The following is a 228,781-nucleotide window of genomic DNA, read 5'->3' on the forward strand; positions in this document are numbered from 1 at the left end:
CTGTTTGTATGGCATTTGATCTGAATAATAATTTCGAAAATTTCTGTGGACAATACTCTTGTGAAATACAAAAGTTATTCATACAAGAACTTGACCTTAATTGTTCAGCTTGTATAACAGCTAGACGGTATAGTGGTCCGATATCGGCAGTTCTGACAATTGAGCAGCTTCTTGGAAAGAAAAAAACATGTGCAATATTTCAGATCGATGTCTCAAACACTTAGGTACTAGTTCACCTATATAGAGATGGACAGACTGAAATGGCTAACTCGACTCAACCACGCTGTTCATTTATAAATATATATGTTTTATTGCATCTCCGCCATTTCTTTCTGTCATGTTCAGGGTATAAACAATTTTTTACCCTGCTCACATATATTTTTAAAGGGCATATTTTGGTATCAACTATTATTCTGTGTATGTTATCTTTGCTGTACGTTTCTGTAAATCGTTATTAGTTATTCGTGAAATCAGGCATACACCGAAACGTTTACCAAATTATCTTTAACAGTGAACAAACATTAACGTGCGAGTAGTGTGCACGTTAATGCGAGTGAGCAACAGAAACAAAACAGATAAAAATTAGAATAGCAGTTTTATGATACCGCGCTGCCCACACACACATCCATGCCATCGCAGCGCTATAAGCACCTGCTCACCTAATTACGCACATACTCGCATATTGCTTGTCCATTGCGGCGTAACTGCGCGATCACCTACATTATTAACTATTATTATTGCTTCAGTTCACCGGTGTTGCGGTTGGTGTGCGGTCGTACCATCTGCAATAGATTTCGTGGCGAAAGCGTGATCTCAGTGCTAACGCACATAAAGGAAAACTTTTAGACGAACGACCTTATCAAATTGAAGCAGAGTCTTCAAATTTTTCGTGAACGTCTATGATTTCGTGTTGGAAATTTATTTGAAATTAATAAAAATTTAGCAATTGCTGAATTTCAATTCGATTTGAAGATGAGTGAAGCTAAGAAATTTAATAATTGTGTTATTGTATTTGATCAAAATGATTTCGGCACTTATTTTACCGGTCAAATTGTTAGTGGTAAAGTGATTATAACGCTGGAGAAGGCAAAAAAGTTGAAAGGTAAAAAATTGGAAATTCAAATTTCTAAAATCTCACATCTATTGTAATATGTGAAAACATTAGAACCAGAAGTGAAGTGAAGCAAGAGTGTATATAGAGTTAACTTTGTATTATTACTTTAAATTTTAAAATAAATATTAATTTATTGCAACCAATTCAATACTGAAGTGCATATTTAATTCAACCGCTTTAGATAGAGGTTATATTGTTTTGACAATGGAATCTAGACAAATTAAATGAAATTGCATTTTAAGTTCAAAAAGTAAATTCAATGACAACAACCAACACCTGCTGACCAACTGGTTATTATAGATAAAACAATTATGTGTCTATTTCTCGTAAGGCTGAACTTATAAGTTTAAGTAATGCAGTAATGCGATCAAGATCGATATAATATTGTATATAAGATATATATATAATATAAGAAGATGCCTTGTAGTTTTTGAGCTTCGAAACATATCAGAAAACATTTATTACAATACTATATTTGGCTATAATTGAAATTACCAAATTCATTGAAAAAGTTGTCGAATACACAAAGTGTTGCGATGACCCTATTAATCATTGCCCTTTTTTCAATTTTATTACAATAAAAGACTGTAGCAGATTATACTATATTAAGAGAGAAAATATATGAATAAAATACGAATTCTGTTTTTGACCACCAAAGATACTTCGCATTGTAAACCTATGAGGACTTATGTCTCTATCGTAGAATACTATATACTTGTATATTCAGGATTTCCTAAACAATCCAACACGGAATGATATCCACTCTATACATTACTCTTTTATATAACAATGAAGATCAGTTACTTTTATAGCTCGCAGACAACTTCGTTTACATTATTTGATATTTAGTGTGTCTCTTGCTTTTATTGATTAACTATAAGCAAACTATATTGTAATTAAATCAATAAAATCAATAATCAGACCTGAGCCGAGTACAAATTAAAATTTTTCCCTCAACAAGACGTATGAGTTCAATAATAGCTATATGATACTTTAGTGTCTGCTGTAACAGCTTACTTTTAAATATATAATATATGTATATCGAATGGCGTACTTGAAGTTAAACAACCACCGATAGCAAACGAAGAGCTCGAGTTATCCCGAGTATCTTTAGTGATCCTTACGCAATTTCTTTCTGAATACTGTCGCCGATTAAACTACCGCTTACCCAGAATCGACCCCGGCTAACCAAATAGATATTCTGCGTGCAATAAGTTTGCACAGGACTTTAACCACCTCTTTAAAAGATAGTAATAGTTGTATGAACTTGGGCTCAGCTGCACACGGTCAAATTCCTGCAATCTCATTAGTGTTTTAAAACTATTTTATTTATTACTAACTGTTTTCTAACGGGTAGTTCAACCCTTTTCTGTTGGTATATTCTCATTTGTGGAATATAACCCATTCAGTATTTAGCTTAGATACTCTTTTCTATTAAAGTGGATTTGACACAAATAAGTATCTTAAGACCTTATAAATACGAGTCTTAAATATTTGAGTTTGTAAATATTTGTCTAAGTGGCCGATTTCGCCTACATGCTTAAAAAGCATATACATGCTTACAGACTTAAGACATTTTTCGATAAATATTAGTGGCCCACATTTCTACCATAGTACGTTCGTTTCTTAAAGTTCTTCAAATTTTAGGCTTTTATTCATTATACATGAAATTGTATATACCATATGTATTTGATTAGTATTTGGCTGCCTACACCCACATATCATATTTAATCGCTTTTTCCCATCTATGACTCAATAGGTTGAATATTGATAAACAAATTTCTTAAGAAATTCACGAGAATGTGGAATTGTAAATTAGAAATATGCTGGTTTTATATGGGGCGTAAGTTTATAATTATTTTCTTGATATGTATATAACCAACGCTGATTAAATATACTATATATGGTAAAATGTGTTGGTAATGCAATGATTAAATCTGACTTGCATATATGTATACCTTTTAACAGTGAAAACAGAGTTATATCTTGTTAAAATGTAATACATATGCACTATCTTATCTTTGCTGTTATGAGTTTTCGTTTGTTGATTTATCGTATCACCGTTTATAATTTACATTAAACTCTAAGGCTACATGGATTAATAGAAAAGGTTTGGTTTTCAACACTTTCATAATAAGTATAACACATTTATTTTAAACAATCTGAATTTCGAATAGACCATTGATTTATATATACCACTCGAGTACATGTCTGGGAAATTTGACGAAACACCTTATCTCGACTTACGAGATCAATACAACGAGTAGTTAGCTTCACCGCCCGATGGCGCCATTATTGCAACAGAAATTTATTATCATATAGTAAATTCTTATAGGCGATTACTGATAAACGATTCGATTCTTACATCTGAAAGGAAAATCGCACCTAAAAATGAAGATTAGTGACTGTAAAAAATTGGCTTAACAAAATTCAACAAAATACCACGGTCATTTTTATTAATCCACGCTCAGGTGCTACGAAAACGGCTATCACAGAGTATAAAGTTAAACATTTCACGATCCATTGGCAAACCAAATGATAGAAGCTAACACCGTAAACATCTAAAAATACGCGTCATTGATATCGTCCATAAAATATTGGACAAGAGAAAGCTTCACAGCAGTGGTTAACGCTGGTACACACCAGCAATCAACAAATGGCCAATGACACAATGAACTTCACACTGCGAAACTGCTGTGAGATAAGCAAGATTGTGCTATCGCTATGATAACTTTGTGTGAATCAATGGCCATCATTTTAACCCACTAAGCTGCAGATCAGTCTTTTCAGAAGAAAGGCGGTACGAAAAGCTAACACCGCCTGTCCTGTGCTTCTATTGAATATTGTTAAAAAACAGATTCGTTTCGAAACAATTGAGAGATACAATTCCCACATCAAACAACAGTAAACTTCATGAGTTTTCACAATTTAGAGTCTTGTTATAACAGTGATATGAAAGATGTATTAGCTCTTAGTATTTACCACCAATATACATATTATCTTTTCAAATTATTGATTTATTGGGCTGGCAACTAAGTAGTTGCGGATTTTTTTTTTAAATCAAAGACTATTTTTCCATGCAACTAAATAACTTTATTGTTGCGTTAAATGCGTTACTTTCAGTTCGTGAGTAACCCATGTATCGAGTTTTTAAACATAGCCAAGTTGTTTTAAATGATTTTCAATGCATGTATGTGATACCTGAAGCTGCTCTGCAATCTCACGTGTTGTACTGTGAAGATCCGAATCGATTATTGCTTTGATTAGGTCGTCATCAAATTCAACTGAACGACCGAAGCGTTTTTCATCTTTGATGTAAAAAATCACCAGAACGAAATTTGGCAAACCAATTTTGACACTGCCGTTCTTTTATGGCTTGATCGCCATAAACAGCACATAACTTTTTGTGGGCTTGCGATACGTTTTTCCCTTTGCGAAAATAAAAAGGCAAAATATGACGAAAATGTTCCTTTTGATCTTCCATTTTTTAACGAACGCCAAACGAAAACTACGCAACCGATCTAAATACTTTTTTTTACTGATTTACAGCTAAATTGCTAGCCATCAAATAACAAAATGTGTTTTACATTTGGACTACGCCAGCAAACCTAAATATGCAATTGAAATCCGCAATTACTTAGTTGGCAACCCAATATTATTATTATTATTTAACTTTGTTTCTATGCTCTTCCATTCTTTTAGCCATTAAATTACAAGTTTGTGGTTTCGCTGCTTGTCAGTGGCGTGAAAAGTATGGACAAAAGCTGGCTGTAGCAAAAATTAATCCAAGGGACAAGCATGTATACTTCGGTCGGGAAGATTATATAGCGTCTACGACATATTTGGTAGGCTCCGAGTTTGGCAATAATTTCGTTATGGATGAGGGCACTTACACCTATACATTCTCTTGCCCCATACCATCTAACTGCCCATCTTCCTTTGAAGGCGCTTACGGGCATATTCGTTACCTCATCAAAGTGACATTTATAAGAACTGGTGCTGCCGATCGTATACATAACGTCGGTTTCACAGTTCTCAAGCTTTTAGATCTGAATCAAGAAAGTAAACTGTTACAGGTGAGTGAAATAACATTGGCTCATCAATGGTGTAATATAAAGTATCTCTTTTGACAGAGTCCTGCCAGCAACGACGCCATGGAGAATATATGTTTATTTCTGTCTAAACCGGTACATATGAAAGTTGATCTCCAACAAACCGGTTATGTGCCCGGTCAGTTTGTCTTGATCAGCGCTGATGTGGACAATAAATCTGCAGCAGATTGCAAAAAACTAATAATAATGCTAAATTTACGCGCCACCTACAACTCAGAGACGCCTGCTTTGCATTCTGTATCCGAGAAAATCTGTCTCGTTAAGAAAGTGTGCGGTCCAGTGCCGCGTCAATCGCACAAATCCTTCGCTGAGACTATACGTATACCAGCAACTGCGCCAACTTGTGAACACATCAGCAAAATTGTACGAGTCTCTTATGAGTTGTGCGTTATGGCCGTAATGAGTACCATAATGCGAAATCCAAAGACTACAATACCGATAACTATAGGTAATGTGCCGTTAACAACGACCAATACGATAGAAGAGGACTGGTTGGAGGAGAGAGAAGTAGAGAGTATGCAGCCGACAACATCACGTGCTGTTTTAAGAGAAAACAGTTTAGAAAATGAAATAGAGACCTTTGGTGTGAGTGAGGATGATATCAGTGAAGAAGAGATGGAACTACGTAAGTTTAAACCCTTTACGAAATAGCATAGAGCCGATTACTTTGGAATATAATGTTCACACATTATATATATTTTTTTTTTAATATTTAAGAGGGAAGGGTAGGCATATTCAATAAGGAAAGCAATAAAGGAAGTCAAGAAGAAAGTTCATTACACATATTTATTACACTCTTAAGATTTTTAAAGAGTTTAGGAGGTTTGTTCCGTCATCAATATATAGCTAAACAAAATTACTTACAGAAAAAGAACGAGCAATTGAAAGAAAAGTCTGAAATGGTAAACACTGTTTAACTCTGACGGACATATTATTATCACTACTTACAATTAATATCCGATAATGTCTGTGTAAAATATTATCTAGGGTTTTCTCCAACATAACGAATAACCGTTTCGGAAACTGATTGTAACAGCGTTTGATACTACAAACAGATGTTTTGAAATAATCCGAAAACTTTACAAGAACTAATGCGCTCATTATTAACTTCAACATCCTCGTTATATTTTCAAAAACTATGCCTTTCCTAATAAATGTTTGATTAATTTTTGCTTCTCTCAATTATTTTTTAGCTCCGCCATCCTATGAACAAGCGGTGTTCATGAGCACAAATATCGCTGACAACGATGCCAATACGGTCAATGTGGATGCACCTTTCGCACCACGCTATCCGGTCTTCAATATTGATGAAAATTCTCTCGCCTTCAGCAGCAGGGGTTTGAGCCCACCCCCGAATTTGCCGCAAAAGCGACCACGTCGTAGAAGAAGACGCCGACCGGCAGAAAATACAGCAGGGTTCGTCAAAGAGCAACAGCCAACTGAATCGCCAATACAAATATGAAATAAAATTAAAAAATTCTCGAGGAAATAAAAAAACGAAAAGAAGGCCAAGAATATGAAGTGCAATATTTTAAACATTAATTTTTTTGTATGAATATAATTGTTAAAAAAAGAAAATTAATCTGTACACAAATGGGATAATGTAAACTAAATATGTTTTGTGAATGAATATGTTGAATTAATTTTTGAGATATACCTCCATAAGATAGTAGTATTATTCTGGCGAGTATCTACACAAAGTTTATTCAAGCGTCGCAAAGAAACTTTTGAAGATAATTGAGAATTCACAATATTAAGATATAATAAAAATTATTTATGAACCTTATGAGCACACAAACAATTACCAAAAACTGTTTATACAATGAGTATTACTATCAAAGGTATTGAATTCCGTACACTTAGAGAGATAGCTGAGCGTACAGATAGCTGTCAAACCAGCTGTCAAAACTTAATATATAATATAATTGAGAGAAGTTTTGTTAAGGTTGATGAGATCGTTTGCACAAGGCACCTTAACGCACGTCACCTTACTCACCGGCATACTGCGTTTTCAAAGTCTAACACATCTATGATAACTCAGTCTTTTACACTTATTTTAATATTAGACTCGATGCAATCGTTTGCTTTATCCACCAACATCACAAGATAAATTCATTCACGGCTCAATGTTTCAAGATTCCTGAAACATCAGCGATGAACCAATATATTTATTGTTTCTATCCTTTTAAGTTAAGAGTTTCTGGTAATTATATTTTTCACAGAAACTTAACTGATTGATTTAACATCGAAACACCTGGCCTCTTGGCCTGCCGACTAAAGAGTTGCTGAATTGGCAGCGTAAACTTATAAAGTCTTAAAACCAGTGGAGATTTCAGATTTTTAGCGGTATCTTTGGTTTAATTTACTTTAAATTTAAAGCAGCGTACATCTTCTGTCTTTAAATCTTCTATTCTTAGTCTCAGTCTACTTCGAGACTCACTATTAGATAGTTGTTTTATGTTTGGAACCGAACCTTTGGAACTTAGCGCTGATCTTTTAGAGATCTGGATCTCGTTGAAAAAAATATTTAAAACATATATTTACAAAAGTATTATTTTCACTATACTCGTGTATATAAACTTATGGCAACTCTGCCCAAAAACAGCTGCTAAACTGTGATATTTAACCGGCTCGCCTAATAAACAAACATGAAAATCATGTGAAAACAAAAAACGTGTTGATGACGTCATATCTAATGGCAAATTTCAGACGCTAAACATATATGTAAATATATGTACATATAGATATGCTCCAACAACGCTGAGATACTGAACAACTCACGCGCTCATTAGACAACGCTAGCGCTCTCCACTTGCATACGAGTATATGTGTGTATGTATGTACATACGATATCTGTTGATGTATAGGTACAAATGCTCCAAAGTACCAGTGGAGACAGTTTCATTTCGTTCATTCTTTCTAAACAAAGCAGAGCTAGAGAATTTGTTATATTACTTTGTTAGATAGTCAGTGAGACGGCAGTGCGCTGAATGCAGCGACAGCTTGGAGCCAAAATAGACTGTGAAACACCGCTGGTTTGGTCGTCTACACTATACGACATAATCACATACATATGTACATACGCGTATATATGAATACTTAGTTATAATGTACAATATATTGTGTATTTTCAAATTTTAATGTGTTCAGGAATAAAAGCGCTGATAAGAGTGTATTATGGGTTTAAGTAATTTTGTTTAAAAGATTTAGTGAAACATAAAAATACAATTGAAATACGTACAGCGTTGAATATTTTTGGTGCCGCGTTAGGTTTAATTGTTGCTTGTGACAGTTGTGTAGAACATGGTGTCTTCGCATAACTTATTAACACATATGAAAATAAATTTATAGTATTTAATTAAAGTCAATTTGTTTACGCGCTAAAAAATAACTAATAAATACAAAAACAATGCCATCAGAGTGTATTTTCGAATTCGATCGACCGCAACCGGTTTACTATAGCGGAGAAATAATTAATGGACGCATTAATTTGCACACAACCAGCGAGAAGACCGTTAGAGGTAAGCGGATTTTTAATATTAAATATACAATTTCAAAGAATAATTAAGAGAATTAAAGAAATTTGTGAAGTTAAGAGGGGTTCTACGTTGTTGGCCCAAAAATCTGCTGTGTTTTCTGAAATTTTTTGGATTGACGGTTTTTCCTTCTTTGTTACTAAATATTTTTTTTTTTAATGAACAATTTTCAATATTTTTAGCAAATTTTAGTAGCATTGAGACACAAACTTCTGATTGCTCATTTCTCTCAGCCTGTAGGACTTCCATTCCACCAACTCGAAAAATGTGGTTCTGAGAAAAAACGGGGAATGTGAGAGCGCGGCGGACCAGCGCGCTTGACACCGTTCTACCAAACGGACGATAACTTTCGTAATTATACAGATTCAAGCTCGAATTTTTGAAAGCATATTTTTGAAACATGTATCGATCAGAATACGCAAATAAATACAAAGCGATTATTTTGATTTCACAAGTTAGAAACCCCCCCATTAATAAAATATAAAATTTCAAAGCACTTAAATATATTTAACTTTTTCGAATTAATCAGCGTAATGTAAATTGTATTGTGTATATAGCTACTTATAATATTATATATGCAAATTAAATAGTAAGCAATTACTAACAAATGATTTTATTTATCTCCAAACAATGAATAGCAATTGATCTGCTGTTCCCTGGAAATTAGTAGTTTACACTATAATTGCAATTATTCACATTTAATCATATATATATACATACTTAAAAGCTGTTCGAATGATTCACATTTCATAATTATGAACTCTTTTTGATAGCATTTGCTTTAATGAAGCGTACCTCTGGCATGCAAAAGCTTCACAAAAAAATCATCAAGCTTTCGATGGCATTTTGTTACATTTTTAGTTTTGAGTGATTATTGGATATACTTATCTTCCTTACCGTATAAAATATTTGTTTGGGGCATTTCTGCTTCAGCTAAAAGTAAAACTTGAAAACATTAATGCAAATATTCAGAATGTTTAAAGGCAGAAATTAGCTGTTCATACGCTCAAAATCCTCTATAAGTATACAAAATGCCCCATATGATTATGCAAAATAAATATACATTTTCAAAATACGACCAGTGTTGCAAAAAATGCCTTAAAAAAGATTAAATTAACATTTGTAATAAGATTTTTTTTTTAATTTTTTAATCCTTTAATCTCGTGTTTGTAAATATAATCCCAAATACCGGATAAAAAAATATTATCAAAAATACGGAATAAAAAACTAAAAACTTTTTAATCTCTTGGGATTAAAAAAAAAAAACTTTAATCACAAAAATTGGATTTTTAATCCCAAATACCTAACTGAAAAATAAAAAAAATAAAAACCAAGAGCACTGGTCGACTAACTTCCACATTCAAGCCATTTATATTTTATCAAATTTTATTTTTGATTTAAATTAAAATTTTAATTTTTACTATTAAATTAATCCATATATCTTTAGTTAGACATAACGGTTAGACAAACAAAAAATAAAGTTCAATGAGATAGGCTTGAAGACGATCCACGCGAAGGATGACCAAAAACCGCAATCATACTTGAAATCATTGAGCAAGCTCATAATGTTGTTAGTGAAGATCGAACAGTGAAGTTTGACTAAGCGTGAAGTTGCTAATACCATAGGCATCTCAGGTGAACTAGTACTTCGTATTTAACGTGGAGAAATAAATATGAAAAAGCTGTTTGAAAAGTTAGTGCCGCACACGTTAACAATTCAACTAAAACTGGATCGAAAACAAATTTCTGAGCATAGCTTGGAGCGTTTTAAGCCGAATAAAACCGATTTCTTGCATCGTTTTATAACTATGGATGAGACTTGGATCTACCATCATGATCCTAAATTGAAATAAGAACGTCTATAATGGACGTACAGCTCCAACGAAAGTCACAACGATCAGAAGAAAAGCTTTTTGGGATGAAAAAGGAATTTTGGTGATTAATTATCTGCAAAAAGGTAAAACAATCAAATCTGAATATTATTGCAGACTTTTGAATCAGCTCGATGAAAAAATTTATGAAAAAAGACCTGGTTTGCAGCACAAAAAAAAATAAAATGCAGCTGGTCACAAAGGTGTTTTTACAATGGAAAAATTCAACGAATTAAAGTATGAACTGCTTGAGCACCCGCCGTATTCACCATATTTGGCTCGCAGGGACTACTAGCTATTACAGCCGTGGGGTATTTTGCAGAGCTTTCGGAAAGCGATTATAGGGATGGCATAAAATTTTTGTAGGATCCTTGGAATAAGTGTATTGAATAAAAATATATATTTTGTTACAAAAACAGTATTTTTTCATTTCGAGCGCAGAAACTTTTCAACCCACCTGTATGTTATATATAGTATATATATCTAAATATACTTTTTTTCATTCTTTTGCTACCAAAATCAGAGGTCTACATACTCTTTGTCGGCGAGGCAAAGGTGCGCTGGGAAGAGAGCCGTACACGCTCTAGGGATGGCAAAACTGAGCACTATAATGAATATTATCGCGCTAACGAAACCTATCTACACTCGAAAACATGCGTACATGGCGAGGGTACACTACAACCCGGCACATATACTTACACATTTTGCATACCATTACCGCTGGAGTGTCCAACATCGTGTGTGGAGAAATATGGAAAAATTGCATACGAACTCTCGCTAGTGGTGAATCGACCATATCGGTTCGATAATGTGTTCAAAAAACCGCTAACTGTTTTATATCAGGTGAATTTGAACATGCAACCGGAGTTATTGGTGGGTTTGAAATATATTTATTTTTTTCATATAAATATTTACACTAAATTCCATAATTTCAGATACCGATTAAAAGTGAGGATATCAAATACTTTTGCTGCTGGCCGTGCTCTTCCGGGCCAGTGATGTCAACGCTTACCATACCATTTGGCGGTTATGCGCCTGGTCAGAAAATTAAATATCAACTCGAAATAGACAATCAATCGACCGGCTATGATTTAGATGATGGTATTGAATTAAAACTCACACAGATTTACAGTTTTGAAGCACATACGCCGCATAGAAAGACGCGCTATCACAGCAATACATTGGCACGCACCGCTCAGGGTATGCAATGCTTGAGACTGTCTAAGCGCTTAATTGATGGTACACTCCTAATACCGCCTGTGCCACCTACTTCGAATAGAAATTATATAATTGGTGTACGTTATGAGATTAAAATGTCCATAAATACCGGCTGCTGTCACACAGACTCCGAAATAGTTATACCCATAACAATTGGGACAGTGCCTTTGGCGCAGAGTGCTACAAATCCACAGAATGCAATCGGTTTGTTGCCGACGGCGCCAGGAGTTCCCAATACACCGGACACACCGCCCGGCAGTGATACGCCACCGAATTATGAAAAATTCAGTAAGTGAATTCAGCTTAAGTATTAAACGAATTTTACAAAATTTCAACCTTCCACAGAGCCACCCTCCTTCGATGAGGCCACCACCATTGGTGGAAAGTTTATCGATCGCGATGTCAATGAGCGTAATCGCACCGATGAATTCATACCTAGATATCCAATGTACACGAATTTCGCCGTGCCCACAGCGCCGTCTGCCGTAGGAAGTGATGAGGTCGATGCACTATTGCTGACATCGCCTGCTACGGGTTCAACGAATACTGCACCACCACCTTATCAGCTAGGAGATCGGGAGTCCGCCCATTCAGCGACACGCGCCGCTACTGGCTATGGTTGGAATAGTTAGAAATGGCGAAGACGCTTTGCGATTTGTTAAAAAATTATTTATAAGCAAAAATCAGTGATTTGATTACCAATGAAAATTTTATTACAGTGAAGATCGCTTAATTGGTGCAGATTTCCTGTCACAAGCCATAAAAAACTTTTTGCGTGGTGACTACTTATAGTTTCCTTTTGATATTTATACCGCTTGCGCAAACTGTTCTGTAAATAAATTTGCTTTAGAAATTAATAAAATATGTTAGCTTCGATTAAATACAAGCAAATATACTTTTTTTCAATTTGAATTCTTATGTTGCTGTTGTAGTGCAAGCGACAGTCTCGTATTTTATACATTCATCTTTCAAATATATATTTTAAACTCGAAGCAACATGTTTTCAAAGTATTCGAGTTGTAAGCTTAGTATGTGGAACGTTCTCAAAATTTTGTAAACATTTGTTTTCTCGAAGGACATGTGATCGATGCTGGTGATATGTTAGGCATCTATGCGAGATGTAGAGGAAAAGAGACAGTGTTTATCTATAAGGCAGTCAAAAAAAAAATAAGGTGTATTAAGGAAACATCTTACACGTATAGGTAAGCCGTATTTTACTCGCTAGCATCATCAATCTTTAGTTTCAAATTAGTGAGATATCAAACATTTTCTCTCTTTTGTAAGGAGTATTAAGAGGAATATAAAATCTAAGGTATCTGATTCGAGTTAGAAATTGCGTTTGCAATTCAGAAATATCAGAGCACAGTTGAGGTGAAATTCGAGACAGCGAGAACTACTAGTGTTAACAGATTCATTGTTAGCATTCAAACTTCACTTAATACTCAAAATAAATACTAGAATATAATATGTAAATTTTTATATTCAAATATTTATACCCTGAACTGGTTATATAAAAATGTCGGAGACTCTATAAAATATGTATATATACAAGTAAATGATCACACACACGAGCTGAGTCGAATGGTTAAATCCGCTTGTTCGTCTGTGTGTATATAAGAGAGCTAGTTTCTCAGTTTTTGAGATAATAATCTGAAAATTTGCAAACGACCTTTTCTCTCTAATACGCTGCTCATTTGTCGCCAATATAAGACCAGTATAGCAAATACCTGCCATACAAACTAAACGATCGAAATCAAGTGCTTGTATGGAAATTTTTTTTATTTGAAAAGATATTCTCACCAAATTTGGTAAGGGTCATCGTCTAAAGCAGCGGTTTAATCTCCGAAGAAATTGTACAGATCGAGTCACTATAGTATATAGCTGCCATACAAACTGACCAATCAAAATCACGTTCTTTGTAGGGAATCTTTTGTCTTCGTAAAGCGTATTATAGCTTCGATGTAACCGAATTTAACGCTGTTTCTTATTTTTTTTCCCTTCCCACACTTTAAAAAAATTTGACAGCTTATCAAAATAATACTGAAAATCATTTGAAAAAAAAAATAATAAATAAAATTTACATGTATGTACATATATTCTCAGGAAACTCAACGTTGGATAATTACAATTTTAGCAATTGTCGTAATTTTCGTAATGCCCACCTGCGAGTTTAGTTTCGAGCGTGATACGTCGGTGTATGTGTGTGGTGAACAGCTAAGCGGCAATGTGGCAGTAACACTTGTAAAGGAGAGATTACTTGAAGGTATGTATTTTGGCACACATATTATTTATTAGTAATGTACTGTAATGTTTTATCGCAGATATACGCATAGACTTCTGTGGCAAAGCTACCGTTAATTGGGTTGACACAATGGCGCGCTTTCCAAAGCTCTATTCCGCTGAGGAGACATACATGGAGTTGGAAACAGTCGTTTTTCAAGGCGGTCTACTGAAGCCAAATACATATAATTACAGGTTTAATTACCATATACCAGATATATGTCCGACAACTTGTACAACGGATATTGGACGTATTTACTACGAATTATCTTTAATTCTGTCAATTCACGACAAAGCAGAGACACGTAAGTTTACCAGCGAAATAATGGTGTTGCAGTTGTTTAATATCGATAAAGTGCCCAATGCATTGGTGAGTTGAAAAGTGTAGTAAAATTTTCCAACATTTTAATTATATGCATTTTTTTTTTTAATTTCACTTAAAACTCAATGCAGCTGCCAGTCATTCGTAACGATGAGATCTACTTTTGCTGTTGGCCCTGCTCGGCCGGTCCGATCTCTATACACCTAAGGGCAGCATCGGGCGCCTACATACCTGGCAATAAAATAAAATTTTCCATTGAAGTGGCTAATATGTCGAAACGTTGCAAATTTCGCACACACATCACCACCTACTTTGTGCAAATCTACAAATTCACCACACAAGTACCGCGTCGTCGTACACGCTATATTTCGTATATTTTGAGTAGCGTGGAGAATCGCATAATTGTCAAAGCGGATGACATCGCTTCGCTGGACGAGGAATTCTTCGTGCCACCGCTGCCACCATCCACACAGGGTACACACATAATTTCTATTAAGTATGAGTTACGTCTACAAACGCGCATCCGCTATGTCACACAAACAATGTCGGACTTGACATTGCCCATACTGATAGGCACGTCGAGGGATATAACACCCGAGCATACGGTGAGCCTGTTATGCATATGTATATGTATTTATGTATTTATTATATCGCCTATTCCTAATTGATATCTCTCGTCTTTTTATGATCTAGAATGTGATGAGGAAAAGTAGACACTGGCAATGAAGTTTAATCTACAATTATCTGTATGCATATAACCCTGCGTTTATTTGACATATATAATAGTTATGTATAAAGCTATATTTAATACTTATATGTATATGTTTTTTTGTTACAATTTAAATGTTAGATAAGCTGTTATATAACAACAGATCCATCTACAACACTTTAACGCTGCATTTCTCTCTTTAACTGTTGCACAACTCCCGCGTAGGGATTATTTTCTGGATTTTGACCCTCGTTAGTTCTGTGTTGTGGCGCGTCTGTAGTATTTAGCACTGCTGTTGTAGTTGCTGTTGTAATTGTCGTATAAGCGGCAGCATTTTGCACACCTGGCATACTTTCTATGTCATAGTAGAGATATGTTGGTTGAAAAACGGTTTGTTCCTTATTGAATTTTGATTTTTTTGGCTCGGCGTCGAATTTAGTTTTCGGCAAATGTGTCGCTTCGCGGAATGACGAAGTGCCTGGAATGAATAATGAAGAAAAATATATAATATATATGTAACTGAACATTTTATACTCTTGCAACTGGCACGAATCAAAGCCGGCGAAATAACGAAAATCAATTATGTAGTAGTAGTATAACATATGGAAGTTTGGGTGATTATTGGCCAATTTCACATATTTACAGCTTTAAACTATTTTATCTTTAGCTAATTTTGCTACGATATCTTACTCGTGAATCAATATATACATATAAAGTTATGGGAAATAAGAATAGTATTGACCCGATTTTATCTAATCTCGGCATACTATATATTATTTAAAGAAACAAACGTTATCTGTGTATCATTAAGGTATCTTACATACCAGCACCAATGTACCATAAAAAGAGTAAAATCAACCGAATGTTTGAAAATCCTGATATTATTAGTAAAATACCATCTCTCATTTTCATTAAGATAACCCGTATATTAGCCGATATATGCGGTATAAAGTCATTCGCAAGTTCGGAAATCTTTATATTAAGCATGTTGTGCTATATGGAAAGTGGGCGTGGTTGTAGACCGATTTCGCCTATTTTGTCAGCATAACATGGGAATTTCAGGATAATTTTGCCTACCACATTGGTTGAAATTGGTCAAGTAGGTTGTGAGCTATGTGATTTCACCTAAATGTGGGCGATGCCACGCTAATTGTCTTATTTTAATACCGGCTGCTAAGCCTTCATGTACCATCCCGGACTCATCTTTTTATCCTGATCAATTTTATACATGTACCATATATATAACTATATAAACCTATTTCTATCTCGATTAGTTTTAAATGATACAAACAACCGTTTGGTTAACAAAACTATTATACTCTGTAGCGACATGTTGCAAGAGTATAACAATACTGCTCCCTAATTATAATTTTTTAGTTGGCCTTGTGAAGATGATATTACAAGGACAAGAGTTTACTTGAAGAACAGCCTTTATAAAACTTGTGAAGCTAAAAATTATAGGGAGCACTGGTGACGCCACCACTGTCCAAATCTTCATCCATATCCCTAAAATAGTAAACCCAGTAACCTAAGCTTTTATTTAAAAAAAATATTTTATATCTTCGGATAGTATGACCTATTTGATGCATCTTGGCTCTTTACGAAAAGATAAATTTAATAAGATCACGTTCGTACAACCTTATATCGCAGAAAGGTGGTACTTCCCTGTACACTTATTTCCCTGTACACTTATTTCCATTTAAAATTTCCAAAATCTCCTATACTTGTATTGGTTCCCTTTCTTCACCTTAGTAGCGTAATGGAAATACAATAAAAACTCTCAGCAAACAATGGATTATAATCGCTATAACTCACCTAAATTTAACTCACCCAAATTTGGTATGGAAGATTCGGAATCGGGTGCTGTAGCCACCGCAAAGCAATCTTCAGATTGCACTATTGGCGACACATCGCACTCCATAAGTTTCATTGGCAAATTCTCCATGCTACACATTGCAGATACTGCCGTTTGCTGTGTGTCAGAAAGTGTACGCACTTCATCTGGAGTGCGTAGGGCTATGGTACCCACAACTATGGGTATCTTTGCTTGTAGCGAACGTTTCGCATTATCCGTGGTCAGCCGTACACTTAACTCGTAACTTATTTGCAAGCATTGACAATCGTCTGGATCGGTACTCGGCACAGTTTGTGACAAGAAAAGCGTATGCAAATGTTGCACACATATTTCCCGTGGACCGCAGAATATATGCACATATTTAGCTAAAATTTCATGGAAGTATTTGGTTTTCGTTTTCTTATGACCATGCGCGGCGGTTATGCAACAAATTTGCTGTAGCTCGTAGGTCAGTTCGTGTAACTGCAACTTATCGGTATTCTGTATGGAGACGTGTATTGAAAGTTCTTCGCCAGGTATAAACCCAAACTGCTGTAAATTTGCACACATTTTTAAGGGATGTTTAAAGACATGCCAAGGCATACCCTCTTCGACGAGCACATCATGCGCTTTATCGGCTATTTGTGGGCAACGACGTAGATCGAGCGGCTTTAGCACTTGCAACTGTTGTGTATACCATACTTCACGTTTGTTCATATGATCAATGAATACTTCAAGCATATAGCGTATGTGACCGTTGGCACTTTCAAAAGTGGACGGACAGCTTTGCGGTAGTGCAACGGAGAATGGATAAGTGTAAGTGCCACGTTCAATGATTCTGCCTGTTGCTGTACGTGTAGTGTGTTCAGTGGAAGATATGGAAATATATTTATATGTATGTATATTTAGTAGTAAAAATATATAATTCTTTATATACATATGTATGTACCTTCCTCGGAACCGACAAAATAATTTACATTTGACAAAAAGTCTTCTCGATTGTTGTAAACTTCAATACGCTGCTCTACGGGTAGTTCGATATCTACAGGTTGCTCCGATTTATTTTTGTGCTTGATTTTCTTAGCTTTCTTCGGTGGCAGAAGCCTCTCCCATTTCACCTCAGCAAAACCGGAATATTTGATGGCAACCGCTATTGTTTTATTTTTATTTTTTTAATCGTTGTAATACAGTGTCGGGAATTCCAATTGTTATAATAATAAAATATTGAATATGCTTCGTAATTGCATATGACTCATAGCAACAAAAACCAAAATTGTAAATCACTTCATACCTTTGATAAGCAGACGTACCTCCATTGTTAGTAGCACATGGCCGGTGAGTCTGTCGCCGGGTTCATAAATACTTTTAGGGTTATCCAAGTGTACCTTACAATTAAGCACCATGGTGCTTTCTATATGTTTTATATATTGTAATTTTTAGACTCACAAATTTTTTTCAAACATTCCCATTCAGCATTCCGCTTCAACAGTCGCTGTTATACTATTTCGTACAAATAGCTAATATATTATTGAATCGATTTTGCTTCATTATTACTTTTCATTATCTTATCATAACCCTTTTGGCTTCAAATTAGTTATGCATGTACCCACATATTCATATTATTTATCTACTTGTACAAATGAACCATTTTAATCTATAATTCACCTGCGTTTACGTATTCTTATCAGAAAAGTTTAATATTACAACTGTTTGATTCTAATTGAAAATGATTTTAAATCAACAGATATGTCAATGTATACGTTTGTATGTATATATACATACATTTAAACCAAAGAATTTTAATTAACAAAGAATCGTGTAACATACCTTATACTCTTATTAACAGCGGACTGTTACAAACATTAAGCTTTAATATGCTAAAACAGAGAATGTTAATAATTTATAAATAATTTGTTAGCATTCACTGCTTCAATGCGCTTTTAAGTTCCAAAATTTTCCTTTAATTAATACTTAAGACATTGATACAATCTCCGAAAAAATTGTTCAGATCGGACTACTCTATAGCATATGGCTGCCATTCAAACTGACCACTCAAAATCACAATAAAGATTATTTTATACTCTTATATGTTATAAAAAATCCAACTGTGGGAGGTCTTATAGCCGAAGTTAACGTTATTTATTATTTTTTATAGTTATATAACTGAATTAGCAGCTCTGAACAAACTATCAGGCCAATATTAAGAGCTTCAAAAATTTAATCAAAAGAAATTCAAAGAATTAGATTTGGTGTACCGAAACGTGATCTCTTAGCATCAGTCGGCCTTTTAGGAGATAAGAGACATGTCTTATGCGCAGAAAGAAGCAAAAGAGGCAAACGTCCAGATAAGCCTTATACATACATCAGAGCTACTATTTCATATACAAGTATTCGACATATCCAACCCCATCAGTAAGGCAAGCAGCATATGATACTAAAATATTATATAATATAAGAGTAACTTTAAGTACTGATTTCAGCGTCTTCGAGTTTATTATGATATTGAGTAAGAGAATGAGCTGTCGGCAAACGAAACCCAGATAGTATATTTTCTTATGACAAACGGATTTATTTTAATTACTTCTAAATACATATAATTTGAGTTTCAACTTAATAAGAGTTTCAACGCGCATCTTCAAAACATGAAATAAAACTAAATTAAATTCCAGTCTTCTCCTTCGATTTGAATAAATATATATTGTCGAAAATAATTTCAAAGCTTCTACAATCGAAATATTAAATCGTATAACTTTTTTACACTAATACTAAGGCATCAAATATATATCTTTTATATTATAAGCATTTTAATCATTTACAAACTACAAAATGAGGTATCTGCATCATGGCGAGTGGCAAGTTGTGTTTTTATATTTTTGGCACTTTTTGTTTATTTCTTTGGCACTTAAATCGGTTTCAGTAAATTCTATAATTTCCTTTTTTTTGTTGTAAAAATTTGCACAGCATCTAAATGTATGTAGTCTGTGTAGACGATCGATCAAGCTATTTTAGAAAATGTCCTCATCATCGTCATCATCATCGCCTTCGTTGGCGTCGTGCACATGCTCATCGGTTTCACTGAGTACCCCACAACTCGAAGCAAAAGTGTCTAGACTACGTCCCGTGTGCCCAGTGTCAAGCGAGCCATAAGAATGATAGTAATTCAAACTCAAAGCCGAGTCTGTAGACATATTAATGGCCTGTGTGGAGGCAGCCACAATATCATACCCAGGAAATTTGGGCAACTTAATTGTACGCTGTTGTTTTCCTCGTGATTTCTGATCCGATAAGTGACCAACACTATCTAGGGTCTGCTGGCTACTGAGCGTGGCAAAGCTGAAGGATGGAGGCACTAAAATTAATGATAAGTGTACATGTTAGTTTAAAGAAGGAACGTTGTAATTGTACAATAATATGAAATAATAATAGAATAAATAAGAATAAAATCAACCCGCGTGTGTGTGCAATGTTAAAAAGGAAGCAACTTCCATAGTTTGTCCAGTAGTACAACAAACTTCGCGGCACCTATCCACGAGGTTAAATATAAACTTATACAAAAGTGAAATGAGCCTTCGTCATTATTCCATGTTTAAAAGGCATTTACCAGCAGTATTTAGTCATATGAAGTCGGGAAGATAACTTCGAATTTACTAATGTACTCTTAAAAACAAAAATAGACGATCTTCATTTAATAGAATATATGGTCATCATTGACTCTCTTTGTGCCATTAGCTCTATCAAATAACTTATTTTTTTTTCTAAGTCATAGCTTTCAACTTGTACAAGTATTCTTATAAACAACTTACAACAACTGTCATATGAAGGCGGCTCATCGTCGTCGTTGTTATTGGATATATCTTGGTCTCGTGTTCGTCGTGATGTCGTATGGCTACTGGCTATTGGTTGGATCACATCATCATCATCATCATCGTCATCATCATCCTCTTCAGTTTGATTAATTTCCGCCTGCACACTCCACTGTTCGCCGGCCACATCACCGTCTTCCTCCTCTAGCGTAGATATATCACGTGTGCTGATTCTACGTGGCTGCGTGGTCACTAGCTGGACACCGCGCTGTTGCAGCGGAATTGTGCCTATCACAACTGGTACCGAAAGATCTGTATCATAGTGAAAATAGCCGGTTTTTAACTTTACTTGCAGCGTGTAGTGTACAAAAACAATGTAATTGGGATTCAGAGTTGAACGCGGCGTGTCGGAGGGTACATATACGGTACCCTGATACATGCGTTTGGTCAAACGTAGCGTACGCTCCGTAATGATGCTTTTCGCCAGTGTTTTCGTATAGAAATTGCGTTTATATGGCTGTCGTGATAGAAAAATAAAATGCTGCTTGAGTGAAGCCTCAATGCTGCAAATGTCATAATGTGGCGACTGGTTGTCCACTTCCAGGAAGAACGTAATTTGCTGTCGTGCGACGAAACCATTGTAAGGCAGTAGTAATGTATACATAATGGGTCCAGAGGTGCATGGCCAATTGCAGAGATATTTCACGTTCTCATCGCGTATTGGCAGCTGCGCGAAAGCAGTAAAAAATAATTTTAAAAAAATTTAGTTTTGTTTTAAGCACTCACCCCATATTCCGGGTTATGATTTAGGTTTAGCGCTTGCACCACTGTTATGGGCTTGCGAAATACCTCGTCGAAAGTCCACGGCTTGGCGATGGTGAGTGAGATGTTATACGCTATGAAACCATAGGGGCCTTTGCATGAGGACGGACAACCGGACGGTATGCGCAAGCGCAACACGTAGACATGTGTGCCTGCACGAAATTCAGTACTATCGAAAACATTGGTACGCGTATATAAATATTGCTGATGACCACAGTAGTTGGCCGAGTCACTTTTGCCACTGAGAGACCATTGTACGCGAGCTTCGCCCTCCAGCGTTACATAGACAGCTGCAAAATGGAATAAATTAGTTTGTTTATAAAAAATGGGTCTCAAATAGAAACTCAAAACTGATAATTATTAACTAAAAGTCATTGCGGGAAATATTCACTTAAACAAAAAAAATTTAAAAAGAGTGAATTCAGCATTTTTTTACAGCTATTCTAGTGAAAAACACTTATTTTGACTATAAATACCACCCATTATGATAAGATTAGGTATGGTAGAATTCTTCAACGTTTTTCTCTTGAAAGATTTATTAGCGGCGCATATTACATAATTCTTATATTAAGACTGCATCTTAGCCTTAAATTGCCTCAACCTGAATTTTTTAAGACACAAGTGATTAAGGGGTGGTTCTTAGTTATGTTTAAGGTTATTATTTTAAGGTTTAACTAAGATGGCTCCCGTCAATTTTTTCAAGAAAATAAGGGATTTGTAATCGAAGTTTATTACTCGTACACATGCCATTTAATGTTTGTCTTTATTGAAATCGGTAAATTTATTTGAAACTTACGACAAAAATAGCTTTGTTTGTTTAAAATTGCCTTTTCATATACTCATATATAAACAACTGATGGTTTTTTTTTTTATCAAAAATATTATGAGCAATATTTGTCACAAAAATTGAAAAACATTTTTTTTTTTGCAACAACTTTTTGGTTAATTTTTTGATTTTCGCTTTCTTTGTTCGTTTCTAAAAACAAAAAACCTTATAAATTAAAACTGTAAAAATAATTGCGTAATTCCATTATTTACCATTCACACGCTTCATTTTTTCGGTTTTTAATACGATGCGTCCGTGAATGTATTCGCCACTATTGTAGACCGCATCCATGCGGTCCAATTGAAAAGAACACATTGTAGGCATTTTCGTTGCAAATATTTTTTTCGAAAGCCGTGCAGCGATCAAAAAGTACGTTTTTTGAAAATTAAATATAACTTTTCTTATATTTTTTCACTCGCATCAACCGTTAAAAGCGTTTTCGAAAATTTCCCGTAATAACTAAAAAAATTCCGAACCCTTTGCTGGCTTCTTTAGCGTTTTCAACAACGATGACAGCACAACATCCGCTTTATTATCCCTTTGGCCTACCAACATGTATGCTTAACCACGGCTATGCGACTAAAGTACTCTGCTATATTAAGGTCTGACTAACGAACAACTTTTGTGCACACACATAATTACATGGATGCTGTCCGTACAGCGTTTGCGGCACGCATTGTGTCTGGTTGTTTACGGTCTCCATTCTGGCCCGTAGCGAATCAATAAGTTGGCGCCAGAATGCCTTCGAATTTGACAGCCAAACGAAAACAACAACTAGAAGCACACAGCGTAACTAGAAGCACACACACGTAGCAATATGAGGATATGTAGACTATAACAACAATATGCAATAGTCCAGCAACAATGCGTGGCACAAAGAATTTGAAAAAAATGCGTACTCTCCGCACACCTAAGCGCCAAAACCACGAGACTGAGAACTGCTTTAGACGCATGTTTATGTGTGTATGCGAGGCGCTGTCAAGGTAACCGTGCTTTGTTTGATAACCCGCGTACTACTATACAGTGAAAATTAGTAAATATTCGTGTTAGTTAACGGCAATCGGCGACGGAGTTTTACAACTCAGACTCGTTTAGTCTGGCGATTTTTATGCGTTCAATGCCATTTCTACTGGCAGTCATTCATAATGGTTACATCAATTGCTGAATGATAGCGTGATGCTGTTGTTGATGTGCTCTAAGTTTTATTGTTTTAAAATCGTTTCAGCTGCACTATTTTTTGGTGAGTGAGAGTGAGTCTCTTGTAGTTGATAACATTCCATTGGTTTCACTCTGTTTTGCTAATTTATGCAATCTTTATAAAAAAATATTGTCTTTTAGGATAACAAGCTAGCTACGTACCGGTACTGGTAACATTTCAGATTTATTAATTATAGAATTCGAAGTAGTTAGCTGCAAAAATATAGCTATTACCTTACTATACATATATACATATATGATTCCTCCGCAAAAATCAGCTGCTCCTTAAATATCACTTAAGATTATACTAAATCTAAAATGGAGATCATGGGTCGAATTGTAGATCGATCTCTTGTGATATCAGATAACAGTTAAGGATTGATCATAATCTTCATATACTGCTCCAAGCGTATTACAAATTTACTGAGATGTATAATTAAGATTTTGTTTTCTAGAAATTACTATAATTGATTTGAAGTTTTAAGTATTAAAAATAGAAGAAAAATATAGAAGTTTGTATTTTTATTTGTCATTTGATTCTTTCAAATAGTAAAACTGATCTAAAATATGCAAAACGAAATTTGGTAACATTGAAGATAGCGGCTATACCACTTTAATGAGGTATCCCCATAATAGCTTATACAAATTCAACTCGTCAACTTTGTTGTTGCTTTTACATGTAAATTTTTCGACAAGACAGCAAAAGATAGCAAAGACATGACGAATCGAAGACAGCTTTAAACTTTATTTTTGCTGCACTAAGAAGATTCAACTTCAACTTTATCCATAGAGCTTCGCTAACTGATCCGTTAAACGGAAAAGTTCTTAGCCACGTCGAATGGATGCGCCATTACGAAAAATCCGTCGTTTGTGATTATATTCATAGGCTGGTTTCATCTCGGCACTTGCAAATGGATCTTGATATAATGTTTTATTTTATAAATGTCACAACTAATTTTAAAACAAAAACTAGCTCGAAAACTTCATAAAAATTGAGGTTCGGGCTTATAATCTGAATTTCGGGACGCTTCTGTCTTCATATAAAAGAAAAACCCAAAGCATATAAATATCATCTCCAAATTTTCATAAAAATCCCGTAGTACGGGATTTTCAAATTCAGTCCGATTTACGACTTGGTCTTCATATAAACACAACTACATTAGCATCTTTAAGTAACAATATGTGGTGGTGTAAAGTGTTTTATGTCAGCAATGGCCTACTTTTAGGCGCAAAATGATGTCACAGGCGTATCAGCAACGTTATTTGGTCGACGTTAAGTTCTTAATAAACACAAATGTATTATATTTGTGTGCGTACTGCGAATGGCTTCTTTTCTAATATTACTTTTGTAGAGATTTGTTAGAGATTTCAATTATTCTGTTTACTCAAACATCAATCGTGTTTTGTGAGTAGAAATGGGGCTGTATGTTAGGTATATTTAAAATAAAGTGTAGTGCATGAAGGTTGTATTGTTATGAGTACACAAGTTTTTTTTTTTATTTTGCATACTTTGCTAATTCGTTGTTATTTGACAAAATTTTAAATTGCATTTAATTTATTTAAACATTTATTACAATAATAATGCCTGTTAAACTAACAAAGTGTATATGGGTAAATAAAATGGCTCATTAGTTATAAAAACCCGTAAACGATTTTAAGTGCAGAAATTTTTATTTCTTTATTAAAGCAAATATTGACAACAATAGCTAGTTTTATTTCCATTATAACATCATTAAAATACAATTAATATAAATGATAAAAGGTGAACAAGAAAATATTTATATACATTTTTTGTTTATAAACTGTTTTTAATAGCTTATTATCTCATGCTGCACATTTATTATGCAATAATTGTTGTTGTAATTCTTTACAAATATCTGCAGTGCAAGAGTCTTGCTCGCAATTATGGTTTGCAACTTGTGTCTGCAACACGTTGGCTGATGTTGATAAGGTGTTTAAAAGCAACACTGAGGCATAATCGGGCAAGTAATAGAGCATATCGGTCTCCTTTACACAGTCTTCATTTGTTTTATCACAGATTAATGCATCAGCAGCTGAAAGTAGGGTAAAGAATATTGCATTAAAAATATTTTTTTTTTTTGTTACATAATAATAATTTCATTAAACATTAATTACATAAAATACTTTTCTTATAATATATATGTCAGTAAGATAATTAGCTAGATCACTGTATAAACTATCGATTCAAATTCAAAATTTTTGCAATTTTCTTCACTTAACAATGCTTAAATAAATTTTTTTCAATCTGAATTCAATTCTTTCTCACACTCACCAAAATTATCGTAGCAGTGATATTGTTTTAAATCCTCAACGTTATGCTGCATACTGTTGACCCGCACACTTTTCGGTGGCACTGTACCTAGTACAATCGGTATAATCAATTTCTGTAAAATGCGTTTTTTATTGACGAGCACTGCTTCAATATGATAACTTATTTGTATGAGATTTTTTGCATTGCCGTCCCAACAAATGTGTGCCGCTAATGGTATACACAATTGACCGGATACCATGACGTATGATGAACTTATTTTCTGTACATCAGTATTTAATACTTTGAGATATTCTTTGCATTTCGCTTGCGGTTTGAAAGCACGAAATGTGGCGTGCTGACATAGATTCACATGTAACTTGTTGCATGCGGCAAATTTATGCTGACCGCATAGTGTGTAGGCAATATTTTGGCCCGGCACATAGCCAGTGCCAGTGGATAGTGTAAAGCGTAATAGCGCGTGAGCGGCTGGCGTTGCTACGTTGGCGTTGGTCAGCGTATGGGGCTATTGGTTAAATAAAATATTTATGTAAATAATTGTATATAAAGTATAATTTTGTCTAAGTTTTGCGTTATTCCTTTTACCTACCTCACTCAACTCTAGCGCCGCGCTTAAGTCCACGCGGTTTTTCACTGTAATGCGCGCATTGTAAACTTTATCGGACACCGCTTTACATTGCAACGTTACACGTACGCAATAAAAACGCTGACCATACTGCATAATACAGCTAGCTGGCGCATCATAAGGCAAATCGAAGCTGAAATTTTGCACACAAACTTCCGCCGCTTGTAAGCTGGTGCGCTTCGTAAGTGTACAGGACTCATATAAGCGCTCCTGCTTGTCGCTGTAAAGCACTTTGTTGTCCTTCTCAGTGCTGTCATTGTGTACTAGTAATGCTTCTCTGCTCCTCTCCAGCCACTCCACTTGCTCAACGCCAACCAAAGCAATTTTTATGTCTGTCGAAATGAGTGAAAACAATAAAGCATTAAAATGTGCGTAGATAAAGCAACTTAACGTGTTATAACAAAATCAGTTGTGTTGATGTTTTAACACATTTTACTCATAAAATGCACATATGCTTATTTATATGAACTCAACTTGTTGCCGCTTATCACTTTGTATTTATTTTTATAATTTCTTATTTAGTTTACGATTTAACAATTTGCGAAATTTGCGCCAGTGGCCTTTGGGTAAAGCAAATTTTTCCAAAGTGCTAATTAATAGCAATTATTAAAGCAATTATCGTTTATCTAATCACACAGATAACAATACAGCTTTTAGTCTTCATATTTTATATTGTTGCGAAGGCCGTCGCCTGCAAATTTTGGTCTTAAATTTTGATCTTATACTACAGATGAAAGAACGCATAGCAAATAATACCTTCTAAGCTATTGAAAGACTGATGCACATTTTTTTTTCTTAGAAATGTTTCATGTGATATTAAAATTTGCCATTGCCTTTAAAAATTCTCCATTAGACCTACTTATATTGTGCGTTAAACGCACTCAAACATTACAAACGTTAACAGATACATAATGAGCTGCGTCTCACTAATTATATACAACCACTCGTCTCCAGCTACGCTAAGTATTGTTCATTTAATAACAATTTAATCAGCAATAAGTGCTTTCATTAATTATATTATAAGTTAATTACTATTCACTGTAAATGTCATAGAAATCATATAAAATAATCGCTATAGTTAATCCTCACTGTGCTGAAAGAATTGTGTTTAATTTTAATTAGACTGCATACATATTTCTATTTATAGTAAGTAGTGGCAAGTAAGCTTTCATTTTAAATACAAGCAGAATAGACGTCTTCGTTTAGCCACTTTTCTACTCGCAATATATTTGAGTTTTGCCATTTTCGTCCATAGCTTTGTATGTGAAATGCCTAATAAAGTTATGCAGCTAAATTAATACAGTAGTATAACTCTTTTATAATCTATAATTATTTCACTTAGTCTGTATATTTGATTTGAACCAGTTTTTAGTTCGATTCGCCACTTCGTTGTGCATGATCTTCAAAAATTCTGAGTGCGTAAGCAACCAAAAAAAACTAAGTAATCGGTTGACCTTAACGCAATATAGTAGCAGCTGACTTTTTATGTTATTAACCACCTTCTCTACTATAAGTATGCCCTTATGCCAGTTTAAATACTTTATACCAATTATTTGTTCTTTTGTGTCAATCTCTAAGGCTTGGCGTATTGTAGTCTATTGTTTGAGTCAGTTTTAAAGAAGTAAGTTAGAAAATAAGGACATTTTCTGAGGAGAAAACCACTGTTTTACTTGTACAGACTTATAAACTTACTCGGATCGAGTTAGCTCATGTTGAACTGGTTATTGAAAATAATAATCAAATTTATTCCATTGTGTAAGAGATTCCAAAAGGACTACGAGTATTTATTTGAAAATTTCAAATAATATTTTGAGTGAGTATTATAATTGAGTAAATCTAAAAGTTTGGAGAATATTTGGTAATTTGGCACAAATTATATTTTCTAAAGCATTCGATGATTAGTTCACTTGTTGTCAAGGAGTGTTAAAAAGACTTACTCAGTTAAGAAGTATGGGATTAAATGAGCTTTAAATGGTCTTCAAATTTTATACAGGGTATTATTTTAGATGAATAACATGTAAATTTTTTAATGAGTGCTGTCAAAGTGAATACACGTGTTGAATATTTTTGCTTATGATCAGCGCTACTGTCAATAATACTAACAAGATTTAGCAATATGCCATACACCAGAATCACTTTCATAAGCAAAAGAGAAATACTCACCTTCAATTGCCAGAAGTTTTGTGCTGCTCAATACAATGAGGCCACTTATTTGCTCACCACTGTAGTAAATCGGCGTTGTGCGCGAAAATTTAAATTGGCAAGTCGTTGGCATATTTGCGAGTAGAATGCTACTTTTTATTTTTTTTTTTTTGGTTAATTTCTTTCACTTGTTATATGAATGATTATTTAAATTTTAATTATCCAAACAAATGTTTACCATTATAATATGTTGTTGTTTTCTTCAAAAAAACTTTTATGACAATTATTTATTGTGTTGTATATTTTCTTTATTACCGTTTAGCTTGATTTGATTGTAAGTTTTGTTGTTGCTTTGATTTTTTATACACTTTCAATCACGTCAAAGCAATTTATATTAGCTACGTCGTTAATTCGAAGTGATGCGCCGCCGCCTACTCCATAGAATTCTACAAATCGTGCATTCATAAATATTATATTATTTACATATACATTATTTAAAAGGAATATGTTCACTTTTCATACAAAAAAAATATGGAACCAGTTATTACTCCGTTGTTGGATTATTCCAACAGGCACTACACGACACTTGGGCGCGACTGAGGCGTTGGTTGATTTTACACAGCGCTGATGGTGCCGGTTTGGCCCACAGCAGCGCCGCCGCTACGGCCGACCGGGTGTGCGGCACAGCTAATCAAAACTTGCACTCACAACTCAATATGCGCGAAATTATGTATGCTTGTATATACATACATATGTACATATGTATCTACACACATATTTGCACGCGAGTTTGATGCCGTTAACCGCTTCTACAATTTGCTCTACTGTTATCAAATCGCCGACTCTTTTGTGTGGAAATTTTGCGATTTTTGACGAATTTGATTTACCGCTTATCGCTGGTGTGGCGCGCTAGGAGCACTACTCTGGTTTTTGGTCAACGCTTTGCAGTTGTTGGTGGAACGTGCGGCGACCTGCAGCCCACAAACTGTTGCAGGAAATATTGAATTGAATCAACTGAAATACTTAGGAAGTAAAACAGCTGTGCAACTAATTATTTACTGTATATATAAATATATAGCTGAGCAGCTATTTACTTATGGCACTGTGTGCAAACAAATTTATTGCTTTCCATTTATTATGATATTATCTTTCGGAAGCAAAGAGCTTCGGTTTGAAGCAAGTTAATGTTATGTAAATAAACACTTATATGTATATACTTATGTATATGCATATGGTATGAATTGATTTACGTAGAAATTATTTTCTAACGTAATGTGAAGAATGCATGGCATATTCTAACCAAAATACATATTTGTACAACAACAAATATACTACAAATCTAGGTACATTATTAAAAGACAGCGGAAGAAGTGTTTGAATGTAAACAAATGTTAAATACTTATATATATAAAAATATGTATAACAAGTATATGTAAACAGCTAATTAGTATTTTGACATCTAGGAGGTGTGTTTTCAAAAAATAAGATATACCAGCGCTTTTTCCAATTGTCGAAACACTTCCCAAACTTTATTTTTGAAATAGCCTTCAGCCCTTTCAGCGATTTGCATCTATTTTGTAAGACTATGGCATTCCAAGGATTTCTATGTTTTTGAAAATATTAAAATATCCACAAAGCCTTGTCTGGCGCATATGGAGGCTAGGACATTATTACAATATTGTTTTTAGCCAATAATTCTGGAACAGGCAACGAAGTGTCAACTTTTAACAAACAAAAAACTCGACAATTGGACTAACCAATTTTAAAATTCAAATATTATCTGAACACACCTCGTACTTTAAGTTTTAGATATGAACTCCAACATCGCTGACATTTGTTGAGTGCACAAAAAAATATACACAACAAGACAATAGTCTTATCTTATGTCGCCTTCGAACATATACCTCAACCACTTTTTCGTATTAGAAAGCTATCATTGAGGTCACATTACCTTGTGATAGGCTCTATCTAATTTTACAGTAGCCTCAGACAACATTTGTATTCTCATCCCACTCTTGTATGACAAGAGGAATCGCACTCAGTAAGATAAGAGAAATAATCCAATAATTGTCATTTGCTCTAACACATATTCGTGAGTAAGAATATATTTTGAAAAAAATTCCCTCAGAGCACTTGACCTGCTCGCAAAAATAAATAAGTTCAATAGTAATTAGTAGCAAATAATCATTTTTTGGATATAATGAGAAGATCTAGATCTCTTCGGATATGAGAATTCCTTTAAGCGACTTGTAGGTTTAGAAATCCTTTGAGTAAAATGAAGAAATAGTGTGTTATAGGTTCCAAATTTTTTCCGTTGTCTATGCATATCACAATGGTTATAAATTTATAATAAAAATTATTTTATTATATACCAATATTGCAAAATTATAATATACTGTCACTGTCATATAGGGTGAATACTGATGACACTATCGAGAGAACTCTAGATTACATCTTTCTCCGTATTTATTCTAGCTCACGTCTAAAAACTGTCGAAATCGGATTTCAAGTCATCAGATACTGATTATGTGGCCCACAGTATAATAAGAGTGTGCTCTAGTACCTAAATTAGATAAAATCAGTTAAGAACTTCCCCTATCTCCCATATAAGAAAAATAAGGATTTTTACACATCCGGTTGGCTTTATGCTATATGTGTAATAGCCGCTATCTTCAATGCTACCAAGTTTTGTTTTGAATATTTTAGATCAGTTTTACTACTGTGAATGGCTTAAATGACAAATAAAAAGAAAATTTTTTTTATTTTTAAATTTTTAAAACTCAATTCTTAAAATAGTTTATAGAAAATAAGTTTTTACTAAAACAGTTTCTAACACAGAAAGAAGAATTTATCCATCAAAAACAGAATCGTAACACAATTACGCATGCGTCAGAGGCCATGCTAACATATGGTTGCACCGCAAGGGCTGGCAGTTTCTTTGAACAACCTGTATAGTTCTTCTCTCCAATGCTTGGCAGATCGAAGACATATAGACTATAACACAATGGCTTTCACTTAAACTAAAAGCGACTAGTAATTCAAATTTAAATAATTTTATTCTAGTAAAGAGTTCAATTTCAAATACTTGGAACAAAAGCAGAGAAGAAACGCTTAGTTTAATTTGGTCAATATATTTAAAAATTTATTTAAGGAAAAAAGTGTGGAAATGCACATTGAAAGGCTTAATAAACAACATATATGTAAATGAATAGGGAGATTTTCGGGAACGTGTTTATTTTATGCTCAAAATTTTATTTATATATAGGCATATATATCTGTTACTTAAGCAATAAATATTTATTAGTATTTAAATATATTTTTTTAGGAATTGCTTAGTTTTAAAAACTTATTCAATATAAGGATTTGTAAATTTAAAAATAATATTTAGCCTAAAAGTATATAAATATTGTTAAATATATGTTTTTAATTTTTTATATTTGATGTTGGATTGCTTTACAGAAAATTTAAGACGTTTGAAAAAAATTATGGCAGGCGCCATCTTTTACATTTGATGTATTTATAAAGTAATTTTTGAAAACTTTTTGGAATAAGAATACAGCTCGTTTACATAATTCACAATTCTTAAATAAATACTTAATAATAATTTATCATTATACTTATTTTCACAAAATTAAAGAGAAAACTTTACAATAGTATAAGTTTGTTAACTTTTTATATAAAGTATATTTTGGCTTATTATCAACCAATTACACTCCAGCGAGTTGATTTTAATCTGTTCAATGAGAAAGTGAGAAACATTTATATACCTACTGTTCTAAAAGAACAGCAGTGCTGTGTTGAGTTTATATAATATTACCATATTTAACTACTTATTCCCTACTTTATCTAAATCGCAATATATATGTATGTATGTATTTAAATATATGCTGGAATATAGAGGAATATGCAGGAACGTTAATAACAAAAATTTAATCATATTCACATCGAGTAATTATGGGCAACACAATGAAGATGCTTATGTGGTTTACATACATATATGGTTTACTGTGCGCTATTAGTTGTCGTGTTAATTAATTCAAATAACTGATTTATAGTTTCACGATTTTCATACAAAATTGCGTTTATTTTTTACACAATGTTTGATGAATTATTTATTTCGCGAATGCATATTTTCTACAACGACCACCGTGGTTGACTGTTAGGTCGTGGAATCGAGTTATATGCCCGTCGATCGAAATGAAAGGTTTTCTAAAAGAACTGGTGCTTCAGCTTGTCGTGTTTATTTCTAAGTAACCAGACATCTATCAAACTAAGTCCAACTATTTTTGTCATAAAAGGATAAAATTAATTTACAGCGAGTGGCCGTCTATTTATTTAATTATACCTATGTTTTCTACACACTGCTTTATGTGAATCGTAGAAAGTATTATGAATTTGGAAAACAGAGAAAAAGTTGCTACATCATTTAGAAGCAAGATCAGACTTCCGAAATATATTCGATATAAATATTTATCACTGTGTTATACAAGAAATTCGTTTCTAAAGACACAGTTGAACTGCAATTCAACTTTGGAACAATTAAACTCTTTGGCAACACAAATTACAACTGATTTTAGTTGAAGCTATATCATGAAAATGTACATTCATTTTATTTAGATAAAAAATTCTAACAGAATAAGAAATTAATCTTTGAATATGCTGTAAAGCTTTACTAAAAATTAATTCTTACTTGACATTCGTAAGTAGAAGAGCTTAAGTGCTTGTTATATTTATTTATGCTTTGCACAAAATTTAGAAACTCTTTTAAAATTTTTTCTGAAAGTTTTCTCTTTCTATTTTCTATTAATAATTATGCTACCGCAATAGCGTTAATAGTAAGAGTAAGTTGTTAAACAACTCAACTCAAAGCTTTTGAAAAAGTTGTGTCATTAATAGTGATAATACTGAATTCGTAATATTTCAACTGAAAAGTAGTGACAGTTGTATAAACCATCTTTATATTAATTTACGAAAAACAGTCATTTTTTTTTGTCTCGTACTATAATAAGTTGGCTCTATTATAAGATTTTGATTGTAGAATACTAGGCGAGCGAGCGAAGCGAGTGTCCCGGAGCGCAGCTAGCTCGCTCTTATGTTAGTTGACAGCAGCAGAAAACTTTTATATATAATAGAGAGATATAGTTATATGAACATATTCTTTTATAAAAGGCTAAAAGAACCGATTGCCAATCTGAGATAACTAATGTACTGGAAAAAGCGGACATCTACCATATCTATGTCAAAGGAAGCAGCACATGAATGAACCAAAATTGAATTAAAGAAAGGGTGCTGAGAAACTAATATGTAATAATTTATGAATAATTAGTCGCTTAAAATTGTTTACCTCTAACTTTGAAAAATAGATTTACAGTCCGTTTGTTTTGAACAGCGCTTCTCTGTGTTTATTTTTTTTCTTTTTAATTTGCACAGCTAAGTGAAGTGTTTCTTCAAAATTTCATTTTAGCTACTTTGTTACAAATAAGCGAAGCAAACTAAAACCAGTTCACATAAAGATAAATTCACGAATTCACAAAAAGATTAATTGTCTCTTCATAGATAGAGTCATATCTATCGCCAACGTTTTGAGTTAGCAGACGGCTTATAGTCAGCTACTTAAGGTGTAAAGTGTCCTCAAACTAGTAACGCTGCTTAGAAATTATTTTTATAATTGTTAATCTTTATTTGTTGCAATATTTTTAGTTATCTAAATAGCTAAATTAAGCTATTTTATGAGTACTAAAGCTTTTAAAGTGTGTGTTTTTCCGTGAATGTGCGTGCGTTATTACGATTACATGTTGTTGATGGCACAAAGTTTATTTAATATGTTAATTATTTAAGTGGGTGTTCATTACTGTTACATATATAATCATTATCATTTTTAACTTAAAATTAAAGATGCATTTTGACTTAAATTAGTTAGATTCCAATTTGCCATTTTTTATGACAAAACATGAATTCATATTCAAAACAAATAGCGATCATATTAAAATGTTGAGAATTTATGCACATATAGCATAATAAATTTGTCATTAAAAGGGGCATAAGAAAATATGATCGGTTTTCATACGTACAAATAGATACGAGTATTTGTATGATAAAAAATGTAAAATTCCTGCAGTGAAATATAATATCAAACTAGTTTAGCACTATAAACTCCTGTTTAAAACTGAGCAGCTCATAAAAATACTAGCTCATCGTGAGCTTCTAATCGAACTAGTCAGAAAACCACTAGATTTTAAAAGTAACCAGTAAGTAATAAAGTGTGTTGGAATACAATTAGTTAGAAAACATTCAAGTTTCCAACCAACAAGTCAGACAACAACAAAAGGCATTAAGATCGGCTGACTTACAGTTATAATACCTGTAATTTCTTATAGTAACAATTCGTATAATTGAAAATCTAAAAACGTAACCGCAAACGGTTTCTAGATATATGCTATAGTATTCCACAGAAAGGGACGTGTGCAAATTTTCAGACTGATAGCTCAAAACTGAGAGGCTAGTTCACATATATACAGACAGACGGACGGAGAGACAGACGAACACGGCTAAACCAACTCAGCTCGTCACGTTGATCATTTATGTGTACCTAGGTATTTTACAGGGTCGCCGAAGTTTCCTTCTAGTTGTTAAAAACTTCATTGCAAACTTAATGTACCCAGTTCAGGGTAGCAGAAAATCATAGTACTTTATCTCAAATTCAGCAGCATAAAAAATAATGTAAAAAAATACTTTTTGAGTTAAAAATTAACTACTTCAAAAATAGTACACAGCTATCCCAGTTTTAAAATGAACTTTCAGTGAGAACATTTTCAAATTGAAACGAGAGGTTACGTCCACAATTGAGATTTTTTTTTTCTTTTTGCAACTAGTATACCCATATCTGATCGAAACTGAAAATTAATGTAACGCAAGTAGTGTAAAAAATAATGTTAAAAAAAATTGGTCGACTGACTAAATCAGTCTCTGGCACATATTCTTTATAAAATAGTTTGAAACTATTAATTAATTTCACTGCAGGTATGTTACACAATTTTAACTGTACGATAGTTAGGCTTAAATAGTGTATTATAATTTATACGAGTATCTAATAAATATTTACATTATTTCTTTTCTTTACGAAAGACGTTGAAACTGGCGGCACTAAGCGGTTGATGTGATGAATCGGTCGAATCAGATGACTGTAACTCGATACGCAGTTGCGAGGGTGACTCAACGTAGAGTGTTTCTATTTGAAGCGTTATAGTAGTATAAGTAGAAGTTGTCATTCGTATATACAGTGGACGCATGAGGGACAAAGACAGTGGGAATGTTAGCGAGGATTTGTTTTGCAAGTTGGAAACACAATTGGAGTGTTGCGAATGGCAAGTTTGTTGATGAGCGATTAGTTACGTGTTTGATGAGTGATGCGGAGAAAGTAAAGGAAGACGAAAAACAGATTAGCATTTAATTACAATATTTATGAATTTTTAATTTTAAATATAAAACATAAAAATTACTTGTGCGAAGGTCAAAAAGAAAATACATGCCTGGTGGGTTTAACAGAATACTAAAAATATTTACATACAAATAGTTATACTTATGTCTCTCAAACTATTAATATTAATATTTATGTTAAATATTTTAAGTAATTTCAATATAAGTTGTTTGTTTTTGTAAAAAAAAAAACGCTTTTTATTTAATAATTAGCAATATCGCTGTGAGAAATAATGCAATTCTTTAGAAAATATTATTGGAATAGGTTGTTAACTATGTAAATAATTAATCAATCATATATGTTTTAATACGATTTTGGATTATTGTCAAATTAAACCTAATGGAAAGATGGAATTCTGCAAACTTAGCTTTTTTCCGTAATCTACTTATTTTTTTCTAAACATATACATATACACAACAACTATAACAAATTCATTATGCATGCAATTACATGCATATGAGTTGCCACGTTATAATATTTGCGCAATGATACCTATAAACTTTTTATGTGAATTTTTTATGCTTAAACTATTTTATTATCTAATTTTTGGCTATATAAAAAAATAAAAAAATTTTAAACGGTATATATGTATGTATATTTTCAAAGCTGTTTAACCCAAGTAAATATTCTTTCATATTTGTTTTCCGAATGCTTTTTTTTGGTTAACCTAGTTGCTGACCAAAAACTGTTATTTCTTTGTTAAGCTTCTTTCATTCCTTTAGCACTAAAATGCACCAGAACAGTGATCTGCATTAGAGGAACTGCGACTGTGTGGGTGAGCATAAAATTAACATAAAGACACCCAGTGAGAACTATGTAACCGTAAATTTCAGAATTTTGTGAAACAATCATTTTCGTACTTCTCTATTATTTTTATAGATTTTATTTCTTTAGATTCTGTAAATAACCAAAAATATGAAATGTAATATGTACATAACACTAAAGGGTATTGATAATAAGAAATAATTTCATGCAGTCAAAAATTAAAATACGCACGTTCTTATGGGCACAGTTATTTAGGCAGCAGCACGACTTCCCGCCAGCTGGCTTGCATTTGTCGCTGCCACTAAATTAAAACCAATTCTAATTTTGCCGATGCCAATATAAAAATAGCACTGATATATTATTTCTAATAACAATTGATAATTTAAAACAATGAATCGCTTTATTTACATTTTTTTTTGACACAAAATTTTACTGTGAATGTTTCTATAACATTTGATAGTGCTGCCACCATAGGAAGAAATTAGTTTTGAGATTTTTGTGGTAATTCTTGGGTATTTTTCTGTTTCCGTTCCCCAGAAAAGTATACCTAATTAAGATTAATTTTAGATGCCAGATATCCCTTATTAGCCCCTAACATACGTTTGTACATATATAATATATTTAAATCACAATGGATTTTCCCTACTAACTTTTAGACCTCAATATGACAAAATATTTTAATATTTCAAATCTCTTTTATGTTCTAAACAACATAAACATAAACCTTACTTTTCTTTCGTGGCTAATTATATATTTAATAAACAAATATTTTTTGGTAAAATATATGATAATGAAAGTTTAAATAAAACAATTGTATATACGTTGAGCGCTAAGCAAAATAATACTTTGCGATAAATACTTGCACTTTCGTAAAAAGAACCTATCGGAAGTCGCTTTAAATAAAGTTTAGAAGCATACGTAAAAATCACTAATAAATCTGATCTCACAAATAACGCATTATTTTTCTAATTTATTGCTGCGGGATTTGGAATTTCATTCTTTTGCTTGTCATCTATTCAGTAGCTTATGAACTTTCAGTGCTGTCATATTACACCACAGCTCTAAGTGTTTCGGATCTTATTATCCAGTTAGATGTAAACTAACACAACTGCACTATTAATTGCCGACCTCTGGTCAACAGACATATTTGGCATATTTCTTCGCAGATTATAAATATAAAGATTTCTTTCTAGATATGAATTAAGTAAGCAAAAATATCGAAAACGATTGATTATATAATGTATAAATATTTAGCAAATATTCTATACAAGTTACGATAGACAATTTGGCAGGATAAGAATTTTATTTTTTTAATTTTTAGCTGTGAAAATCATCACACAAACGCTAAAATAAAGGTATTGTTAAAAGTCACTGGAGTAGCAATAACTCTTTGCAGACAAACTAAATTTATGTTTGGTATATTAACATTTAAAAATTTCATTAGGCTTTAGTGCTCAAATATTTTTGGATACTTATTGTTATAGTTTTGTATGTATTTAATTAATTTATTTTTATTTTTCTACTTATATCAAAAATATTATGTTTTTATAAGTGCAGTTAACCTTTTAAAGTTGTACAAAAAGATACAATTTTTATTTTTTTTAAATTTGTTGAACTGTTGTCACTTAATATAATATCTTTCAGTTAGTTTTTTTTAATATTTTTAATTAACGCTGTAATTATATATTATTAATATATATAAATATGTTTCATAAGTCAGTGGGAGAAAGTTTTATTCCAATATATTTAGTAATTTAATAATTTAATGTAAAAATTAATTTAAATATCTTAGTTAATTATTGTGCATTTACATAAAGATCCACCAAGTAATATATTGAAAACATAATATTTCTATATGCTTGAGAGTATTATTATATTAATGATTGTGTCTATTTACGGTGTGATTGTTTGATTGCTATTTAATATTTTAAACTTTCGGCAGGCACACATTCAAGCAGGCAGGCTATATGTCAGAACCCTTTATTATTATTAAAAAAACAGTGCATTTTTAATAGTTTTGATGCTTAGTGATTATAAACACAACTTTAAAAGTGAAACTTGAAAAATCAGACAATAGTACAAATTTATTTATAGTTATATAATTAAAAATAAATTTTTTTTTTAACGTGCAACTATTTAATTTTCATAATTCGAAAATAATGCCTAGCTGCAATCTTTAAATTTATCAAAAAAAAAAGAAATTTAAATATTGATAAAAAAAATAAATAAAATTTAAATTTTGGCATTCCAACATTCGCAGTACTTAAATTCGAGCATTCGAGTCACTATATACAAAAAACATCAACAAATTAAATTCCAAGTAAATTTAATTATCAATTATAGCCTGAACTGAAAATTAGTTTTTTTGTTTGTACTCCAATCGTTCAATTCTAAATATCGGAGGTAGAATCATCACTACCGGGCGGTATGATTGGCGTCTCGTACTCATAGTAGACGGGATAGCGTGGCTTAAACGACTCGGCCGTTTCATTGGAAACAATACTACTTAAGCTGACATTTTGCAAATATTCGCTGTCATCACAGAATTTATCACTTAACGCCATGGCATCTTCATACGAAGGCGGCACTATAGAAAATAAATATATCACAATGTCACCCAATTAAATAGCTATGTGTCAGTAATACGCACTCATAAGTTTATAATCGGGCGGATTGTCACCATCGGTTATTAGCAGTGTTGGTATATCGTTTCGGGTACTCTCAATACTCTCTTGCGATGGCTCAAGAGCAGCTTCTACTCCACCCACAGCTGCTGACTGTTCCGCATTCTCGCTTGCACTTTGCCTCAACAGTCTACGCTCATTATAATAGCCACGTCTAACGGCATGCTGGTTTTCTAATAAGCTTGGCAAGCCAGCCGCTGCTGCCATACTATCTATAATTGGTATGCTACCAATGGTTAATGGTATTTTAAGTTTCATCTTCCAATGAAAATCCGTTGGCTTAATTATAATCTTTATTAGATAAGTGATATTAATGGGGCATATCATTTTCAACGATGACGGCGGTATGGAGGGCAAACTGAGATATCCACGATAAACTTTACGACTCCAACGCAAAACATTACCGAATTGTTTGCGTGCGATGAGATGTTTATCATAACGATATTCATGCTGTGGATCATGTGATTCGTAGCTCACTTCCTGCTTTAGCTTGACTTCACAGTCCGTGATATCAATGGACGATTCGTTGTTAATATAAAGGACGAAATGAATCTTTTGGCCGGGTGCGTAGCCGCAATAGGGTGTGGAGAATTTCACAGTTAATGGTCCTGTGGGACAGCAAAAGCTCCAGAAACGTTTGCGATCAAGAACTTCGAGGGGAACCTATGTCACAAATAAATGATTATTAGAACGATTAAATTTATCACGAGTGCTAATATTATCTATACTACTTTCATGAGCTCACTTACCCTGTAAATTGTGTCCAAATTCAAATCTAACGGTTGAATTACCGTAAATGGCAACTTGAAGACTTTAGGATATCGAGCTGGCCGATCGATTGTGGTGATAATCTCATAATGTATCTGCCCATATTTGCCGTCGAATGAAGTGGGCAGATTATCTGGCAGTATTACGTGAAACGTATACGAGTAATCGCCGGCCGACCAGTCCATACACGAACTGCTCGCACACGAACCGAGCACATACGAACGCGACGATAGATATGAGCGGTAGGCACGGCACATAGCACGTTCACTATCGCGCGGATAACCCTTTTTTATCCAGCGTATCTTCGCATAACCGCTAACTGTAATGTGTATTGCTGCAAGATATAAAAGTGTTTATAAAATGATGGCGGTAATAAAATATATGATATATATAGAAAGAATATTAATGATCAGTTACTTGACCTTTGTATGCGATTCGATTTGATTTTCGATAGACGACAGGAAAGAGTAAATAAAGAATATACTAATTATAAATAAAATGAATTCAATTCATATGTGCCAACATAACTCCTATTAGGTTAAACCTATTATTGCATACTGCCACTAAATATGTTTACAATATTTGTCAGAAAAAAAATTTATATTAATTAATTGAATTGAAGAGTAAACTCAGTTTTATCAGCTTTGTTGAAATTCATGGCAGAAAATATTGGTCACGTGCCAGCCTATTGAGGCAATTATTATGCGAACTGACTCTTGCCAACAAAACAATGGACCTGTTTAAAGAGCTAGATCTAGGAAATTCATTTGAAATCAAGGCTTAATATAAAACTGGGCATACTATTTCAACTACATAGCAGGTCATTTCAAAAATAGTTTACAAAATGAAATTATCATACACAGCAATTACATTAACGCTGCGCAGCAGTATGCTGATGATATGTATGTAGTATTTATATATAAGTTTTTTATTCTCTCTCTGCGTGTCTTATATAGGGTGCTCCAAGTATGACCAATAATTTTTCTTATGGAACAAGTCAAGTTTTTATCAACATATTGACGTTTTATGGACATTAATTAACTGATTATTTCAAAATAAATTTCGGATTTTATATAGATTATAACGTATCAGGGTTAAAGTGTCTAAAAGATCAGCTAATATATATATATATATATCGCTATTCTGGGCAATCGCTTTGTCAAGATTGACAATTTATCAAGATTCTCCTATTCTGTGTCGTAACTAAAAGGGTCTTTTCTTTATAAACTGTCAATATGTCAAATGTTTTGACAATGCTCTTTACAAATAAAACATCTGTTTACTTTTTGTGCATTATTGTGAAAATAAATTTGGTGAAATGTAAGATATTTTAACTGTTTTTGTTAGACTAAGAGAAAAATTACGAAAAAAAAGTCGCACATATTACTTAAGAAATTTAAGATATGTTAGTTATTAATTTTCGTGGAGTGATTATACTTTCACGCAAAATTTTCATTTGGGGCGATTTTCGGTGTCTTTTTGATGAACTTGCTCACATGATAACCAAAAAACCATGCTGCTTTTAGCTGTAAGAGTTCTGACAGCTTTAAACTTCATTGGGCACGGCTCATATCGAAAATGTGTAGGCAACAATAAACACGCAGAAATCATCTGTTTCTGTTTTACATATTGTAGTTTTGTTCACCACGCGCTGCGCTCTAAAGCTTCAAATTTTATCAGAATTTCAACAAAATAACAAAAAACTTTTTACTTGCTAAAAATCTTGATAAATTGTCAATATATTGTTAATTTGTCGAGTGCACAGAATAGCGTTGTATAAACATAAATTCGATCGAGTTTGTCTTTAAAAACGTTTTCTCAATTATTGCGTTGCTTTAAGCTGATAGCTTAATAAAGCCACATAGTTGACATATGTATGTCATGGCGGACACGAATAACTTTGAAAATTGACATACATCACGTACGTAACCTGAAATGCATAATAACAACCATTTCTTACGTCGTGTATACAGTGAACCTAAAAAAAATTTGTACAGGGAGATGACTTTAATTTGAAGTGACTTAACTCCTATACTACTATATTATATTCATAATGTAATTGAAATATATTTTTTAAGAATTAAACTTTTTCCAAAAATTAAAAAAACTTAAATTAGCTCAATTTTTTAAAGCCAAAAAAAAAACTTGTACAGTTTGCATAAATTGACATTTTAACACTCTTAAAGGAAAACTAATACTTTGTATGTGCATATATCCTTGCTCTCTATCATGGTTTGCAGTCTTGTATTTATAGAATGCACAAAAGTTTGTGTAAGTTCAACAGGTCCTTACGCCATACAGATCAACGACCGTCGCATCCAAATAAATTAAATTTTGACTCATCGGTTAAAATTACAGAATCGCAAAATTCGATATCACGTTGGATATACTCTTTGGAATATATGTAATAAACGTTTCACAATACTTCTCTTCTTTAAAGGCAATGCATCACCTTGTACCAGTTTTTTTGTTTTTTGGTTCACTGCATGTACATATATCAACATTCTTACATCTTCCTTAAATTTTGCCGTTTATAACGTGTAGCAAGATTAAAAAAAAAAGTTTCATACTTATCTAACATAACTCCTTTAGTGTCAGTACAATCTATTTTTATTATTGGGTGACACTCTTATCGAAAATATATCTGTGTATATTAACTTCCAAACTACCATCATTTGATACAAATGTTAAACATATTTTAATAATTTACTTCAAAGTAATTTTTTTTTTAATTATAAAATAATTTTGGATTTAAAACCGCTCTATTAACAATATTCAATTATTTTTTTAAAATTATATTTTAAATTAGTGGCAACTCTTCTAAGTTCTAAGTTTTTTAATTGACTTCATAAATTGCTATACTACTTTAGCACTTAAATTGGTATAATTCGTATATCTTAAAAATGTTATTATTTATAAAAAATTAAATTGATTTACGCAAACAGGTGGCAATGCTCAAAAAAATTTTTGTTTTTTTATTAATTATAAAAAATATAATTTTCTTAAATTTTTTAACAAAAACTTTAAATTTTGTCTACTTTTTAATTATCCATGTATTGTACTATACCGTACAATATGAAAGATAATTATTTCTATTGGTTCAGCCTTACCTTTGGTTAGAAAAGTATGGTAGCATTTTATTATAGCTAGTATACACCAAAAAAAAAATGTATCTTCAATAATACTAAAACTTCATTTCGTTGACATAATTCTTTTCTGAACCACCCTTTAAGCTCAAGGCTACATGTATTTGTGCGAGCATGTATATATGTATGTGTATTATAGCGAACTATTACCATGGAATGTACACATACTACACATTCGTAAAAAACGACAATTTCTGCAAACAAAAAAATTTTTAGCATATTAAAAGTACGAACAACTCGTTTGCTTTTATTAAGGTATATACAAACTAAATATGTATGCAGATGTAAAACTGTAAATGTCGCGACAATACTGTATCGTCACCCTCAAACACTAAGTCTAAAGATATACTATGTTGAGTATGTCTACTAATGCGCATGGTATTTGTAAATAAGGAAAAAATACGATTATTTATGGTAATATACCAAGCCCCTATTGTAGTTCTACTCACATCTTTCTTTTTTTGTTGGTAGAAATAATATATATCATAGACATGAAGAAAAACTTATTTATGAGTATTATATGTTTATAATCTTAAATTCACAGAATAAGTTTAAAATATCCATCGACCAAAGTTAAGTTTTTAGGAATATTAATTAATAATTAATTGTGATATTAAATTTTTTTTTCTTTTTGTTTGATTTTATACATTATAGAATATTTGTAAAAGACGACATAGTAATGAAATATGGCACAATTGGCAAACCAACCTTAATTAAATGTCATTTTTAATTTTTATTGAAACCATAAATTTAAATTTATTATATTATTCATTAAAAAAAAATATTAAGTTTATTAGCAATATGTACAAACAATTAAATTTTAGTGACGAGAGGAAGCTTCATATCTGTCAAAACTGTTAAAGCCACCGTAAATATTGGAGTAGCATATGCAACACCCACAGAAGAGCCGTAAATAGCAGCGAGTCACTGATAACTGAGCTGCGTTAGACTATATAAAAACGCTAAGAATATACTTTGTACATAAGTAGAAAACTGTTTGTGATAATTGACATATAGACCGAATAGCTTGAAGGGATGATCAAATATTACTCATAATAATATTGCGAATATAGATATGTGGGTTGAGCAAATAACTTGTTACTCTTATGTCACGAAAATATACTGAAATGTAATGACATTGCAGTTGGCCAAATTTGGACCATTTTCTTACAAAGCATACTACATCTATAATATTGGCTGAAAAATAATCAGTGACAATTTCATAAAGCTTATTTAGTTAGTTACTGATCTGTAATAAGCGACTACCTTCCTTTCTGTGATAATACTATGTCACTTATGTATATATCTCAGTTGCATATATTTCTAAAGCCTAAAAAGAAGGGCTGTACCGTTTCGTAAAACATTATTAGGTCTCCAAATACGAGTATAGTAGATGCCCCAAGTTCCAGTTGCGCTTACTACCAGAGTCTCAATTAATTGAGATATAATTAAATAGTGAAATTAATAATGTGATTAGTTTCAAATATTAGCGTTATTTCTCCATTTGATTTCAACCATAATTCGACAAGGGCATATTCACATGTGGATTTGTGCCCCACTACCACAACCGTACATACATACATACTTGTAAAAATGTAAATTAGGGCCAATGACCATTTACCAACAACTCCCACACATTCCATATAAAAACTAATGACGTAATTGCCTTGCGCTGTACCAGCAACAAAATGCAAATGCAAGCAACAAAGCGCATCTTCAGCTTGAGCTGGGTCAGGACATTTATGTAGCGCCAAGCCATATTAGCTGGCAGAAAGGCGACCAACGTAGGGCGACATAACACGAAAGGAAAGCCAGAAATGATGACATCGGTGACGGCGATAACATGCACACATCCTTATGTACATATGTATGTATACCCGTGTGCTACTTGGATGAATATGAAATAATAATTGTCCCTTGTGTGTCTCTAACTGAATTATAAAATATTTATAATAACAGCATTGACGTACATATGTATGCAGCGAGCGTAGCAATGCACATGTATGCAAGTGTGTGCAGCATTTTTATCTGCATCTTTAATCCAATTTGCCATATTAAAAACAGGAAAGAACGCTTTAAATGCACGGCGTGGGATTATATATAATATTTGCTATCTCATTCCTTGACATGCAACACTTATTTTTGCTTACCTTTAATGCGCTTTGTTGCGTCGACGCTGAGGTCAACAATGCCGGATAGCTCCTGCCCAGCATAGTAAACACCTTGAGGATTATTATCAAAGGATATAAGGCACTCAATGGGCATATAACTATGTTATTCACCAATTTATGCAATTTGAACTTTTCTCTGCAGTATATATTTACGTGTGTGTGTGTGTGTGTGTTTAATGTCAAAATGTATTGTAAGTGCGTGTGATTATTAGTTGAAATACTATATAATACTTATTTTGCTTTGTGTGTTGTTGTTAAGCTTGTGTGTGTGTAAGTTGTTGTAAAACGCAATTGCAATTTTCTTAATTGTTTCAATTTTCCACTGTTTCATTAAAATCTCACTTTTTGTCAATTTGTGATATTACTTCGTCGCGTGATTCAGTTGGGTTTTTAGGTTACTCATACGCCTAGCGTGTCTTATTATACTCGTACATGTACTATAAATGATACACTAATTTATGCATAGCGCACACAACAGTGGTACATACGCATAAATTATACTTAAATGTGAACTGCTTGCACTGTAATCAGTATATATATGTACGTTTTTAATTTTTTTTTTTTTTTAATTTTATATATTATATATCTAGCTAAATAACTTGGCTGAAGTGCGTTTATATAATTTGCTTTTTGCTTTTCCGTTAATTTACAGCACTTCAATGAAATTTGTTCTGAATTTTAGCATCATATTCATTTTATATGACTTGAATGATACATATTTTCACGGTATATTTTTGCTAATGCGCACACACATTGGTATTTCACTAATTTTGCTATTTTTTTGTTGCCTGCCACACCACCACTTTGCAAATGCTTTGCGTTAAAACAAGTTCCGTACGCTCGTATGTCCAACAGCCGTTTATGAGTAAATGCATATTTGGTTTGACAGCCTGGCACATCGTCATCATTATCCTTGTACCGCTTTTCGTTTTTTGCCTTTAATTTGCCTGCTCTCTTTACAACAGTTCTCTCGTGCACTCTTTTTTTCATTTCTTCTGTATACCGTTGTATTTTGTTTACATCCAATCTTGTTTATATCGCTTTCGGTCAGGGTTGGTGTGTTTAGGTACTATTTTCTCAAAAGTTGTACACCAAAAAGTGAAAAATAGGCAATAAATATGATTCAAGAATATGGGTAGAGCTACTTTGAATCAATAAAGCATTTTCTAACCATATATTTGAAGTTTTTACAAAGAGCTGCCATACAAACTGATCGATTAAATCTCAATCATTGTATGGAAAACTTGTATATATGCCAAGTTATCTTAACAAAATTTGAAAAAGATTATTATTCAACACATCTCTACAATCTTCGAAGAAATTGTTTAGATCGGATTACAATAGCATATATCTGCCATAGAAAACTGTTCGATCAAAATTCAATCCTGGTATGGAAAACTTTTTTATTTGATAAGATATCTACACGAAATTTGATACCAATTATTGTCTAGAATAATACTATAGTCACTAAATATACTGTTGGGATTGAAGCACTATAGCATATAGGTGCCATTTAAAATGACCGATGAAAATCCATTATTTGTTTGGAAAGCTTTTGTATTTGGCTAGATATGGATTATTATCCAAACCAACGGTACAAGCTTCGAAGAAATTGTACAGATCGGATCACTATAGCATATATATAGCTGCTTTTGTCTTTGTGAAGAGCATTATAGGTTAGTGCAACAGAAGTTAAGTTTTTTTTTTTTGAATAAAAACATTGTATAAGAAAAGCATTTAAAAACTTACATAGTTGAATAAAATAATAATTTTCTATAAAAAGAGGGCTAATTTTTAATAACAGGATCTGTCTAAAAACAATTTTTACATCGTATTTGACCGCATTTTTTATTAACTGCAAGCTCCATCTGCTTTTCAGCCTATACTTTGTAATCTAGAGATATGTTATTCCGTCTTTATACTCTAGCAGCCTGTTGCTACAGAGTACAATAGTTTTGTTCACCTACCGGTTGTTTGTATCACCTAAAACTAATCGCGTTAGATATAAGGTTATACATATATAAATGAAGAGGCTGAAGAGTCGAGTTGAAATCGGGGTGACTGTCTGTCCTTCCGTCCGTGCAAGCTGTAACTTGAGTAAAAATTGAGATATCTTTATGAAACTTGGTACACGGTTGGTATAGCAGATGGGCGTTTTCGCACCACTGCCACGCCCCCAAAACGCCATTAATCAAAAACAAATAAATTGACATAACTAAGCTCTACAATAAGATACAAGACTGTAATTTTGTATACAGGATCACATTAGGGAGGGGTATCTGCAGATTAAAATGTTTTTGGGCGTAGGCCCGCCCCCTAATAGGTTTAATGTGCATATCTCCTAAACCGCTAAAGCTATAACAACGAAATTCACTGGGAACAAATGCTTTTAGCACCTCTATCGACAGTGTGAAAATGGAATAAATACATATAATTTGTTGTGATAACTTGCTCGCCCTTTCTACCTACATCCATGTATCCTAGAGTTATTCGTCAAATCGACATTTTTGTAGAAATTTTACCCACCTTTCAACAGTTGATGGTTTTCAATGTGAAGAGTTTGAATGGTTTTTAAAAAGTTTTGCAGTTGTGCTCAAATTTGGTTCGTGCATTAATGTTCTGGAGTATTTATATATCTAAATATACTCACCACTTTAATCCACGCTCATCAAGCTTTCAACCAAAAAATGCATAATAACAACTACTGTATAAAAATATATTAATTATTTCAAAATCAACATTTTTTATATCAAAGAAGTCGACATTGTCATGTTGCTCAAAGCAAATGTTATTTAAAGAACATAACAGTGCATGTTTAGTTTCTTAACATCGACAGCAGTAAATAACATGTCTCTGTTAACAATTTGTTAATGTTACAAATATACTGTAAAGCAATTTAACGTGTATATTCGCACAGTGTATGCTACTGCACGACAAATAAAGTTTTCAAAAAAGCTTTCAGCAGAGAGCTTAAGCAGAGAACGTCAGCTGTGCAAGTCACATATGAAATGACAGCACAAATGGAACTGTCAAAAACAGCTGAAGCACAGAATAGAACTGATAAAAATTGACCTAGTAAACAATCAATTACACAGCAAACAACCGATGAACCAACAGTCGTATCAAATCAGAAAAATAAAATAAACAAAGTAAGTGTTACATGCCTGCCAAAACAGCTCAAAGCCGTAATAAATTGAAGCAACATTTAACCTTACAATCACCTTTTTCTGCGTTTTTAACGGAGCAGTGCGATTACTACAGTTACTGAGTGTGCGTAAGATGTCATCGTCCGTGAACTTATCAGGTATTCAGTATAATATTTTCTAATAATTGCATTTTCATTTAAAATAATTAAATACTTTACAGCGCTCCGTCTAAAATATCGTGAGAAGAAAGAAGTTTTCCTCGAAGAAAATATCAAAGTAAAGCAGCCCATAAAGTTATTTTGCGAATGGCTAGAGGAAGCGGTGAAAACGGAGGAGCTGCTTGAGCCAAATGCCGCCTGCCTAGCAACGGTGAATAGGTAATAAACTCTAAAATAATTAAAATTATATTAGTTGTAAACACTTATTGATTTATCTACAGAGATGGCAAGCCCTCCAATCGCTTTGTGCTACTTAAAGATGTCACCGATGACGGCTTTCGTTTCTTCACCAACTATGGTAGCCATAAAGCGCTAGATATTGCCAGCAATCCAAATGTAGCAATGACACTATATTGGCTGCCACTGCGACGTCAGATACGTATTGAGGGCGTGGCAGAGAAGATATCCAAAGACGATTCACTCGCGTATTTTCATCAACGTCCGCGTGCATCTCAAATCGGTGCCTTTGCTAGCGAACAGAGTTCACGTATAATGTCACGTCAGCATTTGGATGAAATTGAGCAGGAAATCAAAAACAAATTGGGACCAGATGGCGAAGTACCGCTGCCTAATTGGGGTGGTTATTTAATACGACCACATACTATTGAATTTTGGCAGGGACAAACCGATCGCCTACATGATCGCATACAATTCCGTCGTGGGCCAGAAATTGAGAAGGTAAGGTTTTGCATATTGCAAAGTCTACTCAGCTCTAATGTAGAATATTCTAGCTAGATGTAACGAAAAACAATTTTTATTGTCTGATTAGATAAAGCACAGATTTGCTGAGTATGCATTGTCAATTGATGAGTATACTACTTTTGTTAAGAGAGTTTGATAGGGCCTAGTCAATATCAGAATATTACTAGTAAATGAAGAAGAATTTTTTTTTTCATAGGACCTGTTTATTGCCATAAGATGAACGGTTCTTACTATAATTGTTTTTTGTTTTTGTTTTAACGTCCATGCGGAGTTAAAAAGCAAATATGTAAAGAATAAAAATCTAGAGGCCATTGTAATAGCAATTATAATTATACTTACGCCCATTACATAACAAATTTTAAGTCAAACCTGTTCTCTTTTTGAAAACGACTAAATATCTCCAAATACAAAGAACGATAATTTCACACCGGTTATATGTGATTTTGGCGTATATGATGGCCAAAACCGAAACGGCACTCAATTCATTTGGCTACGGTAAACACTGACGACATATTTTTTTCTCCTTCGCCACTGATTAAATCAATTTATCTTATTTGCAATGGCTATATCTTTATAATAAATATTCTAATTTAGATTATTTAAATAACCGTAATATTTACTTATAAATATAAGCAAGCATATCTGAATGGAAACTGTTTTCATTTCAGGAAGTCGACGGCAAGTTGATACATAAAGGTGAAGACGGTTGGGTCTATGAGCGATTGGCACCTTAGAATTGACACTAGATGTGGCATGGACCTTCTCTTATATAAGTTATTTGATGAACGCGTGGTGCTGTGAAGCTAGAGTAAGGCTTCATTTGATGTTGCAAGCTCGAAGCCCAGAAAACTAGAATTTTGCATTTTTACTAAAAATAATTTATGTGCATAAAATTAGAAAAATTAAATTATTGATTGGCTATAAATAAAATAGGGATGCTATTTGGCATAAATGAATTTAAAGAAGATTTTTTATTAAGAGCTTCTAAGCCACATATAATTTAGCAACATAACAAATCTGTACTTTAAACACCGGTAGTTCTGCCGCACACACCTTAACAGCGGCCTAGTGACTTTTGTATCAGACCTTAAGATTTTAAAATTCACTCAAAATTTTTCGATTTATTAAAATTTGTAAAGTTTCTGTTATGCTATCGCATTAATAACCAAAATATTCACTGTAAAATCAATCAAAAATTATTATTCAGATGCCTCGTATACTGAGGTGTTTATATGGTAAAAAGTCAACGGAAAGTTATTTAAAATACCCAAGGAGTAGCGCAAGGTGACCGTGTTTTTCGGTACCTCAAACCTGCAATACACATTACCTCAGAGTTTCATCAAGTCAGCAAAATTGTATTCAAGCTATCGCGTGGACGCGCTAACGAAGGGATGTATAAAAATTATTGCATTCTTATATCTATCTCGATTAGTTTTAAGTTCAACAAACAAGTGTTATGTGAACAAAACTTTAGTGTATATACTCTGTGCGCAATATTGCGATGCAATCAAAGTGTGAGAAAATCCATCATTTTATCTCTATATTTAACGATTGCCACGAAACTTCTACTAAACAAGTTCAACCTTGAAAGAAGATTCGCAAAAATGTCTAAGCTATGTGCGTAATATGTACACACATACATATAATTTTAGGAAAAGATCAAATGTCGTTGTTTTAAAATGTTAGCAAATAATTTTTAGACTGAAACTTCAGCTGAGCTGTAATTTGCCGACAATATTCAATTACATATGTATGTACTAGTAAAACAAAGTAAAAGCTTTGAAAATATTTCGTGCCAATATTAGAAAGACTACTTACGCCAAGAACAAAATATATACTTATATAAAAGTATTGTATAACGCACATGTATTGTTGTTTTTACGTTAATTAAAAGTTTGCCGTTCGAAACCACTTATAATCTCTGCTAAAAATATACATACAAATTGTGTTGTAAAAGAGGTAAAGGTGTCCTTAGCAGAACGGGAAAATAAGGGTATCCGAAAACTAATGCAAGATTGGAATTAAATAGTAAACACAGTTTTTAGTCTTTTGTTTGTAATTTTTTTATTGAATCATAAGATAATTATTATTATGGAATAACACATCGGCCAAATAGCCGCCACGGCTTTACATATATGTACATACGCATTCGTTTATCGAAAATTTCCATGACTATTCTGCATAAATATGGCTGTGTTTTGAATAACCACATAAAAATAAATGTAATGGTGTTAATTCGGTAAAAAGAACTGGGTTTTCAAGTCACGATATCGAGTGTCAGTAACAGTCACTGCTTGACCAGCCTAATTTTTAATAAAGTATGGTCCAATTATGCCTCCAGCCCAAAATCCACACCAGACAATGACACATTGTGAATGCATTTGTTTTTCGACAATTGCATGTGGGTTCTCAGAATACCAAAAGCCCATCAAGGCGAAAATGTGCTTCATCGCTTAGGATGAACTGTCATATGTACCGCTCCATGTTTTACTAAGCCTAAACTGTCAGCTGTGTTTTTTATTTTTTGTCAACAATAAATTACCACATAAATGGCGGTTTATTGAAAACTTGCGTTGATTTTAGTACACCCTTTATTTGTGGACAAAACATACAAAAATAGGTATTAATACAGAATAAAATACTCGAAAGTAATAAAAAGGTCGATAAAAACTAATTGCTGAAAATTTCTTTGAAAATATTATAATATTGCTTTGCCTTATTAGCGAGTAATCGAAAGTCAACTTAAATTAGACCCCATAGCAGCGTTACGCTTGGATCTCAATCCCCAATTGTGCTAAATTTGTGTACAGAAAGTTATTATTTTACAAAAGAATGTTTCATAAATCAACGCTACTGCGTACATTTAACAGCAAAGCTTACTTTTTGAATAGCTTAATTGACGAAGTAGTCCAGTCATTTAAGCTTAAATTAGGTAAGAATCTCGGAATTCAGATACCCAGCTGTAAGTCTGTAAATACTTGTATATTGACACCCTAAAAGTTGTCTCAAAACCTACATATGGTAGGGTGTACGCAACTATTAAATTTCAAGGTCAAAGGTCACAAAAATCGGGTTTTTACGCTTTTTTTGTAAATATCTCATTTCCTATGGGTTTTTTGCTATTGGTATTTATTATCAATATTGTAGAATACAAAATTCTCTACAAATTTTGTTTAAAAATTTTTTCAAACGGTGAACCGTTTTCGAGATAGAGGGCTTAAAGCGCGCGGTCACAGCATCACTTCAGGTCAACCGGTGCCTCCGATCAAAAACGCGCCATATATAGTTGATGAACTATCGATAAATCAATGATTATAAATATTTGTCAATTTTTATTAACTATTATATTATATTTTATCATTTTTTCCTAACCTATCCACTTTTTATTCAGTATTAATTTATTTAACAACACTTACCTGCCCATGAAATTGCAGAATTGTTAATGAAAATATAGGAATTATATTTTAATTTAAACTTTATTAATATTAATAACTTCTTACATGATAAAAAAAAAATATAAAAAATATATTAAAAAATATCATTCAATACATTTATTTTTATTAAAAGTAAAAAAATGGAATAAAGAGTACAAAAACTACAATTTATAATTTTAATCATCTTCTTCCTCTTCATCGTCGTCTTCCGGCTGCTGGTAAATTTCAAACTGGTCTTTATTATCGTCTTCAACGACATTTGTTTCAAGTTCTTCCATGATTTCGGGGTCAAAAGCTCCATCTTCGTTAATGTCGCTCTGATATGGTATGTCGCTCAGATATGGTAGAGCATTGAGACAAGCTTGTCCATTACATTGGCCACAAGCTAAAGAGCATTGCAAGTCCGCTTTCCTGCATCCGCATCGCGAACCACAACCACTCTTGCAGTTGCAGAAAATTGTATTTAGCAAATGTTCTGGAGCAGGTGGTAAAATTGTCATAATAGGCTCCAGAAAATCGTTTCGAATTGCCCAACCCCATACCTGGGGTTCCAAATCATGTCCTAACCAAGTTTGAACTTGATAATATACACGTTCGAAATGTTGATGAGCAGCTGCACTTGTTGGTGGAATATTTGAAAGCTGCACAGGTTTATTAAGTTTTGTAGACTTGACGTAATGCATATAACGAAGATGATCGAGACTTTTCCCAGATTTCGGAGCATTATAGACTGCCAATAAGGTTTGAGTTCCACTCTCTAATAATCTCTGGGCCGAACAATTTTCTTCCTCAAATGCTGCAGCTAGTTCATCCAAATTGGTCAGTTTCTCAAAAACTTTTAAAAATGTTTTTTTTCCCTTTTTAAAAATATTTTGTCCTATTATTTACAAATTTACAGATTTTAAAGAAGATGCACTTAATTATATTCTAATTAAAATGTCATTAGTGTTAATGGGAATATAATTATAGTAAGATTTAAGTTTTTCCCTTCATTATTTTTTAATTTTAGGAAACGGTGATCAGTATTATTGAATAGATAAAGATTTAAGGCATGAAGAAAATGATAAAATATAATATAATAGTTAATAAAAATTTACAAATATTTATAATCATTGATTTATCGATAGTTCATCAACTATATATGGCGCGTTTTTGATCGGAGGCACCGGTTGACCTGAAGTGATGCTGTGACCGCGCGCTCTAAGCGCTCTATCTCGAAAACGGTTCACCGTATCAAAAAAATTTTTAAACAAAATTTGTAGAGAATTTTGTATTCTACAATATTGATAATAAATACCAATAGCAAAAAACCCATAGGAAATGAGATATTTACAAAAAAAGCGTAAAAAACCGATTTTTGTGACCTTTGACCTTGAAATTTAATAGTTGCGTACAGCCTACCATATGTAGGTTTTGAGTCAACTTTTAGGGTGTCAATATACAAGTATTTACAGACTTACAGCTGGGTATCTGAATTCCGAGGTGAACTTACTATAATGACTGGAAAGGCCACATGGATGGCCAGGATATATTTATGGTAAATATTTTTTATTTTTTTGTTGTCACAGGTGACTGGAAAGGCCACATGGATGGCCAGGATATATTTATGGTAAATATTTTTTATTTTTTTGTTGTCACAGGTGGAATCTTCAAAAGATATCGTCATATTGCAATATCGTCATATTGCAGCAGCATGCACGATTTGTTCTACTTATATACACTAGAGGTGCATCTCGTTTGGAATTACGTGCACCAGTTTTCCCGTTTGCGGGACATGCGAAGTAGGACGTCTACGTATTAAACCCATAACTCCATCTCCTATAACTTCCTTGCATGACTGCCTAAAGGCATTTCTTCGCAAAGAAAAGTTTTAGCCGGTTGGCTCTATGTGTTATTAATTCCACTACTTCTGGCTCATCATCTGTCTCTCACTGCTTCAATGCGTCTCCTTCTTTCTAAGCTCAATTGCGGAAAGGGCAGGCAACCTGGTTCAGCAGTTTTGGTCATTATTCTTGTTAGAGCTGTCGTCACCCTCGCCGCTTTCTCATACTGACAAAGGACTTGAGTTGGTTTTCATAGCAATTTTTACACAAATTATCGCTTGCACGGAGAATAGATGTACGAATGCATAAACAGGCAGATTCCGGAATTATCCGTTCTGTTATACTTTCAAATTTATTATACTGTGTGCAATATATTGTGAAATGACTAAGTCCAATTGATCCACAACTAAACAAAATCGTTCTATGGTTTCATTGGGAAGATTGTCTTCTACGCGAGCGGTGTCAGATTGTTCGATAATTTGGAAATATTATTGTATTATTGTGTTAGTTTTCTGGTTATGCTTTTTTTGCAGCAGTTCCCGCCAGAAAAACAGAGACTCGCTTAGTACAAAAAAAAAACGACAATACTTCACTCTCTAATTAAAGCGACTGAAATATATGAGTCGCAGCTTTAAATAAATCTTTCTAGTTCATTTCTACTTCATCTATTTTTACTATCCAAATTTTGTAAGAAACTGTACAAATTTCTGTGTGGAAAATAACCACGATTTCTCCTTGTTTTTAACTGAATTTTTTCTAATGTCGAAATTTGTTTTATTGCCGCTTGCTATGTTCTAATCGCCTTTCTAATTTCTAATAGTTTCAGCTGCATACCACATATGTTCTGTTAAAATGGATGAAGTGATAGTATAGTAATCATTTATATCGGCGTCTCTTCCATCCCAATACCTGTGGAACCAAAAATTTAGGAACCATCAGTCTGTCATAAATGTTGCTTTTATTTTTTGCCTGATAAAAACCTGGATTAATACTACATTTCTATTACATTAACTTTAATCTTTATTGAATCTGTTTTTTCTTATTATGTTATGTTTTTTCTTCTTCTTTGTTGTTGATTGTGAAAGTTTTACAATTAGTATCTATGTCATCGATGGGATATTGCTAGATAATTAACTATCAACAGTGCTGGCGGTAAAGTTTTTACCATTTTCGACGATAATTTGTGTAAAAATTGCTACGAAACTTTTTACTGAAGTCCTTTGTCAACCTCTGGATGAAGGAGGAGCGATGGTATTAACAGCTGAGAACATTGACGTGCAAGCATTGATTCGCAATTGGTTTGACAAATGATCAAGTTTAGCCCCGATAAGATTTTTACTAGACCTATGCATTGATTATTAATAAGGGTTAAATATTTGAAGATGCATCTACTCTAGAATTAAGAACATTTCTTACTGTACGTCTTTCATATTCGCTGATAGCTGACAAAGGCTATTAGCATAAATCCACAGACAAACTGTCGGCTCGGCAGTCTCATTATCGAATTCTGCATATAAAGAACATATAATTTAACTAGTTATCTAATAGAACACTAACGGATTGTAACAATAGTTGCCCAATTACAATGGTATACAATACAATTACTATTACAAGCTTTATCAGTGTGTTATACTTTTCACTCACTAGCCAAACTGTCGCCTCAATAGCCTCGTTATCAAACAGTCGTTTTGCTTTCATGTGACACGTGACAACTAACACAATAAGTAGGGTGGCAGTTTCTTCCTTGGGTGGCTTTGAGTCACCATACTCTCAATAAATGTTTGGCTCTTCGCTCGGTATTGTAGTATCTTATACGCCGCTTTTGCCAACTTTTTGTTTTGCTCACAATTGACACAATATACTAAACATATGTATACATATGTCACTGCATTGGTGACGCCACGCTGGACATTTTTCAATATCCTTACAAAAGACAATCGCCGACAAGCTTTGATTTATCTATGTATGGTATATATGAAAATGTGTGTAAGTATCTTCGATAAGAGTCAAAGAGAAGTGTCTGTAATGAAATTGTGTTGAGGCAATAACGAATGTCTTTGCAAAGAGAGTCATTGGCACCTGTAACCGACGCGGCGGCTAAGAAACATACAGTAAATAATTGTGTGAAAAAGCAAAGAGCTAAAAGGAAATAGTGTTAAAAGAGCGCAGCAGCAACATGTTTGTTCATGCGCACATTGCCGCCTCATCCCACTTCTTCTTGCTTGTGTTGAGTGCATGAACCTTTGAGATTTTTTTTACTTTTTTTACCAACAGTAGTACGTTCTATAGACACACTCGTATACATATAGCACGTAGTGATATTTGTAAATTGTATTGGTGCTTCGCAGCAGCAAGCGGTATATAAGGTGTAACGTAAGGAAAAGTGACAAAGCGCGCAAAGAACAAAGTAAAAAGCCGACAAAGTTGCAAAAAATGACAAGGGTTGTATGGGTTTTTCCTAGTTATATCTTACAAGAATGCCATTTTGCAAAAATTTCTAAATAAATTGTATAAATTGATAGCATCAGGTGTTGATTGCGTTGCAGTAAGCAATTAAGCATTTAGTTCTGCTTGCCTATATTGCGTTACCTTCGTCTGGAGTAATTCAAGCTTGCCTAATTTAATTAATTATAAGAGAATATAACCACGTTTCATGAACCATTATAAAAATTTTTTCACAGTTCGTATAAGCTGTGTTTTCTGAGAGTCTAATATTCCGGTGTTGAACAATATCCTTTACTGTTTGCAATCGTTGCAAAATATATCTTCGAATAGGCGTCACTTCTTTTTTCATTGTAACAAAACTTTTAAGGCCAATAATGCTTGATGAGATGAGTGCTCTAAGCTATGGAAACAGGTTTGTCGTTTTTAGTGCGAACTCACCAAAGACAAAGTATTTTTCAGCTCTTTGTTAACAAAAAAAAAAAAAAAACCTAAAATATTTCAGAATAAGTGAGACAAAGTTCAGCTATATGCCTCAAAACCTTTAAATGTTATTCGATAGACGGAAAAACCCTGCCAGTAATATTTTTGTTGTCTATCTATGCACCGTAAAAACAATTTCACCACGTTCTTGTCTTTTCTATTATAATTTTCCTTTTTCTTGCATTTAAAGTGCACAAAAGCAACAATCACGCACCCCAACAGTCGGCAAACCCACCGACTCAGCATTATTCGCTAATATCCGGCTTCACAATGCAGACATGGATGGCACGTTTTTTCGACTCCTTTTTAACCATTATATTCGTAATTCTTCATATTATATTGAGTGCGAGCGATTGTCTATAGGCAAGCAAATGAGCAGGCATCCTGCCAGGTAAACCGGCCGATACGAATGAGAGGGTTGTATGTGTAGACGAAGCAGACGCAGAAGAGAGTAGATGAGTTGTGTACACTAGCAATAGCTAGCTTCTATATTAGCCGGAGTTCACCACACATACGCACGTGCACACGCTTACGTTTATGTGTACGAAGTATCACCAGCGCAAGCAAGGGAAGTAAAGCAATAGCAGTAAAAACGTTGAACTAGACAGTTGCCCAGTGGCTGTAAGGCAAAGTTGACTGCGATTTTTACGTTGCTTTAATGTCGCGGAGTTTTCATTTACCATACATAAATATACTTTTTATACACAAAAACTTTATGCACTAATTTAAAATAATTCTAAATTAGCTTAAGCATAACTCAAGTATGGTAAAAGAAAATAGATTATTGAAATATCATTACTAAGTGTATTTAGCGGTGGATTTGTTAACTTAAGCAGGAAGAGTTTTCCCAAGTTCAACGTATACCAAGTGGATACAAAAGTGTTACCAGTAATATAATAAATTTGAAAGCACAGCTAAGAATTAAGTGCTAGGAACGTGTATAAGCAACGCAAAGTTGTTGCAGTTTGTATATAAAAAGCTGCTAAAAGCCGCTGCTATAACTAAAACTTCTAAAACTAGGCTAATTTTATTGTTAGAACAGCGTACGTCATAAAGTAGGCTAAAAATTTGTGTTATATTGCATTATATTTGTAGTGGTATGCCTTAGCCATGTGCTGCGCTCAATTTATTATATTATTGTTATAATTTAATACGAAATATATAATTTTAAATATAATTAAAGATCGCAAAATTTACAACAAAAATTTAATTAATAAATTTAGCTCGAGTAGTGTATCTTGCACACGCCTTCCACAATACTAACTGCTAACATTTTACAAAATTAATAGAAACATATGAAAGTTATAGTTCAAAATTCAATTACAGAAACAAAATTCGCTCACTCACTGCCAGCGGAATATATCAATTAAAATAGGTAAATACAACAAAAATTGCTTAGCATACATACAGATGTATATATGTATGTGTAAAAAGGTCATTCCTAATAAGTGACCATAAATTGAAGTGAAAGAATTGGCCAGCAATGCAAAAAGGAAAATTTCAACACAGCTGAGCACGAGGTATGGCCACCTGCGGCTGCTTGTCATGCTCGTAAATATGTCAATCGGTATGTAGCGAAAAAGCACGAACAAAAACACACATAGAAAAAACGCATGCAGGCATACAAGCAGATAATACAAATTGCAGCACAAACAGAGGTGCATTCAAAGTTGAACAATGAAATGAAAAAGCTGCACTCAATGCCGCTATTATTTGCTATACAAAGCTAAGGGATCGAAAAAAGACACGCATACTTGCTTGATTGTGCGTAAAATGTGAAAAAAACACTATTTTCATAGAATAGTGTAGTGAGTTGTTTAATTAAAAATGGTATTTTTCAAAGAAAAAATTGTGCTTTTAAAGAACAAAGGTCGGTTAATTGTTTTTTTATAGTTTGCGAAGAATAAGTGTTCGACAAAAAATTTCTCACATTTCTGAAACTAATTATATGTAGCGAAAAAACATATGTATGACGTTAAGAATAAAAAATTTGATTTAAAAATAGAAAAAATTTTTTTTTTAGCATATTTTAAAGTGTTATTTTAAAAACAAGATTGTGAGTTTTTGATTCAAAAATCTAATTTTGAAATAAAATTTTCGTTTTCTAATTCGACGTTGGGCTTACAAATTAAAAATCTAATCAAATGGTTTGGCATTAAAAACTGAAAATTAAAGATTTTATTTTTTATATATAAAAAATTTTTATTTTTTAATTTAAGTGTGTATTTTTTGCTGAGCGTATTGATGATGATGGCTGTGTGCGATTTTAAAACAGTAGTACACAAAGTACACAAACATGAAACATTTTTAATTATAAAACAATATATTTTTTTTATAAATTCTTGATTATATGCTTTTAAGCTTTAAATTTTTCAATGCGAATTTGGAGTAAATTTTAAAAATTAAAATTAAAAAAAATTAAAAAAAAAACAAAAATTAATTCAGTTATTTTTTGTTGCAATATTTGCAATCATTATTAAGAATTAGTGCAAATTGCATTTAAAGTAATTACCGCGTACTTCGATTTCTTTTAAAGTTTTAAGTTTAAAGAAAAAAATTAAATGAGCGTAAACTTTTTATATAAAATCGTTTAAGCCATAAAAAAGTATACATGCATTTCTCGTGAGTGCTTTAATGTCAAAAAATAAAAACCCGTTAAAAGATTTTAAAATCATAAATTTTGTAATGTTATTAAATTTCTTTAATAATAAATTTTGCTCTTTATATTTGTTATAAAAAGTCTACAAGAAGTTGTGTTAAAAGTGTCTAAAAGTATAATTATGCATTAAACTGAAGAAAATTCTGTAAGAAAAAAAAATCCCCATAACAAATCCAATATTAATTTAGACTATTTATAGTGCCAAATTAGCATGAATAATAAGAGAAAGTTATTTAAATGCAAGAATTTTCTAAGTTTTTTTCTTGATAATTGTAAATATTTAAAACGCCACCATAATTAAGTCTAAGCCAATTTAATAATTTATTTATAAAATATAAATATAATGATTCTTCATTTGTAGTCAAGCTTTGACACTCTTGAATAATGTGCAAACAGTTTTTATATAATTTAATTGAAAATTTTAACAATTTTACTGTTTCAAAATCAAAAAAAAAATTTCAGAATTTAAATTCAAAACTCAATCACTCGCGTATAATTACTACATGTCAAGAACGCAGCCAAATATTGTGAACACAAAAACAAACGACATTTGCAAACAATTTGAAGCACGCCTAAAGGTATGCTGCATAACTGGCGCATTCATTTTCAGAGTCCACCAACAACTTTAACAACAATATGAAATCACTGAATACATTGCCTAAGTGTAGTTAGCTTACATACATGCATATGCAGAGTAAGCGCTATGCTCAAAGTAAACCTAAGTGTAGTTAAAACGAAAAAAAAATTAATGGAATAGATATTAGTAAAGCAATACATAATATAATATAATAACAATAATAGTATAAAATGCCAGCGCAGCCATAGCAACTCAAATACAAAAACGCTGTTACTACATGTAAGTCTTAGATGCATAGCGCTACTAAAACTTATAACAAATACATAGAAAAAGTATACAAACAAAATATAATTTTAAAAACTACATAAAAGTCCAACTGATTGAAAGGAAAAAACGTGCAGATATAGTATAACGATGCCCAACACAAAAGACACACTGCACGTTGGGTCTTACCTTCGCTATGGCGCACAAAGTGGTAGTCGCGGTTTAGCCGCTGCAGCTGCATCCGCATTTGGACGTGGCAGCGCTGCCAGTAGTGGGCGCAATAGCGCTTGCAGTTCGGGCAGCATTTCACCCATACCGAATATTGCGATCAGCACTGGCGATGAGTCGTCGGAGTCGGAAATCGAAACGGAGCCGGCGCGTATCTTCCATCGACGTCTTTCAACGAAAAGAAATATTAATGCGGCGGTAAGTATTTCATATTGTTTAGGGTGTCTTTGAATTGTTGTCGAATTTATTTAGTACAATTGGTAAATTGAGAAGTAAATACTTGTAAGATGGTTGGTTTTTCTATTTATGGTTTTACTTATGAGTTTTCTACAAAAAGTATTTATTTTTAATTATTAACTAAGAAAAGTTACTGTTTTGAATAATCATTACCTTATTACTGACAATAAGGGGATTCAGCCGGGATTATTCATCCATGAAAATCGAAATAATTGAAGAAAATTACCTTATAGGATAAGTCCATCTGGTTCAAGTTATGCTAAACAGCATTTATTTAAAATTTTTCTGATGTTATTTCTTGCACAGATCTCATTGCTTTGTAATTTTGCTAGTCGATATAATGATGTTTAGATTACCTAACCTGACTTACAATGCTTCATATTAATGCTCATATATCAAAAAATTTGTAAATAATAAGCAAGCGAAAAATTAAAGGTACGGGCCAAACACATTTTTTTAGAAAAAACAATTAATTTTTATTAATATATTTTAAAAATTCACAGTTTTTTATTCCATTCTGCAGCTGTATTCTTAAAAAATCATAAGTACATAACTTCTGAATTTATAGTAGCGCTGATTTACTCGTTTGATATTATTTAAAAAAGCTATTTTGTGAGCTGTTATTCCAGACTTATAAAAAGTTCTTCTCAACTAAAATTAATAAATAATGCTTTAAAGGCGCGGCACAATCACTTCTACTACTTTATTATTCTCTACAACTATAATATTATTTATCTTTTTCCTCGAGAGATCAGATACAACTTATAAGCTTTTTGATTATGGCATATATAATATAATTTTATTAATCATGCACTTAACTTAATTGAATGCAAAAATGCTGGCATCATTTTAAACTTGGCGTCAGTCAGGCAAAATTAAAGTTACTCATACGCCCTAGCACACTGCCATAACTTTCGCCTTTTGACTTTAAAGCAAATAGCATAATAGTTTAATAAACAAATTATTAAAAAAATTATATGCACACACACTAATTTTGCTTTTTATTACAATTACAGCGAAGTATACACATCAATGTAAAATAGGTTGCATGATAGCTAATATGATTATGAATAATATACAACCTGTGTAAAATGTTATTATTTCTTTAACATAATTGCTTTTGATGTGATTATAGCCAACTATGAAAAACATAGTAAATATATTTAATAAATTTAAAAGTTTTAAATACTACAATTTTCAATTCATTGTCATAGTAGCAGGGGAGCAAATACAAAAACAACAAGTAAAATAAAACCAATTTCGATTCTTCGAAATTTAAATACCGTTATAATCGTTGGCTAATATACTCGAAAATATAATCGAATTAAGTCAAAAATATTACGTTTTTCTTTAAACATATGTCAAAAGTTTCAGTCCGTCTAATAAATGTTGTATCGTGTTGCTCTAATTTTGTTGAGATAACTATATCAAAACTCATAAAAAACTAGTTGGTTATAGCACGATTTTGCATAATAACAACAACAAATTCTCTTTATAGTGGTCATGAGCTTTGCGAGATATTAATTTGCTGCTTAAAGTATAGAGATACATATTTTAAAGACCCGAATGCCCGACTTATGTATTATATTAGGTAAAGTAAAAAGTTCGTTCGGTTTTTTATTGATTTTTCAAAAGATGATAACTTTGTGTACATTTGTCCGATTTAAGTCAAATATGCGCCGTTTTGTTCGTAAACTTGTTGCCAACGAGATGCCAACTTCATTGTACCCTTCTCGTTGAAGACTGCATCCCTATTGCCAAAACTCGGAGAGTCAATTTTCACAGGCCTCTCTTGAGGCCAACTTCTAACTAATCACTTGTTGCCAGGTCCGGACTATAAGGTGGGTGCATTAGAACCTCCCATTCGAGCTCCACGAGCTTCTGGAGAGTCACCAAAGACGTGTGTGGCCTGGCGTTGTCCTGATGGAACACGATTCGGCCTCTGTTGATCAAAGATGGCCTCTTCTGGATGAGTGGTGCCTTCAAGCGGTCCAGTTGTTGGCAGTAGAGGGCCGAATTGAGCGTTTGGCCATAGGGAAGCAGCTCATAGTAAATGATTTCTTGCGAATCCCACCAAACACACAGCAAAACCTTCCTGGCCGTCAATCAGGTCTTGGCCACCATCTGAGCCGCTTCCCCAAGCTGTGACCACGACCGTTTGCGCTCGATCCATCATGTTTTTTGCGTTAGTTCGTGTGACACCCAAACATCGAGCTCATTTTTGAATCCAAGGTTATGCAAATGGTTCCAAACGGTTTTCTGGCTTATCTTTAGTTCCTCAGCAATTAAATAAGTGCTCACGTGACGGTCTGTTTCCACTATTTCCATGATTTTATCGCAATTTTCGACGACAGGCCTCCCGACGCGTGGTGCATCTTTGACATCGAAATTACCGGAACGGAACCTAGCAAATCACTTTTGTGCTACACGTTCGTTTACAGTATCGGCCCCATAAACTAAATACATGTTTTTAGCCGCGTTTGCTGCTTTTTCGCTTTGAGCGAAGAAAAATTGTAAAATATAGTGAAATTTCTCTTTGTTGGTGTCCATCTTTGACGAGCGCTCACAACGAACTGAGTAAATCAATCGAAAAACTGTCAAAGACAAACTTTTAGCGCGAATAAACACGTTTTCAGCGCCGTATAGTATGACATGATGCGACACGTAACACTAGTACTATGGACAATAACGCCATCTCTTAGATAAAAACCGAACGAACTTTTTACCTGACCTAATATAAAGCTTTTAAAGCTATCGATGATCTATTTATTTCGAGTGGTTCTAAGAAGCTTGCGAGTTTCTGTATATATTAGTAGCTTTGGCTTACTTTAGGGCTTGCATTGAAAATTATTATGTTAAAAATTAGTTTTGATAAGCTCTTTTAATTTTTGTCTAAATAAACTTAGCAAAGTTGAGGTTTTCCTGAAGCTCGACTGACCTCATTATAGCTAGACAATCTAAATTCCAAACTTTCTCCATGTAATTCTTACTTTCGTTTAAGCCACACTGAGAGCGCCTTATAACAAGAAATAAAAAGAAGAAAATGTTAGAAAGCTCTTCACAACAGAGCTTTTATCTAGATTTATCTTATCTTACACATTTGCTTCCTCTGCTTAAACATTTATCATCTTACCATATACCGTCGTATAATATACAGACTTATGCCGCTCGTCTGTTGGTTGTCCTTTGGCATTTTGTTTCAAGCTTTCTCTTTCGTAATTTACACGTGCACAACGCCTAAAAATGCGTTCTAGCAAAAAGGGAGAAATGTGTGTGTTTGTATGAGTGTTATGGTTAGGAAAATCTGTGGCGGTGAAGATGATGAATATGAAAAAGATGTAGAAAGTCAACAAACAGGTTTATATAGGTTTATATAGAAAATTGTGATGTGTATTTAAACGATATTTGATGAATGCAAGCACACTAAACTTTTGCAATTATGCTTGCTTTTTGAATTGTATATACTTGCATAGAAGTATTTAAAATGTATATAAAATTATAACATATTTCTATATACAAAGGATTTAATCTTGTTAAACTGAGTTTAGTAAATACAGGAATGTAGTCGAGAGTTATTTAGGGGGCAGAAATTAGTTAAGTCTATAACTATATTATTATAGTTTGCCAAGAGATGGCGCAACTTGATTTTTATTACATAACAACAATAATTTTCTATACCCTAAACAAGTTATATTAAGTTTGCCACGATGTTTGTAACACCCAAAAGGAGACAGCAGGGATAGTATAAAGTTGATATTTAAATGATTAGCGTGACGAGCTGAGTCGATTTAGCCATGCCTGTCTGTCCATCCGTCTGTATATATGCGAATTAGTTCCATAGTTTATAAGATATCTGCCTGGAATTTTTTAAATTGTCGTTTTCTCAACAAGAAGCTGCTCATTTGTCGTAACGGCCGACATCGGACCCTATAGCCTATAACTTGCATATAAACAGAACGATGGGAATAAAGTGCTTGTATGGAAAGCTTTATCATTTGAGGAGATAACTTCATGAAATTTAACTAGGGTTATTTTCCAAGGCAACGGTATTATCTCCGCAGAAGTTGTTCAGAACGAGTCTGCTATACAAACTGACCGATCAAGTCAGTCCTTCTTATAAGGAGACTTTTTATTTGTGAAAGGTATTATAGCTCTGGTACAATCGATGTTAATGCTTTTTTCTTGTTTGCACTTAAATATGTCGAACTTTGTATCACAAAATTTTGTTTTTGCGGGGAGTTCTTCTTCATTACTTTAACATGAAGAAAACCTCAGCCGAAAGTCCTCGTATTACTCTATAAAGATTGTTGCCGAATAGAAGAAGAGCTCGCAGAACCTTTAATAGGCACTCAAGCAGCCATTTCAAAATGTTTGAAACAGCCGGGTACATTTAAACGTAAGGTAATTGGGTGATATATGAATTGAAGCCAAGCGACTTTGAAACACGATTTTTCATGTCAGAAATGCTCCTTGAACGAATGGTGTCTGATGATGGAAAATGGATGCATGCATTATTAAAAAACTATTTGAAAAACAGCCAAATGTGCTTGATTCGTTCTTGGCCGCCAAGCTGCCGCAGTTCTTTTGGGAAGGAATCCTCAAATAGTTAGAAAGATGGGAAAATTTTAAAGCTTTAGATGGCCAATATTACCAACGGTACTATTTTACATGTCTTTTGTTTTTTAATTAAATACTCAAGTTTTGAACAAAAATAACCGTTTAAGTTATAGATTATAATTTTATAAAATCATTTCAAGTCGCAATATAGGAAGTCCATATATCATATAATTGTATTTAAGCTCTGCCCTTCTCATGAAAACAAAAATTACCACACTTCTTAATGTACAGCACGTAACTGCCACAGTAAACTGAAGTGAAGCCAAACTAATTAAATGACACACCATATTAGCACTTGTCATAAAAACATTGAAAATTATCAAAAGTTTGGCTCTTAACTACAATAACTAAGTCATAAAGCTATAAGGCAAAATAGTAGCATAGAAATACAAAACAGACTGAGCTAGATTTATAAATTCCACGTTAAAATCATCATAGAAACGTACATTGATGAAGGTTTTACTTCAAAATAAAGAGGCATGCCACAACGTTTCAATCAATTAAAAACATATTCGCAATTCGCTGGAAAAGGAGTAGACAATAACGACATTTGCACCCCTCGTTTTTGGCTTCAACTTCAACCAGTATCTATGAAAGCTTGTTCTCGGGCCAGCGACACTATGGTGCTGCTGCTGCTGCTCTCATTTCAACAAAACTATGCCCATGTCAGTGTCATAGTCAATTTTGACCTAGTTTGCAAATGAAATGTGTCGGTCAGTACTAAATGTAAATATAAGAAAATGTCACAGGCATTCAACTCTTCAAATGAATAAATGGCTAATGACATTAGTGCGTAGAATAGCCACAATCACCAACAAGTAGCAAATATATGTGTGCAGTAGGTTATATTGATCAAGTATAGGGTGCTAGCATTTTTTGCTGTTAAAGTAAGTTACATAATTATGTTTTAAGGATATTTTACTATACCAAGGCTTACCGGAAACTCGCATTAGCGAACAAGCTACTAATAGTGACAGTTTAGAAAATTGGAGGACAAGATACTTTAGCTTTTTTTGTTGTACTGTTGGAAGCCCTCTTAGCTTAGACACTTTGGTTTTAGCCTTTTATAATAAATTTATACCAATATATGCAAATATTTAAAGATGTTATTAATCTCTTTCATAAAGTGGATGGACACAGCTCCAATTGCTGCGCACAATGGCGCATATATTCATTTCGGTTTTCGTCGATACACTGCTCCACAGCAGTAATAGCGTTTTCATTGCGCACTGTACACATCGTAAAAAACACCCATTATATATGTATGGTAGTTAGTTGATTACATTAATCAAGAGTCTTTTTTTTATAGCTTATAACAGAAAATGACTTTTCGATATTCATATTTTTTGTCACAATATTAGACAACTAAAAAAATCCTAAATTTATGCCCTGTTCAGTAAGTATAAATAACTTGTTGATCTTAGTAATAACGATGTAAGTATTAAAGTTGGGGAGTTCTGGCATACATGTGCTGGTTTTAATTAAATTATAGTAAAATTTTTTTTTTTTAAATATAATAATATCTTTTGAAAAAAAAACAACTAACAATTTTAGTTTTACTTTTAAGAAGTACCCTACTATGTACTATATATGCATACATAAGCACAGCTGTATATATATATGTATGTATATACGGCATTACTTCGAAAAAATATTTTATCGTGACTTTGCTACATAAATATTAACTAAGCCTGTTAAACGCAAGAATACAACACAGCATATACAAGTAGTTCCATTAGTCCTTAATAACTAAATTATTTCGTCGAAAATTATATTATAAAGAAAGTTCCATAAAAGGTATTGATGTAGACATTTTGATATTAGTCCGAGGCAAATAACTGTCTGCTGAATTGTTTGACACACTTTTATTTAAACTTTTTGCGTGTTCACTTGAATATCGCAGTATGTTAACCTCCATTAGCTGCGAAATTTATATTAAATTTTTAAAGCCTCAATATTGAGAAACTTTTACTTACTAAATTGTTTTTAATATTTACTATAGTTTTTATTATGCACCCAATCAAATAAATTGCAGATTTTCCAGTACTGTATTATTTTGTTTTTTTTTTTCCACCTGCTCACATTTATATACAAGTGAGTATGAACATTCATTTACGAGTATTGAACATATTGAATGTTCTGCGAATAGCAAACAGTCAATCATCGTTGCGCTTTTCAATAAATACAATGGGATCGGGTTTAACGCTATTTATTCAGACCGATGATTTGACTGCGATGTTGTTTACCCAAATGGCCAAAGCGAATCGTATTGTTTACCGCTCCCACAGCAATTTGAGAGTAAATATGGTTTTAGCGGCCCAATAGGAAAATATTAATGTTGAATATCTTGTGAAGTAGTATAAAATAATTAAAATAACAAATGCTCACAAGAACTTTTTTGGTAGATGCGAAAAATTTCACAAATTTCAGTCAAGTTGGAGAAAAATTAAATATTCTGATATTTCCGCACTAGCGCCACCTATCGGGTCGAAGTGGTGTTTTCAAATATAAGTTATATGTTATATGAGTTTGAACTAAATAAAATTACAGAGTTTATGCTGGTAGGATATGTGAAAAATATCAACAAAGCAGTTTTTGCCTTATACAAAAATATTATTTTCACTTGTAGTCATAATAGTAATGTAGGTAATGCAAGTAATTCTCTCAAGCTATTAAGAAGAAATTATTTTCTCACAACTCTAACAACTCTTATCAATAACTGCGACTTCGATATGGTTTGTCGGTATATGAAAACAATTATTAAGTATATTGTTTCCATGTGTACATCGAAATGCTGCACGACCGCTTATATTCGTTCTCCTGCTACCTCATTTCTTTCCACTTTTTTTGCTTACGCGAAATGTTTACTCAAAGTTGTTTACCCATTTACTGACTTTCCTAGGCGCTCTTCTGTTTACTCTACATTCTTCTACCATATCTGCCCATATACTTATGTATATATATATAGGTATATATACGAGGTGTGTTCAAAGGAAAAGGTGAATTTTGAACTTTCCTTTCATTGGTTGCTTCAGTTTTGGGAATTCTTGTTGGAAAAGGTCGCATGAAGCCAAATCTGGTGATTACGGCGCATAGTGTATGATTACGGTTTTGTTTTTGGCCAACAATTGACGTGGGACCTGATGCACTATCGCAATTTCGGAACAAACCTCGCTGCCACACGTTTCATGCCCAAAACGTTCGAGAAAATTGAATGACATAAGCTAATTGATATGCCAACATCCATTCGGCGATATTCAACAACAAATTTTTTCACTGTTTCGATATTTTCCTCGCTTGTTGATGTGGTCACACCTCGAGGTTGCTCATCATCAGCAACATCTTCTCGGCCTTCTGTAAAACGCTTGTACTACTTATAAACACTTTTTTGAGAAACAGTGAACGCACCGAATGTCACAGTCTACATTTCAAGTCCCTTCGAACATTTTATTCCATTTTTAACGCACAATTTAATACAAATTCTTTGATCCATTTCATTCAAAAGTAAAAAAATCGAAGAGCACACAAAAACGTGACTAATATTTTCTGTTGTCAAAAACCAACTACTATTCGAAATTGACTCTTAATGCAAGAAGGTGATAAGCATATGTGTTTAATTATAACAAAAACAAAATATCGATAACCGAATGTACACAGCCCGAAAAGAAAAAAAAATCACCTTTTCCTTTGAACACACCTCGTATGTGTCTGTGTATATAGTACAACTGTTTTTAAACCATATTCACTTACAGCTCTCGACCCCTTTTGATTTGTGTCAACTTGTGCTTTTTTTTATAAAAGCAAAAACTTTTCTCAAACCCTTCGTTTATCCTGCTTTAGAAATGCTTTAATTGCAATGCAAACGCAAAAGGAAATTATTGACATTGGAAATATTAAATATTGTATGGCATTACTCTCATTGGCAATTAAAAGCTTTGTAATTTTCTGTGACTATTAAAGTTGCTGGCTCATTGGCTGGTATATGCGTGTACCCTGTAAGGAAGGCAAGCAAAGTTAAAAACTAGTCGCTCACTGTCCCATGCTAATGTAAGCAAGTAGTTTTTCTTAAATGTTGATGTCTTACGAGTTAACAATGGGCAGATTTCGATCTCTACTAATTCGAAACAGATGCAAAACTATTTGCTCCATTTTTAATATTAATTTGGATTTGGTAAAATATTTATTGCAAATATCTTCTTCAACGTGCTACTAATTCTGATCTTCTGCACATACTTTCTAATGAACTAGTATAACTCTAGTGATTTTCTGACTAGCATGATCCTATTTGTAAACTAGTATTTTTTTTCTGACTTTTTAATGTTGCTAAAGTGCGGTATATATCTTTCAATATATTAATCTTTCTCTATATATACTCTATATATACATATATTATATTTATCTGTTTTTTTGTTTGCTTATTTCCATTTAGGCCACAATCAAAGAGGGTTTCCTGTTAAAACAGATATGGTCATTTCAGCGTTGGCGTCGTCGCTATTTCCGCTTGAAACAAAATAAATTATATTATGCAAAGGATATTAAGGTACGTAAATTCACTACTTTTAAATTATTTTCTCATGCAAAAACATAAGTAATAAATTCCTGTATAATAATACTTTAATATAGAAGTAATTGAGTCAAGGTGGAACCGATGTTCTGTAACAATGCTTCAGAGCTAAATTAGCGTACACCTCAATATCTTCTATACCCTTTATCACCAATTGCTATCCTCATGAATATTTTCAGTGCTTGTGGTTTCGTAACCTTTTTAATGGTAATAATAATTATCTTGTATGTCGATTGCATATTGACATCGCCGATATAATATAAATATATATCTCTTAGTTAGTTAACTCATTGATTTAGAGAATAAATCAATATACCAAATTATTTATATTTAATTAGTACAAAGAATTCCGCATGGTCTTTAATGAAAATAAGTAACTACGCCTTCACTTGTATGATAGCTAATCGTTATTTAAGATCGAATTTCTTGGAAAAAATTGTACTAAGCTCAGCGTACTCGATAGCACAAAAAAGAAATTTTGTAAAACAAATACATATATGGTGCGAAGTAGTGCTAGAGTTTGATTTTCAATGAGGCAATACTTTTTTGAGAGTTGGTCTTTTTGATAACCGTCGCTTGACTTATACTCAGCCATTTTATGATGAACAGACTTACGCCAAAACAACGTTTGAAAATCGTGCAAACGTGACGGTTCAACGAACAGGATCAGTAATGCGAGCAACCGAGAATCGATATCGCACCGCTTTTACTCTAGTGGATAATGCGCATCTTCAGAGACGTCGCATATTGCGCATCGTAGACGCTATTGAGACATGATAAATGACAACAATTTTTTTTGTAACTGAATTGGTGGTGTTGATGTGGTCTACCTTTGGTTCCAATTAGACGGCGCTACATGCTGTACAATCAACGAAATAATAAATTTATTGAAAAAAATGTTTACTGAGCGCGTTATCTCGCGTCGTAGGCCGGTGGCGTGGCCTACAAGATTGTGTAGTTTAACACCGTTTTTGTGAGATTAAGTAACGTAGCTTATCTACGTAGATAAGCCCGAGACGATTGAGGCCTGGAATGTGAATATTCGGCACGTTATTGCTGCCATTACGTTCCAATTGCTGCAAAACGCCATCTGTGGCGCACCCTTGCCCGAAATTATTTTTAAAACATAATGAAAAATCTTTGTCTTTATAATAAGGCTAAATTCTGGGCAATAATATTGAGCTTTATGCATTTTATTACTTCTTGAAAAAAACATGTCTAAAAAAGACCCTCTGTATGATGCCAAGAACATCTGATAAGGGAACTGAAACCTAACGTATTGACAAAATGTTTGGCAGTGCCATCACAGAGCTATTTTTAATCAAATTTTTTCTAAGTAGAGTAATTTATATTTTCTTTTACTAAGTGCAAAAAAACAAAAAAAAAGGTGAATTTCCACTTTTTAATTAGTAGTAAATTTACAAAACAAAAATTGTTTGCCAATTATTCAACTTAGATTTTTATTTTAGCTAAATTTCGTCGGAAATTCGAGCCGAAGACCTAAAGCTGCTGACATTAGCCATTAATATAGGTTTCCCAATTAAATTATCTCTAGTTCTCTTTTATATTATTTTATTATCTTTACTTAGATTTTAATTTTAATTTTCTAAAACTGTTTACTTCCAGCTAAAACTAATATTTCTAGCTCAAATGTATTTGCTTGCATTTTAAACTACAATACTGTTACTAACATTAAGTTTTGGCTAATTAAATACATTTTTTAATTTTCTTAATATTCCGTAGTAATTAAAAGATATATACAAACATGAATTATTTATAAATATATTTGATATAAATATATACTTTTATTTATTTAAGTGCTTTTATTAGCTTTGGTTTTGCCTTTATTGGCTTTCATTTGTACGCCCATTGTGCTCGTCCTAATGAAGTAATTAGTATTGTGCAACTAAAGAGTAGAAATAAATCATTATAATAAACTAGTATAACGTAAAATAACAGCAAATGCTCCTACAAGCATACTATGATACATTACAACTCATCACAGTCACCACGCAACTTCCTGAAATTTTCAGTGGCAGTAGCTGCATATATATATATATATATATATATATATGAATAGAAACAAATTGGATTATCACGCACATTTTGCGAACTTCAAAGAGATGAAATTTCCTGCCTTCACGCCTATTCTACTAAGCAATTAAGGCTAAGCGGTTGCTACTACAGAGCAGACTTTACTTGTTGTTGCTATAATTTGGCAAGCAATAGGCGTATATTAAATTTAATAATAAAATACTTTAGTGATAATAGAATAAAAAAAAAATAATCTAAAAGCTAATGTAATTTCCAAAAAGGGTATGTAAAAGAAGAGGTCAATCCTCCTCGTGCACTAATAGCTATTTGAGAAATTCAAAGAGAACTCAAAATGGATTTATGCAGCAAATCAGCGTTAATTTGCAAGTTATCCCTCCAACACGTACTGTAATAGTAATTTGAATTTATAATAAGACGCAAATTTGTGCTGTAGTAGCCGTAAGGTAAATTTTCATTCTAAGCCTATGTATGGTATTGATTTTGGGAGCTGAGATTTTTCGCACGTGAATAAAATTAGATTAGGTTAAGTTCATATGTGTTACTATTGCTTATATGGGGTATATTTTGCTCCAACTCAGCGATTAATTAAATCTATATTGCCAAAATGTATATGGTCAAAAAGGAATAAAAATCGAATAATTTACTAAATTTTAGCGAAAATACAAAATGTTATGTACAACTTTAACTATTTAACATTAAACATCAAGATACCATATGACAACAATACAATATGAGCAGTAACTTTAATATCACAGATTCTCTGAATGTATGCGTTGGCAAGTAGATAGCAAAATAATTAATTTGCAATGCCTTAACAAAAGCTTTGCGATTAATTAAATACTTGTTATAATTGCATTGGAACTTTTGTTGTAGCAGGTGCTTATTTTCACACAATGTGTAGCCATTCGCTGAATTTAAAACAGAATAAGTACATATATGAAAAAAATTTCATTTGCGATTATTCGTGCAAACTGTTGATAACAGAAATTATAATTATTCAAGTCAATATAATTTTAATAGCTTTACCTGCTTTTTTGTTCTTCCTTACAAATAGCGAAATTAATGAAGTACAGTCGAATCTTGATAATTCAGTTATATGCGAATTGCACGGTATGGACTTATCGAATTTTCCATGTAAAGAAGTGCAAATGATATATTTCAGATGATGTTCAGATAATTAACTTTAAGTTTGAAATCAAGCAAATCAATATAAGTACACTTATTTATATGTCTTACATATTAGAATTACATATTTTAAAAGTTGGTTTTGACTTGCTTGGCGTTTCTTTCCCTTAATTTTATACCCTGAACAGGGTATAATAAGTTCGCAACAATGTTTTTAACACCCAGAAAGAAATAAAGGAGCCGTTATAAATTAGATTAGGATTATATACAGTATATAAAAGATAAGCGTGACGAGCTGAGTCGCTGTTGCCATATCCATCTGTCCGTCTGTCTGTATAAACGTGAACTAGCTCTTCAGTTTTTGAGATATCGAGCAGAAATTGTGCCCACATTCTTATCCCCTCAAAAAACAGCTCATTTATCGAAACCGCCGATATAAGACCACTATAGCATTTAGCTGCCATAAAAACTGGCCGACCAAAAATACATCCTTGTATGGAAAACTTTATTAATTCACGTGATATCTTCACTAAATTTAACTCGAATTACTTTTTGAGGCAAAGATACCATATCCGTAAACATTTTTTAGACTACCATAAACATTTTCAACAAAATACAGTGTGTTTGGGACATAAGTAGGTAAGTTTAAACCAAGTTTCATGAAGGAAAAAGTTTTTTCTACGAGATAAAAATAAAACACTCAAAAACTTTGTTATTTGAATTTTTCGTATAACTTTTGAGGTTATGTGAAAAGAGTCTCTATGCAAAAGTTATAAATATTTTTATTACTTACAACATTCTTTATTTATTATTTTTCTATAGTACTCCTAGTTTTACTGAAAATCGAGAAAAACCGTTTTTAACCCTTGAAATTTCAACCACGCCCCTCTTCTTCCTTTTCCTGATCTCCGATCGCCCCTAAATTGTTTTTCATTAAATGTTTGTTAATTTATGTTTCCTTTTCAATGGTTTTTAACCTACAATGAATTTCTTTGTGTTGTGTTGACATATTGCTACGCTTCCAATATATGCTATATATATATATAATATATATTTGTTGTTTACTTTACAAAATTAAAATGCAATTGTGAAAAATATCTATAAGCATCTTTGTAGTGGCTACGGTGCCAATACTTAAGAACCACAAACCTAAAATACAATTATTATATCAAAATATTGTGAATTTGAACACAAATATAATACTTGCATTCGAGAATATGAAGGGTAAACGGCGTTATCCAGCTAGATCTGTGTTTTTAAAGTTACTCATACGCACCAGCCAATATTCGTAAACACGTCTGTTTCTCACGAACAATTAATATTATATAGACTATGGCAAATAATTTAAAAGTAATGATACAATTTTAATAGGTAAAAAATTAGTAAAAAAAAGTATAGTTTTAGCAATAAAAAATTAGTTCAACAATTTTATTCAAGCACGAAAAAAAGTTAAACTTTTAATTACGAAATTTTCGCTTATTAAATTTTATAATTCTATTAAAAAAAATAATATATTTTATACACGTTAAACTGGGCGGCCTTTTAAACGACACGTATTAAATTACTTGTTCTTCATTGGAATTCATCAAGTGTGGGCAAATGCCATGGAATGCCACAAGGCAAGAACAAATGCGCAAAAAAAGTATTCAAATGCAGAAAAAACTTGCAAATGAAAAAAAAATTCAAATTAAAAGTGAAAGTTGAGGCATAAACAAAAAAACTTAAATAGTGATGTGATGATGATGACGGCAAGCAGCAAAAACGTATGCAAAAACTCAAGGTTGTATATGAATTAAGAAATGTTTTGCATTGTGTTTGTCTACCTTGCATTCTAGTCTGCATTGTTGTGTTGTGTCTGTTTGTTAGTAGGTATATAAATAAATGTAAATTATCGCCTGTGAAAGCATGTAAATATCACAAAAAATATTGTCGTTTATGGTAAGTATGAAGCATAATGCGTGTTTGGAAATAGTTTGAGCGTTTTATATACCGACCAGAGTTACATATTGTGTTATATGCTTTAATATTAAATTACACTACATTTGGAGCATGTGTAGATTTTTATGAGAAGACATAACAATAACATACCAATAACATAAACAACGCATTTATAAGCAGTCTCTACGCGGCGTATACGTAACTAAAATTATAATGAATTGTCCTCTAATACAAATGAATGCTAAAATAGTGTTTTAAATAAATTTTAATATTTTAGTATTTAGCGTTAATAATAAAACGTTACGAAACCCTTTAAAAATGTGTTTTAAAATAACTGTTAAATTTGTAAGACTGTTAAGTTATTTAACCAATATATAAACTTAGCAATTCGACACAACATTACAAAAACCTTAGATACCTGTGTCATATGTTTTACTTTACTTACAATGGTTTTGTGCCCTTTTGTTAATCGAAATGTGTAAGCAGGCCACTTGTCCGAGATATGTGAATTTAAATATATACCATACCTACACCAAAAAAAAGAATTCACAAAATATTTTTAAAGTTCATATTATTATGAGGTTGATATTATTGGATATTAAGGCTTTTGAGTCTTGTCTTTTGCATCTGTATTTCCCCGAATAGTACAGTTAAAGCCATACTAATGAAACAAGCCCACCAAATTTCACTGCAAGCACTTGTGGTGAAATATGGGAAATATCTTCAACAACAACGACTAGAAATGTCAATGGCAACACATGTGTTTATTATGATATTAATTTCTATATTTCCTAGATATTTTGTAAACAAACAGCTGTTTGATATCTTAAAACATATATGTGTGTAAGTATATTTTACTATAGGCAAGCAAGTTGTGGTATTCATGGACAATTGATGAGCGCTACGTGCCGCAATAAAAATTATGATATTTTATACGCACCCACCAATGTGTGCTGCATATAATGTTTCATTTCTTCTAGTAATAAAATGTAGATATATATTCTCGTATATATTATACAATATATGCACATCAAATTAAAACAAACAAACTCTTCGAACATAACCTTATTTGAATCAAGGTGAATTTACCGTTAATTATTAATAGAGCGACACATACAAATAAAATGTAATATCTGACACCTGTTTAATCCAGACAAAGTCCTAAATTACTATTATTGACTACGAATACGTAAAGTTGCCTCAGTTGACATGAATTGAACGATCACGGACATCAGTGCTTAAACTAAGCACTCAGCGACTGTAATTGTGATAATAAATGCGTGTTACCCTTTTACGATGCTCTCATGCGGCGCTTCATATTTTTAACAAATTTCGAAGATTGATGCGAGCGCATATGTATGTGGAGTGCGTACCATAATTTTTTGAATTCCTGCGAACTGACACGTAACCCAACAAATATTATATGACTGACATACGTCCATACACACCGACGACCGTTGACTATTTGGCACATGTGCAGCATTCAAATGTTTCTTAAGCCAATTCACACACATACATAGCTGCATGTTCATTGTGCTTTAATAGTCACCTCATTTTTCGTCCTTACTTCTTTTTTATACTGACAAGGAAAAAAGGCGGAAACGTGCATATTATATAGCTGGCAGCGTTTATTTTATACAAAATATGTCTAAACATTTATCTATGTATATGTTATATATATGTATATGGGAAATATATATGTGTGTGTATGTATGCAGATGAATGCCTTCAAAATGTTTATATCTCAGCCTTGTGTTTAAGTGTATTTATCAAAGTGTATGTGTACATTTCTGCATTGCCCACCAGCACAGACACCAGTACTATTGCACACATACACATTACGGCATCGCAAATCCTGTTGTAAGAAGCTATGGTTGGATATCCTAAACTTTAACTGCAATTCACTGTTTCTATGGGACCGTTGTTAAGCATTTCTTTACAGGATCCAGTTCAGGCAATATTAGCTTGGACTCATGTGCACAATATTTTCTAGTGTCACCCGTTTTTCTATAACAGTCTCTATCTCTGTTCTCTCTATTTCGAATTTCGAACAATTGATGAAAACATGCTGTGCGCTTTCGCTGGCGGTACTACAGAAAGAACAAATTGTGCCGTTATCGTGACCGTATTTAAAGAGATATTCCCTGAAGCATCGGGGTCCGGTGAACTTTCTCTACATCCAGGCTTGCACATTTCCGATTAACTTTTACGTCCATCTTCCTTTTTCTGCGTTGTCCGAGCACTTCTGCCACTCATACATAATTTTCTGACTTTCTTCGTTCCGCTCTTCTGTTGTTAGATGTCTTCCAATGCCTCCACAACAGTGGACCGAGCCCTACGGTACTCCACCCGTCTCCTCATACCCTTTTGATCCCTCGTCAGTTTCTTTTAGTTCGTACAGTATTTCACCTTTGACCGTCTTCCTAGTACGTGAACCGCTTTCTCCTAGTTTCTGCAGTTTTTCCTCTTTTCTAATTCTTATTGTATTGTATGTATCTGTAGGCAACTATAGCATCGAGACGTGCTGGTGGTTAACGTGCAGTTTACTTACTTTTTTTTTTTTTGGATTGCGCTTGACGCTTATTCAGCCTTCTTACTTTTCTACCTCTTCTCTGCATTGATCCGGTCTATTTACCTCTATCTTCTTACTCAGGTTGACTATTTAATTTCCAGGTGCCTCTTCATGTGCCGCTTTATTTATCTTCCACTACTTTGGCTTGGCGTGGTGACGACCTTGCGTGTACCGGTTTATTTAGGGTGAGCGTCTGGTTAGGCGACCGTGCTAGCCTTGATGCGCGCTTGAAAGCATCTATGTCCGCACTTGGAGTTTCCACAGCTAAGTCTATCTTTGCGGCAGCGTTTTCAGCGTGACTACTCATTATGTCTCCATAAGTGTTGCTTCTATTAAATGTGTTGTTTGTGTTGTTTCTCGACTTATTTTCGATGAACTTCTGGAGGTGGGGACTAAATAGACCGGAACAGGCATACCTTGTGGACCCTTACCCCAGTTCCTTGAGGCCAGAAAAACACGAACGGACCGACGCTCACCCGAGGCAACGTAGGCTACTACTGCTTTGTCCAATGCACACTTCCTGCCTAAGGAGCGAAGTGGCTGTTTACTGGTACTGATGGTTGGAGAGTAGTGACTTTCTGTACAATATAGCATATAGCTGCCATACAAACGGACTGAACAAAATCAAGTTTTTGTAAGGAAGCTTCTTTATTCGTGAAGAATGAAATTTTTTTTGTTTTTGGCTAGAAAACTACCGCTATTGTGCCTTCGTAACCAGCAGCAGTTTTACTCAGATAGTTGTAAATTTCCTATTAATTTCTCATTACATGATATATTCATTTGTAGTATATGTATATATATGTATATATGTACGATATATTCACCTACTTTTGTATGCCCGTGAATATAATATATACTAAATGTGTGTATATAAACGTATGCATATGCAAACAAATGACCACATTACACGCACACACATACACGTATAGTACACTAAATGTAAATCGGTACTTTGCCCTCGAAAAAAGCTCGATATGCCAGTGTGGTGGGGCAAAATTACAAAAAGGATTCGCCCAGTTGATGTTGTGATTTTTGTTATTATTTTTGTAAGCAGTACTTCACATCTTTCTCTTCTTCCTTTCACTATCACGCTGGTGTGCATACATATGTAGTAGTTGTTGTAATTTACGCACGCTTATATTGTAAATGTGTCGAATTCACCACACTACAAAAAATAAACATAAAGCAACGGAAATCGCAACGCTGTGGTAAGTGCATAACAGTTTTGACGTCATGCTTACGCTCGGAGAGCGATAAAAGTACAAAAGCTTTGCGAGCGAAATATGTGCTTCGGCTATTGTGTAGATGTTTGGGAATACTCGGAAGAAAAAGATAGTAACAGATATTAAACTGTAGTCGGAATAAACCTTTTTATAAATACTTATCAATATTTTCATGCTTCCAATTTAATTTAATACTGATTTTTTGGACGAATATTTTGATGACTCATATCCATCTCCAGAACTGGAAACATTATTTCAATATTTTCCAAATTTTTTAATACCACCTAAAACTAGCGGTCACACTTTTTTCCACAAATAAAGACAATCCTATTGTACTCTAACAGCTGTATAAAAAAAGCTTGAAATAGCTTTTGGGATAGCAGCTCTTGAAAGTATAAAATTATTTATAATTATTCATTAAAAAACTCTTGTTTTTTACGTTGCACCGAAGCTATAATACCGTTCAAAAATACGGAAGATTCCTTACAAGAATTCGATTCTGATTGTTCAGTTCGTATGACAGCTATATGCTATTGCTATAGATATTCCGATCGAAACACTTTCTACGGAGATTGCATTATTACCTTAAACAATAACTCCGAATGATCCAATCAGAACAATTTCGGCGGAGATTACATCACTGCCACTGGCAATAAGTGATGCCAAATTTCTTGAAGATATCTCTTTAAATCAAAAAACTTGTGCCAAAGGAGCCGATACCGGCGATTCCGACAAAGAGAGCAGCTTTTTGTAGAGAAAAGAATGTGTGCAAATTTTCATTTAAATCAAATCATTTAGATATATATTTTGTTATAAAGTGTTTAGGCTCAATTTAATAGAATTTATGTAATATCGTCCACCTTCCTATAAATAACTTTTATAAATAACACAAATTCAATAATGGCACTAAATTTTAAAGTATATAGAAATAAATTTTCATCACTTTACATTCTTGGTTTCATTTACTATAACTATAGCACCTTACTGTATATACTTGTATAATATTACGGCAGTGCGCTTCAAGAGAACCTTGCTCTCAGCATCTTTAAGCACATGCTTATATTATACGCTCTCATTAAATAAACATGTGCTCTGTACACGTCATTATATCCTGTTACACCTGGGCATAGCAGCGGATCGATGTAAACATAATTAGTGTAAAATACAAACGAACGGATAAGTGTAGCTGCTGTACACGTGCTCAAAGACGCTTGTGTGCCCGTACTTTTGCCGCCACTGCCAATCGGTCAGATGCAAGAGCTTTACACAACATAGAGAGTGTGGTGAATTTCATATACGCGCCTATAAATACGCGAACGCAGCATGGCAGGCGCTCAGTTCAAATTCACATCCTGTACCTATAACTTGACAAATAGAAGAAAATATACAAAACAAATGAAACAAATATAAAATGTTGTATCTTTTGAAATATATATGTGAAAATACAAATGTATTAATGTAATACAAGCAAATCTATATGCTTAATTTAAGACTTAAAACAAATCAACAAATCAAAAAGAAAGACGTTAATAAATTGTAAAAATTTATTTCAGTGTTAAACTAATAACTAATTGTGGCACTTTTTAAAATCTCTCTATGTATATATATATATAAATATATTGCTAATGTATATGTAATGTATGACTTGTGTGTTTCAGTAATGTATATCTTTAAATCATAAAAATTACCAAAAGCATTTTGACATACTACTCTTAGCATCGCTGAAAGTGTAGCCTACATATAGGCATTTAACCGTAAAGTGACTAAAAGTGCTGCTATAAATTTGATTAGAATTTTGTTAATTTGTGTTGGCGCGTTTATGTGTGCGTGTGCTTACGCGCGTATCCGTAACAGCAGTGTGCACTAATGGATCCAAGATAATGTGTACAGCGCGCCGCCTTGGGACATTTTAAGGTGAAACAAATAAGAGAAAACTTCAGTTTCGACGACATTTCAAACAGCATCTAAGTAAATGCAAATATACAAACATAAATAGAAAGTGAAAGTGTGGCAAAGCTGCAAACCGTGCTTAACATATACAAACAAATAAATAAAACAAACATACAAACATACTTCTTCTCATTAAGTGGAAACATAACAAATCCTGAGCGGAAAAAAAGTCAGCGCTACACACCTAATGGTAATCCAAATAAAGATATATTGTTGCGAGAAGAAAAATGTTAGTCAATTAAGCGGACTTTTAAGGTAAGCAGCAGATTTACGTTTTTTTCTCTCTTTGCGCTATCAAACACCTGTACTTGTATGTAATTGTACATATATTAAATATGGCTAGGAACGGCAAGGAAATTATGTAAATCTTCCATATATTATGTAAAATGGCGCACAGTGTACGCACACGTATAACTCTCTCAAAATTATAATTTAACATGGCCTAAAAATTTTGAAGTTTTTAAGTTTGTCAGTAAACTTTTAAATTGAATATTTTAACTTGCATTTGCTACCCTAATACTTAACTACTTATGTAGCTGCCAACTTAGATATCACTAAAGCTTTAATGAAAAGCAACATTTTATGTACTCAATTAGCACTGTTAATCATAAGCAGCTTCCGAAATAAAGTTATTCAGTGAACCGACTTCTTCTGTAAAATGAAATTTCGGATTAAACAAAATTTTAAACATGAAACAGGTTTTTATTTGACAAATTATCTTCACGAAATTTGGCATCGCTTATTAACCAAAGCATCGCTATAATCTCCGATATATTGTGCAGATTAGACTACTATAGCATATAGCTACCATACAACTGAAAGATCCAATTCAAGATAAACAATTTTTATACACTTTTATGCTATAAAAGATAGGGAATTACATGTAACGTTGGTGCAACGTCCGGCGTGTTTTACGTAAGTACCTGCCGTCGACGGCCTTACCTCACGGTGCTCCAAAGCACAACGTATCAAAACAATGCGTTGATAAGCGCCCCAAATAATACGAGCTATTTGCAAGTATTAATTTGGTTACCAGTAACCAATGTGTAGGGGCACACTGACCATCTTGGTAAGATTCGAGGCCGACCTAAAACCTCTTCCGTTTTCGGGTACGGAACCCAGTTGCTTGTGCAACTTCTTTTTCCAACTGAAATTCAGTTCTTCCAGCATTTAGGTTTAAACCACAGCCACCACGATACTCCCCAAAGGGCCGAACCCAATGAGCAGATTGAACCGAAGTCCAAGGGCTTTCTGCTCCCCGTGGTACCAGAGTTGAGTCTCCGGTCAGACTGTGTAGCCGAAACTACTGTCATTTGAGCTCCGCCCTACTCAATGGCTGGTGATATTTGTCGCTTGAACTTCAAATGTCTTTTTATTTTGAATCTCATTTAAAGTCTATAATATAATCTATAATTCTGACATCATTTGCTATGCTGATAATTCTGGGAAAAATAAATTAACAGTTATAGTGCATTTGGCTTTTAGTCGCCTTTTACGACAGGCATGCCTTACCGCGGGTAAATTCTTACCCCTATCCGCAGGGGGAATAACGTTGGTGCAGCCGAAATTAACGTTTTTTTCTTGTTTAGTATTTATTAAATTATTTCCATACACATAATCAAACGCTGAATAATTTTCATGATCAGCCGCTGTTAAGAACTACTTTGTAAGTCTCTTATCGAGTGTGTATAGCAAACATTTGATAAAAGACTTACGAAGTAATCATTTTGTCTATTTAAAGGATGTTTTAAGGCAAAGCAGAAAGCACACTTTGTTTAAAAGGATAATTCAACATTTTTTTTCGCATTTTCACTTGCTTAAATTGCAAGAAAAACTCGTAAGGTACAAATCGTGAAGTCAAGAAGCAAGCTGAGCATTATAAAACCCTACTAGTACTACTATTAAGTTTTTTTATGTGACTTGCGTTGCTGTCGCCAATTCATTGTTAATACTATTGTAATAAACCGATTAAAGTCTTTACTCACTTAATTTAACAGCGTTTATCATAGATTTCACATTTGGCAGCAACGTCATTTTATGGACAAAACAGTTGCGTGCTTTTAAATCTACTTGAAAATCAATTGAAAATTTCTGGCACGTAGGCACATTTAGAGACAAGTCCGACGGCAACTGGCAGATTATAATGACGTGAGAATAGGTATCTTAATGGGAAAACACATTAAGGAATGTATAGAACATTACATATTTATAGGAGTTACAGTTGTGCCTTAGGAATATCTCTATTAAAGAAGGTAATGAAATTTTTAGACTGTGATGGTATTACAACAATTTTTTTTTTTGGGAAATCCTGGTTAGGAATGAAATTCATATAATAAAGTAATATATATATAAAGCTATATGCTATATTAATCCAATCGGAACAATTTCTTCGGCGTTTGTAGCAATGCCTTGTACAATAATTTACGATAAATAGACGCCTAGTAAAAAAATGTTTTCCATACGAGGAATTGCTATAGGTATCCGGTATCGGAAATCAAATAAGAAGACTCCTGATGAGAAAACAACGCGAACAATATTTCAGTGCGATATCTCAAAAATCGAGGGACTAGTTTGCGTATATACAGACGGGCATTGCTAAATTCACTCAGTTCGTTATGCTGATCATTTAGTTATTAAGGTACTTTATAGGGTCTCCGACGTTCTTTTTGTAAAGAAGGTTTGCTGGGTGTTACAAATATCTTGGCAAACTTAATATACCTTGTTCAGGGCGCTTGACGGAGTTCTTCATTGCGAACGTTTGGCTTATCGTCAATCAAAGAATATGGGGGATTTTTTCAAAGGATATTTCGATACAGCTTAGATTTTTTAAAAAATAGCGTATATTTGAATTAATTTTTTCATTTTTGTGTGAAATTGTCGCTATGAATTGTTAGAAAATATGTTAATATTTTATAAAACTTATTCCTGCATTCAATACCTGAGGAATATATGCAAGAAGGTTGCGTAAAAATTTCAAATCGAACCATTTAGACATTTCTGGAAGTCATGCCGGACTTTTGAACCGTTTTGCGAAAAACGCGTCTCTTGTTTCAAGTTTGCTTTCTAACACTTTTATATGTATTTTCAAATTCAGTTTGCACTCGTATAATTTTATATTTACCTAATTTAAATTACCCTTCTTTTTACACATACATTCACCAATGTAATATTTATTTAGATTTCAATTTTGCTTACTTTCAAATAATTCAAATTACCTTACCCTTTAAACACCCACTTCAGCACCACCTTCAGCACGTCAAGGCCTAAAACTGACAACTAAAATTGTTACAAAGTCAGAAGCAACTATAGAAGTTAGTTGCCAGCGCAGGTACAACACACCACACATATATGCATACATCTGGCATTATGTGTGGCTCATAAGGCCCATGCCATGGGGATTAATAGTTATGTAAACATTTAACATTGTTGGCAAATTGCATATGCAATGTGAGTCATCCATATCCAATAGGATAAGTGACGTTAAAGCCTTTATAGTATAATATATGCGAGTTAATGTGAAAGGGATTCAATGCGGCTAAGTTTAGTTACGCAAACTGAAATCTTACTCATTTAACCTTTTGTGTGTAAATTTTAGAATATATGTAAGCGAATGTACAAGTATATATATATGTATATGTAAAACATCATGTCTTATTCAGACTTGATTTCATGGACAAGCGTAAGGCAAACAAGTTGCAAAGCTTTGCAATAAAAACGAAAAGCTTTAATAAGTGTTGTTTAAGTTTTTTATTGATGTTGTGCTGGTGTATGTATTTACTTAGGTTTAAACTACGTGACCGTGATAAACATTTCGCCAAGGTGAGTACGAATATTTTGTATAATACTTTTTGGTTTTGTATATATCTATATACGTTTTTGTAAAGAAGGCTCTTCGCTTTCAATGGAAAAATTATTTGATTTCATTTGTATCTCATACATGTTATATGTTTTTTTTTTTGCTTTATCTAATAAATTTCTTGAATGGTATCTATTCGTGTTAAGAATTTAAATTACTTGTTTCTGCTATATTAAAATTATGTTTTTTAAGACACAAATGACGTTGTTTCGAAATTTTGCTCATCAAGCATTGTCTCCTACTCCACATGATAGTTCCTTACCACGTTTGGCCGTCGTTCGGCAGAAAGATTGATTTGTCGACAATTTTAATTAGAGGTTTGTTTCAAAATATGTTTATAATATTTTCAACTGGTGAGTGAAAACCAGTAAAAGACATGTGTATATCTAAGAGAGAAACCATTTTATAAAGCATTTTGTATATGAATGTTGGTTTTTCTAAAATCGCTCAACTTTATCATATTGCACAATAGATACATATTTCAAATTTATTTATTTCTAATTTAAATATTTTATTTTTAATTTTTTTTTTCAAATATTTCTTATCGAAGAGAAAGCACCTACATATGTAGTCTATGAAATGTTGTTGATGTTGTGAAGAGATTTTGTCAAATAAAAAAGTTTGCATACAAAGATTTGATATTGAGCGGTCAGTTTGTATGGAAGTTATAGGCTATGATGGTCCGATATCGGCGTTTACGAACAATTTTCAGTTTCTAGCCGAGAAAATTACGTGTGGGCAATTTTAGATCGATATCTCAAGAACTGAGAGAATAATTCGCATACATACAGGCAGATGGACATGACTAAGTCGACTCAGCTCATAACGCTGAAATTTATATATACATAAACATACATATACTTGATAGATAGACAGATATATGACAAACTTCGTCGCAAACGGAATATATACTCTTCTGGGTGTAATTATAAACACAACCCAAATAAATGTGTATTCTCAATGCACTACTCTCACTTCTTTCTCGAATAACACCTATTCGCTTGATGCAAATAAGAATACAAGCTACTTTATTCATTTCTATGCGTTAGGGCTTTATATTAATATAAATATTACTATTGTCTTTTGTGGCTTTATTCTTATACAATATTTAAGCATATTAACAAAGTTCTAGCATCAATATATTGATCATATGTTCCATCAGTATGGCTTAATATGTACTCCAGCTGTCTCAAACGCCTTCTACCTGATATATTGTTATTGTATGGTATATATTTTTCGTGTGCGCTTATTAAAATATTCGTTGTATTGTTCTCAATTATTGTCGCACAGCATCATCAGCTCAATACTATTTCATATGGGTACAACAGCATTAAAACTAATTTACTCTTTGTAATCAGTCTTTAAACCGCATCCCATTAATTAAGCAGTAACTGTAGTTGTGGTGAACTTATACATATTTAGAGCCCAATCAAAATGGTTGCTGCAAGAAAACTTCCGGTGATTTGTATGATGAGAAAACGTTTTTTCGATGACCACCATCGAAAAGTTTATCGTTGCCCTTTAAATCCTGCATTGTTCTGTGCTATGCATCGAGAGATTGTTGAGTTTTGACTTTTTTCTAAGCATTTGGCTTTTAAAATAATATTTTTTTGTTTATGAATTCTTTTGACCTTTTAATATTGTAATTGAGTTATAAAGCATCTTATGTTTTAAGTAGGATTAAATTGAAATTTTGCAAACGTCTTTTTCTTCCAATGAAGCTGTCACTTGACGGAACCGTCGATATTGGACCACTATAGCATATAGCCATACAGCCATACAAACTGACCGATCAAAATAAAGTATTTGTAAGAAACTTGTATCTGTGATAGATTTTTTGGAAACATTTTTATATTCTTAATAGGGTATATTAAGTTTGCCATGAAGTTTGTAACAGCCAGAAGGAAACGTCGGAGACCCTATAAAATATACAAGCACTTTATTTCGAGCGTTTAGTTAATATGGCAGCTAAATGTTATAGTCATCCGATCATACAGGACTGAAATTTTGAAAATAAATTTACACGGCCTTTCAACTTTGTTTGCTATAAGCTCTGAACGTTGATTTTAAGAAAATATAGTGAACATAAATGTCAAGCACTTGTGCATACTTTGACAGCTGCTTTGACAGGTTTTAACTTTTTTACCATACTTACAATTGCTCTGCACGATTTTTATAAGTATACTGAATATAATTGTCAAGCAATTGTCATTTGGACAGGTATTCCTATATATATTTCATATATGATAAAATTTATTTAAAGCTTAAAGTTCAAACCTTTACATACAGTGTTAAATTTGAGACCCTTTATAGCGAATATAACTGTATTGTCGAATATGCTGACCTGACTCTGTATTGAGCATGTTCATTATATTTTGCAATCAACTTCAGTTAATAGTACTTTCAATACCCGCTATAAAGGCTATTGCGTCACTACACTACACTAATTAGACTTTGATGTCAGATTTGCTGGAAACACCCACAATAACCGTATTTGGTAGCATACAACACTCGTGAAATAGGAATGATATTAGCACTTGATAACAACCAGCTATCACTAATGGTTGTAGTCACAGGTTAGTTAGCGTGCTATTGCTGAAACAAAGCACATGCTATTGTAAAATATTGTGACTATACACACTTGCATGTTGCTTTACATTGCTCCTATGAAAGGCCGAATTTTCACAATGATTGCGCCAGAGTCCCAATTAGAAGCTAACATGGTTTTTGGTAGGTTTGTCGAATTTTAAACACTTCAGCCTCGAGAAATACACTACACGGCAGCCTTAACCACAAAATCGAAAGCATAATTGCAATATGCGCAATAATACAAACTTACATACTACAAGGTCATGCACATAGCACACGTTTTCGCAGACATGATTACTTCAAATACTCATGCTTATGATTAAAAACGCATTTCTAATGATTTGTGGGATTTTTGCTGTATTTTAGCAGCCAACGGTAAGAAATTTTTTCAACGGTTTATCTGGTGCAAGTATCTTAGTGCACGTAATAAAGTATAATAAACGAAATGTAAATGGCAAAACAATTGCAAGAGAATTTTATCTTACAAAGCATCCGCATGGCGGCCTTGTAATTTTATAGTTTGAGCGAGAGAGGCGGCGTACCGGTATTCTAGCTGGGCCAGTGGTATGCTTATTTTGCGGTTGTATGCTATGCGCGTCACTATTTCATACCTTTATGGTGTTGGGTGCTGTTTAAAAGAACGCGCAGTGGAAACAGTTAACCGGATGATGGCAATTACCGAGCAGCAGTTGCAAGGTTGGCAATATGTATAGCGCCGTACATACATATACATATATACACATACGTATTTACATTCAATTTACTTACAAAGCAAAGCAGCTGTTCCACATAGATATTTCACATATATTGAGGTCACTGTTATTTTAATGGATTCTTTAATGTTTAGTATACTACAATCCATTAAAACTGTAACTCAATACTCATGCGTTTATATGTATGTATGCGCATGTTTTTTATTCAAACTTATGTTAGGATTAAATTTACTCAACACATTTTGAATACAATGCCCAAGGTGAAATTTCAAATATTGACTGCCTAATGGATGTTGCGTAAGCGTTATAGGTATATCAATAACACGTTAAAGTTTATTGTATTATATCACAAAAGACAAAATAAATCAGAAAATCATTAACTTCGGCTACACCGAAGCTATAACACTATTCACGGGTGCGTATGGTGTAGCATAAAAGGTTCAAACAGATCTTTCTATTGATTTTGGTTGTTTAGTTTGTACGGCAGCTATATGCTATATTAATCCGAACAATTTGGTCCCATATTGTAGCCATTATTTTGATAAGAGTGAAGATAGGTTGGCAAACAAAAAAGTTTTCCATACAAAAACTTCAGTTTTCAGCTATATACTATAGTTGTCAATTCTGAACAATTTCTTCCGAGATTGTAGCGATGCTTTATAATATATTAATATATTATATAAAATATTTCGTGAAGATATCTCGTCAAAGTTCTTCGGACTTCATTTTGATCGTTTAATTTGTATGCTGTATGCTATAGTAGTCTGATATTTGCAATTCCGACAAATGAGCAGTTTCTTGCCGCGAAAATGACGTGTGCGAATTGAGGGACTAGTTCGCATATATACAGGCAGACAGACGTACATGGCTGAAATGACTAGCTCTTCACGCTAATCATTTCTATCATTGAAAAATCTTTTAATCAATTTCCACAACACTTAAATATGGTACGTGCTTTCTTCTTTCCTTAAAGCAAGTTGAAAATTAACAAAACTTAAAGTAACTTTGCATCGAGATAAATAGAATTTTAGATTACACTTACACTACTAATGTTATTTTTTAAATTCAGGTACGTAATTATAATTTTTTCTTTTTCTGCGCTCACCAAGCCATATGGCTGCAACTTAGTTTATACTGAAACTTAAAATCCTGATTTTCTTGCGAGTTTTAACAACCCATAATCTGCAAAGCAATAGTGAATATCATAAACAAAAAGCTTTGTACGAATTATATACCGCTGTCAATATAGTACGAGGGTTGCCTTTTATATTTCGGGATTAAAGAACAACTACAAATATTAATCACCGAAAATCGCTTTATGGTTTTTAAAAATATTCTTCGTTTTGCATGCGTTTGAACCAATTGTCCAAGCAATTCTGCTACTCTGATTGAGGTATCGCCAAAATATGTGCTGCCTTTTCAGGTGTCGAAAATATGGTTTATTTTTTACATACGGTAATAAAAAGAAGTCATTTGCTACCATGTCAACACTATACTGTGGATGACTCATAAGGTTTGATGCTCTTAATTTTATCAAAAATTAGCTTGACGTAAATGATTAATTTTTTACAACTTGTAACCTTTCTTTCGGCATTTAAACTTCACGTACAAGTTTGTTGGCCCTCAAGGCATAGTAAATTAAAAGCATTATTCGCTTTACGGCTAGCAATGAACTTTTTGAAATGCATAATGGAAGTCTTAAGGTAAGTTCATGTTACACAACGCAGAGGAAATTAAACTGTTGCAAATGTTTATATATATTCTACCTTATATGTTTGCATATATGTGCATGATTTAAGACTCAGCCAAATGCTTTTTTATTTCATTTTTATATCCCGAACAGGATATATTAAGTTTGCCACGAAATTGATAACACCCAAAAAGAAAACTCAGATGTGGTCATCTGCGTAACGAGCTTAGTTGATTTAGGCATGGCCGTCTAACTACACGAACCATTCTCTCAGATTTTAAGATATACTTCTGAAAACGTACACCCGTCCGTTGCTACCCAAGAAATATCGCACCACTATTGCACATAGTTGATATACAAACTGACCGATTAAAATCAAGTTGTTGTATGGAAAACTTTTTTTTATTTAGCAAGGTAATCTTCTGATATATTGTTTAGATCGTACCCTTATAGCATATAGCTGCCATGTAAACTCTTGCATCTTCAAAACAGAACTTTTTCCCTTTCAAGTAAACTTACTTCGACTTTACGGTTGTTTAAATCAAATGATGTGTCTACAAAGAACTTGCTACAACTTTTTCGTTGGCTGCAAATCGTATACGTATTTAGATTTAATTGTAGATATAGTTGCTGTAAGAAATGCAAGGGCCGGTACAGTCGAAAAAAGGTTTTTTGACTGTTTTTAATTTATACAGCTTAATTACAATTAATATAATATTAATGTTTTGTTGCAAAAAAAAGGCTATGTAATTACATTACAATGTGTATTGTTGACATTTTTCTCATAATAACATAATTACAATGTTGTGTGTTCATTTAACGACAATGTATGTGAAATTGGGCGGAATGCATTAAACCTTTATATTATATTAGTATACCTACATGCGCAGTTATTTATATGTGCATGAGCAATATTTATTAACAGATTATACGTGCTGTAACTTTCTGATGTGAGTGAAAAGAATAGAAAATCGCACGAAATATGCGTTATACATACTCGTATATTAAGTAAAAAATTGTACACAATTGTTTTTTTTTCTGCAAACGCCCTCTGACATTTTATTTCATTTCTTGCTTTAAATATTCGTCGTTAACAAACAATCACTTTTTCAAATCAAATGGTCTCTTAATCATTTTGCTTGGTTTTTGAAAATATTTTTTTCTGAACAAATAAACTTACAACTTCGAAAAGAGGATATTCTTATCCAAATTTTAACGTTCAATATAAGAGATCTTATTCGTTTTTTCCATAAAAAGATTCTGTCAAAAATTGTGCATGAAATGCACTGCATTCAAAGAAGTTAATTGTAAATTCTGTGTTGCTCATACGACATGGTGTACTACATGAATGCTCAGTACACTACCTATAACTTTTACAAAAGTGGTGTTATGAAAAATTTTTAGTAAAGGGCTAAATTTCATATTAGAGCCTCAATTTATCAAAGATGTTTAATGTAAAATGTTAAAAAAAAATGTTAAAAAAAACGCCACTTTAACTTCTATACGGTAGGTATCGGGATAACAATTTGCGTGAATAATGCGTTTAACCCAAAGCTGTCCAAATCGAACCAAAACTGTTCAAGCCCCTAGGTACCGAATATGTGATGCCCAGTACTTATAGTGACGGTTTACCGAAAATATCGGTGAATGTGTGAGATATATAATTGAAATTCAGAGAGTATCCTTTCTTGATAATAGTACAAGTATGTCTGTATGTCAAAAATGGATTAATTCGGGTCAATACTTCCCTTAGCCCCCATATATCTAACGAAAATATTTTCGAATTTCCGGTTGACTTTATACCGTATAAATCGGCTAATATGTGAGTTATTTTAATGAAATGGAGAGAGTTAATATCACATGCATATATCTCATCTGAAGGTGTTTTTAAAAAAATTTTAGCTGACGCGAACTAAAATATAGCAATAAAATTAAGTCTAAGTTAATGGTCTTCAATATATGGTAAGTCAAGAAGATACCAAATTTGATTTTAATTTTATTCCGATTTCTTCGAACAATGAATGCTTAATTCTTTCGCAATATTTATACTCTCGCAACCTGTTGCTACATAGTATAATAGTTTTGTTCACCTAACGGTTGTTTGTATCACCTAAAACTAATCGAGTTAGATATGGGGTTATGTATATATAAATGATCAGGATGAAGAGACGAGTTTCCGGGTGACTGTCTGTCCGTCCGCAATAAGATACAAGACTGTTATTTGATACACAGGATCACATTAAGGAATAATAACAAAATTCACTGAAAGCAAATGGTATTAGAACCTCTATTGACGGTGTGAAAATGGGTGAAATCGGTTAAATTTTATCTCTGGGATGGTATGAGATGACTTTATGGGAACCGCGTTCAAAATTAGTCAGTGGGCGTGGCACCGCCCACTTTTAGGTGAAAACCCATATCTTGGGATCTGCTCAACCGATTTCAACCAAATTCAGTGCATAACATTGTTTTCATATTTCTATATTATAGTGCGAAAATGGGCGAAATCAGACTACAACCACGCCTATTTCCCATATAACACCATTTTCAATTCCATCTCATTCTTTCACTTTCCACTATGCATATCAAGCAACAATGATTATATCGAGGTAAAACTTGGCGTGAATAATACGTTTAAAGTATGCCACCTTGTGACCAAAAATTGTCTAAATCGAACCAAAACTGTTCCAGCCCCTAAGCACTAAATATGTGGACCCCAGTGCCTATAGTTGACCTTCTACCGAAAATATCAGTCAATCCACAAAGAAATCTCAAACGAGTATACCATTTGACTTTGCGAGAGTACAAAATGTTCGGTTACATCCGAACTTAGCCCTTCCTTACTTGTTTTATTATAAAGTTTTACCAGCACCTGAAGGCATTTGATTTTTGCGAGTTGCAAACCAAACACTTTTGTATACATTTTATATATGTATATTTACAGAACCAATAATAAATGATAGATGATATTAAAAATCTCCATTTAACTCACTGTGCTAATTCTGCTACGTAAACGTCTACCAGCTGAGTTCCTTACCAGTAAACCTCTTAATGATTTTACAAAAGCTTATCTGCTCCATCAAAATGTCATGTCAGGCAGGCGACCAAAATCGCTACCAACGTGCCCATACTTGTGTATATGTTTATATGCCCGTGTGTAATTTTTTTGTCATGTGCGTGTACTTTTTAATAAAAGCTTCAGCATACTAATTAGTATATTCTTTCTACGCATCTAATTGCCATTCTGCTGTTGTCCATTAGAGCAGTAACTACCGTTACACGGAACCAATATTTCAACTCGTTATATCGCTGTTAATGAGAATTTAATTTTTTCATATATTTAATTTTCGGCCAAGAGTTTCAATATTGATGAGCTTTAGAAGCATGGAGAGTATTCATTAATCATTTCGTGAACGAATTCAAACTCAATGTCAACACGCGACAGTCTACCAAATTTATGCACGCAAGCGGCTTACAAAAAGTACAATGTAACAAGCATCATGAGAAATAACATAAATACGAGTATTTTATGATTACGCATACTCCTAGTAAATATTTATATTTATATATTATATATCATTCCCCCCTTTTATTTGGAAAGATATCTTCCAGAAATTAGGCATGGATTGTTGCCTAAGGCACAAATGCGATATCCGAAGAAATGGCGTAGATCGTATATCTCTAGCATATAGCTGACATACAAACTGAAGGATCGGAATAAGGTGCTTTTTTTTTAGTTGACTAGATATCTTGCTCAAATATTGCGTTAGTTATTGTCATAGGCAACGGTACAATCTCCGAAGAAATTGTTCAGATCGAGTCACTATAGCATATACATGTATAGCCATACAAACTGATCTATCAAAGTTTTTGTAAGGAATATTTTTCTAAATGAAATCTTACGATAAATTTTAAAATATCTAGTAATTTTCAATAAACGAATACAAACAGCCATAAAAACTCAATAATTTACTAAACGCGAAATTATTGTTAGCAAAGCGATTGACTCCGCCAACATCTAACCGTTATATGTGCAAATATATAAAATACGATATTTTCACATCACCTGCTGGATTATGCAGCTATAATTGCCACTCGATAACCACAGGCGTTTACATCGTTTTGGTAAAACTCGTTAACGAAGCAGCTTTCTCATACACACGCACGCGCTGAATTCTTAAAATTACTCAAATGAAAATATATCCATCTTTTAGTCATTTGATGCATGAAATTGTTTCACAGTCCGCTTATACTCACTATGTAGACAAATAAATTATTGCGCTGGTGCATGTATGCTGTCAATATATAGAGCTGAGTAAGTGCCGCACTAATGATTCGAGGGAGAATCGAATTTTCGCCAAGCACTTAACATTTCGCCTTTGACTCGCCTCCCCTCAGGCGTCTACAGTTTACACCCACATATACCTTTGTGTACACAATGCGCACAATACATAAGAGCATATACATATACATGCATAGGTGTGCATACATACTGGTGTGTGTTTGTGTGAAAAGGCATTTCACTTTAATTTTCATTCTCACTTAATAATAAATCGGAGCGAAATGTGTGTGTGTGTGTGTGTATACGTTGGTGCGCAAATGTGAATATTCATGCATATAAAATCAGTAAATCTGCGAAAATTGCGAACTTTTTTATGAAAATCTTTATATACATTATCTGTACATAGCATACATACACAAGTATGCATGTGCGTGCCTTTTAAGTAGCTGTGAATTGTGGCACTTTGGCACTTGATCGGCGTATATCGCATATAAGAGTTTATAAAAGGAAACGCCTGCCGCATTTTAATATTATTATTAATTTATGGAGTCAGCTGCAAATATGGCACAAATATGTGTGTGTGAGAAAAAGTTTTTGTGTAAGGTATTTTGAGAATATTATGGTGCTACAACGCTAAAGTTAATTTCTACTGAACTTATCAATCCAAATTTTTAACCTTCAAAAAATGCTTCCTAAATCGAAAAATTTTCTTCAAAGAACATGTTAAAGATAAAATCTATTTGCATAAAAATCATATTAACGAAGTTGATTAAGTATATATATATAACTTACATACACGATTTCTTCAAGAGTCTCTCGGTTAGCGTTTGACCAAAATGCACGATATTTTAAAGTTTAAATATTTTTTTTCTAAAAAAAAAATTATTGATTTAATTTCCCATCGAAGTGCTACTGGACATAACGGCTGCAATCACTTCAGGTACATGGTGTGTTCTAAAAATTACCGTACTTTATATTTAAGTTAGCGTTATCTATTGAAAATTAGGCAACATTATAATGTATCTCATCCTCTTTCAATAAGTTCGGTTGACAAATGTTAAAGTTACAGCCATTTCGAAAAACAGAAAACTGTGCAATTACTCCATTTTTAAAGAAAGCAAAGATAAAGTTTTGTGTTAAACTTGAAAATGAAAAGAATTCGCTAACATATACGAATTATTGATACAATTTCATGGTGTTGATCGTGTGAGTCGTACTCAAGTTTATACGTGGCTTATGAATGCCACACGCAAAGCAAAAGACGTTAAAAAAGCTTTTAAAGACAAGATTAAAAGTATTAAACTTCATTTTGGCATACAAATTATGGAAACATAAGTAGTTAGTATTAAATTCTGAAGCTACTCAGTTGAACCATGTCACAAATCAATAAATACGATGGAAAATTGCATTAATCGGGCTTCGAATTGCTTCTGCATCCCCAGTATTTTACGAAATCGCAGAGACTTCCAGCTGTTTTCGGACCTTAAAAGAATTACCGCTCGAGGGTAGTTTAGCACGAAAAAAGGGCGTGGAATACTTGTATATGTGATATCTTTTCTTTTCTCTAAAACCAAATTAATTTTAGTTAGTTAATTGGTCTTGCCTATCAGCAGAAAATTAAAGCTTTATTTATGTATTTTCACATTCGTGAATAAATATAGGATACTCACATGCTAACCATTCATATACAATATTTAATCGCTAATTTCATTATCGTATTCAATCAAATAACGTTTATTCACTGAACTGTAAAGTGAATGAAATTTTTATGGCAATTAGTAAACCTTAATTAGTTGATAATGGCGATTGATGTGTGAAAACACATGAAGTGTGCAAAGTGGTATTTGTTCATGACCACACATGGCCACAAGAAGCGGTTTTGGTTCAATACGGTTCGCTTGTTTGTAATTTTCTGATTAAATCGAAGCATACAAGTATATGTACCTATGTAAATTTGAGTGAGTTAAAAGCTAATTTATCGCACTACTGGCTTAAAGTGTACTTGCTTGTATACGCGAAAAACAAATTACTTATGAACCCTTTAGAATAAAAGCCGTTACATTGCGAATTCTTGTAGAGATTTATATTTTAAAGCTATGAAAAGTGAAAAAAGTTAAAGCTAAGAAAAACTACGAGAGCAAAGTTAAATAAAAAGAAATTAATTCGGGTGTTGCCGAACATTTTACTCTTGCAACTTGCAGGGATCGAAGCCGGGGAAATAACTTCAGGTGTTGGCAAAACTTTATATTAAGAAATGCAATAGGGAATGGATTACAATCATATTTAGGCCATATTAACTTATTTGAAGTTCAGAGACTCACTTAGTTTTATTATTATATTTTACTTCCCGTGCTTCTCTTGCAACATGCCACGCCATGGGTCACCGCCACGCCCATAAATACTTTAAATCTTTAAATTATAAAAATCTGTAAAAATGTATCTAAAACGCTTAATACACACTAACAAATTTGCTTTTGACTTTTGCAAGAGTGTAATCTTTTCGGTCACACCCGAACTTAGCCCTTCCTTGTTTGTACTTTATTAAAAGTGATAATTTTAAATTATATTTAAATTGCTTTTAGCTTTGAAAGTTTTAAAGCAGACGAGTTTTCGATTTCCAATTTCCACTGAAGTAGATTTTTTAGTAAATTTTATGCTCTACAAGAATCCGCAGTGTAAAAAATGAAAAAGTTATTTTTAAGAAACAGATACTTATACGTATCGAAATTTTTGAATGCTAACCGAATCAAGATAAAACTAAAAATATTTCCTTCTAAGTTTATTTTTTGCTCAGTATATATACATATATATTCTGTGTTTTATATATGATATAGTATTATTCGGAAAGTGGAGGAATATAGTTAGCCAAAGTTACTTTCAGTTACTGTTCAAAAATGTTAGTATATTCCGAATTTACAATGCTTTTTCCGTTTATTTTTTAAAACCGATAAAATTACTGAAAATCAATTTTCATATGAAAATGCTCGCTACAGTCAATAATTATGTCATCATGATTAGTAAATAATAAACCTTGTAGATTTTCATAGAAACAGCGTGAACTGAAACTCAAACTGAAACTTTATTCTGAAACTGTAAGTACATTGTATATATAGCTTAAAAAAATTATCTGAAAGTTTCGTCGAATTTAAAATCACTGAAAAAAAAAATTCTTAAAATTAATTTCTTTCAGCGATTTAACTTAATAACTAAAAGCTCCCTTATTTCGGCCAAAAATATTTTGAGCATACAATATATTTCACATTAAAAATTATCGTCTGACGTTTCTAGTTTTATTTTATACTGAAGATAATAAACAGTTGCATTTCTAATATACATTTTTAGCGTAATTTTTTCCGCTTGCAATAAATTATGAAGTTCAAACTTTGCATTTACCGTTTTCCTGTGTAAGAGAAAGCAAACCAAGTTGAATTTAACGAGTGACAGGAAGTAGTGCAATACTCTGACACTGACAAATAGGATGAAATTAAAAGTGACTAATAAAATTACTGATTGGAAAGTCAATGGTGTATACATAAGAGCGCTGTACATAGCAAAGTATAGTTTATTGTATGCACATATGTACATATATAATTGTTTTTAGGCTATGTCTCAGAATTCACTAAGAAATTGATTACAAAATTTGTGACAAAAATAATTTGTTTGATATTAGCTTGAGGAAAACTTGTTTCGGAGATTCAATTTGATTTTGAACTGACTCTTATTTCGCTTCCTTATATATTTGCCATCATTTGTTTCGCTTTGCTCTTGAGACTGCATCAATTATATCTATATAGTATATGCATAAGTTAACACATAATAAATTATCACAGTTAGAATAATTAAAGCTTAATAAGATTCTGGGAATCAGCATGGTAAGCTAAACCTTTAATATTTCGCACGTACAAAACAGCCATACGTGTATCCGCTATTTGCACCAAAGTGATGACCTTGCGTTTTAAGGTTTGAATAAATGTTTAGACCAATTTCATTAATATTGCCAGAAAATTTTTAAGAAAACTTGTTTATTTAATTTCATTAAAGTATCACACATTTTGTCAGATGTAAAGTCGGAAATTATTATACAGGCTACATTGGGGACAGAGAACGAGATGGGCTAATATTTTGCTAAGATATCGTATATATTGACTGATATATATGGTATAAGGCCAACCGGAAGTTAGAAAATTTTATGTTAGGTATATGAGAGATATAGGTAGTATTGACACGGTTTTATCTATTTTTGACAACACAACATACTATTAACAGAATAAAATGCTCACTGAGTTTCATTAGGGTACCTCACATACCGTCGCCAACATACAAGTATATGGAGTAAAATCAACCGGAGGTTTGAAAATTCTGTAATTAGTTGTAATGTATGTCAAGTTTTCAACCGATTGTAGGCACATTTTTATTGAACTAACTCACATATTGGCTCATATATGCGGTGGAAAGTCACCCGGCAGTTCGAAAATCTTTATATTAGGTATATGGGGGCTAAGGTAAATATTGACCTGATTGAACACATTTTTGACATTCAGACATACTATAATCCGGGAAGCATTGTCTCCGAACATCAATTATATACCTCACAAATGGACTGATATTTTCGGTAAGAAGTCCACTATAGGCACTGGGTCCTACGGGCCTGAACAGTTTTGGTTCGATTTGAAGAATTTTTGGTCATAAGGTGCACTTTAGAGGGATTATTCGTGCAACGTTTTTATATCGATATATTAATTGGTGTTTTATTTGTATACAGGAATGTGAAAGGATCAGATGTGATGGTTGTATTACGATTTTCTCTATTTCTGGAATATGAAAATATTGCAAGAATGTCATTTGGCCAATTTGAATGAAATCGGTCGAGCAGGTACCGAGATATGTGATTTTACTTAAAAGACTATGGTGTCGTGCCCATCGTCCAATTTCCAACAATTTTACTCTTTAGCAACATTTTGCAAGAGTATAAAACTTAGAGAACAAAGTAAATTTGAATTTCATATAAAGCTAAAATAAATGGAGCAAACGCTTGGTATTTGAGTTGACTAAATTAAGCTGCTCGATTGCCTTCCCAATATGAACAAACACATATTGATTACAAATTCGAAGTCAGCAATTAATTTTGTCGAGAAATCAATTGTGTTTATATGGTCTCAGTGAAGCATTACTAATATTTTATGCAAATATATGCAGGTCTTATGTTTGTTATTCATGGTTACAATTATTTGTATATATATATTTTTGTAAACACCCAAAAATCGTTCTTCAAGAAAAAACATGCAACTTTCTATTCCGTTATAGGCAGAAAGCTCTTGAACATTAATCAGAAAATGTGAGTAGTCTGACGCAACGCACATGCCAACTGTTCATTCTAATTCTTAAATCAATAAGTAAATGTCAAGATTTGCACTCAAAAACATTAAAATATGATAAATTATTACCAGAAATTCACGCTTTCACTTTCAGTTACAGCTCAAGAGTGCAAATATATATTGTTTTAAGAAGCTGCTTTGTCCTGCGTCACTCGAGGATTACAGCAAGTACACAACCGCTAAAAATCAGTTTTTACAAAAACACTTTGACTACAGTAGAAAACGAGTGTAGTGATAAGCCTTGTATACTTAGCATCATTACGGACACGCTTTCACACAGGATTTTTTAATGCTATTCAGTTTAATTTATTAATATTACCGTTAAAAAGAGACTTTTGAGAACATTAGACGATAACAACTCATTCTCTACTCCCAGCAAACAAAAACAAAGCAAACAAACGAAGCAATCATTGTTTATAACAACGCGGCAGTGTGCAAACTCACTAATGCATTAAAATACGAAGCAGACATCGAAACAAAATTTTTCCTAACTACCCCTCTATATATGTTATGTAGAAGTTAAGCTTAAACTCAAAACCTGCAAACTAATCTTTTGGACGTAAGTATGTTAGTATGACCTTTCGTGTGAACTTGAAGTACGGAAGATCAAAAAGAGGTAGTCAATAGTAAAGGAATTCAGATTTATAGCAGGATTCCCTACCGGTTTTAACCCTTAAGCTTCAGATCAACAAACTTGACGAAGCCCAATTTAGGGCGTACACCAGAAGTGCTCACTGGAAATACTGCCGTTCAATCATCCAACTAAGCTAGAAATATACACAAGGAATTTTAGAATTGTCGGCGTTACTTCCCCATAAACACTATACGAAGCATTTACAGTTAAGCAAGGCGACTAGCTAGTTATCACATGATTTTTTTAATCGCCTTAAAAAGTCACTTGTCATATGAAAAATGTATATTCAACAAATGCGTGGAAATTGTATTGCGTCTTATCTCAAAAAGCATAGAAATTGATCAGGCAACCATCGTAAATTATTATGTGAAAATAAAAGTAGTTAAAAATTAAAGGACGGGGTTATTTCCCAAGTTATTAAACGTTTATATAGCTATCGTAGATAGCGTATCCTGTATTAATAATTTTATACAATATATCTAATCAATTTCATTTAAATTCTAAAACAATTGTTGTACAAGTGTAATGAGTAATAAAGTTTTTCTCTGTGCAAAAAATTTTAAATTTCTCGAACGTACGAAGATCAGTGGGGGCAGCAACATTTGATTGCTTTTCGAAACTTTTAATGATAACATTGCACTTTTGCAACTTGCTGAATAGTTACAGTTATATACAATTCAATATTGTGGAATGAAAATGAAAACGTCAGCCAAAAATTAACAATTAATTTACAAAGGCTTCAAACATTTCATTGCAGTTAGAATAGTTTATTCAGTTTTCTTCCTACAGTCTTTTCTGAATATGTGTTTATGTATAGGTATATTATATTCAAACTTATGTACAATATATATAGATATACATAAATGTTCACCAAACTCGTGGTCGGCATTCGTAAAGCTCCTTTTATTCGAAAATAATCATACGAAGTCACTTAACCGCAAAAGGTCAGTTAGTTGAATGAAAGGAAATTGTAGACAAACCGAGTTTGCCAACTTCCACCAGGCTTAGCCACAACAGATTTAGCATGCCAAGGCTACTCATAATATTTACATATTGAAAACAAAAAGCAATCAATAAAAATAAAAGTGCTTTTAAAGTATTATTTGGAATATACTTGTATGCATGATATATTTATATATTTGTGTGTATACTAAAATATAATTTTATAGAAAATAATGTGAAATTGTTATTGTTAGAAAATATACGCGAAATAAAGCATTAAGATGTTCTCTTACAAGGGCTTTGATTTAAATTATTTTAATACCTTCATATTATCGGAGGTTAATTGGCATATACCCACTAAAACGACATATCCAAGACCACGCTTTCGACAGAGCTTGTAAGCTATATTTTTAGTTATTTGCTAGATATTCATGTTTTCCCATGGGACTGATTCAATTCAAGGACAACTTGCCGAACATATTATTTGATAGCGGAATTTGAACTTATTATATATTGACATTATGAACAAGGTATATTATGATGTTTGTAACACCCAAAAGGAAGCGTCAGAGACCTTGTAAAGTTCATATATTTATATAAATCATCAGCGTAACGAGCTGAGTTGATTTGACCATGTTCGTCTGTCTGTTTTTGATATATTAATCTGGAATTTTAAACCCTTTTTTTTCTCACTAAGAAACTGCTCATTTGTCGGAACGGCCGATATCGGACTACTATAGCATTTAGCTGTCATACAAAATGAACAATCGGAATCATGTGCGTGTATGGAAAGCATTTTCATTTGACTAGATCTTCAAAAAATGTGGCATAGATTATTGTCTAAGACAATGGTGTAGTCTTCGAAGAAATAGTTCAGATCAGATTGCGAAAGTATTTTTTTACGAATTTTTGCATGGTGTATTGCTCAAAACAACAGTACAGTATCCAAAGAAATTATTTAAATCGAGTCACTATAGCATATAGTTGCCATACGCTGATGAAAATAATTTTTTGTATTTGTGAAGGGTACGGGGTACAATCGTAGTTGATGTGTTTGTTTGTTTTTTCCTTACTTTCACCACTCATACCTTTTTTTTATATACTTACAAAGTACTTGAGTATGCACACATTAACGCATGTATCTATCAATATATACAGAGTAAGTTATCAAATCATTTACATTCTTCCTTTCGTGCCAATGCCGCTTTATGTACGAAGCACACATATTTTCTGCATACCACTTATATAGAAATATATACATACACTAGGTAGAAAAAGTCTGCGTAAATCGTTGGAAATTGTAAATTTATGTACTATTTATAACAACCAATTTATTTGATATTCATTAAAGGGCGTTAAATATGTAGCTTTATGAAAATAAAATGGATTAAATATGCAACAATAACATATAAACAAAGCAAAACACCGCGTCGAATAAAAAATCCATTAGAAAAAGTATGCGGTACATAAGTCGAGCAAAGATATTCTTCCACCGAATGCTTCTTAATATTTAATAAAAAGTCGGACATGAAATAGACAAGCTCAGAGGTTTCTCTCGAAGGGATGTGAGCCCATTCCCATTCCTCGTTCAGCACATCCTTGAGCATATCCTTAAAGGTAATTGTGCGTTGGCTTGTTTAAGCGCTCTTTCGTGAGAGCATTATGCACTTGTCTATTGACTGACGACATGAATGACTTCCTGTGTGCGACTAAAAAATAAACCCTGATTTTTTTCTAATTTTGCCAATCGTGTAAGTGCTGAGGGATTTTTTAAAGTTTTTTCCAAATTTTGAGCGATTTTGGTGGCAGTTAGTCGGTGGTTTTGCTTCACATTTTCTATCACATGGTTACGTGTTTGACGCTATGCTAGTATTTTTGGCCGCCCTGCACTGGTCGAGATTGTGTTCTTCCAATATTTCGACCGATTTCAAAATCGTTTGAAATTGCTACTTTTACGAAAACAGATAACACTTTAACTTTCCGACACTTTTACTCTTGATTTTTACGCGAAGAATTCCCATTTTAGTACTTGTATTTAAATTCTATGGAATTTTGCAAAATACTAGTAATCAAGCACTTAATATGATTATGCACTAAAATTTAGTATATAAAAGCTTTTTTTTTAACAAAAGAAAATAAGATATTAGCGTGTACGCAGACTTTTTCTGCCGAGTGTATATAGTGTGTGCAGCACTTGTCTAACATAATATTTAAGAGCATATATAAACATTCACTTCAATGACATTTGTGCGAATAAGGAATTCAAAACATTTCTATTCAAGCAATAGAAGAATGCGACAATAACGAGTAGAAGTATGAGAATAAGAATTGAAAAAAATTTGCTGAATGGAATTGGAAGTGAGGGATCAGTATGCTAAAATCATAATATTGATATGAAAAGATGCTGATAAGCTGGAATTCACTTTTCGTAGAAATGTAAGTGCGCTTTGCAAATAATGCAGTATGTCCCTAAGTAATCAAATACGAACGGTAGCAACTAGTAATAAGTAAAGATTCTATCCACTCATTTACTAATAATTGCATGAATTATTAATCATTTTCATACATACATACATCTTCATAATCTACAAACGATAATACACATCGGGTTATACATATACAATAATGTGTCCATTATTTCTCAAGTTAAGTTTTTTGTTTTTTTTGCCAGCGTCACTGAAGTTTCAGTTTTTGCACTAAGAGAAGAATGAAGTTAAGCAAAGCTCTTTATTTTCATTTTAACCAGTGCCTAAATCATATATTTTTTTTCATTTTTTACATTAAACAAGAAAATTATTAACTTAAAAAATATGATATTCAGAAATATGAAACAGATTGTAACTAATAATTTTTTGTCATAAAATTCTTTTAAAGGTATATAAAGTTCAAATGACGTGAGCTTTCATACAAGTGATTTAAAAAAATTGCTACTGAAAAAAGCTACTGAACAAATACGGTACATTTGATGCATAACTTTAACTGCGTATAACTTTTAAAGGAATATTTTAATGAAAAAATGTACTAGCAAAATTTTTGAGTAGAGCGGGAAGTTTTGTATTAGAAGATTTTCTTTTCGAAAACGTAGGTTAATTTGCATTGAATACCAATAATTTCATGCAAAAGATACCAAAATCTCATGTAAAATATATAAGAAAAGTAAAATGTTTTGGATACGATTTAAATTCAAAATCCTGTTTTTAAAGGAAAATCTAAAACTTCAGGAGATGAAGTTGGTAAATATCGGACTCCTAATATACACGTACAAATATACATTAATATTACAGTACATACACCGTTATTGGGCTTTAGAGGTGCGTAAATGATGAATGTTTTATGACATACTAATTTTGAATGGGAAAGAAAAAAAAAGTATTCAAAGTATTGACCATAGTTTTTTACATATTTTGACTACCTATCTGGCAATTTTTGGATACCATGCCAATAGAAATGTTCGTCTTTTGAAGCAAACCAATCAGACACATAATTTTCGATTTCTTCGCGGGAATCGAAGTGCTGCTCAGCCAATGCGTGCTCCATAGACGAAAACAAATGGCAATCGGAGGTGCCAAATCTGGAGAATACGGCGGGTGTGGGAGCAGCTGCCAGCCAAGTACTTTGATTGTATTCTGTACCGATTTTGCTTTGTGTGCAAGTAAATTGTCGTGTCATAAACTTACTTTGCCTTGTCTTCTGGCCTATTCTGGTCGTTTTTCGTTCAATGCATGATTCAAAACGATTATTTTTTATCTGTAGTGATTAGTCTTAACAGTTTCACCAGGTTTTAGAAGCTCATGCTATACCACACCCTTCTTATCTCAACAAACACAGAGCATTGTCTTCTTACCAAATCGATCTGTTTTTGCAGTCGATTTTGATTGTTTCATCAACAGTGATAATTCGATGCAAAATTGATTTTATTTCGTGTCTTTGAAGCAAATTCATAAGTGCTTTTGCTTTTTGGTTTTTCATTTGTCCTTTATTCAATTCATGTGGCACCTAGTTTCCACACTTTTGGATCTTAATCATTGCTTTCAAAAAACGGTCTGCAATTGTTTTTTGTGCAACATTTAACATGGCTGCCATTTTCTTTTGATTCAAACTATCATCTTTATCCAATATTGCTAAAATTTTTTTGGTGGTTGTCCACGTTCTTCAATTTTCACATAAAAATCATTATGTCTCAACATTCGATGTGACTCTGCAGAACTTTTCAAATTTTTCATCAAAGAAAATAATCAGCTTCTGCTCACTTCATACCAGTACACCTGGTAGATTGTTCAATTACCAGTTCCGCCCACTGCATTGAAGTAAATTCTCTCATTGTATGTATGATTAATTACAATTACACGTGAATGGTTATAATAATTTGCACGCAAGTATGGCATTCGTCGGATGTGAAAGCAACAGAAGCATGTTCGCATATACGTGTTCAGACCACATGACTATAAGAAATTTGTGTAATTGTGTAAAGCAACATTTAATCGATTGTATGTAAAGCAATGCTGCGCACTTCTTAGGTTAGGTTAAGTTAGGTGGTTGGGTTGATGCCAAATTGATGAATCTCACTTGGACAGATATTCGTCCTTTGTGTTATCCATAAACTCCTAAAGGTCGTTCAACAGATCCTCGTAGATTGATGAAGCACTTTGGGCTTTCCACAAATATTGTATATTACGGCAGTTAATATCAATCCTAGCAACTTCGTTAGGTTCTCCAAAATTGTGTCTACCGAGACATTTCAATATGATTCCATCTCGCCTTCCTTCTTTCAGCTTTTTCAAAGAGTGTACGACTGAATATTTAGCCGCAACGAGTGTGAACCTATTAAAACAGTGTTCAGTCAGAGCAGCTATAATTATGGCGAGACTTACTTTGCTCTTAGCCAGTAGTTCGGAGGACCTCTTACAGTTTACTTTGGGCCAGAAGTATCTCGTAGTTATTTTGTTGACCAGCGCCTACTGAGTTCACTGGAGGTCCAAATTTTCAACACCAGAACGAAAGAAGACATCGTACAACCGATTCGCTTCCAATCGGAAGAAATGAGGAAAAGGTGGGTCATATACATAAGTCTAATATGGAATAAGCTTGAAGCTATTGCAAATGTGGTCATGCACTTTTTCATTAGTTTTGAGGAGGGTTAGTTAGAGGATTTAAGGATAATAGAGGTTTTTGCATACTTGAAATTCGATAGGTTTGCACTAAATAGTGGACGAGATACTTTTGATTCCAAAGTAAAATTAAATAAGCGCCAACTTAAAGCAATCAATACAAGAGTAAAAACATTTCGCTACCAAAAAATATTAAAAAATACAAATTTTTCCGCTGGCGCTAAAATTTAGTAACATTTTATCGAGTACAGCCATTAGCAATAGCAAGCCACTTGTGGTTTCCAACTGTTCAATTTAAGTCGGTCTATCAATAATTTGATTGCATTTAGTACCTAGATGTTAATGTTGGCAACGCTACTATTTTATTCACCATTTGGTAGAAAAATAATGGATCAATAACTCCCTTACAATTCAAACCTCTCCCTACAGTAACTTTTTCCAAATAAACAAATTTTGCTGCTTAGTCGGTCTATTTGTCTGTATATATTAAAGCATAAAGCTGCCATACAAGCTAAGCAATCACAAGTAAGGGCTTGTATGGAAAACTATTTTATTTGACAAGTTATGGTGACGAAATTTGATAGATTTCTAACTCAGGCATCGCTATAATCTTCGAATAAATTATTCTAAAATCAGACCCATATAGTATAACGCGGCCATTTAAACTGACTGATTAAAATCATGAAAACACATATTATTGTAAACTTTTATGCTATGAAAAAGGCACCTGTCAAGGGTATTGAAGGGTAGCCTCGGTGCATCCCAAGTAAACTTTTTTTTATTTTGTTATATACAAAAAATATTATACCAAAATCTATTGAACATAAATGTCAAAAATGTGATATGTGTCTACTTTAACATCTTTCCCTATAGGGATTTTCATATACTCTTACAGTATTCACATGTCACAATAATTCAACCATACTGGCTAATTAGAGAATATTAATTATGCCAATTGTCACTATCGCATTTCGAATGTCACAGCACGTCACTAGCAGAGTTTGACAATCGCAAAGTATTACCAGCGCATATGAGGTCCTTAGAATTTCTTAATGCTACCTACGAGAGGCTTACACATTATATGTAATAATCAAACAATATAATTTTACGCTAAAACGTGTGAGTTAAATTTTGTGAATTATTAATGTAGCAAAAAATTCTATATACACGCTGTTGTTTTACCCTAACGTATCCACATGAGTTCAATCAATTGCTTGGAAAAGTGTTAAGCTTGCAACATAAATACGCGCAACGGGCTTCATCACAATAAAACTTACTGATATTGTGCTACAAGTTTATTACTTGAAAACTTTTCCGTTACGCTCAAATAGCGCAGCATAATACTTACAAGCAGCAAACTAGTAAGGGAAAGAAATTAGTAAAACTTTTATATGTTTGCCTTAAGCGTGTCAAATATCGCGCGGTGTACGTGAAAAAAAAAAATCAACGTTACGGATAATATGTAATTACAGATTTTTGTGTGCTTCCAAGCACTATATGTGTTTGTTATTTTAAATAATTGAGCTTAAACTCATCACCTTGCCACCTGTGCTAACAATGTCACATAAGCGTATGTATATATAACAATTCTTAATGTGCTACGTGAGAAAATGAAGGAAAATGGAGTAAATGTTAAGCTTAAATTTAAATTCGCGTAGTTATTCTGGTAGAAAATAGTGAAATATTGCATATTTGATTATCCGAAGAAAATTTAATCATTTTGATGGAACGGCACACACAACATTTCTAGCAAAGAAATCTAACCCGATGCTTCAAAAAATTCGAATTTATTTTTATTTCATAAGTTGTTAGTGAAACTATTGAATCATATGTAGGTTCACAGTTCTTAAACTAAAAATTTCAACTCGTTGTATTGTTATAAGCCATCAAAACGAGTAGCTCTAGTTCCGGTCCCAGGCATGGCATTTTTGCAAACGCTTTATTCTCAAAGCGAGTATTTTGTACTTGGGTAGAGACTAGTATTAAAAGTTGTCCACCAAACGTTTTAAAATTTTGCAATTACATTTTTATAATATTATTATTAAAATAAATTATTACCAAAAGTTTGCAAACCAAGAAAAGACATTAATTTCAGGTGCACCGAAACTATTATACCCTTTGCAAATAATAAAGCTCACATACAAGAATTTAATTTTTTTTTTTATCGTTTAGCTTGTAAGAATCTTCGAAGATTGTATATCGTCAAATAAAAAAGGTTTTCCATACAAGCCCTTAATTGTGATCGCTCAGTTTGTATGACAGCTATATGCTTTAGTAGTTCGATTTGAAGAATTTCTTCGGGCATTGTGCCGTTGCTTTGTATAATCATCCATGGCGAATTTCGATAAGATATCGCATCAAAAACAAATATTAGCCATACAAGAACTTGAGTTGAACACGCTTCTGGACACCCATAGTCTCTAAAGAGTAGGTGGTACAGCGCTATTGCACAAAATATGCTACTAAAATGTATTACCGGTGTATCGGTAGCGCTTGATTCCGACATCTTCTTGTGTAGTTTTAGTTTAAACACTGATGGCCATCAGCTATGTTGGCGCTGTTGTTTTGTTTATTTGCTTTCTGTTTTCATATGCCATTAACAGTGCTTTTGAAATATTCTAAATGAAAAATAGTATTTTTTGCTGATTTTTACATCAGAAAACAACGTAATAGCGGAAAAGTACATAAGATGGAATTTTTTATGCAAGCAATTAAGGCATGCACTTTGGCCTCATTATAGTGCAGCAAAAATTATCCGCAACTTGCAAAGACCGTAATTTTTATGCGGTTCGAACTCTGTATATTATTAATAATAAACGAAATATAAAGATTATCAGCTACTTAGTACCGTTATCAGAAATGTAATTTATTTATATAATTATGTATATTAAGTTTATAATTTAAATATACACTAGTTAGAAAAAAATCAGTAAAAAGTAACACCGGTTTACATACAACTTATGCTTTGAGACTTTCGCTCTGACATTTAACTTCAATATATGTATGGTATGTAAGCTTTTGTTTGAGTACGTTTACATAAAAGGTTTTTAAGCAAAGCAAAGGAAGCCAAATGTCTTCAACTCTGACTCTCAAGGCGATTGCTTTCGACTTTGTTCAATCAGTCTTTTTAATTATGGTAAATGAAGTGCTTTTGTGGGCAAACTTTAACTGACTGGCTTAACTTGCCAAGGTTCAGCTTAGAATAACTGCATATGCCAAAATTTGATATTCACATAAATCATAGCAAAATATAGCAGACAAATTGTGAGACTTGCTAATAATTGTAAAATATTTGCAGCCAATTGTTAAAGCGTACATAGATAAAATTAACTTTACTTTTATTTGCTATTACTGTTACATTTACCTTTATTACAATTGGTGCAAATTTGTGTTAACGCTTGTCTGAGGTAGATAATTGAACGCCAAACAAAGTCACGTATGCGACCCACCGTCCACCTGCTGGCATATTTGTATATGAAGTATATTTGCGAGCGCACGTGACTATGCTACTTCTTTGTAAGGACCGCACTTTAACTTGCAAACTTTTGGCTGGTCATTAGTTGTTACATCCAATTATTATTTATTTTCTGCTATTTTCATTATCATTAGTAAATTTGTATTATCCTTAGGTAACATAAGCAATTTTATGATACGATTTGGCTTAATTTATTCAATAACTTACAACGAACAGCTTATATGTGTATAAAGAAATGTTTCAAGGGTTTCGGACGAAATTCAAGTGCACACAGTCAATGTGTACATAGTATGTATGTAATGAACGACTAAAATCATATACTTGTAAGGAAAACCTTTTTATTTGACGAGATGTCTTCACGAAAGTTTGCACGAATTATTTTCCAAAGCAGCGGTATAATTTCTGAAGAAAATGTTTAGATCGGACCAATATAGCATATAGTAGCGGCCAAACAAATTGACCGATCAAAGTCAAGTTCTTGTATGGAATCTTTGGTAATTGTGAACGGTATTATAGTTTCGGTGCAACCGAAGTTAACATTTTTCTTGTTATATATTATATATATTTTTGTCAACAGCATTATTTATCTTGCATAAAAAAATATGACTTCTTATTTTGGCATGTAAAATCAACGCGTCAGAGTTAATGTTGGCTAGACAAACAACAAGCCGACATGTAAATTCAGCTTTGAGTACTCAGCGCATTGCCTTTTTGCGCTTAAACTTTTATTTACAACGGAACTTTTGAACGGTTTTAAACAGTAAAGTGCCATACAAAATTGTTTGTAATATTTCAACTTGACAAGTCAAGACAATTTATATGCTAAATTGAACAATGACCAAAGTCTGTTTCTATTTTCTTATCAACGTGTACATTTTTAAGTGTGTTTGTAAGTAAAATAAGCAAGAAAAGGCACATACAGACTTTTTGTCCCTCAATAAGTATTCAACTACTAAACCTCATGTATGTATATATTGTGCATTAACCTATAATAGCTGAATCATTTTGTATGTTTGTATATGCGCTTTTGTAACTTGTCGACAAAAGAAATTGTGAAAAACAAAATGCGAAGCTGCTTTTTATAAATTTTAATAGCTGAAATCTCATGTTTCCCTTGTTATACTTATACTTGTTTATGAACTTTGTTCGCATTGTGTATGGTTGGTGTTTAGTAGACCCGGTCCTTAAATGCTATGCGGCTCCCATACTTCCGTATTGGCGCTAACAACATTAGTAACAGTTTAACTTGCTTTAGCAGCAACACGACCGCTGCATAACCAGATTGCATGAGAATTGAGTGAGTCTAAAGCCCAACAGCAAATAAGCTCCGTTACTTACTTGCCTGTGTGTATGTGTGCGCTTGGATTTATGCAAACAACATTTCGAAGAAGATGTGTGTCAGCTGTTACTACATTTTTTCTGCATTTACATTCGTTTTGCATATTGTTGTGTTTGAAAAAAAAAAACCAACAAATAAGCGTTAAGGAAGCGCTAAGTTCTGGTTTAACCGGGAATCATCAAAGCCCGGGAAATTGCTTATGATGCTGGCAAAAAATTCGCATTTAAAAATGTTGCGAAAAAATTAAACATTTTGGTGAATTTTAGTCCATTTATTATATTCGAAACAAAACTTGTCAGAATAACGAAAACGATTATAAGTATTATATGGCAGTTACGGTTAGTATTGACGCGATTTTGTCAATTTTTGCCAATACTATTTACCTGCCACAGACTAATAAAATGCTCCCAGGGTTTCTTTCATTCAGTCACCTCACATACTATCACCAATCATATGGAGTAAAGTCAGCCGTATGTTCGAAAATCCTGGTATTAATTGTATTGCGTTTGGAACAAGCTTTTGCCCAATTTTCACTCACTCTCATTTTTACTGAGATAACTCACATTGGCTGATGTATGCGGTATTAAACCACCCGGAAGTTCAAAGTTATTTATATTAGGTATATGAGGGCTAAGGGAAGTATTAATCCGATTCAACCTATTTTTGAAATTATATTATTAAATACGGATTCTCTCCGAATTTCAATTATACCATATAACTCACAAATGGTAAAAAGTCTAATATAGGCCCAGGTATATATAGGTACCCAGGGGCTTGAACAGTTTTGGTTCGATTTGTAGAATTTTTAGTAATAAGGTGGCACACTTCAAAGTCACTATTCGTGCAAAGTTTTATCCCGTCATATTAATTCGTGCTTTATTTGTATATTGGAATGTGAAAGAATCAGATGAAATTTCAAATTGTGTTATATGAACAGTAAACGTGGTTGTAACCCGACTTCCTCTAGTTATGCACTATAAAATAGGAATATCACAGGAATATTATTTACAGAATTTGAAATCGGTCGAGGAAATCCTAAGTTATGTAATCTTAGATGTAAAATTTAATGCATCTGACAGATTTATTGTAGTTATTAATTTTTCACACTTTAAGTATTATATTTTTTAACGAAACATTTATATGGGAGTGAGCGTGGTTATCATCTGTTTGAGTTATATACCTTAATTTACGGTTTATTCGTAACACTTTATACGTTTTCGATTAATGGCGATTTATATATGCGTGGCCATTTTCCGTTTACGCCCATCTACGTACTCGTCCTTACTTTTTAGCCAAGAACATGTGTACCAAGTTTCATCAAGATGTCTTAATTTTTTACTCCAGTTATCGCTTGCACACGCGGACAGACGGACAGATATACAGTCACTAGGAGTTCAATACGTCTCATTATCCTGATGATTTATATATATATAACCCTATATCTAACGCGATTATTTTTAAATGGTATAAACAACCGTTAGGTTAACAAAACTACTGCATTTTGTAGCAATATGTTGCAAGAGTATAAAAACTATCAGCAGACATATAAGGTGAATTTTAAATCACACAAAATATGCGCACACACACTCGCATTTTCAAATATAATATATTTACTTAAAAATTTATATAAAAAAAATTGTAGCAGAAACCAAGTACGCACTCCCCTATACTATAGGTTAGTATTGCATAGCATTCTTGTGAGTTTTTGACATATTTAAAAGGTATTCGGCTACTATTAATATTTCATATCCAATTGTTTATTTCTAATGTTTTTCGAAAAATTAACACAAAATATATGTCAGTAAAATAAGAAACAAAGCTTGTATTGTTACCATTATCTTGATTTAATTTTATTTAATGATACTGTTACCTATATTCTTATGTTCTAGCTATTGAAAATAGCATACCTAATGTCACCTACACACACCGCAGTCTGGAACAGAAAACCAACAAAACAGAGAAGTAAACAATTGTCATACAAATTTGTGAATAACTTTCACATGCCACATTGCTTATGTACAAACATCAAATATAAATGTATATATTTGGGTGTCTGTTATTTCCCAAGTTGATTGTATTCTAGCAACCGCCAGGAGTTGCAATTTTTGTCTTAAAAAAGGGTTGGACATAAACAAGCTCTTTATTTTCAATTTAGATTGTGCCTATGCCATATATATTTTCCCATGTGTATATGGTAACATGGAATTTTTTGATATTTTGGATAAAAAAAAAGATCTAAAACCTTGAAAACATAATATTCAAGTGAAGATTTTGGCTCTACAAGGGTGGTATGTTTTCCATAAAATCATAGCAGAGCATTCAGACAAGTGATTTATTCATTCTGTGTAGCTCATACGACATGGTGTACTCTATGAATGCAGTACTATAAATAATTTTTAAAACAATGTTTGTATGAAAAAATCAGCCAGCTCTTTTTTGTAGAGCGGAAAATTTTGTTTTCGAATATTACCTCTTCAAAGTTGTAGGTAGTGTATTTGCTTTGAAGATAAAAACATTATTGCAAAGAATAAAAAATCAGAAATAAATGACTTAGGCACGGTTTAAATTGTTAAGGTAAAAACTGAAACTTCAGCGGCGCTTGCAAAAACAATCAGCGTGGGAAATAACAAACACCCTAATCTGTATATACAAAAACGTTTTGTTTACTGTTTGTTTTACAGTGTAAAATACGCAACCGCTGGGTAAATGCTTTGACTTTATACAAATATCGTAATAACAAAGCTACTTCTGCAAGCGACACAAACAAACACACTGTCTGATGAGCACACGATGATTTGCCTGCAGTGGTTGGTCTTATTTGTGTTTTGCAATTTCAGTTTACATAAACACTAAAAAGATAACGTAGATGTCAGGTAAATGTAGTAAACAGCCAACAATTGCTCGCAGAAAATCAATTTGGAAAAAAAAGAGTTATCCCACACCAGAAAGACTGGTTAAGTACGACATGACTTTACAATTTGATGTTATGTTTTGAACAAAAGGTAACTTACCTTGCAATGCGGTCAGATTAAGGTTGTTATATTTTATTTTGTTTAATTTTTACACAACTTTTCCATTACTCTGAAAAGCCTTCATTAGTTAAGCTCCAAAATTAAAAGTTGATATATTATACACATTAAAAATGTTAAAAACGTATCATATACATAAAGAAAATCCTTCACAATTTAGCCTTGAACATTATTTTTTATTTCTGACATATTTTGGTGGCAACTAAATTTACCTGAGCAGTATGTCGAATAAAAAAAGTTTGTTCTTGTAACAGCTATATTAGAATAGAGTGCGGACAAGCATATATAATGACGGTGTTGTCCACCAAAAGCTGTTGCAAAAACAAAATATATAACATCAATTTTTAAAATGGGAAAAATATGTGAGCCAATGTGGGTAAAGAAAAAGTCACTGTAATTTCACACACATATATAGAAATATTACGGAATATTAACGAGGGCTATATTCAATGCATAAAAGTACTTTGCTTTTGAGGCTTTTGTAAATATTTACTTACATATAGTTAATATGCTGAAATTTTTAAAATTATTTTTGTCCTACTAGTTTCGATAAACTATACATTTTCAGATGATTTATTCACAGATTCTCATTACAGGCAGGCAATCATTCACAAATACAAAAAATTCCTTACCAAAATTTAATTTTGATTGTTCAGTTTGTATGCGAGCTATATTCTACTCGCTATGAACAATTTCTTCGGATATTGCACCATCACTAATAAATTAACCCGTGCAAATTTCGTGTATGACAGATATTTGCTGTACTCGAAAAATATCTACTATTACAGATAGATGGACGAATAGACCTGATATGGCACAGTCGGCTCTGCTCGTCATGTTGATAATTTATACAAATATTTGATAATCTCTCCGACGTTTTCTTTTGCGTGTTTCGTTCGTTCGTTGCAAACCTATAGGGTATACATACAGGTAGTACCATATTAAATATAAAAATTTTTTTAGCTGCCATTATGAAAATAACGCATTCGTAATAGTAGAGTATACAAATATCCTTCCAGCAGCTGATAAAAGTTGAAAATACGCATGTTAAATATGCTTTTGTTTGCAAGAGAAAAGCTGATTGCCGAAATTAATTAACTTAGTTTTCAATGGTTAATGCAAGTAATTTATAATTGAAAGTCAAAATGTTTACAAAATTATTAAATTTTAGTACCAAGCAAATATTATTATGAGTGAAGGTCTACCTAAATTTTAAAGATAAAGAGTCTACTACGTGCAAACTGGTTATAGCATAAGTGGAGCCAAATATTTTACCCAACTAGCCTTCAAAAGTTTGGAGCGCTCATTAGTTCGTTCATAGTAGTTATAACTTTAAGAAGCTTTTCAGTTGGAAATAATTTGCTTTAGGTTTAAGTAGTTAATTCAATACTTACTAGTAAGCATTTAAGTTTTGTTAGTGTTGTAGAGGTACATAGAAAATACAAGTATTTTTGCAGAATATTTAAATTAAAATTAAAAGTGGAGTTTTATATTGTATGCGAGTATCTAATAAATATTTAATTCATATAATTTTAAAAATATTAACAAGCTAGTTAGCAGACATTTTCTATGGTAAATGGTGAAACAAAATAATATGCAAATTATAATAATTTTTTTTTCATAGATTCACTTAAAGTTTTCATGCTTAAAAACTGCATGTCAAAAGCTTATTAACAATGCAGCTAAGCACACTCTAACCTTGCTCAATCCCTGACAGGCACTACGAGGAGTCACACAAGCGAAGCTATAAAAACAAAAACAATAACAATGCATAGTGGTGACATAAACAATGGCATCATGACCAACGACAAGCACTTGAATAATACTGAAATATCAACGCCACTCTCAACAACTGGATGTGTGCTCAGCGCCAAAAAAATAGACAAATCCTGTCTGTATGAAACTTTTACTTTGAATTATTTGAATTGAGCACTCAACGCTTGTAGCTGTTGTTTAGTTTATATAGTGTTTTCTGTTTGACTATTGGATATTTTGCAGTTTACAGGTTTCAACAAGTATTGTACTTCCAATTATATTTCGTTCTCACACAAATATTATTCTTAAAAAAAATATATACATAACTAAATAATTTTTTTTTTATAATAAAAGTCAATCTGAGTCTAGTAGTTGATACTCTAATCAGAATTTACGGAATCTTCAAAAGCTACTTTTGATATGAATATTATATGAATAAAAGTGAGTTTTAGGCTGAACTTTGAAGGTAACTTAAAGCTCTTAAGGCCTTAATAACAATTAAAGTAGGTCTTGTTTTATAATGGATTAAAGTTAAGGTCCTTTACAGTATTGAGCAAATCTCTATATATGATTGATTTTATGCCCGCTAATGAAATGTGTGTTTTCCGACTTCAAAATTCTAATGAAGTATGCTAAATTGTTTTTTTTTTTTTGCCAAATTCGTATTCATTATGAATTATAGTTGTCATTGCAAATAATGCATGATACACTGATTATAGAGATCTTCCAACTTTTTGATGCGCTTTTTTCTAACAACGACTGATTGGATTCATTAATGGTAAACCGATTATAGGGACTTTTGGTTACTATTATTTTTTTATTTTTACAACAATTGCGCTTAAAAATAAGCCACAATTAATATGTTATATATATATTTGTTTTTTTTTTTTTGCTTAGAAAACGAACGGAAAATTCGAACACAATGCATGCAGAAAAATTTGTTGCTGTCGTCATAGTTAACTGATTTTTTTACAAATGCTGTCACTACTCCTCAACAACACTATTGCCGACAGCTGCTATAAACTGCCATGATAACCATTTCACGGATATTTAGTGCTGCTGCTGATGCGTTGGGACATTTTATTAAGCAATGTAGCAGTTGCTGACAGTTGTTGCCACAAGTTTTACTTTAAAAATATTTAAAAATAAATATTTTCCGTTTCATATTGTGGTGTTCTACTGTGTTGTTTGTGTTACAGCCAACAAAGTAACTGTTATTTTAACACAATTTTGAAACAATTATTATATATAAAGCTGATGAAGCAAATTATTAACAATCTTGTATCACCATTCATTTCAAATTTTCATGTGAAGTGCCATTTCGTTTTTTTCTATTTACAGAGTGAAGTGTTCGATGAAATCGATTTATCCGATTTATGTACCGCTGAATGTAGTATTAAGAATATAAATCATAGTTTTCAGGTAAGTAGTTTGAATACCATTGAATATGAATACGAAATAAATAATATTTGAAGTGTTATATAAATAAGTAAAAGTAATTACATATAATATATGTACACAAGAGTGATCATAACAAAAAAAAGTTCGCTTGGTAATCTAAAAATTATGCTCATTGACAACTCTATGAAAGTCTCTCCAAGTTTGAGCCTTTCATTGTAATGGTGTAAGGTCATCCGCTTTACAGTTTTCTCTTTTTTACTTATTCTGAGATAGAAAAATTCAAATCTCGCTTTCAGCTATTACTTGAAAAAAGTAACTCATTTTATAGAAACGTCTTATCCGATTTTTTCTTGTTAAGCGTTAAACTTGAATATTTTAAGACAAAATGGTCTGCTATTCGTTTATTTTTTTTTTTTGACTCACCTTAATATACAGGAAATAATAGAATTCATGCAAGTTAAAAAAACAACATTACTCAAATAATTTTAAAATATATTTCCATCCTTTTACGTACATATGAATATTGTGTAAATGTTATATACCCCTTTAAACATCTTCCTTTCAACAAGTACTGAAAAACCTTAAATTTATTAAAATATAACTCAATTATTATTCGTACAATTTGATTCACAACTTCAACTTATTCTTCAGCTAATATTTTTCTCCCGCACCTCTTTGATATTTTTCATTCAATGGTAGCCATTAAAAGAACTGGACATCATGCAAACATTTTTTGGATTATTGAGCCACGTTTTGACTAAAATCTATGGACTCAGTTGTTCTGTGTAGTTCATAATGCTTTAAGCAAGAATTAGACGCTTTCATCAGCAGTTGAGCGAATCAACTCGTCCGCTGTTATTTACCCTTTACACCCACTAGAGCTAGTATATTGTACATCGTATGAATTTCTGCTATGGCAGTGTTCTATGAAGCCATTTAGGTAGTAACACTCCTACTTCTATCGACCTTTTCAGAATGCTAAGCAGTCTATAGTCCTTTGTTTGCAAGGTAGTTGTTTTCAGCGTTGCTTTTATTCAAGAATTATTACTACTTAGAGAATCGAGAATATATTATATAATTTTGTTTTATTTAAAAAATTGCCGCTTTGAATATTTTCCAGATTTATTGTGAATCCTATCTTCCCACCAACTTAGCGTATAATCGTAAAATCATTATATACCTATACCACGATAGAGTATTCAGGTTCTTGTCTGTAGTGCAATAGATTCAAATTAGGTCCTTCAGACGGCCAATCATATGCAGCTTTGAAACAAAGAATATTGATTTTAAGCCACTACTGGAAGGTTTTTGCTTGTGTCTGTAAATCTGGGCATTAATCTGGTCGATATAACCATTTCCATTGACAAAATTTTCTGCTTTCTATGGAGATTTATACGAATGGGTACCTTAAGAATTCTTATGCCTAAATTGGTTCTAAGCACGTGAGGACGAACACTTCTACTTCTGCTATCAACTGTAAATGTTGGGGAAAAGCAATCAATAGTGCGGTAAAAAAAAATCGAAATCTTATATTATGTTCTTTGAGAGGCTTATAAATTTGTCTTGCGCTTTTTCTACCTTATGTAAAGCAATCGCCGTAATACGATTTGCTTTTGCTCTTTTCTCCATTGTTAATAAACGAAAGCAAACCCCTAAATTGGTTACTATATATGAGTAGATACTACAAACAAATTATAATAAAGAATAATGACACTTTTTTCTAAGAAGTTTTCCTCGATTTATGCAGAACAGAACTTTATAACAGAATTTATGGCAAGACTAAGGAGACTATATTCATGTTGTTATTATTCATAAGCTCTATATTCTATTGTGTGAGCTATTCGGCATTGTCGTTATAAACGCAGACACAAATTCTTCTAAAAAAATCTTTTGTGGCAAGTATCGACAGAAATTGTGTACAATATTGCCATCGTTAATAATTCTGTGTACAATATATAATCTTTTTAAATAAATTACTTGTCTAAATATGTATTTACATAGAATTTACTAAACATAAATAATTACCATCCAAATTTTCCATTTTCCCATTTAATAAAAAAACAAAAGGGCCAATTTATTTTGTGAGCGTTCCAATAATTTAATTGGTTTTAGTTGTATCCACAGAAGAGTCGCATGAATATTTAATAATGCGCGCCCAACAATGCGAAACGTAAGTCGGCAAGCTAAGTTAAGTAGTCCGCAAACTAAACGAACAAATAATAGCATAGAAAAGGGCAAAAAACAAATAAAGCGAAAACCAAACAAAGAAAAGTGTCAACAATTACGCGATAGGCAACAATCAGCGCCAATTCCCTGTAATCGATTTTACTCGAGCTCAAAGCAAAAATAAAACACCCTGCACCAGAGTACACCACAGGCAGAATGAAAACAAGCCGCAAAAAATACAAAAATATGGAAAAAATGTTAAGCTCGGCTGCACCGTAGCTACAATATAATACCCTTCACTGGTGCATTTCTTCTAACATAAAATTTTCTAAAATGATTTTATCTTAATTTCGAGCAATCAGTTTGTATGTATGTAATATTTACGAAGATTGTAGCATTGTCTTTGACCATATTTAATGCCCAATTTCTTGAAGCTATCTTTTCAAATAAAAAAGTTTTCATACAAGGCTTTGATTTCGATCCATAGATTTGTATGGCAGACAACATATAAAAATGACGTGTTCATATTTCAGGTTCAGATTGTTATCTAAAAAAATGGAAGATTAATTCCCATATATGCAGACGGAATGAAAGTCGAACATGACTAAAACGGCTCTGCTAATCAAGCTGATCATTTATATATTTATACTTTATATTGTCTCCACTGTTTCCTATAGCGACTCTGCAACGTTTCGTTCTGTGTGTTACTGGGTTTACTTCGGCGTAAGATGCCCTGTTCAGGGAATAGAAATATGGCTGTGTGTGTGAGAGTATAAAAGTTGTAAAAATGCTTGATTTCATTGGCGATTGATTTTGCCAATGCATGAGACTACAATGAAGGCCATTAGTGTCGCGTGCTCAACACCGCTCACTCAATTCGCAGTAAATCTATCGCAATGTTAACACTTGTTGCAAATTGTTGGAAAATTCATTCAATGGAAATGAATTTGAATCAAGTGAAATTAATGAAATTGCTCACACCTGTACATGTCAGAAACTACATATAAACAAGTAGTGCGTCGGAAAAAAGTGCAGTTTGAATAAACTTGATTAAATTAACACTCGCTATGCAGTTGCTAGGAAACTTAAGTTTAATATGAAATTCAGCTCGCTAAATGTGTAATTATATAACTTTTTCTACAATCACAAATAATTGATAATGCCCCTCGCAGCTTTTTTTGCGGAATTCATTTTGTAGCTTCACTGACAGCGACCTCGTAATTTCGTTAATCCAAAACCTATAAAGTTTCAAAAATTATAGTACAAAAATGTAATTAAGTACAGATCCATCGAAGTATGAATGGGTAGTTGTGGTTAAATTTTTTTTAAAAAGTGATTATCCCCCGCCTCATATAAGGTTCAAATTATATTTGTTACAAGCTGCTAAGGCTAAATATACCTCACTTACTTTTTTGGCTCCTAACTCCTCATATGAGTACATTGTGAAAATTGGCGAAACCAAATAATTTAAAGATTATCCGGTTGACGTTATACCATATATATGTTATGTCAATTATGTTAATGACATTCAGAGAGCGTCTTTCTATAAAAATTTTATTAATTTTTGCAGAAAAAGTATATAATCGGGTCAATACTTTTCCTAGCACTCATACATTAAATATAATGATTACCGACTTTCCACTTGACTTTAAACAGTTAACCTAGGTCAATATGGGCAATACTTAAAGGTTTTCTTAACCACTTTTTTTAAGTGTTTTCTCATTCACTAGCAAAATATAACGGTTAAATTTCTTTGAATAATTAATATTGAAAGCTGTTGGAATATTTGTTAATATAAAGCTTTGCCAACGCCTAAAAAATATGCCAGTTACAGTCTTCTTTGCTGCTTTGTTGTCGTTTTTTCGCGGTAGAAATTTTGTAAATATAAAGTTTGATTCCTTTCGAATAACATCACTACTGACCTTACTCTCTTCCCCTTTGCAACAAATTTTAATGTAGAATAGGAGTAGATGCATCCTTTAAAATTTGTACAGTTTTTTTTATGGAGACTAGAATATTGCTACTAATATATATTGACAGCAAAAAATATGCAACATATATAGCTACAATTCACATATCTAATAAAATATAAAACATGATCATACCGCAAAAAGTTTACACGAGCATGGAATAATTATGGCATAACATAATTAAGGCCTGGTTGTGGTTGAACTTTGTACTCGCTTTGTGCGTGCTGTCATGGTAAAACTTTTGCTAAACATTTGCATTACAAGTATATTGTATAACTACAGTTTAGTGCGTAAAACGAGAATAAAACGAATCAAAACTTGCGTACTCTTAGAAAAAAGTTTTAATTAATTTACTAGCATACACAAACACAACATATATACCTACCTACATACATACAAGCATAGATATTTTTTAATGCATTAACTTCAACTTTATATTTATTTATATCCAAATTATAACAATAAATGTCACCGGCATAAATAATTACTTTTAGCCACGAGTATTTACAACTCAATATAGACTTTACTTTTCTATGTCAAAAGCATGAATATGTAAAGCTAAAAGATATTAAAGCTTCATATGTATGCACAAGTATATACCTACATTTGGGTGTCCGTTAGTTCCCAAGTTTATTGTGTTCTTGCAAACGCCGCCTCAAGTTTTAGTTTTTGTCCTAAAAACAAATAACCAGCATAAGCAAGCTCTTTATTTTTAATTTACACAGTGCTTAAATTATATTCCTTTTCAAATCTGTATATAACATGGAATTTTTTGATATTTTGCACTAAGCAAGTCAATTCACAAGAAAAAGTGATATTCTAATACACAATTTTGTAATAGAATATGCAATTACACAAAATATGTTATATATTGTAATATATTTTGTAAAATTATAGGCTTATTTGTTTTGCAGATAAAAACTTTATTGCAAAAGATTAAAAAATCCTATGTAAGGTAAATGGGAAAAGTAAAATGATTTTGCCACCAATTAAATTGAGAATAAAGTGCTTGTTTACATTTGATCCTTCTTTACGACATAAACTTAAACTTTAGGGGGCATTTGCAAAAAAAAAGAAAAAACAGAAAACATGTTAGCTTCCGAAGCTATAATACCCTTCACAAATACAAAGATTCCTCACAAGAACTCGAATTTGGTCGGTCAGTTTGTATAGATGCCATATGCTATAACAACTCGGTGTGAACAATTTCTTGAGAGAATACACCGTTGCCTTTTATAATAACCCATGCCAAATTTCGTGAAGATATCTCGTCAAATGAAAAAGTTTTGTATACAAGCACTTAATTCCGATCGTTGAGTTGGTATGACAGCTGCATGCTATAGTGGTCCGATATCGGCGGTTCCGACAAATGAGCAGCTTCTTGGGAAGAAAAGGATGTGTGCGAAATTTCAAATCGACATCTCTAAAAGTAAGGGACATACAACAGGCATAGCGAAAACGACTCAGCTCGTCAAGCTAATCATTTAGGTACGTCGGTGACCGACGTTTTCTTCTGGGTGTTACAAACTTCTTGGCAAACTTAATATACCCTGTTCAGGGTATCAAAAAGACTACTTGAAAAATAACAGCCACTCTAATATACACATATAGGACATCAATTAATTTTATTGTTGCCAGGTAAGTGAGCAAATTATATAAAGCTACTGCTTTGAAATTTCAATAAAGATATTAAGTACTGAAAAAAGTTTAAATAAGTTAAATAACACACTCTTTATTTCCGTAGTTCTCTTTACACTTTTTACTTTAAAAGCAGAATTTAGAAGCATATTTAGCAGGCAGTTGGCAGAAGAACTTTGAAATAACGATTCTACTTAATGCCTGAATTATGCAGGAGCGCAAAAAGTATTAAAATAATGTTATGGATAACATACACTTAAATATTCAATAATAATATGCAAACAAAAATGTATTGATACCCTGTTTGGCGAGTATATTACTTATACGGCGCGTGCAGCACATTCAAATCGGCGGGCGGCTTACACAGTGGCAACGTTTAAGTGCTTATACTGAACACCACAACACATATAAGATAAAATTTCGTTATGTGCATTTCAAAAGACAGCATATAAATTAAAAATATTCAATAAACAGATGACCTCTTTGTTGCTAAACATATATGATTTTAAGGAGCAAAAATGGATTCATTTGGTCAATTTCTTAACTACTGACTTATGTTACAGTTATAAAGTCATTTCTATTATAAAACCAGTTTTTTTTTTTAGTTTAATAATAATTGCTGATTTTTACAAGAAGAGAAGATTTTCCATAAAAACAGCAAGGCCTTTAATTTAGGCAAATTTTGGAATAAAGTCACTAAAAGTATATAAAATAAATACTAAATAAAATATTCCCAAATTTTAAGAAAGCTTTCGAAAGGTGCGTGGAAGTTCTTTAATTAAAAAAAAAATTGGACTAGAGGTAACGACGAACGGAAAACTAAACACTAAGCAAAGGTTAACGAAATGTATGTGAACTTTAAAATATTTCCACTTATCGAAAATTTTACAAGTTGCGTAAGATACTGCGAAAGGTGTGTAGTATACAATATTTAAACTGTATTTCAATTTTACGGATTTCAAATCAGCCAATTCGCTTTTGTTTATAAATTAAAAATATTAGGCATTTTGTTTTTGTTAGTCAGACATTATTTTTCATTATTTAATTAATTATATACGAAAATTGCTATCGACGCTGCTAGTATTTGGATAAAGAATACAGAATAGAAATTTATATTTTAATTTTTATATATCAAACACGGTACACAAAGTATTGATTTCATCTCATGAATGCTTTTCAGAATGTTTCGGATGAAAATATAATATGTTCTTAGGTATATATGTACAATATACACACACACACCGTCATAATGAAAAAATTCTTCTAATTTTAAGCTGACCGCCAGAACAGTCAAAGACTAAAAGCCAACAGAATCATGTGCAGTGAGTTGTGAAGAGTGTTGTGAACAGTGTTGAGAGCGACCACAATGATGCCCTAATAACATTTGTGGTTTTTCATTGATGAGCAAAACTCAACCACCAGCTTTAGCCATTAACCATTAGCAGCTTGTTCTTTCATCTAGATTCAAATATGTAATAAATAGTGTGTACTTACATATAAATCAGAAGGAAACTTAAATTCACAACAGTTTGCTTAAATTTAGGAAATCAGTTAATGACAGTCATTTACTTAGGCCACTTTTTGTTCATAACATCGGTAAAAGGAGCTTATAGATGTAATTATAGAGTCCGAGAAACTGAACACATTAAGGGTCCCAGAGAGCGACATTAGGAAATCCTCTCTCACTTCGACTGCATCGCTGATAATTTGATCACTACGCCGCGGAACTTACCGCTAGCGGCATATTTTCAGTACACATACTTCACGGATGGATTCGAAAATCAAAGAGAGAGTATCTCAAACAACTATGTTCTCAGACTGCCAGACCACTCAGGAGTCTTTCAAGCAGAAGTGGCAGCTATCAAGGTAGCAGTGAGATCAAAGCTAGTCAAGGAGTGTATGACCTTACTAGTAGTAGCATGAAGCTACTTTCACATCAAACTTGTCTGGGTACCAGGCCACAGTGAAATCACGGAAATTATAAAGCCGATGTGCTTACAAGAAAATGCACCCTTACCCAAATACCATCAGGATGGGAACAAGCACGGCTTTAGGTGCAACCGATGTTACGGGTTTTTCGTTTTTTTCAAGATTTCAAACAGCAGTTGGCAATTAATAGACAATAACAACGATGACAGAGTGATAATAATCACTTGTGAATGTGTCAACTATAAACTTTAAATTGAATCTTACAGTTTTTCTTGATTGTTTGCCTTCACACTTTTTGAAACAAACGACTTCATTTTCTGCTGCCACGGACAACTTCCGCATGTGGCGATACACGCACAAAATACTTAACTATGTACACAGGCGTATGCCATGCAGACAGCCTTCCATTTGGGTGACGGCGTAGCCGCTCTTACAAAGGGTGAGCCATAATGCATATGTAGATATGTTTACTTGTGTGCCCTCAAATACGGCAGTGGAAATTTGATTGGCATAAAATGTGGAGGAAATTCAGTGAGCGGTTCGAAGAAAACGAGTATATGGAATGTATAGTATGCAAATGCATTATGCATTATGGTGGTTATAACTTGTAAGAATTAAAAAAAATATATATATACCTATATATATATACATTCATTTTAAGATAATTCTAAATGTTAGAAAAATATAGTATTCCGATAAATATTTGGGCTTATTAAATCTTAAATTTCAATAGATTTTATGCTTTTATTTGTTAGTTTGGATTTGCTACCACTTAGTTTGCTCTATTTCGGATCATTTCAAAGAGATAAATTAGTTTATTTTTGTCGATCTCAGATTTCTTAACAACCGACTGCTTATAACAATTAATATACCTCCTTGCACAGTTTGTTGGCAATTGAAGTAGTTTAGTAATTTTTTCTCTGAAATTTTAGAAAATTAAGTTTGTCTTTAGTCAGGCGATTATAAACTTCTCAACTTCCCTATGTGTGACGGGTTCAGCAAAATATGTATTAAGAGGAACATCTTTCGACACCGAATTGCAAAAAAATAATCTATAATACCATTTACAAATTTTAGAGTTTTCTTACGAGAGCTTGATTTTGATTGGCCAATTTGTATGGCAGCTATATGCTATAGTGGTCCGATATCAACGGTTTCGACAAATTAACAGCTTCTTGGGGAGGAAAGGACTAAAACTGAATTACAAAAAGTGAGGGGCAAGTTCCCATGTATACAAACAGACGGACAGATAGACGGATATGACTAAATCGACATAGCTCATCATGCTGATTATATATATATATATATATTTTTTTTTTTTATGGGGTTTCCGATGTTCTTCTGGTTGTTATAAACTTCGCCGCGAACTTGTTATACGCTATTCAGTGTATAAAAATATTTCCATTTGTCGAAGAAAGTGCACTTTCACCATGAAAATGCATCAGCTAATACCTCCGCTGTCAACAAGGCATTCAAGTAATTTGATTGTATTAAGAAGCCAGCTTCTGCTTCATATACCGTATTCTACATATTGGCTCCGTGAGACTTATTGTTGCTTTCAAATAGTATAATTTATTTTTGAGACGGGTTAAAGCAATTATACTATCGGTAGGTCAAATCTATCAAACAAGAATGAACTTGATTGAGAAATAAAAAAAATACTTTTCCCAAATTTGTATTTTGTTAAACCGCCCTCATAATATTTTGCTCATTACTCTGCATATTCGAATGTTTTCACGAGAGATTTGACTTTGACATAAACTACTTAAGATTGTTTATTCAACTTCGTTGACGTCAATCAGCAAAGTTTTGCAAAGGAAATCCTACTCGGTTTGCACAAAGAAAGAAAGTAGTGAAACTTTAAAATGCGGAAATGAGATTGAAGTGCAGAGAATGGCCTTGTGTTACAAGTTAAATGGAAATACAAAAACAAGGTAATTTGTTTGAATGTAACTCTAAGTTCGTACGGAAATCATATTGCATTAAAAGTTTAAGTGGCAACGCTTGTAGTTGTTGTAAGAAAATACGATTTAAGTTAACCGATTCAGAAGCTGAATAATTCAGTTTAAAGTTTTTGGAAAAATAACACAGTCAGGCCCATCTTTAATTGAAGGCGAGAAAAAAATATTAAATATTTCAAATCGAACAAGTTTTCAAATCGGACCGAACTTAATGTTTTGAAAGGCTGAAAGTAGCAATTGCTAATTATAGTTCATTACAGGTATGATGATTTGAAAATACGCGCCTCTTCTGCTTCATTAGAACTAGCCGGTATTGGTCCATTCTATCAACTATGTTGAAGTAGTCCTAAAGTCTGCGCAAGGATCAATTCTCGGCTCAGACCACTAGAATAATAGTTAAAACGGTATATTAAGCATCGAAATGCCTCACGATACTTACTTAATTGGCTATGCAAACAAAATCGCCGCGATAATCACTGCCCCAGAAAATGAAGATGCTCGCAGAAAATTGAACCGGGTGATGGTCAAAACACAAATGTGGTTTGACCTGCAAGATCTTAAATTTGCCAGTAAAAAAGACTGAGTTGGTACTGCTAAGCATATTCCGACTATTTTACACTTGAGAGCAACAGAAGAGACCCTAAAAGGACAAAAGGTTGTCAACTACCTGGGTGTAAAATTAGACTCCAGATTTACCGTCCGGGCACAAATCCAACACTCTGCGTAAAATGCGTCTAAAATGAATTTTCAACTTAGCAGGTTGATGACCAACATCGGTGTTCCGGCAAAGAGGAAAACTTTGATGTCGACCACACTGAATGTCTTGCTCTATGGCGCAGATTTATGCGTAGACTCATTGAGATAGAATAACCGACGTAAAGCCCTAGAAAAAATGTTTGGCACAACTGCTCTAAGGGTAGTATTGGCATATCAAGCAGTTTCGGGCGAAGCTGTATCGGTAATAAGCGGAAGCACGCCCAGCGACAAATATCACGGCTACAAAAGAGAATATATACAAGTAAGAAAGCTAAGTTCGGATGTAACCGAATTCATGCAACTTGCAAGAATCAAAGCCGGGGAAATATCTTCAGGTTTTGGTAATATTTAAAAATGTTACGAAAGAGTTCATTTTCAATTTTCAACAAAATGGTGAATGAATAAAAATAAAATTTGGTATCATATTGACGTATTTGGCTCACTTAGTTTTATTACTAAATTTGACCTTCCGTCAGCAAAAATCATATTAATAATAATATGAAATATATGTGATATAAACTCAACCGAAGAGGTTAATATTTTAATATATTGAGTTGATGTGAAAAACGTTAACCAATAGATCCGTATTCATTATATTAGGGCTATTAATATAATTTTTTAATATTATAGAAAACGTGTTCACTCAATTTTGTTAAAGTATCACAAATTCACAATCCCAAGTCGAAAATTATTTTATAAAATTATTTTTTAGGCTGAGTAATGGAAGGGCTGATTACATTAATTTTTGACATTGCTTAGGTATATGTACTTGAGAACTCAAAGTTAGCCGGACGTTTCAAAGTCAATGTCTTGAGTATCAATTAAATGGAAGCTAAGGCAAATTTCACTTCATGCTAATAGAAAACTATGCTCTCTGAATTTTTTTAAAATAACTCCCAAATTGACTGATATATGTAGTATAAAGGCAAGTAAGTTCAAAAATCTTTATATTAGGTATTTGGGGGCTAAGAGAAGTATTGACCCGGTTCAAACCATTTTTGACATAAGGGTATATTATTATCATAGAAACATTTTTCCTGAATTTCAAAAGTATACCCGATATATTTGGCAAAAAATCAGTCATAGGGCCTGGAGTCCACATATTCGAATGTGGGAGCTTGAAGAGTTCCGATTTTGACGATTATTAGACCAGAGATGGCATACCTCAAATGCACTATTTTTGTAAAGTTTCATAGAAGTATATTATTAAGTGCTCGATTTACATACTGGAAAGTGAAAGAATCAGATAGAATTTTAATTTTGTTATGTGGGAAGTAGGCGTGGTTGTGGTTCGATTTCGTACTGCGTCATAGGAATGTTAGAGTAATGCTACCTACCGAATTTATTCGAGCAGGTTTCATGATGTAGGTTTTCACCCATCGTCCATTTTCACATTGACGATAAGGTTTATAATAATATCTATATACAATGTGACATGCCCAAGAGCCCTCTTGCATATAAAACTATAATGTAGTTGACGCTGAACACACGGTTTTCAAATACATATGCTGGCAAATAGAGCGAAAGAGTTTGCACACTATGGTTGGCTACCTGAATACAGACGACATTATAGCTGTCATGCTTTAAAACGAGAAAAACTGGAAAAATGTGAGGAATTACCAAAAAAACGTTTTACTGTTAAAATTGCGACACGTGGAAGCTGGTAATGACATGTAAGTTTTTCGACGAGAAATATGGAACGCCACTCTGAAAAAATACGAAAATGGTCGCAGGGTGAGCGACATCTCACTAGAGGAGAGTTTCTAGTGACCTGCAAGTGGCACATACCATTGCTCTGACGACACAATGATGATGCGGAAGGCATTCTACCACTCGAAAAAAATTCTATATTTGTCACCATTTCACCTTTTCGGTTGCCTACGTCTAGCTCGGAATTAAATACCAGATAAACGACCGTCGATGAACTGGATTGTTTTCCACTTGGCTTAAAGCCTTTCAAAGTGAACAACTAACTTACTAAAAATAAATATTTTTCCCTCCGACTAAAGTTCACCATAAATATTTGCTTACTGAGACATCGCTTTAAAATTATTACCTAAAGGATTGTGCACTTAAAATTTTCTTTACCTTAAACTTAATTAATTTCAGTGGCAATATTCTATAAGCGATCAAAAAGCAATATTGCGCACATGTTTCTATGGAGTGTGTACATATTGTAGGGGTACACCTATACCTACGTGGGCGTATGATTGTGAAACTTGCAGTGGATTTACCTTTGACCGCAAAATTGGTTTCAAAGGCAGAACAACTTGAACTGTGCTACATGTTGTATCATCGATCAGATGTGTATGTGTGTGTTATTCGTTTTGCCATTAAAATTTCTTATTGAACTTGAGGTTATATGCAACTTGCGCATCAAAGTGCAATGGCGTTGGTGGTTTACAGTTACGCAAACTGTTTTGCGCTATTGCTATGATTTTATTCGTAGCATGTACTTGTAGTTTGACGTAAACTATGGAAACAGGTTTTATTAATATACAAGTATTATGAGAGAGTATCATAGCTGCTTCGGTTCTTAGTATGAAGCTATGCTAACGACTGACGTTGGCCTTTCAATGACGTTGATGGAGATGCAAATGGATAAAATTGTACTTCGATTTAACAAACCGCCTTTGCTAGCAATATATCGGAGATATTAAATAACAATATTATATTGTTATTATTGAGCCTTGGCATATTGAAGATGCCATGCTTGTTACCCGCGTTACCAGTATAATATCAAATAGAAATTTTATCTAAAGGATATGAGGTGTAGGTGCATTTTTTATGGCATAAAACTGTATATTCTGATTTTGAACGGTCAGTATGTATGGTAGCTATAAGCTGTAGTTGTCCGATCTAATCTATTTCTTCGAAGATTTTAGCGTTATCTCGCCATATACAAGCTTTATATAAGCTTTCGCGAATTTGGTGAAGAAACCTTGACAAGTAAAATAGTTTTCGCTACAAGGACTTGAATTTGATCGTCTGTTTCATGATAATCTTCGGAAAAAGTTTCAGATCGGATCACTAGTATCATACATAGTATAACTGCCATACAAACTGACCGATCAAAATCAAGTACTTATATAGAATATTTTTTATTACAAAAGGATATTATAGTATAGGTGTAACCGAAGTTAACGTTTCTTCTTGTTATTATTTAGCTTATTGCCAAAAAAAAATTTAATATTGATCCACTTGTTTCAAATTAATTTTCCCTTGCTTGTTTAGAGAACGTCTATTCAATTTTATTTGTCAGTAAAAATACATGTAATATTGCATAATTAACAGCCTTCGCACATCAAAATAGATTGCAGAATAATAATGCATCAAGCTAATATTTCATATTAATTCTAACTCTTACTCTTCAACTAAATTTTATTGACTGTGCCAAAACACTCAAATCTAGATAGACTTGCGTCAAATTAATAATACCTTGCTTGTTGCGATAACTTTCATACAATGTCTTCTGTCAGTCAACTTCAACTATCAATAACGCATGTATTGCTGCACATCGGTTACAAAATTGACAGATTTCTCATAACAAAATCGAGTGCAGAGCTCTACTGCAACAAGTTAATAAATGTAAGGATTATATGCACGTCTAAAATGCTGCACTACTCACATATACTAATTATACCAATTTCGATATAATCAAGAGATTTATGCGCTCTTTACTTTATATACATACATAGATATGTATTTGGTGCACAAATACAGGTTAGTTGAAAAGTTACTAGCTCGAAATTCAATATAATCTGCCTTAACTTTAATTCACTTTTTCTAATGATCCTCCGTTTGCCGCTTTAACTCCGTGTAAAATATGAAGTCCTCGTTCGTCTGAGATTCCTATGGTATTAGCAATTTCACGCTTAGCCAAACTTGGATCTTCACTAATAATATTATGAACTTGCTCAATAATTTCTGGTGTGGTTGCGGCTTTTGGTCGTCCGCCACGGTAATCATCTTCAAGCCTATAACGACCACGTTGAAATTCACCAGCCCAAAAGTCAACGGTGCGTTTTGAAAGTGAATACTCGTTGTAGACTTATACTAATTGTTTAAGAATTTCCTTTGATTTTTAAACCTCCAAAACCCCCAAAATAAAGAATGTAATCACTGCTCGATATTCAATTGTTTCCATATTAAAAAAATACTCTGACACGTCAACTTCAAATGGCTTGTAAACAAAAAATTAATTGACAGAATAACATGTAACTTTGCATGAATTCTCACGACAGATGTACCAACTTGGGAAAAAAATTGGAGTTCTTTTTCTCGGTGAAAGCTAGCTACTTTTCAACCAACCTGTATATTACTTGAACAGTTATTGAAGTCAGTCAGCCATTCTAGTGCACATGACTGTCACTCAAGGACATTTATTACTTAATAAAGATATACTAATTATATAATAAGAAGTTAGTATTGGTAATTGGACACTGAAGTCTCCTGGAATGCAGCTAATTAAATTTGTACGTCAATATTGTTGGCGCTGTTACTATAAGATCGGCTAAAATTACAATTATGTAATAAACACTCAAAGCTCAAAACTTAATTAGTTGCCAACATAGGTAAGCTTTAATTATGTAGACAAGGCCAATTAACTAATTGTAATGTTTGTAGCCTTACAACTTCCCTGGGGAGAAAGTTGTCTAAGGTAGTAAAAACGTCCAAAACTGGTGACAAATAAGTGAAATAATACTATACTTATGAAATTATATATATGCCAATGTTGCTAACAGAAGCGATTCTAAAAACATAATTTTCGTAAAGAAAATTATTTTCTATATCATAGATTAGTATATATAGTAGTTCAAAATTGATTTCTGCCGCTTTGACAACCGTTTACCTAAGTAGTTTTTAAAGAACGTACTCGAACTATGTTCTGACAACCATCATGCAGTTTGTCGAATTATATTACATATAATATATTTCCAGAGAAAAATGAGTTCAAGCAAATTCCATTTAAATATATTCTACTACCAAGTAACCGTAATTAAATATAATCCACTTATTTTTTGACCTTTTAATTACTTTTTCCACTAACCTAGAGTCCGATTTTCTCTTTCAGGTAATCACCGCCACACGTTCCCTTGTGCTTTGTGCCGAATCTCGCCGCGAAATGGAAGACTGGCTGACCTCGCTTAAATCCGCCTCAATACCGGCGCGTGCGCGTGGCGATAGTTTTTTTATTGAGCAACATGATTTATTCTCCAATCAACATCACTGGTATGCGACTTCGCACGCTCGTCCCACCTTCTGCAATGTATGTCGCGATATACTCTCCGGCGTTACTTCGCATGGCCTCTCTTGTGAGGTATGCAAGTGCAAAGTGCATAAACGTTGTGCTGCCAAAGCTATTGCCAATTGTAAATGGACTACATTGGCCACTGTTGGCAAGGATATTATTGAGGATCGTGATGGTAGTATTATAATGCCACATCAATGGATGGAGGGTAATTTACCGGTATCATCGACGTGCTCGGTTTGTAAGAAGACTTGCGGTTCTGTGTTGCGTTTGCAAGATTGGCGTTGTTTATGGTGTCGCGAAACCGTACATATTGCTTGCCGACCACAAATTTTAGTCGCTTGTCCACTAGGACCGGCGAAGTTATCAGTTGTGCCGCCTACTTGTGTGCATTCGATTGGAAATGATGACTCTTGGGATGTAGAGAGTCCGAAGGGTAATTTTTCACCGCTGTTGGTTTTCGTCAATTCGAAATCAGGTGACAATCAGGGTGTGAAGTTTTTGCGACGCTTCAAGCAGTTATTAAATCCTGCTCAAGTGTTCGATCTCATATCCACCGGTCCCAGTTTGGGTTTGCGTCTTTTCAAACATTTTGAAATATTTCGAATCTTAGTTTGCTCCGGTGACGGTTCTGTGGGTTGGGTGCTCAGCGAGATTGATCGTTTTGGTATGCATGTAAGTATTTTAGAATAATCTATATTCACAAGTTTTAGTCAGTTATGAAATTATAGTTATATAGCCTATTACATATATAACGCTTTCTTGCTTATCTTCCCAGCTGAAAATATTACAAGTTAATACCCAACTTGTTAAAAGCGGTGTAATCCGTATTCGTGTCGAGCAAATATTTATAGATAATACATTTTGTTATAATATTACGTTTGACAAACAAATTCATTTATTTGCTATCATTCTTATGGTATCCCCGACCTTTAGCAATACTTTTTTGTGAAAGGTTTTAAATTTTTTATTTTTTAGATTTATGCTAACATAAATCGTGCAAATATTTATACTATATCAGTCAAAATCTCTTTTCTACAGAAACAATGTCAAGTAGCAGTATTGCCTCTTGGTACCGGCAACGATTTGGCGCGTGTTTTGGGCTGGGGTTCCTCATGTGATGATGATGCACATCTGCCGCAAATACTCGAACGTTATGAATCTGCTAGTACCAAAATGTTAGATCGCTGGAGCATTATGGTCTTCGAAAAAGCTGTCGCCGTTCAACCTAAAACGCCGAAAATGTCATTGTCGAGCACACAAGAAGCACTACTTACTGGTATGGTAACGTCGGCTAATTTAAATTTGCGTAACATTGTCGAGACCGATGATACGGAAACACTTATTGCTGCCACCAAAACACTCTGCGAAACGCTCGATGAACTAATGATGCAGATCTCTGAAAGTCGTAAGGATGACGAACAGTTATTTGTAAAATGTGACATACTGCGTGAGAAGTTAGGCATGTTGTTGGAAGCTTTGCGTGAAGAAGAGACCGGTGCACACGCCGGTGACGACCTGTTAACGACAATCAGTAGTATTATATCAAAGAGTGCAGCCGCATCTCCAATTGCTTCCGCAACACCGTCGACATCAGCTTCACTGCTGTAAGTTGTTAAGATCTATGAAATATATGTAAAAAGATATCATTCTAATTATTTTTATAGTAATCCAAACATATCAATTGAGAAGGACGAGAAGGATGAAATTAATACAAGTGAGCGTCGTAATAGTCGCTCCTTGCAATCTACCGAACGCGAATCGCTGCAATGTCGGGCTAACAGTGTTAAACGTGCCATGTACAATGTCATCGAACACTCGGAACCTGGTCGACCCAAGCGTTATCAGCGCAAGCTATCCATAACGCCATTCGAAGCATTAAAACTACCAACCAATGCTTCGGGTGAATCAACACCATGCTCTTCGCCAATACCAATAATACCGCCAATAAATATAATATCACCCACTATGGAAACCTCTCACTTAACGTGCATATCACCACTACCAGATACACGTCGTGATTCAGTCGACGATAATTTCTTCAATTCCATTAGTATACCAGTACCGCGTCAATTTGCCGATAGTCGTCGTAGTTCGGGGGTACCCGAAGTAATACAAGAGATAGAAGAAAATGGGCAAGGAGGAAGTAGTGAGATTGTTTATCGTGTCGGTAGATTATCACTAAGTGGTGGTGCAAATATTGATGATTTCGGCAATCCTTTACCCATAGTTGGTGACAATACTGATGTAAATTCACCGTCCGAACGTAAAGTCGACTTTCTGAGTGTGCCGATGTTAACAAGCGAACAGATTGTAGATCCGCTTTCAGACTATCGTCCAATAGAGGTATTCGAACGCAACTACTACATGAGTCGTGAGTTAGATAAAGAAAAGAAACTCAAGCATAGCATGTATACAGATAGTGAGTGCAACAATGGAGACGACAAGAAGGTGCAAACAATACCCGAAAAGTCTAAGGAGTTACGTTTTAATGACGAAGTATGCCAGTTGCAGGTACCCAACGTAGTTATATCCCCTAAAGCCCCAAATGTATACTCAAGCGAAACTATAACCATCATTGATACAGATGTGGCCACTGTACGTACTGTATGGTTAATGTTTTATGTCAAAATGTTAATGTACACACAGTAATCATTATATAACTTAATTATTTTTTTTTACTTTGTTTAGGAGTTATCCTCTTCAGATGAATTACCAGGTGGCGAGGCAAGTGATGTGTTGTCAGCTATTGGTGATGAGGAATGTAGCTTAACCTCTGAGATATTTGATAAGCAACAAGAAAATCAAGAACTTGGGCGTCCTCTGCAGTTAGGAGACATAATACAGGTACATTATAAGCAGGTTCCTCTAAGAAACGGGCAAAAGGATAATGAACTTCGAAACTTAGTTAAAATGTTATTAGAACTGCCAAATAAGCCTTACAAATAAGCAGCTGAAACCATTTCACCTGTCTAAAGCTTTTTTTTATACCCCGAGCAGGGTGTATTAAGTTTCCCATAAAGTTTGTAACACCCAGAAGGAAACGTCGGAGTCATCATAAAGTATCAGCTTAAAAAATTTAGTCGTTTTAGCCATGTCTGTCTGTCCGTCTGTACATATGCGAATTGCACCCTCAGTTTTTAAGATACCGATCTGAAATTTTACACACATTATTTTCTTCTCAAGAAGCTGCTCATTTACTGGAACCACCGCTATCGGACCACTAAAGTATATCGCCGCCGTACAAACTGAAGGCTGGAATTCAAGACCTTGTAAGAACAACTTTTTTATTTTAAGAAATATTTTCAAAAGCAATGATACAATCTCCGAGAAAAGCCGGATCGGACTAGTATATCAAAATCCTTGGGAAGGGTATTGTAGCTACAACCGGTGTTAACGCTTTTTCCTGTTTTTTTTATAAATATAGTTTCTAGTTAAATGAATCAAGCATAAATTATTTGTGTACTTGTCCACAGAATCTCGATGCAAACTCCTTCACACACATCGATTCGCCGGAAACGAGTGATGAGACGGAAGTCGTGCCAGGCGAATCGTTTATGGATGATATTAGTTCGGTACTGGGTAATGATATAGCATGCGCACTACAGGACAATACCATAACCGATGACACACCAACTCTATGCTCGGACAATCAAGCACCGCCATTAAAATCCATACGCAAAAAATCGCTCAGCATGGGCGGCCATCGTGGCATACGACGTAACTCATCTCCGCCACGCCGCGCACAATTGGCACGCATGGACAGCGATGAGAATCCGCAACAATTCGGTTTCGAGAATATTGTTTTCGAAATCGACAATCGTTGCGATGATCAGAAGATTCGTGAGCCGCCAAGATATTGCAGTTTGGCACAGTTTGTCGAGGGTAATGACATAGCACGCCAAAGCTTCAAGGTGAGTTAGTTTTCCAACTTTTTCCACAACATACCACGTTGTGTTGTATGTATGTGTGTAGCGTAAGAAAAGTTAGCGGCTTATATTAGAAAGTTTGGTGCAAGTGCACTTGTACGTTGTTGTTGTTGTTGTTGATGTTGATGTTGACGGTGTATGTGTAAAAATGCTAAAACCACAACTTTGCTGCTTTTTCGTTTTTTCATATTTATTTTAATGCTGCCTTTTCATAAACTACATATGTATATATACATATATATATATGTATTTGTATATATATACTCGTGCTTTTTCCGCAAAAACCAAACTAACATCCGTCCCATATGCACTACAACAACATGTATATGATGAATTGCTTGCATTTCTCTTGATAACGACCTTCATCGTACGACAAACATTTCCCACGGACTATCCGGCGAACTCATTCGAAACGTATGCGCACTCATTAACGGTTTTTTTAATTTGGCCATACGTTTGGATAACAATCTTCGACTTCACAAAGCGCCCGAAAAAGCGTTCGTCTCTACGTCAACCGACGTCTGACATACTTATTTCACAACAACAACTTTCCATTGATGCATCTTCGACAACAACATGTGCCACAAATGTGAACGGTCAACATACTGAGGATGAATTGACCACAAAAATGGCAATAAAGATCGAAGTATGCGACATCGAGACCCATGTACAAGTGGATAGTGGAGACAGTATGGAACCGTCAACGTCTTATGACCAAAATGAGCCGAATATAGCCACAATGCCGCACAGCACATTGAACAACCAATCAACAATAACAACAGCAACAACTCTTGGCTCAGCAATGAGCACATCGCCGAAAAAATCCGGACACGGACAAGATGTAAAGCGCATTACTTTTGATGAGTCCTGTAAGAAAGAATCCTTTGATGATGTAAATCCAAACTATCCGCAGATAAGTGTAGTTGTGCGCCCACCAACCCCATTACGTGGAGACGCTATCAAACCGATGAATGCAGCGTCGGCAGCCAATCTACTGTCGGCCCGTATGCTGCCGATGGAGTTGAGGCGACATTCAAGTCATGCAACAACCAGTCTAACGGAGCGAGAACATGCTGAGAAGGATCGTCGACATTCGGGTGTCAACCCAAATTTGTTAAGTTTAGATCCGGAACATACGAAATTCTTAAGCTCTTCACCGGCAGCAAGTCGACGCATCAGCTGTGGCAGTCTCTTCAAGGTAAGTTCTGTTAGCGAATATCTTATTCTGTGCATATGATTACACATATATATAGTGGGTGGGTGAGAGTAAAAGGGAGAGAATGAGATTAAATGAGAGGAAACTGCAGGAGAAGTTTTATGTTGAAGGTCAGTGCAGTAGTTAGCAAACTTTAAGCTTATGTATGTATTTTACATAAACTATTTAATAATATTAACTTTGTTTTGTTAGGCTCTGCTTAGGTTTACACACACTTTTATAAATGATTTCTCTTAATTTATATATACATATATATTTCATCAAAATTTTCGATTACTAAATTTAAAAAAAAAATACAAATTTTAGCGAAAAGAATTGGTATGTATTTCAAAATTTCTTATAACCGTTAAATTATACATACATACACACATGCATACATATTTGGAAAAACGTATGCTGTAAATTTCTAACAAAACTCTGCTTAAGTTCAAAACATTAAGTTCTTCCCATTAAGTTAACTACACAAAAACACAACTTCTATACAACAATAATTTTATTTACACACTAATATAAACATTAAAATCTTTCCAAAATATAAACATCATAATCTTAACTTTTCTCATCACATTAAACTTCAATTTTAAATGTATATTCATACATACATACGCGGTTATAGAAGAAGCATTCGAAAAAATGCCTCTCTGAGCGCGCTTACGGATTGTTGGGTTTGCGTTTCTTTGTGGTCGCTGAGCCGGATATACGTTTGGCCACTTTGGCTCTTATAAGACCGCTGATACCGTTGGTAAGCATTCCAAACTCAACCTGCTAACAAATTCTTAATGACCAGTCTATATACCCGTCAATCCAAATGTTTATGGAACCCTGTTAGGAAATGTGAATCTCCCGTTTTTGTGTCGACTGTTGCTGAGAAAATTGTACTCCGATTTTATTTATTCTATGGTGGAACCCTTGAGATCCAAAAATATATTTTAGTATTAACGAAAATTCATGTGTTCCGATACATACAAGTGATGAAATGGACATCTATAAACCTAGATCGAGAAAATAAAAATTAAACTTAAAGCCATTTAGAAAATTTCCGAATAAATTTTGTCTCAGTTTTTGAAGTATTTCCAAACTTTGCATAGCTTCAGTGCGAAGTCCTTATTCAATTTTTGACTCATTTGTAATATTTTCAAAATTTTTGCCGTTCATATCTTTGAAATTTTATTATATTCTCAGCCATCTTTTTGACTTTTCATACCGCATATTTTTCGCTCTCCTGCACTACTTTGAAGCAATAATTTTGTTCGGTTTCCTGCCAAGTCTGTAGTGTTTTCATTTCACATTGTGAACCTTTTCTTGAGTTCTCAAAGCTTCCCTTTCATTGATAAAAAATAGGTGATTTGGTTCTGCATACTTGAAATTTTGAAAAGAGTTCATCGAGTTCTCACGCCGATTAATAGGTCAAATTCTTTACAATAATTTTTTCCGTCCCGTCACATACTTGGTTAATAGTAACTATGAACTTTACTAAGTGGGAAACTTCATCAATGTGAGGTCGATGGACCCGTTTCTAAAATATTGAGATACATTAATTATACCATACACTGAACAGGGTATACTAAATTTGCAAAGAAGTAACAGCTAGAAGAAAATTTCGGAGATCCTAAAGTATAATATATATCTATATATATATATTTATATATATACAGATGATCAGCGTGACGAGCTGAGCCGATTTAATCATGTCCGTTTGTCCTTCCCTCTGTATATACGCGAACTAGTCACTCAGGTTTTGAGATATCGATCTATCGATCTACTATAATATATAATTAACATACAAACTGAACGATCAAAATCAAGTTCTTGTATGAAAAACTTTTTTATTTGGGCAGATATCTTCATGAAATACAGTACAATATCTGAATAAATTGTTCACATCGAACCACTAAAGTATATAGCTGCCATATAAACGGAACGATCGAAATCAAGTTTTTATTTGTGAAGGGTATTATAGCTTCGGTGTAAACGAAGTCAACGTTTTTGCTTGTATATGTAGAATATCAATAAATATGGCATTACTACGATACCCTCTCATAGGAACGCTACGATCTTTTCGGCCTGTTCCTTAAAACAACGAACCAGTGGTGCTAACGAAACATGTTAATTGGATGTAGTTGTAAATTAACTACAAAAATTATTGGAAGAAAAAGTTATAATTTTTTTTCTAACTTAATTAAACATTTTATTGCATTACAGTTATTTCCATAGTTTGCAACATGAGTTTGTAGCTGCTTTGTAAATTCGTTTCTATAACCTCCACTTACAACCTAAGCTGTCTATAAAACAGTTCTAAAGTTAACTATATACCTATATTTTTCCAAAGCTTATTGTCTAGTCTACGCTCAACTTCCTTCGTTTGCTTGTGTTCCAAAACATCTTTCTTCTGTTGTCAAAGCTGCTCCTTGTACATAAAAAAAAAATTGTTTGTGTTTGTTTTAATTGAAGATTTAATTTTCACAATTTATTTAATTTTATTTAGTACATATAACTAAATTGTATACAATTGTCCACTTTACAACACACTTACTGAACTTTCAAGCATTCTCCTTCACTTACTAGTAGTTAGTGCAATACTATCTGGTACTTTCAACACTACCTAATGGTTGTTTGTCTATTAACGCCACTGAGTTTACATATATATACTCTCTTTGCAGCCAAATGAGGCGTTACCAAATGTTCAGACACTTAAAGGTTCCAAGTCCAGTCTTTTTATGGGCTCAGCACTATTTGGTTTCGATCACATGGGCGGCGGCAGTGGTGGTGGTAATACTGGTGGTGACAAAGAACGTGACGATAAGGGTAAAAAAGATAAGGATCGTCTAATGAGTACTGAAGATGGCGCTAGGAAAATGCCAATCATCAATCCACTTGTGCGCCTACCTAATTGGCCAAGTGAGTGCAGCTAAACGGTTTATCTCTTAATATATTATTAATTATATACTTACTCTTATACCATCTAGCGCTAGCCAACAGTTCTGGGTTTATCTCCAAGTGCTTGCTTGCAAATGCAGACACGCTTTGCGCTGCTGTTAGTCCACTAATGGATCCCGATGAAACCCTACTGGCAGGCTATCATGAGAAATGCGTTATGAACAATTACTTTGGTATTGGTATAGATGCCAAAATTTCACTCGATTTTCATAATAAACGGGAAGAGCATCCCGAGAAGTGTCGCTCTCGTGCCAAAAACTATATGTGGTACGGTGTATTGGGTTCGAAACAGCTATTGCAGAAAACATGCAAAAATCTGGAACAACGAGTACAGTTGGAATGTGATGGGCAGCGTATACCGCTACCTTCCCTCCAGGGCATTGTCATATTGAATATACCGAGGTGAGTAACAACAAAGTATAACACTATACATATGTACAATACTTGTCGACAATTTGATCAATAAATATACAACTCATAACACAGCTTCATGGGCGGCACCAATTTTTGGGGATCCAGCAAGAAGGACGATATCTTTCTCGTGCCCAGCTTTGACGATCGCATACTCGAAGTTGTCGCCGTATTTGGTTCGGTACAAATGGCCGCCTCTCGTCTCATAAACCTACAACATCATCGCATAGCACAATGCCATAGCGTACAGATAAATATTTTGGGTGATGAAGAGATACCCATACAAGTTGATGGTGAAGCTTGGCTACAACCACCCGGCATGATTCGTATATTACATAAGAATCGTGTACAAATGCTTTGTCGTAATCGTCATTTGGAAGTTTCACTGAAATCTTGGCAAGAAAAGCAACGTCAACACAGCATATCTATACAACGTGAACAATCATCGACTGCATCCGAGCATGCAATGTCTACGGATGAGGTGCTGTCCGAGCGTGAATGCTATGTGCTTTTGAACTTTATTGAAGCAGTCAGTTCACTTGTAAAATGGGTGAAATTCCTCATCATTTCACATCCATCATTGCAACACGATTTGTATGCTGTGGCTTGTCGGGCCGCTGAAGTACTAGAATCAATACATCCGGATGGCAAATTACTTGAGGGTCCCACACTGCGCACCAAACTTGTAGAAGTTATCGAATCTGCGCGTCAATTATACGAAGATTCCTGCAATTTATTACGCGATCGTGCACATAGCTTAATATTGAGAGAGGATCTCGAGACGAAGTTAAGTGCTGCATTGGCCAATATCGAAATGGAGCTGAAGAAATGTTCGGTTCAGAAAAGTTGCGATGGTAAATTACGCGCTTACTTCAATGCTTTGGCGCCAAATGAAGAGGTAAGTCAATTCATTTTTTTCTGCTGTAAAGTATAAAGTAATATTTACATGAATGCTAAAAGATTTGCATAAAATTAAGCAACACGCATTATCAAAATTATTATATCACAAAATTTTCCAAAGAAAATAATGTGAAGTTACAATAATTAAGTGTTAAATCACAGAGCCACATTAAGGTGAATGTGATATTTATTTACCATAGTGTGCCTACTGGAATAACTTTTTTTTTACTTAGCAAAAATCTCGGTTAAAATCTCAGGGTCTTAAAATATATAAAAACTAATCGCATAAAGTTAATTACAATCAGAGTGGTTGACACTGCTTTGAAAACTATAATTTAAACGCAAAAGCAAAATAAATTAAATATTACAATATGAGTATAAATCTAATTCGACATAAGACAGATTTTTGTCGGAGAAATTACTACAAAGGTTTGCCACCACAATTTAATAACATAAAATCGCAATAATTGCTATTTTAAAAAAAAATATTTCATAACGAATAATTGGAGGTTTCCTTTAATATGAGTTTAATTCGGGATTAAAAAAAAGTTTATAGTTGATTTATTTACTCTACTCTACTCAATAATCTCCAATCAAATTGTGTTAATTTTATAAATTTTCGGTATGATTTATTATTAACATTAACATTATGTATACTCCACATTTAGGGTGATGGTCGTCGCAAATCCCGCCATTTCTGGGTGCGTCTGCGCTCTGGTTCCACCGTGGGACAGACACAGCTGAAGCCACCACTAACCACAACACGCGAGGCTGCCAGCAATTGGAGTGTTGACGAGGTGGTCACATGGCTAGAGACAATGCAGCTCTCTGAATATGTGGAGAGCTTCATGAAGAATGATATACGCGGTAAAGAGCTGCTAACGCTAGGCAGGAGAGATCTGAAAGATTTGGGTGTAGTTAAAGTGGGGCATGTCAAGCGCATATTGCAAGCAATCAAGGATATGAATGAGAATTAAAAGGCGGTCGTTTAAGTAAACAACTAGTAATTGTAGTTTAACGGTACTAATTTGAAATGTAGCAAAAGGACATCTTAAAGATGGTAAGGCTAAAAACATAAAAGTGAACTTTTTAATGAAGGTCAAAAATGCATAAAACAATCATCTAGTAATTAACTAAAAGTTTATAAGAGAAATTGAGAAGTTGGAAACCGTTAATAAGTGACAAATACTTATTAAATGGTGTTTTTTTTTCGAACAAAGAAGTTGGAACGTTAATCAAATGCATTACTATTAAATTTTAATTAAAAAATTTTAAATACCTAAAATGTTGCTACATATAAACGAAGTAGTCTAATGCAGTGGTAAATATGAACTTTGAGTAATTCTAATATAATATTATAATATTAAAAAAAAAACACACAATTAAATACTCAAAAAAAAAAATTTTACACTTATTCATGCGTTTGTATAAAATCAAAACTTATTAAATATAAACGAATTTAAATGTAGTTACAACATGTATTATTGGTCAATGTGTACCTCAGAAATTTTTTAGGTACAATTATAGAGTACAGATTTTTATGAAAAATTTTAAAAAGTTTAAATTCATACACAAACTGACCAGAAACAAATATGAAACAAACATTTCTTTATGCTTTTAAGATTTAGGTAGACAAAATTACAACTTCGAAATTTATCACAGAAGCGAAACTTCGAGCAAAATTAAAAAAATTGATTCTAAATTTTTAAGCAATTTAAAGTTGAACTATCGTTAATATTTAACACTAATATCATTATTATTCTATAAATTGTAACTCCACTCCCACATTCCACTCACACAACCCACTACAAGTGTATACCGTTAAATGTATATACTCGTACAAATAATATGCGCTATGCAGTAAAGTCGTATCGCATCTAATAAGTACTCGTATAGATTTTATAATTTTGTAATTCATGACGTGTTTTAAATGTTCAATAGCATTGTTAAGAGATCAGTAAATTACCGTAGATTTAAATTACCTTGTAAGGTGAACGCAATTAACTATCAGTTATACTTCCTAAAATATTTTTTCTAGAACAGTTACTTGTAATTTAGTGTAGTCGACACATAAATACTCAATACTCATAACACGAATACTTAATTATTTATAATGTTGTAATTATTTTTTTAGTTTAGGTAAGGCTTACATTTTACTTAGAGTGAAATTAAAAGAGAGAGTGATTTGACTATCAAACATTTTATTAGGAGAGAGATAGAAAGGAACCCTTCTGAATAGTTAGTGTAATATTTATAAAGCAGACGTATTCCATAGAGCAGCACAAAAATACTTTTAACACCGATCTTCTGTGGCAACTTACTGCAAATGCCAAGACTGCCAAAGAAGAGTGTCGATCTTGGTACCGCAAAAGAGAAATCTGCAAAACGAGATTGTTTATGACTCTGTAACTAACACCTTAGTAACGCAATATTGTTTACTGAGCGCCAGTTAACTCACGATTACAACGCAAGTGCTGTCACTTTATTTGATCAACTGGTATAGTGCCAAAACTTCATTGCATTCAAAAAATCAGCTCGGAAACTAACACATACACACGGTGCAACTGCAAGGTCTTGGCGTAAGAAAGAGATGGAGAATCACACGTGCACAAGAGAAACTAATAGAAACTTTAACAGAAATCTATGGTAGCGTTGTTGGGTAATTAACCGATGCCTTACCCGTTAGCTGACTAATAGGGCTTAATTCAATGCACTACTCTCCACAATTAAGATGCTTTGACTGAATGAATATTATCTTATTATCAAAGCCGGTTGGTAAGCGTGCAGCAAAATTCTGCATAAATAAATACCAATATTTATTTCAAAGGAAAAAAATTTACTATTATAAACGGCCTTTTGAAATATTCTATAAAACACAATTTGACAAATTTTTTTTTCTTGTTTTATTTTTATTACATATTACACATATTCATATAGATATTGCAAACTGCAGGCGATAAACCGAAAATATTAGAGAAAATAACTGATTTATCTATGAATTATATGATTATATATAGTTCAAAGATAAATTAAGCTGCATATTTAAGCACTTACATTAACGAAAATCTATAAATTTGTATTAAAACATATATATATGGTAGACTTATGTATGTATATATGTATGCATGTCAACTAATACAAAGTCTTTGAAAAAAAAAAGAACGAAAACCCGCAGAAATATTCAATATTTTATATATAATATATTAAATATAGGCACTTTTTTTCTTAACAAAAACAATAAGATATAAAACATTTTTGAAATTTTTCCTTGAATGTCTCCTATTGGGGAAGATTTTGAAAATGCCTTAAGATAACTATAAACTTAAAAGTTTAATGCAAATCATTAAAATAATAAATAAGAGACAAAACATAAATATTTGGGCATAACTGTAAACAAACCTTTTGAGTATGTCTAAAATTTTCGCTGACAAAGAAATTATGAGCCCAGATATACTCAAAACGTTTAGCAAGGAAATATTACATAAAGACATTTAAACATATTGTTTTTGATTTACATATTTAAAATTTCCGAAACTTCTTAAAGATTTTCATTCTTTTTTTTTGCTTTTTTGATTGAAAAATATATTTTAGCCTTCTAAATGCATATACCTATGTGTATATTTAATTATTTTTTTTTTACGAAACTGTTTTTGCTGCATTTACTACTTAATTAAACGAAAAAACTTTTTGAGTTGAGCACAGCAAAAGTATTTTTGAACGAATTATATTATAAAATTTATATATATATAGTTATATTTTAGGTGTAGTCATTACTTATTACTTATTTGTAGATGTATTCATTACAGTTCTTACTGTTTATCTCAAAGAATTAATTAAAAAATATGGAAATTCAAACGATTTACGCTTAAAATGAGGACATGAAATATTTTATTAGTATTTAGACAACATTTGTACTAACATTTAAGCTCATACAATTTAAGCACAAAAATAAATAGTGTAATCTTGAAAAACAAAAAAACAATAAATTAAAATACTTGTATGTAAACAACTTGCTGTAAACTAAAAATGAAAATTAAAAAAATTATAAATGGCTTCAAATTCCACTCTAAAAATTATACAAATAAAAATTGTAATCTTTTCCCCCATAGTTAAATGTATTTAAAGTCAATACACTAATCATTTGTTGAATTAAATGAAAATTAAAGTAAGAAAAACATTGTAAATCATGGTAACGCAGGTTATTACTAATTTTTTATATGTAGCTAAAAGTACTATAAATGGTCAAAATATTGCAAACAGCAGGCGATATGCCGATAATGTTTAAAAATAATATTTCGTAGATGTTTGATAAAGTTAGGATGGTTTTAACATTTGCGTACACAATTCACTAAATTTGAGGATAAAAATTCAGCATAAATGTTATTTTAATATCGTAACGATGCATGAATTACTGACTCATGCCGTAATATTTCTCTAGAATCCATATTTCAAACCCAAATTCCCTAAGTTTGGTCATTTTCAACTTATATGCTTCGTATTGACAAAACCTCGCATATCCAATATCATTTTTGACTATATTATATAAACTGTATTCTTTAAGGTACAGTCAGTTGTATGCAAGTAAACTAAATTTTAGTCACAACTATAAGCGTGGTTTGTGAAAACATTTTGGTAACTTTGATATTGACTATATTTTACATTTGCGTTGCACACGCACTGCTTTCTTTATGGCGTATTCACGCGTTTAATTAGAAATTAATTTTTAACAAGTCTTTCAATCACGCAAGCCTAATTTTCGAATACAAAAATACTTGTACCTTTTATAAAGATTTTAAAAAATTATTTCAATTAAATATAAATAGAAATTACGAAAGTTAAATTTATTGATACGAAACATTCCATTCGTAGAAATTTGTTTCCAAGTTTTTTTTATACATATTTATGTATATGTTTGTATTTTTTATGGATTTAATTTCGTACTCGCTCGTACGTTTGGAAAATGTTTATGCTAACTTTATCTTCTATAAATATGTACTGTTGCTTGTATTTTTACGTATATGGACAAACTGTTCCTAGTATCTTTAATTAAGCTATAATATAAATCAAATTCATTAATTCACATATCAAGTAACAACCATATTACCGTATATATCCAAGTTAATCCATATACGTTTTGCATGCGACATTAAACTATTTTTACATAAAATAAATCATCTATATTTGTTTATATTTATATATACTCATATATGTACTATTACATTTATTAGCTACACAAGATATACTAACATTCCATTTAAATCCTGTGTTCGAAAAACCAAAAGTATTTGTTAAACCTTTAAAGACTGCTAAATTCAGTAAAATCTGTGATATTTTTGCAGTCTCTATTTTTAAATTACACAAATTAATACATAAAATTTAAAATGAAATACGAAAATTAATAACACATTTCTGGTAATAACTAATAGTTACATACATTTTTACATATGTATGTTGTCACATGATGTTGTATTTCAAATGTGTTTCACAAAATGTGCTCATATGTGTTTTGATGTCATCAAGAGGCACTTACATAAGCCGCTCCTTGCTAAGAAACACTTTTGAGCGGAACTAGTTAATTGTATACTTTCTAAAAACGTTTTTTTCTTTTGAAGTACAATCAAAGAAAAAAAATACAATAAAATAAAATTAGTTATTAAGTATTAGTTATTAAATTTATATATGCAGATATGTATATGCATATTAGGGTGTTTATTATTTACCAAGTAAAATGTTTTTCACAAGCATCTCCTAAAGTTTTAGTTTGCGCTAAAAACTAAGAACCAACTTAAACAAACTCTTTATTGAAATCGTGGATAAATTTAATTTCTTTTTAAATGTTTATAATTTGTGGCTTTTTGATAGTTTGCATTAAGCAAGTAACTCTAAAACTTTCAAAAAGTCATATTCTCATACAAAATGTTTCATATCTGCCATACAAAATGAACAATCGTATTCAAGTGCTTGTATGGAAAGCTTTTTTATTTAAAGAGATATTGGCAAGAAATTTGGCATGGCTTATTGTCTGAGGCAGTGGTGCAATCTCCGAAGAAATTGTTCAGACCGAGTGACTATAACATAAGGAATCTTTGTATTGGTGAAGGGTATTATGGCTTCGGTGCAACCGATGTTAACGTATTTTTTTTGTTTGAGAACAAAAAACGAAAATTCAAGTAATGTTTGCAAAAAAAAAGTCAACTTGGGAAATAACATACACCCTAATATATATACATATACATATAAACAAACGAAAACTAACACACAAAATCATGAAAGACTACATCTGAACTTTTACTCGCATTAAGGTTGAAGAGCAAAGAGCAATGCAACAGTACGAAAACGTTATACTTGTAGGCTTACAACTAATGTATTTCTACATTACTGTGCCGTCAGTTACTGTACACTCAACTATGTTAAGCCATAGATAAATACAAATGTAGCTGTGTATTTAACAAATTGATACAATCTGATTGTTAATAGTTGCGCTAATCTAGAAGGCACTTAGTTGCGAAGTTAGAATAACGAAATTAAAGGCATTTTGACAAAAACATACACACGCATTTACATGTAACTAATAAATAAACATATTACATAAGTGTAAACAAGCATGTAACTTTTCCAGTTACATATGTATGTATATGTATATTCATAATCTACATGTTGGTTAATTAAATGAACAAAAATTTTAAAATCTTTTAAGAAAGCAAAACCAAAAACAAAAACAAAAACAAAACAAAACTAAACAAAAGTTTAAATTGCAAGAAAATGCAAAGTGTATAATTCTACCAATTGAACTAAGTACAGCCATTCCATACAACAATTGCATACCAACATGTTTATTTAATTGTCTAAATATCTATATATATATATATATATGTGAATGCAAAAGCAAAATGTTTAAAAAATATAGAGATCAATTTTGTAAATGTACTATATGTTATACAGCAAAAAACTCCACTAGTAACCATATGTTTGCAAATTCTAAGTATTTTTGCAAACTCTAACTGTTTTGACCAAATCAAAAACTTTAATAGCAAAAACTTCAAATTTCAATACTAAAAAAGAGAAATGTATACCATTTCACTTACAACAATAGTTGCACACGCCCAATTGTTTTTTTATATATTACACAACACGACAAACACTTCAACATTCTCTTATAAAACAATATGGCATTGAATGCACCACTTTCGAAACGCAAGATTATTCTGCATTGAGTACAGTCATTTTTCAACACTTTCTAATGCTCCATTGTTTCAAAAATCGATCTAAATTAGTTCTGCTTTCGAAAATGAAGCTCATATATAAGAAATTTAGAATGAAAGTGCTGTTAGACTGCACAAGCAGAGCGCTGCTACAAATTTAATTTTCTCTTTTCATTAAACAGAAAAATTTTGCAAAAACTAAAAAATTACTGCACAAAATTGTTCGCTAGAACTTTCCTACGCTTATAAACAATTCACATTCATTATAGACATTATAGAATTGCAGTGCTGTTAACAGTTAACAGCCATGCTACAAAGGCAGCTGTTAATTAATGTTGTGCATGCCAACATTATATTGAATAGCTTATGTTGTTTTCTGATGAGTTTGAAAAAATTGAAAATTCAAGATGACAGTAAACAATATTTTTTGAAATATATTTCTAGAAGAGTTAACAATTAGATATACACTCTATAATGCTCCGTCATTGCAGTAGCATGCTCTGTACATATTCTCTACAGCTGTATGTAAAGTTTATAAATAATCTAAATTTCCTTCCCTAGAGCATTTTTATTTATTTCCTGTATAACTTAATGCTCGTAAAGAGTGCATACAAATACATTTGCAAACAATGAGGAATTTAAAAACATTTAACAGCGAAACGCTATGTTAATTTGCACAGAACATATAAATGCATGTTAAGAAAACCGAAACAAACATACACATACTTACACAGCAAAATACAATAAACTAATACTCAACTACAGCTGAGATATGTTAACGAACAAACAATAATGATTTTCAATAAAGTTTAATCCTCTACTGCAGAAAATATTAAATATTTTATTAAGAACTTATCAGCCAATGACCAAGATTGAAAAGGACATGTGAAGTAAGTACATACATATTATATTTTTACTTTAAATTATATAATTTGTAGATATATGCCACGAACCAAGATATATTTTAAATTACAACCAATCATATATGGAGGAGATTACCACAGGTGATCCACTTTATGCTTATTAACAATTAATACTAAGCTTCAGTGAAAATTTTCGTTAAAAGAATAATAAAAAAATAATAAGAAGACTAAAAAAATTTAAAAAACATTAAAAATTTTAAATATAATTTTTAAAATTTAAATATAATTTTTAAAATTGTTTTGGATATAAAATTAATTGGAGTAAACTTTTTCTTCGATAATAATCTAATCGAAAGATCCAAACCTTCGAATATTTCATATTTTCTGACGTTTATGCGCACTGAATCTTATAGGCAATTCAAGTCTGACACTGTACGTAAATGACCCCAGAAAGCGGCAGTAAACAGTGTAATGGCGAACCGCTAAGTATATTTGTGCCTTTAAGCAGGTTAGAAAAAATACATCATATTTTCATTTCATTTAAATTTTCTGATTAGCTTCACTCACTCAGAGCTTCGTTTTGTAATTTTAGCTGTATTCAACATACGAAGCTTTGGAGAGTTAACAACTGTTATAAATTACAAGCAATGGCCTAATCAAAAATTTTATTTTTTCATTTGCCATTTGAATCATTCACAATAGTAAAACTGATCTAAAATGTGTAAAACGAAACTTGGTAGCATTGAAGATAACGACTATACCACTTTAAACATGTATCCGCGTACTCTCTTGTGTAAATTCAACTCAATAATTTTGTTGTTGGATAACTTTTTTTTTTTTTTTGAACAGAGAGACCTATTCAAAATTAGCGCGCAGTTCGTTGGCTAGTCGAAGTAATGGAATACCGCTGCTCTTCGAAAACCACAGCTTTCTAGCAATACTCACCCTTTGTTTACTCTTGCAACATGTTGCTACAGCCTATAATAGTTTTTTTTTTTTTGTTTTCGGGGGAGTTTGAGATGCCTTCCGCATCGTCATTGTGTTCGCACAGCAATGGTATGTGCCACTTGCAGGTCATTACCTGCGCCCAGGTCCCGTTTTTATATATTAATTTAATTTTCTTCCGCTCTTCCAGTTTTCCTCGTTTTGAAGCATGACAGTTATGACAGTTAGGGGGCCAACCAAAGTGTGGAGCCTATTTCGTTGCGTTTGCCAGCGCGTGCATTTGAAAAATGTGTGTTCAGCGTCGTCCTCGATCGCATCGTTGTATATAAAGATACTTCCTAAAATATCCGCGCCCGAATAGCATCTGAGTAGGGTGAAAATCCACCTCACCATGTTTCCTGTTAGACCATTATTTTATGTTTCGGATTAGCGTGGCCGTCCATCTGTCGTGGCGTCCTTGCTCCCAGCGAGCTTGCCATTATTCCAAGGTGTGGTTCTTTATTTCCTCTTCTGAGGCGGCAGCTACATTTTTCCTTCCTGCATTTTAATCATAACAGAGTATCCTTGTGTAAAAAATGGACAAAATTAGGCGAAAACTTGACCTAGCCCACATATAACTAATATCAGAATTTCGAACATCCGAGTGACTTTACTCCATATAGATTGGTAATGGTATGTGAGGTACTTGAATGAAGCCCTGGGAGCATTTTATTAGTCTGTAGCATGTTAATAGTATGAGGTATTGGAAAAAATTGATAAAATCGGGCCAATACTACCTCCAACTCGCACACAATACTTACAAGTATATTGATTTTTGTTATTTTAACACGTTTTATGGCAGTCAGTGAGTATTATTTATATATGAAATTGTTTCAAAATATGTTCTCGAATATACCTGAGCAATGTCAAAATTAATGCAATCAGCGAGTCCCTTTCTCTATCGCCAATATACCCCGTAAAATGATTTCCATCTTTACACCTATCTTTAGGCTGGTCAAAATGAGTGACATTTTAGTGAAATTCATCGTACAAGTTTTCTTAAAAATTATGTGGTTTAGCGCTGAATAACAATAGTATTGATCTATACCTTGGTCATATTCTTAATATAATGAATTCCGATTCTACATAAACTCAAAATATAAATTTAGCTTTTTGGTCCAGTTAATTTCAGAAACATATATCTCATTTGAAGGTGTCTTTAATATAATTTTAGCTGGAGTGAATCAAAATATAGCAATAAAACGAAGTCTAAGCTTATGGCATTCAATATAAGTCAAGAAGATACCAAATTATATTTTAATTTTATCAGGATTTCTTCGGATAATATGAAGTTTTACCAGCACCTAAGGGCATTTGATTCTTGCAAGCTGCAAGAGTATAATATGTTCGGTTGCACCCGAACTTACCACTTCCTTACTTGTAATAAGTAATGCTTTTTTCGAAATTAAACACAATGATTATGTTTTATTTTTAAATGTTTATATGCAGTTTTCATAAATTTTATTACACATAAATTGTTTTTCTTTTTTATTTTAAGTTTGGATTTGCTTTTGTTGTTTTATCATTCGGATTTTTGCGTATGTATTTATTCTATAATTTTGAGCTATTATTTAGCAATCTTTCCTTTTTTTGTTTTGTATTCTATACTCGGGGAGTATATGTCATTCATTACTGTATATTAGTTGAAAGTCGATGAAAATCGAACGGAGCGGAGCTCTTTCAATATTTTATAAATTCTTAATAATTTTTTATCTGTGGCTGCGCGTTATATGGAAATTATTTGCTCCATTTTCATTTTATTTGCTACTGCACAGAGTGTGCGATTTTGTATTCAATTATCTCACCTTAGTAGCTTCTGTTTGCTTAACTACGGCATTATACAGTTATTAGTCTAGCTTTTTGATGCAAATTTCTTATATATTATTTGCTCAATGCACTTAATATATTTTAGTTTTTATGCATTTGTGTAATGTTTTGTAGACAGTTGACAGAGTTAGTTCTACATGTACATAGACAATGAGAGGAGTAAAGAGATTTTAATTTTGTCAACAGTTTTAGTATGTTTTTTGCTTATACTACCCGAAAGGATCAGATTAGGTTTAAATTTGTTTTTTTTTTTGAAGAATCAATAACAAAAATTATTTTTCAGTTGCAGCTTGTGTTTTGTTTATTTGTGTCATTAAACAAGTTGTGTTGGCCAAACAAAAACCAAAATTATTTTCATCCAAATTTATAGTAACTGAGGGCATTTTTAGGGTTTTCTCGCTATCAGTTACTCTTTCGATTAAATTAAATATATTTTTTTGAATTCAAATGTTTTTTCATAGCATTTTTTGTATTTATAAAAGAATATATGTATCTCTAGATTACCTCAATGACTACGCATTTAATCTAAGTTATGCTATTATGTATAATTTTAGCTGTCTCATATAGTATCGTTTTGAAATTTGTAATTAATTTTAGTTTTTTAGCCATTTTTTATGCTTACAAAATTGTTGAGTAAAATTCCAAGATAATTTGCCTTTTATATTTGTTTAATCCATTCACGTCTTATTATTATTATTTTTTTTGTTTTGTTTGTTGTAAAACGTAATTTTTAAGTTCTACATAGTTTTTTATACACAAGCAGCTTACTTGTTTCATAAATAATGTTTAATTAAAATAATGTCTTGGGTATAACTGTCAATATTGTTTCGTGGAAGTTTGATCCATCCGGCGAAAAATAGTATGTCAAAAATTATTGACAACACATAACTTCTCAGTCCAATTCAAAAGAGACCTTTACGTAAACTCATCTGCTACAATACTACATACACTAAAGCAAATCTGAGTCAATATGAGGCATTCACCTTTACCGATTGTGCGGCAAAAATTTAGTAAATTCCATGATATTTGAAGTTTCATTTGCTTTACGCTTAATGAAAAACGGTTTTATGTTAGAACTACAAGAACTTGAGAAATGCACTTCTTTATTTTCCGATTTCATTCTTGGCTCAGTTGTTCACTATAACATATGAAATATGTAGCACAAATTTTTTTAAAACTCTTTCAGTTAATTTCCAATAATTAAAATTTGTTTAATTTTTCTTCAGATTTATGGCATTTGTTAGTTAGTCTATTTTAGATTTTTCTGTTTACAAAGTTATTGTTTATAAGTGTATGTGTTCCATATATTTCTTTAGCTATTACACTACCATGAGTTTCTACATACATATAGTATATTATTAGACATTAAACTGCATGCGCATCTGTCTTCAAAGTTATGTATTAGTGATTCCAGTTGTACCTAAGTTATATATCTGTTTATTTACTTATTCATTTGTTTTCTTATATTTTTGTATCGAAGTTATACATTTTCTATATGGCTTGCCAGTGAAAAAAATTGATTTTGCTGTCACTAACTAGATTTTAAAATTTTGCAATTCATTAGGTTTTTTTTCACTTAATTTTTTAAGATTTTTATTTCGATTTTTTATTATATTTATTTCTATTGTTTTTTACGTATTCGCCTATTTATAGTTTTGTTTTGTGGAAATGAGATTTCCAATATGCTGCCAAACAAATGAGTTAAATTAAAAAAGGAATTTACGCAATATAATTTTACCTTGCTAATTATGCAAATAATTCCAACATATTTGCAGATGGTAATTATTTAGAAGGCTCAGTACAAACGTGTATATTTGTCAGCCTTCTTACATATGCTTTTTCTTTTTGTCTCAATACCATATAAGCTCATATAACTTCATTTTAAGATTTTCAGCTTCAATTATTGATTATATTTACCAATAAATTATATATAATGTAAGCATAATTAATTAGTATGTATAGAGGGATTTCATTTGACTTACATTACGGTAAATAATGAGTGGAATTTTAACAGGCAATAATTGTAATAATTGTACTTTAATACTTTGTAAACAATTTTATTTCGATAACTTTTCTCTTTACATAAAATTCAATTCAAAATTGCTCCTTCTAAATACTGTAAACTGCTTTATCGTTTTTAAGAGGCTTTCGTAAGATTATTAAACATTAAATTATGAATCATTACTCATAAATCATAAACCATAAATCACAAATCATAAATCAAAATCAAAAAATATTAATTTGTAATCATAAATTATAAATCATGAATCATAAATCATAAATCAAAAATCATATATCAAAATCAAAAAATATAAATTTGTAATCATAAATCATAAATCATGAATCATAAATCATAAATCAAAATTTAAAAAAATAAATCGTTAATCATAAATTATGGATCATAAATCATAAATTGTAAATCATAAATCAAAATCAAAAAATATAAATTATAAATCAAAAATCATAAATCAAAATTAAAAAAAATAAATCGTTAATCATAAATTATGGATCATAAATCATAAATCGTAAATCATAAATCATTAAAAACCATAAATCCTAAATCATATTAGCAAGAGGCTTTTGTAAGATTTTTAAACTCGTAAATCGTAAATAATAAATAATAAATCATAATTCATTAATCATAAATCATAATTTATCATTCATAAATCATAAATTATAATGGTAAATCTCAATCATAAATCAAGAATTTTTTATAATAACACTTCCTGCAAATCTCACTTCTTTCTTCGTGTATAAAAATAGTCAGATACCTCCAAGTTTTGCGAAGTTCTGGATGGTTTTGAACCTCATATTTCAAACACATTTATAGTATTTTAAGAAATTGCGAATTTCAACACCGTCGTACATAAAAATATTTTATGTACTTTGAGGTGCGAAACCACGAGTATCGAAATCGCCTCAGGCTTAGTTCGTTTTATCGCGAAGTAAGAGAAGTAATTATAGACAAACATATATAAAGAAAAAAATATCTGTCATACTCCCATGCTTTGCTATTAAGCGCTAACAAATTTTTATTTAAATAATTCTTATATGCACAAGCTTTATTAGTATTACATCTATAACAAATATAACAATTATTTTATATGCATTTATTGAGGCATTACATAAAGGCTACTTGATGCTTAATAAATAGATATTTATTTGCGTAAACATAATGTTGGTGCTTGCTGTTTATTTAAATGTTGTTCAAACTCATTAAGATGTACATATAATAATTGGTGAATCCTTATAATCTTTTTCGAATTACGTTGTAATTTATAAAGAAATTCACTTGGAAATCAAAACTGTTTGGTACCAAAAAATTAGCACTTAAATATGTACGTTGCAAACTTTTAATCAACAAAGTCGTCAAAATATAAATAATTTTTTATTTATTTTTTGCTTTTTTTAAATAAGTTTTTTAAAAAAATATGAATTGAAAAATATTTTAAAACTTCTTTTGATATTTTTCTTTTCAAAACTAATGCTAATACATACATAATAAATGCGATAAACAATTGTATTGGTTAGTTATTTTCATTTCTTCAATAGTACTTTCACAATCCACTCTCCGTAAGGAAATCATCTCCATGAGTGATAATGTTTTTACCCAAACACATAATATTCGAAATTTTTGATAATAATTTTTCGTTTTATTCCACAAAGATCTACCACAAAACGATTAAATAACAACTGCATTTTTCACGATTTTTTGAATTTGAATATGCTTAGTTTTTTTATATGAAAACTCCCCACACATGTCTTGCAAACGCACCGTTACATATGTACGTATCTGGCTTATAACCACATTAGTTATTTAAGTTAGTGCTCGTATGCTGTTCAAAATACTGTATGAAAGTATTTTCTTGAGTTTCATTTAAAAAAATTTAAAACTAGCGAAAACTTTCACTTTTCAATATTTATCCTGAAATACAACCCCATTGTATAGCATATATACTTAAGTGGCATGTATATATATATATATATGTTGTTAATTTAGAGCATGTGTGTAATTTTATTTTTTCGTTTGTTGTATCTAAATTTACTTTAGTTTTTAGTTATTTTTTGGTTCAAAAATGTTTCTTTATAGTTGTTTAAGCTTGTATTTTTTTATATATTTTGGACGGGTCTTTTTCTGATGCCTACATTTTATTTATGAAGTGATGATGATGTTTTTTGATTCGGTGATGGTTGATTACGATTTTTTAGTAATAGGTATGTATGCAATATTGTGAGTTAATTAACACTAAGTGATGCATGTCACACTTTTTATCGACACCTTTCAAGAACAACTACTAATATGACCATAATATAAAAAAAAAAATTTTTTTTTATATCTATGAAAATATTTTTTAATTTATATTTTAGTTTTCACATATTTTTCTGTTTATAAACTAATTTATAAAAACATAAAAAATAATAAAAGTTTTAACATACCTACAAGATTAATAGAAAAAATTTTTTAATAACATTTTTTTTAATATTACATGCTTTTCAAACTATTAAACTTTTTAAAAACGAATATAATAAAATAATTTTATAAGAACTAAAAATAAAAATATTTAATTTAAGTATTAAATAAATTCTCTTTATAAAAACGAAATTCGAGTTGGTTTTTTAGTAACTTTAAACCAAGCCTTTCAATACCTTACTTTTATCTACACTCTTGCTCTGTAACTAACAATAAAAACTTCCTTGGTTTGCGCACAAATTTAGTTTTTCTTTATATTTGTCTTAAGCTGCAAAGAAATATTTCGCATTGACATACATTTAGTTAATTTACCAAAAATATTATAAATTAAAGACAACTATTTTACAGTTTTACATACATACATAAGTATATGCATATTGAGCTTATTATTAATGAGTTCTTAGACAATTGAACACATTTTCTAAATATACATATATACTGTGTTGAATTTATATGCCCCAAACAATTAGTGAGTATTTAGTAAGGTTATAGTCGCATAAGCAATTAAACCAAACAAACGTTTTAGTTTTTCCATTTAACTGTACTCTTGAAGTTGGACAGCAAAATATAAATTTCTGTTTTATAAAATGTTGTTTAAAAAAAAAGTAACTTAACAGATTTGAATGCTAAATTTTCTGAGCTTGTACAAGAAATTTTCACTGAAAACTCTAAAAACACTTGACGTGACTCCACGGTAAGAATATCTCACATTTATTCCTAATTTCGCAGAAAAAAATGATCACTTATTGGTGTAAGAGATGGTAGATTATCTCTGAACCACACATACATCTTGACATAATCTTGGCTCGCTTTAGCGAAATGTCATATTCTAGAATGTGACTCTAATGTAGAGAATGCTCGAAATAATAGCGGTCTTTAGAGCATTAAGTACTAGCAGCTGTTTTAAAATTAAAGCAAAAGTGTGCTTTTATTGAACTCGTTAGTGAACTGACACTGCTGGCGCGTAATGCTGTAAACACATAAACGGCCGCACTTCACGACGTAATAGCGTCTGAAAGCCAGTTTTTGAACATTTTGAAGACTGAAACGGCATATGAAATAGCTGATGTATACAATGTCGTTGTTACCGTACGCAAAACGACACATTGAAATTCTGGTTAAAATTCATGAAATTAAATGGCAGTTATGATATGGAATATCTATAAATTAACTTCATTTTTTATGAAAGTTTTGAAGTTCTCATATACGTTTACTATTTAAGCTCAAATTTTCATCACAAAAAACATAATAAATTTATGGAAGCTTTTAAGTATACGAATGTACCATACAAAAAACTATTTAAGCCAATAATGTTAAAATTTTTTATCACAAAAAATATAAAAATTAAGAATTGTTACAGAAGTAATTTGATTAGACGAAAAATTAAAGTGGTCTAAAAAAATCGCAGAATAACCATATGTAGATACTTTATTCTAAAATTTTGATGCGATTTAAGTTGCTAATAATTTAAACTACATACTTTAGATTTATTGTAATATTTTTCATTCAAATGCATTTGACTTTCGGAAAAAGTTCACTTTTTAATACTAAAAAAATTATCAACAAAAAGAGTTAACAGGTCTCAGCGCTCAAAGTTTACTTTATCAAATTTAAAGCAAATTAAATTGATTTTTAATTAATATATAAATTAATTTATATTTAATATAATACTTTGCATTCACCTTATTTCTTCGAAAAATCGTTTTGTATCATTAAAAAAGTTGGGCGAAAAATTGTTGTCATCTGTCATCCTCAAAAGTCTAATTCACCAAACTAAATACAAATAAAACTTTAAATTCTGGTTCATTAAAGAATTAGTACGGAGCACAATTTAATATTATTTCAACTATTTCTAGCCGAATAAGTTTTATTCTTTCGAAACTGCACTTTTTCTCTAAAATAACCTAAAAATATCTCAGCTCAATATATAAAGCGACTTCAAGGCTTTTTACTTAAGATCTTAAGTTTGGTGTTTTAAAATTTTTTTGTTTTTGTTTTTTGCTTTATATCTTTATTTAAAAACACCTTCCATTTAACTGTATGTACTGAGTAAAAACTAGGAATTGAAATCCTGCTACCCTGTGTCTTTTTCAATGCAATATTACATAAACATACATATGCATTTTATTAAACTAATTAGGTATATATGACAAGATTTGATTTGGTCAATTAATAAAATATCTAGATTTTCTAATGATGTCGTGTCTTATAGCGCTGAGTGTGTCAATTAGTGTGGCATTAAAGAGCGCAACGCTTACAAAGTGTTTGCTTGCTTGCATGTAATTTGCGCTGTAGTAAGAGTTTGTGTGATTGTGTGTGTGTGTTTGTGAAAGAATATGGTTTGACACACTGCATACTTAGATTTTTATATTATTGCTATGATTTTTATGCAATTACCTTGCACTAAAAGCTTTAAGTTTGTGTTTTGTTTTTTTTTTTTGTTTTGTTTTTTGAATTTTATGCTAATTTTTTTCACACATATGTTTTGTGTTTCTCATTTCTCTGTTCACCTATTGCTATTTTTGCTTTTTTGTTAGTACATCTTCAGTTTGTGTTACACATTTTAATAGTAATTAGTTGTTATTGTAATTATTATAAAAGTTATTTAATGAATTTGACTAACCGGCTGCCTCTCTCGTTGAGTATAAAAAACTCAACTGAATTTCATACGCGCTCTAGACTCGAAACATTAACCTCAATACGACCTACGCTGTTAATAACAATAATATTTTAATCATAACAATCAACATCATCACCAACATCATTTCGACCAGCGTCTTTCATTATTTCATTGTTTCATTGTAATTGGATACGAATGCGTCAAATTAAACATGCTCCTCCTTGCTGCCGCCCCAGAAGCGATCGAAACGGTCACGAGCCTTTTCTAGCACATCGTTCGCTGTGGTGCGTGCTGTCACCGCCGTGGTGGTCGACGTGGACGATGACGAAGTGTTGCCACCGCCACCAGCGCTGACACCACCAACACCACCACCTCCACCACCCAAATGGCCAATGTCCACATCGAAGATGGGGTCATCGAGGCAGCGCAATGTTGAGCCAGGCACTGGCTTACCGGTTGCTATTGCTGTTGACGCCAGCGATGATGGAGGTGATGGCAGACCACCAGCGCCAGCGGTTGGCTGCGTGGCGACAATTGAGCGTCCAGCACCAACGGTACCGGTTGGACTTGTGGTGCCCATCTTCGGTTCGGCATGTTTCCAGGCTGCACTCGCCGTCAATGTACAAGTGTGTGTATATGTGTGGGGGGGGAAAGTTACGAAAGTGTTAAACGTATTCCAATGCTTGTTTTTTTTTTTTTTGTTTTGTTATTGGAATTTTATTTATTTTTGTGGTTTTTTGCATTGAATTTTGTTTGCAGTGATTCTTTTTTTTAAGTTTTGGCTTAATTAATTTACTTGAATTATATCAACTTTGTTCTTAGTTTTTTGTTTTTTTTTTTTGCTTGATTTGATTTAATTTGATTTGCAGTTTATTATATGTATGCATGTATATATATAGCATATATATATAAATTACTTGACTATTGGCGCAATGTAATGATGAGTAGCGAATAATACGAATACGTTAAGAAGCTGGTCTGAGTTTGATATGGATTTCTTACGAGATACGTTATATATCATAAATATATAATAAATATATATATATATATATATGTATATATAGAGAGAGAGTTTGTTTTTGGTTTGGCTTAAGTTTGCTAGCGTTTTTGAAATTTTTCTTTATTTGTTGTGAAGAAGCGACTTTAAGGCTTACCGTCCATTTTAGCCTGTTCTGTTAATTGTGGCGGTGCCGACTGTGGTGGTGGTGGTGGCTTCTCGACCGGAGTCGAAGCCTTTATTTCGCTCTGTGGCCGACTATAATTTTCACCTGAAACAAATTAAGTGCAATATTATAAGACTTATTTTGACAAACATAATAAGAGACCAAAAAAATAATTACAGATTTATTTTTTCTTTCATAAACAAATATTAATGTTATAATCCAACATTAGTAACCAGTAAATATCTGCACGTAGATTTTAAAACGAATTATGAAATAACACAAAAAAAGTTTAGTATTGATAAAGTGTTCGTAGAGGTATTCGAGCCTGTAACGGATACAGACAATAATTAGATACTCTCTAAAACCATATTGATAAAAGGCAGTAAAGTATTTCGAGACGCTCAATCGAAAACTCAATATGTATTAATAATTCTGTTTTGAGAAGTAATCTCGTATTTTTTCCAAATAATTTCTCGTTCTCAAGCTGGATTTATTCGTATCACTCATTTAAGTTACTTTTATGAGAACAAATTAATGGCAGAAATAAACCGACTATCCCAAAAAAAATTTTTGAGGCTGTTCAGGGCAAACCTCGAGTTAAATGCTTGCATGGTGATTGGTGGATCAATAGTATAAAAGCATAAATAAATATTTGTTACTAGGTATACTGACAGATTTCATTAACCTAGAAACCATTTTCTTGTTAAGTTTTAAAAATCTTACCTACTGACCGAAGGAATTGTAATACAAACGATTTTCAATCAGACCACCTTATAACTGTTATACGGTTTCCACTTTTTGGTGTAATCTTGCCAGATATCAGGCGAATTTGAATACTTGTTCAAAAGGGTCAAATCGATCGCATTATCACTATATACTAATTGGTTATATAAGATATAATATATATATAATAAGATTCTGTTAAGTTTTCTCAGCTTGCCACAGAAATGTCAAAATTATCCAAAACTGGCCCACTACCGCTATTTATTAATAATCCACAAATTATTACTCACCCTCTTTCACATTCTGCGTAACAGTGAATGTTTTCCCTGTATCCAATGGCACGGTCCAATTGACCGGATCCGGTGAGCGCATTAATATCTGCTCTGGCGATTTGACGCGTGTAGGCTCTGGTGGCGATTTAACAATAGGCTCATCAGGTATTTCAGGCGCTGGCTGAGGGCTGCAACTCGACACAGATATAGCAGTATCGCGTCCCTCATCAGCATCGTCTACGACGTAAGTGATTATACGTAGTAGAAGAAAAACGGAAAATCAAATAATAAAGTAAGTAAAGTTAGTACAGGTATTTGCTAGAGACTTCACAATTTTTAGCGTTTATGTTAACCTACAATAATTTAACATTTTTTATATTAATAATTTAGGTATATTTTTATAGTTTGTATATTAAATATTTTCATTTCGTAGCTGATGGAAAGCAAATTTTATGGTTAGAGTTTTGTGGTTAGTAAATCGTTATTGAAAATAAATCTCACTTATAACTCATCAAAACTTGATATGATTACGTAACAAATATTTTTAGTTGAAAGAAAAAAAGGTTTAATAAAATATAGTATTATTAAAAAAAATAACACAAGTATTTGTTGAAGCATTTTAAGCTATAAAAAGCGCCGAAACGCAAGAGTCAAACGAAGCGACACGAAAAGAGGGCGAAAAAAAATCAAATAGTTAGTGGTTAGTTGGTAAAAAATAAAGCATAACGGTTCACAAAGCGCTAGTTTAAGGTTTAAGCCGCCAATTAGAGGAAAGAGAAATAGCAATCAAGCCTGTTTGGTAAAAAGGAGCAACGTGGAGAGACACGTAAGAGCACCAAGTAGTCAAAAGCAGCTTTTAATATTTAGTAATACTTGTAAATTATATAATTTGCAGTTAGTGGACAGTTAGTTGGTAGGTTGAGCATGCGGCATACAGGGCATTAGCCACATAGCAAACATAACGGTAGATATTTACACACAGTTATAGTATTTAGTTGTATATAACTTAATATTTCCGAACTGAAATATGAAAAACTCAACAACAATTTAGCTAACAAAACTGTAACTGACTTATTCATACTTAATGAGTTTAATGTTTATGTGTGTGTGGGTGATTGATATAGGTGTTTCAAATTATTATACATACATACCACGTATATGTATGATTTACTCTTAAACAATTAACTAATTTTGTGGCCAATAATATTATATGTGTCTAATTCACGTTGATTTCATATTTCATTTAAATGGTGCGTTGAAACAATTTTGAGAACCCAATTAAAATACTGCTTTTGTGAGAAACTATTTCTTAGGATTTCAATATTATATATCCATCACCTATGCTATTTTAATAAAATAATAAGTAAATTTTTATACATAAAAGTTTATATATTTTTAACAAACAAAAAAATTGTTGTTAGTAGTTTCATAAAGTATATAATTTTATAGTCTTTTAAAAAGAGTAAACTACAAAGTTCTAACAAACATTTAAACACTAACTACAAACATACATATAAGCGTTAAAACCATGTGAGTGTACAAAACAATGCGGATTTAATAGTAGTTTTAACAAAATGCAAAGCGCATTCTTGCATAAAATATGTACAATACATTTTTAGTTATAATCATAAATATATTATAATAACATATATTGTGCAGCATTTTTTATAGCTTTAACTTTGTAGTTTTATACTTATCTTCCATAGAACCTTTTTTTATAAATTATCTGAATTATAACATATGTGTATTAATGTAAGATTTTTACTAAGTTTATTCTCAAAGTCACGAAACGCGGAATTGTCTTAGTGCTACAAGCGTACGCAGGCAAATTCTGTTGATATTGGGAAATAAAATATGTCTCAAGACCACTACGAATTTGCTATATTATTTATTAAAGAAATTCATAAGCAAGTGTATAAGTTCTCTACGTAAACTTGAAATGTATCTTCAGCGACTTAGTAGTTCACTAATATATAAATGTCTGATATAAGAAAAGCATTTATGCATTTGGAAAATTTAACTTTCTTAAAATCGCATTCGAAATCCTAATATTGTAGTATGGCTTCATATTAAAAAATGCCACAAGCAATTGATAAAATATTTTACAGTTTACGCAAATCCCATTATGTTTGCTTTCTCATACAATGAACACGTTTTTTCATACCCTGAACAGATTTGAAGTTTGCCACGAAATTCGGCACAACCAGAAGACAACGTCGAAAACATTATAAAATGTTTTTAAAAATTATCAGCTAAAACTGATCGACTTGAAGAGCTGAGTAGCTTTAGCCATGTTCGTCTATCTGTCCATCTATATATATGCGAACTTGCCCATCAGCTTTAGAGATATAGTTCTGAAATTTTGCACACGCCCTTTTCTCTCCACGAAGCTGCTCATTTGCTGGCATCGGGCTACTAAAGCATACAGCTGCCACACACACTGATGATAAGATATCTTCACCGAATTTGACATGAATTATTGTACAAAGCAACGACATAAACTATGAAAAAAACATTTTACATCTGACAAGAAACATATCTCGGCATGGCTTATTGTCTAAGACAACGGTACAATCTCTTAAAAATATTTTCAGTTTCGATCACTATAGCATGTAGCTGCTATATAAACTGAGAGATTAAAATCCAGTGGTTGTATGAAAAACTTTTTCATCGGACAAGTTACTTTTACGAAATTTGGCATAGATTATTGTCAAAAACAACGTTATAATTTTTGAAAAATTATTAAAATTTACCTACTATAAAATCAAAAAAAAAAGTTTTTAACCCTTTTTTGCTTTGAAAAATGCACCAGCTTCGGTGCTACAGAAGGAAATTTTTTGTCTTGTTTTGGTTAAATCGAAATGATATGGCATTAAGAATCACGTCGTATTATGTAGTACAGTACTAGTATTACACCTCAATTATAATTCACTTGTAAACACCTTTCCAAGCGCAATCAATTGCTGATTATACGAGTAGTACTTAGGACCAAATTTTAGTAATTTAAATCTTCTATTCTTTAATATAGAATTATAATCCTATCGAGAAGCACAATTGCAATACACACACGCACACACAAATACATATGCATTTATTTAGATGACATTTTAATATATATTAGCAGATATCTATATATGAGGATATTTGAATACTTTATTATCCACTTTACACTTATGTATAATCTAATAACGGCATAACACTTTTCGCACATAAGTGTGGGTCAATAAGCTTAATATCAATACTACTATATGTTTTCAATAGCACACATTACAACATTTATACAGACACATATGTGCGTCAACTACATAGATATAATACATAGAAATAAAATAAAATATATTATATTGTTATATAATTATAAAATAAAAATATCTTTTCGTTGACTTTTTTTACTTTGAACGGTTAAAAATCTTAAAATAGCTAAATCGTTTCATATAATATTTTATTAATTGTTAATTAGTAATCGTTAATTGTTGCAAAACCAAACTAGAGTTAGTACGTTTACTTATTTAGATACGCACACACACACACACACACACACAAACTTATTTGTACTCAAATACAGACATGAGTACAAGTGTGTATGCGAATTATTGTATGTTTTGTAGTAATTAAGTCGTCAAATGCTGCTTCTACTCACTTTCACCGAATTTCTTATGATCCCGCGTATATGGTACCGTTAAGCCAGTCAGGGTGAGATTTTTGGCCATTACTGGCTCAACGGTTTTGACCGCTGTGACATCAACACCACCACCAGCACCACCAACCAAACCAACACCAACGCCACCACCAACATCAACACCACCACCGCTGCCACTACCACCATTGGCAATATTCAGTGCAGCGCCATCGGCAACCTTACCAGCAGGCAATTGACCAAATACACTCGTCAACATGGGATCAGCAGTGACACGAATGCCAGCGAATTGGCCGTATACGCTGGCGGTCATGAGATTGGAGACATCTTCCTTGCCAGCTCCAACATTTGGTAGCGCGCCGAACACGCTAGTCAACATCGGATCTGCCGTTTTGGGTGCCATTACAGTTTCCTTGCATTTCGCTTGCATCGCTTCGGCAGTCTTGTCTATGAGTAGCGCTTCAGTTTGTGCTGTTGTTGCTGCTCTTTTGTTTCCTTCATTGCTTTGTAATTCTTTTGCCAATGATTTTGTTGTTGTTGCATCGATTTTCGCGGCATCAGTGGCGACTTTAGTCGCTGTAGCCGTTATTGTTGTAGCTGCCTTACTTGGCACCAATGTGACCTCTGTAAGCGAAACCGGTCTTGTGGGCTTTCCACCACTTGCACCGGACACATTTATGGCAGCGCCAGTGGACTTCGGGCGCGCTTTGACAGCTCGACTCTCACCAGCTCTACTATTGCCAAGATTTATCAAATTTGTCTTGTCTTTATCTTTCTTGCGCAATAACGGCATTCCGTATGCTGTTTGTGTAAAGTTTTTACACAGCTGATTGGACTTTGAGTATTTTGTCGGTTCGTGCGTGGATTTCGACTGTTTTGCAGCTGCTGTGGTTGTTGTAGTAGTAGTGGTAGCTGCAGTAGCAGAAACTGACTGAGCTCTGCCACTAGGAGGTGGTAGGGAACTACTCTTTGTACGTGAATGGAGTGTGGTGGATAGGGTGGCTGTAAAATGTTAGCAGTTTGTTTGTAGTAGATTTTTTTTGTTGTTGGAGACATAAGTTATTGAAAAAAAATGAAAATGAAAATGAAAAAAAATCACTTTGTTTTTACTCAGCTGCGATAACAGTTTGTATTTATAAAATATCTGACATAAACTACAACAAAAGTGTAGAAAGAAAACAAGTCAAATTCAAACTAAATTTTACAAAAAATAAATAAATAAAAAACAAGAAATAAACTACATAAACATGGGCTACAAATTAAGGAAAATACAAGAGATGAAACTACAAAGAATGACAAATTTAATAGACATTCGCTTCTCAAACTCTCAAATGTTTGCTTTTAATTATAGAAACTTTACTGTTTTACATATAAATTTGTGTCTTACATGTAAACTTATATACACTTTTTCTTTAATGAATAACAAATAAACCAAGTAGTCCACAAATAGCACTTTTATTTTATTAAATAATTAAGTAATTGTTATTAACTATTTACAAATCAGATTTTTACACAAAAAAAAAATTGTTATAAAAAATAGTTACATTTTTTAAGTTAGTATATTAAGTTACTAACTCGCCGAATGCACGGAAACGTTACATTAGTTTTCATGCGAACCTTAAAATTTACTGTTATTTGTATGGTAGCATATGTATACCATCTTTCTTGGTTTGTCTTTTGTTGTTGCATCTTTACAGGTGTAAAAATTAAAAAACAAAAAAAAAAAAATAGTACGCTTTATGAATCAAAGCCAAAATATATTGAAAATTATTTTTCATGTCTGAAATGCAGCTTGAACGCTACAAAACGAAGTCGTTTTTGCATCGGATTGTGACTGGTGATGAAAAACGCATCCATTACGACAACCCTAAATGCAAAAATTGATATGAAGGCTGACCAACTAGCAAAGAATATACATAACGCCATGGCAATACTCTGTCTTTATTGCTTGCCTTCATGTTGCAAGACCGGTTAAAAATAGCATTTAACGATCAAAAGTAAGCTCTTGTATGGAAATCTTTTTTATATCACGAGATCTCTTCACAAAGCTTGACACGGCTATGATAACAAGAAAACGCTACAATATTTGAAAAATATATACAGCTTCCATACAAACTGGACGTTCCAAATCAAGTTCTTTTATAAAAACTTCTTTATTTTCGAAGGGTGTTCTAGCTTTGGTACAACTGAAGTTAACGCTTTTTCTTTTGTGTTCATCAGTTATTAATCCTAAATGCTTAAAATTATAGACAATCACATCGCTTATTTTCAAAAACGATTACATCATGACGATCATAATACTTTCACGAGCATTAAAATAAATAATTTTTTTTTTTTTTTGTAGAAAACTGCGGCACTAACTTCGTTCCAGTAAAATTAATAGTAACATTTTAAAACTTTTTTGTATATTTAATAGACACAAAAAATTACAAAAATAACAATATGCATTTTAACATATTCTGATTGTAGATCGATAATGATTCAACTATATTTTTGACATGCTGAAAGTTGAGATAGTGGTGTAGGTAAAAGTCGTAAGAAATCAAACTTCAAACGAAAAATGTTTAGGTGTTTTATCGAAATTCTTTCAATACATAGACAATTATGTAGTTAAAGAACTCAATGAACGAAATAATATACTAAAATACACACTATTTTTTATACTTATACAAACAACGAACGATTATCAGAATTAGTTGCAATTCCAGCATTTCTACAATATTTATACAAATTAGTAGAATATTTTGTGCTGGAACGTGAAGTTCGAAAAAACTAGCGAGTATAGGTATATATATCAAAAGAGAGTTGAAAATATAACAAGAGTTTCATAACCTATAAACCGCTATTATCAACTAAGTACGCACTAAACTAGCAAAAGTATAGGGGATAATCACGTTATGCATAATTTAATTATAATTTTTGTTTTCTATAACATTTTGCTAGCAATAACAACTAACTTACATATAATTCACACGCTAACAATGGTTCTCAAATATTTCCAAAACATAAACGGCGAATGTGTGAATGTATTTTAGGACCATTAACGAAACCTACTATGCAATTAGCATACTATACGCTATCAGCTATACGCAGGGAATGTAATGAAATGGTAATGAAATAAATTATGACACATGAAATGAATTGTAATTAGAAGTGAAACATGAAATGTGACAAACGAAGTATGAACAATGAACAATGAATATGAAATGAGTGAACGAGAAGCAAAAAAGTGAAATTAAAATATTTTAACAACAAAAACAAAAAAAAAATTAAAAAACAACTTAAAATATGAGAATTAAATGTAAATAAATAGCACAATTACAATAACTGACTCTAATTAAACATCGAATCACATTTGCCAGAAACAAATTGAAACGCAAGAAATCATAAACATAAGTAAACAATTAACAGTAATATGAATTGTATGGCATTTTTTGATGCGCTGCAATTCACAATGCAATTTTGTACGCTTTGTTTTATACAACAACGTCTACTTACATGGGCGTGGCTTACGTTCGACGGCAGCTCTGCTTGCGGTCGTTCCAGCGCTTGTCGCATGATGAGCTACAGCAGGTGTCTTCTTGCTAGCCGTTAGCCGGGCGCTAGGCGCTGTACTGGCAGAGCGTAGTTGACGTTTCGGCGAGACATGCTCGGCCGGACCAACGGATTGTGAACGCGCTATTGTTGTTGTGGTCGTTGTGATACAGTTTATAATGATCATTGTTGTTTGTTTTTTTTGGTATTCATTTTTTTTTTTTTTTGATGAAATTTGTGATATAGAGGAATTTTTTATTTTATTGTAATTAGCAAATGAGAATTGCGAAATTGACTGTATTTTGTATTAAATTTTTGGTATATATATATTTTTTTTGTTTTGGGTGTTGAGTTCGAGTTTTTGTGATTTGATGGACACGGTGAATGTGTTTTAGTGGTTTTTGTGATAAAAACACACGCACATATAGATTTACAGTTACTCATATTATACACATATGTTTTAAAGTATAGACAACAGAGCAGAGAGAGTAGGGATGTTGTTATTTCAGTAATATAGACAGAGACAGTGATACACACACACATAAATATATATATATATATATATTGCTATAGTAAAGAACGTAAATTTAGCTAAAGTATTTTCTAGTCACTACTTTAGTTGGTTTGCTAGCAATGAAACTAACATTTGAACACTATTATAGAAATGTTCATACCTAGAAATTTTATATACATACATATCAACTAGTTATTTACACATATGTAGACCATACATTTCCTTAGCAGCTGTGTATGCGTCAAAATTCTAGATAAATAAAAAATAGTTAAGTCTTCCTTGTTGCCTAAAATTTGTTAGCTACCATTTTTTTCACTAAATATTTAGGTAATTAAAAAAATAAGATATATTAATTGTAAACATTAATCATTCAAACATCCGTTTGCCTAGGCTGAGCGCATAGCGGCGCAAAATGTATTCACCGTAAATGCAATTAACGAGCAAAATATATTATTGAGTATATTGTAGTCATAGTTAGATTTATAAATATTGAAAAAAACTATTTTGAATAGAAAACTATTGAGTAGAAAACTATTTTGAAAAGCTGTACTTACAAAAGCGCACCAGAAAGCAAAAATTGTATATGGAAACTATTCGCATGGATTCCTTTTACCCGCAATTCAATAGAAATTTGTAATAGTATAATAATTTTATAATAATATAATATTTTGTAAAACCACTTCATCAAAAAGATGCAACCGAAAGTAATATTATATGCAAAATTTGTTAATATTATATTATATATTGTTAATATTTAATGTTACTTACTGCTATATTTTAGCATCATTCTTAATTATTTCTCGTTGGAATGCAACAAAAATTTTATTGCTGTAAAAAAAGTGATTTTTATTACTTTGTGTACATTTTAAGCAAATTTTCAGTAAACGTAGTAATTTTTAAACTTTCACTATAAAAGTCATTTGCAATATAATTTCATACAATATTTAAATTTTTTTAACTAAATTGCGCTTATTTTGTACCATGAGCAATATTGTAATATATATTATCTATGTCGTGGCTTTTTCGACATTTAACTCGACGCGTTGCTATGCTCTCAGCCTTAGAACACTTGAAAACAAAAGACTTAAGACACGAACCCGTTATGAAAAATTATAGTATTTAGTAAATAATTCCACTCATTTTGGTATTAATTCCCGCTAAAGAAATAAAATAACTAACTTTTAACAACTTTTGATACGCAGCAAGTACTTTTTTAAACTTTTTTAAATTTTTTGACGTTAGTGAATATTTTTACTAGAATTTTAAAATATTTAGCACAGAATATGGCAAGCAATAAGTTTAATCTATAATCCGCGATCATGTAGTGCGTACTCTACTGGAAACTGTGTGCATATACACATACATTTGCTATGTAACTTGCTTCTGTTAACCTCAAATTAGTTTAAATTCAAATTTTATAAGCTTACCACTTGCATTCAATGTTTACAAAGTACAATGGTATAAGACTTTTTTCTTACAACCGAATTTCATATCTCTAAATAGTCAACTCTGAAAACTGTTTTGTGTTTATAAAACTTGATTAACTCGTTAGCAGCAGCATAATAACCTCAAGGCAACATGCCACAAAAATTACTTTTCCAACTATCAGTTTTTCAATTTTATATATTTAAAATTATATTATTTGAATTTGTTTTATATTTAATTTAACAAAAATTTTATTTTAAAATAGATATATTTAGCCAATAAAGCTAGCTAAGTGAAGAAGCAAAGTATGCATGATTCGGTGATTTTTGAAATTAAAAAGTTTATATAATTTTTTATTATACGAAAGAGGTACTTTCATAAAATACGTTAACATATTTCACTAAAATTCAAAAAGCTCAATTTTCACTAAGATTCTATAGTTTGCAATGAGACTTATCATAATAGCCTAGCAAAAATGCATACAATCCTAATTAAATACCTAACCTGTTATATGTAACAGCTAGACTTCCTTTTATGCTAAAACTTTTTTGATATGATTCAGCTCGTATTAATATCATAAATTACTTCATTTTTCTAATAACTATGTGTATGTATGTGTGTATATAATAAAATTGGTTATAATGTTGTGCGAGTTAAAGTAAAATAAGCAAGCATAACATAAATTTTTAAAAATATTGCACATAAACATATTTCCATTGTAATAAATATATATATGCTTAGCATTGCAAACATTTCAGGAGTAAGAAAATTAAATTCAAATATAATACTTCAAATGCTGCGCAACGCAAACGGCAAATATTGCAATGTAAAACAAAAGTCAGTAGTGCAAAATAATATAAAGAGGATTTGAAAAGAGTAAAAAAAAATCAAATGAAATACGCCATAATTTTTCCACAGAATTTCGACTTATTTTTCAGGTTCAATATAGTATTTCAAAGAAAAAAACATTTCAAGAAATACTCTCAATTCATAATAATTTTAAAATTGTGTATGTGTTGGAAAAAGGGAAACACGGTGTTTGCATTTCGTGTACGGAAATGGTGTTTACTAATTCTCAACAAATTCATGTGCATGTATAGCAAATTAGTGACATTTTGGACTTTCACCGTTGCGCTTTCACTATGACATTATTCAATTTTCAGCTGATTGCTTTCATAGGTAAACGGTAGGAATTTACACTAACACGCACACACACATGCTGTTCGGTGTGAAATTTTGTGCGGCTGTATTTTACGATTCGATTACTAGGTTTGGTACTTACTTTTGATCACCTTCTTGGGACTGCCCTTTTGTGGGCTGCCCTTTTGTGGTGAGCCATGTCGTGAGGCGGCCGTCTTCTTGGGGCTGCCGCGTTGTGATTCGGACTCACGTTTGGTGATTGCCGGCATTAGCTTTTCGCGTGTGGGCGATGGCAGGAGTGCACCCTCCTCAACATCTGTAAAAGTGTACAAAATAGATTGGTATTAGTAGCGAATCGGCAAAGATGAGACTATCCTGCTGCCATTTCAGGAGCTTTCAAACGAATTTGAAGTGGTAACGCATTGGTATTGCTTTCTTAAGTGGATCCTTAAGTGAAATGCAATGGAATGATTAATATTGTTTTTGTAAACTGTGGAATTATGCGAGCTCGCATGATACAGCGCTATGGCTGTTGGCTGATGTCATGAGCAAGCGTAAATTTTTTATCCGTGTAAATGAATAAAAATGATTGAGATAAACAAACAAGTTAGCTTGTTTGTTTAAAAATTGTATTTTACTAATTTTTTGATACTTTTTGTTAACAGTGTAATATGAAATATATGTAGCGAACTAAATAAATTTTGCATACCCAACAATAATCCCAACAGCAAGCAGAATGTAGAATTGGTTAAAGTAGGGATAATATAATGGCAGCTATACGCTTTTGTCCGATCTGAACAATATGTTAGGAGATTTGTGTTGGCTTTGGACGGGTAACAGTGCCCGAATTCGATAAAAACAATTTGTCAAATAAAAACGTTTACCATATAAGGAAGGTTGTATGGCACCTACACGCTGCTTTGAACAATAATATGTGTTAAATATCATGAAGATAATGTGTCAACTGAAAATTTTTTCCATACAAGAACATTATTTCGATCGCTATGTTTATATGGCAGCTACATATATGCTATAGTGGTGCGATATCATCAGTTCCTACAAAAGCGCAGTTTCTGTGGTGGAAAGCACGTTTTAGATCGATATCTCAAAAATTCTGCGACTTACTCGCATATATACAATCAGACAAACAGACGGACTTCATTGAATCAGCTCGACGCAATGAATAGCGTAAAAAATTAATCCTAAGCTTTTCAGCATTTTTCTGTACACTTATGCTATACAAACTTCCTTACAAACATCATGGCAAACTAAATATACCCTGTTCAGAATATAAAAAAGGGCCATACAGCACTAACTCCTTGTAGCAATCTCATGAATATTACTCAGATGTATCCAGATATCAGCAAAAAATATATTTATATATACATTTTTAATATAAATTACGAACTAACGTCTGAGCTCTATAAATAAAACATGTATAGTATCAACTCAAACACAGAAGCCTTATCGCCTTCACCGAATCATCAAAGCAAACAAATTCATCAAATATGCGAAAATTTAAAAAAGTGTTATATAGCTGGCCAATTGTACTGTTGTTCCAATATTCATAAAACGCTTAATCTTGAGAAAGATCTGAGAATGGATTATTGGTCAATATATGTATTTGTATATACGAATGTATTTTTTGATTAGATAAGGATCTGAGGTGAATTCGTTTGGCAGATATGGCCGGCAAGAAGAATTAAAAATAACTATCAGCGCGCTCATCGCCAATCCAACCATCTAGAACTGTCAAAATATTGATTGCACTATCAACTGGTGATAGCAAGAAAAGAAAGAGGCTGTAGTATCAATACCTTAAGTGGCGAAGAAATGAATTTGCTGATATAGTTGCAGAATGGATATATTGAGGCAAATGGTCGTTTGATTGATAACAATTATTTTAAATTCTTTTATTTTAGACCGTAGACCGTATATAAGATACTTAAGTCATGTTGCTTAGTGAACTTTATTAGAATATTGAGGAAAACATATTGGCAACAGCATAGCCTTAGTAGTGGATGTATAGCTAGTTTGTTTGTTTGTGTGTTAATAATTGTTTCTAAATCGTATATATGTATGTATGCAGTGTTACACTATATGACTATGAAAATGTATGTAAATGAATTATAAATTGTATACCAGGACCAGTGGTGCGCTCCAAATGATGACGTATATTGCTAAAGCGAGCTGGCAGTGCGGAAATCTCATCTTTATTATCAAGCAAATGGGCATGACCAGGAACTCGAGTTTTTTGTGTGGCTTTACTTAATGGTATGGATTTTTTATTATTCTCCTGCTCCTTCTCCTCCTTAGTAATAGGTCTGCAAGTTGTACACATACATATATAATAGGTATATATTAATAAATATTTGCATATATATATATGTTGATAGGTACGTTTTGTAGATAGTGACATTACCTATGCACGGAAGATGCTAATGATAAGGCAGACAGTGAACTGCGCTTAGACACCTGCTCCCAAAGGTCCTTTTGCTTCTTATACAGCTCCGGATCGATTTCTATGCCCCAACCGCGGCACTGCAATGTAAAGTTGTAATTATCTAAGCACCATTTTTATACCATATGAGGTTATACATGCGTATACGGGTATACTCAAATGCACCATACCTTGTACTCGCCGGCCTTCTTACGCAGTTCGACCACTTCTTTGAACCACAAATCCAAATTCGGCTGCGAACGTGGCGGTGCTGTGCCATTCAAGAGCACTTCCTGTTCCGACTGCTGCTGTTGCTTATTGTCCACACCAACGCCGCCCTTGTTCTCATCAAAGCCGAAATTCTCCTTCTTGGTTATGAAGTGATTGATGCGTTCTTGGTCGAATGTTTGCGAGAATGGGCGTATAGTCGCTTTTCGTTCGACCTTCTCGACAATGGTCACTTGTCTGCTCGTAGGACATTATGCATTTAATTTTTTTTTTTTTTTTTGTAGTTGTTGGCGATCGAGTGCAATCAAGCATACAATTTGTTTTTGCAAATATTATTTTTTTTATTAGTGAAGCGAGGTACCGTTAAAGTGATTTGCATTTGATGTTTGCATTTCGTTTTTCGCATTTGTGTGCAAGCAATGTGAAAATTGATAGTTTTATGCCGTGTCCACGATTGAAAATAGTGGAATGACATGTGGATGGTGTTTTGTGATTGGTTGGTACGTTTTTGTTGTAGCAATTTTGTGTTGGCACATGATATATTTGAACGTAGCATTGTAACGGTGTTGTTGTTGGCATAAACATTTGTTTGTGTACATGTATGTAAGCGTCGGAAATCGCAATGGATGCACAGCAGATGTGACAAAGTTGAAAAAGAATATAAAAGAGAAAAATATCATTTTAAGTTTTCATATGCTACGAATATATGGCAAATAAAGAGCGAAAAATTTAACGGAATGAATGGCAGTTATATTATGTGATGATGATGAAGGTGATGGGGAACACAATCTCGGGTAAGATGTGGCGGAAATAAAGAAGTTGAACCCTGTATATTTAAGCAGTGGATAGCGGATGGAAAAATATACTATTTATTACTGTCATTTTTTATTCTACACACACACACATTTGTATATATCCTTTGCTGTCTGAATGGAAAACTTGAACTCGAAATAAGAAACAAATTGCAATTTATTAGTGAGTGGATGAGTTCGAAAGAAAATTGAAAAAAAAATAACAACAACAAAAAGTTTAAAATGTGCCTAAAAGGGTGCTTAAAAGAAATTCAAAAAATAAAAATTTGTAAATTATTTTTGCATACTTTTCTTGTGGTTTGCTTTCTTCTGCATCGCTAACCAGCGGCTCCAACTCATGTAGTTTAGCTGAAAGCACATAAAAAATTTAATTTTCGTTCCATTTCATTTGTATTGTTTTCGTTTATCAAGAAAGTCATATAATTCAGCATTTTTCTTATAATAATTGGTAATTTATGATGTAGCAGAAAAAGTTATAAAAAGTTTTAAGTCATAAATTGCTATATTTTTCTTTTGATCGTTTGTACAGTAAATTACTACAACAAAAAAATCCGAATATGAAAATCTAACAAAAATAATAATTAATAAAAATGTGATACTTGTGAGAAAAAAATAGAGAGTGATAATTCGTTTAGCACATAGAGAGCACAGAGAATATATTTTACACGTTTCTTTTTTTTTTTGTTTTTATTACTAAATATTTTTAGTTAACCCTTGAACACAATTATTATTATGTGTATATTGAGAAACGACAATTAAGACAAAAATTTGTTTATGGATAAGAAAACTTCAGCAGTCAAGAGAAAGTTACCTCACTGGCTACATACCAGGAGGATAATTATTGACCATGTCTCATAGGCAATCGAAGTCTCTAGTTAGATGGAGAAAATGGAGATAAATACTGTAGCATATGGTCTAATGTGCTGTAAATCTATTGTTTCCTGACTGTACGTGTGGTTGTAAGAAAATTGTAATCGAAAAGATCGTGTTCAAAACTCACTTTAGCGGTTAGGTCATGCCTGGGACTTGATTATATCGACGTTGTAGGACTAAATCGAATATAAATGCGGTCATGATCATCTTTTTAGACAGCCAAGCATTTAGCAGAGCTTTTTTTTTTGAAGCTTGTAAAAATATGCTTAAGATGGGTGCCGATCTTCTAAATAGGCTAGACATTTTTCTGGATGCCATGGCACTGTGTTAGAGCGCAGATATCGCAAAGAAGATCACTGTTTTAACTTTTGAAAGGCTTGAACCTTATAATTGATTCAGCTGGTCTTCTTTACGGAAGGTTGACCAGGGAGATCAAAGAATGCTGGACAACAGAATGTCTGAAATAGTGAAAGTTGTCATTTCTAGTCTAGTACAAGGTTAGTCACCTTTTCTGAAGTTAAAGGTATCTTTTAAGGGGTTAGGGGAAGTCAGACTTCGTTTTTTCTTTCATGTTCTTAAAGTGTCTATTTCTAAATATTTTCTGCAAATTTGAAATATATCCGACAAATATTATACTTTTCAAGTTATTTTATAATTAGCAAAGGGTTCTCAAGCGCGCTGGAACGTACGAGAAATAGCAGCAGCTGCAAGCGACTGGTTATCGGGTTTTATTGTCATAATTGACTCACTACTTTGATGTATATATATGTATTTATACCTAACTATATAAACCTTCAGATAATGGTCGGAAGTGAAGTGGCACCAAATCAAAATTAAGGCAATATCACGTAAAACAGTTGAATATGTCGGTTCTATTAACCTTTACGAAAAAGCCACTTTTCAGCTGAGCTAGAGACACATTCAGCAAGTTGGACTAGCCAAACAGGACCATATTACCTAAACAAATTCATTAAATAGGAAAATATTTAGTAATTGTGCTAAACGAAACCGGCATGTAATGCGATAAAACCAAAGCGAGCAATGCAACAAAAGCATTAAGGAAATCAAAAATTTTATTAATAGAATTTCTTTTTTATTGAGGAAAAGGCAGCAGTGAAATGAAATCGGGCGGCATGAAATGAAAACCAAGCAAAATAGAATTTAAAAAATATATATTTATCGAAATTTTAGGGGGGGTAGTGCAGCAGCTGTTGCGAATGTGATAGAGGTTTCACTTTATTTTCGCTTAACTACATATTTTCTAGAAATAAGGGGGCTTTAGGGGAGCATTGAAGTTTGCAAAATAAGTAATAAATAAGCAAAAGTATTGTTTTCATGTAAATGTAAGTGTGTGTGTATATGTATGAGTAAATCTTTATGTAAATTTTATATATGTTGTGTTTAGTATAAACGTTATGTGTTTGTTTGTATTAGTATGCTTGTACGCTGTGGATGAATGTCATTAATATAGAACGAAATTTCATCGAACAAATCAGGTTGAATTGAATTACACGAATAAATTAATGTAGTAAATGTAGCAAGTGTCATTTGAGGAGAATATTACAGTTAGATAAATTCCAAAAGAAATAGTAATCTTAAAATAAATTAATTAATAAATGTACGTTGAGAAGAAATTAGGCAAAAGCTTTCATTGGCTCTATTTCACAGTCACTATTTTCACCAGCAAATCTGGTTATATTACTGTTAATTAAAACTTTTTGGAATTTTTGCTTTAAAATAAAATAAACTATATTATAAGCAGCATTTTTTTGTAGTAGCAAATATATTTCTCAGCAGAAGCAGCATAAATTTTGGATTTCAAAGCTCAATTTCACGCAAAAATTAGAAAGCTAAGCTAAAGTTTAAAAAATAAGTTCTTTTCTTGAGAAATCAACTAAATTAATTCAAACAATTTTTTTGCAGATTTTTCCTAAACGATAACGCTCACTTTTGCTTGTGTATTTACATTTCACTTCTTATATAAGTAAATTTTCGCTGTGTATCCTCTAGTTATATTCATTGCATATGATATTACAATAATTTAAATTTATAAATAAATAAAATGCATCAAACTTTATTGTGTTTTAATACTATAATCAAACGTTTTAATATTACTCTGCCCTTTTATCACCTCAAATCAAAGGTTGAAATCTCAAACTCTAAAACAATCGTATGCAATATGAAGACGCTTCTCTGTTTGTCCTTTTCCAACTTATTAATGTTACCCACGCTCTCTCGTTTGTCTTTATAAAAATTAAGTGTGCAAGAAAGAAGTATACGTTATTCGAGTAGAATGCTGGGAGGTACTAAGAGTACCTGCGATCAACAAATTATTAGGCCATATCACGCATGACTTCGCTGCATTCGTCTACATGTGATGCCTTTTAGGTGATCTAACTCTGTGTACAAGTACAGGCATTCGAAATGTATATAATACATGAACATTGAGCACAATATTTGAATACTTATTAGTTTCAACAATACAGCTAGGAATTGTCGGCACTTATTAGTATGTGGATACACAAAGAGTTTAAGGACAGCAATTTTAGCATAATAAGTCGGAATATTTAAAAGAAAATATTATGTTTAGCCTTTGCATTATTTCGACATGGTTTTGTCTCTCTTATCGATCAAATTAGGTTTCGGTCATAAAATTGTATGTGCCGTTAAGGATTTGGTGTTTAGAAAAAGTAAAATGGATTACGGATGGTTTAAAAAAAAGTAATATAGGATTTTCTGAACAAAGAAAGGTTCACGTTCAAGTAAAGAGCTAATAAGAGGAGGAAATTGCATTATTTTGTCCACTCGGCGTTAGGAAATGCGAAATACTTTTAGAGTTTAGGTGAATACCTAGAAAATAGAGATTTTCGTTTAAATTTAATAAAATGATGGAACCGATTTGATAGAGTATTTTCATTCTCACAACAAATGTCGCTGTTTTAAGCTCAAAGAAATTTTCCTTTTAGAACCTAACTATATCAAGCTTTTTACAAAATATAAATAGTTTTGAATACACTGTGTATTTTCTTCTATGACTAATAAAAATAATCAAAATACCGTTGACAAAATATACAAACAACAGAATCACATGAGGGATGTGAAGTTAATTTTCATGCCTTTCCTCACAATCACGAAGAAAAACTAAACAAATGAAAAACTCCTTAATTCTTTTACATACCCGTACACTAAAACTCAATTTTCATACAATTAATAACTGTTCTTGTATAATGGCATGCTCACGCTATGATTTCTGCTACATTTAAATAATATTATAGAAGAAAATAAATCATAAATTGTGTTCACTGAAAGCCGTAGCAGTGAAGTAAATTATTTTCATATCACAGTAAATGGCTTAAAGATGCCAGATTTTATGAAATTTCTGTGCGAAACTCATTTTTAATTTTTTTAAAGTATTCATGTTTATGAGCTTTAAGTTTGTTAGTATTATTTTCATATTCGGTCAATTAATTTAGTATTGCTACGAATTTTCTAAACTCTACACCTTTCATTGAACACACAATTTCAACATTATTTGTGTGAATAACAAAAAATAAGATAATATAGAATATTTCATTGTATTCATATTAACACTTCAACACTTACGTCATTCTTTTCATTTTGAAAGTTTCAACTTACATTTTTTGTCAAAATTTTATGTTTGAAAAAGCATATTTTTAGCAAATGCATTACAATGCATTACTTTAATTTCGTTCTATATAAAAAAGGAAACTTTTGTAATAGAGAATTTTTCTTTAGTAAAATTGGCAATATTTTTCAGTATATTCAGTTTAATAGATTTTTGTTAGAGAAATTAGTTAGCAAATAATAGTTCAAAGCTAGAAAATATTAAAATGTCTAAGAGAAAATGTAAATAAATTATAATGTAAAATTCCGGTATACTTTTAATTACAACTAAAGTACTATTTTGAATTACACAGTTCGCTACAAATGTACATATTTGAAATAGAAATAAATCCTTTTGAGGCGTTTTATATTTATTTGTTTCAAATTTAATTAGGACTTATTGCATTCAAGTTTTGAACATATTTCTCAAGTTAAAAGAAGCAACCGTAAATTTTGCTAGCGAAAATAATTAAACATTTTTCTTAGCTGAATCATCATCAAATTTCTCCTCACAAAAATAGCATCGCTACTGCAGGAGGAAGTCTATAGCATATCTAAAAAAGCAAAAATCATATACAACCCAAGATATTGTACAGTTTCTCACTATGAAAAAATATAGTTTTTCAAATATAGATACGTTAAAATCATTTTGTTGCGTTATAGGAGACACTTATGGAATCGTAAAGTTTGTATTTTCTCGCCATGAATTTTGGATAATCACCCACAGCACACTCAGATAAGTATTTGAAATATTTCTCAAATCAATAACAATTTTTTTAATAAGAAACTAGTATAGTTCCCTAAAGGTATGCTACAAATGCTTTTAATACTAATACAGCTCCCTAAAAGTGCGCTACAAATACTTTTTAAATTGTTTAACCAATTAAAATCCCTAAAGGTATGCTATATGTAAATTTATTTATATAAAAAAATTACGTTTTAGAGAAATGATTTTGTCAATTATTAAAATTTTATAAACGCTCAAAAAGATTTCAAGTTTTCAAAAACATTATATTTGTAGAGTTGTGAAGTTTTTTGCCTTATTCAAAATCTACAAATATTTATATTTGTTATAATAGTAGAAGTATGTTAACAGAATATGCACTTAAGGTACAAAGGAAGTTTGCTCAAAAATATGCAAAAAATTTTGCTCTGAATCATCAATACTTTGGGCTTTTAAAATAAGTTCCGTTTTTACAATTTATTTGCATATTTTTAGGCACCGTAAGTGAGTATAAGTAACGTGCATATTCTGTTAGTTGAAAGAATATTAATTTTATATACTACAGTACATTTTTTTTATCGTTTTGTACTTGAAGCAACAGATTTACGACAGCGTGTACATAAAAAACTTGAAAAAATTTCAACGTTTCTTTTCCAAAATTAAATCTACCAGCGCGAACATTAAAATGTAAATGCTTTAAGAGCGGCAAAGTCTTTAAAAGTTTTTATAAAATTATTTCGAAAAGCTTTACTAGAAAAATTTTTAAATAAATATATTTTACAACAAATAATTACTACTTAAGATTTTTTTTTTTAATTTTGCAATATAAGTTTTAATTTTATTGCCACTCATTTCCAGTTTAAATGTAACTAGAGTCACTTAGCAAGTTGTAACACAATATGGGTGAATTTTGAAAATGAAATATCACTTAAGGAAACTCTTGTGATTTTGAATACAATTCGCATTTAGCTGATGAACCAATAGAAAATTAATATATTTCTTATTATTCTGAAAGCCACAAGAACGTGGCCAGCGCAGTAAGGCTAGACTCTTCTTAGTTGTACTGTAAGGTTGAGAATCTTACTGAACGCCAGTTACAAAAGCTGTATTAAAAAAAACGTGGTGAACACATCTCAGCACTTCCTTCTTCATTATCTCGCGTTTGCGAGATTAAAACTCAAACACTTGGGACCTACTTTTTATGTTTAAATGTGGAAACTAAGTACAGGTTACGGTCAATATACGAGTAATAAAAATTTGTTTAATCTTCTCGCGTATTCATCTTATCAAGCTTTTAATGCATAAAATCGGATAAAATGTTAATGAGAAAAATATCATATCATCACCTAAAAAGAACACGGTTACTCAAAATTTTAGAGTGCAAAATTTTAAATTGCATACCTGAATATCGGTATTTTTAGAAATACAATAGCATTTTTATATGAAAAATAACAAGAGTTTGAATCTTTATAATTTTTATCAGTTTGGACGCTATAGTTAACTTAAGCACTTTTCCATTTTCATCACACCAGTGTTACAACTTGGTTTAATTTGAGTAAAAAAATAGAAAAAAGTTTGTGGTAACTTTAACTAACTGGATAATGCCGAGTTATTTAAGTGTATTAGTCAATTTGAAATTTAAACGCTTCTAGTTAGTTGTTAGTAAATTAATTTAAGATAATTGAAAACATTTTCGTTTTACTTTTAATTAAACGTTAAATTCATTAACTTGTAATTAGTGAATTAATTATTAGCGACAATTGAATATTGTCGCACCTTCTTTCTGATTTGTTGTACGTTTTTTATGAACTGTTGGCATTGCCGGTTGTGGGTGTTGCCTGAGATGCAGTTTTTGCTGCTGTTGCTGTTGTTGTTGGTTAGCTTTGAGCGCCCCCATTGATATTGATTTTCTGGGGTGATCCGCCGCATCGCCGGCCTCAATGCCCTTTATTCGTCGGACATTGGGCCAAACGAATTGCAAACGATATTCTGTGCTCAATTTTGAGATGGTCTTTTTGAATAGGCCATTTGACTCACCCGCCTGCAAAGGAGAAGAGCAGAGAGAAAAAGAGAAAGGGAACAAACAAAACAAAAACAAATATATAAATGCATAAAATTTTAGACATTTATTATTTTTATAAATAAAGAAAGTCAACGGCAAGTAAATGATTTGTTTTTAAATATATATAATATGTATATATTTTTTGTTGTTTTAATAATGCAACCACGATGTACAATTACGACGACAACAACAACGATGATGACGACAGCGATCGAGCAAATATTATTATTATTATAATTATTATACAATAGAAGAAATAGAGAGAGAAAAATGCAAAATGACGGAAAAAAAACATTTTGGAGAGAAAAGAGAGAAAGACAAAATACAAGTATTTTTTGTAAACCTTGTATAAATTATGACTAAGTTAGCTTGAACTTTACAAAATATAAAATTTTTCAGTACCTAATTAATAACAAATAACTGTACGATTTGCTAAATATTTATATTTCTGTACCTATATATGTGATTATTATTAACTGTAGATACAACCACAAATATGATTAAATAGCATGCAAAATGTTCAACAAAATTACTTAAATGTTATGGTAATATGTTGCGCGCCAAAAGATAGGCAACAATATTTGTATAGTGCTTAAGGTGAATAGCAAATACAGAAAAATGTTGAAAATTTACTTTTTTTAAACGGATTGCTGGCGGCCGTCGTGGTGTAGCAGTTTTGTGAGCGCGTTACACCAAGAGAAAACATGAATTCGGTTTTAACTAATATTAGACAAGTTTTTCTTCATAGCTGTAGATTATTAGCAGGCAAGACCAGGGAATGAAACATTCTACAGTCTAATATCTCAAAATCGCACAAACGCGTTTTTTTCTCAAAAACGTATGTGTCACAATTAATTCACGTGCACTAGTACTAAAGTAACTTCAGTTGAGTCCAACTACACTTTATGCCGATAACTGAAGCTTAGCTTAATTGAAATGTTTAGGATCTCTCTAGTTATTATATTCATAAGCAATCCCGTTGAAAAAAATAAATTCTCTAACTATTTGTTTGATTTTTGTTTTTTATATTTTTAAATACTGAAAATTTGATTTATAATGGGACAAAATCATTTCAAATCTTATTTATGAGCTATAAAAATAATTAAAATAATCAACTGATTCCTTTTTTCAAAAAAAAAATCTCAATTATTTTTTTACTTTATACTTTTATTTTGAATTGAATATTCATCATTCTTTATTTTCAAAGATATTTGCTGTTTCAACATTTACTATATTTTGGAATAAGGCAAAGTCAAGTAAAAAAGTCCGGAATAGTAAATAGTCGAAAGCGTAATATTAAATTTTGAGAATTTTGGAAGCATTCAAGTGAGCAGAAGTGCAGGGGAAGAAGTATGCAGTTGAGCTCCGCCATTGCATTTGGTTATAGCTGGACGCTAAAAATTTAATACTTTTCGCTTTTTATTCACTGTTAAATTTGTATGGAATAGTCTTCAGCGTGCCTTTCATATTTTGTCAGTACCTACATGTGTATGAAGAGGCACTAGAAAAATTGGCAACAATAAATCGAACTTTGCCAATTGAATGTGTGCGCATAAAGTTGAGAGTCGTATGCCGCTGAAGTGCTTAGTGATCTAAATGCATACCAGCTTTTGGCCATTGAGTATGTCTTACGAATATATGAGCATGCTTACAGGCGCTCAATACTAGCATTTATTTATGTGAGTTGTGTGTGTGTGTGTGTGGCAACTGTTGAAATTGCCATTTTACAATCCTGATATATATATTCCTGCTGCTTTTCAGCACACGATTTGAACAGCGCAAATACGACTTAAGACATACAATATGTATACATACAAATATCGCACTTATCTTTACGGCACATAATAGAAATGGGTATGCATTCGCATTTTCATCTTTCGCTACGTAAAATTGTGCACCGAGGTAAAATTAAATTTTCTCCGGTGAATTTTGCTCCACTTTTCTTGATACCGTAATTGAATGAGGTTTTAATAGATTTGGACAAGCATCATACAACAAAAACTAAATAAAAATTGACGTTCGTCAATAAAATAATAAGCAGAGTTTTAGCTCAGTAATTTACGTTTTTGATTTTTTTGGAAAATTTCCCAAAAAAAAAACTCAGAAAATTTGAAAAAAAAAACTCTATAGATCTAGTTAACAGGCGGACAATCGCAGAGAAATATCATTAATTAATATTGAAAAAAAGGATCGTAATAAATATTATATGATACTTTATGAGGAGTTGTATAATTTTTACTTATAAAAATGTTTGTACTATTTGGCTACACCAAATATAAACCCTAATATATATTATTTATATAATCGCAAAAATTGGTAAAAATATTTTTTATGATCCTTACCAAATGATAATTTCTCAAATATTTATTTTCTAAGTTTATTTATTTTATGACACCACAGTACTTGTAATTGCGATAAAATAGGGTCTCCAAAATATATTCTGTGAAAACTATCAGTGCAAGTAAAACTTCATGCTAACGATTATTTTCAAAGTAAAAATTTCAATATTAGCCTCTATAGTTAAATCTTAACTAGTCCGCTAAAATTATCTTTATTAACATCTAATAAACCTATAGAGGTTCTCCGAATGCATTAGCTAGGTATATAGAGTGGGTGTGACGTGTGACGCACTTGGGTCTATAGAAAGGCCGATGGTGAAACCACCAGGCCGAATTTAACAGACCACTAATAGGGAGAATACCTTTGATTTATGAGCTGATGCATATACTATCTACTCTTTGTATGCTTTTGATAAGCCTTATCGCGTGTTTCTTTTCCAATATTGACCACCATATCAATATACCGTATTTCATAATGAGTTTAGCCCCCATTTGGGTACAATTATCCTGAAAGTGCTGTAGCTGCTTTCTTTACGCTAGCGTTTAAGTTTGTTAGCTTTCTCTCTAAAATTAGTCCCAATTAGCTTGATTTATCCAATATTGTTAGCCTGATAAGTTTTTATTAATGCCGTAAAAACTGCTGGAATATTTTCTAATGAACAGTAATAACTCTTTCGTGCTAGCATTAGTTTAGTTCGCACGATACGACCATTTATGGCGTTTCATATTAATTGCTTCATCAGCTTAAGCCCTAAATGTACTCCCCACTATGTTCTAGATCTTATAACAATTTTTTTACTTTCCTTGATGTGTACTTCTTTGGACAGATCTACAAATCGTTGAAACCCACAGCGTTGAAATTGGTACCTGCAGATAAGCACCGAGTTTAGTGCTGTTTCTGTGATTTTTCCTTTAGAATACGCATGTTGCAAAAGTGCCAGTTTTTCTGGCGTAAATATGTTTCTTATATGTATTTCTATTAATCTTTCCAACGTTTTTAAATGGAATAAGTAAATACTAATTTGGTTGAGAATGGTTATTAACCAGACTGTTATGTAGCTTTGGTATTGCTGTTATTGTACTGAAATATACCGTCAGGTCACTTGAAACTACTTATCGTCCAGCATACGTAACTTTTTCATACAGCTATCTCTACTACCGTATCTTGAGTGCACTCAACCGCGTGATTTTCTGAGCTAAGTTTGGTTTTGAGAGTTTGTTGTTACTTAAATTGTTTTAAGGATAGGTAATCCGATAGAAAGCTTATTTTACCAAACGTGAAAAAAATGTTTTAAGAATGAAAAGAAATATATTTAGTAATACTAATGAACGAACGAATGCATGTATGTACATATGTAACTTTAATTAGCATAATTTTTATCATTCAAATCTGAAATCGAAATTTCATAAAATTTACATAATCAATTGCATAATTGCCTTACATTAATAATGTAACAGTTTTACTTATATGTATACTCATAATAACATATACTTAAATAAAAAAATAAAATAATTAGCATTCGTAGCAATCTACAAACACACCGCTAATAATTTACAGCAATAAATGTAAATATAATATATAAAGAATTTTTCAAACATTTTGTTTGTAATTTAATTACACTCACATGCCTGACAATTGCTCATGCTCAAGGATTGATAAACTTAATTTCTAATCTACAATATATAACTAATATATCGATTGTTAAGGCGTGTAAATACAATTTTTTAAAAATTGTTATAATAAACTTAGTCCACATTTGAATAGCCTAAATCTAGTCGAATAAACTTTAGAGTTTTAAATAAATTAGCGTTAAGCATTGCGCTCGCTAATCGTAAGTTTGAAAAATTTACTGCTTGGAATAATATGAGATATTGTAGAATCATCTCAACATTTCCCGCCTTTGGCAGATCAAGGCTAAAATACCTCGAACCTCACACCTTAGGACATCCAATTGCAGAAATAGGAACGATTTTTTGAGAGTTTATATTCAACTACAGGAATCTTTATATGGCTTCGTAAAGGATTGTGTATAGCAGTCTAAGTGAGATCGTGGCGGTTCAGCCATCTAATCTAACCTATCCGTTGGTTAGCTTTCCTTTAAAATAACTGGCCGTCAATTGTCAATTGTGTGACAAAATTGGTAATACACCGTGTTTAGAAAAGAAACACAAGCCTTTGCCAATGTGACCATTAAAATGTTGATATTCCTTAAAGGGAATAATAAGTTTGGAATTATGAATAACTTATGCTAATGATAATATACATATATACAAACAAAAAAATGTCAACATGTCTATTAACTGACTCAAATTTTTCGCATTTTAGTTAAGTATTAACTCAAGTCACGAGACACACACAAATTTATTTCTATACAAGACCACAATATGTAATTCGTACTATATTTGTATGTAGCTATATTTGTTTACTAAATAACTAATATTTTTCCACAGATTGGACATACATATAAATATATAAACGACATACTTTAGCATGTATTGTATCTATAAAAGTAAATGTAACGGAATTGAAAAATAAATTGACATGCTCCTGAAAACATACCTGTTTTTTAGCCGGTCCATCAACCTCCTCTGGTATGGCATACGCACGTCCATTGGGTACAGCTGGGGGTCCCTCAGATTTGCTTCGACGCGATGGTGTACCACGCTCTTCCGACTAGAAAGTAAAATTTTTAAGAAATAATTATAAAAAATAAAACAGTAATTTAGAGTAAAAATTTATTTTGCATAAGTACATACATATGTAGGTACATCGTTTTTTATTTGGTCTACGTGTCACACTATATGATTTGACTAGAAGCATTATCTTGTCACAGATCGCGAGTTGTGAAAGAAAGTTGGCATATTTGAGAGATACTGAAATACACCAGAGCGAAATATTTGTTGGTAGAAAAAAATATTACCAAAAAGGGCAGCCACTCGATTGAACACACTCTTCTGGGCATATATATGTAGAAAGAAGCCAATGGCCTAGGGACTCGGACAATTCAAATGCCGCCTCAGCAACGGTCTATGCTTACACGTATCTAAACTTAAAACATACGACAATTAGCCACATTTAAATGCGTCTAAATATTATTTGCCTAATCTTGTTTCTTTCAACTAACTGAGTTATTCCGGTATAAAAATCAGCTACAAATACAAAACAAAGCTGGTAAGAATGTATGCTTGTCAAAAATGCAAAAGACAGTCAAATATTTAAAAAAATCAAATTTCCATCAATCATTTATTTAAAATTATTTAATACCAATTAGTTATGTGTAATTCCTGAGCACTGTTTATTTAATTAGAGAAATAAATGCAAGCTGGTTAAGATTCCTGTATGTATACCTGTTCATTTCAACCCCATTCAAAATACATATATGGAGATTAATTAGCGTGAAAGCGCGCTTAGAATATCAACGAACCATGAAATTCAAATAAAATTTTAATTCTGAGCGTCAAAAGTGAATGAGGCCACAGTTTGCACACACACATGAAAATCAAAAAAAAAACAAATTACATGCTTTTGCAATGCTATTAGAGAAATACACATACACAAATGCAATTTATGTGAATTGCATGCGATTTACGTTAAATTTAACTTAACATTTTCATAACTAAAAAATTAACTTTATTCCAGCGAAGAAAAAGTGCGAATGTTTATTTGCGCCAAAGACATTTAAATACATTTTCAACTCGCCAGCGAACTCATATATGCATATATTAGTGACTTTAAACGCTTACAAATTCGCCATTGTATGTTTGAAAACAAAATCGAAAGACAAACGTCCTTGCCAGCGCAGGCGTTGACGCGTCGGTCGGTCGGCCTAAGCAAGGACATGCCGCTCTCCTCTTAGCTAAGTAAAGGCAATGCTGACTATAATCTGAACATGATGGCCACAAACCGACAAATACATAATAATTTACACAAACATTCTCACTATAATGCATGCCATTGTCTGGCACAAGCGAACAGAATTAATAATAAATAATAGAAATGCATTTTCCATGAAGGCTGTCATTTGATGTCCCACAGATATACCGTTATGCACAATAAGTGTTTGAGTGCAAGGGAAAGCTTCATTGATACTACTAATTATTTAGCTTTCATATAAATTTGTATTTATATAAATGTTTTAAAATATTTTTGAAAATGTCGCATGTGAGAGCGGTATTTATCCAAGTAAAAATTTAAGTCTTAGATAAATATTGTGGCAGATTTCTTACAGGTTAAGGTCAAGGTCTTTCGACAAGTTAATAAATGTGGTTAAATTAATATAAAACAAGAAAAAATGTTAATTTTGGTTGAATCGAAGCTGACCCTTCACAATTACAGAAGATTCCTTACAAGAACTTGATTTTGATTGGTCATTTTGTATGGCAGCTATATGCTGTAGTGGTCCGATCTGAATAATTTCTTCGGAGATTGCAGCACTATTTTAGGCAATAATTCATGCCAAATTTTTTGAAGATATTGCATCAAATGAAAAAGTCTTCCATACAAACTATTCGGATTCAGATCGGTCAGTTTGTATAACAGCTATATGTTATAGTTGTCCGATCTGAACAATTTCTTCGGATATTGCATTATTGTCTTGGGCAATATAACATGCCAATTTTGTGAAGATATTTTGTCAAATATATAAGTTTTCAATACAAGGACTTATTTTTACTTTTCGTCTTGGCGCATGGGATTCTAGGTTAAGTCTACCTCCACACACTAGTCTTTAAAAACTTATAAATCTACCTACACTTGATAGTCGTAAGAAAATGCTTAGCATAATATTCTTAGTGAAATTCTTAAATGGAACAGTTTGCATTTCTTTTCTTCTGTCTGAAATTAAATTTAATATCCCGGTTCGCTTTTCGAGGCAGTTTAGACCTTAACAGTTAAAATCCTGTAAATCAAATTTCGAACTAAACGAACCGTTCCGCCATATTTGTCAAAGTTTTAACTTATCTGACTCACTTTTCAAAATTCAAAATAATTTATTGCTCTCTCTTTTAATAAATAAAAACGTAACAATTTATTATATCGTAACTATAAATCTATTGAAAGCTGTTAAAATTTTTGCTGTAGCTGAGCAGTTTTAGATATCAACACTTAAAAAACTCTCTTGCCTTTTTCTGACTCGGCTTATTCCGCACGTATAAGGATTGCTCCGCCCCTCGCGTCGGTTTGGCGGGAGGAGAGCAATCGTTGGGTTATTATTAATATGTTAGTTTTATCGGTCAATTTGTATGCTATAGTGGTCCGATATCGGTTCCAACAAATTGGCAGCTTTTTGAGCAGAAAAGGACGTGTACGAAATTTCAAATCGATATCTCAAAAACTAGTCGCTCAGGCGCGTATATACAGACAGACGTACAGACTGACAGACATGGCTGAATCGACTTAGCTCATTTTGCTGATGGTTTGTACATATATTTTATAGGGTATCTAACTTCGTGGCAAACTTAACTTGTTCATGTATAAATAAATTAATAATATAAATGTATATAATAAAATTTCATCAAAAATATTTATCTTCTTTTTCTCTTTTTGCAGCATTTTTTATGCAGCCTACTATAAATTCTCTTAAATGGGCTTGACTTATTTTTTAATTGACTGAAGAAAATTAATTTTAGTGTTCGTTACAGGTTTAAATTGATTGAAATATCAAATGTGCTATCAGTAAATGCTATTTAAATTTTTTTGTAAATATTCTTTAGAAATAGTTTTCTAGAAAATCTTCGCTAATTTTGAAAGGCTTAATGCATATGAAAGCTCGCTAAATCGTTAAAATGATGTACATAATTAACTTTTTAAGTATTTATAAAAAAAAAGAACTGTGTTTCCACATCTGATTGAAATAGCTAATCATTATATATTATATTTCATTTCTATATTTTCCGGGTTGCGCATTTTTTAATTCAAAAATTTGGGATTAAAAAATAAAAATTTAATACCAATGTTGGAATTAAAAACTAAATTTTCATTTTATAATCCACGATGTCTGCGATTAAAAATTAAAAATTGAAACTATTACGTTTTGATTTGAATGAACGCAAAAAAATTAAAATCTAAAGCAAATTCTTTTTTAATAGTTAATCCTACCATATGCTTGAGATTAAAATTTTTCTTTTTTATTTGTCAATTCGGTAGTTGGGATTATAAATTAAATATAAATTAAAAATTATTTAAATTATTAATAAAAAATTAAAAATAAATTTGTAATCCGGTTTTGGGATAAAGTTTTTTATTTTATTTTTAAATCCGGTATGGTAGATTAAAAATTTTTAATTAATTTTTTAACCCCGCATTTGGGATAAAAAAAATTTGATTTTAATGCATTGTATATTTTATACCAAATAATAAATAAAATTGCACATTAACCCAGCAATGAACTCTCACAAAGACTGCTATCTGCTCTCCCTTTAAATTTCTGGATAAAATTTGTGTGAAAACTCATTTAAATACCAAAAATCCACAGTTGACAGGATGGCAAGACATATTGAAACATGGATTCTAAGTCCAAACGCAACACTTGCAGACAGTTTTTGATTTTTTTAGCTTAACACTAATATTTAAAACTGCTAAAATTTGCAGTATTTAAAATATGGGGTTCCTCTACTTGGTTATTACTGCTAAATAAAAAGATTCTGCTGTATGTAGTTACGAGTTTTTACGACATATATGTTAAATATGTATGTACATTTCGCTAAGTAAGAATCTTTCAACTCACCCTGGCTAACCGATTGGCACCGGCATGTCCACCTCTCGTGCCTGTATACTCCGAACCGATAATAAATTCGTGCGACTTGTATGCCAATTCTGGACATTTTTTCCGCCTGGGTAATGGTGGCTCATTCGTTGGACCTGTCAATGAGGCTTAAGATAGTTTTGAATAGTAACTGAAGTTAAGCGTTCAAGCATAAATTAATCAATATTGAATATTATAAATAAATATACATATGTATACGAGATTTAAAATATATATATACATGCATATATAGTAGATTTAACTTAGTACATTTACTATATATACCATATATATATATTATACTATAAATTTACTATATATGCATATATATACATTGTATGTTGTAAATACAGCTATATAAACATATACATATTATATTTTACTATATATATTTCGGAGCACTAGCAATCACTTTATTTAGCAAGCAGCGTATGCGCAAGATTTGTATTATCTATGTACATATGTTTAGGCAACTCACCGATAAATTGACTTGGATTGGGTGCTGGCGCACGACGCACCACTTCTGGCCGCGAATTCCCTGTGAACTCATGCCAGCGATAAGTGCTCCGATACTCCGAATGGAGCTGCTAAAAAGAAATAAATAGAAAATTTGTTTGAATGAAGTGAATTGTTTTAAATGCAATAAGAATTAAGGCATTAAGAAATCAATATGTCGTAATGCTTAGAAAATTTAGAAAATTATTAAGTTGCTTAAGTATACAACTACTATTATTATTATTGTTATTGTTGCTTTGCCAAAAAGTACTGGAGTCGAACTAAATCACTATGTACAATAAATATTGTTGGCCCACAATTCCGACCGTTTACGACGGATGTTTTTGCGCAAACGCTTCAAAACGCCTCAATAATACTCCAAATCGCGAATATTGAAAAAAAAAACAATTTCCGGAAACTTTCTGTTTTTAATATACAACATGTTGCTACAAAGTATAATGAACAAATTTAAGAGATCGATCAACCACCGTGTTCACCGTATTTGGCCCCATGCGCCTTTTTTTTTTGTTCCAAAACTTAAGTTACCACTAAATGGAACCTTTTTTGACTCGATTGAGGCCGTAAAAGAAAATTCGCAGAGGGAACTGAAAACGATTCCGGACCCCGACCTATAAGGCATGTTTCGATGATTGGAAAAAGAGGTAGCATATGTGTATCGCTCCAAAAGGGGCATATTTTGAAGCAACAAAATAAATATTTATGAAGATGAAAAATGTTTCGTTTTATTTACAATTTCCGGAAACTTTCTGCTCTTAATGTACACATATGCAGCTGGCATACTGACTGAACGGTTGTAATCAAGTCCTTGGAAGGAAAACATAGATTATTATACAAGACAATGCTACAATATCGGAAGTGATTGGTCATTAATCGTATCACTATAGCATAGCACAAAGCTACTATACAAACCGACCGATCAAACTCAAGTTCTTGTATGGAAATATATATTTAATTGTGAGAGTATTTTAGCTTCGTTGTAAACTAAGTTAGCGTTTTTTTTTTCTTTTTTTTTAAATCAATTGAACTCTAAAACTGAAGAATACTCGTACATACTATATATCATTTTATATATTGTACATATATAAATAAACCACACAAGTATATGTCTAATTGAAACAAATTGTATGCGATTGGTTGTATAGTAAATAAGTGGAATGTTAAACAATTTACAACTTGTTTTGCCTTGGCGACTATCCAATTTTTTGGCATTACAATTGTATATCAAGCCATTAACTGTTAAACAATAAAAGCAACAACACTCAATGGTCAGTCATTGCGGTTTACAGAGAGGACATAGAGGACATTGCGGACATGAGGCCAACACACACACACACTTATGTTATAGGTAACAGATCAGTACACATACAAGTGAGTAGAATATATTGTGTTGATTACTGTTTTTGCAATGCCCAAATGACAGCTTGTCACCCAAATTGAATTCAAACAAATCACGAAAGGCACACACACGTACATACAAGTGCATGAAACAAAAAAATGGAAGAGAAAAGTGAACAGTAAATGATGACTACAGCTGGCTGTTGACCAAACAAAAAGGACCTTGCAATTACTCACCACAAATGTTTGTGCTTCACAGACTTGCATAAGTCAATGATGGGTTTGCCATTTTAAGGGATTAAAGGATTATCCACAAGCACTAGTGCAAGCAGAACGGTAGAGAAGATGTGCCGCCCGCACAGGCAATCTGATGACTAAACATGCTGTCATGCAAAAAAATACAAGCTGAAACAGCTGTTTGCAATCAAAAATCAAAAGTCACTTAATCAACGCCCCACATACACCACAGTACGCCCTGGAGGGCATAAGCTGATGCAGTTTTAATTTGAAATGTGCAGATTTGTAACTCCCCACAGTCGGATTGTCGTAAAGTTATTAAGTGCAGCAAAAGAAAAACTTAAAAAAAAACACCTAAAATCAAAGTGTCAACTTAACGAGCTACGTTGCTTTGCTACGTACAAAAGCACCAACTGGAAAAGCATTGCTCACATAGACGAGTATGTACTTATAAATATAACGGTACACCATTTATCGCAATGTTCTCCCCTCCATGCTCCTTCCAACACAACAACCAAGCCAAAACGAGAGCGTGTGCGCCACAGCGCTAGGCTAGTGCCAAACAGCTGACTGCATTGCGTCGCATTCAACCATTGGCAGACACTTCACCAACACCACCAAAAAAAAAGTGATGGCTCAAACAATTAGCCAAGTTTACGGCTGCCATGGTAGCAAACGCTACTACCAGCGGCAACAACAGACCGTAAGTGGCCAATTGCAGCAATGGTCGTAAACAATTTTGTATTGATTTTATAAAGTTCACTGGGTTAAGTGGTGCAGTGCTGTGCAAACAACAGTTATAAATAAAAAGCAGTTAAATAAAAAAAACAATTCGAAATGGCAGAGCAATAGTTAGTTCGTGTTGACGATACATTTCAAATGCAATTCTTATAAGCGACGCCCGAAAAGCTGGGTAGGAATTGCTAGGTACGAACACTGTGTACGACAAATAAACCTACTGTTAGTGGATGGTTTGGCGTGAAATAGTCGAAAATATAATATGAAGTATCATAGTAATAATATAAAGCTTCAACTCCCAAATTTCAGAAAGTTCTTGTTAATTATTAACTTTTTTGTTAAATATTAGTATATTCGGAATCAAAGCACAGTAACTTGGTTAAATATATTAGGTAACAGCGCGGTATAAGTCATTTGGTGAGGAGTAGTATAAAACCTAAGCATTGGGAGTTATAGGACTTATTCACCTCGCATAATAAAGGCATCATAAAATACGTGGAAGAAGTTGAGCTTTATAAAGCAGAGGACTTCAACACACCGACTAAACATATTATGATATAATATGCATTTATATAGAAGAAGTAAGGAAGTGCTAAGTTCAAATGTAACCGAACATTTTATGTGAAAGGATTACAATCATATTTGCCATCTTATTAAATATTGTAGATCGTAGACTAGATATATGGTATTCAATATTATACGTTCGCTCAATTTTGATATCTTATCTTAGATATTGAACGGTGTATATAATATATATATATATATATAAAACGTTATAAAGGCAACCGTAAGTTTAAAATTCTTATAAAGGGTATATGTGGGCTGGGATTAGTACAGACCCGATTTAATCTATTTTTGGCATAACAACATGTTATTACCAAAAACATATATTCTATGAATTTCATTGAGAAAACTGTCAAGTTCACCAATGTACGTGGTATAAAGTCAATTGAAAGTTCGAACATTTTTATATTAGGTATATGGGGGCTCGAGAAAATATTGAAGGTACATACCGTACATTACTATCAGGAAAATACTCTCTTCGAATTTCAAAATATTTCTTAAATATTAATATTTTCGGCAAAAAGTCAGCCATAGGCACTAAGGCCCAAATGTTCAGTAACTGGCGGCGTAAACAGTTAATATCCTATTGTGATCAATTTTAGACTTGAGACAGCATATTTTAAAGGCATGTGATATGGGTTTTCACCTAAAGGTGGGCGGTACCACGGGGAGGGGATACCGAATATATTTGTTCTGAGCGAATTTGGTCGATTCAACTGCAGCGGTTTAGGAGATAAGTATATTAAACCTACTAAGGGGCGAGCCACGCCCAATATTTCAAATTTCTCAAACCACAGATGTCCCTACCTAACGAAATTCGTTGCACTCAATAACAGTTTCATATCATACTGTCGAGCATAGTTATGGAACTATATAAGCTTTCGTATAGTGACATGCTGTAGACGTAGCAATCGTTCAATATCAATACCAACCTCTCTTGGGTGCCAAAAAACATATGTACCAAGTTTCACCACAATGTCTCAATTTTTACTCAAGTTATCGCTTACATGGGCGGACAGACAGTCTCAGTGTACCTTAATTAAGAACAGTTAAGTTTTTCCCGCTGGGTACCCATGAAGATTTGCTTTTAGTAACTGTGCAATGGAGCACTGTTATTTTGTTCCTTTTTTTCCGGAAGTACAAAAAATATTATTGCTAGACAACATGCAACAATATACAAACAATTACGTTTTTTATATTGTAATGGTTAAATAACGGTATTGCTGAAAACACGCATAGTGCAAAATAATAATACACATACGAATGCTTGTCACATTAAAATAATCTTTAATATATTTCTCAATGCACGTGCTTCACTTTTTTGTCCATTGGCATTTTGCGAAAATATATGATATAGAAAAGCAATTTGAAAGTTTTCGGAAGGATAACAGTACTGAGTTAGTCAACGACACGGCACAGAAGAAAATGTTCAAAATATTTTTTAAAATTTGCACAATTCAGTTTTATAACGGCTATAACATTTACCAAGGAATCGATAATTCAAGAGAGGAGTTTCTAAACAACTAGTTAAAAATTCTATACTCTATGGGATACGGCGGAAAAAGTCAGATAGAACTTTAGCGGAACGAAATTGTACACTTTAACCCTATACAACGGTGGAGAGTTGCTAATATTGAAAAAATTGTGCCTACGATTCTACTACTATTCTGTATTGCTGTTATCATGTTGTCAGTCAGCTCGGTGATGACAATAAGCTTAGTGAGTTAGTACATTTTTAGGAATGCTTAAGGCGTAGAGTGGGTTTTAGAAGCAAAAAGATATTTCTACTATTTTTTTTTTGTTTACTTACTTTAAAAGTTTCTGCAGAATATGGTAAACATATTATATTATTTAATAAGACAAATATATCGAGTTTTGAAATTTCAAACCCAACTAACCCTTATGTGCACCCGCACCTATGACAGCGGGGTATACGAGTCAGAACGAAACGGAATTATTATCCAACCGAGCTGTATCCATTCGGTAGCATTCCTCAAAACTAATGCAGCAATGTTTTCAAGCGCTATAACAACAACTACAATACTAAATTATAAATGCAATTACAGATTCATGACAACATTTTACACTTAAATATGGAATAACTGTTATCGACACCATGTTATAGTGATTGCAATTAGTTGCATGCTGCAATTACTAATTAACTAAAATATACACTAAACAAATTTGTAGTTTACTACATTATTCTGTGCAAAATCGCAGCGAATCCTTGCACATTTAATTAACACTAGCTGACAAATATACCAATGAACGACGGTAGTAAACCTGCAACACAGTTGCCAGTTGCATAACAGCCGGTATTTCACCTAAAAGTCTCATCAACGCAGTTCAACATGTGAATTGTGTGCAGTAGAGAAATTGTGGATAATTGAAAAATTCACCTGAATAGCGTTTATACACGCAAGGCACGCCCACCAGGGCCAATTGTAGTAGACAGACTGACTGCGTGCAACAACAAATAAAACTGAACTTTAATGACGACGTCACTAAGCATAAATGAAATGACATTATGATTAAGGCGACTCGTCGTTAGGAGATTTAATTCGACGCAGAGGCGTGTGATATTAGCGTGCGATGTGGGCGGGTGCGCAAATTTATAGCGTCAAGTTCAATGCAAAATTTTGAACCATTTTTCATGTTGCTCAGTTCATAGCTACGCGCACATTTACTTGTGGTTGTACTTAGGTTAGCTTAGGCGTTTCCTCAATTTTAGGGGTTGGCAATCAAATATAGCGCTGCCACTTCGATTTCATACACTCCGGTAAACACCCAATAAAATATACCGAGGAATAATGTAATGAAAAAACATTGACTGCGAATTTTTTATTTCTTGCGAAAACCGCAATGTACTCTCCTTTTGCAGCATAATTCTCAAGTTATGTGTGTCACGGTTTGTTGTTGTTTCTTTGTGTACCACATTTCATTTAACCACTATCGCACATATAAATCATACTCAAGTCAAGGAGACACGCTTAACATCTGTGAAAGACTGCTGACTCAAATAACAGCGCCACTCTTCTTAACACACACACACACATAATCGACCGCCCCACACCGTTCGCCATCCACTTACAGTTACGCGCAGAAGGTCTTTGTCCATCGCACCTCACGTGCTCTTCTCCATTTCATTGAATTTATTGAGCACAACATTCATGGTTTATGGCTTATTAGTATAAATGCCATGGAAATGCATGCTTCCCAGATTATTTATAGCAAAGTGAATTGTTTACGATGTGTGCCACAGATATAGGTACATATACATATGTATATATATATATTTATATATATATATATCAATATATGAAAGTATAAATATATATGAATACTTATCGGTTACGTACATATGTATGTATGCATGTATGTAAAATGTATTTACCACTTAATGGACTGTGGTGAGCAACGACCGAAGAGTGATAGCTTTACTTTTTAACAATTTAGGGATCAGTATTAATATAAGCAATTGTGTGCAAAGCGTGTACACTGTTAATATAAGGAAAGCATTTTCATATAGTACGATTGAATATTCAGAATTATTATAAAACCAATATTTACATTAACAATTATTTATTAAAATTTCTTTTTCGACAAAATAACGTCGGATTTTCTGAGGAAGTCACTGGATTCTGAACACAAAAAAACTTTGCAGTTTCAAAAAATTCATATATGCATTCCCATTTAGTTTATATTAATCACATCAAATAAAAAATCATCTGACCATATATATATATATGACCATATATATATAAACTTACAGCATTATTAAGATTTTAGCCAACTTACAATACTTTAGAACATTACACAGGGTCCTTTCATTTACAAGAAACTACTCATTTCCGAACCCGCCCATATCGGACCACTTTAATATACTTGTATAGCTGTCATACAAACTGAACGATCAAAATCAAGTGCTTGGTTGCACAACTTTTTTATTTGCGGAAATATCTTAGCTGCCATACAAACTGAACAGAAATCATCGGAATGAAGTGCCTGTATAGACAACTTTTCCTTTTGACTAGATATCTTCAAGAAATTAGGCATGGATTATTGTCTAGGACAGTGAGTAATCTTCAAAGATTAATTTAATTATTGTTTAAATCGGATCACTTTAGCGTATAGCTGTCATGCAAATCGACCAATAGAAATCAGTTCTTGTATAGACACCTTTTTCTTTTAACAATATACCTTTACCGAATTTGACATAGAATTGATCCAACAAAATCAATTTCTTGTAAGGAAACTTTTATATTTATGAAGCGTTCGGTTCTTCGTTTTTCTTGTTGTGATGTAAAAATTTCACACGCTGAGGTTAGTAGGGTCTAAAATAAATAAAATAATAAATATAATGATTTTAATTGATGTAACATCACGGCTATACCTATTCATATTTCGACATCAAAATTCGTGCTCAGAGCATCAAGTTTAAATTGGTTATTATCTCTTTATTGAAAACTTATCAGCTTTTAGATTTGGTAACTAGTATCAGAATACCCAAAAATTCTTTGCAATAGTGTTGCAAAAAAATCATACTAGTATTAAGTTATGCATAATGACAGAACATCTCAAGATTTCACTACCAAAGCCTATTTGGAACATAAGTGGCAGAGTGCGGGACGTATATCAAGAATGAAAGATATTTTCTTTATTGCCTGCACGAGAGACTAACTTTCTTCGAGTTTTGGTGGTTTGTTTTTCAACTGTTCGAATCTCATTGAAATTGAATTTTTCGGGTTAAAGTCGGTTTAAAAATTTTATATAATAATTTTATAAAAACAATTGCAAAGCTTACTTGAATACAACACAAGATATACGTTTTTTTTATTTATTTAAATGAATATTTATGAATAACAATATTTAATACGAGAGATAAAATCAAATTAGTAAATTTTCTGCTATTATTGTTTTGTTCACCGCAATACAATGAACATTACTCATACGCAGTGGTGTATTTAATCAGAGTCTATGAGAAACCCGTCAATGAAGCATAAAGGTAAATGACGAGAAATCTTTACAAAAAAAGCGAGCGAATTGAATTGAAAATGTGACACGTAATAAAAATGAATCTGATAGCATTTTAATCCGGCCTACATATGTATATGTAAATGTAACTTAATAAGGAATATTGAAGAAATTATTAAACAAATGAAGCAATCAAATGGAAAAGGTGATAAAAAAATGCTGGTAGGAATTAAATTTAATGAAGGCGAGCCTTGATTGTGTTAAACGTTAACATTTATAAGTACCTATATGCGCTTTTTAAAATTTAGGACTTCAAAAAAATTGAGTGTTAAATAAACTACATATAAGCACACATCACAACTTGTCTCACTATTACTCACATGTACAATATATATTTCACACAAATTAAATAAAGTTACGCATAATCTTCATATTCTAATGCTGAAAAAATCTCAAACCACATTTATACTCTTTATTAAACATCAACACTTCGAGCAACATGCCTTCGACTATGGCGCTAACGTCTTGTTAGGCGTCTGCTTGTCGGGTCACTACTGGTTTTGTCCTCTAAGTATCCTTACGAATCATTACGCAAACATCTTATTCACATTGTTTGGCCTTTGTTTATATTTCTTTATTTTTGCTGTCGTCTTACATCATCTTCCCAGTATAGCTGCAAAATAATGATTTTATTCCTTGAACATCGACACTTTTGTCAGCAGTAGACACAAGTATATACAAGTATGTATGTGGAAAAAGTCACATGAAAGGAAGTGCGAGAAAATCGAAGAAAAACGCCTTTTGCTTTGTTTCTTTTATGGCATGAATATGGTGTAGCCCACAATAATGACAGGCAAATCATTACATTGTGCTGGTTTTAATCAGATTTCGCTTCTTTAAGTGTATCAAACACACTGCAGTGGCAATAAATATTCATGCCGCTTAAAAGTTGTCTCCTCTCACCTCAGCACTCCCTGCTGTTGCATGTCTAGGCTGGTGTAATGAGCTGTAGAAAATTGCAAGCAGCACTGCTCTACTTCTGATGTTGTTGTTGGCGAATTCCAAATACGTGTACACCACCGTAAGACATATATATAATATATAAGGATACATTCTTGTTCGCATTTTATGCTAAATACATATTGAAACTTAGAGCACACACAAAAGATTCTTTAGCACACTGGATTTTAATCGTTCAGCTTACATGGCAGCTATACATTTGCTATAGTAGTCCGATCTGAATCATTTCTTAGGAGATTGCAAAATAATTCAAACCAAATTTCTTGAAGATATCTGGTCAAAAGAAAAAGTTTTCCATACAAGCACTTGTTCCAATCGTTCAGTTTGTATGGTATATACACATAAAAAATATGGCTATATGCTGTAGTGGTCCGATATTAGCTATTCGGACAAATGAGGAGCTTCTCAGGGAGCAAGGGGCGTGAGCAACATTTTATATCGATATCGCTAAAACTAACGGACTAATTCGCGTATATACAGACAGACGACTCAGCCGTCATGCTGATAATTTCAAGCTATTTTTTATAGGCTCTCCGACGTTTCCTTCTGGATGTTACAAACTTCGTTGCCAACTTAATATACCTCGTTTAACATTTTCAATTTTTTTACAAGTTTAATTATAAAGTACACCTAAACAACTCTTAACAACTTTACAGTCGAATGCGAAGCTTTCATTGATAAAGTATTTAGATGGTAATATTTTTTTTAAACCAAGTTATTTTTTAAGCTAACTTTGCCAAAGTCGGTCCCATGTCAGTGTTATAAGAGGAAATGGGATAGGTGGAGCATACCGAATGGCTTTCAGAAAGAATCGCTGGAAGTAAAAAGATGAAGCAATACCTTCTAAACGACCATCATTACTGCCAGTATGCTAAAAATGTGAACCAAAAAAAATAGTGAAGGTACTAGACGAATACTCCATGCGGCGGAAAGATTCTTCAAACAGTAATCTAGTTTGGTAAATAAACTCGAAAAGAGCCGTTACTGACTGCCAGAAGTAGCCTACAAGTTTTTAGAGTACACCTTGTAGTGAAAAAACTTTCCGAAGTTACAAAAAGCTCTACGAGAGCTGAACTTCATGTCTTTTTGTAAGGCCTGACTGTGCTGTATAGCAACATATCGATAACTCTAGGAACTGTCTAGAGGACCTTCATCACCGGTGATGTCGCAAAGGCGGTTTTTGAATCGACTTCAAACCACTTTGACAGAACACCACTATCTGAACGCACAGATGATTAAAAAATTTCATATAAGCTCGAACAACAAACCACTAAGAGTGTTAAATTGCCTGGCTAATACATAAAGTTATTAATTGTTTGCACGCCTTGTAATTTTAGGTCAAGCCCCGCTAATTAAATGTGGCATATCATCTACCGAATTGGACACCCAACCAACACATTCAACGGTCAACCAATTTGGTTGATAACGGTGAATTAGAAAATAAATATAACAAGCCAACCACAGGCACACCTAACAACACCGAGAACCGCAAAAAAAGTGCACAGACGTACTTCTACTGATATTGTGGTCAGTGGCAACTTATAGCATTTACTTTTTATGTTCTTCGTGCTTCGGGAGCAGAAAGAAACCATAGAAATCCAAAAGGAGCCAAGCAGTGAAGCAGCATAAGTCGTGTCGCCTGAAAACGTACGGAACATGATATAAAATTGCAAATATATATAAGTATACATATATAAGCGTAGATATATACAATCGTGTCGTTCGTTTGAATTCCTGTATTATTTTCTTTATGGTACTTGCATGTGTGTGTGCTGCTATGGAACTGCAAAGGCTCATACGCACGAGTGGCCTGCCTGCATGCAGTATTCGCCTTTTACTCGGTGTGCCGCGTTCAAGTTGTGCTAACCACAAACCGCATTCATGTGTTTTCGTGTTCATTTACGCTTTGAAAATATGCAGCGAACACATATCCGAGCAAATAGAGGGGTGACAAAGCTTCGAGAACATGCTCTAAAAAAATTGTTCCAACACATATTACTTTTGATATGAGTAAGTTGCTTTCGACGAAGAAATTATAATTTAATTTTAAAATTCAAAACAAGAAAAAATAATTAACTATAATACCCTTCACAGGTGCATTTCTAATATGTTATCATAAAAGGGAATAAAAAGAACTTTATCTTGATATTGATCGATCAGTTTATATGGTAGCTATAAGTTATAGTTTTCCGATCTGAACAATTTCTTCAAGGTTTCTAGCAATGTCTTGGAGTATATTCTATGCCGAATTTTGTGAAGATACCTTGGTAAATATAAAAGTTTTCCATATAAGAAACGGATTTTGGGCGATCAGTTTGTTTGACAGCTATATGCTATAGTAGTCCCATCTAAGCAATTTAATTGCAGATTGTACTGACATTGGACAATAGATTATGCCAAATTTTGTGTATATATTTTGGCAAATAAAAAAGTTTACATACAAGCACATGTATTTGATGGTTCAGCTTGTATGGCAGTTATATGCTTTAGTGGTCCGATTCTGACAGATAAGACATAGAGAAAAAGATGTGTACAAAATTTCAGATCGATATATCAAAAACTGAGGGGCTAGTTTGCGTATATACAGTCAGACAGACGGACATGGCTAAATCGGCTCAGCTCGTCACGCTAAATATTTACATATATATATACTTTATAGGGTCTCCGATATTACCTTTAGGAACGTTTAAATGTAATTTAGTACTTAAACATTGAGTAACTGTAGCGAAATATAAAAATAGCGAAAATACTTAACTTTTTTCATAAAAAAAGATAAAATAGAGAAAAATATAAATCATTTTTGGAACGAAATATGAAAATAATTATATTTACTCTCTGACTTTTTACTACTTCCTACAATAACTCCTCTCTCGAAATAATAAAAAATTGTCGAAATATTATATATTTCCTTACAGTGCGGCTCGGATTCGATGATCTATTTAAAGAGATTTCTAGTTTAGTTATAGTTTATTGGAATGATATCTAATTTTATAGGCTGTTCGATATTAGGATCGATGTCACTAAAACCTATTTACATATTTTTTTGTTAAATCAGGACTTCAAGCATAGATTTCGGTTATAGTTCACAAAGCTTCAACATTATTTTCGTAAAATAAAATACTCTAACTGATTTTTGAAGCCATTTTTGTTCAGATACGTGTTGCTCTGTTTAGTCTCAAATCTGCTATGACAAGTCGTGAAAAAGTCTCGAAAATTAAAATTAGTAGCAGCCCTTTTACAAGCTTCTCATGGTTTGCGCTCTGAATTTTGATTGTGATACATAGAAGCATGTAAATGTACAAGCGTGCACAGCGCCAGAGCATTGTACCACAAAAGTTCATTGCCTATGCATAGTGGAAAGATCTTCAAAAACAACAAACAACCCAAAACGTATCTGCTGGAGTCAAAGCAGAAACCAAACAATCAACTGTTCAGTTGAAGGATAAGCCAAACATAAGAGGAAAACTTGCAGCATAACCGCATTCAACAATCAGCATTCATACTCCTCATTCATATGCATATGTGTTCGAATAGCAAGCCTCTGCAATTTTCGGCACTCAAGCGAACATCACTTAAGCACCCTTAAGCGTAAGCGTTGGTTACATAAATGCATATGCGTTTTTGGTAAGTAGTGGGTGGATGATATTTGCTGCATTGCTCAAGCTTGCAATCCCACTTACCTTACTTTTATCCTTTTGCAGCACTGTTGCATATTTTTTATGCCAAGAGTAGGCGACTTATAACTGATACAGTAAATCTCTTCAATTTTTGTTGTTTTTTTTATGCGATGTACATTGACTCGACTGGAATTTTTTACTCTTTTGAAAACATTAGTGACTTAAATTTGTTTATTTTGTAGTTGTCTTCAATTAATGTTAGTAGTGAAAAGCTTAAATCATTTTCAATAATTAGTTGCGTTTTTCTTCGTACAAAAATAACACAAATGTGAGTGACGTCATGGACTTTTTCAGACTATGCCATCTCCCAATGAGTTCTTCTGGTTCATTTCATGCAATATACATTTTCTAAAATAGAATTTATTATTTTCTTTTTAAAGCCCCACACATTTTTTTGTAAAGGCTAGCTTGTAGCGTCGCTTCGTAAAAGAATATAAAAATAGCCTGCACATACATATATCTCATTCTACTATTTTCCAGCTTTCCAACTTCTAATGCATATATTCTCAGTATTTGAGCACAATCGCTCGCACATAAATACTAAAGAAAAGCAATAAAACAAACAATAAACGACTAAACATTTACTATTTTCTTAAGAATAACAATCGTCTTTACATTCGTTTCTAAGAATAGTTAGGATAAAATATACCTCCGCTTCCGCCGATATGCTGTACGTTACACAGGTATCGACATCGCAACACCCTCGCTCGTCAGTCAAAACAAATAGCAGAAAAGCACTTTGGCGAGCGTCAGAAAACTTTCACCAAACAATGCGCAGAAAAACCAATAAAAGCAATAAACACAATTGTGAGAATAATACAGAGGCGAATAATTGCTTGCGGTATCATCAAGTGCGCTATATTTTTCGTTATTAAATGCAAATCATTACAGTAATTTGAGAGAATATGATAGAGTGAAGAGAAAGTAATATTTTTATTTCTCGCAGTACTTTTGTCAAAGTTAAAAGTTTTATTTATATTTATATTCACATAATTTTTTTGCATTAAGAAATTCGAAGGAATTGATTTTCAAAGGCAGAACAAATAGAAATTACTTCATAAGTATATTTCTGTATTACAATTTTTTTCTTTTCGCCAACAAAAATTAAATAATGTAATATAATACTCATTATATATGAAATTTCAGACTCCTTTCCTCTAGCATCGATCTAGCTGTTTTATGATTAGACTGGTTTTGGTGCCACAACGGTATTGCAGGCAACTCTAATGCTGTTAAACTTGCTAGGATAGGTCTTAATAGTTGAGAAATCAAACGGGTACAAGCTCCGTTGGCTTCTTGCGGTTTATTGAAGGACTATTGTACCTCAGACCAGCAGCTGTATAGTCACAAGGTTCTTCTGGTCCAGCTGTAGGAGTTCTAATTGGACAATCTCTGAACTGGGTTCTAGTTGCATCAGCTGTTTGGAAGAAGTTAAGTTCAAATCATCTCAACACTTATTTTTTTAATGTCCCGCTTTTGCCGGAACAAGTCAAAAACTCTCGAATACCATGCTTTTAGACATCCAGGTGGAATAGCGAAAATATAAATAAAACACCAAAGCAGATTTATTGTAGGTTCAGAGCATTTTGCCGATACCTAATATTCACTACAGGTGTTTTTCGTCTGGCTTTACAAAAGACTGAACATAATAGTCTAAGTATTATCCACCTGCCATGCTGTGAGATCAGTCATCCAAGTTAACCTAACATAACCAAACCTATATGAAAGCATTTTAAGATGTTAGAATTACAAGTTTTCGAGGCAGTACGCTGCAAATTATTTAATTTTATAGAAAAAACGTTAACTTCCGTTGCACCGAAGATATCATACACTTCACAGGTGCATTTTTTATAGTACAAAAGGGTATAAAAAGATATTTATCTTGATTTTTTTCGGTCAGTTTTATATGGCAGCTACACGCTATATTTGTCCAATCTGAACAATTTATTTGAAGATTTTTGCGGTGTCTTAAATACTAATCTGGGCTAAATTTCGTGAATGAACCTTTTTAAATTAAAAAGTTTTCCATACAAGGACTTGAGTTTGATCGGTCAGTTTGTATGGCAGCTCTATGCTATAGTTGTTCGATATCGGCGGTTTCGACAAATAAGCAGCTTCTTGAAAAGAGAAGGACGTATACATAATTTCCGATCGATATCTCAAAACTTAAAGTCACTTAATTCGCGTTTATACAGACGAATAGACGGGCATGGCTAAATCGATTCAGCTCGTCACATCGTAGCTAACTTAATACACCCTGTTCAGCTAATAATTAAATATAATGTTGTTTAACATTGTGAAAATAAATTATAAACGATTGTTTTAGTCAAGCAATCTATAGTATGCATTATCCAAATAAAAAACATTAAAGCATATTAAATACCACCATGGCGTATACGTAACAGGCACAATGACCATGCACTACGACAACACAAATTCCGTGTAATATATTAGTTGAAGTTTGCAGATACCAAATTTATATCATATTTAAACTTCTAAAGAATGTATCTAAGTAACATACAGTTACTTATTTGAAATTATACTTCAACAAAACTATAGCAGCTCTGGCTTGCTTATATTGCGCTAATGTCGTCAAATATTTATAAGTCAATATTTAATATTTACATGAAACAACAACGCACATAAAACAAAAACATCAACATTACGTCGAGGTGTCATATTTCCGATAAACTGTACGTTAAACTGATATACACACTTATCGCTACAAATATTGCTGCTTTATTTCCGCGCAGCTAAATTACACCAACTTCTATCGATTAAAGAATGACTATACGTTATGCAATTTTTGTTGTGCAAACTTCAAACAACTTTGTTATTACGTAAATGAGTAAATTTAACTTTGTACGGCATGTGCTGGTAGAGACTTTTCTTTGACTTATTTTACTTGGCGTACGTTAATGTAAGCCACAACACTAAAATGGGTCTAAACGAACTATCCACAGTGAATGCGTTAAGTGAAATTTGACGTTGCAAGCAACGCAAAGTGCAATTTACAGCACTTCTATTTGCTTTTTTTTGCTTTAGCATAATTTCAATAAAATTTATGTGCATAGCTGTGCGTTAATAACGGAACATATAACAGAAATCTGTGTGCATATACGAGTAAGTACAGAAATGCGTATCTAACATTAGCTGTTTCATGGCATTTATTGCTGCATTAGTGCACAACCGGCGAACATTTAATCTTCACTTTTCATTTTTGATTCGTTCTTTTCCACGCTTATATTCATATACAGAAAATTTGATCACGCCCTTTCGGATTACGGATTTTTTCAGCGTAATATGGTTGCAAAAGCAGCACCACCGCAGGTTAAGGACACCACAGCATTTGAAGGCTGTCAAAGCATATACCCCAACAAGCAGCCATACGGTGAATTGTGTTGTAAATTATATAATCTCTGTTGCTAAGCATAGTCACTTTTCATTCATTTTCCTCTCTTTCTCTGTAGCTCATACATGCTTGTGTGGTATTTACACTAAGACCCATGCATGCATTGGTTAAATTTGTGTGGTTTTCTAGTGGGTATTATTTTAGCATTTCGCAAAATTTTAGCGCAAACATGTGGATGCACTGAAAGTTACCACTACTTACATATCTTACATATTCTCAAGAAACTTTTCTACGCTTTGCTTGCTTTCAATTAAAAGTTTCTGTCGAAGTGATTTTTTCGCCTGAAGGACGGCCTATTAATGTCAGCCATAGAGAGTGAAGTAATTTTCCAGGCGAACAATTTAAAAGCATTACCCAAGTGTTGCAGTCAAAATGTTGAAGTAGTTTTGCCTTTTATGTGAATTTTGAAATCAAAAAAAAGTGGCTCACTAAGATATTGCTAATCATCTACTGACTTTTATATATAAGTAGATATGTAAATACGAAGTGGACTTCGAGGAAATAGTATTCTTTGTTAATGAATCACTTTTTAATTTAACTTAATAACGAGGTAACCATATTATTATTTAACACTTAATTGAGTCAATTGACTATTAATTACCACTAAATTTATAAAACCTCCGCTAATTACTAATTAATAATTTCGTTTAAAATAATTGTCATTTAGGAAAAATTTACCTAATTAACTCTTAATTGTCATACAACTTAAAATGCAGTACAAATTAATTAAACCAGCCTTAATTAAATTTAGTGATGAAGCTCTAAATATATTTACACAAATATTTACATTGACAATTAAAAATATTTAAATAATTATAACTCAATTTACTATATAAAAGCTTTATCAATAAATACCAATTTAAATTAATTACATTTAATACCAAAATACTTAATCCATTTATTTTCAATTAAGAAATTTTTAAATAATTAACACTTAATTACAAAACAAATTTCTGTAGGAATTTACTTTTACTATCTCCTCATAATCATTGAGTTGCCTCAGATTAGATTTCTTTCTCCAAAATATAGCCAGTGAAGCAATATTATTTGAGAGCTAAAAAGTAATTCACAAAAATTTTATTTTGAATGGACTAAAAGTGTATTTGGTCATATTATGGCAGCTAGAGCTGTTCCTATACATGGATCTATCCTTGATTTATGATTATGTAAGATAATCTACAGTCTTTGACTATTATAAATACCTGTGACTACGATTCGTTCCGAATTCAATTCTGCATCGCCATTTTAAATCGAATTATGTATGAACGTCACAGTGGCATTTAAAGTTAAACAAGTTGATATGAGATAATTGAGTAAATTAAGTAGTAAACTCTTGTTTAACACTCACAAAACTTACTCTAACGTAACACTGGCAACATTTAAAATGATAGGGAATCGTTTTTAATGTTGCGGAAATAACCCAGCTAATAAACAATTTTGCTAATTTAAACTAGTTAATATAAACAGACATTTACTGTTAACCGAATCTCACTCCGTAACTCTTTCAACCAATTAATAAAGTTTTGATTAAAAAGTTCATCATGTTTTATTACCTTTTAATAACGAACTCTATAAATCAAATAATTAATTAAAAATCTGCTATCCACTATAGGACGTTTCAATGCTTCATTGTTGTTTTTATACATCAACATTCTTAAATGATCAACCCTCTAGTAGCACCATCAATTCCGCAATCAAGCACAGTTCATTGCAGCATTGACTGATTGCAGTTACAACGACCAACCCCTTCAAAGAGCGTGAGAGAGCAGTATATCCACCATCAATCCTATGTGTAAAATGTGCAGCTTTGTAAGCTATTATGTATTTAACTATGCAATTTGTGCTTCACCTAACGTCTGACCCCTCTTAATATTTCGCTAGGACTTGGCACTCGTGTAAACTGCTCTTCCATGGTTCGTTAGCAATTTCATTTTCAATTTCCCGCTTTTAACTAATGTGATTATAATAATTTCTCGTCCAGATAACGAATAGTACATGAATATAAATACGAGTATAGCGGTAAATATGTACGAGTGCAGGTTGCGTTGGTATGTACATATATAAATTTGTACAAGTTAAATGGCAACGACAACAGCAATTGGTAGAATCAGGCAAGGCAACAAAAAAAGTCAATGAGAGATTAGGTTTTGAAGGGCTTATTAAAGTACTTGATAGACTTATAAAGATTTACATATATCTATATAGCAAATATTATAAATCTCAACAACACATAAACATTTCTTGAACGAACCCGGAAATAAGAGAAGCAGTATATATTATATTAAAAAGTTCCCAGATCGATGAGTTCTTTGCAAGAATAACTGTAGACTTTCTGGCTTATACAGATGTCAAGCAGAGCGAGATAAAGCAAACTCTTAAAATACTAATAGCTCTCTAATAATAAGAGAGATATTTCCAACCGACTTGGCTATCAGCTTTTACGATAGCAAAGGAGCACTCCAGGAATTGACATTTGCTATAAGGACTTTGAAAAAAACCGAGGTTGCTACAAAATGTTAAGCTCAACAAGCAAAGCAGCTCAGATGACACTTCTCTCGTGGATATAGATTCAGCACAGATTATGTTTAATTTTAATCTTACACATATATTATAGCACTATGAAATTGCTAACATACCATCCACTTAATCTCAAGGACGACTTCCATAAATTTTCAATGTGGCATTTGAAAATTAAGCCCAAATGATTTTCGCTGTCAAAAGGCTAACAAGCGCATATATATTCATACATATGTATTCACATACAAAAACATATACATTATATGTGGATATAAATCTAAATACTTGTATAATAATTTATGTGTTCGGATTGTCGTCGCTCACACCTCTTTAAGCTGCAAAGCTCTTCAATCCCAGACGATGATGCTCACTAGCTTGTGTGTTGTGGCGTAACTGAAGTGCTTCATGTTACATAACAACAACAACGTTCACAGCCGCTATTGAAAATGGTACTGCACCTAACAGCAGTCCAACCTGGGCTGCACAAATTGAAGACGCTATAGCATGGCTTCACTTTGTGTCACACTCTATGTGTATCCGTTCGGCTTTACGAAGCATTGTGTCTAATTTCATTTTAGTTTTGAAATGGAAATAACAAATTGTATTTATTTATTTAAAGTTTATGTATAAGAAAGCTTACATAAGGAACTTCAAATTGCTATATTTAAAGTAGCTAATATGGAGAATTACCTCAGAGTATTCCTATACATATCTAAAATATTTATTCAAGAAATTTAATTAAATTACTAAAAATTATCAGACAAACTGATTTTAGTACAATTAAGTGCCAAAAGTTTGCGTAACCATTATAAAATAAGCACATGTAAGACCTCAGAGCTACCCAAAATCGATGACATAAGAAGAAAAATTTTGCTTGCTTGCTTACACTGAATCAAGACAAATTACCATTAAAAGCAAACATTTTAAAATCACATTTTTCGTTAAAAAGCAAGCACAAACAAAAAAAAAATTAGTGAAAGAGTAAAAACGCTCATAATGCCGATTAACGCACACGCTATGAGCGCATGCAATAACTGTGCGAAAAACAAGAGAAACAATTATTTGCACTTTGGAAGCAAAGCTGAAACGTGAACTCATTTGCGCTAGGTAATGCTTTCATGCCAACCAACATTTCCTTTTTACTGTCTGGTGACTTAATATCTAAAAAAAACACGGCTAAGAAAACAAAAGACGTGAAAGCAAAATGTAATGAAAAGAAAAATCAAATCGAATGCGCTTGATTGCAAGTGTTTGCTTTTAATGCGCCGTTTTCCAATGCATTCGGTTCAACGGAGCGACATAAGGGGGAAATCAGTGAAAGACAAAAATATAGTATGTGTAGGTAAAATAAATTTGTTTATGTCTGTGGAATAATGCATACGCTTGCTAAAGAAATGCCCCGGTAAGTTGCAAGGAATCATTGCAAAAACTTTCAGGTTGCATTGAAAAATGCCCTAACAAATGGTTTTTGTATATGTATGATGATAACTATTCTTAACTTTTTACCAATTAGATGAAGTTTCATGTGGTTTAATGCATTTAAAGCGAGTTATTTCGACTACTACAACTTTATAGTTAAAAGTTTAAGCTGGTTATGAGCTTTTTTTGAAAGTTTGAGTATATCAGCTCGCTTTGCGGCTCCACATAACAACGAAGCAGGGTGAAAGTTTATAAAATATACATTTATTGTTTGACAAAATTCGTTTAAATTGTTTAGCATAACTCAACATTAGACTGGTTTGAGTGCCTAGTCATAGTGGAATCGCTGGCAACTGCAAATATATACAAGTATATAGGAGTTTTTAGACAACACAACGGGCAGTCATTTTAAGCTGTCCAACTGAGATCCCTGTTAGGATCGGCCTCTTAACCTAACCTAACCTAACCATATAGATATAGAGAAAAAATAACAAGCAAGCTTTGAATGGTTCTCTACCATATATTAATTTAACATAATTTTATCATTGTGAATAAGGTTTTTAAGATTTGGTTAGTAACTCTACTAAGATCAAATATTATTAGTGTTAATTGGACTAGTCGCCGACTGATCTACGGTCTCAAAATAAGTCTAAAGTCAAGTACGATTGAATTGATTTTATTCTTTACAGAAAGTAATACATTGACTGCATTACTTCTTTAAATTAAGGACTGTTGGATTGGCATTTGCCGGTCTAAGTACTACATTAAATTGTTTTCAACTCTTATGTGCGTCAGTTTTGAACAAGATGTCTACAAAATATGATTTCTGTTGTTTTAAAGAATCTTTTGTAAAAATTTGCGATTTTGGCGTAAAATATAAAAATTTTAGTGATTTTGGTACAATCAGTTTTGTTTTATGTTGAGCTGGCCTTAACGACCGAACCGAATCGTTTCCTTAACTAGCAAGTATACCAGCTTTAAATGATTACAACAAACTTTTATCACATTTCATTTCATTTATTTAAGCACGTATTTCAGTTTATTTTTATATTTTGCACTCTGCTCTAGACTTCATCCATGTCGTAAAAGATATTTTACGAACACCTACTTAAATAATGAACCCTTTTAAATTCACGGTGTTGTCACCATAAAGTCTGTTAAAATATTTTAAAAGTTTTGAGCTTAACGAAATGTTACACAAGTATGTGTGTATATAGACGAGGATAAGGGGAAAAAACACCAAAACGGTGATTTTAATTAAAACCACACATTGTGTCAGCTGTTACATACATATATACTGCAAGTTTATGTTGCACACATTCGGGCCTGAGGACAAGCAGCGAACCTGTCATACATTTTTATGGCATTCACACCTGCCTGCAATTACTGGATATTATGGCAACGCTCTTTGGGGCAAATTTGAAGGCTGTTGTAACTGTTTAAACATATGGCTTACTTAATATACTATATGTATATGTAAAATTTGGTAATTAAATAACTTTTTTGTACGTTTTATATTCATAAAAATAAGTAATGTGTGTTTTCAACTTTTTTGTGATACAAATATTATATATTCAGACTTTAAACAATATCTGAGATTTATTATTAAAAAATCTATTTTCTAAATTTAAGTGTATAAGATATTGTATTATATATAAAATATTCATAATATACAGTTAAAACTTTTTTTTAGATTAAGCTTAAAATTTTAGCCATAGTATCACAGTAAAGAACACTGCGTAAAATAATCTTCTTGACGTTAACTACCACGCAGTCAATACAACTAGTTATTAGGTAATTTGAAACTAGGTATGAGCTACTTTACAACTAGTATCAATAGCAACTAGTCAGCCGAATGTCTTTTTCCAAATAAATTTCAGCTAAAAAAAATCGTAGTCCAGCGCTTCAGCATGCTGGTCCGCACCATCAATCCATCTAAGTTTTGGTGTGCCTCAGCTTCTGTTATTTCTGCATCTGCACAGGAGAATTTGCTTAGGAGAACACTTAGTTTACGTCGGCGCTAATAATATGACCAGCCCAAAGTAGCCTGTTTAATTTACGATTTTAGTCAGAAAATTCTAACTGTACACCGGTATTTTTCCAGGCTAATCTGACTAACATTTTCTACTATAAATATGTATCTTGAGTTGTATTCAATGAAGTGGAAAAGTTCACACTTCTGTCACTTGGAAAAACTAGCCAACCACATACATATATGTGTATCAGCAATGGCCGCAGAAAACTGCTTACTTCGTTCAAAAAAGCGTAGCTAAAAAACTCTCGAAATTATGCATATCTCCACGGATATTTTCTGCTATTTCTACCTTTCGACCGGATTTGCTTTTGGCTCATAACTTTATATGGTCATGGCAGCTCTAATAGTATTTTTCCACAAAATATATCGTATATGTATAGAAGTGTGTATAACTATGGCAGAAACAGAAATTGTAAGAGGAAATTAATATGAAAATGTTTTTACTCTTGCATTCACATAAATATATATACATGAATATGTATATTCTTATGTCTGCATGTGTGCATCGAAAATGAAGCTGCACCTATCAGCAGAGCTTGCATAGAAATATGTAAATGAGGTTTTTTAATTGGCTATCAGAGTGCTTACAAAGTTGAGGGAGTGAGAAGAAAACGTGAGAATACAATTTAATTTATATTTTATGCTTTTATACGTGCCAAATATGAATATACATACTATTATATTAGATAGATGGATATATTTCTTCAATAAAGTTTAAATTCACTCAAAACAATTATTTTATTTCTCGCTAAATAAATATAATACAACAAACACACTCGTGTTTTGTAAACCTCCAAGTGCCATTGGGATATGCTTCCCTGAGGTACAATCAGTGGTTAGTTTTTAATTCGAGGTAATAAAATCTATGGAACAGTTTCTAATTAAGCAGGTATTTTAGTATAGAGGCCCGAATTTCGAGCAATATTTGGCAGTTGATAAAAAGTAGCAACATGTTGCAAGAGTATAAAAAATAAAAATTTCATAAAGTTTTGCGTCATTGAAGTAGAGGGGGAAACAAGCCGCCTTCTTGTTATGACTATTTCTACCCTTGTGATCATTTCAAATATATAACAATTATGGAATCTTGTTGATTAAAAATTACATTATTGTATGAACTTGGTAGGTAGGTAGGTAGAGTTGCTGTATAACGACGCACCTAGGCCTATAGGAGGTCCATCGTAATACTACCGGGTCTAATATTCCGACATTCTATTGTCTGCTCTCTGAATCAACTTCTGATGAAGTTTATCAGTATAAATAGTTTTATACAAGTATGAGCAACTTCCGATACGTCCTCAAGGAAGCCTCGACCGTTAGCTGTGATTATTTTTCTGTATAGAGCCTTATATTCGCATAGAAGGTGTTTTTTCGTCTCCTCTTCTTCTACCTACTAACAGCTTCTACAACAGTCGTTGTAAGATACACCTAGCCTGCAGCACTCCTATCATTGTATGAACTATCAAACTGAAAAAAATTCGAACAATTCATAAAATGGCTACCCAAAAATAAAGCTTGATATTTTTCACTAGTTTTCCTACTTTGCCGAATTTTTCAAAATATTGCAAATTAGAAATTTTCTGAAATTGGCTGATTAGAACTAAGATACCGTGACGACCGCATCGAAAAAAGTTATTTTTTGAAAAACGCGTTTAAAGTTTCGTTCTCCGCACAAATTTCTAATTTGAAATTTGTAAAATCGCTTAGGAAAGAAAATAAATTTTTATATTGTTGCCGTCAATACTGTTCTCTTAGACTCTGGAAATACATCAACACTTCCCAAAACCTTTTTATTAACGTTGCCACATCAGATAATTTTGATTTTACCTTAATTAAAAGTAGAACGGAGAGAGGAATGTTGACGTCGCTGGCTTTTTGATGTTCCTATCTTTCTTCGAGCTTTTGCATGAACTTTAATACATTTCTGTTATCTGCGAGCGACATACTTCTTCGAATCTGCGGTCACACTTGTTTTCATTTGTATCAAAGTTATTTGCAACAGGAAATTAGTTTTATGTCCGAAGGTTAACACATGCAACTTCAATTTCAGTTATCATTTCAGCGTCATCTGTTTAGCGAAAATAAGGTTTTTTGTATAAGTAAGGTTTCATAATCGACTCATCGGAATATAACTTTTAGAAGACTGCGATATTAACCAACTCATCTATTTAGCTCTTGTAAGTACAGCGTCAACCAATAGGGATGATGTGATTTTGATGACTCGCGTTTTGTGTGGATTGTGATATGGAGGCATTATCGGGCCTTATTTTTTTCGAAATGAGGCAGGAATTGCCGTTACCATTAATAGCGAACGTTATCATACGATAGTGACCGACATTTTTACCGGAATTTAATGAAATCTCTATCGATCTCTATTTCCAATAAGACGGTGCGCCGCCTCTGTTTCATGTCTAAATATGGCGACCAGTTATTTTCAAGAAATGGCCCAGTCAAATAGCCGCCAAGATCATGGGATTTAACGCCTCTAAATTATCTTCTCTCGGGGTATGTTAAATCAATGCTTTAGGTTAATCAAACAGCAACCCTCGAGGAGCTCGAAGATAACATTCATCGCACTATTACCGAAATTCCAGCCGAAATGCCGCACCGGGTCGGCGAAAATTGGCGTAAACGGGTGGAGATATGCAAATGGAGCCATGTTGGTCATTTGGCCCACATTTTGTTCAAATCATAAATGGCATCCAATTATCTGCATAACACAGGAGACAGAACCGATTTGGAACAAATTAGTATTTTATTATATTTGAACAATATGTCGTTCTTGCGAGTGGACACTTTACACAATCGCCAGCAATTCAACCAGTTATATGATACAATGTGGACAAAAATCAAAACAGGAAATATTTAACACTCTCAATCACTCTAATGATTTTAAGCTTAAAATGATTATCTCCTATCAAGCAGACATTGTCCATTTTTATCGCTTTAAACTAATCTACAATATAATTTTATTAAACTGGGGTTCAGATTTACAACTTTGGACTCTGATTTTTTTAAGCTACGTACATTATTGTGGAGATTCTACTAGTATACTATGTTCTATGCAACATAGAACACATAATTGGTGCATCCTTAAGGATGAATTGATACGAACACCAAATTAATTAATCTGTTTTTATTTTGAAATCATGTTGGCCAAGCTGACATAATTGTTTCAGTTAAAGAAGAGTTTGAGGATAAGCAAAAATTTTCTTAAGCACTTGACCCTTTGTTTTATTTATTAGTGAGCCTAGGTCTTCCTACCAAAGTCGGTGGATGCATGGAAGTTTTCCATGAGTGGCAGCTTGCCATAGGCTGAGAATATTATCAAAAATAGTATTATATCGTATACAGATCCTTTACAGAAGTAGAGTAGTATACAACACAACGGTCGCATTAAAACAAATTAATTAATTTTTAATATTTTCACATATTTATTATCAGCAACACCTGTCGCTAATAGTATGTTACAGCATTACTTAATTAAATGTCAATCAAATCAACGAACAGCTGATCGAGAAATAATCAAATACGTCACTTTGCAAAGCACATATGTCACTGACACCAGACTCAGGGAGAATAAGCAATACAATGCCGTTGCACTGGAGTGCCAAAAATGTCAAAAATACCATCGAGCCCACAAGGCACAACAACAAAATATCGAATTTCTCGCAAGCATTATGCAAATAACGCTTTGTATGTACATAAATACATATAAAGCAGCCGACTATAGCAGCAATTTAAAGCTGAGGTTGCATTATCACACCATTGCAGGATGAATAAAATAAAGGATGTGCGCCACAATAAGAAGTATGTGCGAAGGAGAAAACAAGCGCGCAGTGCAGTCACGATGTGTTGGCAAACTACCAAAGTGAATGAGCACAAACAGGGCACGCTGCGGCAAAGCAGTCGCAAGCAGCGGGTATATAGACACCACCAGACTAATGCAAGCATACATAAAAACATGCTATCTGCACATTTGAGCCAGGCCAGACCGGGTCACCACGACGGCTGGCAGTGAGACAAGCACTCACTCAAATATGCACGACATGCAGTCAGTCAGTCAGTCAACCAGTTAGATTGGCGTGCATTGGCCGACATGTGATAAGGTTGGTTAGTGCAACTGCGAACAACACAAAGAGCTTCGTCAAGCTTTGACGAATATAATAAAAAATTTGGGGGGAAATAAGAAAGCAAATCGATTCAGTAATTTACCGAAAAGGATCTACATATACATATTTATATGTATATATGTACATATGTACATATGTAAAATAATTATGTATATACGATTAGAGCCGGTATTACGCTAGGGAAGCGACAGAAAACCATCAAAAACAACAACAGACCGCAGTCGTAAGCATGAATCACCATAGCGGCTGATGCACAGACATTTCTCACATGCTAAACGTAGCTATAAGAAGACATACGTACCGCTGTGCGACACAAACGAGTCGTGCGGAGATTCTTTAGCATCGTTAAGTAATAAAATCACTTGAATGTTATAATGTCAGGCAGCAAAACGAAGTGAGCTTTTCGTAATCTTCACTTGTGCCTTATATATTGCTCAGTAAGTATGTGTGTGTTTGTATAATATATACGAGTATAAACAACAAAAACAATAGCAACAGAAGCCGGTACCGCAATCGTCACGTTATAACAGGATATGCACGACAACCCTGTAAACGCAACGTGGTTGGTCGAGGATACCGCCGTTCTTGCGCGGCTTTCCAGTGGCTATTATAAATGTATATAGGTATGTAGGCAAAATGAACGCTCTCTTGCTGTGTGGTTTTTCACTATATATGCGCTCTCTTTTTGCCTTACTCACCCACTCTCTTTGTCAGGCTGTATAAATATTCATTTCGGTGGGTGTAGGGCGCAAAGTGTAACGTTGCCATAAGTCACCACTTTTTGACTACACGGCAATTTGTTTTTGTTTATTTTGACTAACTCTTCAATTGTACGTACACCCGTTTTGTCCAACCATATGTTATCGATTTTTCGTTTATGCCGTATTTTTCGAACTTTACACGTTTCGCCTTTGTTCACACGTTCGTTCACTACATGTTTCTTTACTATCGTTGGTATTCTTTTGCATTTCTTCACCTAATAATTTTGTTTCCTAACAGATTTAAACCCTGGCTACACTTGCTCTTAAATATTTTTTATTGACTTAACCACATTGTCTTATGACTTAAGCCGCACAATTTCAATCAATTACGATAAGTAGAGCTAAATGCATAAATTAGGAGCTTCAAGTCGTATTGGCCTCCAATAATAGTAGCAATAGAATTGATGATATATATAATAAGCTTGTAAAATATTGCATTTCCATATACTACATGTACTTATATGTATATTTATTATATTAAAGCATACATTTGAGGGCTAGTCCATTTGGGGATATACCACTAACTTGCTTTTAAATTTCATTTGATAAATTAGTTATAATTGAGCATTTCTAAGCAGATCTAGTATATTCATAGCATATGAATCATGTTTCAAGTAAATTAATTGGAGATGAAACAAGAAAGACGTTAACTTCGGTTGCACCAAAGCTTAAATATCCCTCCCATATACAAAATATTCCATAAAAAACATAATTTTTATCGGTCAGTTTGTATGACTGCTTTATGCTACAGTGGTCCGATCTGAGCAATTTCTTCGGAGTTTGGTTCAAAAACTGGGAACTAGTTCACGTATATGTAGACAGGCGGACATATTTTACAGGGTCTCCGACGTTTCCTTCTGTGTGGATACCTTATTCAGGGTATAAAAATATCACATAAATTTCGAATTTTGTAATTTATGCATATGTATATGCAAATTATATTTATATATAATATGTTCTTATGGTACGATGTTCTCAAATATCAACATATTTGTATATAACAGCCGTCATTTTTTAAAGTTTGTGAAAACCAATCATCATTTTCAAACGTCTCTTTTATTTACACCCTAAATGTAGGCAATACTTTATTGTTAATGTTTTCAAGTTAGCGGAAAGCGTTGAGGACATAACAGACATTCGCAGACTTGCATGCAAAACTCAAATTCAATACCCGGATTGCAGCAATTTTTTAATTAATAGAAAACATTTTTGGTAAATTTTTGTGCATATTTCAGCGTAACCAGAAAACATTGTGAAATTCTTGTCACGTGGTAGAAAAATCATGACAACATTGAATATCAAACAACCCTTGTCACACGATTTCGAACGACGTTGCACCCCATAATTTTCGTGGGTCGCAAGAAAACGTGTGAAATGGCAGCCACTGTGTTAAAGGAATTTCAGTTAAAATATACAAATGTACATATAATAACAGTAAAACATTGAATATTTAAATATTTCGTAATTTGCTAATATAGACAAAAAAATTAATGAGTGATCTAGAATTATAAAGTTTCGACTTAGTCCTTGGATCTTTCAAATGATTTCAGTTTTTACTCCAACTGCTTATTAAAAAGTTATGAGAACTGGCAACATTTTCAGCACAAAAACACGAAGCTCATCTAAACGATAGCCACATTTTTGAGAACTCTTATGTGGGGCAATTTTTAAAAAACTGGGATCCTGAAAACCGAGTATTATTTCTTTTATGCGTTAGTAAGCAAAGCTTTTTCCTAAAACTATGTAAGAAAGCTGCTCACACACGATCTTTAATACAGGCTACAAGTGTGAGGCTAGGTCGATACTAACACCCAATTTTTCAGCCACCGTGGGAATTCATATTGAACTTGCATTTAGCGTAATTTTTTAAAATATTCTATTCTTATTTTGACTTATAGTTTATAAATGTTTTCTTTTTAGGAATGTGGTTTTTAAGAAGAAATAAAACGCATATAATTGAATGTTATGGCCAAGAATTTAGCTTTATTATAAAAATAGGGGTTTGGCATTATGTTTTTAAAATGATTTGGGACGAGATATGCTCAATTTTTGTGTAATTGGCGTCGTATGTCAGCAATAACGCGCTGAATATTCTCTTTCAAAGTGTCAATTGTCTCGATTTTATCTGCGTAGACAAGCGACTTTTCATAACCACACAACAACTGAGTATAAATCAAGTCACAACTGTCAAAAATACGAATTCCGAAAAAAGTATTGCCTCATTGAAAACCCTGTTAAAAAATTAAATGTTTCGCTAAAATAAGCAGTCATAATATTGATCTGTTAAGAAACTGTTTAGTAAAGTTGCGGGTTGTTAACTACTGGAAAACGTTGAATTTTAATAAGAGACTTATGATATCCCTTGGGAACCATTCAATCGTTAATTGCTTAACAATTTATGTAAACCAGAAATGTATTCTAATGAAAACTTCTTACGGGTTATTTATCATGCAAGAAGACAAATATTTTAAACTAGTTTCTTAAGCGATTTGATCATGAATGTTAAAAAATTGTGTGCGTTGTAATTTATTTACTAAAACCAGGGTTAAACCCCTATTTACAACAATAAAAATATATGTATTATAGGTATTTATATACCAACTATTCCACTCACCTTGTCGACCGGCATTGATGGGCACGCTCTACACAAATTCCAAAATGATCCGATCATAAGGAAGGTTTTTACTTTATAGCACCAAAACTTATTGAAACCAAATCACCAGACACAAAATTCCCGTTGGTTAATCAAAGCGAAGACGATGCGTAACAAACAAACCAGAATTGCTTACACGAAACGCACTGTTAATGTCCGCTTAATATTTCCGGCTGTTGAGTAACAAAGTGAAGGAAAAGAGTATATCTCGCTGTGAGGGTGTGAGTTGATGGTTCGGTTGGCGCCGATTGATGCGGCAAATGTGGCGCCGAATATGTTATTACGTTTTCAGATTCCAACAAAAACAAAAAACGACAGCATTCAGAACAAACAAAATACACAAATACACGGAGCTGATTAAATATTTATAAGCGTGTGTGCTAGATATGTATGTTTGTGTATTAGTTACAAATTTGTCTTACGTTTTGCGTTTCTATGCTTTCGATTTGTAAGAACGTCTTTCTGAACGGCGTTTAGACTTCAAAGTGGTTATTTTATTGCGTAGAGTGCGTTAAAGAGGCGCGCAAAAACCTTTATGGCAGAGTACGCGTAGCTAAAGGGAAATGTGCGTAGTTTATTTGCTGTTGTTGTTTTTTGTTTTTGCTCTTTCTTCTCACCAATTCACTTTGTGTGGCAGTTGTAGAGACACAAAATCATGTACGTATGTATGTAGGTAACCAGATTGCACAACCGACGGCAACAATGTTTTCGGGAATTATAATGTCAGCTTACACGTGGAAGGACAACAACAACAACAACGTGTACAGTGATATTAAATTAAATCGCTTGTATGTGGTTGTAATGTTTCGCTTTCAATTAGTACATTTAGCATGTATGTTCGTTAACATATACAATTTTGAAGTAGTCTGTATGCCGATAAACTTATGTGTATGTGTGACAACGTGTGGGCAGAACTGAGTTTTCTTTGGGGACGTTGTGGAAAGAAAATGAAGGTAAAACTGTAAAAGCAATTTAATTATTTATAGCCAGCGCCCGTGAACTATTGTCTTCTCCACACCAAGCGTAGCGGCTTGCGTGAAAACTCACATATTTACTTATACAGACACACATATAAATATGTATGTATGTATGTATGTATTTCGTGAATCGCACTTACGTCGTTGATGAGCGCTATAAATTTGATTGCCTTTGGGTGTTCCGACGTTGGTGACGTTGAATTTTTTATGCCAACAAAATTGGTGGAAAAGCTGCGCAAAGCGTACGAGGAGATATGTTGTATATTTACAGGCGCATAACACATGTGGTGGTACAACTTCTACAGATATAGTTAGCATCGGTACATATTACAAAGGTGTAAGATCTAAACTATCAAATGGCGCATGATAGATAAAAAAATTGGTTAAAAATATCATGCTATATATAAAATTTATGTTACACAACTCAGGGGAACAAGAAAAAAATCTTCAAAAATTGTATATAGATGAGTAGTCATTTGCCTAGCATATAATTCTTATGTTTTTTAAATTTCTGTTTACAAATAAATTATTCGATTATGTACTCCTAATTTTGGCACTAATATTTGCAACTCCTATAATTATATTATATTTCTACTTAAAGTCAGGCTTACTCACGCATCAATATTACACCTATAAATGTAATTATTTCAACTATTCCACGTAATCTCAAGATATACTTATTTTCACAATTTTCAGCTATGCCTAATACTTCGCCTAAAGGCACGTTGTCATCTCAAGGCCTAATGAACATTCACCAAGGTCAAAAAAATACTACAAGGAACACATTAATAAACCAATTTTCTATAAAAAAGAAAACCTTTAGCGCTTTTCAAAATTCCAAAGTTCAAATTTTCTATTGAAAAATCGTGCGACTGAAGATCTTTAAAGCCGCCGGTACTATTCGAATTAAATACTAAATAAACCATTTATATATACACTCTTTAATATTTACTCAAAATAAGGAAAATTATTTCCTTGCCAATTAAAAACGAGATTGAAACTAAATTAGCACTATTGAGACTCCTACTAATAAAATTTAATTTGAATTTTTGCTTTTAAGTTTTAAAAATTATAAAATAATTTAACAGCCTTTTTTTCAAAGTAACTAAAATGAGTTAATTGACGATGTTTATTTGTTCTACTGATTACTTGAGATTAAATTGAGAATTGATACACATATCTTGTAACCGCCAAAAAAGGTTGGGTAAAACCAGGTTATTGTCAATATATTGTAGGCAGAAATACAACTCTGTAACCAATTAACTTATAAATTCACTTTAAGGAGTCACGTAAAGAAAAATAATATTTCTGAAAACTTTGATCGTTAAACCTTTACAATTATCCTGTAATATGAAACACTAATGAGTTGGCCTAAAAATGTAAAATTTCACTAAGAGAGGCATCTATATCATAGAAGACAATTAACAAATAAGAATATGGAGCTGATCCTTAAAAATAGTCTTAAAAATTATCTTCTCAAAAGGCACCTAACCGATTTGAAATTCAAATATATTATTCATATTATGTCTTTGTATATTAAAAGGAAAATCGGAAAATAACCGCTTCATACTTCTCACTCACCGTCATTTTAAATTTAATATTACCTAAGTATAAGCAAATGATTACGTCCAAAATGAATACGTCGGAGCAAAAATTGGTACCCAAAGAGCTTTAGTAGAGCTTTAGTTTCGCTGGTGTCTCCAGCAAATTTTTTCAAGGAAACTCTCTACCTCTGTGATTTCCTTCAAATTGTATATACATGCAGTAAAATATTGCGAAAAATGTTGCCGATTTATTGAACTGCCTATAAACTGTCAGTTTTCAAATTGGTTACAGTGTAGTTTTACTACAGGTTAAGAAAGAATACTAAAAACTCCTTTTTGCCTAAAACTATGCAAGAAATTCCTGAGAAGCAGTCTTCAACAAGAACAAGTCTTCAATAAGCTGCTATGACAGGCAATTTTCACAAATATAACTTTTTCTAGAATATGGAAGTAAGCACAAAACCCCTCAAATCACAATCTAAATCCGCATTTTTTTACTTTCTAGAGAACACAAAGCGAAGGCACCTTGTAGTAACGCAAAAGACATTCCACTGAAAGAAGCTTAGAAAACATATGTATATAAATTTTGTGACGGCTAGATGCGCTGTATTAGCATTCATGTATATTTCAATGTATATTTGTACGAGAACAAAATGTATTTGTATTGGTAATAGCGCTGGCGTTGGTGATCTCACACGTTCATTCGCCGCTGTATGAAAATTTTCCTTATGGTACACAAAAACGGTGCCACCAATTGCCCAGCCGTCTGGCTGCCTGACCGCCGGATGGCCGTACAAGTTTTTATAATGCCGTTCGGCCTAAAGGTATGCTCGCTGTTTTCATGCGCAAATCGATTTTTATCGTTTTCAAAATCTAATTTTTTCCACTTTGTGCTAATAAAAAAATGCGACTATAAGCAATAATGTTATATTCTGCAGTTAGGGTGTGAAAAGTGCAAATTTGCTTTGCTTTGTGGCAAAATCGATATGCCGTTGGACAAGCTAAAGCGATCGACCTGCGAGCTGGCTGACTAATTCAATGCATATAGATTTTTTTTTTTTTTTGACTGCTGGTTGCTTGTTAGCTTTCTTGCATGGCCTACAACTTGGCGATTTGTCTGGCTGGCACCCAAATGTAGGCAATCAAATTTTACACTCTGTCAAACGCCTTGTGGATATGTCACACACATTAACACACCGTAATTTTCAACCTAATCTTTCACAAATTTCAATTTTTCGCACAGCTTCGATAAATTTTTACTGGTTTTACAATTAATTTTCGAATTTCAATGCAATTCGCTTAAGATTTTACGCATATCAAATAAAAGAATTTCTGCTAAATCACAATTTATTTCTTGCTCTTCTGTTTTCAAGAATTTTTTCTTGGTATTTCGCTTCGCAACGACGCGTCCGCCAATTCACGATTAACAACACGACTCGACGACAGTACGAACACGACTGGTCCCTTTGCCAAGTTGACTTTCAGCAATTTCGACATACGCAGCCCGGCTGGAAGGTTGAATTGACTACGGCGACTTGCGAAAAGGAACCATAAGCTAGTTCGTCTCTCCATCACCCCAAAAATGTGTTTCCCAAAAGGAGTGGTTTGTGTAGCCAAAATGAATTGCTCAAAGCAATTGTTGCTATTGCTTTCAATGACGGTGTTTGGCATGGCCCCGCCATGTGTTGTTTTCGCGTTCCGCTTTGTTGTTGTCACTGCTGATTATCGCAGTCATATGGTTTGAAATCGCCGCACATGCAAAGTCCGCTTTTGCCGCATAATATATAAATGCCTTTATTTTTCTTTTTTGGGCGAAGGCAAATCGTTGCCCTTTTGGTTGTGTGTTTTTTATGAGAAACTAGAGGAAAAGATAAGCACAAACGGAAGTTGTAAATATTCAGAAACGCATTGGGAAATGCTTTGTATATCACGATTTGTATTCCCTATTCCACTAAATGAAACGGAACTGGAGAAATATTAAATGATAATAATATTTTGGCTTGAGCTCTTGGTTAAACAAACAAACTGGAATTGATGCTAAATATTGAGACGTTCATAGTCAGGTTTACGTAATCGGAACGGATTCGAATTTTTATCCGGCTAAGAACTGTCAACTCGGCAGAATTCTGCCGCTATAACAACAACATTAACGTATGGTAGATAGTATTTTTTTGATAACGTCGTTCAAAAGAAAAGTTTGGGTTTGAATTCTGTTCGAGGCAGCAATTATAATTATGGGAAACAGTTTTGTTTTTATTAACGAATATTGCCTATCTGAAGGTATCGATTCACATTCGACGACATTTATCAGACTTTCGCAGACCGTTCCACTTCAAGCTGACGTGACCGACCAATAAGAAGAGGTGATCTACCAAAAGTCTGGTATTTGTGCCTTTATCCAATAATTTTAGTTTTTTTTATAGTAAAACGAGCAATAACCTCTAATACAGTACTATAAAATCAACTAAAATAATCAAATATCTTTGCGATTCTAAAATTTAAAAACTCATTAAATTTTATTCAACTGCAACCAGAGCAGAGAATGTTAACAAATAGTTGGCAATGCCGCCATACTCAGCTCGAAAGTATGCTATGTTATAACGTATAATCTTTGACACATATAAAAGACAGCTATATTTTTATAACACTATATTGACTATCTCTTTCAAGAAAAGTCAGAATCAGCCGCACGCAGGGTTGCATTACTAAAAATAGCGACATCTCTTTACTAAGAGCAAAGTTTGTTCAAAATTAATACGTGTAACAGAGATTGAATATAAACTTTCTGGTTAGGGATTAATTCGTGAAGTATTATATCAACATACATACAT

At 32.7% G+C, this 228,781-nt stretch overlaps 12 protein-coding genes and 1 long non-coding RNA gene across 19 annotated transcripts; 7 read left to right on the forward strand and 6 right to left on the reverse strand.

The window, feature by feature from the left end:
• Positions 1-693: 693 nt before the first annotated feature.
• Positions 694-7,012, forward strand: LOC106623568 (arrestin domain-containing protein 17). The gene is made up of 4 exons (XM_014243127.3): positions 694-1,102; positions 4,817-5,190; positions 5,248-5,851; positions 6,420-7,012. Exons 1-4 carry the CDS (start codon positions 973-975, stop codon positions 6,686-6,688), a joined length of 1,377 nt encoding a protein of 458 aa, XP_014098602.3. The 5' UTR covers positions 694-972; the 3' UTR covers positions 6,689-7,012.
• A 705-nt stretch (positions 7,013-7,717) lies between these two features.
• LOC106626257 (arrestin domain-containing protein 3) lies at positions 7,718-12,742 on the forward strand. The gene is made up of 4 exons (XM_036378129.2): positions 7,718-8,747; positions 11,157-11,506; positions 11,569-12,139; positions 12,197-12,742. Exons 1-4 carry the CDS (start codon positions 8,636-8,638, stop codon positions 12,481-12,483), a joined length of 1,320 nt encoding a protein of 439 aa, XP_036234022.2. The 5' UTR covers positions 7,718-8,635; the 3' UTR covers positions 12,484-12,742.
• Positions 12,743-14,005: 1,263 nt separating this feature from the next.
• LOC106624443 (arrestin domain-containing protein 17) lies at positions 14,006-15,179 on the forward strand. Its single transcript, XM_014244178.3, has 4 exons — positions 14,006-14,114; positions 14,173-14,501; positions 14,585-15,058; positions 15,147-15,179. Exons 1-4 carry the CDS (start codon positions 14,006-14,008, stop codon positions 15,177-15,179), a joined length of 945 nt encoding a protein of 314 aa, XP_014099653.1.
• A 14-nt stretch (positions 15,180-15,193) lies between these two features.
• On the reverse strand, positions 15,194-18,552 carry LOC106624442 (arrestin domain-containing protein 3). 2 transcript variants are annotated; one of them, XM_036378173.2, is made up of 4 exons: positions 18,288-18,552; positions 17,946-18,146; positions 16,993-17,844; positions 15,194-15,640 (listed from the first exon to the last, which is right to left on the reverse strand). In XM_036378173.2, the coding sequence occupies exons 1-4, from the start codon at positions 18,397-18,399 to the stop codon at positions 15,342-15,344; spliced, it is 1,464 nt and encodes a 487-aa protein (XP_036234066.2). In that variant the 5' UTR covers positions 18,400-18,552; the 3' UTR covers positions 15,194-15,341. The 2 variants fall into 2 exon arrangements, with proteins under 2 accessions (XP_036234066.2, XP_069965533.1); XM_070109432.1 differs by having other exon boundaries at positions 16,978-17,844; positions 18,288-18,550.
• Positions 18,553-19,653: 1,101 nt separating this feature from the next.
• On the reverse strand, positions 19,654-23,011 carry LOC106624440 (arrestin domain-containing protein 3). Its single transcript, XM_036378128.2, has 4 exons — positions 22,660-23,011; positions 21,586-21,911; positions 20,800-21,526; positions 19,654-20,345 (listed from the first exon to the last, which is right to left on the reverse strand). Exons 1-4 carry the CDS (start codon positions 22,769-22,771, stop codon positions 20,002-20,004), a joined length of 1,509 nt encoding a protein of 502 aa, XP_036234021.2. The 5' UTR covers positions 22,772-23,011; the 3' UTR covers positions 19,654-20,001.
• Positions 23,012-25,296: 2,285 nt separating this feature from the next.
• Positions 25,297-29,400, reverse strand: LOC106624444 (uncharacterized). Its single transcript, XM_014244180.3, has 4 exons — positions 28,723-29,400; positions 26,524-26,891; positions 25,938-26,439; positions 25,297-25,698 (listed from the first exon to the last, which is right to left on the reverse strand). Exons 1-4 carry the CDS (start codon positions 28,832-28,834, stop codon positions 25,469-25,471), a joined length of 1,212 nt encoding a protein of 403 aa, XP_014099655.2. The 5' UTR covers positions 28,835-29,400; the 3' UTR covers positions 25,297-25,468.
• Positions 29,401-31,816: 2,416 nt separating this feature from the next.
• LOC106624441 (arrestin domain-containing protein 17) lies at positions 31,817-46,601 on the reverse strand. The gene is made up of 5 exons (XM_014244174.3): positions 45,692-46,601; positions 40,377-40,729; positions 39,594-40,290; positions 39,363-39,530; positions 31,817-35,929 (listed from the first exon to the last, which is right to left on the reverse strand). The coding sequence occupies exons 1-5, from the start codon at positions 45,804-45,806 to the stop codon at positions 35,805-35,807; spliced, it is 1,458 nt and encodes a 485-aa protein (XP_014099649.2). The 5' UTR covers positions 45,807-46,601; the 3' UTR covers positions 31,817-35,804.
• On the forward strand, positions 34,413-36,063 carry LOC138857262 (uncharacterized). Its single transcript, XR_011396342.1, has 2 exons — positions 34,413-34,538; positions 35,827-36,063. It is a non-coding gene; the product is annotated as an uncharacterized lncRNA (long non-coding RNA).
• A 2,119-nt stretch (positions 46,602-48,720) lies between the features above and the next one.
• On the forward strand, positions 48,721-50,734 carry sgll (sugarlethal). 2 transcript variants are annotated; one of them, XM_014237482.2, is made up of 5 exons: positions 48,721-48,861; positions 48,960-49,016; positions 49,079-49,235; positions 49,298-49,754; positions 50,447-50,734. In XM_014237482.2, coding segments are annotated over exons 1-5 (738 nt in total). In that variant the 5' UTR covers positions 48,721-48,860; the 3' UTR covers positions 50,513-50,734. The 2 variants fall into 2 exon arrangements, with proteins under 2 accessions (XP_014092957.2, XP_014092958.2); XM_014237483.2 differs by having other exon boundaries at positions 48,760-49,016.
• A 10,282-nt stretch (positions 50,735-61,016) lies between these two features.
• LOC118683776 (diacylglycerol kinase eta) lies at positions 61,017-78,759 on the forward strand. The gene is made up of 4 exons (XM_070113025.1): positions 61,017-61,886; positions 70,972-71,082; positions 78,549-78,650; positions 78,727-78,759. The coding sequence occupies exons 1-4, from the start codon at positions 61,611-61,613 to the stop codon at positions 78,757-78,759; spliced, it is 522 nt and encodes a 173-aa protein (XP_069969126.1). The 5' UTR covers positions 61,017-61,610.
• Positions 78,760-81,624: 2,865 nt separating this feature from the next.
• On the forward strand, positions 81,625-151,253 carry LOC106619405 (diacylglycerol kinase eta). Of its 3 annotated transcripts, XM_036378122.2 has the most exons (13): positions 81,625-82,224; positions 118,098-118,178; positions 133,652-134,503; positions 134,870-135,435; positions 135,496-136,426; positions 136,520-136,675; positions 137,305-137,742; positions 138,242-138,598; positions 138,671-138,955; positions 141,634-141,871; positions 141,940-142,312; positions 142,397-143,219; positions 143,890-151,253. In XM_036378122.2, the coding sequence occupies exons 3-13, from the start codon at positions 133,703-133,705 to the stop codon at positions 144,196-144,198; spliced, it is 5,277 nt and encodes a 1,758-aa protein (XP_036234015.2). In that variant the 5' UTR covers positions 81,625-82,224; positions 118,098-118,178; positions 133,652-133,702; the 3' UTR covers positions 144,199-151,253. The 3 variants fall into 3 exon arrangements, with proteins under 3 accessions (XP_036234015.2, XP_036234014.2, XP_036234016.2); XM_036378121.2 differs by having other exon boundaries at positions 138,242-138,955; XM_036378123.2 differs by having other exon boundaries at positions 135,496-136,342; positions 138,242-138,955.
• A 2,435-nt stretch (positions 151,254-153,688) lies between these two features.
• On the reverse strand, positions 153,689-161,798 carry LOC106625263 (uncharacterized). Its single transcript, XM_036378120.2, has one exon. It carries the CDS (start codon positions 161,766-161,768, stop codon positions 161,394-161,396), a length of 375 nt encoding a protein of 124 aa, XP_036234013.1. The 5' UTR covers positions 161,769-161,798; the 3' UTR covers positions 153,689-161,393.
• A 73-nt stretch (positions 161,799-161,871) lies between these two features.
• LOC106619406 (uncharacterized) lies at positions 161,872-227,758 on the reverse strand. 3 transcript variants are annotated; one of them, XM_070109481.1, is made up of 15 exons: positions 227,148-227,758; positions 223,852-224,388; positions 223,391-223,640; positions 193,920-194,025; positions 193,424-193,557; positions 189,259-189,372; positions 184,074-184,338; positions 177,364-177,424; positions 176,228-176,501; positions 176,019-176,137; positions 175,739-175,920; positions 173,739-173,912; positions 170,482-170,661; positions 163,365-163,583; positions 161,872-162,456 (listed from the first exon to the last, which is right to left on the reverse strand). In XM_070109481.1, the coding sequence occupies exons 3-15, from the start codon at positions 223,445-223,447 to the stop codon at positions 162,332-162,334; spliced, it is 2,010 nt and encodes a 669-aa protein (XP_069965582.1). In that variant the 5' UTR covers positions 223,448-223,640; positions 223,852-224,388; positions 227,148-227,758; the 3' UTR covers positions 161,872-162,331. The 3 variants fall into 3 exon arrangements, with proteins under 3 accessions (XP_069965582.1, XP_069965577.1, XP_069965583.1); XM_070109476.1 differs by having other exon boundaries at positions 193,424-193,569; positions 193,920-194,028; XM_070109482.1 differs by lacking the exon at positions 170,482-170,661 and having other exon boundaries at positions 227,148-227,756.
• Between the last annotated feature and the right edge of the window lie 1,023 nt (positions 227,759-228,781).

This window comes from Bactrocera oleae, chromosome 2, assembly GCF_042242935.1.
Source record: "Bactrocera oleae isolate idBacOlea1 chromosome 2, idBacOlea1, whole genome shotgun sequence".
NCBI lineage: Eukaryota > Metazoa > Arthropoda > Insecta > Diptera > Tephritidae > Bactrocera > Bactrocera oleae.

Coding starts and splice junctions, on each gene's coding strand:
- LOC106626257 (XM_036378129.2), top strand. CDS start 8,636: ATGCCATCAGAGTGTATTTTCGAATTCGATCGACCGCAACCGGTTTAC. Junction 11,507..11,568: donor ACATGCAACCGGAGTTATTG/GTGGGTTTGAAA, acceptor CCATAATTTCAG/ATACCGATTAAAAGTGAGGA. Junction 12,140..12,196: donor ACCGAATTATGAAAAATTCA/GTAAGTGAATTC, acceptor AACCTTCCACAG/AGCCACCCTCCTTCGATGAG.
- LOC106624441 (XM_014244174.3), bottom strand. CDS start 45,806: ATGCCCATTGAGTGCCTTATATCCTTTGATAATAATCCTCAAGGTGTT. Junction 39,531..39,593: donor GCCCGATTATAAACTTATGA/GTGCGTATTACT, acceptor TATTTTCTATAG/TGCCGCCTTCGTATGAAGAT. Junction 35,930..39,362: donor GACGCCAATCATACCGCCCG/GTAGTGATGATT, acceptor CGCTTCAAATAG/AAACACTCTACGTTGAGTCA.
- LOC106619406 (XM_070109476.1), bottom strand. CDS start 223,447: ATGATCGGATCATTTTGGAATTTGTGTAGAGCGTGCCCATCAATGCCG. Junction 194,029..223,390: donor CATCAATGCCGGTCGACAAG/GTGAGTGGAATA, acceptor ATTTCTTTTTAG/CAGCTCCATTCGGAGTATCG. Junction 176,138..176,227: donor AGAAGGCCGGCGAGTACAAG/GTATGGTGCATT, acceptor TTTACATTGCAG/TGCCGCGGTTGGGGCATAGA.
- LOC118683776 (XM_070113025.1), top strand. CDS start 61,611: ATGCCCAACACAAAAGACACACTGCACGTTGGGTCTTACCTTCGCTAT. Junction 61,887..70,971: donor AAAGAAATATTAATGCGGCG/GTAAGTATTTCA, acceptor ATTTCCATTTAG/GCCACAATCAAAGAGGGTTT. Junction 78,651..78,726: donor CACCTTTGACCGTCTTCCTA/GTACGTGAACCG, acceptor ATGTATCTGTAG/GCAACTATAGCATCGAGACG.
- LOC106619405 (XM_036378121.2), top strand. CDS start 133,703: ATGGAAGACTGGCTGACCTCGCTTAAATCCGCCTCAATACCGGCGCGT. Junction 136,676..137,304: donor AGTTAGGAGACATAATACAG/GTACATTATAAG, acceptor ACTTGTCCACAG/AATCTCGATGCAAACTCCTT. Junction 137,743..138,241: donor TAGCACGCCAAAGCTTCAAG/GTGAGTTAGTTT, acceptor GACTTCACAAAG/CGCCCGAAAAAGCGTTCGTC.
- LOC106624440 (XM_036378128.2), bottom strand. CDS start 22,771: ATGCCTACAATGTGTTCTTTTCAATTGGACCGCATGGATGCGGTCTAC. Junction 21,912..22,659: donor AAAAATGAAGCGTGTGAATG/GTAAATAATGGA, acceptor TCCATTTTGCAG/CTGTCTATGTAACGCTGGAG. Junction 21,527..21,585: donor ATCATAACCCGGAATATGGG/GTGAGTGCTTAA, acceptor GCTTTCGCGCAG/CTGCCAATACGCGATGAGAA.
- LOC106623568 (XM_014243127.3), top strand. CDS start 973: ATGAGTGAAGCTAAGAAATTTAATAATTGTGTTATTGTATTTGATCAA. Junction 5,191..5,247: donor AAGAAAGTAAACTGTTACAG/GTGAGTGAAATA, acceptor CTCTTTTGACAG/AGTCCTGCCAGCAACGACGC. Junction 5,852..6,419: donor TGAAGAAGAGATGGAACTAC/GTAAGTTTAAAC, acceptor ATTATTTTTTAG/CTCCGCCATCCTATGAACAA.
- sgll (XM_014237482.2), top strand. Junction 49,017..49,078: donor ATCGTCCGTGAACTTATCAG/GTATTCAGTATA, acceptor AATACTTTACAG/CGCTCCGTCTAAAATATCGT. Junction 49,236..49,297: donor TGCCTAGCAACGGTGAATAG/GTAATAAACTCT, acceptor ATTTATCTACAG/AGATGGCAAGCCCTCCAATC.
- LOC106624444 (XM_014244180.3), bottom strand. CDS start 28,834: ATGCCAACGACTTGCCAATTTAAATTTTCGCGCACAACGCCGATTTAC. Junction 26,892..28,722: donor AAAACTTCTGGCAATTGAAG/GTGAGTATTTCT, acceptor TCATTTCGACAG/ACATAAAAATTGCTTTGGTT. Junction 25,699..25,937: donor TCACTGCTACGATAATTTTG/GTGAGTGTGAGA, acceptor CCCTACTTTCAG/CTGCTGATGCATTAATCTGT.
- LOC106624442 (XM_070109432.1), bottom strand. CDS start 18,399: ATGGTGCTTAATTGTAAGGTACACTTGGATAACCCTAAAAGTATTTAT. Junction 18,147..18,287: donor GGTACGTCTGCTTATCAAAG/GTATGAAGTGAT, acceptor ATAAAACAATAG/CGGTTGCCATCAAATATTCC. Junction 17,845..17,945: donor TTTTGTCGGTTCCGAGGAAG/GTACATACATAT, acceptor CTACACGTACAG/CAACAGGCAGAATCATTGAA.
- LOC106624443 (XM_014244178.3), top strand. CDS start 14,006: ATGCCCACCTGCGAGTTTAGTTTCGAGCGTGATACGTCGGTGTATGTG. Junction 14,115..14,172: donor AAAGGAGAGATTACTTGAAG/GTATGTATTTTG, acceptor GTTTTATCGCAG/ATATACGCATAGACTTCTGT. Junction 14,502..14,584: donor ATAAAGTGCCCAATGCATTG/GTGAGTTGAAAA, acceptor AACTCAATGCAG/CTGCCAGTCATTCGTAACGA.
- LOC106625263 (XM_036378120.2), bottom strand. CDS start 161,768: ATGGGCACCACAAGTCCAACCGGTACCGTTGGTGCTGGACGCTCAATT.